This window comes from Molothrus aeneus, chromosome 1, assembly GCF_037042795.1.
Source record: "Molothrus aeneus isolate 106 chromosome 1, BPBGC_Maene_1.0, whole genome shotgun sequence".
Lineage (NCBI taxonomy): Eukaryota > Metazoa > Chordata > Aves > Passeriformes > Icteridae > Molothrus > Molothrus aeneus.
This window is the reverse complement of record NC_089646.1, coordinates 39,885,813-40,174,170: the sequence shown is the minus strand read 5'-3', so window position 1 is coordinate 40,174,170 and position 288,358 is coordinate 39,885,813. Positions and strand designations below refer to the sequence as shown.

General features: G+C 37.8%; 2 protein-coding genes and 1 pseudogene across 2 annotated transcripts; 2 read left to right on the top strand and 1 right to left on the bottom strand.

Moving 5' to 3' along the window:
- Positions 1 to 62,063: 62,063 nt before the first annotated feature.
- On the bottom strand, positions 62,064 to 62,500 carry LOC136556196 (large ribosomal subunit protein uL15 pseudogene; annotated as a pseudogene).
- Positions 62,501 to 68,839: 6,339 nt separating this feature from the next.
- SLC4A7 (solute carrier family 4 member 7) lies at positions 68,840 to 136,081 on the top strand. Its single transcript, XM_066555562.1, has 27 exons — positions 68,840 to 68,875; positions 77,749 to 77,830; positions 88,980 to 89,123; positions 91,335 to 91,470; positions 92,459 to 92,619; positions 94,809 to 94,997; positions 97,779 to 98,141; positions 103,466 to 103,581; positions 104,344 to 104,403; positions 104,999 to 105,156; positions 107,114 to 107,201; positions 108,755 to 108,901; positions 110,673 to 110,776; positions 112,280 to 112,454; positions 114,862 to 114,995; positions 115,555 to 115,800; positions 118,111 to 118,216; positions 120,030 to 120,191; positions 121,131 to 121,244; positions 121,692 to 121,853; positions 122,097 to 122,348; positions 124,537 to 124,605; positions 125,048 to 125,221; positions 125,580 to 125,711; positions 126,504 to 126,595; positions 128,353 to 128,460; positions 131,630 to 136,081. Exons 1-27 carry the CDS (start codon positions 68,840 to 68,842, stop codon positions 131,709 to 131,711), a joined length of 3,792 nt encoding a protein of 1,263 aa, XP_066411659.1. The 3' UTR covers positions 131,712 to 136,081.
- A 5,662-nt stretch (positions 136,082 to 141,743) lies between these two features.
- NEK10 (NIMA related kinase 10) lies at positions 141,744 to 220,053 on the top strand. The gene is given in 41 exon segments (XM_066555933.1): positions 141,744 to 141,788; positions 141,790 to 141,818; positions 142,137 to 142,213; positions 143,330 to 143,383; positions 143,386 to 143,452; positions 143,934 to 144,029; positions 146,315 to 146,357; positions 146,360 to 146,404; positions 146,883 to 146,924; positions 147,482 to 147,560; positions 147,911 to 147,978; positions 149,031 to 149,061; positions 149,064 to 149,103; positions 150,089 to 150,171; positions 151,501 to 151,723; positions 152,229 to 152,259; positions 152,261 to 152,378; positions 152,883 to 152,944; positions 155,056 to 155,133; positions 157,345 to 157,473; positions 158,030 to 158,167; positions 158,766 to 158,811; positions 159,422 to 159,543; positions 159,730 to 159,832; positions 169,730 to 169,785; positions 180,434 to 180,453; positions 186,834 to 186,959; positions 187,371 to 187,445; positions 190,314 to 190,527; positions 200,705 to 200,905; positions 200,966 to 201,050; positions 208,312 to 208,360; positions 209,146 to 209,156; positions 209,188 to 209,191; positions 209,902 to 209,924; positions 212,847 to 212,947; positions 215,950 to 216,062; positions 218,101 to 218,108; positions 218,321 to 218,419; positions 219,851 to 219,905; positions 219,990 to 220,053. Coding segments are annotated over 41 exon segments (3,153 nt in total).
- The last annotated feature ends 68,305 nt before the right edge of the window (positions 220,054 to 288,358 follow it).

Here is a 288,358-nt window from a genome sequence, read left to right as displayed (position 1 = left end):
AAATGTTCTTGAAAAGCTGTATCATAAGCAGCATCTAAGGGATGTAATTTTAAAATAATTCTTGCTTGTAGTCCTCTCATTACAACACTGGCCTTAAGATGATCTGTTTAAATGCAGTTGTCAGCTGCCTGCTTGTCTGATTAGTGCAATATTGCCCTGTTGTGTACTGGAAGGTAAGAGTTTTAGGTTGATGTGGATCCTGGGGTTCAGTTAGCCACCCCAGCATGCCTTTTCCATGAATTTGACCAAAATGACTATTCCTTTTCTGTTTGATGGATTAGATGAATAGGCTTCTTCTTTACAGAGGACTCAGCAGGTTGCTTGTTGCATGAGGCAATGAAGGTCAGGCAGAGGGGCATTACAAAACTGATGAATGATTCTGATTGATGGAACTTTTATTCCTAGGCATGCAAGAATGGAAATCTCTTTTATAAGAGCTTAGAGAAGGCATGCCAGAATAACAAGAATGTTCTTGTTGATTTATCTGCAGCTGGTATTGGGTCTGCGGTAGTGATTAAATAAATAACAGCAGTTCTATCAAATGTTGCAAAATTGAGCAAAATCAACAGCACATCAAAACTGAGTTCAGGTCTCTGGGATATAAGCTTTACATAGACTGCATTTTCATGTAGCACAGAGATTCACCATGAACACTCTGATCTCACCATTGCTGTGGCAAATGCAGTATGCTTGCAAGAGTGCAGCTTACTTGTGGCAAGTTGCAGTCTGCTGTTTCTTCTGGAATCTTCTCTGAGTTTTAAATCAAAGCCTAAAAGTGAGAAAAGCATGTGTGTATGGTTATTATATACCAATTGCTTGTCACTCAACAGCAAACTCAGTTATCTTTTAAAGAGTGTTTAAGCATTTGAATAAATTACAAGGGGAGTTGTTTGGGTTGTATCTTGTTTTGTTTACGTTGTTTTATCTGATAAACTATTGAAATGGATTCAGAAATCTCCATTGCAAAATAATAATGTGCAATGAACTTTTATATGTGGCAGCTGTTAATGACATCCTTCCCCCTTGCAAAGGAGATCGCTCTGTGTGGTACAGCATTGTTGATATCTCTTAAGTTAGTTCTTTGTCATATCCTCTAAATAAAGCAGAAGAGAGCAATACTGCAAATGGAAGAAATTCTTGATACCTTTGGAATTACTCATCCACTGTGTTGGAAACTGTGAAGAAATCTTCAATTTCTTATTGTGTATCCTTCTTTGTCTGTTATTTTGAAAGAAAAAAGCTGCCACCAGCCAGCCAGAATTACCACTTAGGTCTTCAATAAGCAGCTGCTAGGAGTTTGACTTAGCAATGAGAGAGACAAGAAGCGGAAAAAATCCGCTCCAAGTGGGTGGGAAGGAAAGAGAGCTTTTATGAGGTAGAATTTCTGGACTTCCTTCCTTGCAAGTATATTACTAGAAGTTGCCTTTGTTTTTCAGGGGGGAAATGCTGCTGGTGAAGTAAGGGGTGAACCATTGTGTCAAGGTAGCATGCTAGGGCCTGGACATGTGTTTCAGATCAGCTCTCATGTTGGTGCTGATTCTTAGGCGAGAGAGGTTTTGCTGTTGACTTAATTGTGAACAGACAATGCTCTGTGTCCTTAATGGCTTAGGAAGCTTTATATGGTAGCTAAGACCTTCCATTTTCTCTCCAAGGAATGTGCTCTTCCTACAAGACTGCCCATCTGATCCTGAGGTGTTCAGCTTCGTTTTTTCTCTTTTGTCAATAGAATTAAATGAACATTTTGAAGATGTAGTATTCTGTAATTCCAGTAGTCCACACGAGTATGGACTAAGCCAGCCTAATAACTGGATAAATGCATTTTAGGGAAAAATGACCATGTTTACTGACAACAGTGTTCTCATCATTCTAGTGCTTGCACAATATTAACTATTGTACAGCTTTCTTGCACTGACTGTCATCACATTCTTCAAACTAGAAAGAAAATCAAATCATTGCAAATAGGTTTGAACACTTGGCAGTGAAGAAGCTGGAACATAAAAAAATAACTCAAGAGAAGACTATTGAAGTGTTTGCTGACTGCCATTTGTTTGCTGACAGATTGGTTCAGGCAAACACATCATCCAGGATTAAAGCTAGACAAGACCTGGAAACCAACCCATTTTAATTTCAGACTCAAACATGTTTATTGTTTGTCCATTTTCTTTTTCCTTTCTGTTCACTTCTTTGCTTGCTGTCCATCTCTCTGCGTGTTTTCATCAGTTTCTGAGTTCTTACTTGAGCCAGACCAAAAGAATCTGGCAAGATCAATTATTTCAAACATTAATTATTCCCCACAACAACTTAACCCACCTAGCGTGGTACTGGGGATGGCTTTGTGTGCTTGAGAGAGAGATGCTGTGAGGGTGGTTACTTAACTGTCACTGTAAGTGAGAGAACAGTTTTCAAAATATGCTTAGTAAGCTTAGACTCATGGATTTCTTGGAAAGAGGGATGGATGAAGGAGGAGTATGGCTCAGAATTCAGCAATACAGACATGTTAAGTCTTCGAGAATGGGCTTTAAAAGAATTACTTACTAAGTAACTAGTAGTAAGTAAGTTACTAACTTACTAATTATTTTAGCTATGGGGATGCCATATGTACCTCATGTTTTCAGGCATTTTCCTGTGTTTGTTCTTTTTTTCACCCTCCCCATGTGCCCCTAGAAGTGGTGCTGCTACAGCAGCGTGTGGGATGGATCATGGGTAGGATCAGAAGAATGATTTGTCTGAAGGACAAGCTGGCAGCAGATGGTTATGGGTAACTTGGGTCAGGCCCCAGTTGGTTCCCAGTGTGGTTCCCAGTGCAGCCCTGGTGCAGTTGGCCAGCGCTGCTAAGGGGTGGTGCAGGATCAGCCGGGAGCAGACAGGGGCCACATGGAAGCAATGCAAATGCTGCTCCCCAACTCCTGTGTTCTAGTGCCCCCAAGGCCATTGTGGGAACCCAGGACATCCCTCTGGCTGTCCAGGATGGCCAAGACCCCTGCCAGGGAACTCAGAAGCCCTGGCACGGAGCCCAAAACACCTGTGGTTTTGATTATGACCCGTGGAGCAAATTACCAACCTTATGTGAAGATCAGCAACCCACAACAGTTTAAGTAGGATAATAGTGAAGTTATCACAGAGTGGAAAAGCAGATTTGGGGTTTCTAGAATGGGGGTTCAGGAGGCAAGATGGAGGAATCTAGGCATGTCCAGCCTTTCTCCTTCTTCTTCTTGGCCTCCATCTTCTGCTGTGATGTTGGCACTCACAGATTGGTTTAGAGTAGAAGCTCACTGTCTAACATAGGTGATAGGTATTGGAAAGTAATTGTAAACATTGTGTACGTAGTTTTTAGTATAAAGACATAACACCGCCCCTGGGGCAGGCAGTGTGCCTGGAACTGTCCTGCTGGACGGACCTCGGCAGGGCAGGAGAAAATTTTTTATAGATAAGATGCAATAAACAACCTTGAGACCGAGAACTGAAAAGCTCCGACTCATTCTTCAAGCGCTCGGGCTGGGAAAAGAGACTTTTGACATCTCTTGTGGTCACAGTGACGAGAAAAAGATCCTGAGAGGCCATGGCTCCAAGCTAGGAGGTTGGCACAGGGGTGTTGCGGGCGGGCTTTGCAGCCGGTGGGCTGTGTGTGTGCAGTGTCAGGAGATGGGCTCGGACACGATGGGTGTCCTGTCTCCTCAGCTCTGATTTCACCTCACAGCAGGAGGGAGCTCTGGAAGTGCCTCAGACTGCCAGCTGCTCAGCAAGGGCAAAGGTATTACAGGAGAGTTTGCTTTTCTGATGTTCTTACCTTTGACCATTTGGAGCAGGAAAGGCAGCGTTTGCCTTCTGAATTGGCATGCACTGGGGTGAACACATGCAGTCCTGCTGGTAACTGTGCAGCAGAGACAGGCTGTTGTTCTTCAGATGGTTGCTGCTTTCTTTTCAAGGTAAAATCTTCCTGGATACTGTGACTAGGAGAAATGCAAACAGTCATAACTGGCTTGACAGAAATACCTGTCTGGGCTCCTCAGAATCCCTCCATCCTTTACGTTTTAATTATGAGTAGAACTTTAAAGTTCCAGAACAGTTTCTTCACTAAGATTAGTTCTATTTTCCATATTTTGCAGGGGTTTTTTTTCCCTCCCATCACTTAAAAAAGGAAAACCAATATTTTTTGTTTTAATTTGGTCTTCCCTTCTTCCTCAACTTTACCTCATGCATTTCATGAATGAGGATAGTTTAAATAGGGAATTTTAAGAACGTGGATCTATTTTCCATGTTAGGACCCTTGTTTGTCATTTTAGGAAGCTAAGGAGATTGCCTTCAGTAGCATGGAATGGTATTGATAAATCCATTTGTATATGTATATTAATTACAAACATATAAATCCACATCTCATTTTCTGGAGGTGTCTAGCTATCAATCTAGATATGTTATGCATTAAATATGCGTAAGTGTTGAACAGCTGTTTCCATAGTGGTGAACAGCTGACTGAAATTTTACTTTCCAGAGTGAAATATATTTATTTAGTGATCCTTTATCTAATGCTCTTTGCTTACAGCAAAATTGGCAAGATATGAAAAAAAATCCCCAAACCTCTGAAAATACACAACTTTGACCAATAATATGACAAAAGATCAAATATTAAGTGATGCCTGAGACACATACTTTTAATCACATTAGCTTATAGGCAACAGTGCTGATCTTCTTGGAGGGAGCATTGTTTTAGAAGACTGGCAGTCAGGTGACAGTCATCAGTCTGCTTTCTCCTTTTAGCTTTTGCCTGTGGAAACATGCTATTCAGAATCATTATCTGCATTGCAAATATATTTGTAGTAATTATGCCTCTGCAGGCTAGATGAGCCATTAAGTTTTTATTGTGGCATAAAAATGGTTTTGAAATCTCTGTACCAAAGTAATTAGCAAAAGTGAAGGAGGAGATCACAGGGCTGGAATTTTTTATTTTGCTCAAGTAACATGGATTTGCTATAGCAAGTTGAGAAGGCTGATGTTTCATTCTGACTTCATCGATACTGTAGGTACAGGAACAGCCATGAATGCTGTGCAACTGACTAATGGATTTACTTCGGTGATTAATGCCTATTATCTACTTTACTTCAGAGTTTGATACTTGCTAAACCGTTTTTAATACCTAGAAATATGCTGAAATCACCTCAATTTCTTGCAAAATTACTTCTTGTGAATAGGGTGCTGCTAAATGCGAGCTAGAACATGCAGTTGGTGATACCATTAGGGACTAGGCCCGCAGAGAAGAAAATAACAACTTTGAATTGTATTGTATCGTACGCTATTGTATGTTTAAGACACAGCATGAGTTTGGAGCTAACAGCTCCCAGATGTAGTGATGCTCTTTTTTTCCAACACCTAGCATCCTCTGGACAGACACTGTCTCAATTAATCTGTAAATTAATTCAGTGCAGGCTCATGGGGCATGCATGGAGGTAAAATGTTACCAAACCCTAGTCAGATGCATGATTCCTACTAAAGCTGATGGGAATGACATGCCTAAGGTTAGTGTGTGCTCATGGCCTAATGCTATCCTGTGATGCTGTTTGTGATGGTGTAGGGGTCTTGCAGCGCCAAATACACGTCATGTTAAGTGTTATTATATACCAATGTTAACAGGTTCGTCTGTTATCATGATCCTTTTGAAATGCTGTACTCCTCCTTTCCTACCTCACCTGCCATGTTTCTCTTCTCAACCATGACTTGTGTAATTTGCACAACCTCTGTTCTCCAAGGATGCCACAGTCCTCTTTTTATTCACCTTCTCCTCAACTCCACATGGCAATGCTTTTATCTTTCTCTAGAGAAGTCCCAGAACAGAGCTGCTGTGTTTTCTGTGAGAGAAAGGGAGTTATATTTGCAATATATATATTTGCAATATATTGCAAATATATATTTGCAATATATTCTTGGTTATATTCACCAAGAGATTTGTGGAGCATCAGCATTGTGCCTTGTCACCCTGTGCCAGGGACATTTGCCAACTTCTTTCTTCTCTCAAGGATCTTGAGATTAGTGGTAGAGAGAAAAAAGGTGGCATCCTATAGGACAGACCCTGCTTTTTGTGGGGGCTAACTCACCAAAGGTACTATTAATGTGACTGTCTTCCACTCTTAAAGTTAATCTCAAGAGCTAGTTCGGATATTTCCAAGTCCTTCTAGATTATACTGTGTATCAGTGACCTCAGGGCCAAGCTCTGCAAACCAGTAAAAGGTGTCTTTGGGAGAAAGGCTGCACTGTTTCCCTGTTATACATTACTTGTTGAGGCACAGGTTGCCTTTCTCTGTCTTGAAATGGAAATTGATTGCTGAGTTGTGAACTGAATTGGAGTCCCAGTCTCTGCAAGAGTGTCCTTCCCAATTGTTTGCAGCAGGGCAATTTTCATAGAAGTGGGACTTTGCTGCAGGTGTCTTCTGGCTCTTCTTTCAAGGTTTGGCATAGGTGGCTTAAGCAGATTAATTTATAAGGAAGGTGAGTGTAAGCACTGCTGGGAAGAGCCAAATGTTGCGGGCAGGCTGTCCAGACAGTGCTGTGCAATCCCTTCTTGCCCTTGGGGATACAGACTTGGATTTCACTCTTTTTCCCATGCCTCTTCAGCCCCAGTAGTTTTCCAATATGTGCTTGGTAACCTGGAGAACTACAATGAATGTTTTTCCTCATAGCAGAGAAAGGCAAAACTGCAGACTAGGCTGCTCTGGAGATTCATAGCAGTGAAATGAATGATCTGAATGTAATGGCTGCTCCTTGTCAGGGAAAGGGGAAGCTCTGTATAGGGAGGAATGCATGTGGCAAAATGCCATTGATGGCAGGGCCTCAGATGTGCGCAGAATCAATGGTGTGTGCACTCACACGCTTCACAATTCCCTGTATGAACATGGTGACCTTCAGTCTTGTGGTCTTTGCTAGGAGTCTGAAAGCCAAGTAAAGTTCAAGCAACATGAGGAATATGCCTCTGCAAATTCTGGCATGCCTTGGCCTTTTTTCTTGTGCCAAGATGAGCCTCCAATCACCTACGTGATGCTCCCAGCACCCGTTTAACCTCTTAACACACCTTGGATATGTGCGTGCACATCCTCACGCTCTAAGGTGAAAGGGAGCCAGAGATGCCAAGCACTTTTAGGGAGGATAAGAAGGTACAAGTTAGATGGATTTCCAGGGCTGATAGGTCTACAGTTCATGCAGACAAATCAAGTAATGTGAGAAAGAGGAATACTTTAAGGCTCTATGAGTAAGCTATGTAGGAAACTTTCCACAGCCTGTGAAACAGAAGGTAAAATCAGGTCACAAAACTTTGTCTTTAGCCGGTCTCAAAATTTGTAATCAAGTAACTTTTGATATAGTTAAGCGTGGTATAGCATAGGCAGTATTCCTGAAAGAGGGGAAATTGGGAGAAAAACCTTGGGATGGCCCACAAAAATCTCAGTTTTTACTCTGATGTTAACCTGTTATTGTCATCAGCAAGTTTTTTATCTCTTGGTGTTCCCCCCCTCCTCCACCCTTGCATGGATTATGTTTAGAACAACCCAGACTGCCTCATATAATTTTGATCACGGGTCTCTGTCTGATCCATATGAATGCCGTGATAATGTGAAATCTGCTGCTGGCTGTTCTAGCTTCTGGAATATGATGTTGGGTATGCGAGAGCTCCACACCTTTAACCATTAATTGACTAAGGCATTTCCTCATATGATATAAAACACATTTATTTCTTTATTTGTTACATTTTCACTGCAGTCCTGGGTCAGGCTAAAGCCCAGGATTTCTTGTCCCTCTTTCCACCATCTACCCTGGCACAGAGTTAATGTACTTGCTCTGACTGGTCAGTTGTTCGTAACACAGTCACTTTGAAAGTTTGGTTGGCATAGGCGTGGTGCTTTTTCTCTTTTTACCTGTACTACTCTCCTCACAAAAATACTGCTTCAGGTGCAGTTACACCACAAAACCCCCTGCTCTAGCTCTCATCTTCTGCTCTCCCAGCCATGGTTGTAGTTGCATGTGTTTGTAGCAGCACAGCAAAACAAGACATCATCTGGGTTTGAGCGCGTCTGTGTAGGGAGGGCTGTTGGAGCCAGTCTCTCACTCCAGCAGCAGGTGCCCTTAGTTCAGGTCGTGTCACAGTCTGCAGCCTTCCCTAACACCGAGCTCAGGGCAGTGTTGCACGGATGATCACAGCCTTGTGTTGCGCTGTGTTAGCTCTATGACTTAGGTGCAGCTTACCGAATCTGGAATTGGCAGAGTGCTGTCCTTTCATGTACTCATGCAGGACCAAAAGCAATGAAGCTCTGTCACAAAAGTCTGGCTGCTGCTCGCTGTGATAATTGCTGCCCCTTGAGTAGCAAAGGAAATGTAACAGGGCTGGGCACAAATGATTTTTAAAAAGCCCACTTAGAATTGGACAATTTCCTTAGAAAACTCTTATCTTTTGGCTTTAGGAGTTCTATAGAATGGTCTATACAATGAAAAGCTTCCTAAAGACTTCCACAAAGGGGGAATTAGCCAAGTGCTATTCATAGAGCTCTCTGTCTGTGCTGAAAAGGTAGCAAGCGTCCATTCCGCAGGGCGCTCCCCCACAATAGCCAGGAGTTACTGAGCCTTTCAAAGGCAATAATGCTTTCAGCCTTTGTGTGCCTCCAATCCCACAAACGACCCTATAGTTTACTTGGGTACTTAGTAGAAAGTGTTTCAAATAGCCCATTTTCCTGAGCTGCCAGTGTGCTAACAGTTTCCCTGACAACTTGGCTATAGTAATTTCTCCTGCTTTTTTTCTACGCCGATTTCCCAAGAACTGGTAATTTCAGTTAATTCCCTCTTGGGAATATGGGAGCGAGATATTATGTTTGTTTTCCTGTGATGAATTCTGCATGAATGGTTTTGGCCTGCATGCAGGATGCAGGGAAGGGAAATTTAAAAAAAGCTTATCAAATAAAAGAAGAAGGGAAATAAAAGGGAAGAATTGGTCAATTAAAAAGCCTTTTAAAAGATGGAGAAGAAAGAAAAGAATACAATTCTTCCTTGCTATGAGTAACATATTTTTTCTTTTATTTACCTTATTTACAATTGTGTGAATTATAATAGAAATAGTTTTTAATTATTTGTTGAACTTTACAATCTTGTAGCAGGAAAAATATTAGTGTCTGTAGCCTATATATCAAGAATCTATAGTGTAGGCCACATTTTAGAAGGGTTGGTATTAAGTGAATTCTCCATTTTTAATGGATGGATCATATTTTCAGGGTTTTTTTTGGCTACGGGAGATCTACATGGGCAACTCTGATAGCAATTAAAAAAAAGAAGGGTAACTTTAGGATGTGTTTATCTCAGCTTCATGCCATTTGGTGTTGGAATATGTGGGAATTAATTGCACCTTACAAATCCTGGCTGTAGACTACTAGTTGTAGCCCAAAGGCTCTGTTAACTATTAGTTCTCCAGAGTGGGAGGAAGCATGTAATGCACTGCTAGAAATGGAATGTGTGTGTAGGTGCTGTGTGGTGAAATTTTCCTCACAGGGAATCCCTGCCATGCCTTTCCATCTGGAGTGTGTTCATCGGTGAGCCTTTCTTGTTCTCAGAATGTATCAAGATAATCTTTCATCAGTTCTGTCAGCTATTGAGCATTTGAAGACAACACAGACACAAAAATGCTGTTAGTGTGGGGCACACAGTAACACTGAGTTATGGCTTCAGAGGTCATCAAAGAGTGAGGAACTGAGGTTTGGTAAAGCATCCATATTTAATGGGCTCTGGTTTTTACTTAAGAGACTTAAGTTCACCATTAAGATCAGAGTTTTCAAAACGATTCAATAATCAGTATTGCTAAATCAGGCATTGTTCAGAGTCCAAGATGAAAGCTTCTGTAGTTGAAAAGTCCTCTTTAGTCCTGAGCTCCCAAGAAAGGCCCTACTGAACTTGCTTAAGTCTGCTTGTCTTCAGAGCATTTCACTGAGGTCTTTGGCATCTCACTAAGGCATTTGGCATCAAGGATTTAGGGTTTCAGCTGAACTGTGCCCTGTTCATCATCACCTGAACCATCACACAAACCTTGTCTGCTTTAGGGTTACAGAGAGAGTATTAAAAACTAGAGGATGGGAGGTGACATGATGTGGGGATTCTCATTGCAGATAAAACCCTTCTGCTTGGAAATTGAAGTACTGCTCGGGTTTTAGCCAGCAGAGGGAGATGCTACGTGTGTAAATCACACCCTCTGCATCAGGCAGCCGTGCCCGTTACCGGGGGGCACCAAGCCCAGCCCAGCACTCACAGATAGAGGGGTTCGTACTTCATTGCGTGGTGTGATTGGTTTAATATGCTTTTCAAAGCTGCTTTCTTCTAAGAGGAGCTGAAACCAGAAAATTCAGTAAAAATCAAGTTGTTTCTAAGAACACATTGTAATAAAGCAAGAGTTTATTCATTTATTCAAGCACATAAGTGCTCAGGCAAAATAGGTATTAATGCACACCATTTGCAATGGCACACAAATATTTTCAGGTGCTTGTTACATCACTTTTAAGAGCTGTTCTGATAACACTGTAATTAATACTATGAAGTAAGGATGTATAATGGTAGCAGTGAGATACAGGATGTACATAGAAATGTTATATTAATGCTGTATAATAACATCAGAGCTAGGTTTGGGACAGTCTGCTTCCCTGTACAGGTGTACCAGGTGGTACCTGTTTTCTATGTGCCTAGAAAAAAAATGCTTTAGTGTAGTTTATTATGGGGGGGGGGTTTGTTTATTTTTTTTTTAATTATTGTTATATCCAATGTAATTGTAGGTCACGAGACATGGGAAGAGGAAAGTGAAAGAAGGAAATCACTGCAGACTCAATAGTTCATGTCTTTATGGTGGGATTGATATGAAGCAACATAGAAGGGAGTTGACATGGATGATAGCTGCTTGCTTCTCAGATGTCTGTGTATATAGAGACACAAAGGTATTTAGCCTAAACTGTTTGTTTAGAAGGAGATGCATCATGACAGTTCTGGGGAAATCTTGTTTTCCTCCATGTGTTGGGCAACAGGATTCAAGGTCACAAGGATGAGCTGGATTTTGGAGCTGATACAGTCACAGCCTACACCTCTCTTCTCTATACTAAACAAGATTTCTTAGGATGTAGGTGGACAGAGTTGCTTCAGAGCATTATCTGTATTAGTTCACTTGTCACCACAAAATTAATTTAACAGTTTGGAAGGCCGTCAAACTTCTATGAGAATTGCTGTGTTCACTTAAAACATGACTGATGTAATGGCTGATTAATTAAACTCTCTGTGCTTTGTTTATAGCAAGAATAGATTATTTTTATACTGTCAGAGTATGGACTCAAGAATCTTTATGGACTCAAGAATCTTTTATCTGTTTTACTGATACTCATAGAGTTCCTTTGAGACCATACTTTGAAACAGATAATGCTCAGTTTCAAATGTGTGTTTGAGTTTGGTATGCCCTCTAGTTCTGTTCTTGGGCAGCATCTCACAACCATCTTATCCAAAGGAAAAAGAAAATAAAATTGAAAAAGGTCAGATACTGCCTCAGGCTTTACTTTAAAAACACACTCCTGTTGATGTGCCTGAAAAAAGGCTGCACAGTATGACCTTGATATCCTCCACTTTAAATGCCTGTATTGACTATGTGAAGTGATCTTTGTGTATAATTTTTTTCCCTTCTCCCTCTTTTACAGGCTTTCCTTTTGTTCTTTAGATTACTTTGGATGCTGACTTAGTACTGTAACGTTCTCATGGCAGGAAATGTCTGTATATGGGAATCTTGCAGCTAGACTTCAGTAATTCCCACACAGACTGTCAGTCCTATGCAGTGACTATGTATACTCTGTCCTCATGTTGGCAGGAGAATTCAATTGTGTTCCTACAATGGGATAGGATTTAAAGCTTTTAGTTGCTTTTGTTTCTTGTGGAAACGATGGCTTCTGGCCATTGGAATGGAGAGTGACATGGCCTCTTATACAGGACTTTTACCCATGTTAGGGAACTAATTAGACTTGATTTTAAATAAAAATTTCAACCTGATACAGAAGAGACTTCAGGGACTGAACTTTTTTTCCTCCCTTCACTCTCAGCAGCTCAAATTTTAATGTACCCTTACAGAAATTAAGGACTTGGTGAACACTGAGTGAAATGTCAGCACAGCCAGACAGCTCTAATTGGTTTCTGACTACCTCCCTGGCAGACAGTGACCAAATATCCATGCAAGCCAACCTCTTGATGTCCTGATAACACAGTTTCAATAGGGATTATTGCTTCTAGTATTTATGATAAAATTCCAGGCCAATAAGTAGTGAAGGTACTTGGGACAATTGGAGTTTACACCTTTCTAAGAGGGTAATAGCCAATAGTGTTGCATATCCCCCAAAATGGCTGTGAAATATAAGAGAACCTCTCTGAAATCAGTTCAATTCTTTACTTGTGAAAGTCCAGCCTTATCCTAACTTCATTATAATTCAAGCCCAATCTGCTCTTATCCTTCATATCCTTTATCCACTGCTTACATTTTTCAGGCCTTCTTGCTAACTGCTGTCTTTGGCCATATCCCTGAGGAGTCAATGGGAAGACACTTCTAACACCAGTGAAACTGGACTAGACCCTTTCCATTTTTTAAATCTAGATATTTTTCCTTATATGCCATATTTCTGTGAGGAACACTGATGTCTTTTTATCTGATGGCACTTCTGTCTTTTTATCTGATTTCACTTGGAAAATTATTTTGGAGTTTTAGGTTGTTTATTCAGAAAAGCTATAATTATCTCATGAGCTACAGATGTAAGCAGTGCTTCAAGATTCTTTTTTCTGCTTTGGTTGTTTTTGATGGCTAGGTGTGTTTATTAGATTCTTGGAGCAGTGACAACATCTGTTCTTATGGCCAATGTAAAACCTATGATAGTCTGTAAATAATGTATCTGAAAAAACAACAACTCTGAAATCAGCAGAGCAGAGATTTTCTTGGATTACTGCTTGACTCCTAAGATAACAGCACTTGGTATGTGGAAGGACATAATTGTGCTGAATTGTGGAGTTACCTGATTAAAAACAAACCGAAACAATCTACCCTGTACTTTGAGTACTTTGACCATATTTCCACCTTTGATCTTTCTTTGTTAGGGGTACTGCTTGCACAGATCCAGTTCTAGATAGGCTTGTCATATTGGCCTTAACAATGTCATCTAGATACAGATAAACTGTTCTACATAGTCTTAAAATATTACATTAAATGCATTGAAGAGATAGTTCTCTCTTTCCCAGAATTGTATTGTTTGGAGTCTTGGCAACTAAGAGAGCGTGGGTATGAATTAGCTAGAAAATAACCCCAAGATATAGCATATATTAGCAAACAAAACAAGTATTTCAACCTCAATTCTGAAAGTTTCCAAAATGGCTTGATGCAAAATGATCCTATTTCTTGTGGCCATGTGTAAAGCTTATTGCTTGTTTCATTGTCCCCAATTCTAAAATGGTAAAACTGAGGGCAAGTGACCTCCCCTCTGCAGGTTATTAGCAGGGCCAAGAGTAGAATTTGGGTCTGCTTTTCCCACTCCAGTGCTTCCACCCTTTGAAAGACATAGAGATATTATTAATAAAAGTTGATGAATATTTATTTTTTCAGTGTAACTTGGGAAGCCGCATTTGAGTTGATCATAGAAAAACTATTTAGCAACTGGGAGTAATTAATTTTTTTTTTCATAAGTTGCTATGGCATTGAGAGCACTAATGGCCTTGCCCAGCTTCCCTAAGGGATTTCTCTCACCCTGTCCATGGCTCCCATTTCAGCCCAGCCCTGCCCCAGTGATGCTGCTGCAGAGTTTGTCTCCAGCAGTGCTCAGTATAGGATGCTCTAGGGCAAGGCACAGCATGCTTTTTGTTAGCATGTGTGAGATTCTGGTCCTCAAAGGAGCCTCTTCCTTGTTGCAATGCAATCTCTAAATACTGAGCCTGGGAGCATGTAATTGTTGTAATTAGTGTAATTAATTAACCTTTGAAAAAATGGTTACCATAACTCTGTTTTATAAATGTGTAAATCCTGGTAGAGTCTTGCCTAACTTGTAACTTCAGTGACACTGTCTGACTGTAGGGTTTGGCTGAAATTCTTATATTACATATATATGTATAACAACTTTCTTATCAGCTCTGAATTTATCATCTGGCTGTTTGCTTCAGCATTTTCTTGGCCCTTCTGCGGTGAGGTAACATAAATGTCTACTTTACCTTTTTTTTTTTTAAATCAGCCAACATTTTACCTACTTATGTCACCTTGCCCAATCCACCTTTCTTTAAAATCAACTCTAACAAGGGAGCCAAAATGCTGTCTAACTAAAATCTGGGAAACAAGGAAGATGTGGAAGCCTAGATCCTAGCAAGGCTGGTGCTCAGTTCCTCTGTGGCAGTAGAATTACAGTGTGAAGTATCTATATGAAGTCTGAGCAGAATATTAAAGTCTTTAGTCCCTACAGTCAGGCACAATACTCAGTTTTCCTCATCTTGTGCCACAGCTGGAAGCCTGTGGGCCCCATCGGTCTGGATTGCTCTGTCATCTGGGATCTCTTGACACAGAATGGATGCGTTGCTGCATTTAAAGTAATTGCCAGCTGTTTGTTGAGCTGCAATAACTCTGTCATGCATCTGTCCAAATTTCAAAGAAATCATGTTGGCTAAGACAGTGACTAAATAGATCTTAGCTGTCCAGTTCCCAATCCTTGCTTTTTGTAATAAGCATGTAAATACCCTACGGTTGACTTTTCTGGCTTTTGTTTTAGTGCATTTAAAAACAATGAGCTTGACTTTTCTCTCCACACACATTGTGGAGTCATGAATATGCTGTCCAAGGAATGTGAGAGGTGCTAAAATGCCAGTCTACTGAGTGCTAGCAGAGGGAACTCAAGGGGATGGATAAGGACAATTCTTCAGGTAAGAACTGGGCCTAGTACAGTTAAAACTCCTCACTGGTACTTTCAGGTGTGCTGTTATTACACACAAGAAGTAATAATGCCTTCTTATTGAGTTGCTCTGGCTCTCCTCTGTTAGTACATACAAAAGTAAACAGTCACATGCTACACTTTTTTATTCTCATAGCTGGAACTATTCTTCTGATATCTTTGAAGGTAGCTCACTGTTCTGTTCTTTAGATCTTTGTTTTCCAGTTTCCCTTTCCAGTCCTCTCCACTTGTTTTCTCCATTAGCTGCACCTTTTTATTTCTGCTTCTTGGGCCAGGATTCTAAGAGACCAAGATAAACATTTGAGGGGATTTCTATCTGGGCAAGGCAAAACTTTTGTGGCCAGGAAAAACATTTCAGCTGTATGAAACTATTGTGGCTGAAACCATAGAACTAGCAGGTGACATGGCAGTGAACAAAATACAGATATTCTACACAAATATTAAATACCAGGAAATGTAAATGACATCTCTTTATTGTAAGGTTAACTCTGATTCTTGCTTATGTGGCAGCTCTGCTCTGCCCTGAGAGCACAGACTTCTCAACAGCTCCAGAATTGGGACAGCTTTCAGCGGGCATTCTGGGGTTCCTGTATGTTACCCTGAGCTTTCTTGGCCTTGCAGTCCCTGCTATTTTGTACTTGGTGTCCCATTCAGAGTTAGCTCAGGGGTGTTTCACACCTGTCAGAACCCTGGAGCTGTATTCCATGACTTCTGTCTGTCCGCTTGTTTAAACGGGCCCATCTGTATCTTTTCTCTGACAAACACCCACCCATGAGACAGAAGTCCAAACTGCTGAAACACATTCTCTTTTCAAAGGAAGCCTGTGATACAAGTGGGACCGTTGTCATATGACAGTATAATCTTATGAAACAGTGCACTGACAGGATATCATAAGGATGTGTACATGTCTGTTCACACAAGGACTTTTTTATAATTTTTTTTTTATTATGAAAGGAGAGTGATCAAATTTAAACCCACCTTTTAGTTCAGAATAATCCTGATAAATGAGTATTTACTGATAATCCCTTCTCAAAAATACATTTTCAGACAACTTTGAAATGAAATACAAACAGTGAGGACTTTCTAAAATTTTTATCTGAGTAAAAAAAAAAGAAAATTAAATTTGAAGGCATCAGGAGTTATTACTGACAAAATCACTGGTGAGACTAATTCGCCACGTTTGCTGACTAACACCTCTGATTTTATTCAAGTGGAGAAAGCTGAAGGAAATGATAACCAGATAGCCTGACAACAACCTCAGCACAGAGTTTCTGTCTCTCTGGAGGAGGTGCTACTCAGTTCTCTGTGCCATTAAAGTTCAGAACCTCAGTTCCCTGTTGTGGCCACAGTTTAGGACAGCAAAGCTGTGTTTCAGCTTGTACAGCTTATTCTAGCCCACCTCAGCAAAACGAGCTCTAGATGCAGCACTGAACTTCTGCCCCTGGAGTCTGAGCAGCATCAGGCTGTGCCAGGAGGGACTCACTGTCACTGCAAGCACAGGGTCTTGGTTCCTCCTCTGCTGCATCACTCCCTTGCAGTCAGTTCTGCATCGGTGCCTTTCACAGGAGGAGCTGGGGCCCTGCTGCCGTCATCTCAGCCCTGCTCTTGTGTCCTGCTGCCTTGCAGAGCAGGGTGAACAGTGAACCTCAATAAAAAGCTCTTTGGCTCCTGCTTTGTGCTCTGCTGTGCCCCTGCTTCAGATAGATGAGTTCTGTGAGTGCTGTGCATACCACTTCCTGTTACACCAGGCAGAAGTGTTAGCCTAAAAGGGGTTGTTGGTATTATTTTCCCATGCTGAAGTCAAAGGTAGTCTGCTGTAAAGCACTTTCCTGGTGGGGCTATTTCAGTTCTAATGCTGCCATAACTACAACACCTTCAGGTTGACCTTACAGGGACTGGTATGTGAGTGTGGTTTTTGGAGCAAGCAAACTTGAGAGAGAAAAATGTAAGAAATAACACATTGTGTCCAGAACACTTTCCTGTTCAGATGTTTTCATTAATGAATCAAGCCTTAGGATTTGAAATCCAGCCCCAGTTTACAACTTGAGTGCTCTGATTTCTGAACTAATGTCCCCGACCTCACTCTCACTTCCTTTGAAAACATCAGTTATGGGGTAAGCAGCATATGAGGCATTGAAAAGGAAACCCTCTAGATTTCCAGAATGAAGAGTGTAAGGTATCTAAGTATCCAGCCTGGAAATTCTGGTTGTATATGATGGATCACTGAAACTCATCCAAAGAATTTGGATAATGTGCTTATAATCACAGAGGATATTTCTAACAGTTGATGGTAAAGCCCCTGTCTCTTAAGTGTCAATCCTATGCTTTGACTGTGGCATCATCCCATCTCCATTCCAGTGACTAAATCATAAAGAATTACAGAATAGGAAATACAGAAGTACAGAATAGAGAGTACAGGCCTATTTTAAATCCTCCATAGATAATTTATTTTTGTGTTGTGACTTAAGGACCTTTTAGGATCTAGTGAATTGATTTACTCCCTAAATTAAAAAAAAAAAGGCATTTAAAACTATTAAGCAAGCCAAAGTCAGATCTAAATGATGAGACAGAGATAGTAAAGAGGAGATGCATTGCTGTATGGAGGCTGGCCCTTCAAAGGCTGGGGACACGTGTATTCATTTGGCTGGGAGTTTGGAAAATAGCAGTGTGGCGGGCTGAGGGCAGTGTGTAAAAGCCTGTGTGGTTTTATTCTTGGCTTGTATTTCACTGTGAATGAACGCACAGTATGTGATTTTGTTTCTCTGAACGGAGTGAAAAGGCCACAGGTGGCCAATTGGAGAGTGCCTTTTATTGCCACCTTAGATCCAGAAGCACCACGGGCACTATGAAGGTGTTTGGTAGGTACCACAGTGCCTCTGGTACATGGGAGCTCCACCCCATCTGCTTGCTTGGAAGACTCCACAGTAGGTATTTACAGAAAGTTCCAGCCTTCCTGGACCAGGTTTTGAGCAGATCTGCTGGTCTGAAACCTCCTTGCAGCACAGGACTGGTTTCTTCCTTTTGTTTTTCTAATGGCCCGTGCTAAATCCCAAATCTGTGAGTGCTTATGCATGGACTTCACTACTGTAAGTAATTCTATTCAACTCCATAGGGTTATTCATAGTCAAGCTGAGCATGTGTGTTCAATGTTTGCAAGACCAGACACTGCAGAAGCTGGCTGCTGTGGCATTTAGGGCTGGCAATTCCATCCCTTAGGCCTTGGTGTCCTTTTATGGAATGATTTCATTTTATATAGACTTCACTTTGTTTTCTGTGTCGGCCCTCTGCACTATTAGTACATACCAGAGGCAAATACTTCTTCCTTAGATATTGTATGAAAAAAAAGCAAATTAAAAGTACATGCAAATTTAAATTCACTTCCTGTCCAGTGTGATGTTCTGTGGAAAACATTCAGAATACTTCAATGCTGAAACAACAATTATCACTTTTGACAAAGAAGAGGTCTGTCTGGTTTATGTTGGATTTTTTTTTCTTTTCTTTCAACTGGTTTGTAATGTGTAAACTGCTAGAAACCATAGCAAAGTTTTGGGATGTGCAAATACAGTGAAAAGCAGCTCTGCTCAACAGGAACTTGCAGTTAAGCATTGAGTTGTGACAGCCTGAGAGGAGACACAAAATTGCCTGGATTTGGCCAAAAAGTATTGCATGAAAGCACAAAATGGGTAAGGGGAAGCCTTAGGGCATGTCAAATTAGGGGATTACAGCTTGTGTTTTGCATAAGGTTAGATATGAAGGAAAATACAATCATAGAAAACAGGGCCAGAGACCTAGTTACTCATTGCTGTCCCAATTGCTTTCAGTTGTCATCTTCCAGAGTGCTCACAGCTCCCTCCAATTTGAAATGGTTTGCAGGTATTGTAAGTCTCCACCTGCTTTCAGATCACAGATACATATATTGACTAGCTGAGGCTCAAGAACAGTATTCTGCATAACACAGGTTGATATATTTTCCATTTGGACAATTTCTTGTTGATAACTCATAATTCTGAATATTTTTTCCATATTTTGTACCTGTCTTAAGATGTTGACGTAGCTTGCCTGTGAGACTGTTATGAAAGCCTTAACAAGGCAACAATCCAACAGTGGCTCATATCTCCACTGAATTTTGGCCTTGCTGTTTGCCTTAAAGAAAATTAACTTGGACTGAAGTGATTTGCTGCTGACAAATCCCTGCTGATGTGTCCTTATCTATGAGGTGCTTACATAGGAGCTGAATGGTTTGTTCTGATGTCTTTCCAAGAACTTAAGTGTTAGGCTAAGTGCTCTGTCATTTCTAGAGTCCTCCTATCTCTCTATTTTTACAGATAAGAACTGTATTCATCCTTTATCAAAAGCCTTATCCTTCTCCCACAAGTTCTCAATGATAATCGCTGATGGTTCTGTAATAGCTTCAGGCAGTTCCTAAAAATATTTTGGGTCAAACTTCACCAGGCTCAAGTCAAACCCTGAGTCTGTTCTCTTTCCTTCCTTTCTCGAATAATGCCTGCTTTGTTAGTTATGTTCTGTCTAATCCCAAATGATTAAAAGTGTCTGCTAAACAGATTAGTGGCCTGTAGTGTCACTGTAAAGGGTTTATGTTGTTGCTGAGTATAGGTAGTAAGTCAACTTAGTGAACTAATAGAGAAGCCAAGAAATTTTGGAGATCTTAGAAGCCAGAGCAGAGTGCTGGGTAGAAAAGTGACACTGGAAGAATTCAAAGGTTGGGGATGTTGTGAAGGAAGGGTTTTGCCAAGGTTATTCTGACAGTGGAATTTATCTACAGCCCTGAAGACCACAGAATGGAAGATTACAGAATCTGTAGTAGTGCATGGTTAAACATCAATGTCTCTGAATGCAGTGGTGTTTTAGAGAGTTCTTTTTGTTTGTTTTTTTGGAAGAAACCGAAGACTTCAGTGTAGCTTGGATCCAACGCTCTGTAGAGAAGGCTGGGTCACTTATGCCTTTAGTGGGTTTGAGATGCTGGAGCCTGTTCACAAGTGACAGAGCAGCCACATCTCTGCTTCATATGATGAAAGAGTTAGCTTTGACCAGCTCAGGTATTTTGAAAGCAGTTAAACTCTGGCTATGCTGAAATTTTAATATATTTTTGTTGAAATGTACTGACTCCCACTCAGAGTGGAAATAGAAAGAGACAAACATAAAAGGGAATACTACATGACAGTATATAAAACTATATTTGGAACTGTTTCATCCTCTGTCCTCTGCTTTCTGTGGAGAGAAGCATAAAGATAAGTGCTATATCTCTTCTTATGAATGTTCTTACCTGAGTGGGAATCATTTAGAGACAGAGTTTTGACAGATCAGGTCTCCAACTTGAGACCACTTGCTCTTGAACACTTTAGTTAGTTACAGAAACCGCTGAGTTATATGAAGCCTCATTCTTTATTTTTTTCTCTTTGTTAAGATAGTACTTGAGCATGGTTTTCTCTTCCTTTTGCTCTTTGTTTCTGAAGACTTTTAGTTACAGCGTGATAAAATTAACTCACTAAAAAGAATATTTATTCTGTTTTCTGTTCTTGTGAAGAGGGCTTGGAAAGCCAACAGCCTTCCACAAAAACATACTCAGACATCACACCCTGGTTTCAGTTAACTTGGATGAATTACACTACTAGCTTTCTAACAGTTAATTACAGTGCTTGATCTTGTTACCAAGGATGATGAAACTGATTCATCTGCTAAACAAAGAGCTTTGTGGGTTTTTTTTTTCCACTTGCTTTGTTCCAGCATTGCTTTATACTGTCAGTGTGTAATTCGTCCCAATTTATTTTGTTATTAATTGTCCATGCAGGCTACATTGTAGTGGTGATTTTTAACTATGGACACCTGAAGTATTCCACACTTAACTTTTTACTAAAGGATACCAAAGTCTAAACATTACAGGTGGTAAGTACTTTGCAAAACAGATATACCTTCATTTTTCCTACTGAAAAGCCAGAAATTACTTTCTGGCTTGTGGAGACACAGAGATAATTATTGAAGTAATTTTCTTGTCTGTGCACACTTCCTGAACAGATGTGGTTTTCCATTTTGATTGTGGTTGTTTATCAGTTGTTGGTATGGAGAAAATATGTAGGTAAACTATCTAATAAAAAAACTGATAAGTGCCAGATACTGGAAAAATTGAATAATGTGTTTGTGAAAAGGGAGGCGTAATAATCTTCTATTTCTTAATTTTGCTGCTAGTCAAATTATCTTGACTATGGCTGTTGTCAGCAGGTGCAAGGGTAGCTGACTAGAGGAATAGCATATTCTTCTCATGTATTATAGAAAGAACTTATGGTACCCAGTGGTTTGCTGTAGTCAGATGAGCTGCAGAATTCAATAAAAGTTCTGTGCACTTACAAATCATTTATTTTCATGGCAGAGCAAAATAATACAATTCAGTGGTAAATGAAATTATTGCATTTACCAGTGAAGAGACAAAATGTCTATTGGTATATGTCATAATGACTTTTGAAATCCTAGATTTTTAAAAGATAAAGATCTTCAGGCATACAAATAAGTTGTCACTTTGGCAATCAATGAAATGCAGTGCTGTCCTCCTGCTGGAATCTCCAGCTAACACTTAAGATCTACAAGACAAAAAATGTCAGTCCCTAGTCTAGGAAAGAGCATCAGAAGAAAGATAAAAAAGACATCAAATATAGACAAGATAACCGCAAAACTGAAAGGAATGAATGCTGCCTTGTGTTATCTGTGCATGGAACTTGAGTTGCAGCAAGTGATGTTTGGGCCGGATGCAGGCAAGGCCTCATTTAATAGTTGAGGTAATTATCCTTTCTGCAGCCTTTAGGGGGAAAAACTGCACCATCACTGCATGAAGAATCATAGAGATGCTGCTGATTCAGTCTCAGAGCTGGGAGAGAGACTTCTATATGAGGTTTCTTCTGGTTCTGTGATTTCCCTTAAATGGGGCCCAAAGCAGAGCCCCTTCAGGCACTGAAAACAACAAGGGCTTGCTGAAAGGCAGCAGCCTGCTGTGTCTCTGAGCAAAGCCTACATGTCTAGGGAATCTCCTAGTTAGGTGGTTAAGACTTGTCTGGTTGTCTTGAGTCTCAGGAATACACATAGTGAGGCTGGATCATGTACTTGTACATGAGGAAATAGACATCTTACAAGAATCTCCTTGAAACCTGGGGGGAGAACCTCCAAACAGCAACCAGCAAACAAACAAAACATCTAAATTGCTATTTGTCAGATCAGTATATTTTTAGGACTCCTGCTGAAACATGTTGGGGCACTTTGATCCTACTTCAAGGAAGGAGTAAGAGGATGGGCTGGAGTCAGCTAATCTTGTGCATGTGAGTGTTGTGAAAGGTGATGCCCACATTCTTCATCACTAACTGGTTTGAGTCTTCCTCCTCCACTAACAAGTCTCTTTCAGGCAAGAAAATTGCCAGTTGAACTTCATGGTGTCTGAACTTGTTTCCTGAGGCCGGAGCTCACTTGAGTGCTTTTGTTTGTGAAATCTGTTAGATGACATATCTCATCTCCTTTTGTTTGGCTTCAGCAGACAAAGGTGTGGAACCTGAAAACAATCACAGAAAAAGAAACATACATGCTAGATAATGGACTGATGCAAAATATTTAACCTATGTATGGTGTGTTTCTTACCTTTTAAAATTTTATATCCAAATGTATCAAAGAATAGTGACATTTGCACCATAAAACTGTTAAAGACATTTTCTGGTGACCAGTGATGGTCTGCCTGATCTAGAGTATTCTCTGAAATCAACATTCCTGACTTTGTAGAGAAATACTCTCTGTCTTCTCCCTGTGGTAGATCTTGTATGTTAGACTAATCTGTGAAGCTTTCAAATTGATTTTATTTAACTTAGAAGGAATAAAAGATTTAAATTCCATCAATAGTAGCTGATACAGAGTGCTCAGTGTGCAAGATGCTGCCTTGATGAGCTATAGTAAGTCTAATAATTCTTCTCATCTCTCCTACTTTATAAGTTCTTTAGATGCAGCCATGCATCTAAGAATCAATCTCAGATTCTATCAAACAATCTAAGAGTCATTTAGTTTGGAAAAGACCCTTATGATCACCAAGTCCAACCAAACAGCTAAGTCCACTGTTACCACCAAATCTAGACATGTTCTACGTTCCTGCAGGGATGGTGACTCCACCACCACCCTGGGCAGCCTGTGCCAGTGCTTGGTAACACTTGAGAGGGTAAAAAATAGTTATGGGCAAAACATTTCCTCCTCAGAGGAAAGACTTCACACTTAGTGAAATCACAGACATTTCTCACCAGTTTTCCTCCTGTCCAGTAAGGAGCACTTCAAGTAAGAATTACCACGGGCAGTGAGAAGTGCCAGCTTTTTGGAAGTGTAAGCATTTTAGTTATTTGCTGCAGGGAATTGTGGGATGTGGATTGCAGAGAGCAAAGTGAGTAATCCAAATATGGCATAGGGATTTGGGTAAGGATGGGTTCCCAGCAGGGTAGGCTTTTTCAAATATGTGTTTAATGATGCAGGTTGAATTACTTGAAGTTTAGATTTGGATTCTCAAAGATACACAACTGCCCAAATTCCTCAGATTAGGAATTATGCACCTGAAAATAGAGAGGGGTAAAATCCTACTGACAAGTAGTGTTAAGTGATTTTCTGGGCTGTTCTGGTGGCTGATAGGGATGCTGGTGAAAGTTCACTGGGAGGCTGGAATAGGAGTGAATGTGTTCTTTGCATGTATTTGAATGAGCTGTTCTTGGCACAGCTCTAAGCAGAGCATGTTTGTACCTGCTCTCATTTCAAAGGTGTAACTGGACTCAGCACTTTTTTTTTCTTTTTCTTTAGTTTTACTTTCCAGCGGGATTATAAATATATGACATGGTGAAAGTACGATAAATCTGCCATGTCTGCTCTGAATGCAGCTGTCTGCAGAGAGATACAGCTTAAGTTAAGCCCATCTGAGGTAGTTCTGTTTATGCCAAAAGCTACACTCTGTGCTACAATTTTAATATGGAATTGCATCTTTTTTTCCTTCTCAAAGAAGACACTTTAAGTGGGATGTAACATTGTGACAGTATCTGTGTGTGTGTTGTAGGAAAGAAGGGGTTTTTTAAGGCTTATCAAATATGTTTAAATGGAAACCCCAAATAATTCTTTCTGCTAGTAGGACTGACTGTGTGAAAACTTTGCTAAGTCTGGTTCCAAGTTCTAATTTTGCTTATTTGTGCTTATTTAAATCTAGCATATTTGCTCTGAAGTCATTGAAGCTGCACAGAATTAGGTGATTGCAGAATTTACATCAAATGGTCCCCAGAGCTGTTTGTGCTGCCATAAGCAGTTACCATTCATAACAGTAAATGAGCTAATATATGTATGGGAGATTCTTTTTGAATAGTGTGAGATACAGGGACTGTCAATCCAATTCTCATGAATGGAATTTTCTACAGCAACACTGAAAAGAAATCACATTTCCTCTTAGTGGAACTCAGAAAACTTAGAGATACGGGAAATTCACTTGTATATTAAAAAAAGAATTTCCTTCATTGGTATCTGGGTGATATTCTGTGATCTTTTTACAGTCCTCAATAGAGGCATAAAGCTGATAATCTTTCAAGTCATTTCTGTCAGACAAAATAGGCCTAATGTTAGGAGTGCCTGTTACTGCAAAACTAGCCTTTTCTGTTTCTGGTCCAAGGAGCAGAAACAATGTTTTATTTGGATTGTCCTATCTCTAGGGAAATAATAACTTGCGCGTACAGCCTTTGAACTAGTTAGGGATTTGATGCATCGTTTTGGTAAACTAACAGTATTCCAAAGAATAGAATTAGATTAACTCTGTCTGACATTAGATGTGATCTGTTCAATCAGAGTTTTCCTTAGGCAACAGCAAAACACAAAGCTAAAGGAAATCAAAGCAAGAATCGAAACATTTTATGGAAAGCCATCAGTCTCTTTTCTGCCTTGCAGCCCCTCCCCCTTTCCCTGTTTAATAGATTTTATTAATTTTTTATTGTGAATCTTTAGTCACCTTCAGATGAAAAGAGCATCACCAAACTGTCAAATACACATTTCTAGGAAAAAAGATATTTCTTACAGTCCAAGTCTGCTCTCCTTCTCCTTCATTACAATAGTGTAATGTGTATCTAATACTGGTTCTTCAAGAGTGTTGAGCTTATAAAGACTGTTGCACTTATGAGATCCAAAATATATACCTAGCATATCCAACATGTATAGCACTTAGTGTGTGAAGATGCCACGTAAATCATACATTGCATTAAAAACAATGAAACTGACATTTAACCATGAGATAGGATGCATATCCATGTGCAAACATATCACTGGCCAAGTTAGAAAATGGTTAAACCTGTGTGACTACATATAGGAAAAGAAATTAAGTATAAGTGCTCATTGCATTAAAAACAATGAAACTGGCATTTAACCATGAGATAGGATGTATATCCATGTGCAAACATATCACTGGCCAAGTTAGAAAATGGTTAAACCTGTCTGACTACATATAGGAAAAGAAATTAGGTATAAGTGCTTTCATGGGCATAGAAACAAACAGAATGAAGTCCACGACCAGTCAGATTATTTTTCCCAAACAATATCCTTTGCAAGAAGAGTGGAAAGATAAAACCCAGCTTGAAGCTTGGATAAGGAGTTATTAAATGACTTCTGTTTCTGCGAAGCTGTTCCAATAAGATAACGTAAGAAGCAAACATTATTGGCACAGTAGTCAATACACAGAAGGTTGGTTTCAAACTAGCAGCAGTGGTTTGTGTGACACAGGCTCAGGCTGCCAGCATGAGGCCATGTCCTTTGGTACAATATAGAACACTGGATGCAGATCAATCTCTGCTAGCAGAAGTAAAGAGAGTGCTTGGGCTAATTCCATATAGATGAACTGGGGCCAACTGTTCCATTTCTTTATGCCTGTCACTAGTCTTGGCCAATGTGACTAAAGCCAAGTCTGACACTAAAAGCTAGAGTGGATAATGGTGTTTGGCTGCTTGGCTGTTATTTTTGTGCTCAAAAATATGTGATATGCCATCATTATGAGTGGCTAAGGACGATAAATGCACAGACATTGTGAACAGCATCCTACCGGCATCCAAAGTCCTGTTCTCTATGTCCATGGAAAATCTAATCTTCTAATTTGCAAGATGTGTGAATGCCATCCTGTGGGTATCTTGTCAAAATTCCTTGACTGACAAACATATTTGTGTGTGGGCACTTGCAGAGCTGTGTTAGTATGTGCCTGTCAGGTAGGCACACTGCAGGACCTGGCCACACACATGGCTTCTGCTTGACACAACTGTGAGGCAAAGAGTGTCAGTTTAACCTGCTCACTCTAGTGCAGTGGGGATGCACACAAGTGCATTATACTGAGGGCCAGTGGGCTGTCATGTGATACTTTCCAGAGTCAGCACCATCAGGACCACTTTCAGTACTCTCCTGGTATGCTCCTCAGTGGAAATTCTCAGTCCTTTCCTTCAGTATGCTTCCTCAGGACACACCCCTGGAATAAGTCAGTCTTAAAAAGTAAAATTTTTTATTCTCTAACCACCTGCATACATCTCATACATTGCAAGGAAGGGGGAATGTAGATTACAGACTTCCTGAGTGAGAAGAATTTGTGCCAGGGTAATTTGAACTGCCTCCCCTTGCTCTTACTGTGTGTCTTTCAAAGTGTAGAAAGACACTTTTTTAACCTGACTTAGGACAGAGCTATTCCTGCTGTAAATGAAGTCCATATACTCCTCCTCAGTGTGTATCTGCTATCAGGGCTAATACCTCAAATCCATTCTCAGTGGGCACTGGCAGCTGTTCTTCTGGGCCTTAGGAGGTACAAGTGCCAAGTGATAACACGAGTGACAACAGTGGAGTGGCATCATTGCCAGGTTTATCAAGAACCTGCCTATTCTGGAGGAGAGCAGCCTGGATTGTATGTTTTCTTCACTTCTCAGTAAAGCTCTTGCTGTGCCTTTACCTAATATGTTTCTAGCAGAGCTCACTTCTGCTTCCCAGGCTTCAGCAACCATGTAAACGTCTCCTGCTGTGAGATCCAAGAGGCACTACAAACCTGCAGGCCTAAGGGATCCAAGAATCCTTTCCCAGGCAGCAGTACAGTTTTGAGATGGAGATTTTGTCTGGCAAGGTGGGCTAGGAAGTGAGCTTTTCAGAAAAGAGTGATGGTGTCTGGGTTCCTGGGTGGAGGAGTGCTGAAAAGCAAATACGATTTATACTACCTGAAGAACAAAGACGCAGTGGAGTAGTTGCTGGAGGATTGCTCTTATCAGGAAAGTAATATAGAACCTGTTCTGGCAATCTACTGGCAAAATATGTCCAAAGAATACTTAATTTCTGTCATCTTATTTTTAGTAGCACAGTCTGGACTTTGCTGCCAGGAATCACATTTGGCTCTGTTAATAAAGGTACTTTGAGGTGCCCCAGATTTATAGTGTGCAGCTTGCTTGAGGACTGTAGCAAGGATAGAAGGAATGGCCTTTGATTTGTCCCTACCTTCTTGCCTGAAAAAAAAATGCTAGTAGTGCTGAGTGACATTTTCATCCCACAGGCTTGGTATTTGTGAGGAATCTCTGCATTCCAAAAAGCATGCAAAGCAGTGAGGGAACCTGTGTCAGCAGTGTGCAGGTGACATTCAGGACTTGTAGGGGGATACAGTATGAAGGTGGCATAGAATGCAATCTTATCCCCCAAAGAGTTGCAGCTGAACCAATTACTAAAAATTAGGAGCTGGCCTAATATTAACAGGCCACACCTGTAGCCAATAAGAGCAGTGGTATAAAAGAGTGGATTGGTGGGATGAGGAGTCAGATGCTTACTGCAAGGACTAGGAAGAGTCAGTGCTTAGAGGAGCTGCCTGCGAGAAACATCAAGGAGGTACAAAGCTCTGAGGGTATGAAACCCTTGCACTGTAATGATAATAGAACTCTTGGTATATAAGACAAACAAGGGCTCTTTCACCAAAGCCAAATAACTTTGCTACAGCTGGGCTGAAAACATGCTCAGGGCTCACACAGGTCTGAGGACAGAGTGGAAGAGCTGCTGTCTGTGGGGTTTAGTCAGTATGATGGGTTAAGCACAATCCTTCCTCTCTTTTATAGTAAGTCCTGTTGGCTTGGGCTGCTCTGCTGCTCCCAAAAGCAGCTCCAACCGGGGAGGGGCTTTTCACAGAACACTGTTTCTCTCTGCTGAGCCTCACAAGTGCAGCACAGTGAGCATGTACAATGGGCAGCTAATTTAGTAATGTGCAGCCCAAGTGACACAATTACTCCTTACCTCATAACTCTTTTGTAAAAGTCTACTTTAATTTAATTTTTTTAATGTATCAGTGATAGTAACAGCAATGGCAACAGATACCAGCACTAGAAGTCCTGGTACTGATATACACATTACATATTCCTTGAGCAGCTGCTCTATTTGATCTAGGACATGGAACTTTTATTGCCTTCTGTCTCCAGCTGAAATTTTTGTTCTGTGTTTGAGCAGCATATAGCACAGACATAGCCAGTACTTCAAAGACTGTCACATAAACAAGTCTTGCAAATAGGCACGCTAAGTAAACAAGGGGGATATTTTTGATCTCTGTTTATAACAAGTTGTCACTGCATGGCAGCATTTTCACTGATGTTGAGTGCAGGGGATTGGAAGTGGAAGAATGAGATAGCTGAAGCTCTTCATAAGCATCCCCTGAGCTGAGAATCTGCAAGAGGAAAGCATAGGGCTCCAGTTAGAAAATCTAGTGGAGGAGATAAAGGAGTCTGATGTGATGGGCAAGCTGGAGATGTGAATAAAGGTGCAGTGTTGCAGCAATTGTAGCTGAACTACTGGGAGCTGCCATGGTCCTCTCTCCTTTGAGGGCTGAGCCAGACAAAAATTCATCTTTTTTTTTTTTTTTAGGATTGGTTTTCAGCTGGCCCATGTCACCAAACAATTGCAGAAGCAGCAGTGTTAGCACGGGAGAGATAAATGCAGCATGCAGAGGAGAGCAAGACTGCAGCAGCCCAGGTGCAGATCAGACCACACAGCTATGGCATCACACACCACCTTCTGACTCTGAGTCAGATATAATAGCTGCAAGGGAAGCAGTCTCACAAGTTAGGAGCTGATTTTTGTTCACTGCCATGAGCGCTGCAAAGAGCTAATATAGTCTTGCTCTCAGGGACTAGATTTGAGCAGAGGTGGAAATACATAGTGGTATATACTCCCTTGCATGGAACAATATGCAAAACTCAAAACTTGGTAGTAGCAATAAGCTCTAGCATTGTAACTTGTCTCTGGCCTAGACATCTTGAGAGACCAGAGATATACCTGAGTTACTTGGGGTGTAGCCACTCACAGGGGAAAATCCTTTCCTCTGTAGCCAGAGAAAAAATAAAGTAGCCAAAAATATCTGATTACTGTTGCTTCTGCTGAGACATAATGGAATTTATCATCTCTGTTGCAAAGCTCTCCTATTTTAATGGAACCATTTTTCCCCACTCTGGGTGTTCTCCAAAAAGACTAGTATCAAAAGGATTTTATATTAACTAAAAACTAAGAAGAAGGAAAGCCAGATATGCTCTTGAAAGCTAATCATTCTGACTGTAGAAGAAAGTGTTTTCTAAATAACATAAGTCCTTGCAGTTTCCTAGTGCCAGAGTTCTTTGGGGAATTATTCTAAACTCTAGTCCTCAGCAAAGTAAGCTTTCCTGCAGCCAAGTATTGGAGTTAAACTCCAAGCTTTATTTTTATCTACAGTATTCTTGGCAAATTGTGAAGCTTATGTTTGGCATTTTATTTCCCTTTACAATCTTCTATCTTTGGCTTGTATTACACTTTGCAGAGCTTAGGGTTTATACAGGGTTCTGGGTGGGTGATATAAATTCTAATAGGCTCTAATGTAATTTAGAAGCTTAAACAAAGAAAGCCATATTCTGTACTGGAAGATTTGTGCAGAGCTTTGCTGAACTTATGTTAATGTTGAATTAACAACTATTTTCAGTAGCGCTTTGTTTTTCTTTCAAATGGAACTGTAATGGAGAAGAAGGTGGAGAACAAATTTCTTACTGAAATGCAATACAACAGTAACACTTAAATATCTTTGGTGATCTGAGAATAGAGACCAAATTTGTGACCCTCACATTGTCATTATAATGTGCATTTTCTTTGAGAAACAAAATCCTAGGAACTTTATTTTAATAGACAATTTTGGTGTGCTAAATTTCTGGGATATATTTCTCTGTAGCTGTCTTAGTAACTTTTTTATTAAATAGAAAAAAAAAGTCTGTATAATGATTGCAAGACTGTGTGTTCTTACTGTACCTTGCAATTAGGGATCAAAAAGCATGTTACAATTATTGGTTGCACTAAGTCAGAACTGAATGTGTAAACATGATTTCTGTATCTGCTGGTGTAAATGAATGTTTTACTCTCAGCTTAAGCAGGTCTGATTATAAATGACACTGCCAAAATCACTCCAAACCACACCACAGAGCTGAAGATAAGAGTTGTCTCTGTATGTTTTTCCTTGTGACAGAAAAATATAAATAAAAGCTTAAGACAAATGCTGACGGGAAGATAAGGTGAAAAGCCAAACCACAGTGCGTGTTACCTCCAAACTTCAGGAGCCTGGTGGTGGCAGCTTTAAACTGGGAAGTCTCATGTGGGTTTGTTGAACAGACTTCTAGTACTGGTTTAGATCCAGAAACTGGGAAGGAATAAAACAAGAACCATCTCTTGGCTATAAATGGCAGCTCCAATAAAATCAAAGGAGAGTCATAAAATGTCAGCAACTATCTGGGGATGGATCTCTATGGACACTTTCTCACCAGAGGGATCAGCCCCAGCGGAGTCCCATGCTAATGTGCCAGCTTGGTTCTCAGTTCAGAATAGTCTCATGCCTGGTCAGCTCCTTTCCTGCCATCTCTCCCTGCACTCTTCTGAGATGATGTACTGCTACTGCTTAGGCTGTGCATGGACTGCTTGAGATAGATGCAGTCAAGCCAGGGTAGCCAAGATGAGTTACACAAGCTGCAAATCTTTAGCAAGGAAGAGTCTTGCTCAGAGTATGTCTTTTCAGGAAAGAAAGAAACAACAGAGACTGTATTTGGCTTTTTCTACCCCTTCTACATCCAGGTCAAGATGTGGAAAGTTACTATAGGTTTTTATAATTAATCAGTTTCATCAGTTATAATCAATCAATCAATACAGTTACTACAGGTCTTTATAATCAAATATTTTTGGAGTATTAGAACTACAAATATGGAAGAAAAAAGAATTCCTAAGTTGAAATAAAACAGGCTTCAGGAGAGCTATGTGCTGTAAATGGGATCTTAAAAATGGGTATATATTAATATATTATTATATTAATTTTAAGTGCAAACATGCCTTTAGATCACTCACAGGCATCATCAAAGACAGCATCTTAAAAATCAGCTTAGCCTAGGTTGTCTAATGTAATACTGCTGTTGTCCCATGATATTTTGTACTTGTGGCAGCATCCTTCCTTTGCCATATGAAGTTCCACTGTCCTGGAGATGGTGAATAAGATTTGTTTCCAAAAATCCTCTTACATATATTGATAAAATCCTTAAATCAACATAGTGAAGATTATGGGTTTTTTAAATTTTTTTTTTTCAGAAGAAACAAATGTTCAGATTCTATCAAAATTAGTTATGAATAGAAATTCTGTGCAGTTCTGTACAAAGCACTAGTGAATCTGCTAATGTGACTCAGAGCCACTGCTTTCAGTTGATATTCCTGCCATGGAATTAATTCTCATGTCACTTTGAAGAATCACAGAGTCATAGAATTGGACGGGACTCTGAGCTACCCCATGGGCTGATGTTGCTGCCCATTGCAGGGGCATGGAGGAGATGACTTGTCAAGGTTCCATCCAACCCAAACTGTTCTATGATTCTGTGATACCATGCCTGAAGAAGTAACACAGGGATAATTGTTTTGCTTTTACTTTAGACTGATAATACTTTAGCGGGTCACCAAAGTAAGCAAGAGTTTTGTAACTGGGAGATGACGTGAAATGAGAGTTATGAGTTAGGTTCAAGATTTATGCCTATTTTCTTGGGGTTTTGTTCCAGGTTTGGCTATTTGAAATTTAAATTGCTACGAACACACTAAGTAAGGAACCTAGACTTTCTCAAATTTTGGAGTATCTGCTGTCACCCATTTGGCACATGGTGGCAATCTAGTCAGTAATAAAGACATCTGGTTACAGATATAAAACATTTCATATTAAGTAGCCCAGTTTAAAAGATGGAAATAATTGTGTCTGGTAAATTTTTTTTCCCAAAATTGACTTCCATATTCTGTTTCCACAAGTTTTCTCTTTCCTTATTTATTTAAAATCAATTTATTTAGATATTGCTTCCTTTTTAATATATTTCATTTATGATGTAATACCTGATTTTTCTTAAGTCCTTTGTATGAATTTCTGAGCAAATACTGTGTATGAAACTTTCTGCTATGCTAGGTGACCTGCATGATCACAAAATTTGAGATTGTCCAACTATGTTGCACCTTTAAAATAGACTATACTAAAGAATTAGCATTGTGAAGAATATAAAGAGCACTTTAGCAGCATGAAGAAAGTAGTGCTTATCCCATCTACTTGTACACCTGTAGAGAAAACCCTTTTTGCAATATGAAATACACAAGACATGAACTCCTAGTACAAAGGAATTTTGAAGGCGCCTGAGTGGAAGCTGAATGTGTCAGTATAGCCAGATGATTTTTGAAGACAGGAAAACAGGAAAAAATTTTAATGTTGCAAATTCAAAGGAAGAATATCCAAGAAGCTCTTTTGTGTCTAAATTTTGATATCAACAGACTTTAACTTGCTTTCTTACTCATCATCCAATAATACCAATCAGTTGAAAAAAGCCAATTTTGAGATAAAGTAATTGCATTTTACTAAAATTGGAAATCCGTATGCCCTGGTTGTTGGCAATTTAGACATTTTAGGCACTTTTCTAGGCAAGTAAAGGTGGATTAGCAAACTTTTCGTGAACTTCCATGGCTTTTTTTGCCCAGATTGGCCTGCAGCTTCATAGGCAAATTGTTTTGCAATAGCTGTGGAATTAAGGTGAAGTCCATATTTCAGCTCTGAAACTCATAAGTGCAACTTCTCCATAATTGGAAATTCAGTGACTAGATGTCTGTCACGGCCACAGCTACTTGTATCTTGCCAAAAACAACTTGGTGGTTTGCAATCACAAGGGAAAACTCAGCTTCCCAGCTGGCTGATGGGATGTAATCTGACTCCTACTCAGTTACCAAGTGCTGCAGAAACATGTGCTCCATTTGTTGACAGAACAATTGTCCTGGGTAACATTTACTTACAATTTGGTACTTTCATAAATATTCTAAGAACTGGTACAGCGCAGAGAGTGCAGGTAGCAGTTTCCATTTGCCCTGTGATGGCCTAGGGCCATCACTTCTAAGCTGACTGCCAGCTCACTCAGCAAATCATCCGGACTGGAGTACAGGCTGTTTAGGAATTGAGACAGGTCATGCTGTACCTTGTTTTCCTTAGCTGGCCATTCTCATTTTTGGTTGCTTTCTTCTTGCTCTAAGCCTCACAGCTTCTCTGCCCAAAATTAGCTAATGGGTGGTATTTGTGCCGTGGCAATTTCCAGACTGGAAGTAGAGTAAGTCATTAGAATTGAAAGCACATGTGTGGAAGAGTCCTGAATGGCAAGAATCAGAGTGCACTTTGATAATGGCTCAGGAAAATTTTCAAGTCTGATCTGTTTTATTTCTAGGCTTTTTTGTGGACATCCTACCTCTTAATACAATCTGGTGAAAACCTCTTCATTAAGAAAAAGATACAAGGATAGATTAGATTACAAGGACCTGGAAAGTATTATTTTGTTTCATGTTATCTATTGGTGATGAATTGTTTCTGCTAAGAAGAATATTCCGAGGGACGGTAATCTCTGAATTTATGCTGTAATGACTTTTGTGAATAATGCACCTACATTTGCCATTGATAATTCTTTCTTTCAGTTGAAACTCTTTAATGTAATATGTTGTAATGGTAATTGTTCCCTAGAAGTCTCAGATAGGAGATCTGAACTTTCTAGGAGTCACATTTACACAAGGGATTTGGACAACAGTTCCCTCATGGGAGGTTATAATCTTTGTAATTCCTAATCTGATTTGCATTAGGGAATACATACAGCTCATTAGCAGCACTGTCATCTTAATTAGCACATAACTAAATGTGGGACATGCATTTGACTTGTAAATAAATGTTCCATATATCCATGCTCCTCTAAGAGTGCCAGAAAACCAGAGATAGTGAGGATGATGAACTATGCAGTATTTCACTTTAAGTGAGGGGGTAAACAAAGTAGGCCACCACTCCCCCAAAATATCACAAAGCTGTGCCTAGTGGGACGTGTAACCTCATTTGCATCAGTTGTGTCCTTCATCCACAAACACATTTTTCACTATACTGACCATGCTCTGTTAGGAACAATATTCAAATCTGTTCTCTCCCAGAAGGCCAGGAGTGAAATTACCTTCCTGTTTTACTGGTACCTTCTTGCTTAATTCCCTTTTTAAAGTAAACGTTTCCTGTCTCTTGTGGAGAAAACAGAAATATATAGGGTTACTCTTTAATGTAAGAGAAAAAAGGCAACGTTTAATAAATTTGATAATATTCAGTAAAACACATTACAATCTGTAATTAAATATTATTGTATTTTGATTTATTATAACTGATTATTTAAATATTATAAGACTATGACTTTGTTATGCCTCTGTTTTCTGTCTCTAAGTATCTTACTTCTCAAGAGCTGAAACTTCTTAAATATGGAAGAAAAGCATCTGAAGTTAGGCATGCTTTTTGGCTATGTTCTTGGCCAGAAAACAAAGACCACAACAGCAAATTGAAAACTTTTATGTCATAAAGATACTTCATTTGGAAAGGCAGCGATTGCAGAAATTTATTGTCTATTTTTGGTTTTGCTTTTTTTTTTTTTTAATCCCAACTGATTATTGAAAAAAAAAGAAAAATCATGTTAATGCAGATGATGTGACAATGGTTTATAAAGGCACAGTCACCAGATCCTGGGTGAAGACCTTGTGGTATGTCATTTTGAAACAGAAATGCCTACTCTAAAGGCATTTTATGTGTAGCTAATTAGCCTGTGGTGTATTGGGCATTTCGGAACTGAGTCCGGAGAATGTCCAAACACATTTAGAACTTGGCTTTTCATCACAACAGGTATGAATAAACTCCCTGGTGTGATGGAAGAGAAATTGTGTGGGAAGAATATGATCATTTGGAGAGCCTTATGGGAAAAGAGATTTGATGGCCCATATTGCACAATTTACCTCAGCTACCTGGAACCCTGGATATATGAATATCTTTGGTGTTTATTTACTGTATGCCTTCTGTGCATGTGAAAAAAATTTGCAGTAGTTGACTAATCTTTAATATTCTTCCTTGGCTGAGTAGCAGGTTAAAGGTTAAACTCATGACTTTAGGCTAAGTAGGGCTATAATAAAGGGTGCTGATTGTTTTGGTGATGTGAAGACCTGCTTGGGTGAGGTTAAAATATTACACTGAGAGCCTGTATAGAAAACAAGGAACAAGTGCAGCCGTGAAATGTGTGAGACCACATGATTGGAAAGAACTTCTTGGAATCTTTTCTTGGAAGAGTCTCCTCCTACTGCAGGCATTTACATGCTGAAGTCCTTAATTACTACTTCAAGGTCTATCTTAAACTAAGTAGTTTATAGCTTTCTCAAGGTTGCCCTAAACCTCCTGAAAGGGTTCCCAAGATTTCATTCTTCTGATATCTAAAAACCTTTTTCAACCTAAATTGTGCCAGTGTTGTCTTTTATGTTAAACAACTATTCCTTTCTTTGTCCTGGGGAAAAAGTAAATATCATGGCTACAGGGCTAAATCATGTGAGGGTAAAATGTCAGGAAGGTGTCTCCTTCTACTAAGCTGGCCATGGTGATGCTAAGTTAGCACTGAAACGCAGTGAGCATTAAACATATAGTCAAGTCTGAGGATGGATTTCACTGCTTTTCTACACAAGGGTACGTTTTAGACATTACCCACAAGCTGGATGGGTTAAGAAATATAAACTGGTGTTAAAAATCAGCTGCATATAATTGTGACTTGCGTGGAAATTTAACTGAAAATTTCTTTGTCTGTTACTGCTATTGTTGATGGTCAAAGTTATTTCTGTTAGTGTAGTTGGACAAGGTAGGTATCATGTTTGATTAATGGAGGGATAAACAGCAACAGATGAACACACAGTCAAGACACTTGTTAGTGTAGAATCCTTTCATACTATTTCACCATGCCTTCTAAAATGGCCAAATTCTATACACTGAAGTTAATAAATATTTTCCTTCTGTCAGAGGTCTGTACCAGATAATTATGAGGCAGCAGATTTTTCTTTTTTTTTTAAAGACAAGGTGAGATAAATTTCCCTAGACTAAAACTTCTTTTTAACTGTGTAACAACTTAAACACACATCTGATTTAAAATGTGTATTCTTTCTCTTTGCGTGGAAGAAAAAAAGAAACAATAGGACAATCGATCTTTTGAAAGGAGAATTGAGGAGAGAAAATGAAGTGGAAGTGATTTTATTCATTAAGTAGCCTGCCTTGACTTGCTATATGCTTTTCAAATCTACTTTACTCATCTGAACCTGTACTTGTTGAAGCTAGTGACTGTAATGATGGTGACATCATCGTTTTGTTTATACTGAAACCTCTTTTGAGCACAATCACAAAAGAGATAGTTTTAGGAGATTGATTACTCCTCAACTTTGGAATTTGGTAATTTTGGTATACCTCAAACATGCTGCACTTGTCCTCAAGTCTGCTTTTCTTAGCTTTAGATTGTGAACTCATCAAGCCTTTGATTATTTCTTCATAAGCATTTATAAACCACGTAGTACACTAAATCTCCTGGAAAGAAACATGAATAACTTTGATCCTTGACCATATGAATTTACAATAAATATTTAGTCACAATTTTGCATTTTATATTACACCCACAAACTGTGCAGAGATGAGCACTCAACATTTGTAAATCTTAATTAAGGATCTGCTAGAATGTGCAGGTTGTTCTTAGTTTTGATTTGACCCTGTTGTTCATGTGTCTTATAAGATGGTTTTCATTTACACAATTGCTTCAGGTTTTTTGAGGTTTATTATTTTTTTTACAAGATCACTCATACTGCCTTCATCACAGAAAATATGACAGCATTTAATGAACAGCTTCTAGGTGTTTTATTTTAATTGTGCAGACTTAGGATGTATTTATTTATTATTTACTCCACTGGAGTGATGCTATTGTTTCTCTTTTTTGCTTTTTACTAACATTCAAGTTTATATATCTGTTTCTTTCATAAGCACTGACTTTCATGGTAGCTTTCACAAGCATGGGAAGGGGGATTTATCTTTTTTTGCAGATAGCTATAGCCAAACAATGTCAAGTCTCAACTGATCCTCAGTATTCAATTTTAGATACCTGAACTGATAATTTTTTTATGTGCTAAGTATTGTATGACACTTGTCCTCAAAATTCAACATCATCTGGCTTTCTTTGCAAATGTCCTTGGTTTTTTCCAGTCTGAACCTGGCAAACAGGTACTCAGAGTATAAAGAATGCACCATTTAGTTGAGCACATAGGATAAGGTTTAATTTTTAAAATGTGATATAGAAATTACATTGGCAGGGGTCCTGAGACCCTTCAGTTTTCTCCTATACTCTTCCTAGCAGAGAATCTTCCTTTCCTAGTCCTTTTCTTTGAGAGCATTAGGTCAGATCCCCTCTTTCTCCTTTTGCAGCTCTAGTTTGTGTGTTTGTTTCCTCACCCCTTTCTCTCACACCCCATTTAACATCTGATGCTTACCTTTCTGATCTCTGAGAAATCAGGTTTACTTTCTCCCCAGGTTTACTTTACTCCACTTCTTTGCTTGGAGCCAGTCTTCTCAACCTACCCAGGTGTTTCTCTTCCCTTTCTCCTTCTGTACATGTGATTGTTTGCACTAGTATTTGTGTCTTTTTGCCTGTACTCCTTTTGTTTGACTTTTGTTCCTCCTATTTGAATGTTCTTTGTCCTAGTGTAGCTATAGGAACTGGTTGTTTTCATACTACTTCCCTCTCCCCCTCACGCTGTTTCTTTGATATTGTTTGCTTCTGCCAGCATCAGATGCTCTAATGAGAAAGAGGGGGCAGGTCCCTTATCTTCTTCTCCCCTCAGCTCCTTCTTTTATTTTTGTATTGATGACTCCTCAGTATGAAACTCTGTCCTTGCCATGGAAATTATGTCTGCTTTGTATTTAAAGAAAAGGTTACAAGGACCATGGAATACTGACTCTTGGCATTTTCCTCCTTCCCCATTCTTAGGGGCGCTACCACTGCTAAAATAACCTCCTGTTGTGATTACCTGTACCAGGTACTCAGCTCCATTAAAGTTGACAATGCTTTTTGACAATGTTAGTAATATTGTGTCAGCCTGTAAGAACACCCAGTATTAATAGATAAAAGCCTTGAGAAAGAATCTGCTTTGGTAGAAGTAATTGCTGTTCCAGTTATCCCATCAAACATCATCTTTCCATCCTGTTTGTGAAGTCTGTGGTAACTTCCCATCAGAGGTCCTACTTGCCAGAGCAGCTGATGACTGGAGTGGATCTGATGCTGGTGTCAGACTGGGTGAAAGGTGGTTTTATCAGCCTCTAAATTCCTTTCTTTGAGTCCTTTGGCAGTTGGCAAGAAATTAAACAGTGGGAGAATAAAATGCAAAGCTGACTCTTATGGCACTGCCCTAAGGAGACAGGCAATTTCCTCATCAGAGGTCTGGCTTACCCAGCAATTTCTGCTGCTTCCATCTATGTCCAAGAATGTGTTTGGAGAGGGGGTGGGGAAGGGAAAGGGAGGAAGAGGAGTGGAGGAAAACCACTATCAGGCCACTCTTAGTGGACCAGGTACAGTATCTTATTAAAGATACTGATGGTCCGCCTCTTCCATGCCACACAAGGACCAATATGTCACCTGGTGTGTCAGGGACAGTTGCACTCATATTCGTATACACAAAGCTGGTCTGCTTCTATTTTGATAATGACTTCTGGGAGGTTTGGTAAGTTTTGAGTGTTTTGAAGGTCTGGTCAACTTGTTGTAAACAGTGGCATCAGTTTCTTTTCACTCAGGCAGCATGGTATGGGGAAACTAGGTTGGCCTTTTCTGCTATAGCTATACATATGGTGACCAGATGGAATGCAATGAGCAAACAAGGTTTTCAGCTCAGCAAATGACTGTGTGTTCACCTGGAGATGTTGTTCTCCACAGAGTGCCAAAGGAGGTAAGGTGGATGAATGCTGGGCCCTACTGCCCTACTGAACCTTGATTTGTCCATTGGGCATTCTCTGATGGCATTGAAAAAAGTGCTAGAGCATCTTGTCAGAGATCAAGGGGAAAGGAACATCCTTTTATGCCAAACCTAACTGGCATTCATGTCAGTAGGCTCCTTTTTGAAGGACCAAACATTTTTATCACTCTAACCCTTCATCTGCTGTCCCCTGAGAAACCTCACTAAAAACTGTAGTTCACTGCACATCATGGGAAGTCCTGTTTTAGCTATTACTGTTCTCTGGGCTGAATCCCCAGAGAATGGAGAAGTTCAGTGCTTGTGAAGATGGGTTGTGTTCATTCCAATATTAATGGAGGACCACTGCAATCTGCCTGCCAAGACATATTTAGCACCAATTATGTGGGACCTGAAGTTGCAATCCATCCCTTTTTATACCCATGCTGTTTTGTACAAGACCATTTTCAATGGTTTAACTGGGCTGAAACTCTGCCAGTACTGTTCCTGGAAAAGGAAAGGAAAGAATAGGTCACAGTTATACGGCAGGTGTATCAAGGCCCTTAATATCAAGGTTATTATTTTTGTGGTGGTTGTGCTCAGTGCTTTATTATCCGTTAAAACTCTGTGTCATAATCTTTGACTGAAGAATGTGTTAAGACTTCTCCCTATTCAATCAGTTCTGCACAGCTTGTCTTACTTCATCTCCTCAGTACAACTAGGCAGGTGTAGTTTACACTAATGATGCATTTCTCAAAGTGCAGGTTTTAGTGACCTGGTGTAGGTGCATGCCAAATCTTTAATTTAAAACCTCCCTCCAGGTTGTATGGGTCAGGAGCTCTGACTAGGATTGCAAGGATTGCATCTGTGCCCAGTGCCATCCAACGGTGTGTGCACCTGCTATTCCCTCCAGGGCATTTGCTTCTGTTCAGAGAAATGGTGAACTAATTTTGTTTGCAGACTGATCTGGCTCTGCCAGCACCTTTCCTGAAAAGCATACACAGGGTTACTGGTCACCAATCAGCTCTTCCTCCCCAGGCTCAGGCAAACGTCAGGAGCCTTTCCTTCTCCTCCTCAAGCCGGTCTTTGAGGCTGTGCTAAGCCTCCTGCTGGTAGGCAGTGCCAGAGGCCTGCTTTGCCTCCACAGCCAGGTTTATATTTTTGTCCACAGGCTCTGCAGAGCCTCCTTTTATAGTGTTCTTAGTTCAGCACAGTATTTGTTGATGCACGCATTCCTTTCATTTGCTGCTTCCAGAACGGCTGATAAGGCCAGAAGCTCTTCTGTCTCCATTTGGGAGGGTTTGTTTGAGACCCAGTCCAGCTGAGATCCCCTCGCCTTGCTTTGTCTCGACCATGCTGTATCTGCCTCAGCCTGCCTGCCTTCACTTTTACACTGCATCTCCTGTGATCCCTGCCTGATCCTGAAACTTCTGTGCCTCTCATCAAGTAACTCTAGACTTTTTGCTTCTTTCAGAAGTCAAGCTGGGACTGGCCCTGTTGCAGTGGAGTCACTGCTGTTTTCTTCCTGACACTTCCCAGCCATTCAGAGTTCCGACACTGTCTGTAACAAATGCTAAGCCCAGAGCATCCCAAAAGTGATCCAGGGAACTGGCTGCATTGCACATGATGTGGAGCTTTGTGGCCTCTCTGCCTCCCAGTGTTAATGTTAGAGCTTCAGTGACAGCTCAGCCCAGCTCAGCTGTGGGCAAATACAGATTCTGCAGAGTGTTAGGGTGGAAAAAGGAGCCACAGCATGCAATCCCCCTAGTGGGATTGCATACTGTGGGTTATGTGGGAGTGGGGGATGTGGGAGTGGGTGTAAGGAGGAGCCCCAGGGCAACGTATGTAGTCAAGAACAGGAAGCACAAAGGGATGGTTCACCTGCTGTATGTGGATGTTCAGCCCCATCAGCACAAGGTGTTTCACAACTGAATAAGCCTAAGGAGGGTGTAATTTTTACAGAGGCAGACAAGGCAAAGTTATCTTTACTAGACAAGTGTTAACAGCTGTTCCTGAAAACTTTCACTGGAGCAAAGCTTTACAGGGGCAGCCAGAAGTACAACCTTGATACTGCTCCCTCCCAGCCCCCCAGCTTTTTCAATAAAGGATTGTTGGACTATTTATGCAAGGGCAAATAACATTATTTTTGGAAATGACTGAATTATTTTCGTTACTTTTTTCCAAAAGAAAAAAAAAAATCAGCCCGAGGCAGACACCTGGCATGGAAAATTTCGGCTTGCGTGGTAAGAGGCTGGCTGGCAGAAGTTACCGGGAAGTGCGAAGAGTGTCAAAAAAAAAAAAAAGGAAAGAAAGGCAAGCATTAAGCAGGCGTAGTCACCGGCAGCGCTGGGAGCGCGCTGCCCTCCCTGGCTCCCGGTCCCGCCGGGATGCGATCCCTTGTGTCCGGCGGTACTCCCGGCCCGGGCAGCGGCGGCGGCGCGGGAGCCGGGCCCGCCACGCGGCTCCGCGTGGGACCGAGCGCGCCGCCCCCGCGCCCCGCGCTGCTCCAGCCCCGGCGGGGGCGGGGCCGCGGCCGCGCTGCGCTGCTGCCATTGGCCCGGCCGGCGGCGCGGGGCGGGGGCAGCGGGCGCGCCGCCGAGGCGGTCCGGGCTCAGCCCCCGGTGCGGCGGAGCAGTCGCGGCCGCCCCGTCCTGAGGGCACCGGCGCCGCCCGCCTCCGCCAGGCAGCGCAGCCCCCGCGTCCGGTTCCAGTTCGCCGTTTGTCCGCCGCTCCGCGCCCTTCTCTCTCGCTCTGTCTCCCGGGCGATCTCGGCGGGGCCGCGATGGAAGAGGAGCGGGCGGGCGAGCAGATGAGACCGTTGCTCACCACGGTAACGGGGGGTGCGGTGCGGCGGGGGGCGCACAAAGGGGCCGCCGCGGGGCAGCGCTGCCCCGCGTCCCGCCCGGGGGTCGTGCCGCTGCCCTCCTGCCGGGGCACGGGGGACGCGGCGGGGCTGCCCCCCTGCCGTGGCTGCCCAGCCCTCAGCGGCGGGACCCTCGCCCGGGGGTCCCGGCCCCTCTCGCCCGGTGTCCCCGCGTGCCGGCCGCGTGCGCGCGGCCGTGTCCCCCCCCCGCCCCTCGCCATCCCCGGGGGGCGGCGGCGGGGCCGGAGCCTTTTGTTCGGCCGCGGGCTCCGGGTGCTCGGCGGCCGCGGCTGCCCCGTCCACCCCCCCGTTCCTTTGTGAGAGCCCCGCAGGGCTTGTGCCGGCGGCGGTGGGCGGCGCGGCCGCCCCTGGCCTCGCCTTTCTCCCTGCCCCGCTGGCTGACGAGTTCCTGGGCGAGGGAGAAGTGCGCACACATGGCAAGCGGCGAGCTTCCCCTTGTCCTCGTGTCGCACGGCGGCGGGGTCGGCTCGGGTGGTGGGCACGCTCCCCCGGCGGGTTTCTGCTCCTGGGGAGTACAAGTGTTGGTGAGGGGGACATGGGTAGAACTACAGAGCTTGGGTTCATTTCCTTCTCGGGCCGGGTGGCTCAGTGAAGCAGGCATGTGTTGCCTTCCTGTGCTGCTGAAAAATACATGTGGTTCCACGCTTGTAATTTCCCCTCCCTTCAGATGACTCAAGGTCTGGATTTTGTTAATGAGCCTCTGAGCTCTTACTCTGATGTTCTCCTTCAGGGCCTTTTCCAAAAAGGTGTCGCGCAGGGATTTGTCTTCAGTGCCTGAAGAGGAGGGATGTGTAGTTTGAAACACAAAGAATGCTGTCATGGACAGAGAAATAACACTGAAAACACATGAGTTTTCATCATCTTTCCGTTACTCTTCAAGGAGAGACTTGAGTCACATTTGATAAAATTGGCAGTCTAATGAAGTGCTTGCTTCCTGTGACATCAGTATGTTCAGTGTGTTTTTCCTTTGTTATAACAGGAGCGTTGATAACTTAGTGGTTCAAAGGGCCATGAATTTTGTAAATGTTACAATCTTTGTATGTTGCCTTTGTATGTTAATACTTGTGCTCACATTGAAAGGTTTTGCAGATGTGTTCTAGACCATTTCTCTGTCTTGTCACTGCTGCAAAAAAAGGTATATTCCCAATTCATGTTAAATTCTTCACGGTAGATTCTGTGTAAGAGCAGACTGCTTAGTAGGTTTAATTCATGTTAAAACTACCTTGCCCCTCTATGAGGTATCTCTTAGCTGGCAGGAGAATATTCCCTATGTATAGGAGAATACTTCCTATATATAACAAAGAGATGCTAAACTGTGTGCAGGGAGTTGAAAAACTTTGAGGTTCAAGTGTGGGGTTGCAGTGGAAGATGGTAATGGTTACCATCTCAGGTGATTCCTCAGGTGAATCCAAATGAAACGAATATTGCGAATGTCATGAAAGTCAGTGTGCCCTGATCACGTTTGTCAGATCTGGCAGCAGTCATTTAGGTTCTGTTGTAACAGAAATTATTTTTTTTGGGATGACCTCCTCCTATATTATTGCATGGTCATTTTTGATGCAGCTGTAATGAGCAGCGATACTCAGTGGAGTGGTCCACATTGGTTTCCTTGCAACAGCAATACCTGACCTTGGTGCCAGAGTGTATTTGGGAGGTAATTCCAGCTGAGATGAAACAGTTAGAAAAGTGAGAGGACAGGTTAGAAAAGTGAGAAGGCAGAAGAGTTGGTAGGAACTGGAAAAAAAGAATTTCTGGAGAAAACACATGAATTAAATGGCTTACAGAAAGACAGGACATACTGATCTTTGGGCAATTGCATAGTATAGCAGTATTGGATTTGTTGTGGGTTTCATATGCAAGAGGTGTAATTTTATATACAAGAGAGCTACTTAATCCAAAAGATGAGTGTTTTTGACAATAGAGTTTGACGTAATTTTTCTAATCCTGTGTTTCTTGACAGTACAGGCTACCTTACTGCTAGCAAAGCTTGCTGAAACTGCTTACATGTGCAGACCTTTTTGAGAAATAAGCCTCTCAATAAGATGGAAGGACTTAGTAAAAAAGTGTAGATCAAATCTGAGAACTTCATTGCTGTGGCTTAAAAATACAAAAGTGTAATCAAACAGAGGAGTTCCTAAAAATTCCTTTTCTTCCTTCCTCCTGTGTTGTTTCTGTGTTCATAGAATATTAGATATGTAATGAGTTAAGATTGGTGTCTCTCTTGTGGAGGAGCACTTCTATCGGTCACATGCTGCCCCCTCCCATTTCGTTAATAAAAAATACAAAAAAAAAAATCCTTTAACCTTGCTTGTTTTATACTTTAGGTCCAGTCTTACAGAAGAGAATGAATAAGTGTTTGGAACTTTGGTGTTTTGAAGAACCTGATTGGTGGCAATACGTACTTGAAAGTTGGAAGGGCGAGGTGAAACAAATGCCTGATAGTTATTGCAACCAGAGAGCAACTGATGAACAGAGCATCTGGGATGACTAGAAAATACAATAGGAAAAAGATACATACCTGCATAAATCCACAGTTCTTTCATACCTTACATGCTCTTAGATGTTCTGCCCCCCCATCTTAGGAAAGATGCATTATTATTGGAAAATGTTCATGGAATAACGAGAGGATATGAATTTAGTTCAAAGATGATAAAGGATTCAACAGTCTAGGAGTTGTCAGCCTAGTAGAGATGATGGAACAGTGAGGCTCTATAAAACTCCTGTGGAGAAAGTAGGTGAGCATGGAAGAGGAGGCGCACAGTCAAATCAGACTTTAGGTGCTCAGTTCCAAACAAACAAAAGAAACTCAGTGTAGGGATTCACAGGTATATTTGCTATACAATGTATACAGTGTGAACTTTGGGGGAGTTTGGACAAACATTGGAAGACAGATACATTGAGGTTAGTAAATGGATGAGCAACAGCCCCAGGAAATCTGATTTGAAAACAGCTGGAGGTTGTGAGTGTAAGGAGGAGGAGTTGTATGCTTGTCTTGTTTTTCCTCTTCCCTCAACAGCTACTTATGGTAATTCTTGTTGGGTTTTTCAAAATAGGGGTGGGACGTGGTAGTTTGTTTTCTACACAGTGGTGAGTTTGACAGTTACAGTTATGGTATTAAAAATACTTGATACTGCATATGAGTGATCTTAGTTCTATCTTCTATCTTTTGTCATTATGATGTTTGTTAATGTAATGTTTGGTGGGCTTCTTTGCAACAGCTGTAAGTAGCATTTAAAGGAATGTGTAGTGCAGTTCTGTCTCTAGATGTTTTGCAGGTAATATTTTCAAAATACTTTGTTTTCTTAAAGTAGATGGAAACTTTTTCTGTTAGTATTTGATACTACTTCATGTATATGAAAATATTCACAAGATTGTAGACCATGCAGTATAGTTAAGTAATGGGTTTGTTTGTGTCTTCTTTCAATGAAACACATTTGGTTTTATCATTAATTCTACTGTAGATGATGATAGAACTGAAAGTGGCTCTGTTGGAGAAGGGCATGTTTCCAGGGATCTCCTGGCTTTCCTAATCAAACCAGAAAAGTACTGTGGTCTGCCTTATCTCACTGAAGAGGGCATTAGTGTCACAGTGCTTTTTCTGAAGTGGCTGTGTGGTTGGCTACAGCTTTTTAAAATTTTTTTAACAGATGTGCTTGCACGTTATCAGGTGGCTTGCTGAAATAAGCAAGTCACTGTCCTCTGCTGTCATCTTATTCAACATGGGGCTTCTGTGATGTGAAGTCAACAGGTCTCTGCATACAATTTATTTTTCCTACTAACATAGTGAGCTCAGACTGGTGCTTTGCCTTTACGGCTGGCAAGGGTAACTGAGGGTATGTTTGTACTGCATAATTGAGGACTGTGCAGGAAACTGTCCTCCCCCACAAGTTTGTGGCATCTGGCTGAACAAATGCTCTGCACAAGTTCAAGCAATACAGTTATAGCTGTGTGGCAGTGCCCTAGCTAAATAGTCCTGATCAGAGAGAATTGTAGTGGCTTGCCAGCCTTGCAGAATTGAAGCCATGACTTTGGAGAGACAAGCTGCTTTTCTCTGGTGTGCTGTTTGGGTATGGTGCATACCTCGTACAGCTTGGACTGTGTTGTGGGCCTCTGTAAGCTTTTAAGTGTACGTCTGGCAGGCTTTCTGAGTTCTTGAAAAGTTACCATGGCTGTCAAAAACTGTTATTTGAGAACTTCCATTATGCTTCATTGTAGTAGTTCTATTTTCTGTCCAGAATAAGTGGGGGGTGTACCAAGTTATGTAGTTGTTGCTTTATAGCCATGTCATTTATCTGCCTCTGCAGGTGACTTTTGACATGTCACCAAATTTGTTGTGGGCCTTTGAATATTGATTCCCATTACATGAGGGTATCTGTTGCACAGGACCTTTTGTGGCCCTGAAGCAGTAGTAATACCTAGTAAAGAGAACTGCTCTATAACTAGTGCTAGATAAAATAATAGAGTATAAGTATACTATGAGTATACACAAACTTAGCTACAGAAGGTCTGTCATGAATGTTTTTGGTATAGCACATCCTGGAATGATAAAGTTTAGGGATACATCAGATTTTTTTTGCTAAAATGAAGATAGATGTCCAGCTAATGTTTTGAAATAGTGCTATGAATAGTGAAATTCAACTGAGTGTTTTGTAAGTAAGGACATAGAGATGAGCACCAACTATTACTTAACTGTGTAGATCAGAAAATGTCTGAATGGTAAAATGAGAATTTTGATTATTTTACATATCCTCTTGCAATATTCCTAAATATTTGCATTTCTAGATTTACATTTGCAAAATTATCCGTAGATGAAAGTATTACATTATTTTTAAAAAAGACCAACATGTATTTGAAATGGCTCAAATCTTAAATCTACCTTGCCGGCGTATCTCAACAGTTGTTAGAAGGGATTATCTGTCTAAGAGTCTCGTGTTTGTGTATGGCACCCTCAGAGTTCCTAGTTTCACTGGGAATTACATTCTCTAACTAGAGTGTCATAACTTATAAAATGTACATTTTAACCAGTAGATGGAGCCATTTTAGTTATGTATCAGCCTGTCTATTTACCTAAGTTTGGAAAACTTTGTTTCATAAAGTGCTTTCAGTCATTTTGTTTTTAGAGGATGGCTCACAATTTTTTATTCATTTCTTTACCTACAGAGAAGACTAAGTGTATTATTCTTCAAGTAACAGTGCCAGGACTGTACAGCAGGAAGGCTATTACATTTTCATAAATGTGGAGAAAAAAGTGAATGCTTGTTCTTTGTGGGAATTACAGTTGTCTCTGTAAATTGTCCAGTGTCACATGAGTAGAGCTTTGTAGCCTTTGTACACCTTGTGTTGCCTGAAGTAGCTTTTTGGAATATTGATCCATAGTGGTGTTAGATATCTGTCAGTCTGGATGCTCTTGTGACTTCTGCCCAGGAAAGGCTGCTAGCTCAAAGTTCTTTCAGCTTTTTGAGCTTTTGTTTTTTCTTCTCCAGTACCTTAAACTAAAATGACTCAAACCTATGTAATGAAATGTTTGTCCTGTTTGGATATACTGGCGTCAGTTGTCTTGTTTCAGCAATGCTGGAGTGCTTCATAACCTTGAAATACCCCTGGCTTATTAATTCTAGCAAGTCCCATTTTAGCAGAAGCATTCCCAGTGCTGTACTCATTGTATTTTATCTTCCTTCAGAAGATAAAATATTTGCTTTTCTAAAAGTTTTTTCTGAGTTTGATTCTGCCCCTGCATTACATCCTTAGTAATGTCCCACCTAGACCTTCCCTTTCCCCTTCTATTCTGTCTTCTGCTTTGAAGATGAGTTTAGATTAACACTTTGCCAACTTGGAGAGTAGAACCTTATTCAAGTCTTCATTTGAACTCTCACTATATGATACTTTGTGAAGTATAGGTGAGTCATCTTCTTTCCCAGAATCCTACTGTGAGAGATCTTGAGATTTCTTGTGGCTCAGGGTTTTTGTAGTTGTTGGTTGGTTGGATTTTTTCTTATTCATATTCATTGGAAGTTTAAGTTTTCGACAATTTTTACAGAATGAGTACTGATGTTTTTCATATGCTGTAAGGCATCTAGACTTACATTCTTGGCAGTAGTGCTAAGATAGTATCCTGAAATATCAGAATATTTTTAAACTTGAAAACAGACTTGAAGGTTTTTTTAAACTTAAATAGATGCTTCCAGATTGGGCACCTGTTGTCACACTGTTGCCCCAGTTTAACAGAATGTCTGGAGTCTGCCTCCAGACAAACTGTAGCTTCCTGTGAATGAGGCATGTGGGTGGAAACTGTGGAGAGGAAGTGGGAATTACAGAGAAGCATCCCCTGTGTGTTGGAATTGTGCTGTTTGACCTACTCTGCCCTCTGCTACTGTTGCTTTTACAGTGCAGCTATAGTTCTGAGGATCTGGTAGCTGAGATCTGCTTGCAGGTGGGCTGAACTGAGGACTTGTATGAAAACCTGTCTGGTTTTTTTCAGTTACTGTGTTTTTACTATAGGGGCGTGTATTTAGAGTGTGTATGTGGAAATGCTGTCTTAAAAAACTGTGCTTCCCTAAAATGTAAAGTGGAGATTTCTTTTTTCCCTTACTTATTTTTGCACTAAGCTGATTCCTTTTCATTTTCCATGACTAATGTCTACTAAATATATGCTGGCTGTGTCTTGACTGGGATCTATTTTGGGATGAAGAAAAAGGCAGCTAAGTTATTGTGAATACCTAGGTTATGGCAGGGGTAGTGATGCCAGTAATTCCTTACTAGAAAAAGTTAAGAATTTGCTTCCACAAAAAATGCTGCTGCTGAACATTGTGAACACACTGATTGTTTCACTGGCATATTATAATCAGAAGACTAGAGAATCTCTAGTCAGCCTGCTTTGCATGTATGTCTTTGTTACCAAAGAACAGAAAGAGGTTAAAGCAAATCTGTTCACAGAGCTGTTGGAACAGAATCTTGTTTGGTGTCCATTTCTCAACTGTGACTGCTTCTCAGTGCAAAAATTGTGTTGCTATGTCAAGAGATTCAGGCTGCTGTGTCCTGGATCTCAAAAATCATGCTAAGTGAAAGAATGTGTGATTTCTTTATTTTCTTTTAGACAGGCTTATGAGTAAGCTAATACAGCTTACTGTAAATCACATTTACTGCTAACTGATCAGATTTCCAGTTTGCATTTAGAAACCCTAATTCTTCAGATTTTCTCTTTTTTAAGTAAAGGATGGCTAAGCAGATGCTGGTGTGAATAACGCCTTGTTGTACAAAGATTTATTTTCTATTTCTGCTGTATAACTTCACTTTTGGATGAAGAAATTAAAAATGTGTTTTCTCCCTTTCATAGTGCATTTTGTCTCCATTATTATTTTCAACCACTGCAGAGCTCTAGTTTATCTAACTCCACCCCTGCACAATTAGATAATGTCTGTATATTCCTCCCACTCCTGCTTCCGCCTTTCATGTATTCTGTTTTGCATTTGAGCTCAGCCACAGGTTCCCTTTTCTTTCACAGTGGTCCATTGTCAGGCCTGCTTGAACTCCTGCATGTTGTCCTTTGAGGATGTTGTCCTTAAAGGTCAGCCAGTACTCACAGGCTTTGCCTTCACCCTCCGTTGTGGTCTCCTGGGAGATTGTGCATGCAGAGCCCTGGACCAGGTGAAAGTGAAGAGCCATGAAGTAACTCTGAACTGCCATGTTGTAACTATGTGCTGGATTGTGCACTGTATGCTGTAGTATTTGTCTTTTCTCCCTCTCTCAGGACTTCAAACTCCCATGATTTCATGATTGCTGCAGCCAAGGCTGCTCTTGGCTTTCACATCTCCATCTGCTTCTTCCTTGTTTGGGAGCAACAGGTCCAGCAGAGCATATTCACCAGTTGGGTCATTGATGACTTGCACCAAGAAGTAATTTTCAACAAATTCAAGAAAATTCCTGGAGTGCTTGTGTTTGCCTATACTCTACCAGCAGATACTAGTTGTTTTAGGCCCTGGAGTGTCTGCAATCATGAAGTTTCCTTAAGCTTTCAAATGAAGGCTTTTGCTACAGCCCCTTCTTAATCAGGAGGTCTGTAGCAGGCACCTAATAGAAAGTTGCCCATGTTGGACTGTTCTCTGATCCTTACCTATGAGGTCTTCAGTGCCTTGTCACTCATTCCAAGCAAAGCAGGAATCCCTTTGCATAGATTGAAACCCATGTTCCTTACCTTTCCAGGCTGTTTTTCCTAAAGCATCTTTGGCCTTCCGTTGTAGTACCTCAACCATGTGAGCTGTCTCACCATCACTCTCTAATTCTCATGAGGTTATAGCTCTGCAGTGGTGCATGGACTGAATCCTGTTACTTCCCATGATGTGTAGAAGCACTTGAGATGGGCTCACAGACAGGCCACTTCCATGAGAGAAGTGTATGAGCCTCCAGACTTGTGTTCCCACATCTTCGCTTCTCCTCAGAGTGACAGCCTTTCTCCACCATGCCTAGTTTAAAGTTATACTCACAGACTTATTGTGCCTGGTGATAAATACACTCCTGCCACACTTTGTCAGATGGATCCTTTTTCCTGGAAGATGTTTCTGTGGTCATAGCATAAAATGCACTGACCCTCTGGAAGCATGCCATGCACTGACCCTCTGGAAGCACCTAATCTGCTCTGAGCCTTTTGCTTCTCAGTGGAGAGACTGAGAAACACTGCATGGGCTTCCTTGCCCACAGCGCTCAGTAGTCACTCTTGATTTGCTCTGTAGTTGCATTTTGGAGGTGTCACTGGTGTCCGTATGGATAAGCAGGAAAGTCCAGTAGTTTGAGGATTGGATGAGCCTGATATATTCATTGTTTGGCAAACAGCAGACCTCCCAGGACCTCCTGCTTATCTTATCTTCCCTGTTGTGCCATATGTTGATCTCCTGCAGCTCTTTCACCTGGCCTGCTCAGCAGCTCAAAGGTAGCACAGCTCCCATAGGGTGGGGGAGGCCACTGTGATTCACAGCAGTGAGCCAGGGAGGAGCAGCACAGGCTTCCTGCAGGCCGGCATCTGGATGGTGACATCCTCCCTGTGCAGTTCTTGGAATTGGGATCTCTGATGTACCTGTTCCTTTGGCTGGTGTGAGACTGCTCCTTGTAACATTGCATGAACTTGGAAGGTATTTTGGGCCTTTTGTAACTCAGGCTGTGAGCTGCTGTGCCATCTGTTGCCTGAGCCCTGGTAGATCGATGTGCTGCACCCAGGTTTATATTGTGAAACTATTGCACTACCATGCACTTCTGTTCACAATATAGATTTAAAATACATATGTTCATGTGAATGCTTTGGTCTACCTGCAGCTGGTTTTTGATGGGCATGTCATGTCAATATTACTTTAACAACTTCCGTGCTGTAAACTTATAATGACTGCTATTTCTTCAAGGCAAATATTCAGTAACAGTAATCATTAGAGTTTTTAGTTGGCTGGTGCTGTTGCATTGGCTGATGTTGCATAACTTCTTGGCTTCTCAACTTGAAGGGACCAAACACAACAGATTTTCATATTCATGTTTTTCCAGATCATGTGCCTGTAATAATAGGTATCTCCCTTACCTGGAAATATTTAACAGCATTTAATAAATACCTCATTATGTAGAGCAGAGACAGTTCTACCATACTGGAGATGCTTCAGTTTTTGAAAAATCTATTTTTTTTTCCTTTTTGTTTGTGATATCTGTAAACTTAGTTTGTTACAGGTGGAAACACTGTGGCTTCAGTCTATGTTCTAGGAATTTCTTCATCTCTGTCTCTTTTATAGAGGGATTTTAACTAAATAATGCTACTGGTGCTTACAAGGGTGAGTACAAAACTAGAGGATCTTCTTTCCTAGTTGCTCACCAGAATGTTTAAAAGAAGGTATGCTGTGGGTTCTCTGACTATATCGTGAAGTCAAAGGACTGATTGCAAACTCTTTAACATTTTAAGCAACAAGGTAGGATTCTTTAGACTACTGCCAGATTTATTGCTTCTTTGTTTCTATTAAAGAAAAAAAAGCTATAGGAAAGATTGTATTTAACTTTACTGCTTGTTTTAGGCTACTGATTTTTGGAATTTTTTTCCTTTAGCTTGTGCAGCACTATTGTGAAGTTATACTGTTATGTAGGCACATGCATTTCTTTAACATGTCAAACATATTTCCAAACAGAGATTGTGTACAAAAAAGGAAATGAGAACTTCTTACTGAATAGCCACAGTTGGTGTTCCTGTTAGTGGTAAATTCTTCTGTTTTTTTGTCAAATGGCTACACCCTACCAGCCATGAATTTTAAAACTGTTTATATAAAAGCAAACAGATAGCATCTGATGATTGTTATGACTCATTTAAGGAAGTGATAAAACCCAAGAGTAGCAGGGATCCTTTCCTTTTTCAGCTTGTTTTTTTTTTATTAACTGTGCTGTGCTTGTGTGCAATTGAGAGATATCAAAAATGAAATTAATAAAGCAGAAATAAAGCAGATACTTATAATTAATATTTGAATTTGAATTGCAGATACATAATGATTCAGCTTATGAATTAAGTTTACAAAACTAGCTTTAATTTTAGATTGCAATTACAAGCAATTTGATTAAAACTATTGTAACTGTATTGTACAAGCTGTTGTAATTAAAGCTTTTGTGGAAATTCTTGAGTTTTTCAAACTGGTGATATACGTCAGAAAAAAAACAACCTTTTCTTTTGCTTGTTGGCATCAGTGTTGCCATCCATTACCTGCCTTAACTGCTGTTGCCATATGAAATGCTTGCAATTGCTTTACATGTTTTTAGAAACATAACCAGAGGGCTTTTTTCAGCATATTGTGCAGTGTATTTTGCTAGATCAACTTTGACTGCTTTTACTGAAATATGTAAATGTACATGGTTCTGTGTGTTGTAAGAATAAACATTTTTGAGCCTTGTTTTTATACACAGATGCTTTAGGTAGAGCTTCAGCTGGAGAAGATCAGTTTATTGAGAAGTTGAGAGTATTTTTCCTGAAAGTCAATTGAATGAAGACTCATGTTTAGGCTAAGTAAAATTATAGATTTGAGACTTTAGAGCAGGACACAGAAAAAAAGGTTAAAAAATTTTATCACCAGGATAGAGAAAAAAATAAATAGGGCTAGGATGCTAACTTTTTTAATGAAACAGCTGTCCACCAAATTATTTTGACATGATAGGAAACGTTATTTGTCAAACAATGTTTTGTTTGATGTGATTAAATGTAGTGAAGTTAGTCCACTTATGAACACAAATAAATTCCAATTCTTTATAACTTTAGCATAGTGGAGATGGGCTTAGTAGGTAGCCTGTTGGCTTATAGTTTAGGGGGAAGATGGCCATATTCTGTTGAGTGAAGCCAAATAATGTTAGTGCGAGGCTTTAATTCTTGAGCATGAGTAAGTTGCCTTTGCTGTAAAGATATAAATGAAGGGCAAAATATAAATAGGGATCTGAAGAAATTTGATACGCTCAAGGTCAAAGAATATACCTACTACTTGTATTCTGTGCTTGCATTGATAGAAGGTTTTGAAAAGCCAGGCAAACGAGAAAGTTCATTGTGGTTTTCTCATTGGTGATGGAGACAACTTACTGTAAGCCATTTGGTATATGTGATTTTAGCTAGTCCTAACACAGAAATAACTTGAAATACGCTGCTTTGTTAAATAAGATAATGAATTTCTCCCTGTCACATTCAGAGATTTGGTGTATGACTGGGTATTTACTGTATTTGCATTTATGGTAGCCCAGGCTGATGATTATAAAGTTCCAGATCCTGGAGGCAATGTAAAGGTGAGCATTTGCATGTGAAAACAGTAATCCTCAAACCAGGTCTACTTCCTAGTCCACATATATCAACTCTATAGCTGGGTTTCTCTGGGGGAGGGTGGAAGAGTAGGTCTCACTTTGAAAACCATGTTGGGGGTTGATGTATTCACTAATAATTACCTTCAGCTTTCTGGAGAAAGGCATATTTTGTCTTTGGCTGTTCTTGGAAGAAATGCGTAATGCTTGATGACCATTGCTTAGGTAATAACTTTTCAAACAGCTAAAGTTGTAGTCTCGTCACCGTGAGAGGTTGCTGCAGAATACTCTTGAGTTGAAATTGCCATTGGTGCATGTTCTTAGTAATGTCACAAGTGGTGCTTCCAGGTGCTGGGGGAAGTTGTAGACAGATAACAAGTTTGGTGGTGCTGAGAGCACCAGGGGCCCAGGAAAATGTGTATCTGTTTTCAGAAATGGCTTCTAGAGAATGGTTGCAGTATTTTCAAACAAAGGTTTAAGTTTGTTTTAGAGGCTGCAGAGGTAGCAAGAGCTGGGGATAGGCGTGGGCAGTGGCAGTACAGGTGTCAGGTGCTGTGGAAGCTGTTAAGAGCCCAAGGGGGCTGTGGCTGGGGAGCTGAGTACTTCTGGAAGTGACAGAAGGGGAATCTGTATTTGTATGCATGCTTGTTTCTGGAAATAAAGTACTAGTGTACAGCGTGCTTGAATTTCTAGTGAAGAGTAAAGAAATACATCCCTCCAAGATGGCATGTTCGCTTCTGTCTTGTGGCTTGCATTACTGCTGCAGTCAAGCTCAGAGGATCAATTGCAAGCAAGACTGTAAACAGATTTATGTATTATGGCCACTTTATGATACGGAGAACCTGTTTCCAGCTTCACTTGGGCTATGGTATAAAACAGGCTCTCGGGTGAAGATAAAAAAAAATTTCCTTCCTGTCTTGAGGGTCGCTAAAAAAAATCCAAGTACCATGAATGTATACAATATGCTGTACAATTTAATGAAAGCTGAACAATGGCTCTTTGGTGGTGAACAGATTGTATGTGTATATATTTATCTTTAAGGTGGACTAAATTTAAATGGAAGAAGTTATGTATTGTTAGAGAAAAGAATGGACATGACCTTAATTTGGAGAACTTGCCTCCTGTAGAGCTCTACATCAAAACACTTTAGTACAAATCTAGCATATCACTAACAAATCCTTAATAAACATTTTTAAGTCCAGTGGTGATCCTGAAGTCAAGTATCGGATAGAAAAGAGGAAAATAGTCTGGGAACTGCTTTAAATGTCTTCCTGCTTACATAAGAATCATTAAGATAAGGTAATGATCAAGAAAGTGGCTTATTGTGAGAGGTGAAATGGGGCAAAGCAGAGCTTGGTGGTGTCCTTCTGTAGGTTCCGTGGTCATGGAAATTCTTGAGAGTTCCATTGAAAATTAATGTGTAACAGCAAGCAGGAGAGACACATTTTAGGTGTTTTTGATAAGGCTGTAGTTCTCCCTTTCTCCCTTTATTGTGGTTTATTATTTGGTATCCAGTGCTTTTCATTGTTAGAGTGATGTTTGCCTAGCTTCTATCCTTAACCTCATCTGTTTATGATTGGTCAAAGGTTGGTCTCTATCATCTTGGAGGCTTTTTCCAGCTTAATTGATTCTGTATTGACAGACAGCCTCAAAGGAACTGGATTGTGACTGACTGTCTTGTTCTGTGTGAGCAGTGAGTCTGTGATGTTGAAGGATTCCCACAGGATGTTTTCTGTAAAAAAATGGGCTTTGTGACTGAAAAATTGATGTGCTTACTCCACATACCTGCAGGATTGATAGTGACTTATACTGCAGCATAGGGAGTTTTCTTGGTGGCTGTAGACCAGTGCTTCTCGGTTAAAGTGGGAAGGAGGCATTTGCAGCTCAGCAGCCTTTCTGTTTCATATGCTGCTTCATGTATAACTGGGAACTGACTTCCTTTTAAGTAGTAACATTGCCCTTCCTTGTGTTACTGTGCTACTATCTCTCAACTTCGGCATGAGTTGCTAAGCTCCAAGTGAAGTGGGTTCTAGGCAGAGACTCACAGCTGCTTTCCAGTGTATTAATTCTAGGCAGATAGTAATGTAATAAAAGCTGAAATGTAAATGTGCCCTGTATGTGACTACATTCTTTTGTTAGTTCTCTCTGCCATGTGCTGTTCATATTACCGAAGAAAGTGTTTCTAAACTCCCTATGCTCTGAGAAGGCAGAAATTGAAGAACCTATAAATATAACCCTTTTTTTCCACAGCGATCATGCTCTGGGACAGGCATGAGCAGTGATCTCCTAATTTTACACCACCGGTGGGGACAAAAAGTTTCAAAACAAGTTACATGTTTTATATTCTATATGACAAAAAGGTCAATAATCCTATATCAATCCAAATCATAGAAAATCCAAACCTGAAAACTGTTAGTTAGAAGTGAAGCAACAAGACTCTAAGTGAGCCCATGTAAAGAAGCAAAGCTCTTGTTGCAGTTGATGAGTGATGAGGAAGCTGATCTTTGTTAAATGATCTCTACAAATTATGTAAGTTAATGTGTTAAACTTACTTGTAGCAGGTAGTTTGACAGAAGTCTTATTAATGAGAACAGTGGTTTATATCAAAGTTGTTCAGAGACTAGATGTAATGAAACAGCTGGAATTACCTGGTTTAAATTAGATAATTGGATGTGATCCTGTTATGGTATTCTGAGACCATCATGTGAGAGCAATCAAGTCTTCTTTTCATCCTAGAAAGTGCTATAGCATACACCTACAGCACAACAGAGAAGCTGAGGATTGAGCAATTTGTCTTCCTTGGCAGCTAAGTGAGGTTTCTGGTTTTAAATACTTACTGACTTTTTTTGTGTGCATCTCTGTTCTTGTAATAGAGAATGTCTGTAATTGAAGGCCTGCTCACTTTGCAAAGATGTGGTGCCTGATTGTCAAGACAGTGTAGTGTGGGTGAGTTACATTCATGCCTTCTTAGATCATGTATTAGTAATACCCTTTGTAAGTGGCCCCTTCAGTGGCTTCCTAATTTGCAAAAGTTAAAGTTTTCCTTTGCGGTGTCATAAATTTCCTGTAAAAGCAGCTTAAGCAGAGGATTTTTTGTGTTGTGACTTTATTGCTGTTTGTTCATAAAATCTTGGTGAAGAGGTTAGTGTTAGGAAGATTGTGTTTCAGTTGATACTTCAGAATTAATACAAAATATTCAGGATGTTCCACTTCAATAGTGTAAGCACCAATATCTCTCCTTTGGAATAATAGAAATTGTAGACTCATTTAAGTTGGAAAAGACCTTTAAGGTCTTTGAGTCCAACTGTAAATGTTTGTGCTTTATTAATATGCATTATGTTACCAGTTCTATTAGTAACAGTAGAAAATGTTTGTAAGACCTGTTTGTAACATGAATAGTTAACTGAAAGAATATGGGAGCTTTTGGAAAAGCTTAGTTATGCAATGTAATATTGCTTTAAAGTATCGGTAAGTACATAGAGGTAAAAAAATATTTAAAAAAAAAGGGGTAATTTTAGGAAATCCTTAGTGAACGCTCTTCTATCACCCTCTTCCTCCATCCTCCTTATAAAGTGTTAGCCTGTGAATGTGGCTAATGAGATCTCAAAACTCAAGATGCCTATCTTTGTCTCCTTATGCTTCCAAAAGGATTTGTAGAAACGTGGGGTTATCTTGCATATTCAAATTAACGCCCAGAGCAGAAGTGAAACCTGCTGACACAGTGCTTCCAAAAGTCTGAATTGTGGTGTAGTTCCCTACTGTGCAATGTGCCCAGAGTGCTTCTGTTTAGGAGAGCAGGCATGTTTGTGAATGTAAGTTGCTAATAACATTTTATCATGTGTTACTGAAAATCCAAAAGTTGCATCCATTATGGAGTGAGTCAAAAGTAGAAACAAGCTTCAAATATGTAGAGCAAAGTTTTCTTCAGGCTGCTTTGTTTCACTTCCTAAACAGTAAGGGTAAAGAAGCATTGCAGCCTTTTCAACTGCTTTTTGTTTAACATAATTTTCTTGAGTATGCAGCTTCAAAATTTTCTTCAGTAAAAAAGACTGGAAGAACTGCAAGAATGGAGAGAATGAAGGATGGTCTCTGTACTGCTGTACAATAGCTTCCTGTCTGAGGCTGTCAGAATGCCATGTTTTTTTCCCAATGTATGACTACATTTAAAATGTTTAAGCATTATGACCTCAGTTGTCTGCCAAAGCTTCTCTTCCCTTGTATATCTAAATCACTTGTTCATGAATGAAAATTTAGAGTCAATGGCAGGATCAGAGTGTGCAAGAGATTTTTGAAGTGGACTGCTTTCAGGTTCCCCCTAGTGTCCTGGTACAGATGTTGTAATTCTAAAGTGAACTACAGTTCCGTTTCTCTTTAGTGGAAGATCTTCCTCTTGGCACACTTGCTCTGTTCCTGTGAGAAAAGGGCATCTTATGCTTTCTTTGAGTTCCTGTCAATGCACAGGGCCCTCAGACAGCGTAAAAAGCCTTTAATGGGCAGTTGGCCTGGTTATAAGTATGTTAAAATAGCAATTTTTTGGTCTCATTGTGCTTGAATAATTCTGCTTTATATGCTTTAAAAAAACACCAAAACCCCACAAAACAATGCTTCTGCTATAGTGTTGATTTTGATAACCAATGATGAAAGTGTTGTAAATTGAAGAGTTGGGTCCTTTTGGAAACCTCAGTTTTTAAGTGTGTAAAACGTTGTTTAAATCACATATGAATTCATTACTTCTGTTTAAATAAGTTACATCTCAGACAAAAGCTCTGAAATTGATGTTAAGATAACCAAAAGCTATGGTGTTGTGCTGCCCCAAATATCAAAGTGTATTCAAATGTCAATTAAGAGGTACCATTTTCTGCCAAAGTTGGATGTCTTATTGTCATTCAGATACAATCTCATTTGATTAAGGTTAAAGTGCAGTAGAAGCCAGTTTGATTCTCTTTGTTTTCTACAGGGGAAATTTTTTCAACTTATTGTTGCTGATACTTTTCCAACCTGGTTTAAAGGCAGTTGATTTTCTTCTGTAGAGTCAGTTCTGTGAAAAAATGTGAGAATAAATACAAATGATTTGGTGGATAGGTTGATTTCTTTGTGTGTGCCGAGACTTAAATGAAGTAACTCTGGAAAAAGGAACTTTATAATTAGAAACATGGGCAGTTCCTAGAGGACAAGTATGTTCAAATTTTTCCTATTTAAATATTTCTTTACATGTTGCATTTGGGAGTAGGTGAGACAATTCTAAGAAAGCTGCTCTTGTTGTTCCTCTTGTATCTCATATTTATTTTTAAAAAGTCTCTATCAGTTTGAGGTGGAACAGTCCTTTGGAATTATGGAATGATGAAAGCTGTGTTTGGATGAAAGCTGTGTTTGATTGCCAAAAGCCACCACGTAAAGATGTTCTTCCTTCCCAGGAAAAACCCAGCTGAACTTTTAAAGTTGTATAAATGCATATATAATTAAGATATCTGATTGCAGAAATTTATTTGATATCATAACACATCCCCAGGGTTGTTTGCTGTGTTGTTCATATTTTGTATGCTGCAGTAAAAGGAAGTATTGGATTCTGTGTAGGTGGTTTCTCTACAAATTTGATAGTATTGGAAAGAAATACTTGTTTTGGAGGCTTGGTTTCTAAATAATGAGAAACATAATGCAATTTTCTTTACTTTCTCTTTTTTCTCCTTATCTCATATGTTTAGAAAGTCAATTTGGTTGCCAGATACAATTGCCATTGACTAGAATAACTCTTGCATTCTTTTCAGCATTTAAAAATTCCCTGCTAGCTGTGAAATCCTGAATTAAAAATGTTAAGATAAAGTTCTTGTAGCCACTGGGTGTAGCATATTAGATTCATATTGCTGGAAGATCTTTTGCTTAGATCTCCAGTCTGGATGATATATTTTATGTATTTGTCTTAATGTTTGGTTCACTGTGCATTTGGCTTGACATTTTATTTTTATCTGTTAATGGTATCAATTATGTTTGTAAGGACTTCTTAAAGCTGTTTCAAGTTCAGGCAGAGAGTTCAGGAGGAGACTTTGTGTCTAGGGCAATGACTTTGATTTATTGATGTCAGCTTTAGAGTTCTAGGGCTGGTCAGAACTGCTATGGTTGCATCACAGGAAGTGTGGCTGGTGTAGGTTTACTCTGCATGTTCAAATTTGCCTTACAATAAAATCATGGCAGCAGAATTTTTATGGGTAGACTTTATGCAAGGCTAGATAATTGTCTGTTTTCTAGAAGTCAATGTGAAAGCCAAAAGCCTGTCTAAGTTCTTTGTTGTACATGCTCCAATTTTGCTTAAAATTGTCTCAAATAAATTGTCTTTCCTTGAACATGTATTTGTGCTACTGGATGGTAGTGTACAGATTAAGGTGCATGTAAGTGTGGTCTATAGCTTTATTAGAAAGATGGGTAACTTCCGTTGTTCATTTTAAAATAATGAAAAATGCCTTTTCAGAGAGCACCCTTTTTAATAGTTCTTGGCTGGTTAGACCTCCCATACAAACCATGCTACTGCTCTCTGAAGTAGAGAATTCTAAGTGTTAAGCAAATGAAGAGCATCTGATCTGCCTGCCAGGTGCTGGATGCTGTCAACTTTTCTTACTAAGTAGCCCCTCAAGTCATAAATTTACAATAGGAGTCCGACAGCAGTTTTTTTGTCTCTTTGCAAGAGAATTGCGTGTCTTTCTTAAAAGTACTGTGTTGTCTTTTACATGTTTATTCACAAAACAAAAACTAATAAAATAATAAAACCTGTGTCAGTAGTTGTAGTTCTTGAGACAAAAAATGGCTACAAAAGAGGTAGGCTTTTTTTTTTTTTGGCTAATTTTAGATCTCTAACTCAGTTTCCCTTTGCATTTTGTCAGCTGAACTTTCCTGTAAAATAAGCACCATGTACAGTGGCATGTATGAGTCAGCTGTGCCAGAATCAACACCTTACTTTTAAACTGACTTCTCACAAAACCTGCTAGTAGGACATAGTGAAAGCATTACCCTTAATACATCAGAAAATCAACTGCTTGCTTTTTTAAAACAGAAAGAGCTTGTTGGTATAGTTTTACAAGATATTAAATAAGAAATAGAAGTGGATCTCCTTTTAAATGGCCTGTCAGTGGCCCTTCTGAAGGATCTTGGGCTGACTCCTAGAAATTTCAAGTTCTGAGAGTTTTTATCTCAGGCTTTATTATTTCTTTCTTTCAGACTTTTCAGACTTTTAAGATTGTTGTGCTTTAGAAATGCAAGAAGAAAATGGAAGAAATTTTGGCAAGAAAGTATGTGTCTTAAAATACAGCTTCATGGTAAGGGTGAGCTGGAACTAACTAGTTCCTGATTTCTGAAAGGGAAAAATGTCATTTCCACTACATCCTTTTTCCTTTCCCATAAGCTGATTCAACTTCTGAAGCCATTGAAAAACTCAAACAAAACCTTAAAAACCACTCTACAAGCTCAAAAAAAAGACTTGTCAGTTTTAGTTTCCTGAAGTGAGTGTTAAATGAGTTACATGTTCATTCTGTAATCAGAATCATTGAATCAAAAAATGGCCTGGGTTGGAAGGCACAGTCTTCTAGTTCCAGCACCCCTAGTGTGGAAAGAGACACCTTCAACTAGATCATGTTCTCAGAGCTCCATCCTACCTGGCCTTAAACACTTTCAGGGGTGGGCAGCCACAACTTCTCTGGGCAACTTGTTCCAGTGCCTCACCACCTGACAGGAAGAATTTCTTCCTGATATTTAATGTGTGTCTACTGTCTTTCCATTTGAAGTGCAAGAGAGTTCTGACTTTCTCTCAGCCTTTCCTCCAGGGAAAAGTGCTCCATCCTTCTAATTATCTTGGTAGGTCTCTTCTGGACTCTGTCCAGCAAGTCCATGTCCTTCCTGTGCTGGGAACCAACCAGGTGGGTTCTCAGTGGAGTGGAGTCATGGACCCACCTCCCTAAAAGTACTGTCTGCTTTGGTCGGGAATCGAACCCTGGCCTCCTGCATGGCAGGCAAGAATTCTACCACTGAGCCACCAATGCTGGTGATTATTTTTTTTTTTCCCTGACTCATTTTACACATTGTCTTTATTTAAAAAAAATTAAATAAAACAAAAACTTCTATTCCACAAACACACAGGCACCACCAACTTCTTTGATTTTTCCCCTCTACGCTTCCTCTGAAAAATTTGCTTTCGCAATTGGGAGCTGCTTGTGCAGCTTCCCCTTGCCCAGCACTTTGTAGTAGCCTGAGTGCATAATATCAGTGACTGCAGCCAGTCTGGCCTCATTTTTCATGTAATTGAACATTTTCTATTCACTTACAGGTGTCCACAGTTTCCAAGTTGGCAGTAGCACGGAATTTTTGGTTTCTTGTCAAATGACAGTGTGTCATGCCTACTTTTCTGAAGTAACCAGAGTGATGCTTGCCAAAGTTCATCCTGTGATGTTGAATACCACCAGCATTACCATGTCCTCTGGGATGTTTCCTATATGTGCAGGTGGCTGTGGCTGATGTGCCCTCTTAGCTTCCAGGTGTCCCTTAGTCTGGAAGGCATCCTGTCAGTGTGTGCAAGGGCAGGGAAAGAGCTTGGTGCTTGTGAGAGTGAGGAAGAGCAAAGGGGGCAGAAGTGGGAAAGCATCAGATCCAATGTAAGGCAAAGATGTTGCATTGTCAAAATATTATGAGAAGAGTGGAAGGTGATGTGACTGCTGCCTTGCCATTCTCCAAGCTGAGATGTGAAACTACAGCAGTGGAAATGTGTGGCTCCATTACAGTTTGAGTCAGACTCTGCTGGAACATGGTCCTGCTCTACCTCCTCTGGGCTCAGCAGTCTCCCCGGCCTACGCCTCACCACTACCGAGTGACATCTGAATTGAAGTGGCAAAATACTATCAGTGCAATTTTACTGCTGGCTCAGTTCCCTGATCTGGTATGTTGCAGGTTCTCATTATGGCCAGCACTAGCACAAAATAGGAATTGCAGCATTCTGGTACTGTCTGCCTTACTAATAAAATATGTGGGGATTGCTAAAACTTGGGGTTTTTTTGGTAGCTGTGAATTTGTTGGAGCAGAGGCTTGGTAGTACACTAGTGGCTGGTTGATATTCAGCATATGTGTAACAGTGGTAGTAATCTGACTGGCATTCATGCTACAAGGATTTCAAATACCGTAAAGTTCCTCAGCATAACTTTGGAGATGTGACTTGTGGACTTTTTATTTCATTGGTTTTTGTTTTATGTTTGGGGTTTTTGGTGGTTTTCATTTGTTTTTTAAAAATTATTTAATTAAAATAATCTGCAGATGACAACACCTGAATCCTGTATGTTACAGCACTTAGCTAAAAATTTATGATGAAATGCTGCTGTAGTTCAGACTGCATGAGCAGACTGTATTTCCATCCTACCTGCCTTCTTATTAAAAAGAAATGTTGTGGGCCAGCTGATTCCTCCTCCTATATTAGTTACCTATAGATACTGGAAACATTGCATTACCCTCCCACTATAACTTACTGAGTTTTGATTTGTAGGTAGTAATTTTTGTTCACTGTAAGAGTAAACATGTGTTGTTTGTTAGTTATTATACAGACACTTGATTTGAGTGGGATGCAGTCATATAAATAGAGAATTTGAGACACTGGGAAAGCTGAAGAATTAAGCCTTGAATTCATGTGAATTGGTGAGATTCAGTCTTTTGCTTTTCTGTGGAATGACTTTATAACTGAGTAATCATTCAAAAATGACATCATCATGGAAAGACATCTTTTATTTATTAGCTGCTGATGGTTGATGGTCTTTTCAAGGAGATATTCTGTTTGGGTGTAGTTTGGTTAGGTTGTATTTGAGCAATTTGTCCTAACTCAGTAATTGGATGGGTTGACTTTTTTTAAATTTATTTTTTGTTTTTTCTTTTGCTGTTTACCTCCTGAGGATTTACTGTCAGGGAAAGCAGATCTTCTTGTGCAAGCACTTTAAATAATGTCAATAAAAACAAGATAAAATTATCTGTCTCTTATTATGGTGCTTCATATCTGGACTCATCAGCTGTTCACAATGATGCCATCTATTCTAGGGAATTAATCTAAAGGATAAGTGGACATTGACCTCTTGGAGTGAACCCAGAGGAGGGCCACCAAGTTGATCAGAGGGACGGAGCACATGTATGAGGAAAGGCTGAGAGACTTTGGATTGTTCAGCCTTGGACTGATTTAGCTGTGGCCTTCCAGTACCAGAAAGGAGCCTACAGGAAAGATGGGACAAGGCTGTTTAAGAGAGGATGTAGTGACAGGGCAAGGGGGAATAGGATCAAATGGAAAGAGAGTAGGTTTAAAGTAGATGTGAGGGAGAACTGTTTACTGTGAGAGTGCTGAGGCACTGCAACAGGGTTCCCAGAGAAGTTGTGGATGCCCCATTCCTGGAAGTGTTCACGGCCAGGTTGGAGCTCTGAGCAACACTGAGGAAGGTGTTCCTGCCCACAGCAGGGAGATTGGAACTTGATAATCTTCAAGGTTCTCTTCCAGCCCAAACCAGTCCATAATTTAGAATATTTGCATAAATGGCTGTAGAACAAGTAAACATATGGCATTGCTTAGGCAGCCTTAATAGTGTTGAAACAGCCCTGGTTTATAGTTCTTATGAACTTGCACAGCAATCTAAGACTATTTTGGGATAAAGAAAAACTAGAATATCTCTCAAAAATGCTGCCAAAATTCCTGGAGATGAATTTAGCTAAAGGCAGTATGTTACAGTTGTAAAGTAAGCAGCTTTGAATTCCTCTGTGTCTCCCTACCATCCCTTCTTCCCCTCCCCCAGGAAAAAAACCCAAACAAAACAACTGAAGATCAAAAACATCCCCGAAGTTTAAAAACCCAACCTCCTGAAAACCCCAACAAATCAAATCACCCAACCCTCCCTACCCTAGCTCAGTGGCATTTGCATGCTGACCACATGCTCATGCATGCTGCTGTAAGATCTTGGTGAGGTTCTGGTGGAACATGGTGAATTTCATCCATCTATACTGAGGGATGGTTTTGAGTCCTGGAACATGTCCTGGAAAACTTTACACACATCTTTTGTTTTTCTACATCATCAGTGTATTTAGATCAGAATGTGGTGTGATTAATCAAGTAGGACATGGTACACTAGAGAACATAGTAATCTTGCTGTTAATGAGGGTTCAGGTTATAAATTTCAGTGGGATCTCTAGAGACTAAGTATTCAGCTGTCCAAATGATGTGCAATTGTGTAAGGAGGGCTTAAACTAGTGATCTGCCTCATGTTTGCTCTCAGCATCCTGGTGGCTTCTGACAGCTGACCTGCAATCTGCTGAGATACCCAACTCCACTGCTGGGGCAATACACCAGAGAATATCTGTACAGAATACATCTATCTTTTTTCTTCCTTTCTTTTTTGGGAAAAACCCAGTTCCATGTGTACGTGCCGATGCAAGCTGTGCAGGTGTACATCTTGGGAGCTAGGTGTTACATAGAAATTGTATTCTGAAAAATACTTGTAGGCAGTAAGACTTTGGGATTTTATGGCTAGGTTTAACTCATTAAATGATGAGCCACTGCTGGCAAAGGTTTCTGTGTTCCCTGGCTAAGGCAGTAATGTTTCTTTGGAGGAATACCCAATATTTAATTTCTTTGTAAAAAGAAATTCCTAGAATTTTTTTTTAATATGACTTAATAGGTTCCCCTTTGATAAGAAGCTGAACAAAACTATCTGTAGAGGTGTTTGACATATGACTGTGTTGTACAACTTGTCCCCTTCATCATCTTAATCCCCTAGTACCTTGCCTCCTGCCTGAATCCCCCCATGGCCTGGGGGGAATCTCTCCAAATTAAAGCCTCATTTAGAAGTATTTTCATGCTGTCTCATAATTATTTCTTGCCTTTTTTTATTTTCTAAAGAGAGATGCTTTGAGCTTGGTAGATGCTATCCTTTCAGCTGCGTGAAAGGTGGCACTGGGATGATTTTGGGGCTACAATGTTAGAAAAGATAGTCATAGTATCATTAACTGATTTGAGTTGGAAGGGAAACATAGGGATCATCAACTCCAACTCCCTGATTTAATTTCCTCATAAAAGGAAGTGTTGATTTTGGACTGTGGATGCAACTCTTAGCACCCCACCTCCCTACCCCCTCAAACCAGGATTTTAAAGTATCAATAGATACCGAGTTTACAGGGCTGCATGTGTGGGTGGGTCAGTTTGCTTGCTCTGCAAGCAAGCAAGCACTCAGTTTTCTTGTGCTCATATCTGACTGTGTCAGATAGCAGCTGGGCTGGAGCTCATGTGGTAAATCCTGCTGAGAGCTCAGTCCTGCTTACTGCAGCTACTTTAAATGTCCTGCCATTTCAGAATGGCAGATTAAGCACAGCTCTGCCTGCTAGACACTCTGCAGACCCTGCAGTAAGGCAGTTCACTGCCACTTTGTAATGGACTAAGATCAGAATTGTGTATCACTTGGGAAAAAATCAAAAGTTTTTCAAAGAAGCAAAAGCTCAGATAATTTTTTTTTTCCAGATAAGTGGTACATACTCTTTTGGTACATACATCTTTCAAAAATGTGTTTTACAGACTGAGATAAGGTCAAATAAGTGGAATTTGAAGGGGTATAAAAGTGAAAATGAAGAAGGAAAGATTGAAGGAAAAAGTGTATGTTTCATGATAGGTGCTTATGTTTCTTTTATTAAAATAAATGTCCTCATACACTTCACAGAGATATTTTTGCAGCATCAAACATATGGTTAAAATATTGCTCCAGCACAAATAGTTCTGCTCTGAGTTCTCACAGTGTTGTCACTGAACATGTTCAAGGATGTGATAATCTTTAATATATTTGCCTACAGTTTGTTTTAGAATACTTCTGTAGTTAAACATGTTGAGACAATTGCAGTTTGAAGTTGATCTGCTGTTCTCCATTTGATGGGAAGCTTTTTCCTGGTATTTACTCTAAGGGAAGAGCAGACATTTATCCACAAAGTGTTTTGGTATGGGACTTGAAAGACAAAAACTTCCATCTGTTTGGAAAAAAAAACCCTATGCTTCTCTTGCTTCTTAGTGGGTTTTTTCTTGTTTGTTTTGTTCCAAGAACTGAATGACTGTTAACAAGGAATTGGCTGACTACGGACTATAAAGAAATTTCAATAAGCTGCTTCAGAAAGGTTTTTTTTTCTTTAAGTATTCAAACCAAGCAAGTACTTTTTCCCAAACTTATAAAAAATAATAATAAAAAAGAAATAAAATATGTGATTCCCATCCCTCTCATTCTATCCCTAAGGAATAGACAGCCTCTTTTCCCTTCACACACCCACTCCCAACTTAAACAAACATTTTTTACTTGTAGCAATTGAATTACTTCTAGTATGGATTTATGCTAAGGTACAATTCGTTGAAATTTGGGAGAGCCATCAGGACACAGTTTAGCATGGCTGTTTCAGTATTCATCTGAGCAGCTGAAGAGCTGTGTGAATCTGTGCTCTGCGTTAGGGAAAGAATAGGTGTGATTTAGGATGCCCAGTTTAGAAGAGATCACTAAGAGTTAGGGTATCTGATATTTATGTTTAACTCTGTGCTTCCTCTATGAATCATTTAGTTTATAACGATTTACATATGGCAGCAGGGAGGCCTTCAATAGGCCTGGAAGTTAAAAGATGCATACGTGTGTTAGAATGAACTTCTATTTACAGAGTGGAAACAAACTACTTTTAAACTCTCTTGTCAGCACTGTCTGAGAATACTTTCATTAGCCTATGGTTAGAGAATTTTCTGGACTGAGGCAGCAAGAGGAACTGAATGTGGCCTTCTGATTTCTCCACAGCTAGGTGATAAATACCATCTTCATAGTTGCACAGTGTATTGCACCAAGTTCATGGACAGTATGTTACTTTTTCTGTTTTGTCCAAGTTGTTTGTTGGTTGGGGTGGCATCAGTCCAGCTTCATTGCTAGAGTTCTCATCAAACAAGACGTAGGAGTAAAAGAAGAAAAAGGAACAAGCAAGGCAGTGAGGCAGTGGCATGTCTTAAAGGTTAAGTTATAGATAACTCCTTAAAGAGACAGTTTTCCCATGCATTTGATGATGGGACAAGGAGATTAGGGTATGTTAGTGATGAAGAGGGAAAGAGTAAGATGAAGCGCTGAATTTGATCTGCTCGAACAGAGGTTGAATTTTTCAAAGGCTGACTTTCAGAAGGAAAAAATATAGCTACTCACCTGAATAGTAATACTCACCAGTAATACCTGAAACAGACAGCTTACTCTGGGAGGACACATGAGATTAATTGCAGCTAACATCAGTGCTTTTTTACCTTTTCAACAGGAGAGGAAAAAAAAAATCTTTTTAGGAAGCCTTGGTTTATTTTGCAGAGCAAGAATATATAGCTTATGTTAAAAAAAAAAAAGCAACAACCAAACACCTGCATTGGAATGAGTATTCGTTGAAAGGTTGAGATTACAGCTATAAACACACTTAGCAGATGTTTGACTGCTGGGTTGTTCTGTTCTGGGACCCGTGGTACAAATGCATTTTGTAGTGCTAATGAAGTCTTGGATCAGAGCAAAAATACTACCTTGGAGCTGTTCTCAGCAGCTGTTGATGCAGAAAATGCGAAGTGTGGAACTCAGTTTCAGCTCCTTTTTTGGTATTCCCTGGGCTGGAATTGAAGGCATTCCGTCTTGCCCATTCTGCTGCTGTGTGACCCTGCGGTAGCCGTAATCAGTGGCCTGGGAGATGAGCGAGCGGAGCGGGAGCGATTGGCTGGGGAGCAATTTCCCGGAGTACATCTGTGTCAGGCACAGGCAGCTAAAGCAGTCATGTATGCGCAGGCTCTGATCTCTGGGGAGGTTCATTACAGGGTCTCCTACAAGGGCATTCTCTGCTTCTGCACATCAGCATGGAGGAAGCTCGTCAAGGGAAGAAAATGCAACCTGTATGTAAATAGCAGCTGTGTAACATAATAATGGCTTGAATGGGATTTGATGCAAGTGACATTTAGCAGCTGTGGCTCAGAATTGTGTGCTACCTTAGACTCACTAGTTGTGGAAGAAATTTTTGAAAGATCTGGTGATAGGAGTAGTAGTTTGAGTAGAGATTTCTGTATTAGGGAAGATATTTGCTGTGTTGTTAGAATTGCTTAATCATAGTAACCAGCTTAATTCAGAAAGAAAATGTTCTCCTATAGTTGTGCCAGTATACTGTCAGACTTGGAGATTGGTTGAGTGTTTTGGATTGGGTTATTTTTTCTTTTGCACTATTTTGAGTCAGCCTTTCTTAATTTGAAGGTTATCAACTGTGGCTTTGCTTGATTCTGTGCAAGTATAGCCAGGATGTTTCTGGTAGAGAGTCTTAAAATAGCCGGCTAACTGTTCCTTTTTGACAAAAAAAAAGGCAAGTGAACTTAATGAGCTGTGTAACTGAGGTGAAGTGCTTGCAGAGGTAACGTTTTCTTCAGACCTCAGTGGCACAGATAAAAAACTCCATTTGTGGGGATTTATACAATGAATTCTAATATTAGTGTTATAAGCTATTTCTTAGCCATTGTATGGGTTGTCATTACCACTGCCATGTAACTGCAATGCAGCGTGTAACAGGGATTACTACTTTAAAAGTTTCCTGGAAACTAAAATTTATGGGATGGAATTTTCCTAGGGTGGAAAACTCTAAAGATCCCTGAATTATTTTATGTATGACATCTAAATTTTCTATTCCATTGTGTGAGCATAAGAAAGAATTTGATTTAGATATATTAGAGTGCATCAGATTGTAGTGGCCTTTGTTTGTCAAGGTCTCTGTAGTGCAGTGCTCGATTTTTTGTTTTCATTGTGGTGCTGCTTTCAGCTCTGGGCACAGAACTGTATCAAGCATGCATAGAAGACTAGGCACAGATTTGAGGTGACTAGTTGTAAACATTATAGTACTTCTCCTTTTTTAATCTGTAATTTCAGGAATTCACTTAATTACGTTTAAGTGACTGGAGATATGTTGGGTTTTTTTGAATGAAATTTAGTACTGTGAGGCAGTGATAAAATGCAACTTCGTGAAATAGCTACTATAATATTAGGTATGCAATTTGATATCTTGTGTTGGATTGCTGACAATATTTGCTAAGTTTATACATGGTGGTGAATTTTCTGGCTTGCAGAATACTCAGGCTGAATTGAAATAGACTTGTAAATGAAATATTCACCTGCACCTTGCTAGGAATCAAGCCATCTCTTTTTCTTGTGCTTGTTCTAATCCAGTTTTTTTGATGAATTGCTGTGGTGTGCCATGGTTGAAAGCCATTCACAATCGTGACCAGTCTCTTTCTTGTCAGTATTATGTTTCCTTTTCTTTCTGACTTTTTCTCACAATTTAATTTTCTCTTGTGATTAATGCAAACTCGGTTTATTGTCTAAAGACATGTTTAGTTTTTCTGGGATGGGACATGGCTTCTCTTGCACATTGTGGTGCTCAGTGTGACCCTGGCTGGATTAAGGCCTGCTAGAACTGAGATAAAACTACATATAAACATTAGATTTCAATAGAAGCAAAACATTAGTGTGTTTAGAACTGCTTTTTTTCCTGAATGTGCTTGGGTTTTGTGGTGTTTAAGTAGCACACATGCATGTCTTTAGTGCCCTCCACATATAGTTTCAGAAAATTCAAAGTACAGTGAAACTTCCGGGGAGTCTGACTGAAGTCTGTTGATATCTTTTGGACATACTTGTCCAAACAAGGTTTGTAGAGCTGCTGTGTTTATTGTAAGTCTTCTCGAATCAGATTGGTCAGATGTATTTGGTAAGGTAAGCTGAGCAGTTAATTAGAGGATTAGTAGGCTAAAAAAAATGTCTAAGTATCCCTAACCTCTTCCGTGATGGATATGGTCTTACTGAAATAAATCTAAGTGTCACACCTCCCTGCAAGGCTCTGAGTGTAGCTTTGATGAGGAGGGGCTGTCATTTACATGTGAGGATTGTTGAGTAAAATAGGAGTTGTACATGCACAGGTAAAATTCACAGGAAAAGAGGGGATGTGTGGTGACACCAAAGCCATTGAGCTGAATTAGAGTCATTCCTGTAGTGCTTGAGCAATATCCTCTGCTAAGATAGTAGGGGAAAAAAATCTCTGGAAAGCAGCTGTTGGAGACCATAGAAATTACAACTAAGGGGGAACCCATCAACAGTATGCTTCCTATTTTAAACCTGGCAAGCGTTCTGTTTGTGAATTATTATTAATTGTGCTCTCATCTGTATATATTTAGAGGGGAAGGCCAGCTAAAAATTGTACGATGACAAAATGAGACAGGGCTCATTTATATGTGATGCATTTTTCCTTGGCTGTTAGGTTGATGTGCTTGATTTAGAACTGGTAGTGTTTCATCACTCTAGCAACTTCTGATGATACAGTATTGCTGTGTAGACATTGTGCCCAAAGAACTTATTTCAAATGCATCTCTAGGACCACTTGTGCAGTTCAACTGAATTTGAACAGTTTGATAGACTGCCTAATACCTTCACTTACTGTTATTTAGAAAGAACTTTGATTTTTTTTGTCCTTTAAGGAGGCAGCAACTACAGATGCCGGCCCTCCTGCCTACTGCGGGCTCATCTTACCTCTGGTTTAAAAGCAGAATCAGTCTGAAAGAGAAGTGAAACAATATATTTAGAAAACTTAGCAAGTGCTGCTGTTAGTTGGTCCTGCAGGTACACCACGTCTACAAGCCCTTCCTATTGACTCACTTTTAACTAAGGCTGCTTGGTGCTGTGTGTGGGTAGCAGTGGGAGGAGACCTATGGGATAGACCTGATGCTTGTCTGAAGTAGAGTGATTGGCATTCAACTCTGCATACAGCATCCAGAGATGACATTACAAATATACTGTTTTACTGGTTTCTTTTCTTTTCCTTTCCAGAGTTGCTGTCCCTGGTAGACTTCATCTCCTAATTTTGTGGGTCTGCAACACTGGTCTTGTCTGTTTTTTACTCCCTGAAGTATTAGTTCTTATTACCTTGAAGCTGTGGGAGGTTGAATGGATAGAGAGGAGGTTGTAGGTGCATTCTGTAAATTGGAGATGTATTTTATTTCCTGACTACATGGAGTATTATGAGTGCCTAGAGCAGAAATGCAGACTTCTGAAACAGACCACTTGGGAAATGTGGCTGTGACAATGAATAATGAATTACCCTGTGGATTCTAAATTACCCTGAACAATATATTTCAGTACCTATGTAACAAAACAACTGAGTTTGTTTATCTATTTTTTTATAAAGATCAGTTTTAAAATATTTTATAGATGTACACACACATACCTGGATACATTTGCAAAGTGGGGTTGTGTAGTTCCTCTTTGGTTGTCTCTGAGATATATGGTCAAAATAAAGGTTTTAATTCCTTTTCATAGCCAAACCTTAATTTCTGAAGCAGGGCAATATCAACAATCTTATGTTATTTAATTTTTTTATTTATTTTTGTCACTGGAGCTTTTTTTGATGGCTGTCATATCCATCTCCTGAGTGTAGATCCCACAAAGGAGGGCTGATAATAGAACTAGAGTCCTGCTTTGGCTATGCTTCCTAAGGCCAAGCCACTGTTGACTCTGATTCATTTTGCACAGGGCCTCTCCTGTTGTGTCCTCTTGCAGACTGCCCATTGCTGGATGGTTTGGTTCAGCTGAACTGCTCCTATGTGCTTACTGGTGGTGAAAGGAGGGAGAGCTGAGCGTGACAGGCAAAATGCACTGTGCACAAGTGCTCATATGCTGCTGATCTTGGTAAATCCACAGCAGCGTGCTACAAAGGTTTGCCAGTGGGGTCTATAGGCAGGGTTTGCTCCTGAGAGGAAAAAATCAAAAATCAAAAATCATTTTGAGAGGAATGATTTCTTGGTGCCACATTCCAGCTTAAGAGGAAAATCCTGTCTGCCAGATCTCTTGTGCTTACAGAAGTAGAGATGTATCCATGGGTTCTTGTGGGAAGGAGGAGGAAACTGTTTGCTTTATCTTCAAGACAGAGAGATTGGGACAGTTACAGTCACAAAGCAGTATGTAGGATCACTGGGACAGCATAGGCAGTTATATTAGAAAACTATTAATATAAGAAGTGTTAAACTGTTGGCCAGGGACATATATAGAAGAAAAACGTTGATATGAGTACGCTTCTTCCTCCCCATCCTGAGTTGGCGTTAGTTTTTGTTGGTTGCATTTTGTATTGTGGTTTTGGCTTTGTTTTTTCTTTTTTATTTGCATCCACTTCAATTAATGCTGCAGTAAAGCTTCTTTGTAGCATGGAAGTTGTAATGTAATTTTTTGGGGAGGGGGGAAGGGTAATGGTGTTTGGAGGTTTTTTTTGTTTGTTTATGCCCTCTCTTAAGCCCTACTTACTTACTTCCATGAGCACTAATATAGTCCCTTCTGGTGCTGCAGGTCACTCTCTAACTCTGCTGGGAAAGAACTTCGGTCTGAGGAAATGTAAATGGAGCACATAAACATTGACTTAGCTAAGTAATGGTCTTAAATGTTGATCTCAAATTATTCTTAACATGGTTACTGTATTGCTCATAGATTTTAAAGGTTTACAGTTAGCTGTATCAGCTATTTATGATCACTGTCTATCACCAGAATGATTTGATTAGATTCTATTTCAAGTACCTTAAAAATGTGCTTCTAGCAAGTTGTCTGTCTTGGAAGTGGTTTTTCAGTAATGCACTTTGGCAGCATGCCCATCTGAAATCTGTGTGACTGCACAAGGTTAAGTGAGTTGCATGGTGAGAAGTGCTTGCAGAGATGACAGTGGAAACTTGCCTTTGGATTTAGTACTCCCTGCGTCATATTCGTGCTAGTCCTTGAGACTGTGGCTACCACATACTGCTGGAGGTTGTCAGTTCTTCCCAACTCAGGGCTTTCCATACAAATTCATGCAATTTAGGATTGACTCTTTTTTCAGTACTAGTTTTAAAAACATGTGGCGTTATAGATACCAAAAGTGTACTGTAGTAAATGACAATAAATGTTTGAGAAGGTGAATTAGTAGTGTTAACAATTTCTGGTGCTTGGTTTTCTGCAAGGGGGAATTACTCTTTTCTCACAGACCGAGAGAAGACATTTGAAAACCAGAGGTGGCAAGAGGAATCCTACTGGGAGTCTGCTGGAGCACTGAGTATTTGAAAGTCTTGTCTGATCTATAGCAGTTGAAAAGGGATTTCTTTTTCATGCTGAGGAGCGTTAGAAGGCAGAGAAGACACATTCTAATATATGCAGGCACCTCTAGCTGAATATGAAGGTTTTACTGGAGGTTGTTTCTGCAGTATGTTTATGAGTATCCAGAAATCTGTTAGGAAAAAGTACACTTAGTGTATCATAATACAGTGTAGTGTATCTTAATACAATGTGCTAGACTTTTTTTTTTTTTTTCCTGAAGTACTCAGGATTTGTTCTGTTTTTATAAATTACCTTCTCCTTTAAAAAAAAAAAGTGCAAAGCAAAGGTGAAAGCTTAATCTCTCCCTAGGGCACCTTGGTTGCTGCTTATGTTGGTTTTTCCCCCCCTTCTCAATTGTTCTGTCTTTTGACTGAAAATGAAAGTTACATACATTCTAAATTAGTCTTGAATTTTACTTTGGCTTGTGTACATCAGCTGTATTTGGGCATCTGTGGGATTGTCCTTGTAAAGTTTCACATGCAGTGAATGGTAAACTGCCCAGGAATATTTGCTTTAAGCTCCAAGTCGTTCTCTGCCTAAAACAGGGAAGTTGACAAATTTTCCACAATCCCGCTGTTCTTTGTTTATGTAAAAAGTTCAGAAAGTAGACAAGAGAACTGAAACGGCAGCTGTAAAATTTTCCCTCCCTTCAGTGCCTTCAACTGACATGATAGATCATCTAAAATTACTGGAAAGCTATGCCCTACAGACTTTATTTTTAACCAGGAAAAGGTTGTAGTTTGGAATTACTCTATAATGTACTTGAATATTTTTGATTTTTTTACCTGACCTAAGGCAAAAATATCTCATACTGGGATTTGCTCTTGGCATCACAAAACAGATATCTTAAAATGATGCTTTGTGTTTTTCTGAACAAAGGCTGTAAATGATATGCTTCCTTCATGTATGATATTTGTGGTTGTTAATGGTTTATTCTTGGAAGAGTCTTTGCATATGTTGAGTACTTTGAGATAGTGATAGAACGGTTTGCAGGGGCACACATGCCTTCCTGTAATCTAATCTTAAAAGACATGTTACTTTCACGTGATGTGGTTTTTGAAGACTGCTTCTGTATGTATGAGTTTGGCAGAGAATCTCTTTTACTGAAGGAAAGGGTGATAAAAATTAATAATGTGATATAGGACACACAGCAAATCCACTTTCAAAATGTTATTGGGAGATGAAAATTTCTTCTTATGTGTTTATTTTTCACAGTGTGTATGCAGTTTTCTACTGGAATGCAGTTGTTTGTATCATCTGGAGAAAAACTCTTTCTTCCTTTGTTGCTCAAAAAACTGTGTGTTTGGCAAGATTTCAAGTGTCCTAAAAGGACTGCTGGGGATGGGTGTGTTTATTTAGGTACAGGATTTTTCAGGAGTCTGTGGCTGTAACCATGAAGCTAATTGGGGAACAGATTTTGATAGCGGTTTTCCTATTACTAGGGTTTTTTTTTTTCCTACTCAGATATAAAAAACCACCTAAGGTGGTTCAGAGAATTTGTAATTCTTCTGTCTGCTTCCATCTCTACTTGGAGTTTTGTGGTAATGTGCATACTGTGTGTATCTGTTTCTGTGAACAGGAGTGTACTACAGTGTAGGAGACAGGAATATACTATTTCCCCCCATACTCCCCTCCCATCTTATTACCATGACACTTGAAAAATTTCTACCACTTTTTTATTAACAGGTCCTTGAACATTTTCATGGTCTTTCTCCAACAGACATTGCCTCAATTTTTAAAATTGTAGCAATGTGGAGTGTACAAGGTTTTTTCTACCCTGTTTCCAAAACTACTGTCACTACAATGCAGCAGTAGTGACAAAGTTAGGTTACTGTGTAACGCCTTTCTTGAAAACCCTATTTTCAGGGACACAGCTCAGAATTGACTTATATTTAGTTTTCAGAGGTTTCTTCTGCCATGTGCTACTCTTCCCTCTTATGTTTTTAATTATTTACATAGTGCCAGCTGCTTTTAGTTTTTTGTGGTCTAGCTGTGTCTAACCTTTTTTTGAACCTCATCAGAATTTTTTCCCAGCATGTGGGGCTTGTCCTCTTCATTTTCTTTAATCTTCTTTCCTCAGCATTTAACTACTTAAATTTGTTTTGTGTATATGCACACAATATATTATAATAAAGATATTTTTTGTTAAGATCAAGGACTTCTGTGTTCAAAAAATTTTTTTTGTGAGTGGGAGTTGATACAGTGTTTTTTAGCTTGTACCTGTTACACACAGATATGTTTTTCATCCTTGCCACTTTTCCTGTGAAGTGACAAACTTGTTCTATGTTTAAAGTAATTGCATAATTCTAAGACCAAAGTTTAGTTGAATGTCAACACTGTTAGGGTTCCCAGTTCCTGTAAGACTCCTGATTTAGGCTTCTGTTTTTCCCTCATGAACCCATTATCAAAGATCCTCTGTGGATTGAAATGTAAAGCATCAGATCAACGTAACTGCTGCTAGAAGCAGTGATCAAACAGATAAACTTGTGGTGGATCTGGCTGTCATATGGCCACAAGAGAAGTCACTTTGGTGAGCTGATCTAATGGAAAACGAATCAAGTTGTTATAAAAAAGCTAAAAAAAACCCCAAACAACAAAGAAACCACACCATTTCTTAAGCGCTTTTAATCTTATTTCATGATGGTTAGGTCTGACTTAAGGAAAAAGTGTGTGCCCAAGGGAGCAGAAAGATCAAGCACACAGTAATCTTTAGCAGCTAGCCTTGCCCTTGTATTTGGATGTTAAACTGCCCTTAGGCAGTTGTTCTTTTGGAGAACCAGCTCTGTCAGGAGGCTGTAATTTGTGATCTGTGAAAAGTGGACTTTATTCTAAGGAATGCAAACACATGGAGAAAGGCAACTCTAATGTTGTTTTGATGTCAAGTCTGAGATGGACTTGAGATTTCTACTATTCAGTTACTTTATTTTTGTCAAGACTGAGCAAAAGGCAGTTTTAAGGTGCTTTAGTGATGTGCTAACTGTGATTAGAGGATGTGTTCAGAGATAAGCCTCTATCTATTTCAAATATTTCATGTTATGAGTGTGGTTTCAGTAGTAATGGAACCCCAAGGGTCTGCTGGAAACTGCTGCTTTTTAACTTTGTGGGTAAAAAAAAAAAAAAAGGGAATTAGGTTAACAAGCTGGCTGTTGAAACCTGAATGAAGCAATTATTTTGATATTTCCAGAGCTGTGGGTCTAGGAAATACCTTAGGATTTTTTGCTACCCCTTTGTTCAAAAAAGCTTCTTATTTGTGCTGGAAAATCTCACACAGGAATTGCCCACTAAAGAGAAGAGCTTGAGATCTCTCAGTATTTACTTCTGTATCTTTTTATAAATTTATCAGTTATTTCATGGAAGTAGATTGATTGCTGTTGAATAAAAAGCTAAAAGAATATTGCACTTTTGAAACAAGTGTCCTGATTGTAATGAAATCCCAGAGCATTGCAGAAGGAAATTTTATGGTATTTAGCCTGTCTGTTGATTTACTGTCTTTTTCTTCAATGCAGGGTAATGTTTTCTTGAAAAATTGGATAGATAGGTTTTCAGTGATGACATGAATATATTTCGGAATTTAGGAAAAAAGTAGTTCTATTTAGTTGTAACTTAAACTTGTGTCTTGTTTCTTCAGGGTCATGATGAAGAAGCTGTTGTGGATATGGGCAAAATCAGCTCTACTATCAATACAAATTTTGAGAAGGAAGAACTAGAGAGTAAGTTTGTGGTGGTTTTGTGTTTGATTAACATGTATTTTTTGCTTAGGGATAAAAGATGAATTTTCCTTGCTAAAAGGAATCAAAATTTTATGGCTATCATGAAATTCTGGGGTAAAACCGGTGAAAGGCAGAGGTGACATGCCCTGTTTTGTCTCTGTGCATGCTGGTAAATATCCACCGTTCTAATCTGTCACCAAAAAAAAAACCCCCAAAATTACTGAAGCTTTCCAAGGAAAGCTTGCTTCTTAGACTTAGGTTTGAAAAAATAATTCCTGTCAGTAAGTAATTTTCCAGCATGAATGATGTCACGTTCTGCAGAATTAAAAGTCAGGAAACAGGGGTCATGAGGGAGATGTTTGTTTTCTTTTCTGAAAGTTAAGTGTCCTTGTGATTGTGGTCATGCACTTCAAATACTGAGAGTCTGAACAGACATGTAACTGTCCTTCTGGTTCCATAGTAAACTGTATGTTCCACAGTCTGCTCTCAGTAAAGCATTACGGTAGTCTTCATTATTTGACTCGGGATCCCACATTTAGCAATAAAATAGCAATGATTTAGTTTCATGTAGCAGAATGTAAAATTCGGTATTTCATCTAAGATGTTACTTTTTTTCTTACTTGAAAACAACTTAGTTTGGGATGAGGATTCATGCATGCTCCTTAATGAACAAGGAAAAAACTAGGGGGGGATCCAGTGTTAAAGTCTTCATTATTTACCTTTCACATGGAATACTCTTCTACATTTGCAGAATGCTAGAAGGCAGTAGATTCACTGAGTTGTACTGACTCTTGCACTGCTTCAGCACACTGTAAAACCATAATGGCAGCAGTTTCTGGCTAAGAAAGGTTGATTTAGGTTGCTGTGACATTTTTCTCACACTGTGGTATAAGAGGAGACAGTTTAAAGTGATTGAAGTTGTTTGCTGCTGCAGTCATACTCTTGATCTGTCCCCTTCATTCTGTTACTGTTTTCTGTCTTGTGCTAACACTTCTGTTGGCCTGACCAAACCACAATCCCAGCTAGGTCTGTTAAGCCATTGGAAAATTTACCAGTCTGGCAAAGGAAGATGGTCAAGATCGCAGCTATTGAGCACAAAATGCCACACTGATGGATGTGTGCCAGAGCTGAGCAGAGGAAGGAAGCATGGATGTGGGGCTGAGAGATGCAGCAGTGGAGGCTGTGATGATGCTGGTTTAGATGGGGTTCTACTGTAGGGAAACCACTGCCTTGGCTGTTTCTGCAGTTGAATCTTCAGTGGAGATTTAAGGTGTCTCCTCCTTAATTTCTTTATCTTGCATTTCTCAGGAGATGACCCAGAAAAAGTGTGTGTGTATGTTTTGCAGGGAGGCAAGGGTTAAGGGGAAGCAGGCATCCAGCTGGAGTAGTGTTGGAGGCAGGAGCTTTAGCAGCTGTAATACCTCGACCCCAAGGAATGACATGGGAATGTGCAGCCAAATCTCTTCCCCAGTCTCTTTCAGAGCACATTCTTGTAGGAGTGCTTCAGCTTGTACAGCACTGCAGTTAACCAAGATACTGGGTGGGAAGGCAGAGGCTCAGGTTGCCTGAGGCAATTTAAGCACTTGGATGACTGCTATGGAAAATACCCCTGTCTTACCCATAGCCAAAGAGTAAATTAAGGTAAAATGTAGACTGCTGTCCAATGAACAATTGAGTCAATGTAAGTGCTTTTGAAGGGAGGAGTTGAGATCTCACTCTCCTCACTTTGCTCTTATCCATGCACCTCATCTTCTCTTTCACTCCCTCACTCATTTTGGAGTGGCCAGTGTTGGTATCTCAATGCAAGAGGGGGCTGGCTATACAGAGGTTTAACAAATAACTAGTAAGACACATACTTCTAGTAAGAAGTATGTGACAAAAAAAAAAAAAAAAAGTTTTCCAGTAGTTTCCAGTAGTATTATCACATCTGTGAAGCTGTATATAGGTACACATTTTCTCACATAAATAGGCATTATTTTTGGTGTTCACATATATTTTTAGTATCTTGTATGTTTGTAAGAATTAAATTTTTATTGATAGAATGGAACAAGGGAGGGGCACCATATAGTTTGACTTTTATCAAAGTGAAAACTATTCCAAAGTAAGAACAAAATGTTTTTTCTTTCCTTTATGAAAGAGAAAAAGGTATGTAAGTGTGATTGCTCAACTCATATAGTCACCTTCTCAGAGATTCTTCAAACTCAAGGTGTCTAGAGGATAAAATTACGTTAACTTACAGCTCTGTTTAAGAGTTTATTATTTATAAGCTATTATGATAAAAGTAGGTCTGTGGAAAGTTTAGGTTTTGTTTTTAATTCTGGTATCAAAATCCTACAAGGAGAGAAATGGGATTGTTGGCTGCAAGCAGTAAAACAATTCCAACTAGCCTTATTTTTCATTTTTGACACAAATATTTTCTTGTAAGCTTGGGAAGCCCTCTACTAAAGCATTGGGCATTGGAAGTGTTTTAAGACTTTAACCTATTTCAGTCTAGTCTTTCCATATGTGTTTCTGGTGACTTGTAAAGGAGTAGTAGGAATTTTGAACCTTTACACAAGTATGCATCGATGTATTTTCAAGGAGAGTCAGCAAGCAGTGCGTTGAGTTCAGCTCTGGTGTGAAGGACAATACTTTTTAGAGCCCATATGGACAGATGATACTTAACCTCCTTGAAGCATGTACAAACTAATGTTAATAGGTTTGATACAGCAGAGGGCATAATTTTGCTCTTAATACTAAAGGAAAGGTGTCTTAGTGTTGTCAGTTTCTTGTATGTTCTGGAAATTTTCTGATGAAATGTTAATGGAAAGAGAAACAAATGCTAAAGGAGAAAATAGATCTTGAACTTGGAGCTTCTCAAGCCCTGCATTCTATTTATGGTGGCTGGCAGAGTGTGGTACCTGTCTGGAGTGACAGTGTTTAGGTTAGAAAGGTTAGGCACAGGCTGCTGGTTTCGTAACACTCTTCCCATAAAAGAGGAATGGTTAGAGATGGTAAACTGCAATTGTGGGCAGACTGTGTGTGTACTAAATAAAGATACTGCACTTTACTGAGGCTGTAAGGCCTTATTTTGAATTAACAAATGTCAGTTTACAGAAGAGCTAGAAAAGGGAATAACATCTTAAAATAACCTTTTTTAAGGGCACCTAATGTTCTTAACTTGATGCCAGGCTCTTTGAGCTGCAGTGAATGAGAGTAATAACAAAGTCACCCAGGAGCTGGAAGTAAGGCATGAATATTAATGGCAGAGGTGTTTAATGTGGTCTTGTAAAGTGTATTTTCTGTTAAATGATGTTTAAGGAAAACTTTTTTAACTTGGGCTGGCTTGATACTACAAGGATGCATCTTTTAAACTGTGTAGCTACTTTTCAACCTTGATTTGAGGATACATTTACTAGATACAGTGTAAGGGAAGAAGGGATACATTCTGTTACTCTTAGTGGGCCTAACAGAGATAAGCAGTTTACACATTACAGAGGTTTAATTCCAGAAACAATCTTGAGGTCAGGAATGTGTGTCTTGGTAGACTAGTTTTCTGTGGCATAAATCCAAGCACCAGCTTTCAAGAGTTAAGATGGTTTAATAGCTATCTACTCTCACATTATCCCGTGGCAGGTGTAAGTAATGTTTACATTTTAAGTGACCTTATTATCTCTTATACCTTGATGAGCCTTAATTTTTATTTAAGAAAAGAACCCTGGTTTTCACTTAATCTTAGTTGACAAGGACAAGCAATCAAATAATCCTGTATTTTTTCTCCCCTTAGGTGAATATTGTGTATCTAAGTAGAAGACTTGCTGTACAAGTGTTTCACAATTTGAAGCTTTTTAAAAGTGTTTGACATCAACTGTGTCCTAATGACTTTTTCCCTAACTTCTTTTATTTAAGAGAACAATATGTAATGATTTTGTTCTGATTGCATTAGAAATTTTATAAAAAGACAGCAAACTGCAAACTATAATAGTTTTATAATCTGAAACACACATAAAATTATTATTTAAGTAATATGGTCATAAAACTGAAGTTCTACCAAACAGCATGAACCAAAACTTAAAACTTGCAGTAAACTCGATAGTCCCAGATCACTCAAATATAAAATTTTTGAGAGGAGGCAGAAGAGACTGCTTGATTCTACAACCTATTAGTTCTTGATGACTTTTCATAACCTTTACCTTTTTTCAATCCCTTAAAAACCAGTTGTTCCAAAAATTGACTAAACTTGTGCCTTGTTGGATATTAGAACTATTTCTGAATGGATGATTTCTTTATTTGCAGTTCACTGAAACTTAGTGTTTCATAGCAATTTAAGCTTTTAAATTTACCTTTTCTAATTTACAAAATAAATAAAAAAAGGAGAGAGTTTGAGGTTTCCTCAGGAATGAGTAACCCTTCTGTGAAGCAAGATTCCTTCTGTAAATACCAGTAGATGCATTTGCAAACCAATCCATTTACACGCTTGTAAAAAGAGGGGTGTGATCAAATTTGTTATGACAATATATTTGTGACCCATTGGTGAAGTCAGAAAATTTTCATTTCAGAAGTTTCTTATGAAATACTTTACAAGAACAGTGTTAGAATGTGGAAGCCTTATGTCTTTACCAGGGAGATGGGAACTGATGATCTTTAAGATCCATTTCCACCCAAACCATTCTGTGGTTTTATGTTGTGTTCAGTAGACAAAGGGCTAGTCTTGAATGTTAATGGGACTTCCACTTGAATTGCTTATTTCTAGGTTTTCTCTCCTCCAACAGAAACAACTCTTTGAAATTACCTTATATGTGTATCCTTTTTCCTGAGCTCTGCTGCAGAGACAGGCTGCACTGAGGATCCTCAGCTGGGATAAAGCGTGGGGCCCAGCTCTGCTCTGGCTCAGCTGTGCAGAGCAGGGATGGCTTGTCCTCCCTCCCATCAGCACCAAGGGCTGGCTCCTTTCCCTGGCAAGGGACATGGCTGCTGGCAGGGAGCCACAGGTCTGTGCCAGAATCCCTGTGTGGCACTACCACCCAGCACTAAGCTTTTCCTATTACTGTTTCTACCTGCTTATCTAATATAAACCCTTCCTGAATATTGTTGATTGTGTCTAATAGAAGCATTCAGTGAATTTTTATCTCTGACTGCCCCTATGAACTTATTTGGCTTTAAGTCAGAAAAAAAATCACTTCTGTGTGTAATGAGAAATCTGACATTTACTGGTTTTGTCAGCATAACATGCCAATGTGTGTTATGTAGTGAGAAAACACTCTTCCTCAGTGCTTTACCCTGTGCTAACTACGGTTTGGGATTGTGCTTCTCAGTTTTATCAGTTCAAGTATAAGGAGTGTATTCTCAGAGAGACTGAATTCCTAGGAGCAGCAGGAGATTTCAGAGCCCAGGTACAGCCCAGGTTGTGTACTGGATTCTAAAATACGCTGTACTGTGGAGAAACCTTTGGGTTCCAGTCATGGCATGCAGTTATCCCGTGAAAGAATTTTCTTTACTTCTTTCTACAGGTTTGGTTAGAAAATTTTATCCAAATGTTTAATTCTGAGAGCAAGAGATAGCTTTAGTTAAATAGTTCCTTTAACAAGAAGAATCCTTGGTAATTAAAGGACTTCTTAGTAGTCAGTCGATGTGTGGAAGACCAAGATTATGTTAAATTATTTTATATTCAATTTTGATACATTTAATTCTGTAGAAAATAATTTGACTCTTTCTTGGGAACGTGCATGAGAAGTTTATGAAATAAGTGAAAAATGCTGTTTGTTCTGAAACATTTAGTTTCTTTCTTATGACAGGAACTTCACTATCAATACTAATTTCTGCATTTAATTGCATCCTTCAGAAATAGAACATTATTTTTAATTAGAAAATTAGCATAGTGGAAGTATTTTTTGTGAATTAGTGACTTGAGTGATTTTTCGTTATAAATAAACAAGGGGGTGTGTGTGTGTGTGTGTGTTGGAGGCATTGTTCTTGTTCCTTAAGTTTTACCAGAACCAAGAATATTTGGAGAAGTCCTATGGGCTCTGAAATTTTTAACGGCAAAAAAAGACACTTTTGTTCTTACTCTTACTTCTTTCATCCCTCTCCTTTCACCCCATTTTTGTGCTTCTACCTTCAGAGCAATCTTGTTTCAGAAAAGGTCACAAGAAGTTGTGCTCATAGATTGCATTGAGCTTATTTTTGTGCATACAAGTACTCTCAGTGATGGAAGGGAAATTAATACCAAGGAATGAGATGCTGTGTTCCAGATCTTTCCTACTAGGGTAATGCATTTGGAGATGTGATTTAAGACATCAAACAGCTGGATTTCTTCCCTGTTTTATGATCTTAAGGAATGGATTAGGGTCTCTCTTGCAGATACTCCAGTTTTTCCATACTGGAATGCTGCATGCTAGAATGAGATAGATTGTGACATTATTTGATTAAAAAAGGCTTCTGTATAAAATAGATTTTCCATCTTCAGATTATTATTTAAAGATTTTCTGTAGAAACAGTAATTCTTGTCACAAAACTCTAGTCTTCAGTTGGGAAGATAGGGTCACAATGGTACGTTGTGAAAGGGTGAGAGTGATCACACATAAGATGCTATATTGGAAGTGAAAGTTGGATATTAGGTTTTTTTTTCAGGTAGTGTGTTGCTGTAGGTTGGTATAGGTTGCCTAGATAGGCTGTAGAACATATATCCTTAAAATTACTAAAAGGATGGCTATCATCCTAATGAAACTGATCAAAACCATGGCTTCAGCTTTGAAGTTGGCTGTACTTTGAGCAAGGTTGGACCAGGGAGCTCACCTGCAGATGGTCCTTACATCGATCATTAATACATGATCACTCTTAGTTCTAATTTCTACGTAACAGGGTTTCAGAATCCACATAGATACAAACTTGGTTTCCTTTACTTTTTCTTGTTAAGATGGAGAACAATGTCCTTCTTTCTATGAAGCTTTAAAGGCATCTAGCCAAAGAAAAGAGAAGGTTCTGTGTGAAAAGAGAAGACCTAGTGATATCAGGGCATTTTTGTTGATCTCTCTCAGACTTCAGAAATCTTCTATTATGAAAATCTTCCACTTTCATGGGAGCTCTGGGGAGAAATCAGGAAATGTAGAGCATTTTCTTTTCTGTAAATGTTATAGGACTTCACCCAAAGTGACTTTTGGAGTGAGACCAACCATGTGATTGCAGATCAACCATGTGATGGAGACACGTTTCAAGATCCTAACACTTAAGTTTGTTTCATATTGATAAGGGCCTTAAGTAGTAAATACTCTCAGTGGATTTGAACAGCTAAGCTTGGATAAAGTCATGTTGGATTAAAATGAGCAATCATCTCTTGAGCTTTGTATTACTAAATTTAGTATTGGGCAGTCTACTAATTCTATTGATTATTGGTTTATAGTAATTCTGTAAGAAGCTTTGTTTGAAAGTGGTACTGTGCTACAGACATTTACGTGAATAAAGCTTTGAAGGTCACATGATGTACCTTTTGAACTTCTAAACACAATATTCAAGTAAAGGTTGTGTCCCTTGTAAAAATAACACCCCCATGCTAGAAACTTGAATCCCAACCTTTTTAGAGTTAAATTTATTTCCAGTGCTTTCACAGATGATATATTAATTTTATATTAATTGCCTTTCTTGGAGGTCTGCTTTTTAATTTTGTTGAGGTTTGGTTTTTTGGCCAAACCAAAATTTTCTGAAAAATATGAAATCTGAAAAATAACTTGTTTAGTCCAATTCACTGGGAATGAAGGAAAAAAAAGGAAAAATGGCCATGTCTTTATTTTACTTTGCTTTTCCTTGTAAATTATATTTATAAGTAAATCTCTATCTGTCTATCTGCAAACATTATTACTCCTATCTGAATAATGAAACTTAAGGAAACACAGACCTACTCAGTGCAGCTATCTTATTTTTAGAAGGCTTCTCAATGCTTTGCTTTGTTGAGTTAGAATCAAAGTTAAGCTTGTCCAATTTTTATTATGTAGTTTTGTCCCACTTTGGAGTTGAATATGTCTGTAAGCAGTTTTTGGGTAATCATGACAGTATACTCAACAGCAGTAGTTTCAGATTTTCTAGACAGTAGTTGAAATATCTTTATTTATGACTGTGACATCAGAATGAAGGTCCCTTTTCCTAAGGAACACTCAGGTGCACTCATAAGCTTCTGTTTGCTGTAGGTAAATTTTTCACGGTTGGTCTGTTGTACTGCCACCCTCACTGCTTGCTCTGAAAAATATTTCAGAGGCTTTTTGTCAACACCAGGTATTTTTTAAAGTTACTCTGATGGAATTACATTGCATTGTGATTCATTTTACTTTATAAATGCTGACAATCATTTGCTCATTGGCATTTCATATTAGTCCCAAAATACCATTGCAGATGTCTGAACACTTTGCATATACAGAAGTGCTTTGGGGAAGGTAGTCTTGATGTACATTTGCCTGCAAGACCATGTATACGTGAGGAAATAGTCTCACAGTAGTCACTTCTGGGCAGTGTGGGCTGAAGGGCAGGATCATAAGCCATGGCTAGACTGTTCCCTGTCTCTGTGAAACCCTCATTTGTTCAGGTGGCAGGAAGGTGCTTCCTTTAAATCTTTCTTTTTGGAGTGGACCAGCAATATCAAATGTTGTAGGTTGTGGACTGACCATCCAGGTTGCCTACTTTGTGTGCTTGAGGCAGCTATGAGGCACCTGGACATGATTCTGTGGTTTCTGTGATAGTAAAAGCCATTTGCTGTGGACCCAGGCTGTTTAAAAACACCTTCTGTTTGTTGCTTATTTCAGCTCAGTTTTCCATAGCTTTTACTTGTGTCTTTGCAGCATATCTGCTCTCCTCCAAACTTTTCTACTGGAAAAAACAAGTTCTGTCTCAGTGCAATTAGGTAAACGAGATAGACTTATTTCCACCTCTCCTTCATGCAGCAACATGATCTTTGTCTATGGAAATGGTCACACTAATACAAATGCCAGTTTTTGCAATAGCAAGGTATATTGTTTAAGATGGAGATCCTTGGAAAATATGTGAGGGATTTTTGTCTCTTATTTGTGGGAACAGTGAAAGACCGAAATGTGGAAGTCCTTATTTCTCAGGGAGTAAAGTCCTGAACAGTGTCAGTCAGCTCCTTCAAGGTTGTTTTTTTGTTTTGTTTTGTTTTTTTTTCTTTAGTGCCGTGATCAAAACACATGCTTAAAATGTGTTTGTTAATTACATAAAATGCTTGATTACTAGAAGTGTGCAAAGTTTCTCTTAGGAAGAAACAGTTCCTGCAAAAAAATCCAGCACTTTGGCAACAAATAGAACAGTTGGAGTGTATATATAAACTGTAGTTTGATACCTGCTAATTGAACATATAAAATAAAACAGAAACCCTAACAGGCACAATAACAGGACTTGCAGTGAGCGATGGCTCACTCAGTTGCAGCTTTGAGTGGAATGTGGTGAGTAATGCAGTTATTTTTGAACCTCATACTTTTGCTTTCCCTATGCATAAGGTTATTGTTTCATGATGGTGTCAGCAACATGACCATTGTTAATGATGCCCCCTGATCATATTACATATATATATACACCAAGTGCAGTGATTTATAGGCGTCACTTTGGCATTAATTTCTCTGGGAATTGAATTGTGCATAGCAGTCATGGAGGGCAGGGGTGGGTCTGCCAGGCAGGGGCTGGGTATTGTTGGAAGAAACTCACAAAAAGACAAGTCTCTCTCTATAAATAGGACTGATGATTGCTTCCAGAAATTAATCTCTTTTCCACTCTTACATGGAAACAAATAGCTTTTAATATGCTTAGTTTCAGATTTGGTCATAGTGCCAGTCAGTCAGCTCTAATTAAACTTGTGTTGGAAGTGTGTCAAGAATTGGATCCTGTTATGTGAAAAGGAATCTTTGACCAATTAATTAAATGTTGAACTTACTTGTGTGAATAATGGTTTTTGCTTGTATTTTTAGTCAGCACTGTAAAAATACACAAAACTTCTCTAAAGCAGTATCTTTGGCCTTAGAGATTCTTTTTTTGGGGAAATAAGCTTGACATCTTACCACTTTTTGTTTCTTTAAAGCTCTATAATCACCAGGAATCTTAAACGTCTTCGTGTGTCCTAGGTACATACATACATATGTGTGTAGGTGTAGTCACAATTTCTAGGGCTTGCCTTCATAATGTAAATTTGCTGAATTTGCATCTGTCTAAGAGCTGGAAGACCACTTCCTTTTCCTTTGGTTAATGTCAGTCTTCTGTAATAGCTCTTCAACACCAAGAAGCAGAGTATTTAGTGTTGTAGTTAATTTGTCTCTTCCTGCAATTGTTTGTTTAAATAGCAATGAAAGGCCTATTGTATATGCTATCTTCATTACAAGAGACATGGTAGTAATATGTTCGTAACAGTCACTTGATTGATATCTTTTGCTAAGATGTTGATGCTAGTATTGTCTTGATGTCAAAGGTCAAAGGAAAAGCAAGATGTTGAAAGGACATGTCTTAAAGAGCAGTGTTCATTAATTTGAGGATGTGCTCCTAAATTTATTAAAGCATTCTAGAGTAGGAAAAAAAAACCCACCCCAACATCTCTGGAAGTTATTTGAAGTGTTGATATACATTTCAGAATAGAAGTTCCTTATACTAAGTTAATGCTGTAATTCAACATCAGTTTCACCTTGAAGTGTTATGTGCTATTTGAGAAAATACTGGCAGCTCTTTCAAGGACAGAAGACTACTTGCAGACTCTGAATGAAGGGGTAATTTCTTGATGAAGTTAATAAGCTGAACCAGGAGATTATTTTGCCATTCTTACAACTGTCCTGATATGAATCCCTGCAAAAAAAGAGGACAAAAATGTAATTTCTCTGCCTTGGCCTCATGTATATAAAGTAGCTTCTTTCAGTGTTACAGGTCAAGCTTGAACTTCAGTATTATTTGTTTCACAACCAAATTCTTAAACTGAATAAGAACATGACCTAATTTATCAGAGAAATGAGTCTAGCACTAGTTCCTTGACACCTGGAAGGACAGAAAGGACACGGTCATGTTAGTTCACTAAAGGTAATTTTTGTCTAGTGCTTTTGGATTGCTATTTCTTAAACCCCTTGTCTTTAGATACTCAATTTGGGTAGTAGGTAATTTTTTGTTTATTTGTGTCCTTTTAAACTTCCTTGAAAAGGCCACAGAGCTGTGTATATCGGAGTTCACGTCCCACTTGGCAAGCCAGGCCGTCGAAGGCATAGGCATCGTGGGCACAGGCACCACAGAAGAAAAAGAGAAAAAGATAATGATAGAGAGGATGGCCGAGAATCTCCATCATATGGTAAGAAGTTTGTTGTGCATGTTCTTCATGTCTCCTGAAAATAAACTTGTAGTAGCTACTCTGTGCTCAAATGTCGTTTGTTTTGTGCTATTTCTTTTATTCTTGCTGTAATTAACGTCTTTTTGTGTACAATCAAACAAGGATTTTGTGGTTCTGTTTTATCTAAGTCAGAAGCTGTTGGACTTGGTCCAGCTGCCTGCATGAATGTTCAGCAGCCTGCACTGAATAGGTTAGACTAGAGCTTTGTAATGCTCTCCTGTAGCATGAAAATCTGTGTTATTTAAATTAGACACCTTTTTTCAGATTGTGTAGTCGTGTATGCTTCTTCCTCTGATTTTTGAAACTAAGCATGTAGCTGTGAAAAGCAGCATTTGCCATGGTAATTTGATCAATGATCTTATTTTATTTAAATATTTACTTCAGCCTTCTTGCTGTCTGTTAGTAAAGGAATTGCACTGCCTCATAAGTTTTTGGTTTGGATCATGATCTGACCTGCCCCCACCCCCCCATTATCCTCAAGAGAGGACAATTTTGTCATATCATTCTCTGAAATGAAAATATTTGGCAGTATGCTTAGCAGTTTTTCTTCGACATCCTAAGTCCACTTTAATTCCTAAAGTGCCATGAACGAGCAGATTATGGTGCAAAAATTTAAGTGTGGACACCATGCTGTTCACTATTACCTTTCAATGACTGGCAGCATGTTCTGCATGGGGCCAGTACCTGAAACAAAAGATTTTGCAAATGGAAAAGCTCTGACAAGTCTTTTACCATTCTCCTATGGTTCTTGGTTTCAACCATCTTCAAGGCCTCCCCTCCCAAATACAAATTATTACAATGGACATCATGTTTGTAGAGTCTTGCTATACAGGTTTTGAAGAAATAAGTGATATTAAGTTGACAGAAATTCACTTTTTCTGTTCTGGTTGCTTCTGTATGCACAGAAGCACAGGGTTTGGCCAGATTCTGGGGTGTGTTGGTTTTGGGATGGAAACAATCTGCTATAGATCTTAACTAATAATGAATGTTGTTTAATTCAAGAACACATTTCAGAATGATGCTACTAGATGGTGGTATATACCAGAACAAAAATGCTAAAGTAAATCTCAGTGTGGAATTAACTTTGTTAGTAATTCAGATCTTAACCTTTAAATCTAAAAGGCCATCTTCCTACTACAGTAGAAGCCTACAGTTGTATATTCATGTATAATAGCTGTAAGAGTGATGTTTCAGTGAACAAAGTTAAATTTTTTAAATCTGAGAAAATAAAAAAAAAAAATTAAAATTGAGATTTACCTGGATTTTCTATTTCTGGCCTTCCTTGAGATAACATTGCAATTAGTACATTTTTTGAACCCTTGCAGTATGAAAATTCACTTGAGTTGAAACAAAATCTTTGTATAAATATATGTATAAAAGTATCTCTAGAATCATGTGGTTTAATTAGTGTTTTTTAAAAAGTTTTGTTAATATTAATTGAAATCTAGTACTTATGTGATCAATAAGGATAGTTTAGTTTTCTAGCTAGTTATTGAGCTGTTCCACTAGGCATTATACTATGAGAAGTTAAAATATTTTCTGGACACTTCAGCTACATAGTTTTCTACTTTCCTATGCTAATTTATACATACTGCTCCAAACATGCAATGAAAAATTTTATCCTGCATAAATAGCAACAGACCACAGAAAAATCTGCTGCTCTAACAGTCAGTGCCTGGCTACTCACTGATGACCATCTTGAGCTATTGCTTGGGCAGCTGATCTGTAAGTAAGGCTGTTTGTTTCCATCAGCCTGTTTTGTTTTAACTTTTTCTTCTTCATTGTCTTGTGTCATGATGGTATTAATTATTTTGTTCTCAAAATGAAAACATGGTTTCTAGTGTTTTGGTATATTAATTTCTAGGTTTTTTGAAACAAAATTTGCTGGTGATGTTACTTTTCATATTGGCAATCTGTAGAAGAGCCAAAACCAATTGATTAATTTTCATAAACATGGATTTCCAGATGTTTTGTTTTCAGAAACAGTGCAAAGTTTTTAGAGAGCCTTCTTTTAAAGACATGTATATGTTTCTTTTGTTCCTCTTCCCTCTTAAAGAGGATGTTGTCCTGCATATTTCTAGCTGAGGGCAGGAGATTTTAGTGCTATGTAATGTTTCTGATTTCATAGAAGTATGAATTTTTCTAATTATTTAGTTTCTCCTTTTCTTCAAGACACACCATCCCAACGAGTGCAGTTTATCTTGGGTACTGAAGATGATGATGAACACATTCCTCATGATCTCTTCACTGAAATGGATGAACTTTGCTTCAGGGATGGAGAAGAATATGAATGGAGAGAAACTGCTAGGTATGTTTGGAGTAGATTGTTTCAAGGTATATTTTATAGTAACTTTATTTCAAAGAATTGCAAACCAGGTTTGGCTTAGAACCATCACTATCTGTAGGAGTTGTTTACTCAATTCATGCACAACAACCCAAAACTTTAGTTCTTCTTTTCAAACTCTGAAAGAATCAATATTGTTTTCAAGAGACCCTCAGTCTTTCTGGTGCTGTGTTCTCTTCCCTAAAAATGATCATACCAAACATTTTGAAAGGTAGGAGTATGCCAAGTTATAAATATGGGTTTTTGTCCACCTAGTGTGGTATTTGCAATCTCAGAAATCTCTTTCGTATATCATAGCCAATATATTAGTATCATTTTTTTCTCAAACATAAAAAAATTGGGTATTATTTTTTTTTTCTTGGGTAGTATTTGATTAGTTTTTGGCAAATTGTATGCCTGAACATTACAGGGATGCCGATTAGTTGCTTCTTTCTACCTATGCATTGTGAGGAATTCTTCTGCATTCAGTACTTCCAGCTACCTTGTTGCATGTTAACTTTTGTAGAAACTCAATTTGCACAGTGCCTGTGAGTGGGAATCCAGATCAGTTTATAGTTTCACGTGTTAATATTGCCTGGTTCTTAAATGTCTGACTTAGCAGCCTTACGAGACTTGTACATGCTGTATGGTATGTTTCAGACAGCTTTCTAATCCCAAAAGACTAATGAAATCAAGACACAGATCAGCTATATTCTTCATGAGAACATGTGAATAGACAAGTATTGCTCAATACCCTAAGAAACAGTATGGGTAAAAACTGAAACAGTTGAGTGCGGTTATTAAGGCCTGATAAAAACATTAATCAGTTGGGCTGCCTGAGAAAATGAAAGCTGGTATGATTTCATGGGATTTTCTGTTCTATGTCATGCCTAAGCCACATGGAAGAGTGGGATTGCTTGCCAAATTTCCTTCCCAGGAGAAATATAAATGTGTACCTGTGAACGCATTTCAGGTGGCTGAAGTTCGAAGAGGATGTTGAAGACGGCGGTGATCGATGGAGCAAGCCTTACGTAGCGACTCTGTCTCTGCACAGTCTCTTTGAACTGCGGAGCTGTATTCTTAATGGGACGGTCATGTTGGACATGAGAGCAGACACACTTGATGAGATAGCAGGTTGCAGCAAAAATTTTTAAAAATACTTTATTCCTAAATTTTGATCTATAACTTGAGGTGGTTTTGGTGATGTCTATGTTCTTGAAAATACTGTGTTGAAGAAACAGGTATGTGCATGCTTGCTGCACTTCTCTTGGTCTGGTTGAGAGGAGCTGGTCCTACAAATGCCACTTACAAAAGTGGATGAGTAGGAGCTCCTTAGTTTGTACTTTAGGCTGAGGCCCAGAACTTGCCTTTATGTTCTAATCCCTTAATGTGTTCTCTGTCTTTGTTTCTACAGATGAATTGTAAATATCTGCCAGAACATTTTAGGAGTTATTTGTGCACTTTAGTACCATAATTATTAATCATATTTTGGCTGACGTTAACATGATGCCAGTAGTGCAGTTGGTTGTTGCACATCTGGTAATTTTTTCACCTTTATAAGAGGTGAGCAGAAATAAATGCTGTACATGTTGTTTGACCTACTGTGCTAAGTGTCCTCACTAATCACATGGTCATTTTGGATACAGGCAATTTTGAAGACTTTCATACATATAGATATATTTAAATATATAGATACATGCACATATATATACATTATATATGTCTGCTTGCTCCTAAATGAATTTAGAATTAGTTCTACATAATTTTCCTGGTATCTCTTGATACAGGTACCACACAGTGGAATGCCTTCTCAGGAATCATATTAGACTTAGGGTTGACCAACATATGCCTGAAGGACAAGGTGTTTTGGCCTTAAAAACTTTAGCAGCACTTGAAATGTTTTCTTGTTTTGAAATCCTTGAAATTCGCTCATGAAGTTGGTATTCCCTTCCCATTTTTCTGACTTACCGAGCAAGAGCATTCAGTACATCTTTGTAAATGTAATGTTTTGATTTATAATTTTATTTTTGGTAATTGAATTTAGTGATAATCTTAATACATAACCAAAGTAATTGCTTAATTCCATGTAACCAGCACTCTGGGTAGCAGACACTTGAGTTGCAACTAGGATGCCTTAAGAGATTGTGTGAATTTGTTTCAAGTTAATTTTAGGCGCTATTTTGAAGCATGTAGCTTAGCAGTGCTTGGTATACAAGTGTGCTGTCTTGTTTCCAGGAGCCAGCAGTACCCAGTAGGTAATACTGTTTGTTACTCATAACAGGAGAGGGAGGGTGGCAGGTTTCCTTCTGAGAACCTGTAACAAGCGGCTGTGTTTTACCAGTGATCTCAGAAAGAAGCTGCACTGTACTGACAGACACTTTACTGCATCTTGTTCTGTTAGTCAGGACGGAGCCCTACCCTGAGCCCTAACATTTTTCATTGTGAGTTCTATGCAATTTCAGTTTAACAATGCAGTTAAGTCTCGATACATTAGTTAAACCTGGGAAAATATATTTAAAAATTTGTCACATAGGTTTGTGTTTCTTTGTGCAGGTTGAGGTCTTTTATGAATTTGTTTTATATTTTTTATTATTTTTAAAAAATGGACCTTTAAGAAACACAGTAGGTATTTTCTCTGATCTGTAGGCTTTCTTTCCTGGTGTGAGCATACTGGTGAGATGCCCTTTTGAAACTTGATATTGTTTGACAGATGAGTAGTTAGTTTTAGATTATATACCTAGACTTTGTTTCATACTTCCTCTTCTAAAGCATATGAATCACATGAAGTTCCGTAAAGAGTCTCAGGAGAGCATCTGAAGATGACAGGAGTTGTGTAATTCCTCTCATTCCATAGCAACTTTCACTTTTATGTAGTTGTATATACTTCTGAAAGAAGGGAACACCAGGTTAAGACTCTCGTAAGTCTGTTTTCCATTGTGTTTGTCTTCATGAACTCAATCCTCGTGTAGGTTTGTTGAATACAATAAATACATTTTTTGAAAGTGAGTTTCCATTGAAATTTGAAGTAAATGGCTCAAATTACAAGGTACTTAGTACCTTACATTTCTTGAAATGATGCTACTAATAAATACCCTCTCTTGGATCTGCATGTTGTGCTTTTCTTATTCTCACATTTACTTGTTTAGTGACATCTGAAAATTTCCTGTGGATTCTTGAAGATGGTTTTGCTAAAGAGAAGACTTTTCTTTTAAATAGATTTTGATTTTCCTTTAATATTTGATACGATTACAGTGCTTGAGTGAGGCGAAAGAGAGATGTGATAGCTACCTATATAATTTTCTTCTTTTGTTATTATTATGTAGATATGGTTTTGGACAGCATGATTGCCTCTGGCCAGCTGGATGAATCCATAAGAGAGAAAGTGAGAGAGGCTCTTCTAAAGAGGCACCATCATCAGAACGAGAAGAAATTGAGCAGTCGGATTCCTCTAGTTCGGTCTTTCGCAGATATAGGCAAGAAACATTCTGACCCTCACTTGCTTGAACGAAATGGTGAGATAAGTTGTAGCCTCCAGTTCATACTAACCTGGTAAATGATGCTCTCACTGGGAGATGAAGGAAAGGTCAGCTGGTAATAACAGATAAGTGTTTCCTTCTTGATGAGCAAAGAACTAACAATAAGAGTGTGTGTGATGTGTAGCTATGGATGATATTTTTGAATTTACTCAAATATTCTACTCCTGCCTGTATACCATAGCATGCATTATTATTTTGAAGCATAGTAGTGCAATACAACATAGTAGTATACATACATTGATCCTAATTTTTTTTTTGTATATGCTTAAATAAAATGTGCAATGTTTGAGGAATTTCAGCATTGTGGCATAACTTATACATGTGTCAGATGGATCCTACTTGCTTTTATAGTCTGTGCACAAGAGATTTAGTGATTGTGAGTTCAGTGATGCTGACAGTTACTGTGTTTTAACCCACTGTTAAGTTCATTTGACAAGAAGTTTGCTATGTCAATGGTGAAGGTAGTACTGTTAGCTAGAACACTGTTTATTTTTATCTTGTTTTGTAGAGAAGGTTCTAATGGGAACAAAAATCCCAAACCCAAGAAAAGTATTTGCAATGTTCTTAGATACCTTTTTTGAACCAGTTCCTGAAAATTTTTTCTAGACATCCAGTCCCAAATTCCAAATAGCAATATGTACTACAGAGCAGCTTACTTGTATTCTTGTGTTTTTATGGGACCTCTATTTTCATCTCTGTTCTTTGTTTCCTTTTCTTGTGTTTTTATGGGCCCTCTATTTTCATCTCTGTTCTTTTGTTTCCTTTTGCCTTGCATTAAGACACAAGGATGTTTTTATTCTGAAAATTTGAAATTTTTTACTCTGATGAAAACTGAGTTCTGATTTCATGAATCAATCATTGAAGTGAACTTCCTTTTCTGTATTGAAGGATGCCTCATTGCTTAGAGTATGTTTCACTTAGTTAAGTGCTTGTTAGGGGCTACCTATGCTGGAGTATTCTCCAGTGAATGCCTGAGCTTGCTGATAGGTTTTTTTGTTAGCCAGTGCATATATGATATATGCTTAAATATTTCTCTAATAGTTTCAGATTTATTTTTTCAAGAATGAAAATGCAGCTAACTGATCTAAGAGCATAATGTCTCCTGTAACTCCCAACTTACATGTTTTGTTCAGCAAACATGAAAATTTCACACACACAGAATTGGTTTTGCCCATCCTTGAACACCTGTATCCCCAGGTACAATCTTTCTTGACAGTTATCTTACATGTATCACTTCCATTTTTTAGGGCATTTTATTCTTAATACTCTTTTTACAAGAGTTTATGGGATATATGCTGAAACAAGAAACCAGTATAATATGATGAGCATATACTAATTTACTTTTCTTTTTATTATGCTTTGGTAAACCTCTAATAAGCTGGTAAACCAAACATGCATATTTGCATATTAGTTCTTAAGCTCCTTAGGGGGTTGTGTGTGTTAGGACATGTTTGTGATTTATCAGGTATACTTATGGAATTTAGTTATTACTGTAGTGATTATTATAGGCAACCAAACCTGCTCTATTGGTCCTATTTTCTTTACTGCTCTGCAGCTGTGATATTTTAATAGTTGAGTTTTGAGGCTTTTGTTCTTAAAGGAGGTTTGTATCTGTAGGATCCACTCTTTGATTGTTTGGGGGGAGGAGAATGTATGTGACCTTTACCTAGGCATGCTTTCTGCACCTCGTTCTTGTTAATTTTTCTGGGGTTGTTCAACTTACTGGTCTCTGTAGTGCTTGGTATGAATGTGAAAGTAAATGTGTATAGTTTACTGTTTGTTTGTTTGTTTGATGGCATGGTACATGAAACCAGCATGTTTTGGATTTCAGGGATTGTAGGAGAAGTCATCAGTAATGTTTTCAAGGAGACTGGTCATCCCAGGAAAAGTGTTTGTGGCAAATGGGAGAAATGGTATCACTAAACCTTTTAATGGAAGTACTAATATGAGCATAAACAGTCTCTCTTCCTGCTTAAGGAAGAACTGAAAAATCCATTACAAACTCCAGTCTGAAGGAACCATCTCAAGACTGTGTTCTCTTAATAAGAAATTAGTAGGACATGGAAACTAGAGCAACAAAAGTAACAAGAGATTTTGGAGAAATGTTTGGTTTTAGCCATGTGGGGTTATTGGTACGTCACAGCAAGAGGATATGGAGAAGAGGCTGTGTATTTCATTTTTGTGCCCTCTTCAAAAATATGTATTAGACTACAGCTGCCTGGGAAAATTCTCAATAAAACAAGACTCTTCTTGGAAGACAGCTGCATTTAACACATTTAGATATATTTGATCATGATCACTTTTTAAAAATTAAAAATTCTTTGTACATAACGGATGGAGTTAATACAAGTCTTGTAATATTTTGATTTTTTAGTTTATTTTTTGGATGGATTAGCAGCTGCTGTGCAATTAGGAATAAGGAATTATAGAAAAATTGAAGAGTCAGTTTCAAGAGATAATTTTTTTTTTGTTAACAAATCCTACTCTGACTTAAGATAATATCTTCTCCCTCAGATCTTTGGCATTCTAATTAGTACTCCTCAGTAATTTCTGACTTTCCTAATGTCTGGTATCAGATCTGCTCTTACCTCTTATCTTACTTGCATGAGTATGACACTTTGGCCCATAAAGCTTGCAATTTACTATGTAAATTGTTAATGCATATTTGTATCTGTGTGGGTTTTGTTTGGTTTGTTTGAATTTAATATAATCTATCCCTTTTGTAAGCCTCATGGTGTTCCATTTGTTTTATCTCAGGGGAAGGCCTTTCAGCCTCCCGGCACTCTTTGCGAACAGGTCTCTCTGCCTCCAATCTTTCCCTGAGAGCAGACAGCCGTTTGTCAGTTCTTCTCAGTTACCTTCTTCCTTCTTCAAGAGCTGGGAGCCCGGCAGCCTCAAGGTGTACAACCCCTGTAACCACCCCTCAAAACACTCCACCCTCCAGCCCTACCTGCAGCCCAAGCACAAGTGCCCAGCCAAGCCCGCTTCAGGGCAAGGAATTGCTGGTGTCATCTGCCAGTGATGATATTCCTTCAGTAGTAATCCACCCACCTGAGGAAGACTTAGAAGTGCAGGAAAGCCAGGAAAAGAAGACAGAGGAAAATATTGGCAAAACACCAGGCAACTATTGAAATTTAAGCTGTCCATGTGTGATGCTCTCTGCATCTGGATCACTTGCACTGCGATGTTTTTGGCACAAAGAAATATGATAACTGTTACCTCTGCCTGCATGTTTATCTATTCTCAGTTGTGACTGTCTTCTTGTTTGGCATTTTTAACTTTTTAGCTTTTAACTAAAGCAAGCAAAAAATTCTTTAATTAACATTCATTTGTGTAATTAAAAAGGAATATGGTTTTAAAATCTAATATATAAGCAAAATGTCAAAAATGGTGGCCTTTTCCTTTCACTCACCTACAGTCCATAGCAGGTTTTGCTTTGGTTTTGTCAGTGGTTGAGGTAATGTCTTAAACCAGTGTTGGATATCCTGAGATAGGTACAGCTGAAACCATGGTAAAGTATTAGAGGTGAATATGAATAGAATTAGGAAGGATACAATTATTAGTGGCATTCATAGTTTAGTTGTATCATGAAGCTTTCAAGCAGTTTTATTTTTGCTTTTGTGCTTTTTAAAACCATGACTGTTAAAACCAGCAGTAGTTAACTGATTAAATGATCAGGTTCAGTTCACCTGCAGCTGTTTCTGGATAGTTCTTCATTAGTTCACTGCTTCAGCATCAGACACTCCATTAGCATTTTGCTGTGTTTGATAGGCAGAATTGGAGACAGTAGTTAGGAGCTTGTACTCGTAGGCCAGAGCTCAGCAATTTATTATTTTGTTATCTGCAAAGCCTTTCTTCTTTATATGCAAAAAGGGTATGTAAGTATATAGATAAGTTGAAAGAAACTGTTAGAACTTTCCATCCTTTCTTGAAATGTTTTTAGTAAAAGTTTCATAACATTTGCATTCTGCATACGTACGGTCATACTAGCTTTACTTTTGCAAAATTACCAGCTACTTAGAAACTTCACAATTCTACCTGGCAGATTGTGTTTTTAAGGGGGAATCATCTTTCTTTTTGGTCATCAGACTCTTCCTTCCCTTCCTAGAAATTTGTCTTGCCAAAATTCTGCTTGTAAGTTTGACTGCTTTAGGCCTGTGTGTGTTGGGAGCAGGGAGACTGATCTCCCCTGGTTTTTCCATCAGTTGAGGCTTTGCTTGTTTTCTTCCTCACTTCTTTAATAAATAAGAGCACACTGTTACATTTAACAGTGGAAATATGCTGACAGAGAAGAAAGAGGCTGTGGTTATCTGCCTTTTCACATTAGCGGCCACGTCACTGAAAAGGAAAGAAACTACGTCACAGTTTTTTATCTTCAGTTGAAGTATAGAGGCCTCATCATTACTTAAATTCAGAAAAGCAAACACAAATCTCTTTTTCTGACTTCCTTATGGGAAATTAAGAGAATTCACGTAACGATAATTCTGTCACAGGTCATCTTCCAAACGTGCTTTGAAATCAGAAGTAAAATAATAGCTGTAATTGTTTTTCCAGTTCTCATTTCTCTGACAGGAATGACAGCATGCCAGACACAAGATCTTTATAATCCAGGAGAAGGCAAATAAATGAAGCTGAAGTACATGATGCTATTACTATCATCACTAGTAAGGCTTTCTACTAGAATCTCCAAGTCATGTTCAAATCAGTTTTGTTCTTCATGCAGATATTTCTCATAAAAAAAAAAAATCTGAAAGGCATGATTTCCCAGTTAATCCATAAGTCTTTCCAGAGAATGATAAACACCAAAAACGAAGATATTTTTGTTTTCTTGTGTTTCCCCTGCTTTTTTGGTTCAAGAAATCATCTGACCACAGAAAGATACAGTTTTTCCTTAGATTTGGTTTTGAGGACATTCTCAGACTATGACTTCAGGGCTGCAACTGGACCAATTTCTGTCTTGGGAGGCAAGAGTCAAAGAAAACCCTGACAAGGAAGTCAACTTCCTGGTATTAATTAAGAAAAAAAACCAAACAAATCTTCCTGGTTCATTCCACTATAGGTTATGGTCTGTACCACCTCTCTAGTAATTCAGAATATTGCAGTCTGAATACATTTTACACATCTGTATGATTGAGTTTGGTTTGCCTCCTGTGAGGGTGAGGAGCTGTGTTAATTTTCTAATAGGTGTTTTTTTTCTGTATACATTCCTCTGTCATTTGCCTTGTGTTATTCAGACTTTTATTTTTTAGTTTTCATAAATAGCTGGAAGGTTACTGAACTTAATGTGAGTTACTGTAAAAGGAGGGAAAAGAGACACACCTTTGGTCTACCACTTAATTTTAATCAGCCAGTCGTCAGTTCATAGTAAGTCAACTAGACAAAGGCTTCTCTTAATAATGTTTTTTTAATTTTGTCATCAGTTGAAGATCAGTGTTTGTTTTCCCATCTTTGAACTGTTGAATAATGAATTCCATAGGAAGGGCTGGGAAGTCAGCTGTGTCACAGCTAAAAATTAACAGTTAATTCACCAGCATCACTGAGGTTTCATAATGTCTGTGAACAGCAGCAAAGAAGTATGTTTTAAAAGGTCTTTTTGTCCACTGAGAAATGTACTTTGAAACTGAGTAAAATAACATTTACAACGGCTTTCCTCTTACAGTAATTGCTTCCTGAAACTATTGATTCAGAGAAGTTTGCATATTTACCCTCTAGTAGTAATTTGAACTTTTTTTTTTGCATTAGAGCTGCACTGGACTTTAGTTTTTAAAATTTATTTTAATTTCCTCAAGTACAAATATGGTTGACTTCATATTTAGAAGATTTGTATTATATAATTTTTGCTTTTCTAAATACAGTTATTTTGAAATAGTCATACTTAGATGTTGAACTCATATATTACTCATCTTTTTCATATGAAACAGATGTGAGACAACTGTATGTAATCTTCTTGCTTTCTTTTTTCTGTAGATAATGTTGATTAGATTTTTGTGATCACAGTATTAAGTGTAGTTGGCTAAAAAAAGCACATGATTTTTAGTGATGGTGTAGTTATAAATACCTTAACTTGAGTTTATGAGGTTTTATTCCAAATTACTCCAGACTCACTTCACTGTAGTCTATTCAGAGGAGGCAAGTGGTGCATCTGCCTAACTAACATCAGGAAGAGCCCTGTGTTGTTAAGGATCCCCTCAGTAGCTTCATAACAATGAATTTCTCTGTCTTACAATCTGAAAAGTACTTCTAGGTAATTGTCCTTGAGTTTGCATCTACTGAACTGGAGAAGAGAGGGAAATAAGTTCTTTTATTGATGTGAGATTGGAATAGAAGTGTTTCACTCTTAAAGAAGATTAATTCTTCAGTTCAGAGTTTCTCTATAAATAGCAGATTGATGGATATGTGTAATGAAGGCAGTCTCATATGGAAATGCTTGCTCAGGTCTGAAAACCTGTCAGCAGTATTGTCTTGTGAGAGCAGCAGTCTGTCCAACTGCAAGGCCGACGGAAAGGAAAGCTATTCACACATGGTTTAGGATCAGACAAATATTCCTGTGTCAGTGCCAAAACTTGTGAGCCTTGACTGTGACTGATCGGTGAAATTTTGAAGGCAAACCTTTTAGAAGAATCACTTTAGCACTGAAATAATAAATATTTCTGCTAATATGTGGAATCCTTATTCACTGTCCTTCTCCTTGATTGTCTCTCTGTTTTTGTTCTAGTCTCTGCTTGCTCTTGCTCACAGTGTTTTTCCAGAAAATGCAAAGCGATGCATTATCACTCATCTTTCATCAGTTAAAAACATTCTAAGTTACCTGTATTGCTACAGAGAAGGGGGAAAATGAAGAAGTTTGTATGTCTAAACTTTTGTATTAGGCTGCTCTTCTGCAACAACTGTTTAATATTTCTAGTTCTACAAACGTCAACTCCTAAGCAGTTAAATACTTAAATCAGCTGATTTCATAGGTGGTTGATAGTACGATTCTTGTGAATAACATATAAATCTTGGAGCAGAAGAGTAGAATGTGTTTTTTGTTGTTGGGGCTTTTCTTGTTGTTGTGTTGGCTCATTGTGCATGTTAGGATTTATGAAGGAAATGACAGCCTATTAACTTGGATTTGGTTTTTGCTTCAGGACAAAACACCTGCACCACTTACATCCCTTATGAACTGTAAGAATGAAAATTAGTGGTAAAGGCTTGGACCTGCATGTTTTTGTTGATATGATGACTTTTTGGAAGAGCTTTTTGAAAACAAAGATGGGGAAGAAGTAAAGTGAATTTGGTCATCATTTGAAATGCTAAAAAAAAAAAATTCAAAATGGAGAAATAATAGACATGGGGGTATGCAAGTAGTTATGTGGCAGTAGTTAAAATAGAGCAGTAGCCTGAAGATAGCCAGAGAGGGTTTCATTTATATCTTGGCTGGAGAGATGCTTGACCTAAATACAAACTTTCTCCATGTAATACAATGTTTAGGCTTCAGTCTTTATCTAGATGTGGTTTTGAAGGCATGTGGAAGCATGTTCTGTCACCACAGCTGGAAGGTCTAGTGTAGACAAGCAAGAAGGCCAAATGCATTTCTAGTGCATGTTAAACTGAACAAGCAAAAGCTCTGTAATTCAAAAGGTGGGATTTGGGCTTGGTTATACATGCCTAGACCAGCTTTTAAATATTAATTGGGTAGAGAGAACCATGATGCAACGTGGAATTCAGTGTGTTTGAATGCTTGGGTTACTTGCCTTTTGCACCCTTTACTGAACCTGCAATTTGGTGCTGCTGGCAATGTAGCAGGATTCATAACACAGTTTTGTTTTGGTGCAAGTGTTAGAGGGAAGCTGTATACTGAACTTGAAAAACTTTGTGTGTACTCTTCAGCTCAAGCGTATATTCCACATAGCAACACGTGGTTGGATGAATAGTGGGAGCTTAGGTCTGCTGATTGAAAGCATGGTTTGCAAGCTATCCTTCATGTAGTACACTACTTACTTTTACAGCTTAGTTAACTTAGTTGACTACATTCCCTGTAGTTGTAGCCTGAGGCTTGCTGACACTTTTTACAATTACAGTAACTGCTACACAGCAGACTAGAGGTGTTTGCGTTAGGTGTCCAAGGACTTCTTAGTACAGTGAAGATGCTATATCCTAACTACTGAATCAGTTATGATTAAAATGCCAGAAGTTATCTTTTCTGCAATTAAAGTAGCTGATGTTTTCTGGTGACTGTTTTGCAAATGGCCATCATTTGGGGCAATACCTAATTTTTTTAATTATGTCATTTTTTTGACAACACAGTGACTTGTTAATGTTGCATTTATGATACTAATGTAGGGCACTTACTGAATAACGTGCACTTTTGCGTTAAGCAAGCTGCCACATTGAGTTTTGGTAGTGTTTCACACTCAGTTCATTTCCTGCACCATTTTGAACTTATCTCCTTTGTTTTAATTTAGGGCTGTTGGCATCTCCACAGTCAGCACCTGGAAATTTGGACACTGGGAAAAGTGTAGATGTTAAAGCTCCTGGGACAGGAGGAAGCAGAGAAAACAGTACTGTTGATTTTAGTAAGGTAAGTAACATTAAACACCTTAGTGTTTAGCATCAATTAACTATGTAACAAAAACTGTGCTGGTTGTAACTTCCCCCTTAGTTACAACTAAGACATGTGTACCAGTGTACGCATGAAATAGGTACTGAGAGATAACTTGTGTCACAATATGATCTAGGCTAAATGTGTCACATGTTTTAAAATTCTTCCCAGCGGAATGCTTCTCAGTATTTTGGTAACATAAGAGTGCAGCTGCTGTACTTTCTCATGCAGATGGAGATATTTACACATCTGCTATTAAGGCTCTTCTGAAAGCAGTTTTGTACATTGTTGTAACTTATTTTTATAGAACTTTTTGTTGGTTCCTTTTTTTTTTTGTGAAGAGGGCTTTTAAGTAGAATTTGCTTTATATATATATTGAGTTTCCTCTACAAAAGTTGTTGTACATCTTAGTCATTAGTAACACGTAATACCACTTTCTAAAAGAAACTTTGTAAAAAATCTACTGTAAATCTCATATATTTCTTTCATAATCTAAATTTGCTGGGCAAGTTCCATTGTGGCTGTTACTATAAAGTTCAGTCAGAAGTGTCATCTATACTGTGAAATATTGTAAGAAAATTGTTTTGCCAAGTTAAATAATTTTGCTTAAGGAAAGCTAACTTACACTGTAGTTCTGATCTGATCATGGCAGGTGCCATATATTCCTGCTCCTCTGTCACAGTTTATATATTTTTGCTTGGCCTGTCCTTGTGTACACCTGCCTTGTCTCCTGTTGGACAGGAGTCAGCCTCCTGGCACTGTAGTTGTGGCACACTTGGTGTGGGACTCAAGAGGCCATCTGTAAGTTCTCTAGCTAGCAGTGTCACTGGTGCTTGTGTGTGTGTGTGTGTATGTGAACACAGAGTTCATGTGCTGTACCATTTTCTAATGCACTTCTGTAATTATGTACAGAAATGAAGGTGAAGATTTTCAGCCATCATATTCTTTATGATTTGTATGAAAATACAAATTATTTTTCAAAATTATGACATACTTGAAATACACGGCTGTGAAATAACTTACTGCATTCTAGAAACCATGTGTAATTACATGAACTCTCCTTACTTAATTGTGCATAGATTTTGTTAATTTATGTCCGATCACGGAATGTTTGTCACGATAATATTAGAAAGGTGATTATGCAGTTTGGAGTCTTCTAGAATATACTAGGTGTTAGTAATTCTAACTTATAGAAAATAGTTTATTATTATTTGGCTGGCTGGCTGACATTTTCTAAATGTGTTTGTCTTTTCTGTATTGTGGGATATTTAATTTGCTTTTTAATTTTTCTTTGTAGCATAAATGTCTTGTAAATTCTGATAAACATAATTATGTTATGGAATTTCTGCTAAGAAATGTAAGGGATTAAACACTTGTTTCATCTTTGTATGAATAGGTTGATATGAACTTCATGAGGAAAATTCCTTCAGGAGCAGAAGCATCAAATGTGTTAGTGGGAGAAGTAGATTTTTTAGAAAGACCTATTATTGCTTTTGTGAGGCTCTCCCCTGCTGTGCTTCTCTCGGGTCTCACAGAGGTTCCGGTTCCTACACGGTAAATAAATGCCTGGAAATTCTGGCTTTACTTATGAATAGGATAATAATATTTAAGATCTCAGATAGCTGTAAATTTTTATATACACTGTATTAAGCTCAAAAAATGTAGAGTTTTGTTTAACATTATGTCAGTCATTTGCTGCAAAATTTGAAGGAATGAGATCTGCCACAAAATTCTCTGAATGCATTATATATCTTTATATATATCTCTATATACACACACAGATACATATATACATCTATATACATGTAAAGATGCTGTCTTAAGCAAGTGTAGGATTTGAAACTGAAAGTTGATTTGGAGTAAAAGCAATGAATCTTCCAAGTTTGTGTTGACATTTTGAAGATGGGCATGAGGATAGTTATAGTTCCCTTTGGTGTGACACAGCTTGTCAGTGGGGAAGAGCACACTGAAGGTCTGAAGGTCTGTCTAATCTGAACATCTGTTCTTTTTATACAAATGCTCTGCATATGAATGACTTAGGTGGTGAAAAAACAATTTTTTTATTATATGCCCAATTCTACATGATTGACACTGGAGTAGTCAATCTTCAGCTAATACATAGAGAAGTAGTTTTCAGTCTGCAGTATGCTATCCAGCCTGGTGCAGTCACCCCTGCTTCCCCAGTCCCAAGGGTCTCACCACTATACTTGTGGGTATGTTTACCACAGATGTTCAAAATTTCAAAATACAGGTCTCATGATGAAGGTAGAAGATAATTTCATCAATCATCATGAATAACAATTCATTTTCTGTGCACATTGATGTATTGGACTGTTCCGTGGTGTTTGCCCATACATTTGTATTTATGTTTTTTGGTGGATTTTTAATGTTTCAAAATGATCAAAGTGTTTGTTTATCTTCATGATTTTCAGCTTATACACTCTATTGAAGGGCAAAAATACATATATGTGAGAATTTTTGGAGAGTAGTTGACAGGAGTACTCAATGTTTTTGGGAAATTCCAAAATTTCTGCATACTGATTACTGTAGCTGAATCTATTCTGTACTAAGTTTTCAGAATGGTTTGGACTTGCAGATCTGGAATAGCATACTGGGATTCTTAAGATGCACTCTTGTTTTCAGTTAGGGTAGTAAACTTGAAAGGAGACAGAAGTGACCTTTTTGTACAATGAGTTGGAAGAAAGTGCTATTTTTTCCAGATGTATTGTGCTTAGGAATGTCATTTTCATGAAATATAGGAAGAAGGTTGTGAAACAAATAACTGAGGTTCACTCTTTGGTTTGTATCCTTTTGAATTTATAACATGTTATTCCTGTTCAATGTTTTGGTGAGTTTTATGTTAGGCACTGTTACTGCACAAGGATCTGCTAATATATGCTGTGACTCAACCCCCAGATTGGATCAGCTTCCCAGAATGTCACTTACTTTTATAGGTGCTCCAATACCCAAGTTCCCTTCCTTTCCACTGACACAAGACTAGGATAGGCTATATGAGTATGCTCAAGTGTACTGCAGGAAGTACAGTAGGTTCATCCTCTGTGTGCCATGGCCACTCACAGCAGGTGAGGGGGTTGAACTCCCATGAAAAGGTGATCATCAGGGAATGTAGGACAGGTCATAGAGCTCCTAGGCTGCCACTTAAGGGGTCTTTGCTACTGGGAATGTCAGAAAGGCTTAGAATCCAGAGGAAATATTCATTGAGCTCTAGTCTGTGGATTTCTACAGTCTTCAAGACATTAGAAGAAGTTGAAAAATTAGGCTTAATTAAGAAGATATCTGAGTAATTTTGGGTCAGGATTTGAGTTCCTTACAGTAATGACTTTAAGCTGAATCTTTTCACAGTGTTGCAGCAGTCTTTTAAGATCGTAAGCAGTAAAAATGGGATTTTTACTTCACCACTAAATTTTCTTTTAAATATTAATTTGAAAAACCCCCTTTTGAATACATGCAGATGAGTCAGCCATACTCACCTGTATTACTTTCTCCACAGGTTTTTGTTTTTGTTGTTGGGACCAGTAGGAAAATGTCCACAGTACCATGAAATTGGACGATCAATAGCAACACTTATGACAGATGACGTGAGTGATCTGTTTTAAATGCTTGTAGTTAGAGTCTAGAATGAGGTATTTACCAACTGATTTCAGTAAATGATTTGGAGTAGTAGGTTAAAGAAAAAACCTCAAACTAGTTAAATGAAGAACTGTAAACTTAATTATTTTTTGTGTTAGTGAAGTCGATAATGGTAAATTAACTTCTCTCCTTGTCTGTCTTGAAATCCTAAATGTATTTCTGAAAAAAAATTTGGCCTTAATGTATAGATTTCATTTTTATGTTAAATTTATTATCAGAACTATTAAATAGAACTGCATTTGGTATGAACCACTGTATGTCAGAAAGGACAGAAGCAGCTGCGCAAGTGCTCAGGAAACAAAATTTTAAAAATGCATGCAATTGAGTCATCATAATTTTTTTTTTCATCTAAGCCAGATCAAAGAAATAAAATAAGGATTTTAATAGCCTTTTGAAGTCATGTGCTTAGAGCCCTATTGGTTTTAAAGACCGCAGGAGGGAACCAGGACTTTTAATTTAAGAGTGATGCCATCTTACTGAGCAAAATTAGGATGTTTTAATTTTGACTTCACATTGAGCGCCACCTACTGAATTGCTGATAATTTTTAAGGTTATCTAGCAGAAATGCAAGTACTTTTTACTCTAGAACAATTTGAAGTTTGGTAATGTAAACTAGAAATTTGTCATTTTGCAATTGGTAACAAGTCTGTGAATACAGTTTTTGTTCAATGTGAGAACTGAATTTTAAAAGCTTAAGTTACAGCTTCTGATCTTTTTTAGATAGGCTGATCTGATTTTTAGGAATAGTCTAGATCACCGAAATAGAAAAAAAACCAATTATTTGATGGTCTAAAAAGACCTGAGTAGACTTCAGAGAGCTATTTTAAGATTAGAAGATTTAATGATCAGATTTAATGATATTTGGAGAAAACCAGTTCAGGTTTAAAATGTACAGAACAATTTCAAATCGTCTTCTACAAGCAGTTTTACAGTAAAATAGCATTTTTTCCCCCTGTGTGTATAAAATATATCTTGGAGTTCATGTTGTAATAGTCTATAAAATGGTATAGGATTTTTTAGTAGGATTGCTTTCTTGTGCTTTTTAAGCAGTCTTCTAAACTTAATTAAGGTAGATGTATAAAAATGCATTCTTATTCTTAATAAAAGCTTGTGGTTTGGTTTGAAGCTTGTTTGAAGTATTTTTTGTCATGATTTAGCACAGCATAGTGGTACAATGGCTGTAAGGCAGAATTAGTCAGACAATAGTACATGAACTTGATGTCCTGAAAATCGAAGGTTAACTTTCATTTAACTTTAGAAATTACCACAATATTAGTTTTGAGTTTGAAGATAAAACTTCCATGTCTTGTGGTCCATAGGAATGTGCATACCAGTAGTTTTGAATTTAAAAGTATGCAAGTAAAGTAAAAGCCAAACTTTTGAGGACCTACAAAATATTTTCCATACCTTTTAATCAAGTTTAATCATTATATAATGCTAATCAGTTCCTCTTTCAGAAAAAATAAAATAAAAATAAGTGTTGAGTACTTTCTTCTTGTAGGTTTTCCATGATGTTGCCTATAAAGCAAAAGACCGAAATGATTTGTTGTCAGGAATTGATGAGTTTTTAGACCAAGTGACAGTCCTGCCTCCAGGAGAGTGGGATCCATCTATACGAATTGAGCCACCAAAAAATGTTCCTTCCCAGGTAAGAGGAAAAAAAAAGGTCCAGTCTGTCTTGGAGTGAGGGGGCCTAAACTGAATATAGGATTTGAGCTGCTGAGTACAGAGGGACAATCACTGCCCTTGTCCTGCAGGCCACACTCTACTTGACACATGCCAAGATCTCATTAGCCTTTCTGGCCACCTGGCCACACTGCTGGCTCCTATCCAGATGGCTGTAAAGCATCAGGGAAGTCCCCACATCCATTTTGCAAGAAAAAGTTGATTGTTCATTCAAGTTACCAAAAAAAAAAAAATGAAGAAGGGGGAAAAGGCCTTAATCAGTTCTCTGCTATGCTGTTAAGTTAATTTTACTTACAATATTTCCTTTTGAAATACTGAAATGAGTTCATGTGGGAACTGGAAGAATTGGTGAGAAATTGTACTTGAGTTCATGTTGCCAAATTCTGTGAGTAGTCTAGCAGTGGTCAGCAAGAATATTTAAATTATTGTAAGAACTTCTGTTTGCATGCAGCATTCATTACAGTGTTCAATGTGTTTTGTGTAGCATATACTGATAACAAAATGTTTATGAAATAGATACAAATTGATCATACTGCTCAGTTGTGATGATGCAGGCTTACAATGAGAGCTGAGGAAAGTGGGTCCTTGGAGTGGTCCTTCTTCCTCTCCTCCCTCTTTAAAACTTAAAGGAATTTGGGCCTCCAGGATCAAAAGCAGAGGACCCACTTTTTGTTCAGAGCTTTTTGTTCAGAAGGTTGACATTGGTGTCGAGTCCTGTGGTGGTTTGGCAGAGTGGGTGGAATAGAATGGGGTAACAGCCAAATTCTGTGAGTAGTCTAGCAGTGGTCAGCAAGAATATTTAAATTATTGTAAGAACTTCTGTTTGCATGCAGCATTCATTACAGTGTTCAATGTGTTTTGTGTAGCATATACTGATAACAAAATGTTTATGAAATAGATACAAATTGATCATACTGCTCAGTTGTGATGATGCAGGCTTACAATGAGAGCTGAGGAAAGTGGGTCCTTGGAGTGGTCCTTCTTCCTCTCCTCCCTCTTTAAAACTTAAAGGAATTTGGGCCTCCAGGATCAAAAGCAGAGGACCCACTTTTTGTTCAGAGCTTTTTGTTCAGAAGGTTGACATTGGTGTCGAGTCCTGTGGTGGTTTGGCAGAGTGGGTGGAATAGAATGGGGTAACAGCAGTGCAGTCTATTCATGAGTAGCCTGAGGTTACCATGTAACTTGTTTCCAAAATAAGCTGGGCTCAGGGTTTTTTGGAAGGCAGGCTCAGCTGAAAAATTTATGAGGAGCTGGTAAGCAGCTTGCTCAGCAGGGGAATTACTTCTCATTTATATTTCAACTAAATACTGTGTGTATCATAAAAAGAGGTCAGTTTCTGATACATGTTAAATGTTTCTGCTCTGTAAATGGTTGAAGAAAAATAATATCTAAAGATTCCTGTCTCATGGTCGAGCCTCTACTGTGTGTTGAAAATCTAGGCTTTGTTTCATTGTGTTTCAGTAATCTATTTCTTATAGGTAGAGGGAAGATGAATACTGTTGTGCAAGGTACTAATAAGTCTTCTGGGTGGTGTTGTACAGTTCTAGTCATCTGTTCTCAACAAAAGATTGGTTTGGAAAATGGAGGACTGCTGATGAGCTGGGAATGTGAAAACGGGTGTGGAAGGCATAGGATTTGTGCACACTCTCTTTTAATTATACTTTTTAGTGTAAAAGCAGTCTCAAAGTATTTTTTTTCCTTTTTCCTTTTTTTCCCTCACGTCTCTTCTGTAGGCGAAAAGGAAGGCACCTAAATTTCCAAATGGATCTACTCCTACAGGAAGGGATCTTAAAGAAGAAGGCCATCATGCCGGACCTGAACTTCAGAGAACTGGAAGGTGTGTTCACTTCCCTAAATGCTAGCTTCCATAAAGAAATAAAAGTGATAAATCTTCATCGTAATGATTGACATTTAAACATTAAAAAATTACGCTACAAGTGTCAGAGCGCATCCTTTGTCCTTTTCAAGTGTTGGATTCTTGCCTGTAAGTGCCAATCTGCTTAAAGTATTTTCAAGCCTCTGGCAATGTTTCTCAACACATTTGCGAAGGATTTCACATAAGATGCTGCCTAATTTAACTAACTGACTTTTAAAAGTTGGGGTTTAAGTTTTAATCTTCAGGGCTTGCAATTATCATAATTAGAGCAGGAATATGCAATTTTCAGTGTTTGGCTAGGTACTAAAAAATCCCATTAATGCAAATCTGTTTTATTAAGCGTGTATGAAATGGAACAATAAGAAATGAAAAGTGGCACAAAGTAGTTTGGTATTGGTTAGCTTTGGGTTTCGGTCAGGTTTCTTATAGAGATAAAATAAAACGGAAGGAGTTTCTTTCAGTTACTGTTGTTTTCTGTTAATTCTAAAATATTTGCTAAAGAAGTCTCCAACATTGGAAATACCTGGTTATGATTAAACTTTAATCTGAAATGAGAGTAGAGATTAAATCAACTGAAAAATTTTGGAGTATACGTACAGTGTTGTTATCCCCAGAATAATAAACCTCTAAATCAAATGCATCTTTTTCATACATTTGCAAGAAAGACTTTACAACATTTGTGTTGATTTTTACCATTGTGGCTTTGTTATAATTACCTTTTACTGTTTTTGTAGACAGTATGTGGAGCTAAAGAGTTCATTTCTGCTCACAAAATTATCTGTAGATAAGACTTTTCTTTTTCTTAGGAGTGTTTGGGGTTTTTTTAATAATTAAAAATAAAATAAATTTTTCTAAATGGAAATTAATGTCTATTATTTTGGAGTCTTTAAGATTTTTTAAAATTGATTTTTAAATTCTTGGTAATAACTTACCCAGCTGAACTAAGTGGAATATCTGTGTTCTCCAGATAGGAACACTGTTAAAAATGATAGACCTAAATTTATTTATTGACGTCATCATATGTATGTAGTGAATTTAAATAAAAAGCTACAACTGTATGTTGGAGTGGTAATATTGAAATGTGATAATGCAGTGATCTTGGTTGAGGTTTAGCATATTTCTCTGTTCCATTGTTTTGAATATCATAAGACAGATTTGACTTTAAGCATCATTTAGGTGAAATTGTTCGCTAAGTTATTTTTTCAGTATCTAGCCCATATATTAAAAAAAAAACGTAGTCAGCTTTTAAAAATGTGGGAAACCTGCTTGATTATGTTTGGAATACTCCCAAATTGGAGTAGATAAGATTCTCATTGACGTTTTTAATTGTTATGCTTTAATCTGCATTATGAAATAGCTAATTTGTGCCAGCAATAGGCACTGGCAGTCATGTGTAGCCCATAGTTTTAAACTAGCTAGAATCCTTTAGTGTACAGTTTGACGAGTTTCATCTCACCTATTTAGGCTTTTTGGTGGTTTGATACTTGACATCAAAAGGAAAGCACCTTTTTTCTTGAGTGACTTCAAGGATGCATTAAGCCTGCAGTGCCTGGCCTCGATTCTTTTCCTATACTGTGCCTGTATGTCTCCTGTAATCACTTTTGGAGGGCTCCTGGGAGAAGCTACAGAAGGCAGAATAGTGAGTACAAAGAATGGTAGCGGCCAGGCTTTTAGAACTTCAGAGGCAAGTCACTGTGTGCATTTGTCTCATTTATTTATACTTGTATTTGAAGAATTTACCCACAGCACTTGATTAGCCTGCCCCAAAGCAGATCTTCCCCAAAAGGTAATTGCTATGGAAAATGTGGGGAACCTATGTGAACAGGAGAAGATGCACAGGGGAGGTAAAAAATGTTTATCCTGCCTTATTGGATGAATGGCTTCATGAATTGAGAAAAGGCTTGCATTGCCTTCTTTTTGGCTGCTTAAGAGCAATAAATAGCAGTAAAGGTGCACCATCCCACTGGGCCTGCTTTAGGCAAAGTCAGAGGCTCAAGGTGGATAGCCAAGAATATGTACTGGCCTTGAGTAGACCTATGAGGATGATAATGCCTGCAGTGTGTGGCCAGCAGTCTGTTTATGAAACTGACAGGATGTGTTTATGCTTGCACTAATACATATGTTGCTCACAATAGAATAAAGTGTTTGAGGTTTATCAGCAGAAAATACTCTTCATTGTAAATTATTCAAATGTAAACCATATGCATACAAAATTTTGGTAGTGTTATGTTGGGCAGTAGATAATACCAGCACCTTTTCACCAGCAGTTTTTGAAGCAGGGAAGAATTACTTAATATCAGCAGTGTTAGTAACTTAGTGTCAATTGGCTTATGAGGAATCTAGTTTGAAGTGTATTTTCTGTTTTTAAATCTATCACAAAAAAACAAGGCTCTGTCCTTTTATGGGAGGGACAGATATATTCAGACATGTCTTTTACAAATGCTAAGATGCTGTTGAAACTTATGTTACAAAATTCTTCTTGATACTTAATGAAAATTTTAAGCTTATACTGTATTAAAATTTAGTTAACTGTTTTATTTCTTTCAATTATTGCTGTTGACTCAGATATTTGTTTATTGATGTAGCATTTCAGGCTGATAGAAAATACAGAAATCAATTATATCTTTTCTATGTGCTGGTTTTCCCACTGTAAATGTAGGAATGATTACTAAAATGACAGTGTAACTTTTGAATGTACAACATGTATAATAATGAAACTACCCTCCTTTCAAAGCTTGATTCTCAAACACCTTCTTTCTTTTAGCTATCTGGAATTGTTTGCGGGTTTGTTCCTGCCTTCAGATACTTGGTGTGCATCATTGAATAAAACATTTAGTTACTGCACACACATGTTCAAGCACAGTAGCTGATATTGTAAGGTACACAGTTTGTCTTTGAAACCTTCCCTCGCATTCTCAGAGGCCATCACCTCCACAGTGCTCCTGTCCCTGCCACCCTGACTGAGAGCCCCAAGGTTAATGCATTGACTAACCAAAAACACTAATTTGAAGGTAATAGAACGAGAGACTGGAATTATATTTTTTTTTCTTAATGTTATGAACAAAGGACTCATTTTCATTTTTAATAGCCCAGTTCAGCAAATCATTTTGACCATTTTCAGATGATTTCCTGAATTGGAGCTCAAGTTTGAAGAATTCTGTTTTCTTAGGTTTACCTAATTTCAAAATAGCAAATGCTTTAAAGTTCCACTAGGAACACTGTAATTTCATTACAGGAATCTGTAATCCATGACCTCTCATAGTGGTAGGTGGTGTAATTAACTGTTATCAAGTAAATTTAATATAGTATTAGTATTTAAAATTCTGGCCTCTCTCTTTAGAGGTACATTGTAACTGGGTATTTTTGGCAGAAAATATTACAGGGAAACACTTAATTCAAGAACTGAAGTAGATACCTTAATTCCTTGAAAAGAAATGCATTACCAGGTGGGACATTGGTTTACTGCTCATCTATTTTTGGTGTCATGTATACATAAAGCAATATTCTTCAGTAATTTCCCCCGCACCTTTGCCTGTCAGCTTGTTTTTATTTTTTTTTTCTTTTGTAATGCTTGGTTGATGCAGGTTTGATTCAGCACACTGTAGATATGGTGCAATACAGATATCTATTTTCTTTACAGAGACCATTAATTCTTTCTGTAAACAACATGTTGAGTAACTATTTTCTTTTTTTGTTTGTTTGGGTTTTTTTTTGTTTTAGGTTAGTTTTTCGGGTTTTGTTTTGTAAATTTGTATAATTGTTGGTATGCTTTTCCTTCAGAGCTGGCAGGACTAGTAACTTGTTCTCATGGTTTTGGATGGCTTTATGTTTCTCAAGGGTGAAGTTTTCAAAATCTTGTCCATGGTATTGTTACTGCAAAACAGTGTTAAGTTATTCTTGTCTCAAACATGGATATTGATTGCAATGTGTTTGCATCTTGTCTTGTTTCTAAGTTAGTGCATCTTAAAGCTGTATTTATGAAGATATGATGCTAAATGCTAACCTGAAAGACGGCAAAGTTACAGCATTTTTTTTCCCCCAAACAGAGTGCAATAGAGTCTCTCTTTGGAGCCTCATTAACTGGGATTGCCTATTCTCTCTTTGCTGGGCAACCTCTTACTATCTTGGGAAGCACAGGACCAGTTCTAGTATTTGAAAAAATATTATTTAAATTTTGCAGGTAAGTGATGTTTCTATTGACTTGATGCACTTTTTTAACATTCTAGCCTGTTAAAATAGCTGTGATTGAAAGCAGATGTGCAGTAAATGTGTATGTCCATGAAGGTAAGTACAGTGGCAAGAGACTGAGAAATTGATATGATTTGGTAAAGCTGTGAGGCACTGGCAAACCTGAATGAGAAAATCAGTGATAAGAAGTGGCAAGGACTCAAATAAAAGTTATATTCTGACTGTGTGAAGTTGTTGGCTTTGCTTCTGCAGGGGTAAGCAGAGATGGATCTACCCTCTATGAGAAACCATCTGGGTAGCTCTGGAGAGACCCATCCTCATGATGCTTCCCAAGCTAGGTAGTTGCACTGTCAGTCCTAGAAACATCTTGCAGTGTTGCTTTGCTTTGGTGGGAGATGAGACAAAAAAATTTCTGCTTCCTTCAGAGCTAATATCAAGCATGAGAAAAGTGCTGAAAACCTATAAAGCTTGGCCTCAGTGTCTTTTCAAGTAGAATGTAATAATGGTGGGTTTTGACTCAGTTAATGCTTTTTATTTCTTTCTTCACACAGGGATTATGGTCTTTCCTACCTCTCCCTGCGAGCTAGCATTGGTCTGTGGACTGCATTTCTGTGCATCGTGCTTGTAGCCACAGATGCCAGCAGCCTCGTGTGCTACATCACTCGATTTACTGAGGAAGCTTTTGCAGCACTCATATGTATCATATTTATTTATGAGGCTTTGGAAAAGCTTGTCCATTTGGGAGAAGTGTATCCCTTCAATATGCACAATGATTTGAATAAACTGACTTCATATTCGTAAGTACCAAGTTACTACTATCTGCTAGTGAAATAAATAGGGACATATAGAGAGACATATTGTTTACTAAATGGCAGTGGGTGCCACTTCCAGGAAGGGTAGGAAGAATGCTAGGGGTGGTATGGGCATGAGAAACATCAAAACAATTCTATTCAGGATGCTGTGAAATTGAATTTTCTGTGTTAGCTATGGGTGGTTGGAAGGGATAAGGGGTTGTGACAAAGCCTGCTTTAATACAGCTTTACTAAAGGTCAGAACAGGACTTCTGCTTGCTACTTCTAGGGAGTATAGTTTCATGAAATAGGATGAGTTGAGTTACCAGTTCACACCTGCCAGATGAAGATACTGCTTACTGTTGCTCAGAGAAAACTACTCATTTCTCATAGTTTAAACAAAATCATTTAAATGTTGCTGCTCCCCTCCTGTTGGACATGTGCATCTTCCAACTTCAGTTGTACCTGTGTGGTCACAGTGTGGGTGAGGGACCCCTAACAAAGTCATGTCCATGCACCTGGGGTGAGGGTCCTTGCTTGTTGCACTGGGGCAATCATTCCCTAGTTGGAGAGCAGAATACTCAGTGTCCTGCTGGGCTGCTGCTCTGCCTCGCCCGGACAGTGATCCCCTTGCACACAGGGTGACTTCTAGCAGTGTCAAAACTGGTTTGGATTACTGTGTTTCCCCTCCAAGATTTCTGCTCACTTTTGCAATCATTCAGTGCTTCTTCAGGACTTTCTTCTAGGGGGGAAAGGGCAAACACCCTGTCAGGCTGCTTCTTGTGTTCCGTTCACACTTGACATTTACACTCACTTTCCTGTCTTTCCTGCCACTGTTAAGACCAGGCCACGTTGCCAGGAGTGGGCTGTGGGAGGACACTCACTCACTTATTTTTCCCTTCCTACTGGCTGCTCATCCTTCTGTTTCAGTGGCTCTAGGTGCTCACTGGACTTCTGTGTGGGCATGTTCAATCCACTGAGCTGGCAGAAACTGTCCTGTAGGGCTTTGGGTACTTGCCACCTGACTGTGTTTTGCCATAGGCAGGCCATGAGGGTGGAGATGGGAAGTTGGGATTTTAATTTGGTTTAGCTCTGTGGTTTTTGGGACATGCCACAGTGTTCAGCATGGGTTTGCCCTGCATTTTTTCCCTTACAAAGCTGTAGGAGATCCAGCTGTTCACAATTGCTTTCTTCCTCCTTTCCCTTTCCTTTTCTCCACACTCTGTAACACCCAGTGGGGAAAAGGGTGCAGAACGAGCATGTTCAGTTAATTGAGCCACAAGATAATCTCAAATACTCTTACATTTTTCTGGGTGTGGGTTTTTTCCTTTCTTTTCCTGCATTTCTACTTATCTACTTGGTGGCATACTTTATCTTCATTGTCTTTGTTGAGAAATTTGTCAAGTCTTCCTTCAGTGTGGTTTTTTATGTTGCTGCTTTGACCAACAACTAATTATGATTTGTCTCATCATGCTTATTGTTGCAATTCCTTTCTCTATTGATGATTCTGTGTTGGCAACTGCTTTGTAGGAGCTACTGCTTTCCACTCCTTTCCCATTTCCTATTGCTGTTAGTTAAGAATTCAGTTAATAAAAGATAATTTGTTTACTTAGTATTTTCTAAATTCCCCAAACATTTTGCTATGCAAATCTATGTTCTTTTTGCCCATGCACATTTTCTTTACCTTCACACCACCAGGATGCAGATTTTCCTTTCCATGGTTCATTGGGGTTTTTTTCAGTGTCTTTAGTGAATCTCATAGAAAAAGGAGACTTATTTCTTGCTTACTACCTCTTTCTCCTCTTCTACATAAATGTTTATGTGTTAAGCTTACCAGTTGGTGTACTTGAATAGCTTTATTTGAAAACATCCCATTAAATCAATATTCAGTCCATTGTGTTTTGGTTTTTTTTTAATTTGATGTGTACTTCTGTCAACCTGTCTGACAGAAAGGATTCTGCAGTGCGAGTTTGCAAAATGTTGCAATAGGGAGGGGGATTTTTACTTCTACAAAAATATTGCTAAAAATTATGTATACAGTTGCTTTAAAGCTGAACACTGTAAGCATTTCTATCTTCAGTTAGCTCACTACATACTCAAATATGGTGTCTTTCTTGGGGGTGACCTGATTCTTCATTTCACCCACCCTCTCAATAGTCCTAGATCAGGTAAGGAAAAGCCTTGTACTCTGCTTCTTCCATAAAAGTTTGGGATAAACTCTGGTTTAAACTCTTCAGGATTTTTGAATTTACTTCAAATTGCTGCATTTTGGCACATACAGCTTAAAAGCATGTAAACTTTCCTTCTTCCCTTCAGATGTGTGTGTTCTGAGCCTGAGAAACCAAGCAATGAAACATTGCGTATGTGGAGGACTATGAATAAGTCTCGTGAAGATATAGCATGGAATAATCTTACAGTTTCTGTGAGTATCTGGAAGCTATATGTATGTATCTGTGTGTGTATATGTGCATATGAATAAAAAATAAACACCTGCACAGTACCAGTGTTTATTACATTTTTTCATCTGATTTCTTTTTTTAACTGAACCTGGACTGTTTTCCTTAAAACTGTATTTTTCAACTCTCTTAATTTCTTCCATAAGGCTTTGCACAGTTATTGTAGAGGACTAGATGAGTGAGTCCAGAGAAGTAAATGCTAATATAAGTTTGCTTGAGGTAGCCACCTTAATGCTTTTAGGCACCACAGTAATCTTCCTGTAGGGGAACATGATGAGGTGAATAAGCAGGAGTTTGTGTTCTTCCAGTTCCTGAAAGAAATATTTTTAATATAATGTGATGATGGAATTGGTATTTGAAGTGTGGCAGTAAACACATTTCATTAGTTATTAGACATTGGTACAAAACTCCCAACAGAATCTAAGGAACTACCTAAATATTGATTGGAAGAAAATAATTATTTGAAATTAAAAACAATTATTTAGAATAGGCTCCAAGGTATTAACTTATGAATTGGATATTTTATACCAATATCTAATTTTGTGTGTAGGTGAAGAGGACGTAAGTTATCATGTGCAAATGCTCTGAAAAGCTTTTAGAAAGAAACACTTCTGCTGATAAGTAGTTTGTTGGGCAGTGTGCAGTGGAATAAATGCAGCTGTGTGCAGCCACTTTGCTTACACTGGCATCTGATTCCCACCTGCTCTTGAATTATTTGGATTTGCTGCTGGTTTTGTTATGCTTGTTAGGTTGGCCATCTGAGGCTGTCTAGAACAGCAGTGGATATCTGTGTATGGGCTCCCCTTGTGTCTGAGCATAGACATTCACACTAAAGCACCTCTTTTACACAGCAGAAATACCACATAAAACCTCAGTGCTTTTCTTGACTTGTAGCAGGACTTTTTTCTGTGTGCTACCTATGGCTCCTAGTTTACCATAATCACTTAGGATGACAGTTTCTTTTGGACTTAGTTTTTATATTTCCTTTATATTTATTACTTATTTTATATGCCTTTTCATCTATATGTCTTTACCTCTAAAGCATCTTTAGTCTTACCCAAGAGACAGAACTGACCCGGGATTTGGTGTTATCTTATAAGCAAGGTAGATTATGAAAAGGGAGAACTTGTGCCATAAGATAAATTTTCAATGAATTAACTGATAAATTAGGCTAGTGCAGTGCTGCTTCCAGCTACCTGAATTATTGGCTTGTGTTTTCCTGTATTCCATGTGTCTACTTGAACTTTCTGCTCTGCATTTCTGTCATATATGGATAGCTGTCATCTGACTTTGTTTTCTTTTTTATTTAAATCCATTATTTACGATGCTTTCCTACTTCACTAGAAATGTTTTCTTATGGTTTGGGTAATCTTATTTTATAAGACTCTGTTTTTTCCCTTAACTGAGCAAAACAAAGTCAAAGAGATAGGAGAAACTGAGGAGATCGTTTTTTATGATTGTTAGCTTAAAGTTGATGTTGGATATTCTGCTTTTCCTTCATTGAAAAACAGAATAGAAGTAATGTGAGTGTAAATAAATTGTTTCTTCTTGGGCGTCTCCCAGCATTTTGTCATCCTGAAATAATCAGTGGTGGCTACTGTGGCTTTTCTGGAACAGACAGCACACGTCTGGCTTTTTCAGGGTGAGGTAGTCATGAAGGAAAGAAACGTTGTTGGAATTATGAACTTTCTCAAATGTGTTTTATATAGAAAAGTTGGAAGCTTAGTTAAACGTACTGAATTAATAAAACAGACTTACAAAGAGTTTTTCTCTTTGCAGGAATGTTTAGAATATCATGGTGTGTTTCGTGGATCAGCTTGTGGCCATCACGGACCATATATTCCAGATGTTCTTTTCTGGTCTGTCATACTATTTTTTGCAACATTTTTCCTCTCCTCTTTCCTTAAGAAATTCAAGACCAAACGCTATTTCCCAACTAAGGTAATTCTGATTAGAGACTAGACTGTTGTTACCTTGTAATATATACACCTTGATATAATTTAATGGAGTTGAATTCTGTCTTGAGAAATTTCTTTTAAGACAGGAAAGGAAATTAAAACCCAAAATTCAGCTAATAATTGCAAAGTTTAGGACATTTGAGGAAAGAAATAATCTGCAAAAAATTCGGTGTTTATTCTGTATTTTTGTAGAATTACAACAAGATATTCTAAACTTTGAAAGATCTAAGCAGTCCATCTCCTCACATTAATCAGTATTGCCAGGTTTCATTAGTAGAGACAATATTGCTGCTCTTTTCCTCACCTAGCCATACAAAACAATTAATTACTTTCTCCAAACTACTGATGTCTATTGGGTTTTGAGTGGTTCCTCGGGGGATTGCTATTTCTAATAGATGTTAATGTGATGATTCTTTTGAGATTGATTTATGTAACTTCTGCTAGGCAAAATGAAGTGGTTAGATCTGCTATAAACCTCAGCTCATCCCTGTAATGTCTTCCTAATGTTTAATAAAGTTATCTTTGATAATATGAATGTATTGCAAATTATCTGCCTCCTATTGATTAAAACATGAAAGTATAAATATTACTGACCTAAGGTACCAGGAATTACCTGTGATGGCTGAGCCTCCTAATGGGATTGAGGGGAGAAGGAAGATGATGAAGTTGTTTAAAGTAATTTGCCTCTTGCAGTAGACCACTTTTAAATGAGTGAACAGCTGTATGGAATACTTGTCTTCTGCATCTTCATACTGTGCTGGCAGGCAGCTTAAATTTGAAAATAACAAGAAAAAATAGATAATGTTCAGTGGTAGAATAATATAAATAAACCTCGCTTTTTGCAGGGGAGAAAATCATCTTTCTACACATACAAATTATAATGGTGAAAAAGCAAGACTTAACACAAGTCTTTTCTTTATAGGTGCGTTCCACCATCAGTGACTTTGCAGTATTTCTGACCATAGTAATCATGGTTTTGATTGACTATCTTATAGGAGTACCTTCTCCTAAGCTTCATGTTCCAGAGAAGTTTGAAGTAAGAAACAAAACCTTTTGTAAAATATAATTTTTAAAATGATTGAAGTTTTATGAACAGTAGAACAATCAAATCGTACAGAAACAGAAATTTCTCTTTTTTGATTACAATGTGGTTGATCAAGTAGTTTCTCTTTTCTGTTTTGGATGTATGTCTCATCTGACAGAAAAATTTATGTTTTATATTATTACTGAAAGAGAAGCATTCTTTTGTGTAAATGTACAAAATGAAGGAATCAAATGGATTTGTTTTAATTTTTCCCACATAAATGCCATGTTCACCTGTAACAACTAAATCAGTCTTTTGGTCAAAGCCATTGGGAAACAACCTAAACATATACTTAAGGGACTGATCTGTTGTTCATTGAAACTGTTTGTAATGATAAAATCTGCATTCTATTTTAGTAATTTAATTCTCATTGTTGACGGGTTGGTGTCCTTTTTTCAGCCCACCCGAAAAGATCGAGGATGGTTCATAGATCCTCTTGGACGCAATCCTTGGTGGACACTCTTGGTTGCTGCTGTTCCTGCTTTACTCTGTACCATTCTCATTTTCATGGATCAACAAATAACAGCTGTTATTATAAACAGGAAAGAGCATAAACTGAAGGTAAAAGTCCTTTTGATGGAAGACTAATGTTGTGTAAGTTACTTAAAATCAGATTCATTCTGCAAATTTGTGAAATTACCATCAGCTGCTAAATATAAATTGACTAATCAAGAACAAATATAATTTTGTGGATACTCTCAAAGTATCTGACTTTTGTAGTTGTAGGTTATTCACCTGCTGAGTAAGAAGTATGATCATATAAATAGAAAGTTTTTCAAGTTATTTGTTTGCTTAATTTTACAGAAAGGCTGTGGTTATCATCTTGATCTGCTCATGGTTGGTATTATGTTGGGAATATGTTCTGTCATGGGCTTACCGTGGTTTGTTGCTGCAACTGTCCTGTCTATAAGTCATGTTAACAGCCTGAAAGTTGAATCTGAATGCTCAGCACCAGGAGAACAACCAAAGTTTTTGGGAATCCGGGAGCAGCGAGTGACAGGATTGATGATTTTTGTGCTGATGGGGACGTCAGTGTCCATGACTTCTGTGTTAAAGGTAAAAGAGAGTTTTTCCAAAATATTTTCTTTGTGCTATTGATGTTGTGATTTAGCATTTCATAATGCGAGAAAGTTCTTTTATGTTAAGTAAGATATGCCTGGACTCATTCTCAAATTGCTTTTTTAGCAACAGATGTTAGTTGAATAGAAACAATATGGAAGGATGCAAGAAAATGAAATCTGAGAAAGCTAGGAATGTAGTGAGTAGTGAAGAAAGCAACCTTTTCCTGTGTTACTTGATTTTTCTTGCCAGCTTTTTTTTAGTTTTTTCAGTTCACGTTACCTAAAAATTGCAGTTTTTATGTAAGTGCTTAAATGGAGAGAGAAAAGGAGTGTGATAAAGAAGTAAAGCTACTTGAGCAGAAGTAATATAGTGTAGCAGAAGGAAAAGAAACATTGCTTTAAAAGGGACAAATTGCATTTTTCACTTCTTGTTCTTGAGCTTACTAAACTTAATTTGATTCTTAGAGTGTCAAGATTATTTTATACATGATCACACTATAAAGGTGATTTTACAGGTTGTGTTGTAGCATCAGATTACACTTTATCTCCTAATTTATATCCCTAGTGACCTTTCAATGACTCGGTTGGAAGAAAATTAATTCAGTTGGATTTTGCTCAGATTTACTAAAATATGTTCAACTTCTACTTTGTTGTTTCAATTCCAGTAGTTAAAAGGAGAAATGAAAGAATTATCTTTTTTGTTGTCAGAAATGTGGATAACTGCATAACTGCTGGTATTTCTAAAGAACTTTGTAACAGTCTGTATAAACAAAGACAGATCTCAAGTAATTTTGTAAGAAATGCAGCTTCTCAAATTTAGATAATGGGAAAGAATAATCCTGTAAACATGCAGCTATAGTTTAATAAATAGTTATGTATTATAATAGTTGACCATTTGCATATCTATTAAAGACTGTAAAGGTCTGTAAAGAATAAGACCATTGCAGTTACTAAAAAAAATTTCAGATTTGACAATCTCTCATTAAAGTTACCAAGAGCTCAGCTGTATAATGTGAATAATCAGAATGAAAAGCAGAAACACTGAAATAGATTTATTGTTGCTCAAAAGCAATAACTATAAGTGGTGGTTGCTGAAGTAAAGTGTTTTAAATCCTATATTCTAACTTTTTATTCTTAGAAATGAATAGTTTTTGTTTATGGGCCCAGGGTAATAGGAATGGAATTATTACTCTTTGCTTTTAAGAAATGTCTTTCTTTTTCAGTGTGAATGACTGTTATTGTTCAAAAGAAGTAAGGAGAACAAAGCCTTGCATCTGACAGTTGTTGTGCTTTTTTTCCATGTGTGGATTTATACTGATTTATTGCAGTAGAAGACACTATATCAAATTATAGAACTTAGAGGGAAGACACTAGCCACACACACACATACATCATGAATCCCTAAGGCATAGTTTTATTTCACACTGTTTAAATAAAGGGCTTTGTTCAGTCTTGGTAGCAGCAGTTTTTATTAAGATTTCATGTTGTATCTTGGCTGTCCTTTACTCGGAAGCTTAATGAATTCAGGAGCAAAGAAGGCTTCACTGCAGCGGGTTGATGCAAGTGCCACTGAAATCAGGGGACAACTTTGTTATCTTAGTAAGCTTTAAGTTATATAAAAATAGAAAATCACACTGTATAAAATTATATAAGCGGTCTATTATACATTAAAATTTAAATTTTTAGAAATATTATCTTTAATAAGATTTAAATTGGTCTTCTTACTGAAGCAAAACTTAGTTCTGAATAATTAGCAGATTTTCATAGCTCAGTAGGTATGGTGAGGTATTTGTATTGTCTGCTCCAGGTGTTCAGAAGTAAAACTTAATGTGGCAATTTAATGAAGTTGTACAGAATACAGTAGTCTTGATACAGTTCCTATCAAACAGCAGCATAAAGCAGTATATTTAGCATAAATAGAAATTTTTCTTGCAACCTAGAAAATTGAGTGGGTGAGCAGTCAAGGCAGAACCACTTTTTTATCCTGGTGATAACCTTGTTAGTTTTAGATTTTTTTTTGCTGCTCAATGATACATATGTATTCTTTTAAATAAAGGTCCTCAGATTTCACTTAAGTAAATATAAAGTAAAAAATAACTTGATCTGTGCCTTTCACTCATATGGACTGCTCTCTTATGTCATGTTGATTCCACTTTTAACTGTGGGTGTTTTTTCCCCTCTAGTTTATTCCAATGCCAGTTTTGTATGGTGTCTTTCTTTACATGGGAGTATCTTCATTAAAAGGGATTCAGGTAAAGTCTGATTTTAACAAGCAGTTCACTTTTGTTTAATACTGAATGAAAAGGAAGCTGTAACACTCTGCATTATGTGAGGCACAATAAAGTTGTTCCATATTTTCTGAATAGCATATAGGATAATTTCCTGAGTGTCATGTTCAAGTATTTGTTCTTACAATATTATGTCTTCACTTGTCAGTTCTTTTTTATTTATTCTTTCAATAGTGTAACTAAGAAACAAATTTTCTGAAATATTCTGGAATTTTTTATTATTAGTGAGGATGGGGGGGACAACCCCTGCAAAACAGCCCAGTTCCACCCCCTTGAATGTTCACTATCTTTCATTAGTATTTAATTTGGGATTATTTTACATTTCTGTAGTCTCCTAAAAACATTCATTTTCTTCTGAAGAGGCAAAAAATAATTAACTGAAGAATGCTTTTATTTTTCCATGCAGTTTTTTGACCGTATAAAACTGTTTGGAATGCCTGCCAAACATCAACCTGACCTGATTTATCTACGTTATGTGCCACTCTGGAAGGTCCATATCTTTACAGTTGTTCAGCTCACTTGTCTAGTTCTGTTGTGGGTGATCAAAGCCTCTGCAGCTGCTGTTGTTTTCCCTATGATGGTAAGTTTTCTGGTTTGCCAGTTAATAATTTTTGTACAAGACTCCATGTATTATTCAGGGTCTCTTCAGAAGATGTTTGCTGCCTTTAAGAAAGAAGGGAATGGGAAAGAAACAAAAAGCCCCAGTAGTACAAGCTGATCACCTTTGAAACACAAAGACTTCTCATTTCCTGAAAACAAGCAATTCAGTTGTGAATAGCTACTGAAAGTGGAAATGATTTACCTTTGGGGTAAGATGAAATCTAGTACTAGAAAAAAGGGCTTCAGTTACAGATTCTGAGTGTTCTGAAAGTGTGTGTGCATTTTTGTTTATTTGAATAGTTTAATATATAAAGTATTTTTTCTGTGGTTCCCTTTAGGTTCTAGCATTAGTGTTCGTTCGCAAGCTCATGGATTTGTGTTTCACCAAAAAAGAGCTTAGCTGGCTTGATGATCTTATGCCAGAAAGTAAAAAGAAGACAGAAGATGATGAAAAGATAAAAGAGAAAGAAGTAAGTGTGAAAACAAATAAACTGAGCATGTTGTAAATTTCTAGGAAATACTTAATGCAATTTAAAAGAATATTATGTGACCTGAGCATATGACCTCATATACCAGATACATATTTTGAAATTCTTCACTTACTTCAGAAATTAAATTCTTTACTAGAACAGTTGCTGCTGGTTAAGGAATTAAGTCTCTGTTTCAATTATGCTATTATGAACTATGATTTTTATTTGTGATAAAAATTTTCAAGCAAAGTGGAAAGAAGCAGTTGTTAGCACAAAAATGTTGAGGTTTTTGGTCTTTCATCAGATTAGAAGGAAAGAAAATGGAGAGAAAGGAGAGGGAGAGGGAAGTGGTGGAGTAGGATTTCTTTGTTCTGCTTAAATTAGTCAGAAAAATGTTGGTAATATCAGGGACATTTTGCTCATGTGTGTTTATGGAGCTGCCATTTAGTGCAACTACTAGTTACCAAAAATACAGTAATATAGCTTCTGGAACTTCTCCATAAAAGTCCTGCCTTTCTGTGCACCACCTAGATGAATTCCTTGCAAAGCTTGTAACACCCTCCTTCCCCAGTCTCCCATGTCCCTTGTCTTAATAAGACACTTCAAAGAGGAAAGGTCATAAGCTCTGTTTCCTGCATTCAACTGTGGTACCTACACAGAAGTGCCTTTTACCCCTATGGAATACCTGTCATGTAACTTGAATAAGTTGAGATGATAACTGAATAAATTGAGATACTACTGTGGTTTCTGCTATTTGAGTAATCTTACAAACTTCTTACTTGGAATTTACAGGAAGCAGAGAGAATGTTTTCAGACCATGACAGTGTACACCTTGCATATGGAGAAGCAAATATAGATTTTCCTGTAAAAACTCTGAAATACAGGTATAAAATGTGTCTGTTTAAAAATTCTTTTATCAGAGCCTAAAATTTGCTTTATATTAAGTTGGTTGTGTATGAGTTGAAATATTTTTTTCCCCAAACTGGTAACTTAGCCATGATTAGGAAATATGAAGCTACATCTCATGGTGCTACATTAGTATTTTTATACTGCATTGTTCTTTAAAACTGCATCTTAATTATAAATTTACATGACCATCTTGAACAGATCAGATGACTCAATTTCGACCAGCTGTACTAAAGGTGAAGAAGCATCCTTGGTCAGTTTTGATGGAATATTTGTGTGCTACTGTGCATGAAATGCTGAGCATTAAGCAACTAATAGCATCAGTTGAGCCATGTGTTTGCCAGCCACTTGGGTTTTTCAGAGGAAATCTAAGTGTGTAATTATTTGGTTTACCTAAGTGAAGGCTAAAGTCGTAATTTCTGTGATGCAAAAAACCTGCTTTACAGGCAACTATTTCTACTTCAAAATGTTATTTTCTGAACATAAATGTACAAATAGATTCTCTTCCAGAAAAGGAAGTACTGGAATTTCAGTCATGGATATTCTTTCAGCTTTGGTGTTAGGCATTTTCTCTCAGTTGGTGTTTCCCTTACTGGGGTTGTATTTAGCTGAGTGGTCAGGTGTTCTCAACTGTTCCAACACAAGTTTAAGATGTGACAGATGAATAGCTTACAGGTTTTCTTTTTGTCTCTAATACTAAGGGTTCCTAGGTTAAAAATTTGCCTTCCTATGGATCTAGGGTAGTACCAGGTATGTCCTGATGAGAGTTGGGAACAGACAGAAATTTGGATTAGACAGATATTTCTGCTGAGTGCTGTTGTCTGTTCTGACAGCAGGCTTAATCAGACTTAAATGAAAATGCTAAAGCTTTTTAAAAAAACATTTGAGTTGCTAATTGCTCTCACAGTAGTGCTGTGACTTCATAAACTGTGTACGTGTGTTTTGTATGTATTCTGCTGCCTTATATGTCTTGTGGGATCCCTGACGAAGAATGGCTTTGAAAGTTTTTTCTGGCATTTGAAAAACTTAGAGATGACCTGGGGTAGATTCTGAAGCTTAAGTGTGGAACAGAACAGAAAGCAGACCTACAGGCAGCACCTGAGTCTGCTTCGCATATAACTGTGGAGGACAAAAGTGGAAATAGCTTTAAACTCTTTACATCTGTGAGGGTAAACTTATCTTCTGCAACACTTGGGAGGGAGGTGATCTGACAAAATAACCTTGCAAAATATCTAATCAGGCTTTTGAGAAAAAAAAAGCAAAACTTATCTGTCAAGATAATTGGAATTTCTAGATTTTTAATAGTTTCAAATCTCACTTGAATTTTTGAAGTATCATTAACCTTTGCTCTTTTGCCCTTGATTATTTCCTAGAAGCCGCTTAAAGTAACTGATCCATGAAAGCTTTAGCACAACAGTGTGATTCAATTTATTATTTCTGGGCATGTAAAATAATTTTCTGAACTTAGGTATGGGTTACCTGTCAAGTATTCTCAATATCTTACTGATATCTATGTGAAAAACTGTTTTGAGATGCTATGTAGTTATGGTAGTGCTAGTGACTATCAGATGACTATTTTCAGTTTTTTGTTGAAGTATACTTTTAAGAGGTGAACTCAACTTGTGGCTGTGTAAATATTGAAAGAAGGCACAACTGATGTAAATGATGAGTGACAGTAAGTATAATAGTGTTGCAAGGAATTGAATACTAACCTGAAAGTATGTTTGTTCTTTAGCACTGATCCCTCAGTTGTAAACATATCAGATGAAATGGCCAAAACTGCACAGTGGAAGGCTCTTGCCATGAGTACTGAGAATGCCAAAGTAACCAGAGCTAACCTGAGGTAGCTATAATTACTCACACCTTTTCTAACTAATTGTCTTGTGTTTAACAGCCATACTTGTATTTATTGAACTATATCTTAAAAAAACCCATGGTTTATGAATCTGAGTTACTGACTTCTTACTTTGGAAGAATTTGAATTTGAGCTTAATTTTTCCTCTTTACTCTGAAGTTTATCAGTTTCTATAAGGAATTATTTTATTACTATTTTATTAATGTATTATTTTAAGTAGTAATTTTAAAATTACTATTTATTTACTTAATACAAGTGTTTATTACTCTGATGAGCTTAGGGTTTCTAAGTACTAGTGTGTACATGAGCATGAGAGTGGTTTGATGCTCAATAATACAAATTCCACTGAGAATACAAGGTAAGTCCAGCACACTTTGATTGTTGCTTTGTACTGCCCTAGGATCTGTTTTTATGGGGGAGTGTGTTGCTTGGATTGCTTTTCCACAACTCATTTTAAATATCTAAAACTTGAACCTGTCTCAGATGCTATCTTCACTGAAATATACTTCAGTGAAGTGCATGGACAGATCATGAGCCCTCAGTGCTCTGAACTTTCTCTGTAAGCTGACACTTACCTTCTATGCTGGCCAGCCTTTCTTCTCTGTGAGCTCCTCATCAAAGAACAAAGTCTTGAGTGTGATGTATCATTCTGCTATTTCATCCTAACTTATTCCCTGTCTAGCTGAATCTATCTAGGGAAACAAGCCAAGACATGAGTATCTGTGCAGAATATTCCCAAATTCCTGAAAGGCTTGTGATTTACAGGAACTTGTATCTGTGGACTGCTCATCATCCATGCACCTATTGCTTAGCACTTTTTATGTAGGAAAGGGGAGAATGGGCATGTTTGCCTCAGAAAACTAAACCTAAGCAGTCCTGTTGTCTATTGTATGCATCTTCTATTGGTTGATCCTTTTCAGCCAATTCTGTCAGAGGAAGACATATTTCAGAGATACAAAATTGTCAGGTTTTGTAGAAAATTACATCTCAGTAGAAGTATTCATGGTGAGGAGGGAGAGTGTTCATGCTCTGTGCAAGGCTGGAGCATTCCTACTCTGTTCATGGCTCTGTCCAAGCCATCTCAGGTCCTGCTGGAAGCACCAGTAGTGACCTAGCACTTGTATACCATCTGTCTGTCCACCACACGCACTGCTCCAAACGAGGCATGCAAGTACAGTTTTGGCCAGACAGCAGGTCAGCCAAGGGTAAAGGAGACAGAGAAAGAGCTTTGAGGTGTATTGTAAGAGGAAAAGCTTAAGAGACTCATTAGTGCAGGCACCATTTCCATGAATGTCTAGGCTGAATTGCTTAAACATTTTTAAAATGTTAAACACATATTTCAGTAAAATATTTCAAAATCTTGAGTACCACATGAGCAAGACCATCAAGAAGACAAATTGAAGAGATAAGAGGGTATGTGTGTCAGTATACCCTCCTTATTTAATAGGTGTTTCCTTCCTTGCTAAATTCTTAGAAGCAGCCCATTACAGAATTTGTGGATGATTCTAGTGCATTATCTGATAGTCATTGGGCATATAAGGCTTGAAGAGATACAGGCCTGCATTTCTTTTTCCAGAAGAATGAAAATGTTTAGATTGGTTTTCAGGCAGTTCTAATTTAGTACAATTTCATCTCTCACTTTGCTGTTTCCTGAGTAGGTTAAGTTAGTATGGAATTATATGCAATGCTAGCGAATCAGGTTTCTGATCAGCTTGCAGTGTTTTTTGTTGTGCTTTGCCTTTTATTCATTATTCCATCTATTCATTATGTTTTGCTATAAGACACTTTCCTTTGATTCTATAACATACCCTCCTTGAGCTTAGTACAGTAAAAAATCCATCTTGGTAGGGAACTTGCTAAAACTACAAATGGAAAATAAGAACCACTGGTGCCAGAAATCAGGTTTTTAACAAGCAATCTGATAGTGCATTAATTTTGAAAATGTTGAAAGGAAGACCTTGAGCCTTAACTCAATTGGTTGCTGTTTTGAGGTATTTGCTATACTTTCTTTGCATCCTGTTGAGATTCAGAGATGTCACTACTGGTCATTCAAAAGTAATTTCCAGTAAAGTACTGATTTCAGTTCTGCTAAGGTTTTTCTGCTTAACTGTCTTCATCTGGTGGTACAGACAGACATTTAGTGCTGTGGTAAAAATGGTTCTGTAGGCACTGCTATTTTCAGATTTATATTCAAATACTAATGCAGTTCGAAGGAGGCATGTCTTTTATAATTCCAGATGACATGTTGTGTGGTTTGGCATGATTTATTAAAAACCATGTATTTTTAAGAAGATCAATTTTTTATTTTTTTCTTTTGTTTTTCTGAATTGATTCAGATTGCTTTTTCCTTTTTCCTCAGCCATCTATTGTAGTTTACAGACTGTGGGGTCCCAGCACAGTTGTATATTCTAAGGAGACCCAGAATTTTTCTCTTTGCATGAATTTCTAATATATTTTTTTCCTTAAAGAGCAACCCTACAGATGTGTCATCTCTTTTGAAATTCATCCTCCCTCTTAGACTGTTCCATTTCATCTTCTACTGACTTCCAACTACCTTGTGACATTCCTTTTTGTCCTTCAGTCAGGCACTGTTCAGTGTCTGTGTCCCTAAGTGTGTCAGTTGTTCAGGTGCCACTTGTCTTTTGGGTCTTCCTGCTTCACTTGAATGGAAGGTTCAGGTTACACAGGTTTCTTACTGTCCTCTGCTGTTGTTGGAAGTGTGGTTTCCCCTTTTGAACAGACTGAAATGTCCTCTCATTCTTGTGAACAGATGGTTTCCCTGCCCAGGAGTAAAGATGTATTAGTAATATTGCTTGTTATGTATTTTTGACTATTTTTACTTAGACAGTTTTGCAGGGTGTGTTGGGGATTTGTTTGTTTGTTTTTAAAGATGCTTTGCACGAACAGTTTCAAATCAATAAAAGCAGTGGAATTGGATATGTATTTATGAAGGAGATATTGGTGCTTTCTGTCTTTTAAGTTTGTACTGTTCCTGTGAATATTATTTAACAATTACTAAAATGTAATAGAAGTGCCTTATCATAAAAGCATCCTTATGTAAATACTTTCATGGTTCATTTTGAAGTACAAAACATTTGAAATTTAACCTTTCCTAAAGTGAGCCAGACTTTACATTTTCTTCTTTGTTTTCAAACAGCCCTGAAAAACCAGAAAGTGTGAAAATAGAAGTGGAAAAGTCACCTGTTGTGAGATACGTGGATGCCGAAACATCTTTATAGAATGGAACCAATGGGAATTGCTTGTATTTGTGTGTGTATATATATCACTGTAGGATATTTTACCATGGAAGTGTGATTTCCAGTTTAAGGAGCAACATATATTTAATTTTTGCCATTTTTTTGGGGCACTGTAGATATGCTTGCATAATGCAAAGATTTTCCCAGCAAATAAGATGAGTGGTAATCACACTTCAGCTATTTATTTTATTGGAAATTTTATTTTCATTTTTAAATAGGAGGACTGTAATGAATGCTTATTGTTTTCCATAATCAATATATGCATAAAAGTTACATCAGCTTTTGCTGATGATTACTGGTCCACATTGCTTAAAATTTTGCAATACCTCTGTTTATAATGTGCGCCACAGAAGTTTTGTTTTCCATGCAGGCAATTAGTGCTTGTTTTTGCAGGGTATACTTTTTTTGTGGTTTCATAGAACAAATGTTAATGTGCTGTTGACAAGAACTACTGTGTTTTATGTCTCCACTCCATGCTAGTGTTTTCTGGATTCTGTCTCTCCTACTCTACAGGAGTGGCCTAGAGCCCTAAGTGAGGTGGTTAGTTAAGCCTTAAAATGTATCTAAATACCCTGGTGTGCTGCTTTCTTTGGTTTTCTGAATTCTCTTGAGTTTTCCTGATTGTCCAGTAGCAGTATGAGTGCAGTAATGGCAGTTACAGTCCCAAATCAGTATTTGCCATTCTGGACACTCCATGTTTACACAATATAAATTTGATTTACAGGCAGCAATTGGTCTATAGGAAATTATAAGTACTTACCACGTCAGTAGTCTTGAATTCTTTTCTTCCTGTTTTTGCTTACATTTTTTCCCATAGATTTTCAGTGTCCGATTTGCTCAGCTTTAAGATTTTGGAGTATTTCATATCTTCATCAAATATATTTCTTGGTTAATAAATTTTTTAATTTACTGTGTACTTGATTAAATTAGTTGTAGCTCAATTCTGGAATAGTTTTATGATCAGTATTATTTTATGGATTACTAATTGCTTGTGGTATTTGTATGTATAGTTCTGATCCTCTCGATTGTAAAGGGCATATATGGTAGCACACCAACTTATTTTTAAACACATTATTTATTTTAATTAGTATAAATTTCTATCATGTAAGATGAATTGAAAAAATAAATATTCATTTATTAAAGTAAATGGGATTTTTTGGGGACTCCACTGATAAAGATGCAGTCAGTGCATTTATTGTACTTACATTTTCAAGTTCTAGTGTTTAGCATTATAATATTTGAAATAATGAGAATTTTATATATAAATGAAAATCTTGATGACTTACCTGCGCAGTTTCCATTCTTAATATTTTTTTTGCCTTATGCCTTAGTTTTTTTGGCTTTAATTTCCAACATTATCTCTTTACATTCTGAATTGCCACTAGCCCTTTCTGGATGCATTACAATGGCTTTAATTAGAATCTGTGCTCATTTAATACTAGAAGATGCTGTTTGTTTAATGCTGCTTTTGGCAGAGTTGGGAGTTTTACCATGGACCAAGTGATAAAATTCTCAACGATTGCAAAAGGAGCTGATTCTGGAGGAGGGCAGACTTTATCTGAAAATACCACTTGAGGTGGAATTTTAGTGCTCTTCAGCCAAGTGTCACCTGTAGAGAAGGTAACTGTATATTACAAAAATAAGGCAATCAGTGGGAATAAATAGAAACATTTAAAAATAGAATTTACATTACATGGACTGTTACTCTTCCCTTTAAATGTAATGCAATTATTTAACATTTTTTTTTCTTTCCTTTTTTCATTTAACTGAATTCTGAGAAGTCAGTTTAAAGAAAGGAAATCGTAGTGTACAGCAATATGAATAATGGTATCCAAACTGTCATAACAGGCTCAGGTCAGTGGCAAAGCAAGAGAGGTCTGTATTACCAGTTTGACCAATACTGTGTAATGACCTGCATTCTTAGATAGTAGTGTAGCTCATGCCTTAGTTTGACTTCATGCTCTTTCAGAAAGTTACCCATGGTTTCCCTCTGATCAAACTGAGATAACAATGAAACTACAGCAGATGGTTTCTCAAAACTTTGTACGTTATTTTAAAAAAACCCAAACAACACCCATCTGCATGTCAGTAGTTGACAAATAAGTACCTCTTGCCCTGAAGGAGGGAAGAGATATTTTGAGGATTTTATGTAGCATCATCCACAATACAGTACTTCTGTCCTCAGTAGTATTTTTCGATTCCTGTTCACAGTCCTACAACAGTTTCCAAAGACCCAAAAAATTACTAGAAGCCTCTTGGATTTCTAACTCTTTAATGCTGGAAATCAGGGTTCCATGGTGCTGCACACCTTGTATCTGGCTTCTACTTCAGAAGTTTTGGTCATTATTACAGGAGGTGGATATATTTTGAGTAACGTCGAAAGGAAACAAAACCAAAGCCCCACAAGTCTAATCACAGTATTTATTTAATTGTGTAGATATTTTAATCAGTACCAGAAATACCATGACTTGGCAAGCCAGTTTACAGTGACCTTTAGTTCCAGTGTTCTTGGGCAATAGTTATACTTGCACTTTCTTCCCATATGAACAGGAGAAGATCTGGTATGAAGTACATAAATCCTTGTTGCTAATGTATGGTTAAGTGATTCAGTGGTCATTTTACACCTTCTCTGCTTTAAAGTCACACATAGTATTAAAATAAGACAGCTAAGGATGTAGTTTATTGTATGTAGACGTATGTTTTGCCTTAAAGGATGCAAAAGAGCAGTGACAATTGCTGTGCACTGATTTTTATTTTTTTTTCCATAGGGCTTAAGCCCTGTAAAAACGACGCCAATGGATTTCCATTCCAATAGCTAGAGGAAAGTAACCAACCCTGCACTTTTTATAGATGCCTTGGTTTCCTGGAATGGAGCTTAGTGCTACTGTGTACCTGGCTGCAGAGCCACCTCAGGAAGTCCCTTTTTTTTTTTTCTTTTTTTTTTCTTCTTTTTCCTTATTTCTTTTTTTTTTCTAATTTATTTATAAATATTAATGTTTACATGAAATCTAGGTCTTAATTTTGACCACTCCATTTAAATTATCATCTAAAATGTATCATTTAAAATGCAGTTTTGTGTTTAAATTATATTCTAGAAAACTCATTTTCGTATGTATTACAGTGACACGTTTTTCATTCTGTTTACATATGCCCAAGTTAACAACAATTTCCTCCTAGATGAACTTTGCAGCTATAACGTAATATTTTATATAATTGTTCTGTGAAATGTTCCAAATTGCCAAGTTTGTCATCATAAAACCTGTCAGGGTAGAACTTGGTGCCCTAATGGCTTTGGGATCTTTTTCAACCAAGTATCTTGGCCATTTTTTCTTCATTTAATGCAAGTTCTCCTGTAAGTTATCATTTGCTTCACCTGCATCTCTGTCTTTATCCGGTCACTTCCTAATTCGTGCCCTTTGCAAAGGCAGGTTCAGCAGGCTGTGAAATATTTCTGTACCAAATGGGTGTCACGTGGCAGAGCCTGCGCTGCTCTAAAGGGTTTGTCTTGTACATAGGTTCTGGAAATCAGAAAGTGAATGGTTCAGGACTCTCAGTTCACAAATGAAATCTGTCAGGCAAGCACCACAGCGAGCTTAGTTGTCTTTTTGCTTTCTTATGATTAGTAATGTTTTAATTACTCATCTAGGACAAAATTATCAAGTACAGTAAAACGTGGGAAATACTTTGTTTATACCAACAGTAATTTATTTGATGGCAAATTTCAAGACTATAGATGCACACGGCTTTGAGTCAGCATAAGTGTAGTGCTATAAATAAAGCAAATTGCTCAGTAAGTTTGTCAATTTTATTTTATAATGTTTTTAGTAAAAACTTCTAGGACTTTGTAGTTGGCATTGAACTTTGCCTAAAGACACTTTCATATTGAATTTAGTATCTGTTGACATTTATTTGGAATAATGAATGAGTTTGAAAATCAATACTTTTCTAAATGATTTTATTGGAAAGACACATCACTTCTTGTATTTTCCTTTCTGTTGTTGCTGATGCTCCTGTGCAAAGGTGTCTTCCAGGTTCAGCTTTTGCAGCTGAACTGCTGTTTTGATTTTAATATTCTTTATTTGAAATGTGATTACATACTGTATGGTTCGAATTTTTTATGACTGCTTTTCTAATTACAGTGACGTTTTCTTACTTTATAAACAAATCCAAAGCAAATGAAAACATTATTCCAACTGTAGAATCAATATTCAGTTTATACGGAAAACACAATTCTCAGACTTGTTTTTAATGTGATTCAGCCTTTGTGTTGTTTTAATTACTGCTAGAATAAAATTATCTTTTGTAACGTTTCAGAAAGTTGGTAAAAGCAATAAACAATCTCCTGGACTCCATTGGGGCCGCTTCTGTTTTCATTGCCCAGGGGCGCTGGGGGCGGGCCCGGCCCGGGCTTCCCGTGCCCATGGCAACGGCGCCGGGCCTCGCAGCACGGCGGCTTGCGATTGGCTGGCGGGCCAAGAAGAGGTGAGGCGATTGGCCGAGGGGTTCTGTCCCGGCGGAGCGAGCGTCGTCGTAGCCGGGTGGCGGAGTGGAGGCGGGGCGGGGGGAGCGGCTGAGGGACCGCGGGGAGCGGGACGGGAACACCGGAAAACGCAGCGCTGGGACGGGAGAGTCCAGTCAAGGGCAGGGAAGGCGGTGCAATGTCCCCATCCTCCTCCCGTTCCGCTTAATGACGTCCTCCACAGCCCTGCTCCTTCACCAGCTCTGGGCTCTCAGTAGGCGTTGAACAATCTCGTGGTTTCCAGAGGCTCTGAGGAATGGCGGTACAATTCCCTATAAAGGTCTGCTTGGTAGTGAGAACGGAGGGGGTGAACTTCAAAGAGATACGTGTTACTCTCGAGTTGATACTGACCTGAGCTGCTCACTAGACCTCAGAAATCCCCTCTTTTCCTTCCATATGTGAACTGCTGTTTAAGAAGATGGATTTAGGCAAACTTTCGCTCTGGAAATTAACCAAGAAACTGACATTTGGTGGACCCAGCAATCTGAGAATAGGCCTGGCCATTTATGGAATGAGTGAGGTGGTACAGAGGGAAAACAAAACAGAAAAAAGCGAAAGACAAACAATCCCAAAACAGCAGTAGCTTAAATGTTTTCATTTGTCAGGAAAACAAGAAGGACCTTACTCTTGTTAACCTTTAGAGAATCTCCAAAGAAGTAATTAAAGAAAGATTGAGGCATATATATGTGTGTGGAAGTTTTTGTGTGTAAGAAACACATGGATTTCCGTATTGATTCAGTTAATGAAATGAAAGAAATATTCTTCAAACATTGTCTGTGTGGGTTCAATTTCCTAGACATAGGCTATCACCGGTGGGGATCTGTTATGACTGCCATGCTCTTTGAGAACAAGAGGGGAAGCCAGCCAGAAGTCCCTTTTTTCCCCAGCAGACTGGATAAGGAAAAGTACCTTTTGGGAATTTTTCATCACCTTTGATGCTTCCTTTGGATTATTTTGGCCATGTTTGAAATAAATTTCTGTTTCAACAGTAATATATTTCTAATTTCTCTTTTAGGAAGTGAATTTTCACCTGACCTTCATCTGACCCAGATTACGGTATTAGATGGGGTATTAGATACATTCCTATCCAGCAACACCATCAAAAGTCTTATTAAAGCCACCATATCTACTGCTTCTTTATCCACCCTAAGCCTGTTATCCTGTGTATGATTAGACAGTGGAATTCAGCCACTGCAGCGATTAAGAAAAGTGTTCAAGGGAAAATCTAGAAACTAGTTGGCTTACAAACTATCCATATGCGCTAGTTATTGCTAATAAAGATTATAAGGAATGTGAGACATCTTCTTGTTGAAGAGACCATTACACTGTAGTCAGTGGGGGTAGATTCATCCTCCAACACTTCTTTGTGGTCTTGTTTTTACCTTCTTAATCTTATGTGCTTATGTCATCTGGGACAGATACTAGACTGGGCCACAGATCAAGTCTGGGGTAATTCCTTTGTCTCCTGTTTATCATCATGTGGATTCTTTCATTTCTGACGGGGTTCTTGGAGCATTTCTTGTCCTGTCCTGCATTCCAGTGCTATCAGAATGCATCTCTCTTCCTGTGTAATTGAATGTAATTATCCCCAGTTAAAATGAATGCATTACTATTGCTCTAATTCCACTGTCTTAAATGGAATTAAATGAGACTGTGCTGTAAACGCATTTTTCTCTTAATGTGTCTCTCTTCTTCAAAAGAGTTGTCTGATCTCAGTTTTTATTTGGCACAACTAGTGAGTGCTGTTTGGTCTGTTTCTTACACATTCCTCATGGCTGGTGTCATAGCAGGGGGATAGTTATGAGGACAGTGAATAGCCTGGCTCCATGGAATCCACGGAAATTTCTGCTGGCACAAGTAAAGAAGAAACACGGGGTGAGAACTTATTTGGTCACTTCAAGAAAGTCAAATAACCGTGAGAATAGGTAAGGAAATATTAATGTCTCTTTTCTCTCAGGTTTCTGGCTGATAGAAGGAAAATAGAGTTGTTTCTGTTTGTCTGCCCCTCACTCACGGTGCTAATATACCTACCTGATTTAATGACTGGCTACTGATGGAAGGGGCTTTTTGCTCTTCTCCCTTGATTTACACCTGTGCATTCCTGCCCTGTCAGCAGGGGCACTCATCTGTACCAGTGAGCTAAATTGGTAGGAAAGTAACAATATAAATGGAAGTGTATTGTTTTCTATGTGTTTAGCTCTCTAAACTGGCTCAGGTTTGGGTCAGATCAGCTGAAGAAGTAGAGAATTGCTGGTGGAAGGGAAGGAATGGGGAAAGCCATTTTCACTGGCAGCTGGCTGTTAATTAATTAGTCTAATCTCTGTAGTAAGGTGAAGGGCATAACATTCTAAGCTGCATGGATAAATCCTCCTTTCTGCATGTTGTCCCTGCCCCTGTACAGTAGAAGTGCTTTGGAGACAAGGCAATCAGGGCTAAAGTAGGAGAGATTACTTGTAACCTGAATCAGGTTTCCCAATCCAGTGCATCTGAGATAATGCTGGGCTGACAGACTAAAGAGGTCACTGCAGGGTCAGTTTGTGGCCAGAGCTGGCCTCTTTCCTGAAGGGCTTCCTGACCTGTGCTGACTTGTTGGCCTCTAGGAAACAGAGGGGTAACCTTAGGGTGAGTCCTCAGAGCTGGATGAGTGTTGTATCCTGGAGTGACCAGTGTCCCTTCATTCTTTCTCAGCAGCAGTGAAGGGAATGTGGCTTGATGTTTATCAGGTTCAATTTTGCACAGGCACTTTTAGATCTGTAATGGCAACAAACCTTTAAAATATTTGTCATCTGTTATTCTGTTTCATCTTTACCAAGGTAGCATTAGAATTGGAATGGCAGCCCTAAAGTAAGTTTGATTGACAGTTGTAAAATGTTCTAAATAATCACTAAGACCTAACTGTTCTGGATTAAATTTTAGCCATAGTGGGAATCCTGCTCTTTGTGGTTTGGAGAGTTAACCCAAGGATTTCACAGGATGCTAAAAATTTTAAGGTTTAACTCTGTTTGCTTATGAACAAGTTATTTGTGTGTGGTTTGGTTGTTCTTTATTTGGTTGAAATCTGTTGTTTGTGCACAGATACTCATGGTCAAGTAGACAATTTGTGAGTTTCACAGTATTTCCCACTGTGCAAATGTGAGGTGCTTATTGCATTGTGTCATGCCTCAGTAATATTCCAAATGGACAGGGTACTGGGGAGATGATATAAGAACGTCACTGAAATAATACATGGAAATTCTTACTCCTTAGGATTCTTAATGTGCTTAGCAATGTGCATGGCTTCTCTCAACTTTTAATGCTCTTGAAGCAAAGGAAATAAATGCTTTGAGCAAACTGCAATCAGTTTAGTCTGAACTCAGTGGTTTTGTCTGCTGAATGGTGGAACAAATCCTCTATATTCATTCCCTGGTAATAACTGGTGCCACAAAAGTATTCTGGGATGTTTTTTAATAACCTTCTTGAGCAGATACATGGAAGAGAGGAGAGAAGTTTCTTGTGGATCCAGATCAATGATTCCCTGTAGTAGGATAAAGGCTTGTTTAAAAGACTAGACATGGATGAACTGGGCTTACAGGCCATTTCCGAGAGGGATTTAATACAGTGCACGAGTTCATACTGTCAATAGTTGCATTTTGGGTAGTTCTGTGATGTGAGATTGTATAACTGGAAGAATGACTCTGATGTTCATTGGGAAGGAGCAGCTTCTGGTAGTTTACAATGCTTTTGTTTCATGACCAGTTTTCTTCTTCTTCTTTGCCTTTATGAGGAGGAGAAGTAAAAATCAGTAGCAGAGGAATTCAACACTGCACAGCAAGAAAAGGAGGCCATCAGGTTTGATACAGAAAATCCTCTTAAGGACACACCAAAGGGAACATCCAAACAGTCCATGTTTAGTGAACAGTAAAATAGGTGGAAAGGATCAGACAGCAGTATTATATCTATGGTTTTTAAATTGAAAGTGCTCTACCATTATGCTACAGCTGTATGTAATTCTCCAGGGTAATTCTACAGCCCCAGCCTGTGCCTGACCATTCTTTTTTTTTTCACTCAGAGAAGGATCTATATCAATATAGTTGCTTTTGTTGCAGCAAGAGATTCCTCTTGAATATCCTCTTTCCACGTCTTTCTGTATTTTTCTAGGGCTTTAGAAGATTTTCAGTGAACAGGTGTTGTGTACTGTGAAAGTGAGTAGGTCAGGGCTTTTATGGGAAGTCAGACCTACAGATTGAATGTTTTTATGCAGGGATTTAATGTGTGCTAATGGCCCTGATGAGGCCATGCCATACAGATCTGCTCATCTGGAAAGAAGCTGTGTGTCCCACTGCAAGGAAAGCAGGTAGGTTTGGTATAAGACATTGAGAAGGCCAAGATTCAAAACTGCTGAAAATTTCTGTTATTCTTTGACAGACTGTGTGGTCATAGATTCACAGAATGGTTGAGGTTGGAAGAGACCTTAAGATCATTGAATTCCAAGTCTCTGCCATGGCAGAGGTACCTGTAACTATATAGCAGATTGATCACAGCCCCATCCAGCTTGACCTTGGACACTTCCAGGGATGTCCACAACTTCTCTGGGCAACCTGTTCTGGTACCTCATCACCCTCACAGTAAAGAATTTCCTCCTGATATATAATCTAAACCTGACTTTTTTTGGTATAAAGTCATCATCCCCTTGTCCTAACACCATATACCCATGTAAAAAGTCCCTTTCCAACTCTTTTGTAGACCCCTTTAGGCAGTGGGCTGCTGCTGGATATCTCCCTTGGAGCCTTCTTTTCTCCAGGCCAAACAACCCCCTCCTCTCAGCTTCTCTCAGCACAGGAGAGGTGCTCCAGCCCTCTGATCCCCTTTGTAGCCCTCTGGACTCACTCCAGCAGGTCCCTATTGTGCTGATGGGAGCCCCAGAGCTGCATGCAGTAGTCCAGGTGGGGTCTCAGGAGAGTCAAGGAGAGGGAGAGAATCACATCTCTCAACTCACTGTATGCATCTCATTTTTTTGTCAGATACCTCCTTTTTCTACCCTTCATTTGACTTGTTTATTTGGATAATAAAACTATAAATTCTCTGTTGCCTGGACAACAGCTTGTTGTTGACAACCTTGATGTTAGCCTGTAAGCATTGCTCTAACATAAGCAGCCAATTCACAGAGAGAAATAATGGCAAGAAGATGAAATAAAAGGAAAAGTCATAATAAAAAAATACATGAAAGAGCAAGACAGTATTGTCTATGCATGTGTTGGAAAACCAAGGTTTCTGTATGTTAAGTTAAAAGCTTTCTTATTAATATCTGGAATTTCAAAGGATATCCTGATATAATGTCCAAGGCTTCATGCTGAGAAAATGGCAAAGTTGTTTTTTTTTTTTTTTTCCTAAAACCAGTATCGGTTGATTCTGTAAGTAAACATGTGTTCCTTTTGCTGCATTGATATAATTCTCTGTATCTACTTTGCTTTTAAGGAAAAGAGTTTTTAACCCCATCATGATAATAATGATACACAATGCCTGATCAGGACAAAAAGTTGAAGAGCACAGAAAAAGCAATAAAAACAAAAGCCTCCTGGGATCTCTATGAGGTGTAGTATCTGATGTTTTACTTTGAACTTCAGTGGGACTTGTGTGGAATTTACACTGGCTGCCAAAGCAGAATGCTTCAATTTGAAGTGCAGTATAAACATGACAACTGTTACTCTGGTCACAAAGTTTATTTACACCTATGTTGACTTAAGGCATTCTGGAGAAGCTGTGAATTCTTCTGTACGCAAAAGTGGACACCAGGCAACGACAGAAAACTTTATTTTCTGTCAGTAGCATTGTTGCTTGTTGACCTTTTTTACACTTATGGAAATACTTTTATGTAACTATTAACACACACTGTTGTGGTTTTTTCCTAGGGATTATTCTGATCTAAAAAGGCTTCAGTCTCTCTTAAGTGTTCAGTCAAGGAACTAACAGCTATTTTTCAATAACTGTTATTAAATGTGCTTTAGAATTATAATTAATGGTGATTATGGTTTCTGGCATATGCTTAGAACATTAAGTACTATAGTGAATAAAACATGTTAGCAAAATCTTGAATAGAAGATGTCTTTCATCTTGTCTCTTTTTTCTTGGCAACATTAGACCTTCCATGTGGCACAAATCACTTTTAGAATGGGTAAAAGAATGAAACTGATCCATTTCCCATTCTACTATACCATATTTTTTATTTTAACAGGAAAAAATTAAAATTGCTTTATTTTGTATCTTGAGCAGGTTTCATCCAGCTATTGTTGCATATATTAAAGTAGCATAGCAGATTTTTTTTCCTCTGTGCCCTTTCACAATGTCACACGAAGGTAGGCTTAAAGATGTGTGAGTAACAGCATGGGGGAGAGTGGTACAGAATATAAAATAAGATCGGCATTTTAACCTTAAACAATTTGTCCTTGAAGAATAACACCTCAGCTAAAAATATCCAGGGCTTAAATACCAACTTACAGGAGAAAGTCAAATCTCCTTCACCTCAGCTCACTTAGTAAAGCTTGTATTTGCCATTTGAAGCAAAGAAAACCAACGCATGATTTTGGGTGTGAGTCTTTGGAATCACAGAACATTTTCTCCCTTTCAATTCTGTAAAAAGATATGACAGAATGACTAAAGGATTCATCCATGTGAGGTAGGAGTTATGCACTTTCTACCTGGTTAGAGGCCTGGAATTGCTTCTGAGCAGAAAGCTGAAACATGTGAGTTGTACAACCTAAAAAGAATGTGAAGGCTGTGCAGTTGTGGAGTTGGGACAGGTAAGAAACACAGATAACGAGCATGTGTTGCAGATTTTGTCAAGCTTCGATATCATAAATTTAAAAAGATGTCCTTCTTCACCTTTTACTTACCTCTCAGTACTTGTTTTTTAGTCTTGCTTTGCATCCGTTTTCTACCACATCAGTGTTGTTTTCCAGAGGAGGTGTGGGTATTCTAGAATGGCAAGTTTTAGGTCCAAAGTTCAAGTCAGAACTTGAGAAAATGTACTTTGGCATGATAATATTCTCAGAAAACTTAAATTGCAGCATTTGCCTCATGACTACTATCCCTCTTTAGCTTCCAGCTATGTATATTGAAAGTGGTCAAACCACTGTGACAAGAACTTGGCAAAATGTCAAAAGGATGAACAGCAGTCCAATGGTCAATGCCAAGAATCAACAGAAGCTGTTGAGCTTGAGAAATTTAGGTAAAAATAATTTAAAGCTGATGATGACACTCTCATATCCCTGAACGAGAGATACCTTTATGTATCTAAGGGTATCACCTTGTTGAGGTGTTGAAGGCATTTGTATTTTTACATATGTACTATTTACTTGTACTTTTCATGTTAATCCAGTATTTGAGATGAGAATTACGTACTTCTAATTTTTAAACCTGTTTATGTTCCTGCCTTTGTAAGTTTCAACCTTTCCCACTCAGCAGAGTGTACTAGTGAGAGTTAATAAACTCATTTAAAATGTTGGAAAAGTTATACCATTCTGATAGCCCCAAATTATGCATGAGACAGACTGTTAATGTCTGGCAATCTGAAATTGTGTTATTCTGTGGTAACTGCTGGTATAACATTTCTTAGTTTTTGTTGCTAATGTTAAGTTGTAGCAGAGCAAAACTGTCTTGTGGCAAGTTAATTTGTAATTCACCATTTTTCTTTTTTTCTTTCTTTTTAGTGTGACCTACAAGAATGAGAGAAATTTTAGCAAGCATCCCAAGCATCAGCTGTTTCAAGATATCTTTACAACTTTAGTTAAGGACAGACTTACCTGCAGATCAGTATATGAAACACATTCATAACCAAGAAGGCAGGCTACTTTCTTGCCTTCCATGAAGAAGCAAGATGCATGGATAATATCCCATATTGCTACAACACACCTTTCTGTGGGAATTACCAGCAGCATTTGTGGTTATTTTAATTAACCACTTGTGTATTGGCTTTGAGGAGCCATGCCCAGGTTAGTGGGACAGAAGAACACAGGACTGGGTATATGACAAAACTTGGATGACCAAAATTCTAACTGCTGTGTTTTCTTGATCATTCATCTGTCTATGATGTCTGTAATCTGTGATTTGCTTCTCTAATTTATTGTACTGATTCTGTTTGTATTTTATGGTCTACTGCCTTTATGGTGAAAGGCCTGTGGTTTCCATAAAATTCAGATGAGTTGATGCCACTTGTTTGTGTTTATTTGTATTTCTGTGTATGACAGGTTTGGAAAGGGTAATACCTTTTCTTATGCTGCTCTCATTTATGTGAGGAATAAGTACAGGACCTTACAAAAATAGAGGGGGCAGAGAAAGATATTTTCAGGGGAAAAAATGTATTTTCCAGGATTTTTTTACTATACTCCTTTGCAGTTTATTGTATTTTCCTTTTAAAGCCCAAATACATTTTCTAAAAAACCCTTAAGTGGTACAGAAGTTTAAAGATGGAATGCTAGAGCATTTAAAGGTATTAATATATTACTACTAGAGGAATCTAAAAACACCACATGGTCTGCTTAGACCTTTATTCACAACCAACTGGGGAACTAGGGGTGTCTTCTTTGATTATCTAAATGACAGTGAGTTTAAAACAGATTATTTAAATGATTTTTAAATCTGGTACCTCTTTTTCACATGTGAACTCAGTATTCACCAGTGGGAAGTCAGTGGCTCAGCTTCATTTGCCAGAAATCCAAGAACAGCTTACACTGTGATTTCCCAAGTTCTGTTTATACATTGTGACATACTTGGCCTATATTTTGGTTTTCTTTGGGGTTCTTTGTGATAGTGATATGGCAAAACAAGCCACTTGTGTTAAGAATGAAAGCACCCAGGCAAGGTTGGCGAAACAAGCATAAATTAGTAGATATGTAGATAAGCTGGATATACCCTGGTGTGTCTAGTAATGTGTGTTGTAAATGTAACTGTAGTCGAAGGGGCTCTCAAATGTTAATCAGGCTCAGGGAGTGACTATCGACCATGGTAATATCTTCAGGCCACTTTAAAATCTGACCTACAAATTTTGCACGAAGGTATATGGTTGCTGTTTTCTTTCCATGAAAGTTTTGTGCTGTTCTGAAGCAGCCAATTATGGACTCATAATGATAAATGGTATTACTAGGGCAGAATATTGGCATAAAAGGGCTGAGAGTTTGTTAGCATCTATTTGTAAAACATTTATTTTTATGGAATTATTTTTAGCTGTTGGCGTCATTCCCAACTGCAAATGATGAAATGGGAAGAGAACTGCTATGACCCATACACTTTTTCTGTTTCCAAGAAACCTATCCAAACAAATTTTGTCCTCTCAGTTAAAACAGCAACAAAAAATGCATGGCAAAGATGTCTAATTTTAGGTTTATTTTAAATAGGGAAATGGGGATATATACTTTCAACAGGCAATGGAAATAGTGATTCCATTACTGGTGTTTTATGCGGGATTACTGCCCCTGGACACTTTCTGCAAATCTGATTTGTATTTTCTGCCATGTCTTATGCTGGTGAATCATGTGGAGAACTATAAAGGAGGAAGTTCTATATCAAAATACAATCCTATTTCAAGAACATTTGAACTAAATAACAATTTATTTCTAGCATAATACAATTTGAGTTTTTAAAAGCCAGGATAGATTATGATAATTCAAAATAATGTTTTAAATATAGCTATTTTTACTTCTGTAGTACCCATATTTTTGCATAAGTGTATTTTGTGCACTGAAGTTTGCTCTGTGGTTTCTCATTTATTTTGCTCTTTTGGGCCTCAATTCAACGACTAAAAGTTTATATCAAAGCACAGTTAGTTTGTTCTTACAGATGAGCATGTACTTTCCCTCATCAGTCCAATGATAATAAGTGATGGCTGGTAATGCTCATATAATGTAATAAATTTATTTATAGCTGCCACTGTGTTACAGTATAAATGGTATTAAAAGTTCTATGGTATAGTATGTTGAACAGTTGTTGTAGCTCACTAATCATCTGGTCAATTGATCCTGAATCAAACTGTTTTATTTAAGTATTTAAACACTTTTAAAATTGCATTTGGTTTATGTTTTGAATATTTAATTTACAGACAATGGGTTATTCAAGCTCCGTGCATGCATTTTCTTAGATCTTATTAATCTGCCTGAGATTATTAATAAGAGATCCATGCTACCAGGTCAGTATGTCAAAATGTTTCTTGCTTGGATAAGGGGATGCTTGTAAGTGTCACGTGTACAGTTGTGTTGGTGCTTGTGTATAAAAACATTTGTTCTCATGAATGCACACGTGCATGTGTGTATCTATATTTCTGTATGTGAGGATGGGAATTGCAAACAAACTGATTTCAAGGGTGGTTTTAAACCATTACTGTATAACTTGCTCAATTTCTGTTGTTCCTTATGTCATGTCTGTTGTTGCTGACCCTAACAAGGAAACTGTAAATCTCCATAACAGATGGCTCGGTCATTGCTCTGAGCCCTAGACTTGGTATTTGACTTTATCATAAAGATATGTAAAATTCCCATAATGTATTTACTAAAGGAAACTGAAAGCTCCAGTTTAAGAACCTTTAACATTCCACCTCCGTACTTTTATTTATCTACTTATTATAAGTAATTCTGAACTTTTTTTTTTTTTTTTAAATTTTCCTGTAGAAAATGCTCCACAGCCTGGGTGGAATTGAAAATCTAGGTCAGGTAGAATTCCTCATAGTACATTTGTCCATTATGTTGCCTGTCAGTTTATTATGATTAAAATGATATATACTGTAAAAAGCAGTGTACAGATGTTCTTGGTTTATGGAAAGAAGTGAGTCTGTTTCTCTGTTTTCACATGAGAAGTTGGTGTGGGTTTTTTCACTAGTTTTCAAAACAACTGTCCTATAATCTAGGTGCATTCATCTAGGATTTCTAGTTAGGAGACTTAAGAAATGCCTCCTGAAGTGGGAGAAGAATTAGAAAAGTCAATGCAATTGGTTCAGTCAAAAGAAACTGTAGACTTTTGAAGGGAGATGAGAAAAGTCACCCTGCACTGTACATGACTTTTCAAAGGGAGAAGCATACTGATAATTTCTTTTTTAAATGTTGAAACAGGTTTAAACCTTGTGGCTACACTACTATTGCATTACAGAATGTTTTTCATGAAACAGATGCACCACCTACAGGCTCTACCTGTGAAGAGCAGTCTAGGTTTATGAAGTCTGCAAACTTTTTTGCCTTAATGGTATCCTTTATTTTTCCTCCCCTTCTTGTAGTATATGGAAACAGTAGCAAATGGTTATCTTAATTACAGAGAAGAGCAGCACAATGTAGACAAGTTGGTCAACATGACATGTAGGTGCAGTAGCTGATAACAGAAATTATAAGGCTACCCACAACTTTTTGTGTGAGGCTTAAAATGTTTGAAATACTTCAGGTTGTCATTAAGTAAGACAGTAGTATATTTACTGTAGGCATCATCACGTGAGTAAAAGCTAAAATTCCTGTAGAAGGGAGCAGCTTGTTTTTCTACATAAGTAATATTTCTTTAAGAAATTAGTATCTTTTTATGCATTGAAATAAAAGAGTAAATTGTGCTAGTTATGGTTCAAAGAAGTTATACAGTATTTTTTCTGTTATCTGACTGGTAAAATAGAAATATTAGTGAGAAAGAGTCAATTTGTGTGTCTTCCTTTGTTCCACAGATATTTTCCAAAAGCTTGCTGCTGTTAGAAATCAAAGAGAATAAGTTATAACAAGCAGAGCACATAAAGCAAGTGCTTTATAAAATTGTTAATTTTATTTAATTAGCTACTTAATAAAATAGCGCATGCTTTACAGATTTGACCTAGGTGGGAATAAATTCCTTACCTTGTCAGTCTTGTAAGGTAAGATAATCTCTGTGTTTTACAGATGTATTAATAGTATCATAAAAAGAAGTTCTTCTCTGTAAGTTAATTGGTCTGATGTATGATTATTGGCTGTTTGAAATAAACAGATTGTAAACATTTGGACCAAACATTTGTTCTATAAAAAGTAGTGCTCCTGTATACACTGTCCTGAGCTACTCCTTACTGTGATTCAAGTAGTTTTATATATTTTTAAAATGTAAATATATTTTAAAATTTTCTTGCACAAATTTCTGCTGTGGTTTTTCACTTGTAAAGTGTTCTGTGTCTAAATATTCTGTGTCAACCCAGACATCCCTTGCTATATATTACCATCAGTCTAAGAATCTGTACTTGACTATTGCTGGTTTGTGGCTAAACTGAGATACAGTTGAGATCAAAATCAGTATAACTAGGGTTTCATGATTCTATCATGCTGCAGAAAAACAAAGGAAATTGTGATCATATAGTAGCAGACAACCTATTTTTAGATAATCTAGACAAATACAGAGTTTACTCAGATGTTAATCATGAACAGAAATACAGACAGGGCCTTAAATTACTGTGCTGTTTAAATATAAGCTGAATATTAACTTTTACTTCAGGAGGCCTGAGTTAGTGTTCTGAAGTGTTACACAAAACCAAATTTTTACAATGGTGTAATAGAGACATTTTAGCAGTCAAAGAGATACTAATTGTAGTTTGAGAAGAAACATCCTTGCTTGTCCTACTGGGTGTATTCTAAGATTTTAGGTGTATATTTAAGTGTACTTTAAATGTACCTAAGACTTTTAACATATTGTGTAAGGACTTGGTACCTGAATTTTTACTTTTCATTAAATATTTCTATATGTTTCTGAGTTGTAAAATAAAGTAATATACTTTATATTTACACAGAATCACACATTTGCTTACCTTTTTTTTCATTTTTTTCCAGACCTTAGTAAATTTATTATCTGCCAGAGACAGTTTTTTGGTGCCCTCCTTACTCTGACTAGCTTAGTAGAATGGTAGGTTCAACTTAATGTGCCATAAATAACAAAAGCTTTTTAATGTTTTCTCTTGACAGAATATTAAAACTGCTCTTTATGAGGAAAACTTAAACGTTCTTAATTTTATATTGAAGCAATAGAAACTAAATAGAAACTTTTGTCCTTGCAGCAGACTTCTTGTTCATGTGGGTGGCTCTGCAATACTGGAATCACAGAATCTGTTTTTTTAATCCTCATGCAGGATTCTTGAATTCCTATTGACTTCCTGCATATAAAAATCTTCTGTCCTCAGCTTAATATAACAGTGCCTCACAATAATCAGGTAGAATATTGTTCAGTGTAGTAAATAATAAAGTCATACAGCCAAATCCATGTATATGTGCCCTCTTCTCATTAATTAGTGGTAAATAAAGATTAAAAGAGAAAAAAGGAGCAAAACGGGGGGACAGAGCAACTTTCATCTATAATGGTATTATAGAAGAAAAACTGCTGTTATTGATCTGCTGTCTCCCAGACTTCCCAAAACTCTGATTCAGTTTAATTTGTTTTTAATATCTGTGTTAATTTAAATGATGTTGTGCATACATTTTCAACTTCCATTTAACTTTCTTCACTGAATGGAATGTAGGATTTTGTGTTACATTTGGACTGGGCAAGAAGGAGTTTGAGCTATATTACAAATCTTCATAGAAATTGTGGTTGTTTTTAAAAATGCACTCCATTTGCTTAATTATCAGTAAGACACAAAATATAGTTGTCTTTACTTTTATGCATTCAAATTGACTTTTTTTTGTACTGGGAGAACTGGAAAATTGTTGCACTGTTACTATTGATCCAGCATATATTTGTGGCTTTAAGTGCTTGTGTGCACAAGTTGATCTTATTACTTAAGACTTGGGGGAAAAAATAATTCATCCAATGCACAAAGAAGGAGTCTAAAGAGCAATATGTGTTTTTCATATAATTTCATCTGATATAAATGTCAGGAATAATCAATTTGTAGTCCAGAATGTAGGGAGGAGATAAGTGTGATTGTTGAGAACTTGCTGGTGATATTACTTGAATGTGATTTTCTAACAGGTGAGACTTTTTGTGTGGATTAATTGTGTTAAAATAAATTTTGACTTTTTTATTTAAGGATGCATATATTTAGAGGAATTAGAAAATGTGGCACTTGAATATACCCAAGGTCAAATTCTGAAACCTGAGTTTTTTCAGTCACATCCTGATATACCAAAATCTTTTCCAGCAGTTTCATTGTAATCCATCTTCTCTCTCTCCACTGTTGGCCTCCAGTTGCAAATGAGTTACAACGTTATCATAAAGTGATTGCAATCACTTTTCTTGATCCATCTCTTCCTTGCTCCTGGCAGACCTGAGTGGTTAGATGGGAAAGCATGCTGGGCCCTGACAGTTCCTGGGATGCTCAATATGAATGAGTGAAATTGCAGGACCTAGAGCTGCTGTAGTCTATGCCAGAGGCTGAGTCAGATCCCACATCCTCTTCATCAGAAAATCATCAATGTTTCTTCAATTGTTTAATCATCTCAGCTAAGACTGCTAGCAAAGCATTACTGAATTTCAGTGAGAAACAGAAAGACTTTCAAATTTGATAATACATCACTTATCACCTTTAAAATTCTGAAGAGGTTTTTAAAATTTCATGCTTAACTATTTCACACATATAAGTGACCTTATATGTGACTAAGAATAGACAAAATTAATATATGAAAAGGTTTTATTTAGTTTCTGTGTTTGAAAATTCTGGGTTATATGTAAATCAAAAGTTAGATATAAGAGTTAGAATTTGAATGTAGACAAGAAGATGATGAAGTTCAATGCCAGTTAAGGATAATCTTAAATTCAGATGTGAATCTAAATTCCCATGTTTCATTAAACACAAATGGAGCTTTTTTGCTTAAAGTGGAAATGGATATCCTTAACCATATTTTCTATGTGAAGTCCACCTTCATTGCATTTAATGAAAGTCTTATATAAACCTTTTAAATTGTATCTCCAATCACTTTCTAAATATAATATTCAAACTATACTGGAGAAGAATGATGCATTTTTGTGTTATCTGTGGAACTAGGCTATTTGAGTTCCACAGATGGACTTTACAAATTCATGCAGTCAGTGCTACTTGTACTACTAATGCCATTAATAAGAAGATGGTAGCACAGATGGCTGCAGCCCACTTGGCCACCTCCCATCCTAGCTGGGGATGCCTGGCTGACTTTAACTGGGTTGCAGTGACTTTAAGTTGTTTTCTTTAACTGTTTTTTTTTTTTTTTTAATAGGAAATCTCTGTTCGTTTTTAAACTTCCTGTGGCTTTTCCCCCTTTTCTACCTGACATCACAAAGTAATGATGGAGTTATTGTTGAAATTTCTTGCTGATTTTTTTTTTTTTGGGTTCACAACAGAGTTGCTATGACTCCTTTGTGCAGAGTCATGAGTCAAAGAGCAAATAAAAATGAATGAAGGAGTTCCAGTCTTGCTCAGTTTGCTCCATTCTGATCACATCAGACTTCTATGGAGTATAGTTTGGATTCTGGTACGGGTTTGTGAAGATCCTGAGACTAGTGTGGAAATTTGGATCTGGGGTAGAATCAAGCAGCTCCTTCATATGTTACAGGAGTAGGTTTTCAGTCCTCAGCATTGTGGCAATTGTACAGGACTGTTTGTTCTTTTGAGATATATTTGACCAAGCGCTGTTTTATCAAAGAGCATCTTTGGCTTGTTCAGCTGTATGTGATGCCAGCAAAATTTAAAAGACTATTTAGAACATAATGAATAAGCAATATTTCTCCAGCCTTTTGTATTTCATTGTTATCCTAAGGTGTTTTTCATATTTTTAATGTATAAACTAAATAATGAATAAGTCATAAATATGGCATTACTGTCTGTTTAGTTTTCCAATTAATCAGACACCTATTTAGTGAGCTAGAATTGTGGATGTAATTGATGAACATGGTAAAGGAATTTTCTGTTTAAAGGCTTGTTTGCTTTTTCAAAGTGTATTAGCTAATTTAGTGAAAATATACAAATTTTCAGAACTTTGGGAATGGTTAACAAAGACATATTAAGCCATTTTTAACACTGCAACTTGATTTTTTTTTTTTTGTTTTGCTTTTTCTTTCAGGGAAAGAAGTCTTGTATCTGACTCTTGTATCAAGCTCTTTAGTTGGAAGTTTATCTAGTGCAAATGCAGCAGGGAGAATCCAGTATCTTCATTTGTCAGATGGGCTGAGTTCTGATGAGATACAAGAAAATACTTTGTCACTTCAAGCAGGTAGGTTTATAAGGTCTAATACTCTGTTATGTCTTTACATACACTTGTGCAAAAGGATTAAAATACTACAAATTTGTAAATAATTACACCTGCTTTAGGGAGTAGGAGCATCAAATTGGATTTGTTTATTTTCAAATGAGTGATACCAGCACTTATTTTCAAAAAGTATACTTTTGTTAGAAGGAAGCAAAGAGTAAAGTATTAAGAATCTGGGAATCATATGTATTTCTTCACCTGTAAAAAGAGTGACAAAAAAGTTATTTATTTATTTAGTTAGTTAGTTAGTTAGTTTTGTGTTTAGCATGAAATTATTTGATCATATTTTTCTTCACTATTTAAATTTTCTATGAAATATCAATATGAATCAAATGATTTCAAAGTGGTATTTTAATGACTTGTATTCAGGTGAGGATTCATTTGTAGTTATGGAGCAAATTCCTTTTGGAGGAGATTCCTCAATAAGGTCAAATGGCCCTAAATGTTACTTCTGGATTTTTATTCTAGCTAATTGTGCTGCAATTACTGAACTAGTGGTCAATGAGACTAATGCTTACCAGGTTGTACAGGTAGGAAGATTTTATTCAGTAAAGTAAGGCATTATAGTTTATAATAGCATTATAGTTTATATAGTTTATAATTTCACTTACTTGTTGTTCTTTGTTGTCATAATTTAAGAGATTGGAAATATGCCTGTCTATAACTTTAGTACTTTTGTTTCTTTATCATTTTACACACAGAGACATAGACACAAAGGTTATCAACATAGGTGTCTGGAAGAATAAACAGCTTTATTCAGACAAGGTTCATTTTGGCATCTCTTACCATGCTTTTGTCATATTCAAAATAGGATAGTAAATAAAAGTAATCACAGAATAAACTGGGAAATGCAAATTCTGAATTTATTGATGTTTATTACAAAAAAACTATGCAGCTGAAAATTGACATGTTGCTGTTTCACAAACTTTTTCTCTTTTCGTAAGAGTGTGGTATTTCTGAGAGAACTTCCTGGCATTCTATCTCCAGGGATTAAACCATTCTTAAAATCCCTGGCTGTATTCCAGACCTGGTCAAAGATATAAATATTAAGGGCATTAATATCAGCTAAAAGCTGTAGCCACCTGTTAAACTATAAATGTTAAATCAAAACCTTCAAGTTAGCTTAAAACCCAACTAGAAGTATTCCTGGAGGAACCAAGAGAACAAGAACCTTAAATATGAACAGGAAAGAAGTGTGTGAATATTTCAAAACCATTGGTTAAGAGAAAATAAAGGAAAGTAAGTCTAGAAAAAAAAAATGTTATTTTTCCCCACTAGATTGTCAATAAACTGTACTGATTTAGACAACTTTTATCTAAACAATATAATGATATATTTTATGCTGAGACTGATTTCAGTAAAATAAAATATCACTTGTTTAAATTAAATGGTTTTAACAGAGAGGTTTTCTCCATTGCCCCAGCAGTGCATGGTGACTGTTGTGTCAGTAAATCACTTAAAAATTGATGGTACAATGTGCAGAGCTGGAAAAGGTGTTTCAAACTTAACTTCTTCTGCTCATTATGTTAAAAGACACAGACCTCTCCATTTGTTTAAATGCCAGCCAACATCCCCCTTTCAAATCAGGACATAGCCTCAAGCATGTTTATTTTAACTGGAGTCCCAGCCTCCAATACCACTAGAGTAATTTTAAATCCTACTTCTTTCTTTTTGCTAATATAACTTTGAGAGTTGCATAGTGAGCAAGGTGAAGCAACTCACTTGGGTTAAAAACAGAGGAAAAAGGTGTGCAGCTTTTTCAGTTATGTGCCAAGGAGGTCAATCTGAGTAACATGTAAAGGTTTATATCATTGCTGTCAAAGGACTCTTGGGAACTTTTGCTTCTGCTGTAGCTGCTCTCTACCTGTCTGTCTGTCCTTGTCACAGCCTTGGCAACAGTCTGCAGTAATTCTGGTAGCAGACAGAATGTGTTTGACTCAATGGCTCTACTGCACAGCCCAAAACCTAAGCTTAACCATGGTCTAAGCTTAATTCTTTCTTCCTGATCAGAAGAAGAAAACATCAGGAACTGCAGATGAGCCTCTGCAGAGCTGACACATATTCCCTTCAAGTCTGGTAAAGAGGAGAGTAGCATCCATCAGGGACCTTGTCAAGTAACTGGGAGCAGTACTCCAACTAAATCTGCCAGTGCCCACCTATCAGACATACCAAGTGGATAGAATAGTGACCTACCAAGTGGATAGAATAGTGGAGGACACATGGTTGCATGAAAATGGAAGCTGAATTCAGTATGGTTTCCACAAAATTCTGGAGGTGTGGACAGACTTCTCAAGCTATTGCTTTTGGTGTCTCTCCAATTTATTTTCATTAAGACTTTAATTTTGTTCCTGACAATTCAAAATATGGTGCCACATGATGACAGGAGATCTATTGCTGCAATTTCCTTCACCTATAGAGATAGAACATTTCTTCTTTATCTGTTCACAGGCTCTCTGTGGTATCAGTTTAAATGTAACAATGATTTAATTCTGATACACATTTAAGCTTATATTTTAGGTGTGCAATAGGATGTTGAGAACATGTCCATTGCTATTAGCTTCTGATTTATCTGAACATTGATTTTTATTTGTGGTTTGCATGCAAAGGGGCATTATTAATGCTGACCTCTTTCTGTTTCCAGGCAAATGCAATATATACAATAGCAAAGCTAATTTTATCAAACAAAGAAAGGAATGCTGAAAAAGCCAGTTTATTACAGGTAACTCCCTTTATTATCATTGTACAATGAAAGCCCCAAAAGTCCCTGAGAATTTTTTTATGGATTAAAGTTTATTTTGAAGTACAGTAGAAAAAAATCATATTTAAAGGGGAACCCTTACACCAAAACAATAGCCCAGGAACTGAAAGTTAAATAGAGACTCAATTTCTGTTCTGATTTACTTTGTTTCTGGCACCTCATATAGTGTAAAGGAAAGTCAATATTTTTCTTGTGATAATCTTTCCTCTACTTTTCAGGCTGTCTAGCATCAGACTTTTATAGAGCCTTGATCTTCATTGAAACTTGCCCTAGACTTGACACTCTACTAATATCTGTTTATTTCTGGAACATTTTTCTGTGGATGTTAAATAATATACATGAAAGCAGTGTATAAAATAGAGAAAAATTTAAGTGTAGAATAAATATAGGCCAAATAAGCATAGAATGCCTCTTGGTTTTGCATGTCATTATCCCTGTAAATGTACTGGTTAGAGTCAACTTAGGCTAAAGGTCATCAGTAGTAATTAATTACCTGGTAGCTTTTCTCAGGCTCTGTGCAGTGGTGAGTGTTTCTCTAAGATATGGGAATGTAGTGCTCAGGGGTTCAGGGATTGTGGATTCTCTGTATTTTCCACCTCTGTCAAGGTCGGGATTGAAGGCACTTGAGACAGTATTTCATGTTCAGACTCAGGTATTTATTATTTTTTATCACTGTAACAGCCTCACAACCATGAGTCCTGCAGCCTTTCATTAGAAGGCACAAAATGGCTATCTCTTGTTCCAATGTCTTTTAAGACTAAACTATCCAATTAAGAAATGACACCTAGATTATTTTCCTTTTCAACCCAATAACTGATCCCTCAACGCCCGCAATATGGACTTTTCTGTCCAATTACAAAATACCACCCAAACCCATGAAGAAGAAGGTGAAGAACAACCTGCCTCCACCCTAAAATCTCCATCTTGCTTCATATTTAGTACTATATTCTAAAACCCCAAACTAAGTTTTCCACCCTGTGATATTGCACACTTCTAACCAACTACACACCTGTAATCTAGTGCTGTTAATCAAATTTGGAAGTCTTCTCCACAGCCTCAGGTCAAATGCAGTGCTCTCTAGCGAGTCTGTGCCTTTAAGCACAGAAAGTTTAAAATTCTCTGCATCCAGGATTCCAACAAGGGATGAGCACAGCTGCTGCTGCTCTAGTTACACAGCTGAATGCATTCATGATCCTGCCTCTCACGTGGTCTTTGTTCTGACAGAGCCCCTAAAATGTGTATATAGCTACTCCACTAGCTAATCAGGTAGATGTGCTTGGATAGCAAAGAAAGGCATTTCCACCAAAAAAAAAAAAAAAAATCATTCCAGTGTCATCTTTCTCAGCACAGTTCTTCTAGATTAGAATTGGAGGGCAGATTCAGTACAGTAGGTGCCTTTCTACTGCAAGGAGATTTTATAGTGCCCTTCATCTTAAGCATGAGATAAATACAAACCTTCCTGGTGGGTAGGTATATGGAACTAACATGTAGTCTAACAAACTGGAGCATATGCTCAGCATAGTTGCCTCACACAACTGTGAGGAGCTTAATTTATGCCCACTGAGGTTTTTAGAATCCAGCAGAATGTGTTGGAAATAACTTACAAGAGCTACCAAGCAGCTGTAGTTGGGTTGAACATGAAGCTGTATGAATTAATAATGGATTTAATGATCACATATGAAAACTAAGTCTGTTTTGGACAAGAAGTTTATGAAACCTTGTTCAGCTTCTCATACTGCTACCTGCATTGCCTTTGAAAATGTTACTGGTATGAAATAGAGTTGCAGATATGGGAATATCCTTTTTGAGTTTCACAGATATTGTTCTTAGAATATTTGCAGTGCTTGTGTGGTTTCTCTACTGCCCCATTGTATGTGTTTTCAATGATGAAATTTTCATCTTCCTTCTGCCATGCTACCTTAGTGATCTTAATTCATGACTGTCTTTGTTTGCTCAGCTATAAATCTGCTATATCATTGAGTCTTGACAAACAGAGCTAAAGATGAGTTGCATCAAAGCATACATATTAGCCACCTGTCAGTAGCTGTTTTAAAGGTAAGTAAAAACCTTAAACCTTCATAGTTTTAAGAAGCTGTATTCTTGCATATTCTTAGCACAAGAAAGGCATGAAATATTTTAAATTTATTTATTTGTCATGTAATTTATGACTAGGAGGATGTATTGAGGCAAATTGCTGAAAGTACTGAGAACATGAATCAGAATAAGGCACCCACAAATCATGTAGGCAATGATGCAATTTTAGAGTACCTTGGCAGTGGAGCTTTTGGAAGTGTATATAAGGCCAACCTTTCTTTTGCTATTATTTTACAGACTTGAGGAGAAGCTTCATGGAGAGGGTCTAATACCTGTTCTAGGCACAACTGTCTTTTGAATTTTAGTTGGAAAATGTAGGTGCAAAAAGACCTTTGTGGATCTGAGCTTGTTGTTAACATTTGCTGTGATTTTGTTTGTTCTATGTTGTACTTTTATGATTGACCAGAGTATCTCTTAGGTTTCCTACCTTATTTTCTCTTAATTCCTTTCCACTAACAGCATTTGTCTATTGCAAAGTCTAATCAATCTATGTAAAACGACAAAAATTCAAGCATGTTTCATCTGAAAGGCAACACTGGGCACAGATAATATTGCTTCAAATGCTGTGCAAGTTCAGAAGTGTACTGCTAACCTGTACTGTTGGATTGTAGTTCTTCTACTAATCACATCATACACAAAAAAAAACAATGATTACATATTCTGTGAGAAAATTTTGGACTCTGATAACTAATCTGGTAGCCATAATACCATTCTTCCTGTTCCCATCCTATATTTATTGTAAAAAGCTTTACCTTGGTTATAGGTTAGAAAGCATAATGGACAACATCTCCTGGCAATGAAAGAAGTCAATTTACACAATCCAGCATTTGAAAAGGACAAAAATGACAGAGATAGCAGTGTCAAAAATATTGTCTCTGATTTAACCATCATCAAAGGGCAGGTGTTTCTCATGAACTCTAGTTTGATATGCTGGCATTCTGAATTACTGACTGTGAGTTCTCATGTGGGAAGCTGCCTGGTGGAAAAGGAGACCTGGGGATGCTGGTTGGCAGCTGCCTGAACATGAGCCAGCAGTGTGCCCAAGAAGGCCAAAGACATCCTGGCCTGTATCAGCAGAGTGTGGCCAGCAGGACCAGGGCAGTGATTGTCCCCCTGTGCTCGACACTGCTGAGGCAGCACCTTAAATCTTGTCTTTAGTTCTGAGCCTCTCTCTACAAGAGGGGCATTGAGGTTTTTGAGCTGGTCCAGAAAAGGGGAGTGAGGCTGGTGGAGGGTCTGGAGCACAAGTCCTATGAGCAGTGGTTGAGGGAGCTGGGGGTGTTTAGCCAGGAATAGTACCCTATTTTCCTGCTGATTACTCTAGTAATGTGCAACATTTCTCTGCATTTGGGGTAACTTGAAGGAAGGTGCGCTGGAGTTCCTAGACAAGTTTGTGGAATCTTTGTAATATCCTTCCTTCCTATGTGTAGCTCAGTATTTTAAGTACTGTGCCGTCAGTTAATTTATTCTTAGCATCTGCATTTCTTTTCTCATTGTAGCTTTATCATCCAAATGTTGTATGGTATTACAGAACCTTCTTGGAAAGTGAGTATAAATGCAGAGAATTATCACATTGTACATAGTGAAGAAATAGAAATATATAATAAAACGATTTACAGGTTGGCAGGAGCATGTCAAATTTGAGCAATAATCTTTCTTCCAGAGCTGCTACAAGTTCAAACAGGCCTATATTCCTTTAAAATAAAAAAAAAAAAAAAGAAAAAGTGTTTGTATTTGTTTATCTATTAGTAAAACTAGATGCAATGTAAACATGTAACAAGCATCATTATTCTCCTCTAAAGATCCAAAGTGTACAATTGAAATGCTAAATAGGGAGAAAAACTATGGTGAGTAGTGGAGTGAATGATACAGATTGCCAGCCATATTGTTTTAATTTTCTTTTCAATAAAGAATTACCTACATACACCTGCCTGCTGAGTGATTATCAGGCAGTGGTTTCCTTATAGTTCCTGACATAAATTGAGGAAAAACAAAAACAAAAAAGAGTGGAATGAGATTAAGGTGTATCTATCTGTACAAATACAATTTTTAAAGACTAAAAAATAACAGCTTTTAAAATACATTTTAACCTCAAATACTCTATTTAAAAATTATTTCTGTATAAATACAGTATTCTATTAATCTCTTTTATGAGATGACAGGTTGTATATAGTGATGGATCTCATGGAGGGGATGCTACTGGGAGACCAGTTTCACTATTTCAAGGAAAAGCAACAACAGTTTACAGAAGACAGAATATGGCATTTATTTATCTGAGTAAGGGCCTCCATTCTTTTTGCCAGGATTTCCCTACCTGTAATTAGTAGCACCATGTTTTTAGGCTAAAAAATGATGAAGTAATGCTTATTATATCAATCACTAATACATAGCTATGAATTTAATATGTCTTTATTTAGGTTGTATTTAAGAATCTTTGTGAGGCTCTTTCTGTTTGTTTTTAAGCTTTGTCTAGCTCTTCATTATTTGCATAAAGAGAAAAGGATTGTTCATTGAGATCTCACTGTGAACAATATCATGTTGGAGGATAAAGACAAAGCTACAATTATTAAGTAGAACTGCTTTGCTTGGAGACAATTTCTCAAGATGTACCTGAGAAGCATTTCTTTACTGAAACTCTGAGAAGGTTTCAGATTCCTGCATGTTGGTTATCATTCTTAGAAGCTAGGAAATTATTGCATTATTATACTGTTGTGTGAAATCATTGAATCACAGAATGTACTGGATTGAAAAGGATCTTAAATATAATCTATTTTCAACACTCCCCCCGCAGGGGGGCCTTTCTCTAGACCAGGTTGCTCACAGTCTCATCCATCTTGACCTTAAACACTCCCAGGGATGGATGACCTGTTCCAGTACCTCACCACCCTCACAGTAAAGATTTTTTTCCTAATATCTTATCTAAACCTACCCTTTTCCACTTTGAAACCATTCCCCCTTGTCCAGTCACTATGTGTTGTTGTTAAAAGTCCTTCTCCATCTTTCTCGGGGGCTCCCTTCAGGTACTGGAAAGCCACTATTAGGTCACCCTAGAGCCTTCTCTTCTCCAGGCTGAAAAAAAACAAATTCTCTCAGCCTCCCCCTAACAGGAGAGGTGCTCCATCCCTCTGATCATTTTGTTGGTAATCCTCTGGACTCACTCCAAGAGGTTGATGACCTTCCCATGCTGGGACCCCAGAGCTGGATGTGGCACTCCAGGTGGAGTCTCACCAGAGGGAAGCAGAGGGGCAGAATCCCCTTCCTCACCCTGCTGTCCATGCTGCTTTGGACACAGCCCAGGAGCCATTTGGCTTTCTGTGCTGTGAGTGCCTATGGCTGGGTCATGTCCTCTCATCCACCAGCACCCCTGAGTCCTTCTCTTCAGGGCTGCTCTCCATCTGTTCATTCCCAGCCTCTGTTGGTACCAGGGGCTGCCCTGACCCAGGTGCAGCACCTTGCTCTTGGTCTTGTTAAACTGAGTGAGATTCCCATGGGCCCATTTCTTGAGCTTGTCCAGGCCTCTCTGGATGGCATCCCATCCTCCAGGTGTGCCAACTGCACCCCTCAGCTTGGTGTCATCTGCAATTTATTTAGACTGATCTCTCCATTTATGTCATTAATGTATATATTAAATAACACTGGTCCCAGTATGGATCCCTGAGGGACACTATTTGTCACTGGTGTCCATTGGGACTTTGAGCCATTGATCACTACCCTCTGGATGAAAGCATCCAATCAATTTCTTATCCATTTAGCAGTCCACTCATTAATTACTATTTTGGGAAACCATGCCAAAGGCTTTTCAGAACTCTTGATGAATGACATTTGTTGTCCTTCCATTGTCTACTGATGTAGTCAGTTGCTCATAGAAGGTCACTATGGTCAGGAAGGACTTGTCCTTGTTGAAGCCATGCTGACCATCTCAAATCATCTCCCTCTCCTACATGAGCCTTAGCATAGGTTCTAGGAGGACCTGTTGCATGACCTTCCCAAGCACAGAAGTAAAATAATCGCTGATGCAAATATTGTGTCATCAGCCATGGCTATATTTTTTGCAGCTATGGATGGTAAATATGATAGAGATGATTTAGCCTTGAAATATTTAAACTATAGTTATGCTTCAAGGCCTGTTTTTATCTAAATTAGCAAGAAGATAGAAATAACTAGATTAGAGAACAAGTGCTAATGAGCATATAAAGTGTAACAGCTGTCTATTCCATTCCAATTCTGCCATGAAATTGCAGTGAGGTGCTTTTTGTATAAGTCTGTAGTAGTGAATATTCTTGAGTAATGCTTCTGTAATCACCACAGGGTGGAGGAAGGAACCTAGACAGGTTCCAAGACAGACTTTGAAACCAATATGTGTGTCAGCAGTACAAAGCATGGCATAGTTTTAGTCTTTGAGCAAATTAACACAACCTGGTACACAGAGCAAGCCTTCCAGGAAATTCAGATCCTGTAGTTTTTAAAGTTCTCAAAGAACTACTGCATGTTTTCTTGCTGCTCATGACACTGAAGAAAACAATTTGAATGCTGCAGAATTGTTGTGAGAAGTCTTTATGCAAAATTCCATCTCTCTTTAACTATAACAGTAACCTGAAGACACACACGCACACCCATCCACAAAACACTCAGCTATAGTTACCTGTTGTTTCATAGTAAATATTTTTACCTCGTGATCTACATATTTAAATTTATTCATTATGAAATTGTATGCACTAAACCCCCTCAGATTCTTAGTAATGATGCAGTTTTGAAAGAATGTGATTTAATGGTGCAATTGTCCTTGAGTGATGAAAATAAATATTCAAAATATTATTTTAAAGTATCATATAATTGTATTTTATATCAACTACTGCCACTGAGGGGCACTCTTGTCTCAACAACCTTTCCTTATCCTTAGTCCATTCTAAATATGGAGAAGTCTAAATGTACTTTCAAGTATAAACTCAAAATTGCCCTTGAAAAGCATTTATATTTCTGTCAAAGATTTACAGGAGTTCAGGAAAATTGGAAGAACAGAAACTTATTTGGATCATTTCTACAGCAATTAGTTCAAAACTATTTCAGTATTTAAACAAACACTCACTTTATTTAGTCCTACAGCTAGTACACGTGTAGTACCTAGTGAATTTTTGGGGAGAGCTGAAGAACTTTTATCTATTGTTTCTGAATTTTATTAAGCCTTGCTTTTTTACGACCTTAATGAAATTAAGATGAATTTACTTTCTCTCTGATGATGGTTAATATGTACTGTATAGATGCATGCTGTGGTATTGCTGTAACTCAAACAGTCTGTGTATGCCAAAGACTGGAGCATTTGTGATCTTAATGATTATGTCTCACCATAGCTGAGGATAAATGTACTGTCCATTTAGTACATTTCAAGTGTTCTTGGTGAAAGTTTGTCCTGATTTTGTTTGGGATAGAGTTAATTCTCTTTCTTGTAGCTGGTACAGTGCTGTGTTTTGAATTTAGGATGACAGTAATGTTGATAACGCTGAGGTTTTAGTTGTTGCTGAGGACTGTATACTCTAAATCAAGGACTTTTCAGTTTTCCATGCTCTGCCAGCAAGGAGCTGCACAATGAGCTGGGGCTGGGGAGTACATCCAGAATGGCTGCCTGGAACTAGCCCCAGGAATATTCCATACCATTGGGATAATTTGGCCAGGAGGTGCCAATGGCCACTTGTGGACTGGCTGGGCATCTTTCAGCAGGTGATAAGCAACTGCAGTGAGCATCATTTTTTTTTCTTGAGTTTTATTCTGCCCCACATTCTTTTAATTACAATTGCTACTAATAATAGCAATTATATGTATATAATTTTATATAAATTATAATACTATAATCCTGAAATATTATAATATTTTATTTTGTTTCAGTCGTCAAACTGTTTTTACATTGACCCATGAGTTTTATTTCCTTTTTTTGTGATTCTCGTTCCCAGTGGGGAAGGTGAGAAATTGAATGTGTGGTACTTGGTTGTTGGCTGGGGCTAAACCATGACAAAGTTACAACAAAATGTCAGATGAATGTGAAGCATATGCTAAAATGCTGAGAAATCTCTGAATTTAATTTTTCCTGTCAGCTTTTTAAAAAGAGAAGGTCTGCTCTAAGATCTACTAAAAACGTTGCTTCTGTGTTTACAAGCTGCATGCTCATCCAAAATAGAGAGAATTCAATTTTCTGGAGTCTTTCAAATCTGAAAAGTGACCCAAACTTGCCTTGATCTTACTAGAGTAGTAAACTGCCTATGAAGCAGTGTTGTGTGACTGTAAGTGGGATATGGCTGAAATTATTTTGCTTTATAAAAGAATCTTATAATACTGCTCTATTTTCTTTTCCTCAATCAGTCCTTCTGGAAATAGTAACTCTTGTTAATCTATTGCTATAAGAATCTGCAGGCTGACGGTATAATAAAGGCAGATCATTTGTCTGTTACTAATGTTCTTTAAAAATATTGTCTTTAGAGATGTGCCTTTGTTTCAGACTCTTATGGTGTATTTTGATTAAAAAAAAACTAGTGAAGTGATCAATATAATGGAGAAAGACCTTTTAGAGATTCAGACTTTAATTTGGCAACAACCACACCAATGAACTGCTTTTAGAAAATTCTTGGACTCACAGATAGGCATTTTGTACCTTCTATATGAGAATGGGACCACTCATATTCCAAATCCCTTGAAGATCTCTTACACAGTTTCTTCTTTTACGTTGGTTGAAAAGGATAGGAATGCATAGAGTGGGAGACACTCCCACCTTGCTGTCAGAGTGGAAAACAATAAACCTGCTAAATAATTATGCTTATTTGTCCTGAATTCATGGAGAAATGTTCTACAGGTGGCACTTGTAGAACAATTCCAGCAGAACTTGGTAGGCAGGGACTTCTGGTGAAAGAAAACAAGAATTCATACAAAGAAATCTGCAGCTGGCCTGGCACAATGCAAGATTAAATTTGAGGGACCTCTTATAGGGATGGACTCTGAATATCATGTGTATAGGTTTTATTGAAAAAGAAACACCTGAGATAATACCTCACTCTCTGATAAGACCTTACCTGAAGTACTGTGTCCAGCTCTTGGGTCCTCAGCACAAGAAGGTCATGGACCTGATGGAGTCAATCCAGAGGAAGGTTATGAAGAGGATTGTGGTGGTTTTGCGTGGGAGATCTGAAACTGACGAACCAAAACCACTGCACAGATTAGAGGAGTGGAGCACCTCCCCTATGAGGAAAGGTTGAAGAGTTGAGATTGTTCAGCCTGGAGAAGAAAAAGCTCTGGGGAGACCTTAGTGCACCTTTCTGAACATAAAGGGGACTATAAGAGAGCTGGAGAAGGACTTTTTACAAGGGCCTGTAGTTGCAGGACAAGGGGCTATGGCTTCAAACTGAAAAGAGTAGACTTAGATTAAATATGAGGAAGAAATTATTTATGGGGGCAGGGGGTGGTGGCGCTCTGGAATCAGAGAAGTTCTGGATGCCTTGTCCCTAGAAGTATTCAAGGTCAAGTTAGATGGGTCTCTGAGCTGCCTGGTGTAGTGAAAAATGTCCTAGCCCATGGCAGGGAGCTTGGAACTAGATAATCTTAACATCCCTTCCTACCCAAGCTATTCTACAATAATATTCTGAAGAATTTTTGAATATTTATAGTCACACTGTGTTTTCTTTTTCTTAAGTAATGTGTGTGGTTAGATACTTTCTTTATTCAGATCTTTCTTTATTGTTTTGTTTTTGAACTTATGCAAGACAGAAATGAAAGTTCTAAGCCCAGGAGGTGCTTCATTCTAATGTGAAAATGGTATAACTTTTTTGTATTTCCCAGGCCATCTTTTACACATGTCAATTAAACTTGAATTATCCTAATCTTTTTCAGGCTCTATAAAGTTGTGTGTTGTTGCAATTGTAAACAGACATTTACAATCTGATCCCAGCCGGCTGTTTCTGACTGTAGAGAACTTCAGCCATGTTGTTGTTTTGTAGTCTCTAGAAGTGCTCACCCTACTCATTTTCTGTTTTATTTTTGACATAAATTTCATAGGAAAGGGTCCATAACTGCCATCTCTTATTCTGGTACAGCATTTAATCATAATTGATTGAACTACCAATGCTATGAAAATATAAATATTAAATCATGCCAACCTGCAATTTTGTAAGACATCTCAGTCTAAATTGATAGAAAAGTACAACCAAAACTGTACATCTCTGGTCAGACTGAAAGTCTCATGTATTGTGTCAGACACACACAAAAAAGGTGGAATTTTAGGTGCAGCCTGGTTGAAAGTTGTTTTGTTATAGGGTTTTTGAGATTGATTGAGCCAATATTATCAGTGGCTTTCCTTTTAATCTGCCCAGCCTTTTTATATAAGACATTGAGAAGTTACAGTTCTAAATTGAAAATGTGTATCTGCTTTTATTGCAGCTATATTTTACTGCAGCTGTATTTTGGTTCTAGCACAGTGTATTTCTGTCTATACTCCATAGATGCATCTGTTTGTAGGAGAAAACAGAAGACTCTGTAGATCATCACTTTTCCTCAGTGTCATTTAGCTGCAGAAAGGTTTGCACCTTGATGGTCAGAGGGCTGTGTGGAATCACTTTCAGACACCTTTCAGAGCTGATATCAAGGAGAATTGTGAGGGGTACCCTACTCTGCTTTAGGAAGCATGTTCTGTTTAATGCTTAGTTCACATGATAAAATAGCAGTTGGAAAGATCTGTATGGGTCTGAACCTAGGATTATATAGCAGCAGAATGCTTGTTTTGAGACAACTCACCTGTTGGATGAACTTCTAATCATAGCAGGCAGCCATGGAGTGTTAGAATGGTTAAATGAATGTGACTTGGAAAGTTCAAAGAGTTGCTGGGTGCTGGAAGAAAGCTCCCTGTTAGTTTTATAATTCAGAATATTTGCTTGAGTGCATTGTATAAAACACTTACTGGCTCTGGATTGTGTTCCATGCCCAGAGAAGCAGTGGCCATGAGATAAAGTGGACATAATCAGTGTCTGTTGTATGTTAGTCACTGCTCAGATTCTCTTGAATCAGTCAGTGCTATTTTTTTAGCAGATTACACGGCTCATTTAACTAATATTCATAATCAGAATTGCTACCCTTCACACTGAGGTTCAAGGAAGTCCTTGTAGTACTTTATTTTTAAAGTTATTTTCATAATAGGCTGAGTGGAATCTTCTATTTTTTTATATTCACGTTGTAAATCAAACTTTCTGAAAATCATTGGTGGATTAATACCATGATCACATCTCTCCACAAATCTCAGTTCTAGATGTGGATCAGTGCTTAGGTTCCTAGTGCAGGAGTTACAAGCTTCAGTTACAAATCTAGCAGTTACAAATCTAGATTGTTTACAAAGCATTAATAAAAGCACACAGAAAGAAGAATGATAGAATAGCTAAAAGATTTATTTGGGAATGAGAAGTTAATTCTGTTCACATTCTACTAATGGGTAAAAGTAGAATAAGTATGTACTGTTGTTGATTAAATTGCAAATTATCTTGATTTTAGCATCTGTTTTTATAGAAAATGAAGTTATAATTTTATACTCCAAATCGCTGTACCTCAGGAAGTTGCTTACAAATCTGCTTGATGACAATTGCAAACTTGCTGAAGAGAAGCAAAGGGTTTTTCTCTCATCCTGAACCCTTCAGGGTAGAAGAAGAAACTGTTCAGTGGTTACACAGTGAAAATCTGATGCGAGCAGGTCTGAAGTCCACAGATGGGGTGGATTTGATGTTCTTTTTTGCTCTGCTTTTGGAGAGCAAAAAAGAACATCCAATCCATTTTGTATTTGATTTTAGGAGAAATTAATGGCATTTTCAAATGGGGTTCAGATATAAATTAAGGCAAGAAACTTGCAGATATGAAATCAGTGTTGTTAAGTTGTATCCGGATAATTTTTGTCTTGTTTATATTGAAAAAGATAAATTTAGGTGAGAATTTTGGGAAATGAAACAGCAAATGAAAATCCAGATTCTCTTAATAAAAAGAGTAATAAAAAACACATTGCAGGTATCGAAAATGTTCATTGGAAGACTGCTAAGATTTGGAAAGTTTTTGTAATTTGGCCATCATGAAAACTGCAGAGACCATTAAATAGAAGATTAAGATACTAGCTAAGTAAACCTAATCCTATTTTCATAGTTCTGTCTTTCCTTCATGCCCTCTTCCACAGATTTTTAATCTTTTTTGAAACCACCTTGCTTCATTATGACTTATTCTGCACCTCTAAACATAGTGTAAACAAGTGAAAAAAGTGAAGGAGGGTGATCAGAATCTAAAGGATTATGACTACATCATATTATTTTAATTTTTCTTCCTGTTTGAGGATTGTCTTGTATAGTTGTTTGACTATTTTTAAACAAATTTTAAAAAATTAAAATAAAACTAATTAATAGGGGTCACCTTCCTATTTTGTCATACCTTCATTTAATGATACATGAGACAGGCCTGTCACAGTTCTTAGAAGTTATTTCATTTGTTTGTTAGTCATTGTAGGAAATTTTGGCATCACATACCAAATAATCATGGAATATTAAAAGTTTTAGACCAATTTATTTATTAAGAGAAATGCTTAAATAAATTAAAAGAAGCAATGCCACTAGTTTGAGGTAGTTCAACAGTTGGCAGCTCTTTTTCATTTGAATCTCTATTATAGGCTTGAAAAAGCTAAGAAAAAAAAATTATGCTTAATGTAAAGCAGATTGTCCTGGGCTTTACATTCCTTAGCTCTGGCAGCACCAGTTTTATGTAGGAGTTTCTTGCTGGTATCAACAAAGTTTAGCTGATTTTGGAAAAAGTAATTGCCACTGAAAGGGTTTTATCCCTCCATTTCTGAGGACTTGAGCTTAAAATGAAGAGAATATACTTACTCCATCTGGCTGATTTTTCCCTTGCTTTCTTTATTTCTCCATAATCACTCATGTTGTGTTAAAATAAACTGCTTTTTTTTTTCAGAACTGAGATGTTCAGCTGCCTTCTTTCTTTTACTAAATATCTTAACAGGAACTGAATTTATGAATTGTTGTAGTGTCTCAATACTCTTCCTTCATCAAATATTATTTGAAGACTTCTGAAGAAAGGAATTTAGAATGATTCAGCCCAATTAATACAGGGAAGTATCAACACTGCAAAAAACTCTGGTCCTCTGGGGATTGATATTTCTTGTAGTGAGCTGCCTGAGGACTGCCTTAACTCAAGAGAAAAGGGAGGCTTCTTGGTTATCCTGTGAATTTAGCATTCTTTCTACTTACATTTTCCAAGCACTGCAGAGCTAGTCCTTCTTTGGACATTTTGTTCAAAGAAAAATGATCTGTGGCTTGAGCGTCTAGATTTGGCTTTCTTATCAAAGGCCCTTTCTGAATTCAAGAACTGCTCCTTTTCAGACCCTGAAGGCTTGCATTGAGCAAGAACCAACAGAAACTAATTTTTCTTACCTGTATTTCTTCTCATCTCCAGCTTCTTTTGATGGGTAGTAACATTTTGAAATAAAATTTTTATGAATTGTGTCAGAGTGAAAGCAATTGGAATAGGCATGCTATGGGCTGTGTCCAAGTAGAACAGAAGTTCTTAGAATATTTTAAACATTGTGATTTGTTACTTACAACAAAAATCTTCTTCTGAAGTAGCATTGCAATACAAAAGTTATTAACAGGATTTATGAAGTACAATAATGTTTTCTGCTCTTTGTGCTTGGACTTAATGAAGTATGATGTATCTTAACTGCATTGTTGTGTGGAGGCAGCAGTAGAATATTGAATTGGAAAAAACAAACTTGAACTGTTTGCATGGAACTTTGATTAAAAATATAATCTCTAAAGAGTGTGTGTGCCATTTTGTCAAAGACTACCTGATAATTACACAAGGCACTTTATTAACATAATTACATGATCATCTAAATCTACAGCTTTTTTCACAAGCTAAGGCTAAGAGTCACTATTATTTCTTACCAAATTTCATTTTTGAACATGAACTACCAAGCTATTAGACCCCCCCCTGCCCCCATGCTCCTTTGAAATTAAATTTCTTGGAAAGTCCACCCTTCCCAATTGTCATAATTTCAAGGAAAGAAAACTAATTACCATAGATTTAGATTATTAGAGATTAATATGAGATCACTGCTTATTAGATACATAGCATTGTCATACAGTTTATTGAAATATATTAATAGAAACCTGAAACTGGTCATATAGTTTACACTGAAACCATCAGAAGTGTGCTTATGGTATTTTTAAAGCAGATAGGCCTAATTCAAGTGTAAGTTGCTGATGAATGTGGAGATAAAAAGATATTATAGTCCAGTTCTGTGAAAAGTAAAAGATAAAAAATCCCAAACCTCCCTTCCACCCTCCCCCAGCTTTTCAGCTGTTGTGACTGAGCACTGATTGTCATCAATCAGTGGAGGTGGTGGCTATTGAGATGTGAATCTTTTTGTTCCTTTTTTTTATTATTGTAGCTGACTTTGGTCTTGCAAAGTGAAGGCAAGAAATCTGCAAACTTGCATAAGTAGTGGTATCCTATAATATAGGTAATCCTATAGGTGTTTAAAGACATATATATAAATAGGTATATCTATCTATCTATCTAGGTGTTTATATATTACCTCTAGGTAATCCTATTATCCTATAATAATAGGTAATCCTATATTTGTGGTAAGTACTCCTGCATGTAACTTTTAGTCCAGTGACTTCCTTCTTCATAGTTACTCTTGGAGCAGACAGGGAAGTCGCAATGGAATTAGGAACAAGGTGCAAGTCGCTAGCTATAGTTGGTTGCCTCCCTGTTTTGATGTTGCCTGTTCTTAACACTTGTTGGTTACTGTGGGTTAAGTTGGTGCAAAAATGAACGAGCTGCAGTAATGTAGTAACTTATTCATCTATATATAGAATACCCTTATAGATAAGGAAATGGGTGTTTAAATTATAAAAAGGTGTATGTAAACAGTATCAATTACCACCACCACATGTGAAGGCCTTACACCTGTGAGAATGTTTGGCCTGCAGGCTGTGATAACTGATTAAAAGGTCCAAGCCATGAGGGGAGCTGCTGGTTGTTCCTCTGAATTAAGAGTCAAGAACTCAGGCATTTGGCAGTTGAACATAATTCATTTTGCCATTTTTGAAATTGTTGCTTGTGAATTCCTAGTGCCAGAATGATAATGATTGACACTTATTCCCTAGAAATCCCTAAATCCTAAAATGGCTTCAAGAGTGAGACCTTGTAATATGTTAAATATTCAAGTCACATACCTTGGAAGACATGCTTATAGATCTTAGTGAGCAAAGGTAAGGGGATTGCAAGGCTGCCTTAATTGCTTTTCCAAATATTCCTGAAGCGTTGCACAATCTCTGAGTGACATTGGATCTATGAGTGATAGTTGGGGTATATAAAGTGTAGTAAGAGTTTGGTGTAACAAGTTATGTGCCATCTTTTTTTCAGCTTCTCTGAAATAATTAATTTGTTTTGTTCACTTACAGCTGGGAAGAGAAACTGTTGATGAGAATTTATTCTGCTCTTTTAAACATCAGTTTAAAAATAGAGGTGTCAGGTGTCAAAACCATGCTGCCATGGCCCTCAGGCATACTGAATTGTAATTTTTCTTATCCCATCTACATTTATTTCTTCTTTTTCCTCTGTTAGATGCCTAATATGTTTTCACTGATATCTTTTGGGTTTTTAATATTTTGCAGGAAATTTTTGTTTGAGAATAGTGTTCTGTATATTTAAATACTTTTTAAAATATAATTTTTGCTTATACTATGTTTATTATTATTCTTATACCCTGTCTTTGTACATGGAAGTTCATATCTGAGCTAGAACTTTGGCAGATCTTTTTCTACCTCTTTGTCCAGTTATTTGGATGCAGGATTGAGGATAAAATGTCCCTTACAGGTTGCAGTCTCTCAACAGGTCCCTTACAGGTTGCAGTACTCCACAGGCAAAATCATGGAAGCAGTGATCCTTGTCTGTCTGCAGTCAGGAAGGAGAACAAGGATAGAGTACAGATGTCTTTGTATTTAAAATATATGCTTGAGTAATATTTAAAATGACAGGCTAAGATATTAGTCCTTCCAATGTCATAATAATTTAAGAGTGCTAAAGAGGCTTTGCAAACAGCACCATGCACTGGAGGCCACCTTCAAGGTGCTTGGTTAGTTCTGGGTGTGACAGTGGGCTTTTTGAAATGGAAGCCTGTTCACAAGGAATAAGATGAACTGACAGAGTATTTTAGCACAAGTCTTGAAGGAGAAATCAGACCCTATAGATTTAAGCAGTGCTTGGACTAGACTTTTTAATGGTGCTTTTTTGTATGATTTAAGTAGATGTTAAAGGCTATTAAAAAAATTTAAAACGTGCCTACCTATCAATGCACAAAAAAACCTCCCAAACCAAAAAGAGAAAGAGAAGTGAGAGATTGTTTTCTTCTTAGAATGGCAGAAATAGCTTTCTTCTGAATTGACAGGTAATAGTTTTGAGTAGTTTGAGATGCCACCCACCCTTCTTTGAGCAGACAGTACAGTGCAGAAACAAGACAATAAATATCAAAAGTAGCATTTGATGCTTATTGTTTAAATTTGACTAAGCAATATTATGCAAAATGGTTCAGATAAAAACACATCACTGTATGTACCAAACATGTTTGTATTTGGGCTTGGCTGAATCAATTTGGTAATGCAATTTTTTGAACCTTGTGTCATCATAAAATAACTGCAGACACTGTTTTTTGTTTAGAGAGGGGCTTATATAATTATGCTTTGTAATTGTGATGGTTTTTAATTTTACTTCATACTAGGTTGCATTCTGCTATCACACTAATTAAATTCCTTTTAATTGGTTATCTCCCTGAACTAAAAAATCCAGCAGTGTGTGTGTTTAGAATACCAAATGTATTAAACAGATGTGTTTACACTTAATACATTAAAAGTTGAGGAAAAGACTGCTTTAGGGAATTGGCAATGAATCCTGAAGTCTTTTCCCAGCTCATAAGTCACTAGAAACAATCTGCTCCAAGTTAGTGGTGACAGTCTTTATTATTGTGCTGTCTTAAAGGCCTTCCCAGAAGAGACACAGCAATTGTCCATGGTTATAGAGAATGATGTTTCCTTTCAATTATACCTTCCATTTCTTTGTTTCAAAAAAAGGATTGTGATTTAGGAAGAGAGGATATATTGCCAGCAGATCAAGAGATGTATATAATTGTATATGTATAGAGACAATTTAGATGAACTCTGGGAAATTAACTTAATTTTGAGATTGGATGGAATCGAGAGTCCCATCATAATTGCTTGAGAACTTGACTGATCTTTAAAAGCTGTTGAGAAACTATGAGTAGATCCCTTAGGTGTCATTAAGAAGCAGGCAAGAAAGTTCTACCTTAGTTGGTGAGCTAACTTGATCTTTCTGAAACAAAATTGTTTTCAAATGTTAGAAAACTGATGCACAGAACAATGTTGTTTATTTAGCTTTTTGTGCCAGTGTTGGGGAGTTTTCTTGCTCTGGTGTTTTGAGGAAACTCCCATTTCAGTGGTAATTGGAGGTATTATTTTTACTCCCTCATCTTCTCTGCTGTGGAGGAGAAAATATTCCTTGATCTTCATTTATGTTTATGGACTACACACTGGGTCTGTGTACTGTATTATGTTAACCAGATTTCTTTTCTAGTACTGGTCACTGCTTCTCTTTATAACCATATCTTGTGACAGCATTGCATAAATCAATAGTCTGGTATGATTTCTCATGTAGAGACCTGCAGTAGCTGCATTGCTTATTATGGCGACATAATATTTTCACTTAAAGCATTTTTGTTTTGGGAAAGGTAATTTAAGATGAGGGAGTGTGTTGTATTTTCAGAAATACTTTTTTAGCCTTTATGATGCTATATGGTCAAACTGATTATGAGATTTCCCAGCAGTACTTTATTCCTCCAAAAATAGAATCTGAAACATTTCACTAATTTCAAGCATGTTTGAGTGTTTAACTTCTTTCAATGTTTGTGAAAATTTGGTGATGGATATCAAGTAGTGAAACAATTCAGTCTTGGTGAGAAAAGTTTTTAAACTCAGCTGAATTTTTCCAAATTTCCAAAATAAGCTGCAGTATATGCTGTTGTGTAACAGCAGTTTGGTATGTTTAGACAACCCAGAGAATAGGAAACTGAAGGTATTGTGTAATGGTGAGAGGAAACAGAAAACTAGTGGAAAATTGGTCTTGTGCTAGTTTTGCCATTCATGGAACAGATGGCTCCTGGAGGGGATTTGTTGATTTGAATAGAAAGGTAACAAAAGTTAAATAATCCTTTCAGTACATCAATACTGATTTTTTTACCAGAGGATCTTCTGAAAGTTGTTTAATACAAGTGTTCACTCTGAGAATGAAAGATAGAAATGAAATACAATTGTGAAAATTTGGTTGTAGTGTAGACATAAGTTTATAATACTGTGTATCAGCAAAAAGTCCAGTCCAATTAGAGATGGAATCCACAGGGAGAATATAGGTTGGACAGACAGGCAGCGCTGTCCCTATGTGTAACCCATGGGGCAGCTCTGTTTAGAACATTATGTTTCATTGTGAGCACCTGGTGACTAAAAAGACACCTGGAAAAACATCAAGGAAGAACATTATAAGTACTTGACAGAGACTGCCTTACAAAAAGATGTTCAAATGATTTAATTTTATATAGTTTTTATTAAATAAGAAGTTTGTCTAGTTTACTGTCACCTGACATTTGAAATATACTTAATACCATGTTGTGTGTGAGATAGCATTATACTTGGGAGTAAAACTGGAATTATGTGAAACAAAGTAAGAAAGCATGTAGATATCTGTATTTATCTCCAGAAAAATGTTCCAGTGGCAATTATACAATTCTCACCATAAGAGATAACTTAATACTAGACAGGAAGGAAAAGGAAGGAGGAAAAAAAAATCTTGGACTAAAAGACGACCAGCCACACTATAAGTAACATGGACTAGTCCATATTATGTATTTTTCGTATCCTGAGTAGAGTTGTACTCACAAGGGCTTGTAAGTAGCTTAAAGTCACAGCACAAGTTGTTTACATGAAAGGGAATGTGAAAACAGTTTTCTGTACTTCTTTTCTATCAAGTGAATGGTGCTGATCCAGCTTCTAAAGAGTTACTTTAATGCTGAGGGATGGGATGTAGCATCTAATAATTTTATAGGCTCCATGGTGACTTTAGACTGCTACCTTGAGGGAAAAAACTAGTACTGCTTTACTACCATAATACATTATAAATCAACAATGTACTGCTCAGAAATAATTATTTCTTAAAACTTATACAAGTTGTACAGCAATTATTTTCATCTATAATAATCATTATATTATTATCTCTTTGGAAGAGATAATAATGATAATGAACGAATACTTTCAACAGAATAAGATTAGTCATTTAATCAGCCTAATTTATCATCTTCTAAATGTCTTTTAGTCCAATGTTACTGGCATTTGTTTGCTGAAATTCTTCTTTCATTTTTATTTTAAGAATGTTAAATGAGCTACATTAAGATAAACTGTGTTCTTATGACACCTGAACTGCAGGACTTAGAGTAGTTTTGGTGAGTTTATTTCTAAATAAACTTTTCCATTCTATTCTATATGCAAGTTTTTAGCTGTATCAGTACCTTAGCAAATCCTTACTATTTCTAAATCTTACTATTTCTTGTTCTTCTTTACGTTGCTGTTCAGTATATAGTGTGCTGTTTGAATTTCTTGTGCCACTATGTGTCATCTTGCTGTCTTGGATGTTTCCTAAAGAGCCTCTTTGCTATTTTACCATTTCTTTGATGGTCAGTTAAAGCTGTTTGCTCTTTTCATTTGGGTCTTGGGTTGAGTTTCTTGTGTGGCCTTGGTTCAGTTGCTTGCTTTTTCATAGAAGCCAGATTTCAAAGCTCTATCAAGGATTGTTCAAACTTAGTCTTTCCTTGGTTTGTTCTATGTATTCCAACTGAAAGAGTTTGAATTTAAATACTCCATGGTTTCAGACAGACTCATATGTCTGCATTTGCTATTTATTCTGCTGAAGAAAGCTGTTTTCCTGGGTTACTGCCCAGTATCTCTCTAGGTTCTACACAATTTAATCTACACAAGCAGGGGTAAATGATTTTATGACTAGAGAGAGAGTACAGTGTTACTAACTATGTGATCCCACTCGCAGACAACTAGTCTGTGTATTTTTATGGAGAGCAATGTGCCAAGTTATTAAATTGAGAGAAGAGGATATGTAAATGTAATTTGTGGGTGGGTTTTGTTGATTATTATTTACAAATTAATGTGTATGTTGATTCTCTTTCTACTTCCCATCTCAAGGAGAACTTATAAAAGCTTTAGTTTATCCTGAAAAGGATTTTTAGAGATAATTTGGAGAAGAAAGCTGTGGAATTAAATGTTTTTCTCATTGGAGGATCATGTGACAGTTCCATTTGGATGTCTTGTCTTATTTTGCTTCTGATCTATTTCTCAAGGATGCCCATTGCTGGGGTTTGTTAGTGGGCTGAACAGAATGAGGTGATGTCTCAAATCTCTTCCTTCTCTTTAGTCTTTGCTCAGTTTCCCATGTAACCTTACTTTTCCAGTTGATGTAACCTTACTTTTTCAGTAAGTGAGGTAGGAAGCAATACATTTTAATAAAAAATACAATAAAATATGTATAGATTATTGTGTTATAAGCCTGTGTGTTTATTTAACCTATTGACCTTTGTCATGGTTGTTGGGGGCATCTGGATCAACAGATCCAGATTTTATTTAGATTGGAGAATTTTAAATTCTATGCAAAAGAAAACAATGAAATCCCCATCTTATTAGGTAAAATTTTCATCTGTCTGCTTTTTTTCCTGGTTGTTTTTATTTTTCCATTTAAACCGTACTGAATGTGATTGCTAGACAGAAGAGTTGTTATTAGTTAATTATATTATGTATTAGTTTCCAGCAAATCCAAATACTTGCAAAGTCATCTAATTCATACCTTACTGTGAGACACAAGTTACTGTCAGAAACAAGTCTCTATGTGGCTGGGATTCATCTTGCTTATATGCAGCAATTTAAAAGCTGGGCATCTTACTCAAGCAGCTAGATTATTGAAAGTAATGATTACTGAAAGTAATGGAAAAAATGGGCATTCTGATAATGAATTTCATCCCATCTACCTTAAACAGTTATGTTTAGTTGATGAATCAACCAACTGGTGTGTCTATCTCTCTTCATTTGCTACAGAGGGATCTTAGCATAAATCTCTTAGAGGAGTTTAAAGTTAGATGAAATTGACACCTTCTTTGAAATCAGTTATCAAAGATCTTGGTTTATTTTAGAGTTGTTGTAGAATAGGATTTGCTATTGCTTGTGTTGTCTTTTTGCAGATACTTACTTTTCCATGTCTCCCTCAAAAATGTAAATATTCATGCAATTTCTTGATAAACTTTGTTATCCAGCTTTTAATCATGATAAAAGCACTGAATGAAGTTTATTCCAAAAGCATGTATCTCAAAAAGCAAAATCCTTTACCATTTTTTAACTGTTCAGATTTCTGTTCCATAGATAAAAGGGAAAAAAATATTTTCTTGTTCTGTTATACAGTTACAGACTTATGGCAATTCCTGAAATATTTTATGGGAAATTGGGATATTAATTCACTAAAAAACATCTCTAGTTGGAGGGAAACTCTTCTTAGAAGAATCTGCAGATGCATGTTAGGAGTACCTTTTTAGAATATGAGTGGTTCAGGTTTTTATATGTATGGATAGCATTTGCCACAGCTAATTGTCTACAGCATTTGCCACAATTTGTCTACAGCATTTCTTTTAAAACTGACAGCTTGACAATTTGATAGGTATTTTTGTATAAATGGTATAACATCCCATGGGTGGACCATGCAGTGACTCTTATTTTGATAATATAAATAATAAATCATATCAAAAGGAAATTTTGGTTTCTTTAAGGTTCAGAATGCAGCTTATACTTCCTCGTGTTGTTTTATACTTCATCTTGTTCCATGATGTGTCTGAAGGAATAACAGATATAAATTACAACTTTAATGTGTTTTTCTGTTTTAAGCCTCCCAGCAGTTCTGTATGTAATACTGGAACAATAAATTACAAATTAATGGTACTGTGATTTCTTCTTATAACTTAGTCAAAGATGCATATAATACTCTTGAAAATTCAGAAGCAAAATAATGTTGAAACAGCTGTGCACATTTTAAGTTTAATTAGATAAGTGTATTTTTATCCCAGTGTGAAAGGTGGTACTTTGTGACATTCTTTAGTAACAGTTATACAACTGAAGAAAGAATTGGCTTGATGTAAACATGAACTTTTCAAATAGAGGCTGCAAGGCTTTTAAAATTGTCCTTGACACAATTTTTTTTTTTTTAAATGAAGGCCTAGAGAGAATAGTATTTTTCCACACTGACTCCCAGTAAGTTTTTTCTCCAGATGGACAGATACAGTATATAGAGGAGAAGGCCAAATTCAAACAGAATTGTATCTTTATGGGACATTTTCCCAATATGCCTATGCACCCTATCCTGATGAAGGGTAAAACACATTGCCAATAGATTTGTGTCATGATTTAACCCCGGCCATCAAGCAAGTCTATGCAGCCACCAGTTGTACTGGGGAGAGAATCAGGAGTGTGAAAGCTGAAAAACTCATGGGTTGAAATAAAGGCAGTTTAATAGGGAAAGCAAAAGCTGTGCATGCAAGCAAAGCAAAGCAAGGATTTCACTGCTTCCCATGGGCAGGCAGGTGTTCAGCCATCCCCAGGAGAGCAGGGCCCTATCACATGTAACAGTTACTTGGGCAGACAACTGTCGTCATTCCAAATGTCCCCCGTTCCTCCTTCTGTATGTACAAAGAATGATGTCATATAGTCTGGAATATCCCTTTGGTCACTTTGGGTCACCTGTCCCATTCTGTCTCTTTCCAGCCTCCCATGCACTCCCAATTTCCTTTCCAGCATGGCAGTACATAAAGCAGAAGGGGCCTTGGCTGTGTGTAAGCCCTGCTCAGCAGTAACAAACACATTTCCCTATTTACCATGACGGTGTTCAGCACAAACCCAAAACACAGCCAATTCCAGCCACTGTAAAGAAAGTTAAATCTACATCAGCCCAAACCAGCACATTGTGTAACTTTTAAAGAAGTGTATAGAAGTGCTTCAGTTGAGGGTAAATGCACATCACAGCCCATGAAACTCTGATATTTGTGATCTACTTGTAATAGATACCTAAATGTTGAGACATGGGCCTTCGGATTATGTTAAGAGTTCTCCCAATTTTTATAGCCAATGTAACTCAATAGTACTGTACTCTCTAAGTGCTCCCAAGCCTCTTCGTTTCTGAAATGAAACATTCTGTCTGGAAAATTCTAGAGATCCAAAATACATCTTTGAGCAGTAGTACTGTGTATATATGCATACACACATATGTGCATGTACATATATATGCATATATATACTGAGACACACAAGGACATGCACATACACACACATATATGTAAAAAATCAACGAGAATGTTCACAGTTGTAGGGACTTTAGTTTACAGAGTGTAAAACAGATTCTATTATGTTTAGTTTTGTGTTTGTTTTTTTTTTTTGGGGGGGGGGAAGGTTGTGTTTTCTTTTCTTTGTTTGTTTTGTCTTTGTGGGTTTTTTGTTGAATTTGTTGTTCCACAATGCCAAATTAAACATAGATTGGATTAGCAACACTGTTTCTGGCAAAGCCACATATTCAGAAAGTTGCCATATTGATGTCTCTCATGCTTTCAACCTATGACATTTTACATAATGAGAATTCTTTTCTTGTTCTACCTGCTATTGATACTTAAGCCAATGTGTCCTAGCAAGTGGTGTCCTAGCAAGTAAACAATTGCCATACCTGGGAGTTGTTGGAGGGTGTTGTTTTCTGTGTATTCAGACATGGGAACATTTAGAAATGGATGTCCCTTGGAAACATAATCAGGAAATATATGTGAAATATATCCTTTGGTTTTAAAGATAGTTTTAAGAAGACACTTGTGTAATGAGCTGCATTGCTCTATGAAATTCAGAAAGGGCTGATATTTAGCATTTGTTTTCTCTAGCACTAGAAGTTCATATGTGTAAAAACAGTGAAAGTGTAAAGTTGCCACAAAAAAACAGGTCTGTCTGCCAGAGATGTACACTCTTGCAGAAAAGGTACAGAGTTCAAAGATGGGAGAATGTGTAGTAGTTGAATATAACTTGCTAGTCTTCTGAGTATGAAAACAAGTCCTGACAATAATATTCTTCTGTTCCTTTCACCAGCTTTTTATCTAGGCTTTATGCCCATAAAAAGGAACTGGTAATAGATAGGCTGAAGTTTTTTATCCATTTTCTTGTATGGTTATATTTTGATTGACTTAATTTTTCTTAGTAAAGGTAAAAGAGAGTTTCAGTTCAGCATTATGAGCTAAGGGTAAAACTGAAAGCTGTGTTTCAGTGAAAGCTGATTTTATATTTCTAAAGCTGACTCTTTGGCAGTTCTATTTAGTATCTCTCTTCCACAGGAAAAAACCTCCCAAACTTCTGCCAGTACCAGTTGTTTCTGAGGCTGTGACATAAACTGTGTCAATGAAATGATTCAAGGCAAAAAAATGCAATTGTGACAGCAACCACCCAACCTAAACCAGCCATACTCCAGGGCAACCACAAGCATTTAGGTAAACATATAATGATGAACTAGATTAGAGAACTGAGCTGGCTTAAAAATATTTTAGGTCTTTGATGTGTAAAGCAGCTGTAGAAGTACTTGTGCTGGCACAGGAGAGCAGACCCTGGTGAAAGAGAGTGACTGGAAACAGCAGAAGCAAGACACCATCTTGGCTTTCAGTATCTTTTGAATATACAGCCTAAACAACTTACCCCACATGAGGCTGTTGTGATCTTCACAGTTTCATTTGTGGTCTAAATTTTTGATGTAGGAAAAAAGTAGTTACAAGTGCCTCTTTGCACTTAGGAATTGAGAAGAGGACCTTGTGCTCTGAACATGCTTTTGCCTTGGGTATTTCATGATTTAGGTATGAAGAAGGTGTTTGTTTGTTTGGTTTTGTTTAACAATGCAATATGAGTAAACAACAATAGAATAAACCTTTAAAAATGTAATTTGATTTATATTCATATGTGGCAAGGGTGAATTAGAAGTGAGTTGGTGGCAGTTTTTCATGTATTCTGGAACAATATCTTATTACAGTGCTAGGGACCATAAGTTATTTTTCAAATTTAGTATGTTTGGCATTGCTAAGCAATGTTGTATAAAGTTGGCATGCATAAAAGCTTGAAAGTTTGTAAATTCAAAGAAATATGAATCTGTTGCTGAATGTTAACTGGATGTCCATATCTTTATTTTCAAAAATATAGAATAAGCAACCCAAGAAAGTAGATTGTGAAACTTCTTGATTATTTCAGAGAGGTAGTGAATTGTGCTGAAAGGAAGCAGTAAGTTAGTGAGTTTTCTAAATTTGTTGATCAACGGCAGTGTAACTGAAATTTACACTGGTTTATTACTGGGATCTTGTTTTTACATGTTTCTCAATGCTCATTAACATTTGAGATTGAGACAGACTACACAAATTTACAACTATTTGCATTGAAAAGCATCCTTCCACATCAAACCGGGTGGTTTTTTTGAAGATATTAGTAAAAATATAAGGCAGGCATTATGCAGTCTGCTGTATCCTACAGTTATTAGTGGCCTGTCACTGACTGTGGATTGGTTTTGCCTCTCTATAGAAGAAATTATATGAATATAGCAGAGCTTTCTGGGCAGAGGCAGGCAATGGTTGGACTAGGAAATGAAACTGTTGAGATTACACTGATGAGAGAGCAATTATACACATGAAAGTGGTCTCTCTTAGCTGACTTCACCCATTTTAAAATTACATTCCCCACCTGGTGGCGCGAGGATTTATCACAATGTAAAATTGCCATCTGAAGATAGTAAATTTCTTCCCTACCCCTGTACATTTTAAAACTTGGTGGAACTGATGAATAAGCGATGAATTTTTCTCTAAGTGTCAGTAGAAGTTTAGGATGTCTGCAAAAATGTCTTTTGTGAATAAGAAATTATAGGTATATTTTTTTCCCAAAAAATATTTAACATAATTTGTATGGAGAAAAATGGTAGCAAGTTAGACAACAACATAATAAATTATTATAGACTTCCTTGACCATACTTTTTCCATTTCAAAATAGAAAACTGTGAAGGTAAAATTTTAACTAGTGATTGAAAATCCTGTTCCTGCTTCATCACTCAAGGGATAGACAGACTATCCCCAAAAGGCTTGTGTTGAATTCTTTATGTGGGTGAGAAATGCAAATAGCTTTCAGCATTATTCACAGGACCTCTTTATTCAAACTGTCAGTTTTGTGGCTCCTGTTTCTTTTTCCATTGGTTTTAGTGGTAATTATGAAGCTATGGTAATGAATGTGTATCTGTAGCTTGCAGCAAACTATCCAGAGAAAAATTGTGATATGCAGCAACTGCTTTTCTATTTTTCATTTTGGGATTGTGCTGGTGGTGTTTCTTTGTTGTTTTTTTTTTTTTTTTTCCTTTTCCTTGCATTATTCCTCTCTCTTTCTGTGACTCAGAGAACTGATTCTAGAGTAAATGTAGGGGTTTTTTTGCAATGGTCTCCAAATACTCACATATTATCCTGCAGTAGTTTGGTAAAATGAAGATGGGTTAGTAAAAAACTAGAAATGCTGTCCAAATACAAGCATTTTCTCATTTGTTGCACTGCAATTCATGGTCTTGAATCTTTTCTGAGAAAATAGACATAAATTGAAAGAGATTCTAACTTGATATATGCAAATTTTTTTTTCTTACTTGTAACAGTCAAATATGGAAATGAGAGGTTGTGTAGTCTTTACCTCTGAAGATTTTCAAGGCACTACTGGATAAATCCCCGTTTATCTGGGCCAGGGAGCAGCAGGTTTCATTTTTATAATACTCATTTTAATTGTGGCAGTCATAGGTACAAAGATTGTGAAAATCCTTTTCTCTGCTTTGCTTTGGTGAGTCCTGCCAGCAAGTAGTAAGGCTATCCATTGCAAGTGAGTATTATTATATTGCTATTTTAACAAGGATATCGACTTACCTGAAGTAAATAGAAGCTGCAGAGACTCTTTTAGCATTTGGGACTAAAGGAAACAAAAACCCCCCATTGATCAGTGTATGGCAAGCTTGTCTACTGTCTCTCCTACTGTCCTGTCTCCAACAGAGGGAAAAAAAACAATATTCTTAGGTAAGGAAGAATGGGATAAGCATATTGGATTCTTTGCTACTTTCCAGTTATTTTCAGCTTGGATTGTTTCCTGAAATAGTTATGGTTTCTAGGCATGAGTGTTTGTATAGCTAATACCTACTGCTGGAATTCTCCATCAAAGTTTAAGTAATGAATTGGAGTTATGTTAAAGACTAAAAGCAATAACTGTCATTGTTAAAATCCTCACCACTGGCAGCTGATTCTTTGTTTTGCCTTTCATTATAACCACCACCTTCTCTGTGAGTCAGCCTTGAAGGATCACTGCTGTTTTCATGAATTCCTAACTGTCCAGTTGAAACCAAGTCTCATTTAATAAGTGCCCCTCCTACTGCAGAATGCCACATACCAGTGTGTTCCCACACCTGTTGGAAGCACCAGTGAACACTGCACCAAGATAAGTCAAATATGGAAAAATATGAGTGGCTCTTTGAAGTTCTGTGCAGCTTGGGAAATCTTTACTGGCAGTGTCCCATGTAAAGTCAGCCTGAAAGTATTGATAATGTTCTTTAGAAGCTTTAGAGGTTCTAGAAAATTAATGCTGTTTTGAAAACATCATTCTCTCATCTCCTCTTTTCCTTCCTCTCCAAATTTAGGACTTCTTTTTTAATTTTGGCACTTCTGTCCACTAATAACTAATGTGGACAGAAGCTAATCTAGTGAGGATAGTAATCTTTCATATAGCTGTGTGGTCGTGCAAATGTAGCAGACTGGGATACAGTCTGTTTAAATCTCTGTTAAAAGAGCTCTTGAAGAAAAGCAATGGTAAAATAACATCACTAAGCAAAATTATAAATAAAAGCTTGATGGTAAAACTATCTCCAAGGCCATGTAGATGTTATTTGGTTAAATGTGTTAATGTGTTTGATGTTTTGCAAGTAGCACTATACTGACAAGATTTGGTTATTATTGTTTCTTTTTTAAAAAAATCCTCCTAATTATAAATGTGCTGTAGTATGGGAAACGTGTATTTAAAATAGCTGCTTAATTTTGTAAAAAGGAGTTCAGAAGGAAAACCAGCTATTTGGATTAAGCAGTGGCTCATTTTGAGGCCATGGTCACAGATGATTCTATTATTAAGAATAAAAGCAGTGCTAGTATGTTGACCTTTCTAAGAAACAATTATAAAATTGTCTGTTAAAGGATGCTGAGAATTTGGATGGTTATTCTGTGGATATAATTCTGTCTTTCATTTAAAAGAATTTAGTCTTTTATTTGCTATGGACATTTGTTTAGTGAAGGACTCTCTTACAGTTAGCATAATGATGCTGGAGTAAGCTTTTTCAGCTTGAATATGTAAGTTGGAAATCACCAGTGATTTGCAAACTTAGATGAAAATTATCTTGAGCTATTAGATGAAAAATATCTTAGAGCTATTATCCTGAATATGTTAGCTGCAAGAATTACATGCTGCCACTTCTAGTAGCTGTGGCTAATAGCATCAGCGCTGCTGCTTAGTGGCAGTAAGCTCAGCCCTTGGAGCAATGGAAATTAAAATTTTCATAATCTCTTAGGGGCTCCCCCTTTCTGTATTCTGTTTTAAATGCATTTTATGATGTAGACATCTGTTTGCTAAAAATTTAATTAGTACTGCTATCTGGTTTCAGTCAATTGAGTTATCTTCAGCTAAAAGTTAAAGGATGAGTACTGCCTTTACAAATAATAATAAAAAAGTCATACTAATGCTTGTATTCTCAGTGTTTGTGAGTAAGACTGGTTCTACATATTCTTTCTGGTCTTGACCAAGCAGTGACAGTTTATAGACATTTGTCATCTGAATTAGGCAAACCAAATGTACTCCCACCACGCTCCTGTTGGTGGGTGGCAGTGTACAGGAACAAGAACTGGGTGCTATCTTTGCTTGGCATCCCTGCCACTGGGGATCCAAAACGTGCAAATTGACTGCAGAACTGTTTTGCTAATCAGCTACTAATCAGTACCCCACCCACATTTCTAACTAGCAGATGGTGAGGCAAGCCTGTAGAACATGGTGATGGATTTTACTATGTCCCTTGAAAAGTAAATAAGTAATATTTGAAAATCCTAGATAAAAATCTAAATTACAGAACTAACTAGCTACAAAAGCATAGCATCATATAAGTAGGGGATTTATATTCTCTGTAAAACTTTCATGGACACATTAAATAAACATTGCTTCAGTAATTTAAAGTACTTCTTAAGCAGGAGACAGTATTTTTTAAGGTGTTGGTCATCCTAATGTTCTCAATATCTGAGACTTCTGACTAAGACATTTGTTCTGGAAGAAAAGATCAAACACTATTCTGCTACAAGTCTTTTTGATTAAAAAAAGAGGGATTAGATAAGCATTTAGAACAAGAAATCTTTCAGCATGAATAAACAGAACAAACGACTTCATTAACTTTCAGCTACTGTGCTTTTGTGTGAAACCATGCTAAAACTATAACCCTGTCAGCACTGTATTCTTTCTATGATTTCCAAATCATAGTATGATTTTTCCATGTCACCAGCTGATGGGCTGCTGTTTGCTCTGGACATCAGGCAAGATTTTTCTCTGGAAAAATCTTCAGGAATCAAGATGCTGTAGGCCAGGACATGGTTGCCTCTGTTTCTCTCTCAGTTGTATTCAGCTTATTCTTTCTGTGGCTGCTACACAGATTTTTCCATAATTACTTAAATTTGGCTTGAATAATCTCAGTTTGGTATTTTAATTAAATTAATAATGTAAAATAATAATTTTTAAGTTGATCTTTCTGTGGATGAAAATTATCCTTAGAACAAAGACTAAAATTGAGTTCAGATTTTTTTTCTGATTAGGAGCATGCTTAGAACTTGACTAAGATAGGGGCTTTGCCTTATTGAGCTCACCATCTCTATGATAAGTTGCAGTATTAATGTTTGCTAGTAGACACTTTTAATACACAAAAAGGAAATTTTCACAAGGACATCTAATGAATTAGTGTCTCAGACAGTGTGATTACAGAAATACTGTTATGTCCTAAAACAACATTCAATACCCACTCTGTAATTATGTAACAGCAGCAGCAAGATTCAAAGAAAATTGCTTATTAGATTTGACCCAAGAATCTGTATCTTGCTTGATAATTTCATCAGGAGAGTGTGACCTGTCAGTCCCTCTCACTTCCCTGCACTGTGACCTCTCTTCTGACTTTCTATGGTAAAGTTCATGTAATTAATCTTATCTTTTGTCTAGGGACCTCATCCCATATATTTTCAAAATCTGCATTTTGTATATAACAGCAGGATATCCTCCAGCATCATTAATTGAATTTACACAGTACCTCTGAGCACACCAAAATAAGGCATTTTACCAAAGATATCAGTACTATAATTATGAAGAAAAAGTGGCTCCAAATTCTAAGCTGAAGGAAAATGGTAAACAAGTTGGATTTCAAATTAATTTTACAGATGAAAGAAGTCAAGTATTTTTCTATATCTCTGAATGAAAAAAGAATCAAACACATTCTGTGATATGATCTTTACTTACTGCTAAGACTTGAACTCCAACACAGAACACACCTATTAGTGTAAATTGTTATCATCCAGGTTCATGAAAAGCACTGCACTGAGGAAGTTAAACAAAGGAAATAAATTCTGTTTTGTACTGCATCAAAATAAAATTACTGCCTTCGTCCATTTTCTTTAAAAGTAAGTTTACAATGTTTTTTTGTATTATCATTTGGCTGCCTGCTGAGTGTGCACGTTACATCCTCACAAGGAATGCGTTACAGTAGTTTTAAGAGGATGAAAATGATACAATGAGTCAAGTTCATTTACTTACATTAATAGCAAAACTACATCAATTATCATTCGAAATAGCATAGTTGTATTCAATCTTTCTGATATCTGAATTATGAGGTGAGAAGCCATATTATCTGTTCTCTAGTCTGTTTTATTGAAATGTCATCATTGTAAACTTGTTCTAAATGCTGTAGTTCATGTCCAGTAAGTCCAAAGACAATGTGAGTGGAAAGGAGAAGTGAACAAAATGTAAACCCCTGGTCTTGTGAGAAAAAGGGCAGCAGAAGTTGAAAATCTATTAATTGTACTTCCCCTTAAAGAATTTGGCTGGTGAATGACACATATGCAACATTTTGAATGTAATTGTGTGTGTAATTATGTTGTAGTGAGTAACTAAATATTGGGTGAGTTGGGGTTTTTTTGTTTGTTTGTTTGTTTTTTGTTTGGTTGGGGTTTTTTTAAGAAAATAAGCCTACTTCTAGGGGAATTAATAAAACACTTGTGGCTTGCATTGCTTTCTCCCTAGTCCTGAACTTGTAAAGGGTGAGCTGTATGGAGAGAGGGCTGATGTCTGGGCTGCAGGATGCATCCTTGAACAGATGGCCACTCTGAGCCCACCAGTTTACAGCACCAATATGCCCTCCTTGGCAACTGAGGTATCCACATTTTCCAGATCAACCTCCCAGTTATTTCTGCATGTGTTGTCATGATCCAAGAGAATTTATATTTAAGTTTATTGACACATAAACTGCTCTCAGCTCTAATGTTTGTGGCTTGTGAACAAGCACAAGTGTTTATCATTGTATGAATTGCTGTCTTACCATTCTAATTGCAAAAATTGCTTGTAAATGTTCAATATTGTAGCACTTTAACCTACAGTAAGTACACTGATGTGGATACCTGACTGAAAGAGACAGTCTGCATCTAAGTTGTTCTGCAAGTTAGAGCTGGTGATGTAATGCTCATCAGATAGTTTCAAGGGACAACACTTACCATACTGGATGCTGAAATAAATACTGGAGTATTTTTCTTCAACAAACTGTAGATTTTTTTTTTTTATTTTTCAAATAGTAGGGGCTGTGTATGAACCTGTGCCAGAAGGACTGTACTCTAAAAATGTCTCATTTACCATTAAGAGGTAATTACTCATTTTATTTCAACATCCTGCTGTAAAGATGTTTTTGTTTTGTATGCTTCCAGCAGAGATAATGTGTCAGTTTGCAGACTTAAGCAACTGCCGGTATTTGTCTCTGAATAGGAAATATCTTTGGATTTAAAGAAAAACAGAGCTATCTCCTTACACCAATAATAACATGTAAAATATAGCTGCACACATGCAACTGGAAAACTCATACCAGTATAATCAGGGCATTCATTTAGCCAGTATAGCCTTTATATTCAGTACTGAAATTTACATTTAAAGGTATCAGTGCTGTACTTAATTCCCTGCACATCATTTTTTTCCCAATAAAAATCTATAATTTGAGTGATTTTCAAATGCAGATTGTGGTCAAGGAAATAACCCCATCAGAATATATTATTTATAGATCACTGTATGATCATGTCCATAGTTTTTTCTGTTTATTTGACTGATAGAAATATGTTTTTCATTACCTTATAATTCTGTTTGCACAGCAGCAGAGGTAACAAAGCAATGGAGGAAAAGATGAGCCTGTACTTGCTACACTCGCTCATCACAAATTTCTTAGCTATGTTTATATCTTCCTGGAGAAAATGTAATGTGTAAGGCAAAGTATAGAGTGAATTAGAGATTTAGTTAGCTCCCTTGATTTTTCCATTTTAGAAAAAAACCCAAAACACTTAGTATAAAAATGCTTATACTTTTTCATTCAGATATTAAATTCTGTCTCTAAAAAGCATGTAACAAAAAGGGTTTGTGTAAGGTTATAAACTAAGGTTTTTATAGTATGTTTTAGTGTACAGAAAGGTTTCTGTTGCTTAAAGACCTTGTGGATAAAGGACAACAATGGAGAGTACAGAAGCTAAGAGAACTAAATTTAAGTTTAAGAGTTTCTGAAATGAATTTTAATGAAAATATTAAAATCTTAACACTACACAAGAATTTTTCTACATATTTTACTAACAGTGTGAGGCATAAAGTTTTTCTGTTATTGTTAATTTTTGGAGGGTTATTGTTTTTAATAATATCTCTTACTATGGGTTAAATCTTAAATGATTTGTTATGTTTAGGTTTTTGCTTATGCTTTGTGGGCTATTTAGAAAAAATAAAAACATCAAAGAAAAGCAGTAATAATGAGATTTTAGTTATATAGATGAGGAAACTAACAGATAAGATGTTATTTTCAAATGACTAAAACAGAACACGTTTCAAAGATGAATATTGGAAGTGAAAAAATAATTTCTTGATAATGATTTGAAGAAATATCGAAAGCTTCTTGTTGCAGCTCTAAATTTTCATTTAGTGTTATCATTACTATTCTTTAGTATTGTTATTAAAATAGGCAATTAAAATAGTTTTATTGCTTTAAGCTTCTAAAGAAAGTATGGCTATGGATTGTATTCTGGAATCATAGCCATAAAATTCCTTCAGAGTTGAACATCAACCTACTTGGTGTTTAGTCATAAATAATTTTTAGATGCATGGGAAATGGATATAGGACTTATTAAAAATCTCTACCAGCTCCCATTGGTCTTGGAACTTTTGTCAGTTTCAGTGAATTAAAATAAAAAATCAAAAGGAAACCCTGAGCTAAAGTATTTTTTAAGGGTGAAAACTTGCACCTCTTTAAAATAAATACAAAATTTAAAGTAAAAATATTTTTAAAGTTATGAAAATTAGTGAAATTAATCAACACATTTAATCAAATTCAAACAAAAATATTAAAATCAAGAAGTTTAAGCATTGTAAAGCATTTTCAAAAGTGCTACTATGCGTGTCAGTTGTGTTTTACTTAGAAAGAACTGCTGTACAAATCATAAGTCATTGTATGACATTTTCTTTGAGGAACAGTGTTGGGTTATATGTTTGTGTTAGCAGGTCAATGGTGCTGTGCAAGTAAATCGTAGTAAATTACAAGATTCATTGAAGTTAACAGATTTAAGACACTTTTTAGTACATGCACGACTGTCCCTAGCAGCTTTCCTGTCCTACATTGCATACACTGCAGAAAATATTTTGGGGATTTAAAAATAGACCTAATAATACATTATTACCATTACTAAACAGCTACCTAGGGTGCCTTTAACATAGACCTGTTGAAGTATTTTAGGTTGGAAGGGACCCCTGGAAGAGTCCAGTCCATCCTGCTCAATGCAGATACAATTAGATCTGGTTGCTCACTGCTTAGGGTTTTGTCTATGTCGTTTTTGTATTGAAGGATGGAGATTCCACAGATTCTCTGGGCCCTCTGTAGTGTTTGTCTGCCTTTGTGATTAAAAGTAATAGTAATAATAATAACAAATTTTGGATCTATCCAGACTTCCCTGTGGTTTAACTTATGTCTCTTGGCTCTTGCTCTAACACTGTGCACCCCTGAGAAGGATCTGGCCATGCCTTCCCGTTATGCAGGTAGCAATCAGATCTGAGAATAGGTGATCCAGGTCCCTCTGACAACTGCCCTGCCCATGTATCCCTGCAATTAATTCATTGTTCACAAACCTTTGGAAAATGCACTCTCTCCCATGATCTCGGTCATTAATAAAGACATTAAATAGTGCCAACCCAATCCCCCAAGGCTGACTCCATCTCCCCCATCCCAGGAGAAGGCCCCAGGCACTCCTGAGTGTGTCTGGGAGTGCACAGCCACAGTTCCCAGTAGCAGTTCAGTTTGGGTCAGTGTCAAGGATAATTGCTCCAGCTGATGCTGGAGGCTGTGCTGTGGTGTGGCAGCACCAAAGCTGCCCAGCATCAAACTGTCCCAGGCAGGATGAGGGAGCAGTGCTGGCTGGCATAACTCCATATTTACCAGGGCAGAAATTCAGTGGTGGAAAAGAAACAAGTAAATAGAGAATGTTTTTCCTGTAGCTGCTTGACTCCTGATGGAGAGGCACGTCCAGACATGGTAGAAATCAGCTCACTTCTGCCTCATGTGATGATGAAATATCTGGAGTTTTTATCCACCTCTCATCTCATGCTGGAGAAGAAACTGGATTGGGAGAGGAGACAAACCCAGTGGTACTTCATGGAGGCTAATTGAAATGCAATAACTTATCACCATCAACTTCCCATTTTATCACAAGTAAGTACATGTATTAGCTTTACTTTTTGTTATTGTTATTTGCCATATCTGAGAAAATAAGGTGCAGCAAAGCAGAAAATGAATCAAAATTAAAAGACACATCCTTCTGTAACATTTTTCCATTCAGGCTCTTTAATTTATTTTTAACAAGGTATTCATTAATTTTTTTTTGGACATTCTTATGCAGGAAAAATGACAGTATCTTAAAACCCAATGTCATTCTATGTTGGAAAATGTCATTGTTATGGAGGTTCTTACCTCCAAGCTTTGATAATATCTGATAACATTTAATTATTATGCGAGTGGTTTGTGAATAGGAGAATATACACTTGTTTAGGGTGGAACAAGTTGATAATCTTGTGAATGATTCATAAACAATGACACCTAGAAAATGGAACCTACAAGAATAAAATTTTTAATTACAGATTGCAAAATACAGACCAGTGGTGCTGATAAGGTATTTGTTCATGTTTTCTAACTCTCTGATACAGTTCTGCAGAAATACTTACAGTTCTTCCATTTGCTTCAGGCTGTGTTTTAAGCATCCTTCATGAAAAACATTGGTAGTTTATCTACCATATATAATCTCAGAGAATTCATTTAAAAAATACAAGGACAATGCTTTTGTGTAGCAAAATTGCCCTTTGAAAATTGTTATAATAATTCCAGTATAAAGTTATAATTTACACAGCCACTCTTATCTGTTCAGATATTGCATCTCTTAGATTCCTTTTGTCAGGGCTCAGTAGCTTATACAAAGAGCCTCTGTGTAGGAAAATGGTTTTCTAGAACACTTGGTACCAAACATTCTAGTCTTCACCTTCCAAAAATAAGTAACTTGTATCAATAGTTAATATTTTTTCAGGAGTTTTTTTACCAATCAGTCTAAGATAATTATTTATATTGCACCATTTTTTTCAATAAAAAAGAATGCCAAAACCTGCTGGCAAACTGTAACAAACCACTGCCTTTTAAAATGTAAGAAGTATTGGTTTGAAAGAAAGATACAGAGTGGGATTTGTAACTTAAAATACTATAAGCAACTTTTCCCATGTGTTTTTCATTTAAATTTTCTTAACCTACAGATTTGGAAGCTTATTGTATGCCATTATCTTTTGTATCTTGATATAGTCATTCTCTTGCATAACTGCGATGAAATTTGCAAAAAAATACGCTATAGATGTAAAGATGCTAGATTTAGGATTTTGATGCAGTTATTGTGTCTTTGAGAAAAGAATGCCCTACCCAGATATTTGTGAGATATGATAGAATGGATAGTTTTACACTGAAGTTAGAATAGTTGTGTTTTGTATCAATACTTGGAAAATACACCTATCTACAAAACTGCCTGTGTATTTTAGGCAATAATGGCTAGTTTTCTCAAGGAGGAAACACTGAAGTTCTAGTTCCAATTGATATTTTTTATGCATATTAAAAGAACAAGAGATTCTGACAAAGATCAAGAACACTGAAGAAATGGAGGGGAATATTGCTTAGTAATGAGTCCTAATGTTGCAAACTGTTGTAAATAAGAATAAATCAGGCTAGGATCTTTCAAATTTCAGAGGCATGTTACAGGGCTTAGAGACAGAAAGAGCCACGTTGTTTCTTTCTTCCTGGTATTTAGGAAAACTTTATAAAGTTGAAGGGTTTCTAATAAGGAGAATAATTATTCCTGAAAAGTGGGCCTTTTGAAAAAAAAAAAAGGCAATGTTCTGACTAAAAGCGCTTGGAAGAATTTCAAGCAGCTGCTCCTGAAATAAAAGCTCTGTGAGATGTAGATGGCCTAATTTATCTTAGTCAAGGCCCCAGCAAGTCCACACCCAAGTAATTTGTCATTTTTCCATGGTGTCAGAGAATTTGGTGTTTGGAATTTGGAACCAGCTAGCTTATATGCTTTCTCTACTGAAATGTACTTATGGCCTCCTTTTTCATCCCAGTTGTGTTACATTGTGAATGTTTCTGAAATTAGGACTGTACTCTCTGTCCTTGTATATGGAACTGAAGAACAGAGATATTTTGGAGCCAGAGTGGAATTTGTTTTATAAGTAGTTTAAAACTACAGCTCGGTAGCTGGTAAACAGGCAGTTGAAAGGCAGATCAGTCAGTTAGTTACCTTGTGTGGTAAATATACCATAAAATCTATTCTTGAAAATAATCCCAGTAAAAAGAATCGTCATCAGCTCCTCACACAAATTCTTATATTTCCTAGTTTTCCCCAGCAACTATTTATGTTAGAGCAGAAACAGATATAGGGGTGGCAGGTGTTTGATAGATTTTGTGTGTTCAGTTCTGAAAGGTCAAGGTTGCTGACACAACATGTGCTACAGAAGACCCACCCAAACAATTAAGTATAATGGCAATAATTCTTTCTTATTAACATTAATAATTCATGTTGCACCTTTCATTTCAAGGTGATCAATATTATATTTTCATGCTCTGGGTAGGAAGAGGTGGAAAGGAAAAAGGTAGTTTGTGTAAGGTCACCAAACAGACCAATAGCAAATTTGAATTTTCTGTGTTCCAAGACAAGTATAAGTCTCAAAACAGTAGTTGATCTAGCTAATGAATTGTCTTTCTAATATTTTCCTTTGAAGAGATGAATGTATAGCCAAACTATGATTTGATTGCCTTTTGAAGTATATAGGTTTGAAAAATGGATTTTGTCTGTTTAGAAAACAGTGAAAATAAGTCACTTTTATTACTTTGGAAACATGTGTTTCATTACATGGGCATCATCCATTATTGTTTCATTTACTGTATATATCCTAAAAGGTTTTCAACTTTTCTCTCATTTCCACATTTTTTTAATATAAAATATGTAAAATATACATATACCCAAAACAATATAGAATGATACTGTACAGTCCTGTCTTTTGAATGTGGTAGAGGAAAGTATAAGTTTTATAATTGGAGTCCATCAGCTAGAAATATATGACAAAATATGAGCCATTTGTACCTTCTAATGCTCTGAGAATATATTAAAAATGGGCAGATATGGTAGACATTCCACAACAACTTCCTTTTCTCAGTTTCTGTAGTTCTGATCTATGCATAAAGCACATATATTCTGTCACTTTCTTTCTCCGTGCCTCTCTGTGTTCTTTGGGAGTTTATACTTATTTTCATTTTTGTATCAATGATGTCACTAGAATATGCATTTCATTTTAAAATTCACATATGCAAATCTGTGTATTCAGATCAAGTTCCCAATTACTCAGAGTAATGGGGATGATGCTTAGATAGTGGGAAAAGTAGGTTCAGCGTTTTTTTCTGATCTATGGAGTGTCTCCCCATTCCATGTTAGTTGAGGCTAATAGAGTCAGAATTCATTAATTGTGCTTGGTTTGAGCAGGTTCATTTAGGTTGCCCTTAGCTGAGTGCTTTGTCCTAGTGTTCAAATGCATGAGAATGCCCATTAGCAAGGCTGCTCTCTGCATTTTCCTGTTTTCACACTTGGACTGGTCTTTGCCTAACCCAGCATATAGACCACGGTGACGCATCTTCTATCTAGATAGGATTTTTAGCTGCAGGTCAGCACTGGCCCTCCCAGGCTAGGTCTGTAGGTATCAAGGTGCTGTGCTACTGGACTAGGTTGGTGCTGACAGAAAACATACTCTGATTATTCCTCTTGCAGGCAGCTTGGCTAGCTACAGCCCATGCTAGGAAGTCTGCCTATCTCTCCTGCAGAGGCTCTTCAACTATTTGTTGGCTGAAAATAGTAAATGAAGCAGTGTAGCTGTTTTCAAACTATATGTAAATGACTAAATTTAAACTAAAGAACCTGACCAAACCTGAAATAGCTGATGCAGTTTCCTGACCTTTATCTCTGACATAAACCTTCATACTCCACATCGAGATGAGTATGAGTTGATTGTATTTTTGAGGATCATAGCTATATGAAGGACCAAGAAACACAACATAATTTAACTGTTTTTTCACCCAGTTATTTTTCTCCATGTCCAAATTCAGTTCTGCTCTGCTGGCAATTGTTGTGCTAATAATCGTGTCAGTTTCTAAGCATCACCACATGCATTGCAAAGTAGTACTTAATTAGCAATTCGATTTGAATTAATCAAGTTTTTTTGTTAACTCAGAAAAAGACATAAAGATTGGATTAATGTTCATTTTAATTTCCTTTGTGTTTAGAAATAGATTTTGTGCCATTCCGTGCATAAAAGATTTTCTTTCTTAAAACCGTGTCTGTGTGCAGCAGTTGTTTTGGTGTTGGTTAAAGCAATGAGTATGCTTGGGTTTAAAACACTTGGCATGCAACAGCTTATTAATATTTCAGAAATATAGTCAATATAGAACATTAAAATATTTTTGTTAAAATTATCACTAAAACTTGTTAAATTTTTATAAAATAAAAATGTGGATGATCATGACCATGCACTGCTGCATACATATCCTTTGGAAATGAGCGAGGACTCAGGAATGTCATGAAGACTTCCACAAATTGTTTTCTAATTCTTCCACCTTTCACTCCATTGTAACACCATTCTGTTCTGCTAATTAAGTAGCAGGTACTAGAACTTATGCCTAAATTTTAAAAATGTTGGTGTGATTAAAAGAAAGGAACCTGTTAAAATTTATACTATTTAACTTTGGAGAATAAAGTGACAATACAAGAACTGTTTTGAATGTATAATTTTTTAAGAGTTGCTGAATGTTTGTTAGTGCATCAAAGCTTTTTAATAGAATTGCAGAATATAAGGGAGGAAGAGTTGTCAAAGATTATCTTGTCCACTTCCAAGCCTTAGAAGTCACTCCTGACAGGTCTTTGACCAGTCAGTCTTAAAAATGTCATGTTATAGAAACAGTTTGGAAACAGCAGAGATGCAAATACTGTCTTTACAGTAAACAGTCATATGTCTGATTAAGTATTTTTTTTTCATATGAAGATAACATCTGCATTTAGTCTGATGCTTGCAGAAAATTTTGGTCTTTGCTTGAAAGGGTTTATACTTCATGTATGTCTGGTTTCCAGGAGACATTAGATTGACCTATGCCTGTGCACTTATGGGATGTATATGGCACTTGGAATTTTCAGACCCAATCTGAAGTGTCATATAAGGGCTCTGATAGCACTGAGTCCAGAATATCCCCAAAAGCTGTTTGCTGTGTGCATTCAAACCTGTTACACAGTGAAATATGAACACATATTTCTCTCTACAGGATCCCAGATAGATGCAATAGTTAAACACTTAATTACTGAAAATTTCCTCCCCACAGTGGAAATATGTAAAAGTTATATATGGTTTTTCTTTTATGTTGTATCCCCCAGGTTTTTTTTCTTTTTTTTTTAATTTTATTTGAGCTGAATAATAAAAAAAGTGGAGACAGAGAAGGAAAGAAATGAGAATAATCAGAAGTCTACAGAACATGACTTAAGAAGTAAGATTGACATGATTTTAAGTGTAGTGATCAAAATTGGACCTAATTACTCCAACTGAGAATCTTCTTGATACAAAGTAGAAAGAATACAAAATTTTCAGAATTGGTCTCTTTTTATATATCCCAGTATGATGTCTACCTTTTCGAACAGCGTGGTATTGTAGTATAATCAGTTTCTGATCCAGTGAACTCCCCATGTCTTTTACTGCAGAGCTTCTGTCACCAGTCCTTCTCTAGTCTGTGCAGTTGTATGGTTGTTTCTTCTTGCTCACAGAACTTTGCATTTTCCCTACTTAAACTTCATCAGTTCTTTTAGTTTGTCCAGTTTCTCAAACTTCCTTTGACACCCGCTGTCACTTTGAGTGGCGCAGCTCTGTGTATGATGTATGTGCTGCAGTGTGATATACGATGTGAATGGATCACAGGCCGGGCACTGCTAATAGGCACTCTGTCTATCCATTATGCAGATTGTCACTGTAATTCAGTGACAACATTCAGTGCTTTTGGAACAAGGTCAAAAAGGAGCCTGATAAATTGTGCTCACTACCCATTTTCAGTTTAGCAAACACTCAAAGTAGTTACCAGGTTGAGTACAGTTTTTATGGTCAATTATTCAGCCAACTGGTCATGATTTTGTTTAGCTCACACTTCCTAGCTTTCTTCTAGGACCTTATGAAAAACATTGTCAAAAACCTTGCTAAAACCCACATATGTAACATCTACTTCTTATTCCTAATGCACAGGAGCTGTTACTATCTTACTGAAAAAGATATATTAGTTTAGCCTGGTTTTTCCCCTGCCAATTTCATGTTATATATTACTTTTTTATTGGTAGTTTGCCAGTGGAAATAGGTTGTAGTTTGTTCTTGTTTTTGTTTTTATTTTTTTTTAATAGAGATTCAATTGACTAGCATAATGCTGTAATTGTACATGTCTCTAATAAAGAAGATTAATTAAATGTTGTTTGCAAATGCCACTAGAGAGCTCTATATTTCATGAAGACAGAAAAGTTAATTATTCTGGACATCAGTATAACAAAACAGAGCTAAATAAAAATCAGTATCTTTATTTTATTTCAACCTACTTTTTTTTTCCCTAATAGCTTTTAGATTCCTGTTGGAAGACAAAAGCAGCAATTCAGGTTTCACTTTTCAAAAAACAAAGTATATCTCAATTTTTGTGTTGATAGTTACCAATGAAGAGATAGGGCAAGTATACAGGATCTGAATGAATACATAAGTTTTCTTCACTGCTGGGACACAAATTTCCAGAGATGATTTTGCTCAGTAACAATAGTAGATGAATGCTGGAAAAAAATGTTAATTGGTTCATAATTTGAACACTTTTTTGTGGGAGACTTTCTCCTTAGCTTTCCTTTTCAGCTGTGTTCTTTATACAGGAAGGCAGAATTGGTTTCAACAACAATCTGATGAATGGGGAAACTGAGGCACTAGTTTATAAGGAAAATGTGAAAATACACTGTATCAGCTGATGGAGCCTCCAGAGAGAGTTGCAAAATACTGGACTCTAGAATCAAGTGTAGGTATGAGCACAGTTCAAATGAATAAATATCAGCCTAATTCCTTTTTCAATGTTTGGGATATTTTGAATATTCCAGTTTCATAGACAGATAAGCATCTGTCTTTCTCCTTATCTGAAAGAAGCTTCTCTGAGACTTCAAGGCATATGAAAATGATTGTTTCAATGTGTTGGCATACACTTTTCTCCATGAACTTACAAAAAAATTATGTTATTTATAACCTTATATCCTTATGTAGGTCATTTTGGTCCCTCTGCTATGGTGAGCAAAAGTGACACTGAACTTGCCTTCCATCCTCTTCTAGTCAGGGTACTTTTGTTCTTCTAAATCAGCCAGTGTTTTACTAAAAAGAGAAAAAGCAGTACATAATATCACTTTTAAATTTATTAGCTATTTTCTAGGTGGAGCAAAATATATCACAGCAAATTTATTTATTATTCTCAGATTAGTAATGAAATACTGTGGTTTTTCTATATTCAAGTGCTATGTAAATGGACCAGATTTTTTTTCTAGACAGGTTATAGCTTTACAGTTTGTATAACTACTTTAACACTTTAGGATATGTTCCACTGATATTTAAGAGTTTCTATAGTAGGTTTGTCCATTATTTTCAGGTTGAGGTCTATGGAATTCCGTTCAGACATTTTGAACAGGTTTCTTTTCTTAAGGGACAGTGAGATCTGGCACCAGTTGATATCAGATGTCTTTTTGATCTTTCCCCCCCCTCAGTTCCGCCTGATTTACAAGTTAGTGTTAACAATTAGTCTTTTGAGTATGAGGTTCAATACTGAAAATGTTGAAAGGAGATTTGAGTTTGAAATGTCCATGCAGTTTGACCCTTCTCTGTCTTTGCTTTGATTCCTTTGATGTGGAGCAGGTGAACTGTTTCTCTTCAGTAACTATGCACTGACTGTTCAGGGCACAAGAAGTGTGTTCCTGTGTGCCAGGACTGGAGTCCTCTCTTAAAGTCAGCTTGAGAGTCATCGTTAGTGGTTTTCATGCCGTGCTACACTGCAGTCACTGCTATTGTGGCATCTTGGACGTAACCACAGCCCAGTACTGAAGTATAAAATGACCTTTTTCCACCTGAATTTAAAGAGAAAACCTTAACAAGCCATCTCTTGGCTTGTTATAGATATGGGACTAGAACAAAGGATGGGAAGGTAGTTGAAGCAGATCATTATGTAGACAGTGGTATGTATAGTGAATGCTCAGAGATACAGTGAAGTTTCTGAGGAGAAAGTTTCTAGTGCATTCACTCTGCTGTGTCCTAATAAAGTTAAAATACTTAATGGGAAAACCTTTGAATGACTGTTGTCTTAGATACAAGACAAATTGCCTTATGCAAAGTCAGTAAGAATATAAGTATTTAGGAATGTATTATCTTCTGAAATGACTTTAATATTAAATAAACTAATTTGTTTAATCTGATATAAATATATAATTTATCTCCTGTCCACCTTTATCATGCTTTACTTTGACAGGATGGAGTAAAAAGAAATATGAATTTTTTTACACACAAGAGAAATAACAGAAATAATATGCGAAGATTTGGAAAAATAGGAGATCATAAAAAGTCTTCCTTCAAAATATGTTGCATTAAAATAGAAGCAATAGCAGGGACTGGGGATTTCTATTCATTCTGTAAAAGTGATAAACATCGACAGCTGCAGGAGCAGAATTTTATATACATCAAATAACAAACAAGATGCGGCACTTAAATGTTACAAGCAAATAATTTGTATTCAGTGTTTTGATTTTTGTAGCTCTGCTTGATAATGCCAGCAGCGTTTGGTCATTTCAGCCTTTGTGTCTCTCTGGCATCACATCTGTATTGGTTTGGCACAGCCTGGCTTTAGGTAGCAGGGAGTCACAAAGATGGATCCTGTGGGAAGCTGCTGGAAGCTTCCACCATGTCCAGCAGAGCCAATGGCTGATGGCTGTGAAGATGGACATGATGCTGGCAAAAGCTGAGCCAATGAGAGAGGCTGGTAACTCCTCTGTGATGACATTTTTAAAAAGAAAATCAAAATAAAGTTACAGGTTTTGTTTCTAGTCAGAGAAGAGGAGGAGGTGAGAATATGTGAGGGAAACAACATAGAGACACCAAAGTCAGTGGAGAAGGAGGGGAGGGGAGGGGAGGAGGTGCTCCAGGTGCCAGAGCTAAGATTCCTCTGCAGGCCCTGGTGATGATCATGGTGAAGCAGCTGTGCCTCTGCAGCCCATGGGGATCCACAGGGTATGCAGAGATCCACCTGCAGCCCATGGGGGAGTGGGTGGATGCCTGGAGGAGGCTGAGATCTAGTGGAAGACCTGGTGGAGAGGGAGGGCCCTGGCTTCCAGGCTGGAGCAGCCTGTCCTTGGAGAACTGCACCCCGTGAAGAGAGACCCACACTGCAGCAGTGTTGGGAGGACTGTGTGCCCATGGGAAGGACTCATGTTTGCAGCAGGTGCAGAAGGCTGCTGCTCATGAGAGTGGCCCCACGATGGAGAAGTTAATGGAGAGGTCTCCAGTGGGAGGGACCCCATGACCTCACAGGAGAAGGACTCCTCTCACAGAGCAGCAGAAGAAAATCCCAGTGATTAACTGACCAAAACCCCCATGCCCTGTCTCCCTGCACTGTTGGTGGGAAGGAGGGAGGGGCTGGGGGAGGAACGGTGTTTTAAGGGCTTATTTTACCTCTCATCATCCTCCTCTGATCCTGTTAGTAATAAACTTCATTTTGCTACTGAAGTTGGGCCTGATTTGCCCTTGAAATATTTCTCCTGGTCCTTATTTCACTCACAACATAATTTCAAGTTCACTTCATATTTTACTACTCTCTTGACTGTTATGTAGGTTTTGCATTATCCAGAACTGGACTGCTCTTCGTTATCTAAGATGGAAGAGAGCAAATCTCCCAGTGCTTGTCCTTGGGAACCTACTACCTTTGTCCAGTCTGTTATTTTTCCTTTGTTCAGTATTTGCTTCTGCTCTGGCATTTGTTTCATTTTTCTCACTTTCAGTGGTTGTTGTGAAAAGACTGTCACCAAGAAGAAATAAATTGTTTAGTTTAAGAGTTTGAAAGTCTTGCTCTAAATTTAGAATCAGTAACTGAACCAGGTACTGTGCAGTCCTGGACTAACAGCTAAGTCTAGTTCTGTGTGTGCATGCACAAGTGACACTTCAATTTTTGGTTTTTCTAGTAAGTGTTGAAAAAGGACAATATCTAACATTGCCTTTTTGTTCTTTCTTGTCAGAAAAATGATGAGAAGTTGAGTCTGCATCATAGCAGCAGTGGAGCAGCCAGTTGCAAAAGTGAATTTTCAAAAAATACTGACCTTCCAGTTGACAGTTGTCAGTCTGCACATGGAAAAGATGAGGAAAGAACATATGAAGCAGTCCTGGTAGAGGATGACTGGACTATGAAGAAAGGTAGATGTCAGCAAAAGAAGCATCAGGTGCTATCATGCTGGTCAGAGGTGGGTTAAAAATTTCTTTGTTTTCATTTGTATGTGCAGGTATTTTCTCTGAATGACAATGAGATAGACATAGTGGACAATTCAAGCAGCTCCAGTTCAAGTAATTTGGAAGAGTCTGCTGTTGGTAAGATTCTTCAAGAATGAAATGTACAAAACTTTCTAACAGTGAAGCAGTTGTTTAGTCCAATATATGAGGCTATTTCATGATTTGTCACAAGTTCACAATCTGTTGTTACCTAAGTGAAGAAAATCACTGTGCCTCTGTGACAGCCATGTCCAGTTTCATACATTTGGTACCACCAGGACTTTGTGTAGCTTGTCCCCATATTTTGCAGTAGCAACTATGAAAACTGGAATATTATTGAGCTTCTTGAGAAGGAAGGTGGTTTTTAATTTAAACATAAGATGACTAATATTGATACGAAACAGATGGAAGAGTGTGAAGAAGAAAGTTGAAAGAGGCAAGCTTTAGCTGTCTGGAAGAATTGACTGAATGGAACTGAAGGAATGTGCAGATTTAATTAGGGCAGAATTATGTGGCAAAACACAGCATTAATTCTGCTTATAGTTATTTATGGTAATCAAATTGGAAAACACCAGCTGTGTTGTGTGCAGTAACAGTTTTTTGGGATTATATTTCCAATTTGAAAATTAAAAAAAAAAATCAACTCGAAATATACTAGCACTAACCACTATGAGTTTACTTGCTAGATCGTGAGCTACCATGACCTACCTATTAAATGCAGTGGGATTCTGATTAGTGAAATGAAAGGGCATTTTATACCAGAGAAAAAAGAGGTGGGTGTTATAGTTAAGCAAAATTTAAGGTTTCCATTAATAAAATATGGGGATGATTTAGATGTACTTTTAAAAGGTAATGGGAATGTAGTTGTCTGAAGATTAGAAAATATTATTGCTGCAAATGTCCCAGGCTTCAAAAAACCTAGAATAACATTATTTGCTTGAAATCCTATTTGGTAGCTAGATTTTATTTCATATTTTGGCCCAGATACTGAAGAGCTCGGATGAGCTCTTTTTACAGAAGCCATTAGTGCAGGGCAAATAATGATGTGGTAATTCTACTTAAAATCCATTAAAATGATTTGCTAATTGTAACTGGATAGCCTGCCATTCTGAAGGCTGGAGGACCTGTGGCTAGCCAGCCCTGAGATTATTGTCAAAATTTTCTTTAAAAATAATAATTTTAGAGAGCACTTTTTTTGTGGCCCCATTCTTGTGCTAAGGGAGTAACAGGAGAAGGTTGCAGGATAGAGGGAAGCTGTTAATAACTGTGGGAAGGGGCTGCATAAAATGAAGCCCTTGAGAAAAAGCAGCTTCCAGGGACAAAGTTCTGTTCTGTGTTCATACTGAAGAATAACACATTGTGTATCTCACAGGAATGTAATTCTTTGTGGGCTAGTTCAGCACTGTGCACAGAAATTTGAAGCCTTTCTGTAGTTTGTAACTCACCACACCCAAAGCATTAGTGGTAATGATTTCCTTGTAGCTAATTTTTCTTTGTTAAGATTTTGACTTTAACAAAATATCAGCTTTTCCTAATATTTGAATGTTCCGTGCCATATTGACATAGTTTTAATTAAATATTTTAAGTGGAAAGATCCCCACAGTTCTTATCAGTCCCAGTAGCTTTAATCAGTATTTCTAGAAATCATCCATTTTTCTCCTGGCATAGAGTCTAATTATTATATAGATACTTCAGGATTGCTTTTTCAGGAAAATAACTGCAGTCTTACATTCTTAGATCAGCTGTAGTTTCTACTTCATGTTGAAGTCAGTGGTATAGATCAGTGGTAATTAATGCTGGAAAATGTTTCTACTTTTCAGGGGTAAAGAAAAGATAACTTAAAAAAATATATAAATTCAGGATAATTGGGTATTGCTTGAGAAATGTTCCATTCATTAATAATAAGTGGGTAACAGAGTTTGAATTATCAGCCATGGTTTTGTCAAGCATGTAGCATTACAGGGGAAAATGTGGCCAACTTTGATCTAGCTAAATTGGAAATTTCTAAAATGAAGATGAGAGTTTTAGTTTCAGGTATATTGATGAGGATCGTGAAAGGATTTGTCTAATTGTGCTGTCATCACATCATTCTCAGAGAAAACGTGATCATTCTAATTTGAAACTAGGGTGGTATTTTGCAAAAAGGTGTGATATGCTGAGCTGTTCAGTAGCACAGACACTGGTATGGATTTGTCAGTAATAGGGGGAAGCTTTTTTTATAGTCCCATATTGTCATAATATTTTTAATGACTTTGCATACTCAGTGTTTTTCAATTATGCTTTAAAAAAAGAATTATTCTTCTTAGTACAGAATGTATAGACAATGTATTTCTACAAGACCAGCTCCTTTAACAAGATTGCCAAGTGCAGGGTGTGTAGATTCTGGAATAGTTGCTCCTGGTACTTGAAATGATTAATCCTACAGGAACAAGATTCTGCAATTTCAGAAGCATAGAGGCAGCAGTGACAGATGCATTTTTCTTTTCCTGAAGTAATTATAATTTCAAATTATGAAGATTGACAGAGGATAGGGACATACTGAGTCAAAAAGCTGTGAAGAATGATGGGATGGTAACAGTTTATTAGTTGCACTTTTTTTCTTAGTTTAAAATTACAAGGTTCCCAACTTTACCTTAGCTTAGTCATATTAAACGTTTTTTTTTTTTTGCATTTGGTTTACAGTGTAAACATACCTTTGCTTCTGTTGGTAAAACCAAATAGCAGGAAAATATGTGATATGTATTAATGCATAGTAGTCCAGTAGAGCCAGCGTGTCAGTTGGGTGAGAGTTGAAAAATTTACTTTTTGTCTGGGAATGCTCTTTTGGACAATATTTTTTGTTTCTCTTAATTGTGTTCATTTTCATCACAACCAGGACAGTGTCCTAAATGCATTAAACAACAATTCTGTGTAAAACCTGCTATTAGAAAGCCCTGGTCTAAGGCTTTATGTACTCCTAACCTTCCTCACAATATAGAGGCAGCATGCAATAGATTCTTTTCAGAATTGCTCAGCCTTTTCAAGAGATTAGGAAGTCTCAAAACACAGTCCTGTTGTACAGCTGTATCTTGTTTAAAAGTTTTTCTCTTACCTCATAATTTCATTTATGTTTCCACTATTTGGAGGAATCCCTGCACTTTTATATCTTGTGACCAATAAGCAAAGAAACTGATATTCAGGATTCCTTTCCTGTAAATAGTATTTCCTGTAAATAATAAAAATAGTATTAAAAGTTACCATGTAATGAAGATATCACAGATCTACCTGAACAATATTCTAGTGATGTAACTCTAAAAGGGTCTCCTATATTCTTCTTTGAGAAATGCAACTGGCTTACACATTGCCAGGACTTGAGTATTGTGCAGATAATGCTCATATCCAGTTGAATAATTGAGGATTTCTAGAACTAGGATACTCTCAAATAGGAGCTCTGTGTGTTTTATGTAGCAAGTGATTTGGCTTATCACTTAGGTCATGAGTTTAGGTCATCACTCCAAATTTAACTACTTTTGAGGATAACAACAAACACATTATGAAAGAAATCCCCATTCACTAATATAATTTGTTTTCTGGAGCCTGCGATTTGGGCTACATTGCAGGCAGTTACCTTATATCTTAAAAATTCTGTGCCCACAAACATGAGCCTTTTTTTTTTTTAAATTCAGACCAGTTGTATTTAATGGATTTGGTGACTTGACAGGACATGTCTTCTTTAAATAAGATGACTAGATAGTAAGTTTTGGAATAAGATTGTCTGACATCTGCTATATATGGTTTTCTGGTTTGTGAGGATAAAGTTTAGGGATTTTCTTGAAAATTATTATTGCACCAAGAAATCTACCATTTGAGCAATGGATGTCTGTGAAGAACTTGGGAGACCTTAGTGTTTTGTAGGCTTGTTTTTCATTATTTGTCTAAGATTCAGATTTCTCTTGAGAACTGAGACTAATGGGATTTTGTTGAAGACATCAGCCAAGACCTGGTTTTCCTATATGATGCCGAAGTCTGAAGTATGTTTATGTAACCTTCTGTTGCTGTTCATGGAATCACTGCTAGCAAGAAAAAAACTTAGTTGTTTGCTCTGCAACACAGTTTAATTAACGTGGTTGGGATTGCCCATTCCTGTGTATAGTGATTTGAAGGGCAGTTTACTAAGAGTATTTTGAATGAATAAAGGTAATTTCACCTTACTCCTGAAAAGATCATTGAGCTGCCATTCAAAAACCACTCCCTTTGCTGCCATTTCTTTCAAGGAGATGTACTGAAGTTCTCTGCTAATACAAAATTTTAATCCAAATTTCCTGCCAGTCTGATGAAACTTGGAAAGGTTTTCAGAGGTTTTGTTTTTTAGATACCATTGAAGTGAAAGTTAAAACCAAAGCCAAGTTACCATCTTCTCAGGTTTTTCTGATCTCATATCATGTTACCAGCTCTTCCCTTGCAACTGCCTGTTTAGGTGCCTGCAAGAGCAGAACATGAAACTTCATATTAAAATGTATTTGTATGATTTTTACTGATGTTGATACATGTTAAGAAGTTAAAGTCTTAGAAGTTGCTCTAATTACATCAGCTGCTAAAGACCAAAGTAGCAGTCAGAGAAATTATTTATGCCTCATTTAATACCTTTTTTAATGTCCTCAAGGAATCTGCATAGAGCTATTCAGAACAGGGAGGCTGATGGGTATTAAAAGCTTTGGCTTTTGTGTGTCTTTCACATTCTAAGAAGAATGGGGACAAAACAGGAAAGAGATGGAGGGTTTGTATTTCATTTTCCTTGAGATTGTCTTGAATGAAAAATGCCCTCTTGCAAGGCATTTGAACAGAACATGTTGCCTTGCTCTTCCTGTCCGTGTCAAAGGAGTAGCCATGGTAAAAGGAAATACAGCCCAGGAAACCCTGAGCTGAACACCAGGGTACACTATGTGCCCCATGACTTACATGAGTCACCTTGCTGCACATCTGTGCTGTTTCTTACTCCCTGACTGGCTTTGTATGATTAGCATAACTCATACACAGAAGACCAGGGATTATGAATAAAGTCATTTGTGTACCTTGAATGTGTGGGTACACATGTGAGTGTGTTTATTACGATGATTTTTACATGTTTGAGTCTCCTTGTGTGTAGTTATTAAGTAAATTATTTTCCTGTGTTTTCATATTGAGTAACATAATGAGATTCCTCTCTCAGGTCTAGCTGCTCAGTGGGTCTCTAGCACAATAATAAGCAATAAATATAGGCCTGAAGGGTGTTTGCTATTGTGTAGTGATGTTCATCATCTTTGGGGTTTTGTTTTTTAGCATTAATAAGTATTTTCCTAACTTTAGCATATGAATCAGAAAATATTGCACCTCTGCTGTGTACAGTCAGTGGTGATACAGACTCTTTGGTGTGAAATATCATGCACTTGTAAATACGCTCATATGATGGCAGATTAGCAAGTCAGATGTGGTGAGTCATCAAACTGATCAAACAAATTTGGATATGAACCCTCTACTGATAAGAGACCCACTATTTGAAACAGCCAAAGGGTGAAATATTTCAAACTCAGTTTTGTATATGAATACTTGAAAAGGGGTTTGTTTTTTATAAAATTCTAGCAAACATCTGTGTTCACTCTTAGCTTTCAAGCCAAGTGGTTTTAGTTACAGATTTTCTTGCACGTATTCACACAATGTATTATGGTATTTGTTGTGACAGAGAGTCTGAGGTTGCAACTCAAAATCCTTACCCCAAGCAACATGAATCACATTCACTCAGAGTTTCTACTTTTGTATTTGTGTTATTTTGTCTGTGTCCTAAGCAGGTAAAATATCTGTTCCTTGAATAGGCACAATGATATTTTTCATTTCCTTCACTTTCTAGGCTGTGGGCATTCTCTTTTTCTATTTTTCTGTCTCATTAACAAAGTTAATTGAAGAACTTCTGCTTCTATGAGGGCCTAGTTTGTTTGCTCTTATGTAATTTAGCTGCTCTTATCAAATAGTCTTTTGTGCTAACTAACACAGAATTTTGGTGTCTGTTTTGCTAAGCAAAGTATCAGCAGAGATTAAAATGTTGTTTCTTTCTTGTTTCTTTCTCTTTCATTCTCCCTCTGTCTCTGTGTCTCCTTTTTAGGGAGACAGATTTGGCCTAAAGATGTATAATTTCTTTTGGTTTTAAAGTGAATTCAGTTTGACAGATGAAAGCCTCCTTCAGAATTTTTTTAAATTTAGAGGATCTCAGAAAAGTAGGAAAATATTTCAGAGTCCAACACAAAAGTACGTTTGAACATGAAAAGATCTAAGACTCTCAAAAATATGTTTGCTCTACAGTTGCTCAAGAACTAATATAACTGCTATAACAAGACCGACAATGGGAAAACTAGTTTAAGTTTGACATAAAATCTTTTTTTTTTTCTTATCTGCTGTTTGAGTGATTAGATGCCTCTGTTCTTGTTTAGAGATAATGTTTATGATGTTACTAGTGTGGGAAAAAAATCTCATGTAGACAAAGATGCAGGCCTCGTATTAAAATACATTAATTGTATGTGAAAATTGTAAGAATGTCCTAATCTTGCTACTCAGACTCTCATTTAGCAGAATTATCTTTTCAGTAAATGTACACTAAATCAAAATGAGATACCAGGGTGGTCTCAAATTACCATCCAAATTACCATCAAAAGAATGGTTTTACAGGAATGATTTAAGATAAATGATTAAGACTAATATTTGCTTTAAGACAATGCTTTCCAAGTGCATGAATAATAGATGTCATCAAACATTAGCTTTCCTTCTACACATTTTTTGGCAGTATGCAATAAATGATTTAAATGTTTACATTCAGTTTCATTGCTGATTAGATGTTGGCCCAATAACTGGTCATGCTGCTGTCTTCAAGCCATTGACTTCAGTAGGATTATTTTAAAAGGAAGGTATTGCATGTGTTATTGCATATAGATAGCCACCAAATGGAATGGTGGCAGTAAATATCTGGTGAACCTCTAAGAACATAGGCAAATATTCTATCTCCATATCCAGACTAGAGACAATGTTGTGGCTATAGTGGTAGCAGTACCTGTAACAATTTAATGCAAATCCTCATGCATATTCTGTGGACATCTAGTCAGCCTGTGTTGTTACTTTCTGTAACAATTTTGTGACATAATTTATTAAAATCATCTGTCAGGCTGAGATTTTTGTTATGATCCAAGCAAATTTCTGATACATCTAACAGCAACTTAATAGTCAAGTGGGGGTTTGGAGTTTGTTTCATGCTGATTTTTAGAAGTTATTTTGACACCATGTCTGGGAATAGAAGATATTAACATGCATGTTGTACATTTCTTTTAAACAGAAAATAATATTTACGTGTTTGTTTCAGGTAAAATTAAACAAAGTTTTAGTGTTTCTGAAAGACAGGCTCAGATAAGGTATGTGTAATTTATTATTTAAATATAATTGATCATTGTTGCTATCGGTTCCAGTTGGTTGTTTCACAGTGGAACAGTTCCTCAAGTTCCTTGTGAAACATGTCCTTGGTTCCTTTACAACTTCATTTTCCCTCAGCCTAGGACACCAATTCTGCTTGAGGATATGTCAGACGGTGTTTGCACACAAAAGCTTTACATAATAGATAGTTTTAACTATGGACCTTGCTATTGAAACTTAAACTGACATCAGGTGATTAGCCAAATTCCGGTTTTATATTTTTAAGCAGATGCTTTTCCATAGAAAATGGTGCTTGTGTATTTGATAGTTTAGATTATGTAGTAGAGTTTAGAGATAGTTGAGAGTATGTAGCTGTAGTAGTCTAGAGTAGTATCTTGTCCCTTTGAAATCCTCTGGACTTTCTGTATAAGCATAAACACCCATTTCTTGCATTTTGGAGGCCTCATTTCTTCAAAAAGGAAACAAACAGTAGCAGAATACGTCATGTCATCCCTCTTCTAAAGATCTTCCTTTTTCTTCTGTTTCTTCAGTAATACATCAAACACATTCTTGACCATTATTTTTCTGATCACTTTGGCACCACCCTTATTCAGAAATGCTGTCAATTGTTTCTTCATTTCTACTTTTCTTCCATATCTGGAAAAAACCTCTCAAAATCACTCCTGGCAGCATCTGTCTCCCAAACATTTTTTTCATTTTACCTTTGACTTAGCTAGGTAAGTATTTATAATGATTGCATTGATTCTTTTGCTGTGTTTCTCCACAGACCCTGTTTGAGTCAAGTGCAATATTTTATTTTTGCTTTCAGAATGGTTCTTAGCATAACACCCATCTGGTCTGCTATTTATCCCTTCCTAACCTTACATCTTCTGCAGTCCTGTTACAGCGTCCCCATGCTTGAGCGTTGAAGAAAGCACATTTTCTTTCTCTTTGTAGAAACTCATTACTATACAAATCTCTGCCCCTCACATAATCATCAGCAAAACTATTTCCTTGTCTTGATTTGTAACTACTCCCTGAAACAGTGGTTTTCCCTACTGCCACAAATATAGATAAAAATTCGGGCTATCGCGGCTGCCATCCATCAGGACATCATGTTTTTTCTTTCAGTTCCCTGGTGTCTGTGCCCATTTGTTATTGCTTATCTCAGCTAGTGAGATCTGCAGGCTGGGAAAGTATTTGTCTAGAGTTTAGAGAAGGATCTAGCATTGATACATGTAGACCTGTATTTCTGACATTGAGATATTGCTTTCCTGGTGATGTAATACCAATTTTTCCCCATTTTACTAGTACTGACCAAGGAAAGAAATTTTTATTTAGTAGAAGTCATTCTATTTTGGGCATGCAGAGTAAACCAGTTTTTAAAAATGGACAGTTGTAAGCTAGTGAATTTGGACAGATTTCCTTTAGGTGAAACATGAGAAGGAGCCAAGGAATACTGCTGTTTTCTGTACAATCATTGATGCCAAACACAATTAAAACCTTTTTCTTTTTTTAAAAAAATTATAGATTATGTTGACAGTTCTGGATCAAGACTGCAATCAGGTAATCTTGTGCTCACAAAAAATTCAAACTTTAACTTACATTAAACCTAATGATTTTCAAGTTTTTGAACATTATTACATTGTTCTCCCATTGCATATAGAATGTTTCCTCTTTTATTTCTTCCTCTTTATTGCCTATTGATTTGCTTTTAAGAGTACCTTCACTCACCCACAGGCCCCACACTAAGAAAGTCAAGTGTTTGTTCGTGATGAGATGGCAGTTTCATAGTCTACCAGTTGTAGCTCTTTACAATGTGAAACATCATGATTTTATTTATAATTGTATTTTTAAATGTTAGAAAAAGAGATAATTACATTTTACATACAAATATGTTATCTAAAATATCATTAAGGTACTTCTTAAGAGTATGAATTCCAATAGTGAATCAGTAAGATCTCATATTAGTTGTCATTATCTCAGCTAAACTTCTGCAGAATGAAATGGGAAATTCTCCTGTAAAATGAATATTTCATACAGCCCTTGCAAATTATCATGTATTTATGCATGATGATTGATGAAACAAATTTTCCATTTGAGATACTTTTACCGAGAAACTTCACACCCTGTAAGTGGCTAAGCTGTGATTTCAGAATGCATATTGTCTGAGTTAAATAATATTTGAAATAAAATTATTTTGATCAGTTAGGATATTGATCTTCACCAAAAAAGTGCTTTTCATCTGTACTAAGTTCTATTTTACAGCTTTTAATGTAAAAACTGTATTAAGAATTTTAATCATGCAGTACAAATCCAAATTTGATGTCAACCTTCTGTAGTTTCAGTGCTGTTTTCTAAAGGGTGCTAAGTAATAACAATTCAGTTTAAACATAATGTCTGTGTGCTATAATGATCTACAGAAAAATATTTTAGCCTTTGTTGATATTTTCAGTTCTGTGAGTTAATTGAGTAAATCCATTATCTTTTGTCAGTGATGTTTTCCTTTTGGATAAAAGTCTTAAAAGCTTTGGTCAAGTCTTCAGCAGCCTATTCACACATGTACCCTCATCTTCCAAATAATGCTTCTGTATTAAAAAAAAAAAAAAAAACCAAAACAAACAAACAAGGAACTTGGAGTGGTCCAGTGTGTGGACTTCATGGGAACTCCTAAAGTCTTTGAAGCACACAGATACTACAAATAGACATTAAATCTGGTCCTCATAGACTTTTAAGTCAAATTGTTGCTGTCATCCTAGAAAACAGAAAGAACTGAATAACAGAGAAATCCAATATCCATAAGCTGAATAACAGAGAAATCCAAATTATGTCCTTCTTGGCCTTTGCTGTTATCATTCCAAATATATTTCTATTCAGAAAAAAAAAAAAATTAAGACCTACAAAAGAAAAGTCCTTGATTTATTTACTTTTGGTTTATAATACAAGCTATTGACAGGAAAAGAGGAGAAAAATACCACAGAAGAGGGAGCAGTGAAAAAGGGAACATGTCAAAGAGGTAAGTATTTTGTGAGTGTCCTTAACATAACTGAAGATTTTAAGGCTATAATGGCAAGACCACACTGGATTCTTTTGGGCCTTGATTATAACAGTATTGAAACAGTTGGTAGAGAGGTGAAAATGAAGCAGAAAAACTGAATCAAAATTGTTCTTCACGCGGCATGTATTTTTAGATTATTATAGCATGGCTTCCACTGTCACCTCGATCAGAACCAATGTAAGTAAATTCTTCTTTAAGTGACTCAGAGGAAACGCAAAGCTTCTTTTTGTCTTACTGACTATTAAGAGAAGACCTAGGGAAAATATGTCAAACTGAATTTCACTTGGCTTTCTCAAGACATTTGCCAAAAGTCAGTGCAACAAAAAAACCCATAAATATCAATGATGTTGTCTTCCTGAGCCTACTAGAAATGTGTCTCCCTGTAATAGAGAAGGATGTTTATCTGTATTGCTTTATTTCTGTGAGAGCATAGTTCAGATCTGGATGGTCTTTAGACACTAATATTTGTGAATATCTTTCTTCTTATTGAAGTAGCCAGCACAGAAATTCTTCAGCAAAAAAGTGGTAGTAGTGCTGTTGTGGACTAGTTAATGTTGGTATTTGGATTTCATCACCCTCTCAGTAGAATTTTTAATCTTGACATAAGATCACATTGGGAAAAAAAAAGAAAACTTTCTGTGGTTGTAAATTTATACATCAGACTTGATGATCCTCAGGGTGTTTCTGTGAGAGTAAATGTTAGAATATCTAAATTAGTCTCTGAAGTGTGGTTTAGAGAAAATTGTTTTTAGGAGAGGTCCAGTGCTGCTGGCTGAAGTTCAATACTTTGGCCAAAGCTCTTTGCTTAGCTCCCAGGTCTAATGGTCAACTTGGAAAGATTATTTTGTGAACTAATGTTCTTCTGTGATCCACTATGTGTTTTATAGTGGAAGCCTGCTGATAAACTTTTATTGAATCTCTGGGCCTGACAATGTGTATGACTTCAATACACAAGATTAAAAATCCTAAACAATAGATTTACCTCATTGAAATAATCCACGTCAGACATATTATTATAATGCTTAGGGTAGAATGAAAATAAATTCAATAACATCAAAATATATGAAAAAATATATTTTGTTAGTCTATGTAAAAAAATCAGTTAAGAAAATTGTGTTTGTCGTATATTTATCCTTTTGAATAAATGTGACAAAATTTTAACAATTGTTGAGGTACTTTAATACTGCTTCTGTCATGGAGTAATTTAGTGATTCAGAGAAAGGGATTTTCTTTTGAAACACATTGTCACTTATATTGTCTAAATTTTTAACATTTTAGATTATCCTTTTTTTGTTCCCAGAATTATTGGAAAAACAAGTCAAACATTTCAACTTGGTATTTACAGCTGTGAGTTTTAAACATTGTATGCTATTAATGTGCAAAGGCAACAAAATGAGCTGCCCTTCTGATTTTTCTCTTGCCATCTACAGCATTGGCAGGAATTGATGTATCACAAGGAAAGGTGCATCAGATCAGTGACCCTGTTCAGCAGATTCTTTTTCAGCTGCACAAAATTATCTTCAGCACTAAAGTATGCATTACTGTTGCTTCTGACATTCTGTACTTTTTAGTCATTTGCTGTTGCCAAAATGATGTTACTGCAAAGTGCTGCTAATTTAGTTACTGTTCTTTAAAAACAACAGAACTTGACATTTTTGCAGATGGCAGGATGCTTTAAAAATATATCATTAAAATAAAGACTAACTTTGAATATTAGTATGTGGAGAATGGCAATAATTGAGTCATATAAAAAAAAAGCTGTAGCTCACCTCAGAAAAATGGATTGTACAGTAAAGTATTTTTACAACATTCTGTCATACCAGCAATATGACTACTTAAGGTGACAATATCATATACTGACATGGAGAGTTAATAAAATGCTTTCTTCTGTAGTAATAGTTTTGATTATTTTAAGTTGTATTTTAATTATCAGTACATAGTAATGCTCTCTTGGGAGTTTTAGTGCAATAGATTAAATCCTGAACATGTTAACTTTTTGAAATGTCAGATATTTTTCAAATTTAAGACTTATTTTAAAATTAAGTTCAACTGTTTCACAGTGAGAGAGAGTTGAAATTATTTCATTTTGATTCCAAAACTAAAATGGAGCAGAGCTGATACAAAATCTGCCTTGAGTTCTCACATAAAAAATGTGATTGGAACCTCTTTATTCTGCAGAAAGATGGCTACCATGCAGCTATTTGAAACATTTGCTATTATTAGAGAAACAGCTTTTTATTTTCCAAAATGAAGTTTACATTTGGGATGTGGTGTTTATCACCTCAGGGCTTTTGAGATTTATCAGACAAATTTGTTTGGTTTTGTTTAGAACAGAATAACATAACAGAACTTGAGTGTGCTTTACATGTCTCTCTTCTGTTTTCTTTTTTTTTTTGTTTTTATTGTCAAGCTTATCAAAACAGGTAATACAAGAATTAAATTATCAGAGACAAAAGAAACAAACATTATTTAAAACAATTGGAAATTATATCTTTCTATCAAGAGAAATGAGGCAGTTCAGTTTTTACATCATATTTCAGGAGCATGTCCAAGGTGCTCATTAGTTCTATCCTATCCTTTCTGTTGAAGGAGGTTTTCTCAAGTGGCTTACTACTTAATATGAGTTATTGTAATGTGGATGCTCAAGAACTGAGAACTAACAGCAGCTCAAAAACTGGCTCAGAATTGACCACTGAAGCAGTAGCAACAGCTTTTCTCTGATTTCAGAGAAACCAGAAGCCATACCTGTACTTGTTTACTATGTTCCACTGCCTCCCTTGCACTTGTTTATATTTTTACAAATCTGAGGTCGAGTATTTTTTATAATACACAGCTGTTTTCTCAAACTGTTACATATTCCAGTTGACAGTTCTAAACTGAAGTTTGCAAGGAAGAGTTCTTGCCTGTTAGTTCTTGGCTGCCAGCAGCCTTCCCTGTTTCCATGGGAACAAGAATCAGAGTGATCTCTGGAAAACAATGTAAGAGAAAGCTTTTTAAAAAGCATTATGTAAATCCTTGGCTTTTTTTTTTTAACTGATCTGACAACTGATTTGATTAAAACAAAAGCTAAAATTGAACACTAGTGCCTGAGGCAACTCCAAGGTTCTCAAGCACTGGACTTGTTCTTTACCATTTCTGCTTCAGAATATCCCAGTATCCCCATGGTACATTAACTACACACTGCAGTGGTATGTAATCCATAGAATAGGTTGTCAGCCTTTCCTAGGGCATCATTTTTTTACTCTCTCATAGGCTAAGGAACATTCAACTTCTGACTTAAAGCATATGTATAAGGCCTTATCTGCATGAGAAAAGAGTAGTGTCTGTCTGTGAGAAAAAAAAAAAATCTCTGCATGCCAGCAGCTGTCTGGAGAAGTCTTTTGTGCTTAGCATGTGACATTGATCCCTGGTTTGTTAGAGAAAATCAGGACTCCTGTGAGGCCAATAAAACCATTCTGGATTTATAGCTGTCTAAGAGCAGTAATTTGTTCCAGTGGGATAAATGTCTCTATAATGTCTGCTATGGCAGTGTTTGAATGTGAATCATTAGGGGTCAACCCCTCCCTAAGTAGTCAAAAAGCTTCCTGAATTCAGTTGAGTGGTACTTCATGAATTTACATCAATGAAATTATTATAAAGTGTGTATGAAATGGGAGAAAATCATAGTTTTTCAAACAGTGTCTGCAGGTATAAGCAACTATGCAGAAGCAACAGAGAAGATTAATTCAAAAGGGTAGTAACAGACCATAGAATTGTTGTCATACTGGGTTGATGTCATTGCAGTTACCAACAGCTGAAACTGTACATTTGCTGTTGGAAGATAAAAATTATTTTAAAGGAAAAAATATTTTAAAGTCTTTATTGAAGACTTTAAGTACATTATTTGTGGGGGTTTTGTTTGGGTTTTTGTTGTTTTTCTAAATATAGGTGAAAGATATGTTCTTTTTCAACCAAAAGGATACAGGAAGAAAAAGTATATAAAACCAGTTATGCTTCATAAACAAGTGAAAGGTAAATTACCCCCCTCAGGAAGCTTAGAGCAAAAGGGGTGCTCTGAATTGTATTAAGACCCTTGAGGACATTAAAAGAGGCCATTGAAGCCATTCTATGCACATTCAAGGAAGGTCTAAGCTTCTTCATTAATTTCAGATGGAGAGATTCATTATAGCCAACATGAAATCTAAGGCAATGTTCTATGTGCTTCATCTGTAGAAAAATGTCCCAAATACTGACACTTTTATCAGGGAGGCAAATCTGGCATTACCAGTGTTAGGCTAATAATGCTGGTTACCTTCAAGACTATAGGAACTGAGTTATGTGGTAAGCTAAGCCTAACAGAATGGACAAACAAAGGAGCCTTATTATAATATGTCACTAAATCAAGTCTTACGCTGTTGTTTATCACCATGTCATTAGATATCGATGTTTCTTTTTGCCAGGTAGCTACATTTCTCAGTAATGGCACTTCTGAATGGGTCCTTTTCATGGCAGGTGTAACTGAATGGTGAAAGTGCATTTCTTTGTCTCATGTAGCTTCCTCCAGCTTTGCAGTGCAACTTGGAAAGGAGAATCGTTGAGAGATTCAAGAAATCCGTCTTCAGTCAGAAGAGCAATCCTTGTAGACTGGAAACAGAAATCAAAAAGGTGTGGTACACCATTTACTACTTGTGGTCAAGTTTGTCTCTCTTTCCATTCAATCATGCTATTGAAATTAGTATCACAAAAATGTAAGTGTAAGAGTCCATTTTCAAAAGGAAATATTTTAAATATTCTCCTGCTATCCTATATTTGGAAAATATGGAGTCTCCTTAAGTAAGAAGTTTTTGCAGGATGGTTTCAGGTTTGTATCTTGTCATTAGAACTCTTTCTGTAAATGGAAAGGACCTGCTAGCTCCTAAGACACAAAACCAGATTTCATCTCATCAGAGCTCAAAAAGGCAAGAGGAAGGGTAACATAACTAGAGATTATATAAGCTCCTAATTTATGCAAGCTCCGCTTGATTTGTTAATAGTTCCTTAATATTTTTCATATTTTGGACTGTATTCCTACTTAAACCATTAATCTTAAGAGAGCAGTTTCCCAGAGTACCTTAAATATAACCTTGTCCTGCTGTTGCACAGTGTGTCAGCAGCATTTTAGTGTCATCAGTTTAAAAGTACTGCAGATTTGTAAGAATAGCCTGACTGGAAAAGCATTCTTGCTTTTTTTCCAGTGATATGCTGGATGCTTTCCAACAGAGAAAGATCTAATGACTAATATCAGAATTTCTAAATGTTCCTTCAGAATCTCCTGAGAGGACTGAAATCAGCAAAGGATTTGAACTTTCTTCCTTGGCATCTGTGTACTGTGGGATACTGAAGCTAAGATATTTCATTTATGAATTGATGATAAAGTAGTTATTAGATTCATTATTGTACCTAAAATTTGATGACTAAGGTGACTTATTATCATTCACATAGTTCTCCCTCTGCAACTTAATTTGATTATCACCTACTTGCACTGAATTATGGACTCTTCTGTGTAATTGTTTGCTGTGAAACAGACTGATCCCAAATTCTGGATCCTTCCTTTGCTTTTGTAATAATTAACCTGAGGTGCTAAAACTTCCTGGAGGGTGGCACATTGGCAGTACATTAGATGCTTCTAAGGATGCTTCAAAAGATGCATAAGGATGCTTCTTTCTGAGCTATCAGTTTCATGCTGTCCTGTTAAGTTGGAATTTGTGTTAAACATTCCTGTATTTCAGCCATAACATTAAATCTAAGAAATACCTGCTCATTGTGTATTGAGTTGATGTTTTCAGAAACAAATCCCCAAAAATATGGTAAGAAAAAGGAAGTGTTTATTATAAAATTAACTTAATTTTCAGGTGTTCAGAAATGAAGGAAATTATTTGTAAATGTTATCACCTGTAAAATTGTGTTAGCTTCAAAACTATTTGACTTAAACCTGTAGAAAAGGAAATAAATACTTTATTTAAAAAGTAAATGGTAGTAAATTGAAAATGCTTGAAACATTGAATACAATTCTGGGCATTCTACCTTGAAGGAAATAACATTTGGATATCATTTGGAGGTAATGGGAGGAACCTAAATAGAGAAAAGAATGATGTTGAACTCTTACAGCAAATGTTGTTATGAGGTTTTACAATTTCTGGAAATAAAATTTTAAAATAATGGGGTTTTAATTACATCAAGTTAGAAAACTAATAAGAATTACAGACAAAAAGATTCCTCCACTAATCAGTGGTGGGGTAAAGGTCTTCCAACAACAGAGATTCTTCTGTTTCTATAACTGTAAAAGTTATCATGCTGCAGAAATGCGTAACTGAGATTTCTCTCCCATACACAAAGGTGGTCCTGTTAGAGTTGTTACCTTGTTACCTGTAGATATTTTCAAAACTAGATGCTTTTAAGTTTAATGTCAGTATCATTGCTCATATAATCAAGTAGCTGAACTGACTTTCAGATTTCAAAAGTGCTGGAATTCCTCTAATGGGAATTAAACCACTTGAATATCAGCTAACAATTTCACTTGAAGCCACAGTTTTAAAAACCAGAGTCATAAGCTGCTTCTCTCATAGGTTCAAGAGAACACACTTTCCTTTTATCTTCACACAAATGTGTAGTTTGTGACATTTTTTCAGATAATCTGAAAAATTCAGTGTTTTATACTATGTGCAGCTTGCAATGTTCAGTGTTTCTGGAGAGAAAAAGGTAGAATGTTCATAATCATGTTCACCACTTTTCATTAATCTCAAAAGCGCTGAAACTTCTTTTGACTTCTGATTGCACTGGGAAACATAAGTGTAAACTGCCTCCCAGAAGTCTGAAGTTTTGGCAAATGAGAAGGACATACTTTTCAGGTGTCTTTACTTTTTTGGTCTCTTTTCTTTTTCCCTAGATGCTGCTGAATTGATTGAACCCAATATCTTCACAACAGATTGGCATAGGGTACATCTTTCTTCAGGTGGAAATATGTTGCTCCCAGATGATAGAAAAGGTAAACAAAGCATCATAATCTTCTGTAGTGGCATGTATTTTTCTAATAAAATGTATGGTATCAAAGCAGAAGGAATTGCTACTCTAAGATCAGTCTTTAAAGACAATAAAGTTATGTTGACCATACTGATTTTCTAGCAGGGGTTGTTTGTTTTTAGTTTGGGGTTCTTGGTTGGTTGGGTTTTGTTTTGTTCAATTCCTGGTAAGATATACAGTTCAGCACTGCTGGAACTTTCTAATGATTGAAGAGAGTACACTTTGAAATTATAAAGAAATATCACAGATACAAATAGTTCATGATTCATCCATGAAAATTAATAGAAATGTTTGTAACTGAAAATGTCATACTAAGGACTTACCTGTCCTTGTGTATGATTTTTAAATCAATGATGTTTAAGCCCTTATGTTGTTCTTTTGTCATGTTTGAAACAGTTGTAATTGGTTGATTTAATTACATAGCTAGATCAAACCATACAAACTTGAGAAGGGAAAAATACACACACATATATATACATATATATACATATACATATATATATATATATATGTACTTTAGAAAATATATCTGTATGTGTTTAAATTCTGCTTTGGACTAGTGATTCTCAGCTAGACAAATCATAAACACCATGGAAAATCAAACCTTCCAGCCGTGGTGTCACCCAGGGTGGGGAACTACAATTCCTGGTTCAGAGACGTTTTTCATCATGTGTTTTTTTGTGCAATGGACATAAGGGAAATGTGCTGCCTGTATTTTGGTAATTGTGCCGTTTGCATTCTTCTAACTACAGAAAAAACTGTGTTGCAATCCATAGACTAGAGGATACAGTAACATTAAAATCTGTGGTGCCAGAAGGAAGAGTGAGAAACTCTAGTTTTGATGGTCTTTGTGTTGAAAATAGCCTGTCTGTTCCACAGCTTACTGCAAAAACCAGAATTAATACTAGGTGTCAAGGGTGACATTGGAGTAGGAAATGAGTCCCTAACAATCACCTTAAATATGAGCATTATTTTGTTCCTGGAGACAATAATGCAATTTTTTGAGGTGCTCATTATCTGTAATTTGTGAATCTCTTAACCTGCAGACAATACTTTTGTCCTCACAAATTACTGCTGGCTGTGTGCCCTTTCCACCATAAATTTCCACTGTACATGGGAAAAAATAAGAAAATTACATTTCTGAGTTCTGTTACATTAAGTAAGTCTTTAAATTATTTTTCATTTATTAGAATATTTCCATAACGTGTGTGCGCCAAATGTTCCTATCATGCCATAAAATGACCTCACTTTTTCGGGGGTCATTGTGCTCAGTGGGAGTTACTGATGATGAAGCATCTGGCTTGTCATTGTGTTTGAAGTGGAATTGCTAAGAAACTGATAAGGGAGCACAGATTCCAAATTCAGTAGTATGACATTACTTGCCTTTTACTTGAAGGGATTCTTGGCACTTCTGGCATGGCAGAAGGGATGACATATGAGCAGTTGCAGGTAAGCTGTATATTTACCTATATGTATTCATTTATTACTCTTAATGAACATAATTCACTGAAATTAAGTTCTTTTGTGTTGTACACTCTAATTGAAGAGGTTCTAGAGGAAAGTGGTTATTACAGTTTCCCTTCTTACAGGTCAGTCTAGTCAATTTAAAAAGAAAAGGTTAATTATGAAGTGCTAAACCCAAATGTATCATCTTCCTGTTTATGTGACTGCAATTCACTTTAAACTTGGTGCAGTATGTGGTTTATTATAATACATGGTTATGCATGGACTGGAAGAAATGTATGTGGGATATATTAGCTAATCTAAGCAGCTTTTTTTGGCCACATCTGTTTTCTTCATTCACATGAAAGAGTTGTACAAGTCTGGCAGCAATTTCCTCACATTTTTTCCCACATAAACTCACATCTGAACAAAAGGTTAATTACATAGAAGAATATTTTATTTTAACACTCTGCCATTACAGGGTTTAAAGGACAAAGCTGATATCTTTAGCAAAATATTGGAGTACAGTGCAAAAGCCAGTATAAGTGTTTACTAGCACAAAAGTGCAGGGGATAAAAACAAATGTGGTGGTCTTTGAAACTAGGCAAATGCTTTGTCCTCAAGATGGTATATCTTTTCCTGCAGGAAAATTTTGACACAAGAAATAAAATATATTAACTCTATAATTTTTCATGTTTTTCACCTGATATCCTATTATTTATCATCTCAAATATTCTTTAATGCAAAAGAAACATTAACTACTTCAATTAAGTAAGTCTGTTCTTGTCTTTACATTAATCACCATTTTAAAGTCTGGGAGACTGCAGTTAGGTTTTCTAAAACAAACAAATAAACAAACATAAACCCTCCCAGCCCCTTGCCCTCTCTAGTATAAGTATTAAGAGATTTTAAGACTGGTTCCTGGTGCCTCAGCAGTATTTTTCAGTTATTTTTTATTTTTGCAAGGTTTTTGGTATGATTCAAACTCAAAAAATTTCTGATGGTAGTCTGTAGGCTTCTCATTAAACTGGTATTTCAGCTGCCAGCTCAAAGTATTGAAAATCATGATTCAACATTCCCAAAATAAAATAACAGTTCAATCTTTAAACCTTCAGGGTGTGCTTGAATTATGTTTACAGATTACTTTTTCACCCATGAGGTCTAACAAACTTCTTCATGAATGTTTTCAAGTATTTTAAAATTTTTGTCCTCATGAAAATCTCCCAGAATTTGATGCTTAGAAAAAGCATTGCACAACTTATGGAAAAAAAAAGAAAAGAAAAAGACATCAGGGTCTGCCAAGTCCTGTTATAAATATACTAATGTGTTGTAGTTTTATAGGCATTTATCTTACAGAATAGTAAAAAGTGTGTAATTAACTGTAACAAAGGAGGTGAATATACTGAATATGGACTTCAGTATTTTTTTTTACAAGAACTACTAGACAGATAAGGTATCTATTAAAGGAAATCAGAATGATAGTGTATCTTATTTTGGAAGGACATGTAAGGATTGAGTCCAACTCCCTGCTCCTCACAGGACTTTCTAACACTAAGCCATATGACCAAGAGCTTCATCCAGATACTCCTTGAGCTCGCACTCCTTGAACTCAGACAGGCTTGGTGCTGTGATCACTTGCCTGGGGAGACAGTTCCAGTGAGGAACCTTTTCCTCATGGCCAGTCTGAACTTCCCTTAGCACAACTTCATTTCATTCCCTTGTGTCCTATTACTGTAAATGTAACTGCTGAAATGTAGAGCATACTTCAAGGTTGCAGGCACAAATGCTGATACTTTCAACATATGAGTGCCACAGAAATGCACATGGGATTAACAGTGGTGAAATAATTAACTGTCTTTTTTTTCTGATTTATTCAGAACTTTTTTTCTCCTCTGCTGGAATTCCTTAGAGAGTAGCTGTTCTGCAGAAAACTAACTTAAGATTCTAAATCTTTAAAAATGTTATTTTAAGGGAGGCATAAAGAGTTGTCCTTCATAGCTACATGGGATGACAGCATAGTATAAGGAATTCTTCTTGATCCTGCAGAAGGAAATGGGTGAAAGAGTAAGCAATACATTTCAACACATATGTAAGCTCTGGAGAAGGCCAGGGATATTCATCCTTAATCACACTGGTTGATGTGCTATGTCTTTGATTTTCACAGGAGCACAGCAAGATTGGAAAGCACATTTTGTTTTCCCTGAGTCACACAATTTCTTTAGCAGCACTTCGAGTATGTTATCCACAGTCAGTGCTGATCTGTGTTTTCTTCGTGGGATTTGTAGCAAAGAAAAAATCAATTTTGGAGTGAATTTTGGAGGAATGGAGTGAAATCTCCTCACAGGTGTGAATCTCCTTAGAAGCTAAGATGCATGTTGTCTAGATTTTGTTGGGGTTTTTTAATTGCTTAGATTTGTTAATGGCATGCACAAAACTGCTATTGCAGATTTTGCCTGACTCCATTGCATGTGTGTCACTACAGCATGTCCTGGCTTTAGCTGGCAGGTACAAGACAGGTGTACTGCAACCCTATTGTTGGTCTGTCACCAGCAACTTGTTTGTTCAATATGTTTTTTGTGGTGGATTGACTGTGGCTGAATGCCAGGTACCCACTACAGCTGCTCTGTCACTCCTCTCCACAACTGGGTGGGGGAGAGAAAATATAACAGAAGGTTCATGCATTGAGATAAGGACAGGGAGAGACATCACTCACCAATTCCTGTCACAGGCAGAACAGACTCGACTTGGGGACATTAGCTGAATTTATTACTGATCAGAATCAGAGCAGGATAATGAGAAGCAAAACAAATCTTTAAAATCTCCCCACTCCCCTCTCTCCTTCCTGGCTTTATCTGCTCCCCAAAAGGGTGCAGAGAGACAGGGAATGGGGTCTGTTCATCACAGAATACAGTCTGTTCATCACAGGTTGTTCCTGCCACTGTTCAGGGAGAGGAGTCCTTCCCCTGCTCACTGTGGGGTTGCTCCCACGGGAGACAGTTCTCCACAAACTCCTCCAGCCTGAGTGCTTCCCATGGGAGATACAGTTCTTCACAAACTGCTCCAACATGGGTCACTTTTCCAGGGGGCACAGTCCTTCAAGAACAGCCTGCTCCAGTGTGGGTCCCCCGCAGCATCACCAGTCCTTCCAGGAAACCTGCTTCAGTGTGGGCTCCTCTCTCCATGGGTCTGCAGATCCCTGCCAGGAGCCTGTTACAGCATGGGCCTCCCATGGGCTCACAGCCTTCTCTCAGGCATCCACCTCTCCAGTCTGGGTCTCCTCCATGGGCTGCCGGGGGTTCTCTGCACTCCCATGGACCTCCATTGGCTGCTCCATGGACCTCCCATGGACCTCCACAGCTGTCTCACCATGGTCTGCAGGGGAATCTCAGCCCTGGCATAAAGCAGCTCCTGCCCCTCCTTCCCCGCTGACCTTGGTGTCTGCAGAATTGTTGTTCTCACATTCCTCTCACCCTTCTCTTCTCTGAGCACAACTAAATCTGAACAATAACTTTTTTTTCGATTTGACTCTGTTATCACAGGGGAATTATCACCATCTCTGATTGGCTCAGCCTTGGCCAGCAGCAGTCCTGGGGCCAGTGGGCATTGGCTATGTCAGACCTGGGGGAAGCTTCTGGCAGCTTCTCACAGAAGCCACTCCTGTAGCTCTCCACTACCAAAACCTGTCCATGCAAACCCAGTTTGAATACTATTATTTGCTGTGATGCATAATTATGTTTGGTTCCCCTGTCACTATTATGCTAATTGTTTCCCAGACAAGGTTCTGCTCCCAAATAACTTTTATTCTTTCCTCCAGAAAACTGATAGACCAGGCTTTAGCCTTGGCTGTCAAAAACATGTCTATATTTCCAGAGAACTTGCTATATTTTCTGAAGTGTGTTCTGCTCAGTGCTATTCAGAGCCTTCAGAACTTAAGCAATTTTTATTTTTTGCTGCTCACACTCTGTCCAAAAAGCCAGAGTCCAGTTTTGATAGCTGTCCAGTATTAAATGATTCATTTGGTTAGCAGACAGAATCATTAGGTTTCACCTCAAACTCTCCAAACAACATGAGCAAGCTAGAAGAACAAATCAGTTTCCTGAGCTGCACTGCAAGTCACTTATCAGTGTCCACCATTACCTGGTTTTATTCCATCACACAGTAATTGGTTTGCAGCCCTCGCAGCAACATCCCGTCAGCCGTTCTTGCCTAAAGCTGATTTGAGCCTGGCTCTACTTCCTCTCTTATACATACACTGAGACATTTCAGAAGCAACTGCAAATTTTCCAGCAGAACCTCAAGCCATCTTGTAGCTTTCCTGCCATCCCCTTCTTAGAAAAATGTTCACAGAGGAGCTTTAGAAAAAAGTACTTAGAGTAATGAATATCTGTATCTTACTTGCTTTAGCAACATATAGGGCAATGCTATTTTTAAATTTACTTGTGTTACATTAAAAGCTTTTAGTTTAGACTGGGTTTTAAATTTTCTAAGTTGTAATGATGCAGCATGTGCGGGTCTTTCCCAGTGGAAACAGAATGACAGTGCTTCTAGCAGAAAACAAATTGCCTTCCCTTCAGCTCATAATATGGTTCTAGCTTGTCTAGTAGAAATGAGAAAGGAAAAGAATTTCAAGGGCTCAAAAGTCCTTAGAAGGCACATCATAATACCACAAACTTGATTTGAGAAATTGCAAATGTTTAAAAATGTTTTTCGTTTTAGGGCCAAATTTCCTCACGTTTTCTGACCAAGTTGACATTGACATTATCCGTTACGTATATTGTAAGGCTACAAGGTGAATCTTGGTTTAGAACAAAGAACTGGGATGTGTGCTATGGCTAAAAGCGTGGTTAAATGCAGAATAATTAGCTAGATAACATAATAATTTAATCTTCTACCTCCACGTGTGTGCAACGTGCTTTATAGAGAAAATTCTGAAAATATGTTGTATTTATTTTCTGGTTTAGGGAGAATTTATATGCATTGTCTTTCTCTCCCATCACTGTTGCCCCTTGCTCTGTGGCCTTCTAAAATTCCAAGATGATAAAATGGGAAACCAAACCTTAAGTGAGGTGATGACATGAAAATTGTAGTAGGACAAATGAACTGTATAAAGAGTTAAAAATAATTCAAGCAACTTGATTGGGTGACAAGAAACATGAATTCTTTAGAAACTGACAGCTTCATAAGAATAATGTCATGCTGCTTTTTTTACCCTATTTTCATTATAGTAGTAATTACTATCTCAATACCAGTAATTTCATGGGGATTAATGACCAGCTGAGGATAATGACCCTCAGCTTTATGTTGAATAATCAACTTGTGCCCATTTATCACTAATCTCCTGAAATTACTCAGCACTCCAATTGTATTACTTATTTGTAAAGAAATTTGGTAAACATGCATAAAAAGACCCTGTAATGTTTCCAAATTATTCTGCTCACATCCATTGTGCCACTCTCTCTTTTCCACCTTCTGATTTAAAATTATTCTGCACAAGAGGCAAGCTCCTTGTTTGTGAGGCTATTTATGAATAAGGTAGTGAATACCAGTTTCAAAATTTCATGCTGCTTTTTTATATTGAAGTACATATGTAATACCCAAATTCATGCAGAAATCTATTTTTTAATAAATTGCTTGAAGAGACCTAATCCAAGCAGAAACTCAGTTATAAGAAAAAATGCAGTGGTCAGAGACAGGAGATGTGTTCAGCTGAGTGCTGTAGCTCTGTTGTGGTTTCACTCCCATGGGCTGCCTCAGCACCACACAACCACTCGTGCACTCCCCTGCAGTAGGACAGGTGAGAGAATTGGAAGAATAAAAGTGAAAAAGCTCTTGCCTTGAGATCAAGATAGTTTACTAGGTAAAGCAGAATCTGCACCTGCAAGCAATACAAAAGAAAGAATTCATTCTCTGCTTCCCAACAGCAGGCAGGTTTAGCTATTTCCAGGAAAGCAAGACTCCATCACGTCTCACAATTACTTGGGAAGACAAGTGCCACAAATCCAAATATACCACCCTGCCCTTCCTTCCTCTTTCCTCCAGCTTTTAGTGCAGAACATGATGCCACATGATGTGGGGAACATCCCTTTGGTCAGTTAGGGTTAAAGGGAACATTCCTTTGGGCACTTAGGGTCAGCTGTCCTGGCTGTGTCCCTTCCCAGCTTCTTGTGCACTCCCAGCCTAAGCAGGTGGGGTGGTGAGAGATGCAGCCTAAGGTGGGGTGGTGAGAGATGCAAAAGTGGCCCTGGTGCTGTGTAAGTGTTGTTCAGCAATAACTAACACACTGGTATGTTGTCAAGGCCATTTTCAGCACAAATCCGAAACATAGCAGCATGCAAATTACAGTGAAGAAATTTAACTCTAACTCAGCCAAAAGCATTCAAGCTCAAATGACCATGTCTGTTTGTGAGGAATGCTTCAACATTTGTTTTGCAGGAAGAAAAATGGTTGCAGTGCAAGTAAGACTAGAAGGAAACAGGCTTGTCACAAAATTTCTTAATTTTTTTCAGTGAAATTTATTCCATTGTTGTTAAAATTTTAGAAATAGAGAAGCAACTAATTTTGTCGTTAGAAAGAGCTATTTCATGAAGAGCATGTCAAGTCTGGCTCTAATGATAGCTATACATTTTTAACTACTCAAAGAATATCTCAAGGTATTATCCCCAGAAGGATTATATAGCTCAGGAATGACAGCAAATTTCGAACTGTGCCTGTTTGAGGCAGCTCTCATTTGTATTTGGTTTCTGGTCCATAATTTGAAAATAGAAATGCATTAGTGGAGCTTTTGCTGCCTGCAAATTTTTACCGTGTTAATTAAGTATTCTTCAACATAACGTACCACTTTAATTCTGTTAGATGGCTAACGGATTCCATTTGTACTTCCTTTAGTTAATGTTTTGTTAATGTTCTAGAACATACCAAGCTAGGGAATAGATGACACTACACAGCTCCAACACTCCTGGAATCTAAAGCAGATTTTTGACTTGGTGATACCTAGGTGATTTAAGACATTCTGCTCCTTTTTATTCTTGCCTGGAACCATTTTCACTAATGCTGCCAGGTATCTGTTAATTGTTTTCTTCTTCCAAATGGTTCTGCGTGTAGGTTCCTAGCTCTCACACATACAAGAGATTGTTTTGGCCAGCAAGTCATACCAGCATTCTGCTGAAATTGTCCTTCTCTCCAAGGAGGTAATAAAGTTTGCCAAAGCACAGAAGTACTTTTATATTATTATTATTATTATTATTATTATTATCATTATCATTATCATTATCATTATATTACTATCATCATCATCACTAGTAAGCATTCGTGGCTGCAAGAGTTTCATTTAGCCCCCTGCAGTTCTGATGGCTGCCAGCTGAGGGTCTGTGTGGTGCTGGAAGTTTCCAGTCCCATTTCCACAGACCAGCATTCACTTCACCTTTTGAGTCAGCTGTCCTTCCACTAAGAGGCAGTATTGGCCTATCTTTCCTAAGCCACACATCCTACAGAAATTAAAAGCAACATGAAAACCAGGTGTAGCAATTGATCCTAGCTTTAATTTCATCCACCTCCTGGGGTTAGACAGTAACTAATATCTGTCACATTGATGAATACAGAGAGTTCCAATGGCAAAAATTTGGCCATGAGATGGATTAAAAGACACTTGCTGGACAGGGTTCACTGCTGCACATGGTGATTGTCACAGTATGCCTTTTCACACTTGCTGGAGAGATAATTTTAACCAAATTGTTCCAGCTGCACAGATATAGGCTGCATTCAGAAGATATATGTCCAGTCTTCATGGTAATGGTAGAAATTTACAGAAATGATGACTTATAAACTAGGAAAAATGTATGCTTTGGATTCTAGGGTATTACAGCTCTTCATGTCAAAATCAAATGATCAGGTGTGAAAAATGTATTGCTAACTCTATTTTTAGAGAATTGCAGAAATGTTCTGGTTATTTCATGGGTAACCAGTAAGCTAATAACAAAGAGTATTTGAATTTTTTTTTTCCTGGTATTACAGTGCCGTAACAAGACATTTTTCTCACATTGGTTAGTAAGTCAGTCTTTTAATTTTTTTTCAATTTATTTGAGGCTTATTTTTCCTGTGAGTCAGAATGATAAGGACTGTGGAAGAAACTGTTTACTGCTTTTTAGCAACTAGTCAGCATCAAGACTGCTAGACTTGGCTCATATTCACAGTGCTAGGTATAAAAGATGGATAACCTGGCTGTTATTCATGACATTGTGTGGTGTAGAACAGAGAAGTGATCCATCTGGTGCAAGTACCAGAATAATCTGATCACGTGGTAGGACTGTCATTGATGCAAAACCTCTTCCCTCACTCAAGCTGAGGATTATCTTTAGCAATAAGGTCTGTGGAAAGGTGCATTTCACCTCTTGTTGGAAAAATGAAAGAGCATCTGGCTTGAATTTAGGCTGACTGGTAGGTACCAAGTCATTGATACTGTTAGTGATGGATAGACAAAATTAAGTGGTCTCCTGGCACTAGGAATGCCTGAAGTCCACAGTGCCTGTAGAAAAAGCGCATGTTTATGAAGCTGTCTGTCAGCATTTGGACTGTGGGAATGACTGTTTTCAACAGCAGGCAGATGGCTCTGGTCCCTTGAAGAGATCACATGCCCTGAGTGCTCAGACATTCTTCTATGAGCTCTCCACCTTTGAGTGGAAGCATCTGTCATCACAGACTCGTTTGGCCGAGATAAAATGGGTTTGCTCTTGCAGTTCTGAAGCAGGTCTTTCTGCCAGTTTGATGAAAAGATTTAAGAACAACTACTGTGCATCAGAGATGTCTGCATGGTGGAAATTGTGCATAGAGCACAGATAAACTCTGTCAAAGAACATCAAATAAGAAGGCACCTTCCTATTTAAGCTGGTTCAGAAAGCTCAGTATAGTCTAAAATCATTCTTGTGCAAGTATTCAATTCACAGCTACTGTGAACTGAACACTTTCAGTTGAAGTAAAGAGGAAGGTTTTTGGGTTTGCTCTTTTTTTGGTTGCTTTGTGTTTTTTGGTGGGGGGGGTGTGTAGGGGTTTCTTTTGTTGTTGGTTTGGTTTGGTTTGGTTTGGTTGGTTTTATAGGCTTTAATGGTTTGGTCCAGCTGGTCAGTTTAGCTGCTAAGAATGTAATATCCTTCCATGTCATAGCAAGATGATGTTTAAAGGCATTTTGGGAACTCTTAGACTAAATAAAAGACAATCTGAAAGTTTGGGAAGAAATGGAAGATGAAATTGACCTCAGTGTTCAGAAATCAGGGCCATACAAAGATAAATTATTTTTTACCTGTTTCAAGATCTCCTTAATAACTATGGCTAGAGGAGGAATTGCAGAGTTACATAGGTGGGTGTTTTGATATAAGGGTGCAAGACAGAACAAAAGCTATTCCAGGATGTCAGCATAGCACTAACAGACACAATGTTCCTCCAAGTACTGTAGTTGTGTCTTTTGGTTTTGGGTACTCCCTTTTTACTAGCAGAACTTCTATTTACTGGTAAGGGAAAGTCAAATATTCATGTTTCTGACATGGTATTCCATAAACATAATTTTTAGGTCTCATCATAGTATCAACTCCAGTTTTGAATGTTAATTTGACAACTTTTACTAAGACAAATAATGGGAAAATGATATAAAAAGAAGGAATAACTGTTTTTCTTACTGTGACATTGTATCTGTAAACCCTCTCACTCTTCTGAGCTTTCCATGTTTTCGTGGAGTCTTACAGTTCTAGAAATCTGTTCTGTGGAAGGATCTAAAAAATTTTAGCCTTTACAGCACTAAATGAAGGCATTTGGCCTACCTTGCTTGCCCATGTTAAAAACATTCTAGTGTTGTTTTCTTGATTAACTTGTGTGCCACAGCAAGGATTAGCCAGAAAAGTACTTTTTTGTTTGGTTTTGTTTTTGCTCACAGGTATGAATTTCGTCCTTCACTTAACAAATCTGTCCCAGTGTCATAATTTCAAAAAAACCCACAGTAGTAGGTGTATGCTTAACAGTAGGCTTTGTAGAGTACTGAAATATCTGAAATAGTGTCAGGTCAAGTCTAGACATCAGAACAGAAAGGGAGGCTGTCTCATCATCTTAAGGTAATGCCTGGGCAAAGAACTGATAAGGAAAAACTGATGAGATAGAAGGTAGGAAATGAGAATACATCTAGTGCAGAGCCAAGAACAACAGGAGATGGAATGCAGGAATTTTGAGAAGGAGATTGGTATGGGCAGAAGGAAGAACCGCCTATAGCTGGGGCTGACCAAGGGAAGAGAGAAGGGTTTGCAGCTGGGGCAGATGGTAGACACATAGAACAGCAGTCAGGCTTAAAAGCTCAGACAAAAGGGAATCCAGGGAGAAAGTATTACAGCCTTTAAATAATTAAAAGGGCCTTAGAAGAGATTTTTTTTTTTTTACCAGGGCTTGTAGCAATCAAAAAGGGGCAACAGTTTTAAACTTAAAGCAGTAGATTTAGATTGGACATAAGGAAGAAGTTATCTGTGGTGACAATGGTGAGACACTGGAACAGGTTGCCCAGAGAAGTTGTGAATGCCCTGTCCCTGGAAGTGTTCAAGTTCAGGTTGGATGGAGTTTTGAGAATCTAATGATAGTCTTTCCTGCCCATGGCAAGAGCATTCGCCTACATGAACTTTAAAGGCCTTTTTGAGTCACAACTATTCTGTGACTCTAATTTTTGCACAGATATGGTGCCCCATAAAGGATTATGTTATCCACATAGTAGGCTAAGTGGAAGTTTGCTGTCAGCCTTTACTCCACGTGTTTTGTTTTTCCTTAAGTGCACTTGACTTTACAACTTTAATATCAATCTTTCAGCTTAGGGATTTCTATCTACCTTTGTTGAAGTGTGCAAGCAAAGCTATAAACTATTTTTCATATTTTTCCTTTCCTCATTCCTGGAATACTTTGATATACTTCAGTACTTCAGTAATCAAAATAACACTGCTTCCCGAGGGACCACATGAGCAGAGGAATGTTTGCACTTTATGTATCTGAGTTATATAAATTGTATACAAGTAGTCTGGGAAAATTTCAGAAGAGGTCTTACACTTGTGTTGGAGACTGATAGAGTTTTGAGACAAAACCAAAACAACCAGTTTTACTTTTTCACAGCATTGATTATGAGAAATCTTTACATCATATTTTCATAGAATAATTGTAACAATATAATGCCTCCAGATTATGAGACAAGTTTCACCAATGTAAAGCTGACAGATGCAGCTCCATCATTTTCTGTGCTAATTTTCCATGTAGCAAGCTAAAGTGAAATTAGAAAAGGAGAAATAAGTGATGTTATAGACTTGCTTTCAACTAGTTCTCCATAGTGCTGAAGTTTCTGGATATGTTACATCAGCAACATAAGTTAAAGCTGTCCCACAAATACATTATGTTGCATTCAGGCTTCATTGATTATCTGTGGGAGACCTTTGCACCATGCTGTTCTAATTCTGTTTGTGTGCTGTGGAGACTAGTCCATAAATTTTGAGTCAGAGGATCATTAGACAAAGTAATTCCCTGTGTGTAGCATAAATGATAGAGTTTTACCCAGAGATTTCTGCATCAAACTGTTGTAAAATATGAACTAAAACCATTTCATTTGATAGACTTTTGAGGTTCCTTGGCTTCTACATCATGCTCATACATCAGCTTTCTGCTGGTAGCACAAAGATTGATCTCATGCCTGGTGAGTGTGAATAGTGGGAAATTCTTACTTCCAACTACCTACCAATTTTTTTCCCCCCAGGTATCTCTACTATCCTGAAGGGAACAAAGAACTATTCAGCAAAAGAAGAGAATGTGTGGTTCTAAACAGAGGGTTTGGAATTTTTCCTAATGAAATCAACCTGCCTGTACTTCAGGAGAGGCTGACTACCAAAGGGTCAAGCTTTGCTCATTGAATTGCATACCAATGTGGAACAGCTTCAAGTATCATTTCCAGATGATACTCTTTAGCTTTGTTTACAGCACAAGCACTTTACAAGAAGCATTGTGAAAAATGCTTCTAGGTTTATACATTAGGAAAAAAGCACAATTCTCAATAGTACATATTTTCTATTTTTAGAAATTTATTTTTGAAGCTGTTGCATAGTCAGGTTTTCTGGAATGATGGTTTGGTAGCCTTATTTATATTCATGTATGCCTTCTGTGTAAAGAAGAAAAGCTTTGTAATATGACCAGACAGAAAATACATGTAGATTCACTGTGTCAGAATTAGAAACAGATTAAATAGCATCAGTATGATTTTAATATTTAGAAGGAGCTTCACTTCTTGCATTTGGATAGTAGCAAATTCTAATGCTCATGTGACGTGTTAATAGTCACTATTTGCAACCGACACAGCTTCTGAAATCATTGTTACTTTAAAACCAGCTGGTTTTATTGCTATTTCTGTCTTCATATTATATGTCTGTAGCCACACATTATATAGATCTATGTACATAAAATGCATCATGTATATCTCTATACATTTTATATACACAGTCATTTTACTCTGTAACAGGCTTAAGTAAATTAAATACATTTTTTGCTGCTAATGAAAAGTAATTAAGGACACTTCCAGAATTTCAATTTTTATTCACTGTGTTGAATGTAGATTAAAATGTCTCACTCCAGTAGCAGAGAAGCTATGGTTTTGTCCACAGTTTAGTAAGGAATTCTTAGTAAGTGCAAAGGCTTTTCCCTGCAGTTGCTACTGTGGTAACCATAACTGTTTCAAATAACCAGGATGCAGCACTTGGTGATTATTGTTGTTGAAAATTGTTAGCTTTATAGCAAACACATGATTACTCGTAAGTAATTTGATACAGATGTATATTGTGCACATTTTTCTTTATTTTTCCCCCAGTGGTTCATTTGTAACTTTAAATAGCTAATTGGCATTCATTTTGTAACAATTTAAATGTATAATTTTATCTTTGTAACTTCAATGCCCTGAATTTTGAAGCAGTGAAAAGGGGCCCAGTAGATAATGTAAAAAACCCCAGAACAATAGTAATTAAACTGATCCTTTTTTCACATACATATTATGTTGAAAATCATCAGGCATTGCCTTTGCATCTATACAATGGGGCAATATTGATGGTAAAGGTCTGCTAAGGGTCAAGGCATATCATTGCTAAGGTGTCACCAGCAGGTAGCTGAGGATTCCACAGGTAGCTACGGTTTGCACCATGAATCACCAGAGATGATGCATTTCCTGCAATGGTGCCACTCAAAATCAATTTCTATTCTAGTTCAGAGTGTTAGTTTTGCTTTGCTAGGATGAAGAAAGGGAATGCAGTATGGTTAAATCTGATGGATTATAAAGCAAATCCACATTGGGTATGACTGCCAGTGGAATGGATTGCATGGTTATTTTATCCAAAATTCTTCATTTAAAATCAACCTTAGTATGTTCTACTCAAATTGTGTATGAATTCTATAATAATTTTCCACTGAAATAGCACGTAACACTCTACACTTAAAGTAACCTATTCTAAGATAATTTTTTCAGAAATTTTTATAATTCTAAACTGCCAATGTGCACTGAATACCCTAGAAATATTTTGACTTTATTTCAAGTGTGTTTTGAAGTATCATTGTTTATATTTTGTCTGGATTTGTATGATGTTAATTTATAATTTATATTGTTTTTTTATTGAGAAATAGTATATAATTAATTAGTGTTACTGCTTTTTTTGTTAAAATGTATTTTTAGTGCTTTTAACTTTGAAGCAAATTTTGTGCCTGTTTTTGTGGCAGTGAGAAGTGGAATACTAGGTTGTAGCCAGCAGAGGGTCGGACTTCTCTCCAGTAACCCCAAGAAAACTCCAAGTGGATTGGTGGCATGTGCAACCACCAAGGCTTTGATATAAAGCAGGAAATCAGTGATCTTTTCTGTTTCTTTCCCAGTTTTCCATGGGATTATTTTTCCCTCCCTGGTTGCAACAGAACAGACATACTGACTGTGATAGGAAGGAGCTGATTGATGCATTTTGCATGTAGGGCAGCCAGTGGCTACAGAAGATCCATTATCTAAGCTGTTAAATGGTTTATGGCATGAGTACATAGATGGCCTCCACTGATACCAGCTTCCACTGTGTTTCCCACTGTATGAAAGGCAACAAGAGCCAGTTCTGACATGAATGATTTCTGTATGGCTGAATTCTGTATCGATAACATGGGTAAAGCATATTTAGGGAAACACAGAAACCAAAACTAAGTTGCTCAATATCATTCAGCAAATCATCAGCAAGGTTGAGAATGGAACTGATATCTCCTGGGTTCCAGTCCAGTTCATAACTGTATCCTTCATGGTGCAGAGCTCTTTTTTTTCTCATGTTTGCCATCTTTAATGTAACCTGTGCAAAAATCTGCGAAACAGTCATAGCTGTACTTACTATTTAGCTAATTGAGAAAGATTCTGCAAAGTGTGGTACTAACCATGTTGAAAAACTGTACTGAACTACAGGTAACTTTAGGTAATTTGTGAGTTAATCATAACTGTGACTTATGCAAGCTTTTCTTTAAGTTTGCTTGGCTGCAGTGGAGTACCTGAGATTATGTAGTGTTCTGTCTTCTATTATTCAGGCACTCACTTTCTACAGTCATCTGGTTACAAATACTTTCTCAGGAGAATGTACCGTGTCTGTATTCTGTAGCCTGATTTACATATGTTGTGCTCTGTCTGAATCATTTCCCAGTCTCCTTTCATATCCATCTGAATAATCAGATGTTGACATTGGACCAAATCATGAGTTATATTCCTGTTTACAGGCACAAAATAATGGGTTTAAAGACTCTTTCTTACTGTCATTGTAACTTTGTGGGATTAGTGCCTGGTTATTGGTATTTCACATCAAGAAATTTGACTAGTTAAGGAATTTTTTGATTTATATTCATTAAAGAAGAAAGGCCAACAAATTTCCATGCTGTAAACAGGAAAGCTTCTAACAGTGACTTCTCCAAACTGAATAATAGACACAATTTTAGCATGTATGAATTCTGCCCTACTTTTGGGAAGAACCAAGCAATTCTGAATGACTGCATTTCAGGAGATGTGAAAAGAGGAAGCCACTTGAGAATATTTGGGTTTGACTGTATGAATTCACCATGCACTTGAATTAAAAAACTTCTCAGCTGAAGGTTTCATCATTCAATTTGTCTAGACAGATAACAGCAATTGGAAACAAAGGTCTTCTAATTAATTTTGTTTCATGACTTGAAGGAAGCTAAATTGTATGAATACTCTGTATTCAACTGTTCTCAACAGGAGACAGTGAGAACCGTGATGAGAAAACTAGTAATTTAAAAATATTTAACATTTGAGTCCTCAAATTTCCTACCAAACTAAAACTTATTTCTATGAAAGCTTTATGTCCATAATTGAACCCATTGTCTACTGCTGTATTTTGACCTATGTTTCTAATTTCCATCAGTCAGGACATGTTCCCTGACTTAAACTGTAATTGGATTTACTCAGTTTTGCTCCAAATTTAGGCTTGGTGTAGCTTCATTACTGTCTTTTGTCTGCCTCCATCTCCATTGGTGCAATATAAGCAAATACAGATTATTTTTAGTGGAGAGTTTGCTTAGCAATAGAATCTATAGTCAGTTACAGTCCAAATCTTTATAAACAATGAAGACACACACATCTTTATATATATATGTGTATATATAAATTATAGAAATATAGATGTAATTTTTTAAAGTTAATATAGTTGAGATCTTAGCAATCTAATTAAAGAATCATTATTAGTCTAGATCTCTTGCAGAAGAAAGAATTATAATGCAGTTGAATTGTTTTACAAACACTTTTTAGCTTCTCCCCATTTGGGGCAGTTAATGCTCACCCTTACAGTGCTCCTTAGTGTCCCAGGGTCAGTGGTTTGGTTCTGATGGGGTTGTCAGCAGTTGTAGTCCTGTCCTAGGAAGAACAGGATATTCATATTGATGGCTCCATCTTCCTCACCCTAGGATCCACCCTTCAGGATCATTTTTCTACATTTGCTAACACACTTTTACTCCTTTGCCTTTTCTTTGTTGGTTTGCAGCTCCATGAGACATCTGGATTTATAATGTGTGGTGCATTTTACATGTACAGGATATTGTTTCTCTATTCTCTTAGATACCTCTAACCCCAGTTTTGTCCAGGCCTGCATTTTGTTGCTGATCATGGCTGAGTTATAGTTACCAGTGCCAAGTGTGTGCCACATCCTTACCATCCCATAGCTGAATTCCTCTACACCACATCCTATGTTTTAAGGCACAGCCCCCTTAAGGACTCTGCTGTCTGACCTGGCCCGTGTCTCTTCATGCTACATCCTTATGTTAGTCTTGTAAATATCTCAGTATACATTGAGTAACCACTTTTTACAGCTCTCTGCATAAAACTATCCTTGTTCAAAGAGAAATCAAAGTAAAACAATTAGAGGTATTGAACTGGTCAGTTGAAGGAATCACAAACACAGCTGTTCCAATTGAAACAAAGATACATTCAGACAAAGCACAGCTGACAAGCCTCAGGACTTGCGAAGGCTTGCAGATTAAGTGTTTATGGCCCGTTGGTGGTAGTGGTACTGCTGTATTACAGACCTCTAAGATTGCAGCTTCCAAAGCTTTTAAAAATGCACTGACTCTTGTTCCTGTACCCCGTGTACTGCTCTTAATGCCTTCAAAAGGTACAAGTCATTAACACCATGGCAATATTCCCACGTGTCAGAAAAGAAGGAAGATCTTGTTGCTGAAGTCTGCTGTCTGTGATCTGTCTGTTGTGTGATCAGCAATACTCATTTAAAGAGGACTAATGTTTCCACGCTTGCCAAAATGGCGAATTGCAGTTGCCAAGTGTGTGACCGTGTGGCTAAGAGAGACCAAACAGCCACCCTTTGGAGCAGCAAGCAGTGCTGCTGCAGGGTAAAAAGGAATGGATGAAAACAGGAGGTGCACCTCACCAGACAGAAAATGAGTCTCTTTGCCAAAGACATGGTTTGAATACAGAGGACTCACTGCCTGTGCATCTGGTGCAGCCTATGCTGCAGTGCTGGTGGATGGGAATAGACCACTGACTTTGTGAACTGAGCAGAACATGCTCTGTGGTGTTCCAGCAGTCTGTGGGGATCTTGGATCCTTGATGGCAGGGCTCCATAAGGAATAGTTTGATTATTACTGATTGTAGCCACTGGAAAGATCATGACTATGAGGGTATGCTATTGGAGGGTGGCATGTCAGACAATTTGCTCTTTGAGCTTGCTTATAACTTTCTTATTTCTGCTACCTGGTCCTCAGACAGCATAGGGATGGAGTTGTTCCACAAAATACTTTCTTGAGTTTCTGCCACAGTGTAATACATATAGATTCTACAAATACATGCATAAAAGAATTGAAACAGTAGCCATTGAAACAATGTTTATTGACATTATTTAGAAAGATTTTTAAAAAATTGTTTTAATTAGCAGTATTTGGAATCAAAGTTTTGCCTTTCTTTAGCATGATCATGGTGATTAATTCTTTACCTTTTCTTAGGCAGGTCATGATGCAGTGGAATTATACAAGATGATTTATGTTAGCAGAACATGTCAGTTTGATGTAGTGGGTCTGACACTCTGGCCCACAGCTGATGACACAGCATACACCTGAAGGGATGTGGATCTACTGTCAATTGCGATCCTTTGTAATCCAGTTGGAGCCAAGGAAAATAGACTGTGAAAATAGACACAGACCAATGTTTCACCTGTTGGCAGTGTTGGTAGGAATGATCCTCTCCTGGAGACCTGTAGGAACCAGTGGGAGCACAGTAAACCCCAGAGACTTCTGTCAACCTCTACAATGCAATCGGTTAGTCCTAAATTATGTTGTGCTGTATGGATCATTTCTGCAATTAGTTTTATATTGCAGAGAGTAGGCATTATTAAATGAATGAGTGAGGTGTAGCACTCTGTAACTACAGACAGCTATTTTTAAAGATATCTTCAATGGGGCCTAAATTAAGGTTGACCTATTTGTCATCTTCACTTCTTTGAGACAGACATTTACCATGCTCCTTTGCATACAGTTTGAATACCCTCTCTGAATAAGAAAGCCTGGCAGTCAATTAGAGCTTTGCCTTGAGTGACCTGCCCACTGACTTTCAGAAAGATTAAATGATGATGCAATACAGTGATATTTTATTGAAAAATAATTATAGAATGGATGGAAATAGATGTTCCTGACATGAAGGAGTAATGGACAAGGAAAAATATCGTGTTCCAGTTAATCAACAGTGAACTAATGTCTCCTACTCCTGTTCTCAGTAAGAAGTCACTGCTGCGAGACATTCTGGTGAAAATCAGCGGTAAATCCATTTTTTTACCAATAGGAAACTCACTTTGTGTTCAGATTTTACTAGGTGAAACTGAGTGTACTTGATAGAGCAAAAGTTTGGAACAACTGTTTAAAAGGTTGAGTAAATTCAAAAAAAGGTATTAATTGAGCACTATTCTGCTGAAATCACTATACATTGTGGAGTATTTGAATATCTGATCAGGCTACTTCTCTGCAATTTCCTTTATTGAGACATGAGATTTTCCATACTGACAAAATAAGTATTATAAGTATTCCTAAGAATGAGTCTCCTCCTTCATGCATTTTCTGAACCATGTGACCTTTGCATTGGTGCACCTAGCACTGAGGTCACACAGAGAATCAGGATATATTGCTATAGAACCTGGGGATCAGCTAATCCCCAGGAGGTATTATAAGGGAGATATTCTTGCAGATTTTTCTTACCAATGTAACATAGAAAAACAGGTAATATTGCTGAAATATAGAGCTATAACAGCAGACAAACACCCACCACACTGATACTATCCTAATGAGTGCTCAGGGAAGACTTTGTTGAAGCTGCCACTGTAGAGGCTTTTGGGAAGCTGACTGTGCCCTAATTGCAGGAAGCCTGAAAAGTATGTATAGCATCTAATCAAATTGAGTTTTCTTAGAATGAGTAGCAGGAAAAAGATAATCCCCACATAATCAAAGCTATGCTCATATTTTTAACCTAACTTTTTATCACCTTCTGTTTCAATTGCTTCATGCACTCCTGCTTGTTTTTGTGAGCCTGTGAAGAGAAGATAGGATACTTATATGTGGGAGAGAGATTAATTTCCTCAGGCTATTTTTCAAGATTTGTTATTTGATTTTGTGTATTCCTCTGTAGCTGTACTGTTCTTTTGTATACCTCAGAAAGATCTAGAAGATATTCTTAGTTCTTCAGCCAAGCATTTTTGGCAACAAGCTTCATCTTTTTGTTTAAAAATGAAGAGGGTTACCCATCTTTTTTGAAGTGTGATTGTTACCCCTCTCTTGTCTCATTTCTATTTTTCAAGACTGCACATTGCAAATGTTCACTGTTTACTGTTTCAAAGAGACAAGCTGAACGCACTGCATTCAAATAAACTTAAAAATAAAATATTGAAGGGTATCCTAAAACATGTTTCAACATAATCTGTAAAAGAAAGCCCAGTGAAATTTTCTACTGTAATTCTGTAATCATCACTGCAGCACATACTGCTGTTTTTTTCCTAAAGCAAATTATATCCATCCTCTTCACTAAAATGTGTTGAGTGCTTGACAGTAATTATTCTACATGTTTGCTTCATTAGCAAGTAAAATATTAAGTCTTAAATACCCTTAATGGTAGGGATTGATGTCCTGTAGCTTTGACTCATTTGTATATTTTTAAAAAGCCTTCAGATTTCTTGGTGTTTCAGTATTAGTCTTTCATATCTGAGAATGTTTTTATCCATTTTTTCCCATTCAGTTTTAGAGGACAGTGAAAAGTTATTACTGTGTGTCACTGGGGCAAAGTAGATGGAGGAGGAGGAGGAAAGAATTGTGGGAAATATTTTGAAATTTCATTATTACAGTGGAGAGCTTTGTTTAGATGAGAAAAGGCTGCTGTATTTTTTGTAATGTATCAGAGGATATAGTGATAATTTGCATTCCTGTACAGCTTTCCATTTAAGGCTCTGAAGTGCTTTATAGACATCAATTAACTAAATCTTTTAGCACCCAAACTAGGTAAAGATTAAGATCCTCATCTTACAGATGCAAAAGTTATGCAGGGACAGATGAGCTAGCAATAGCTTTATTCTTTTACCCATAAATCAGAGGTCTAGTGGAAGGTTTTGTTGAGTGAAACAACACATGTCACAATTGAGAACAGCAAGTTCTTGAGAATTGTTGAAGACCTATTTCACTTCAGGATGTAAGATCAAAGTTTCCTGAAATTTTGACTTGTAATTTAGCAATTACATCCTCTTTGTTTTCTTAAAAAGAAGATCTTAATCTTCTTATTATGTTATATCTAAGAATATTATTATAATTATTGTTCAGAAAAATAAGCTTTTCTATGTGCTCCTGGAGAGATCAAACCCAATTTCTGTGAGCTTGGCTCACTGTCTGGCCCTGCTATTTAGACCACAGTTAATAATTTATTTAAAAAATAAAATCTGGAAGCAGAAATGTAGTGATATAAAGATGCCTTTTCACCTCATTCCTAGTTGCTGTTGATGCAACTGATTGCATGGATGTCCTAGTACTGCCACTAGCAAACTGGGAAAAAGCCAAACACCAAAGGGCAGAAACTAGAGTGGTGGAGGAGGATGTGCAGATTCATTTTTACAAAGGACTCAAGTTGAACATGAGCCAGCAATGTGCCTTGTGGCACAGAAGGTGAATGGGATACTGAGCTGCATTCTGGGCAGTTTTGACAGCAGATCAAGGAAGGTGATCCTTCCCCTCTGCTCAGCACTATGGAGGCCATACCTGGAGTGCTGTGTCCAGTGCAGACACTGTGCTTGAGAGACATGGACACTCTGGAGAGAGCCCAGCAAAGAGAGGCAGACAAAGATGATGAAAGGACAGGAGCATCTCACATAGGACAAAAGGCCGAGGGAGCTCTACAAAGGTAGAAGAGGAGGCTGAGGAGGGTCTCATCAAAGTGCATAAACATCTGAAGGGAATGTGCCAAGAGGACAGAGCCAGGCTCTTTTCAGTGGTGCCCAGTGTCAGGACCAATGGCAGTGGGCACAGAGATGAAAACCAGGAGTCTCTGCCTGACCACATTTTCACTCTGAGGGTGACCGAACACTCACACAGATTTTCCAGGGAAGTTGTGGATTCTCCATTCTTGGAGCTATTCAGAAAGCTTCTGGACATGGTCTTGGGTACTGAGCTCTCTAGGTGGCCCTTCCTGAGCAAGGTGTTGGGCCACATGACCTGCAGACATCCCATTCACCCTCAACCATTACGTATTTCTGCAAATACCCATTATTTTATCGGTTTCTCTGTATCCTTGGGATCTGCAGAACCCAGAAGTTTAGAACTGGTCTGCAAAAGTCAGTTTTTAATCACTGCTGTGGATGTCAGAATTTCTAGTTCTAATCACAGATTGTTCTATACACAATAGTCATGAAAGAATAAGAGAAAACTGCAGGCTGGCATTGGGATAGTTTTTTTGAATGTGGAAATTCTAAGTGCTCCTGTGATAGTCTTACTTGATGGTACTGAACACACATGGAATTACTTCCTTTTTGAGTTTTTCAGTGGTAAAAGGGAAATGGTACAGTACACTATTGAATAAAATAGATAAAAGATATATAAATGATGAAATGTGCTATTTAAGAGGATTGTCTAACAACAGTCATTAAATCAGTCTTTTTTTCCTTAGCTTGTTATAGTCTAAAAAATGGCCTGTAAAGGATATTAGGAATGTTGAAAAAAAACTACAAAATGTAAAATCAAGAATTATGGCATAATTTGGTTTTATTTTGCTCATAATATATTGCATGAAACTGAAAATAAACTGACAAATAAAGGAGCGTGGAATTGGTAACATATCAGAGGACTGAAAAAAATTGCTCACAACCTTCTAAAGCAATGACCCCAAAATGAACACTTTTCTCATATTTAATTTTATTTATTAGATAAGAGAATTTATTTATTAGATCGGGGAAAATGGTAAAGCAAGGTGTATCTCTGTATCAAAGATTTTCAATGTATTAGTAACATATTTTTTATTAATACCGCTTCCTTTTGTATTGCTTTCATGACTTGTTTTTCTTTTTTTTTTTTGTGTGTGTGTTTCTCAGAATTTCAGAGATGGCATTAGGGCCACTTGGAAACATTCAGCTTTAGTGATCCTGTAGAAATGTGCTCTCTGCAGGGAGTGTGGGATTGCCACACAAGTATGTAGACTTCCTGTCTTCCAGCTGAGCTTCTTGGAAAATGACACCCATTGCTACACAGCACTGCCTAGCTTTTTTCAACAGATGAATTCTATGCTATTTGATCAGTTTCTTTGTATCCTTGGGATTAGTAAATTCATGTGAGGATTGTTTTTTTCTTATTATGCAGTAAAACCATATATTTTACATGATGCCTGGAACAGGCTAGTAAAATTTGATCTTTGCGTAGCTTCAATCTCTTATCTTGGAAATTCCCAACTACTGGAGTATAGTGCCCTCCTTCACAGACACACATCTCCTTCCTTATTTAGGTGCACTTTGTTTACTCAAACTTTTTATACCATCATTAATTTCAGAGCTGTGTAGTCAAAACCTTTCTGTGTAATTCTTCTTTCTAAATATTTGGGATGCTTATTTGTTCACTTCTTTCTTATAGAAAAAATGTTGCTGTTTCAAAAAATGCTTATTTGTTCTCTGTTACTTGGAAAGTTGTAGATGCTCCAAGGTGCCATCAGATGTTCTCCAAAAGCTACTGACAGTCATACTTACTAAAACATCAAAATTCTTATTCACAAAACTTAAGGGTATAACTAAGTTTTTTTTAGAACACAATGAGGCATGAAATGTTATTTATGCCTTCTAAAAAAGTATATTAGGTATACAAATGCTAACTCTCCAGTTGCTTTGTATATAATTTTGCTTGCTAATACTGACAGAAATGTCTTGGCTTTCTATAAGTTTCCATTTGCTTGTTAGCGTGCTCCTCAGGTCCAAATGTAATAATTTCTTATAAACATATTTAGACTTCTGTTTTTCCTTTTTTGATTATAGACAGTGTCATTTGCTTCCTGACTGTTTGACTTTTTATTTAATATGCATTAGCTTGAAACATTCCATGAAAAATGTGTTGAATGTGAATTTTAATATATTTCAGTGGCTTAATAGATATTAATAGAGCAATAATACAGTTGCAGACACAGATCAGATTACAGCTTGTAAATTACAGCCAGTGTACTGAGGGCAAACACTATTAGGAAAACATAATTTGAACATTAAAGAGATTGTGTTTGTAATCAGGACATCTGCCAAAACCATACCCAAAATGTAGAGGTCCTCTAGCACACTTCTTTTGTGGCTTGCATCTGTACAACCTGATGTCTTCATCTGCCCAATTGAATTAAGTATTCTAAAGTACAGCCAGAAGGATAATTGCTACAGGAATACCAGATACAGATACAGCAACTTAAGTGGTGGTAATGTTTGCAAAATGTGGTCTGCGGACAGGCTTGGATGTGGAACTCTTTATCCACATTAGCTGATGGAGTGATTCCTGTCCCATGTGGGGCCTCTTGATTTTCTAATCAAGAGAATTGGGTCGTTGCTTTGCTATTTTCAGTCTCTTCCTGAAACTACATTGGTGTGTATCAATCACCTGGATAAGAACAGATTTGAGCTTAGTGTTGCTTGAAGAGGAAAGTGATCTTCCTAGCTGGAGACTGAGTGTGGCTGAAAATCAGAAGGAGAATCATTTGCATTTTATATTTTTCCAAGGTTTCTGATAGTTTGCCTGCTTTGAGATTTCTGTTAAGCAAAGCAATCAGATCTTCCCAGGTGTTTCACTGGTCCCTGTATGAAAAGTTGTCATTTTCCCAACTCCGTCAACATCTCCAAACACTTAAGAAAAACCCCAGACCTGGGACCTAATTCCATGTTGCTGAAGAATTTTGAAAAATTATTCTGGAAAGAAGGGGTGAAACTTGAAATGCAAGATTATTTTGCATTGGACAAGGTGCCTGAAAAGTGATGAAAAGAAAGGTATTTTTGTTCTGTTCCATCCTTGGTTTGTGTAGTGCAACAGATTGGCATCAGTTCTGTTGGTAGATTTTGACATGATATCTATCAGTGGGGAACAATTTCTTTGAGCTCCAAAGAAATTGCTTCATAGGAGCTGGAATTTCAGATTATTAACAGGTCATAGATGGTAAATGACAGGCACCACTTTTATAAAGATCCATTTTCAAAGAAGTGACTGAGAACAGAAAGGCTAATTAGAAAGCTATGGACCAGTCATCTAGCTAGAACATCATCACAAGCTCAACAGCTGTTTCATGTCTAGCTCTGCAAGTCATCAGGGACTTAGCCACTGATTTTCTTGGCAAACTGCTGAAATTCTTGAGTTTGCTCTCTACGTGAGTCAAACTCTAATAATGTATTGGTTTATTTGTGTGAATCTTGCCTCTGTCCATGTAACATCTTTCTACAGTGGCTCTTAGGCACCTCCAGCTGTGTTTCCCCCATCTATTTTATATTTTGTTTCTGTTGCTCTCTAACACTGGCTGTTGTAGCAAGCTTGCAATCATTTTCACCAAAAGTGGACTGGCTGCTCAGCTCTCTTACAAGGGCCTCACAGGCTTGTCACAAACCAGGTCTTCCCCACCTTGAGGAGTAAAGGGCAAGACCATTTTCAAGTTGTGTGATACTGATGGACTTCAGCATTTCCAAAGAACTTTCCTCTTTTTTGGCAATGACCCTTTTAAAACTAGTTTTACAAATTTATGTTGTGCCAAAGAGCCATCCAGGACCTTTCAGCCAAAGTATTCATAACTCCACATTTTACTTCATTGACAACATGAAGGCATTTAAATAACCAGTTGCCAAATATTCTTGCCTGACAGTAGTCTTGATCACAGGTAGAAGGGGACAGGAGAGGAAGTGCCACAGTGTTATTTCAGTGTCAGGGTGTTTTCTGTAGATGTTCCAGGTTGTCAGGCTCCATTCCCAGGCTTTAGTTACCATGCATTAGTTATCACCCATACACTTTCCTATATGCTGGAAGGACCAGTATCCCTACAGAAAATAATATTCCTTGAATCACTTTAAGGCTTTGCAGCCCTTTCAGGTTCCCCTACATTATTATTTGTGTGTGAAGCTAACTCATGCAGTAAATTAGGCAACTGTTGATTAAATTAGAGTGATGTAAAAGAAAAAAAAATAATAGAAGCTAAGGAAACATTCTTAAAGGAAGTGTTTTTAGTGGCTCAAAATCTTCAAACTGCTGCAGAGCATAGCTGGAAAATCAATTTGGAGTTTCATTTGTTTCTGTTCTCAGAAATTACACAGATTTGGCAGTTGTGCTCCAACATGAATGATTTAAGGGACTTAACCTTGCTTTATGAATAGAATTCAATCCAGCCTTAAGGCAATTACTGCAATAGGCATCTGCATGACATGCCTTAAAACTCTATATACATTGCAAAAATGTGGTGAGGGGTGGGGTTTGTAGGGGTACAACAAAGTCAGACAGAATTCCTAATGGCACAACTGCATGCTAATCTTTATCTAAACATAAAGATCATATAGTGCAGGACAAGATGTTGGTAATATTTGTCTCACACTAAGAAGGCACCATGTCCGGTAATGCAGGAGAAATAAGTATTCTTGAAGGAATCAGACTGAGAGTGTTGGTGCCCCATAAAGTGCTGCCTAAAAGTAAGTGAATTTTCTGTAAACAGTGGTGGAAATTGATGACTGCTATTATTCAGGTAAGTTTTTGATGTAGTAAGAATAAACAAACTCTGGAAGACCTGGACCAAAATCAAGGGGTTTAAACATAAAATACTGACAGATCCATTCCTCATCTTAGCAACTATTGTTCTCCCAAAATTTTAGAAAAGTTATGTTCTTGATTAATATAAAATGATAAAATGGTACAAAACTACCCCAGATCTAGTAATCTTGTTTCTATGGGTAAAGAACAGAAGAAATATGCCAACTTTTTGTTCTCACTGCCATCTAACAGATTCTGCAGGAATTTTTCCTGTCTGTTCGTGCAAATCTGCTCTGGATCCTTCTCATTTCCTTCCCATTTATTCTTATAGGAAGTGTTAGATATTGTCTTTGTAACAGAAGTGTTGGACTGAGATGGTGCTATCTTTCTAACATTCCCCTGAAATATTTATCTGTTGGCTGTCTGAATTGTAGCTTGTCTTCACATTTGATTAGTGAATGCTTGTCACTTAAAAAGGCAGAGTAAGATGGAAAGAAGCAAAAAGTTTCAACAGGAATGGTAAAATAGAAGCATCTGTAGACTGTTTTCTGATCTTTAACTCATGGGACCATTTCTCAAACCTTTTCACAAATTTTTTAATCAGTGTTTCACATATTCATACTGCTCATTTTAAAGAAGGCCTTCTATCTGCATATAGTTACATTGGAAGAAAACTCTGGATTACTTGCATGTGTTGACTCTCATTAATGCAGGAGTCCCTGATCTCTTGTAGATCAAAGTATCTGGAAAATAATAGCTTTAAGAATATCCATTTTCATAAAAGCAATGAAATATATAATTATATCCTGCAGCTCATTTACTACTGCAATTGGTGCAAGACATATTTTCCTCTCTTTCTTTCTCTTAGCTAACAGGATCATTAGAATAACTGAAAATAAGGCAGGAAAGGATTTTGGGATTGGTTCTTTTGCCCCAGGGTAGGATCAGTTAGACTTGTTAAACTTCTCACAGATGATTGTGTGTAACTAATTATTATTTTTACTTTTTTTTTTGCAAGTTTCAAAGGTCGTTTCAGCCATTTACCAGTCTCTAAATGAGCAAAACCTCAGTAGTTCTGAGACAGAGAAAGAACCAATAGACCTGCTACCTTTATAATTTGTATTTGCTGTCTAGCCTTAGTTGAACTGGTGTTGGTAATTAATGGACTAATGGTTTTGGTAATTCACTTGACAGCCAGCAGTTTTGCTCTATGCTTAGGTAGACTCAGGCTGCTGTGTTGGGGGGTTACTGAATTGCTGCTGACTGTTGCTACTTAATATTTGCAATTACACTGGATTTTGACAAAATCTGTGAGGTGACATATGACCAAGAAAGTCACATTGAAAGAAAATCTCACAAAATTTAAAATCTGTCCAGGTGCCCCAGGCCACTCTTTCACAATTGTTAACATTAAGAATTTTTTTGTGGTCTAAGTTCAGCTTTTTCATTTTAAAGTCCAGTTTCAATTCCTTATTTGTTATCCTTTTCTTTTTAATGAATACTGTTTTCTCTTTGAAAAACCTTTTATACTCTCTTTCTGTGTTCTTCTGGGTCATCTTTGGGCTGAAAAGTTTGATTTAATTTTTTCTTAGAACCCACTGTCTGAGAATAAGAATGTATTTAAAGTCTTCCTTTCCTTACGAGTTTTGCCATTGGTTTCTCTGGAAAAAAGAAGTACAGAATACTACCAAACTATTATATTTTGGTTATTAGTTAACCCTTGAAATTGATTTTTAACATTAAATAGTTAAAAAAAAAACCCAAAAAAACCCTCCTTACACATCCTTGCAGAAATTGTCATGTAAGAGGTAGAGACATAAGTTTCTGATACGTAATTAAAAAAGGGAGAAAGTTAGTGGTCATAATCTTTAGTATCTGAAGTAATCATCTTGCTTTCAGAGTTGTGATCTGCTGTAATGACATGATGCGTCAGCTGTACACACTCTGTTGTACCTGGTTGGTGCACTTGTCTCTTTTCATTAGCAGATTGTTTCTAGATAGTCTGACACAGAGTTATTGTTTAGTTTCACAAGCATCATTTCAACACGGGTGCAGGTAATTATGGCTTCATGACTTTAGATAGTGCTGCTAATGTCCTCTAATTATAGTAGCTACAGCAATATGTTAGTTGGCCTTGCACATTGTGTTCTGGTATGGTTGGATTGCTCACAAACTGTGAGGGTGATTCTAAAAACTTTTAAACAAGGTTAACAATCTTTTTAAGGTTTAAAAATGTAAAACTGTTTTGTATGTGAATTCTAACACAGGGTGATGTTTAACACCAAAATATGTGCTCACTGCTTCTGTTCTGTAGTAAACTGGTGCACAGTTCAGAGGCAGCTTATGCAGCTGCAGAACCTGTTTAACTGATGGACTGTTGGGTACAAATCATCTTTAAATTGATTAGGTCATGGTCATTACAGTGAAAAAGAGCATTACCATATGATCAGTGCTTTCCACAACCCAGCAATCTAAATGAAGATCAAAGCTCAGGAAACTAAAAGCCTATGAAAAGCGAGATGAAATGCAATGTGCCATGTAAAATATTTGAAAACTCTTTTGTCAAATGATTATTGATGAAATAATAAGATCAGAGCCGGAATTCATCACACAAAATCAGTTTTAAGTAGTCATGGGAAAGTATCTTACTGTCACAATGTGAAACTAGAACTATGGTTGATATGGGGAGTGGGCTACAGATTTAAACACCAATAAAATGAGGATGATCAATGGTATACAAAAACTTAAAAAATATGGGAAAACATATTGCAAACCAACTAAGCATCAAGAATGGGAAAATAATTAGATATTACAGGGAATGGCATAGGCCAGCACAGGTTGTTAGCACAGGAGCTTGAGATAAAGGGTAAGTGAGAAATGGAAAAATAAATCAGAGGAGTAAGAACAAGGTAAGGCAGAGTAAATGGGAACATTGCAAAAAGCAATGGTATGAAACTTGGCATAGAATTGTGAACTGTGGAAGTTGATTGTATATAATCAAAGTACATTCCTTGGCATCACATAATCAATTAAAGTACACAGATTATCAGTTGCTTTTACTATTTACTCTCATTTATCAATCAAGTCTAAGATTGGTTTTCAGTAGTTTCATGGGTTTTTTCATTTGTTTTGGTGATCTAGATCACACCAACTAAGCAATTAAGCTTTTAAGTTTTTACTGTGAATCAGAAAATTGTTCACTTATGTTAGAAAATGCTATATATACTACAAAATATGAAGTAGTGTGAGTCCTGTCCTTGTAGGTCCTCAGAGGTGTCAGAACCCAAACCAAAAAAGGACTGGATTTCATCTGGTTTGAAGGTACTTCTGTTTCTATTATATTTTTTTTTATATTTTTTTTCTGATTTCCTGGAAAGAACTTAGATTTATTGGTCTTACCCATGGAAATGTTTCAATGAATTGTCATCAGATTTCCTTTCCTCCTGATAATATGTCTGATTTCAGTGAGGGTTTGCATCTCTCAGTTAATAGCTCACTTCCTTCAGGACTCTTCAGAGTAACCTGAGTTTGGTGAATTTTTTTATGCTGCTTCTACTGATCTGTTCTAAGACATTTCTACTGTTTCTTCAGTTTGACCCAGCTCTCCTAATTGCCCCTGCAAAGCATTGTGTGGTTAAAGATATCTAAACAAGCTCACCAGTGCAAAGCATTCATTCATCTCTACCCCTCCAAGTGTGCTTTGCTGCACCCCTATGACCCCAAATTCTCCTGTTTCTCATGCTCTTGAGTTCTAGCCAGTAGCAGGTTGCAGCTGTTCTATCACCTTCTATACTTCTAATGTGCCAGTACTAAATGCTGTGTTTTGGCATGGATGTGATTTGCTCTCTTGGAGATTTTTTAAAATAATCACAATAATTTAATAATCAAGACTCTCTTGGAGTCTTTTTTTAATAATTGTGATCCCTACGTCAGTATCATTTTGATCCAAGTCCAATAGTGTACTCAGGAAACAGTCAAGCATTGCTTCTCCTTTTCTGGGTGTTAGCTGTTCCAAGAAAATATAGTTTAAGTGGTGTAAAATTGTTTCTTATGTGCTGTTCTGACATTTACTCCATATGTAGAAAGGTAAAACTCCTCTACACTTACACCCTTTTCCCAGCAGCTCCTCTGGATAGTTAGGAAAGTAATAATAACAGTAGCAACAAAAATAGTAATCCTTTTCAATTTGGGCATTCAAAATTCAGCCTTCAATGTTTCTTATTGACACTATTAATTTTTGTGTCCTATTTGACTATTGGCTTTCTCTAATATGTAAATACTCCTTCATGCATATCCCTACTACTATATCAGTCCTATATAATTAGTTCTCCTTCAGTATTATCATGCATCACATATTGGACTTTTCACCAACTTTTTGAGCTATGTTATTATCACACAGAGCTAAGCATTTAAGACCAGCACCTTAGTTTTAGGCTCTTGAAAAGTATTTGAAAGGATGATCTTGAACTGATAATTTCTTTTTACAGACCTGCTTAACAAGTTTTACTTTTTTTATTTTGGCACTGTAATTCACTGTTTTCTGTTAGATTATCAACTTTTATGCTAAACTTTATTTGAAAATGTTTTCTTTAGTTTAATGACTTAATCCCTTAAATATCTTTTAACATATTATGTTGTTCTCCTTCACATCTGTTGGCTTTTTTTAGTCTTAAAAAGCTGTTCTGTGTTGATTTTAATTTCAGTTGTGAACAAATTCTTTTTATTGTGCAGTGAGACATTTCTTTCTTTGTAGGCTCATCTACCCCAAGCTTTCCCAAGTCATAATAAATTAAACCCACTCTGTCTATTATTCTTTTCTGTATTATGCCTTGAATAACTCCATGGGACCTGCCTTCCTTATCTTGTCCTAGTCAAGACACAAGAAGCACCTCAGAAAATTGCTCTCAGAGAGATCAAAGGCTTGAACTGCCTCATAGTAGTTTTGCTTTTTGCCTTGAGCAACTCTTGCATTTGCTTCCTTCTCATTGCACTGTAATCCCTTCCCACAGTCCAAAAGGTTGTAATTTTATTGTTCTCTACCCTGATTGTAGTTCCTGTTGTATCTGAGTTTGCCACATTTGTTTACTTATTTTTAGCTTGTTCCAGCATACCCTTAGCATAATATGCATGGGCACAAAAGCTTATGGTAGGGTGTTTTCCACCTGTGATTTTTATGTAAAAATGATACTTTGCTGTCTGTCTAACTTTGGGATATGAGCCAACAACAGAGATACCATCCATTGACTTAGTTGTGTTTATTGCTCCCATAATAATTCATTGATTACATGTTTTTTTTTCCTTCCAGGTCAGTTGCCAACCAAACGAATTTAGTTCACCAGGAAGATGGTAACATATAGAAAGTGGATAAATAGAAAGATCAAGAAAATCTTTGGGGGAGTGTGAGAAAGCTTTAGAAGATTGTGACAACTGAGGTCTGAGACCCAGGAGTCAGCTGGCAATACCGAGAGTCAAGCTAGGCAGACAAGCTCAGGTTCAGGGGTCATCTTAGCACAAATGAAATGATTTTTTATGGCTGCTTAAGTGAAGCTTCTGTTAAAGCCTTGGCAACTGCCCAAAGTAAGTCTGTGTTGAAGAGATTTAACTGCAGTTGGAACAAATAAACCTTATGCAACAACTGAGTCAGTGCTGAGGAAGGTGTGTGTTTTTCACTTGTGTATACAAGAAAGAAAGGAAAAATCTCTCATCTTTTGCACATCCAGGAAAAGCATTCAGGATGTAAATACCCTCTTGTTTGTCTTGAATTTCACTTGCAGTGCTGCATCACAGGACTTCTGTATGGTAAAAGCATGCTTAAGAAGTTTGCGATTGCTTTTCTGAGATCATGAACTCTGAACCTGCAAGTTTTGTTTGCCAGGAGGCAAACTAGTTTGCCAGTTAAAATGCCTCTGACACATGGTGTGTTTCTGCCAGTGTTCTTCAGGCAAGCATTCTCTTGCATTGTGAGGTCTGTGCAATAGAGATAAGCCCAGGCTCACACTCCTGACCAAGCCTGAAAAGACATTTTTTCATCAAGAAAGAAGGGATGATTCTAAATTGCAATCCAGACTGCATCTCAGTCTGGAAGCTTGAATGCAACAGTAGTTTACATCTACTGACCCTTGTAATAGCCAAAAAGATTTATGTTTCTTCAGGACAAGTAAGGTCAATGGTTCATTTTCCTGGCTTTTCTTCTGGGAGTCACTGACCATAAGAGGCATCTGTTCACAGCAAAGCTTAACTTGCACATGTGACCCTTCTGACCACTATCAGAATGTCACTGCCACTGGTCAGTGCCGCTGGTGCTTTGTTTCTGAGTGTTTTGTTGTGAACTGGTTATTGAACTTTTCCTGCCACTGCCAAGAGATCTGTGCTCGTGAAACTTGTGACACAGATGGACATCTGTCACCTGTACACTGGGGAAGCATTGAGCCCAGCAGGCCATGAGGGATCAGAGTGCTCAAATGTGCTGTGACAGCTGTGTAGGGTGATGGCTGTGGCCCTGTGCTCTGGCTGACAGGATGAGGAGCTCTGCAGTATGTAAGGGATTTTTCTGCCTTCACAAACAAAACCAAAACAATCTTTGTACTGCCTTGGGACTTAAAACACTTGAGTTTCAATTCTTTGTCTGTCCTTTTATTAGTGTTAACATAAAGCAGTATCATTAATGTGGTTTGCATTTCATGTGTGTAGATGGCATCACCTTGCCAAGACCCACAAGTAAGTTTTATAGCAACAGCTAAGTATTTCATTTTTGAAATCTGAAGAACTTCTAGTGAAATTAATCACAGCATAGCCTTCTAAATTTGATATAATTCAATATTAATCAGATTTAATATGCAAGAGGATGAATCAAGGCATTGCTAATAGGATACAGAATCTTTAGACTCCCATCTGAAAATCAGTGCTACATAGAGATTAGTGAGGTGGTTTCTGAGAATTGAATCTGACAATATCTTTGCAGTGTCTCTGGCAATACCTGGAGTGGATACATTCTGCAGTTCACTCCACTAAGTCTTCATTATTCATATTCAGCAACTGGTGTGAAAACCCTGCATGAAAATCAGGGCATAAGTTGGGATGGTGCACCCAACTATGCAGGGGAACAACTGAAATGCTGAACCTCAGAGCACTTTGCAGGGGGCATAGGTTAGTCTGTGACTGTAGATAAGACATCTCCAAATTAGCTCAGGAGCTCAGCAGGTGGTTGCAAGAATGTTTGCACTGACATGTCATCTTTGTTGCTGATCACAGTTTGTAGAGCCCTGGGCAGATGGGAACTTCGCAGAAATTTTTGCACTTCTTCCATGGATGAAAGGAGGTTCCCTTGGGCATCAGCTTAATGACTTCTGTAGACATTCCAATGGTTTTGGAAACAACCAAGAATAGCATGTAGAAAGATAGCAAAGGAGTGAAAAATAAGGTTCTTGTCAGTGAATATATTTTTACTATTTTGGTTTCTACAGGTATTCAGCCACCACTACAGTACCTAAATAACTTCCAGCAATATCTTAACATGTGCAATTAGTCAGGAGTGGCTTTTCCTTCTTTCATATTCTTTTCAACTTGAAACCTCAGGACATATTTCTTTTAGGAAAAAAATTGGTATGTGGTTTGTGTAAAAAGTGTACATATCTTTTTTTCTTTAATATCATTATATTGACATGAATGTGTAGATATAAAATACTACATCTTTCTATTACAAAGACTATATGGTACAGGTTACTCTATTTTATATATATTTATATATTGCCTTTTTGGAGCAAATAATGAGGAGATTCTGCAGATTTTGAGAAGGAGATTCCATTTAAGGTAGTGCTTAAATGCAATGGAAAATTTAATATATGGAGCAAAGACAGCACCGAAGCAAATGTCTGCTTATCTTCATGGCCAGTATGTCAGCTGAGGCTGCAGGCTGAATATTTGTTGAAAGAAAGCAGAAAAATTATGCTTTGCTTTTGAGATAGGAATGCTTCAAGACTTTTGAGGAGTACAAAAGAATTACAGCTTTGCATTAATGTTGTACTGAAGCCAGTGAAAGAGAGGTGCTCTCTAACTGTTGTAGCACAGCCATGAAGTATCTTTTCCATAGTGTTCTCCTAGAGAAACTGATTGCTTGTGGCTTGGATGGATGTGCACTTTGCTGGATAAAAACTACTGATTGAGCCCAGAGAGTGGTGGTGAACTGAGTTATATCCAGTTGGCAGCAGGTCACAAGTCATGTTCCCCAGGGATCAGTGTTGGGGCCAGGCCTGTTTAATTTCTTTATAAATGATCTGGATGAGGGATCGAGTGCCCCCTCAGTCAGTTTGCAGATGACACTAAGTGGGGCAGGAGTGCTGATCTGCTGACGGGTAGGGAGGCTCTAGAGAGGGATCTTAACAGGCCGGAACAATGGGAAAAGGCCAGTTGTGTGAGGTTCAACAAGGTGAAATGCTGGGTCCTGCACTTGGGTAACAACAACCTCACTGAACACTGCAGGCTTGGGGAAGAGCAGCTGGAAACCTGCCTGATGGGAAAGGATCTGGGGGTGCTGCTTGACATCCAGATGAACATGAGCCAGTGTGTGTCCAGGTGGCCAAGCAGGCCCATGGCATCCTGGCTTGTATCAGAAACAGTGTGGCCAGCAGGACCATGGCAGTGAGTGTCACCCTGTGCTCAGCACTGGTGAGGCCACACTTTGAGTGCTGTGTCTGGTTCTGGGCCACTCACTTCAAAAAGGACATTGAGGTGCTGGAGCAGGTCCAGAGAAGGTCAACGGAGCTGATGAAGGGTCTGGAGCACAAGTCCTGTGAGGAACATCTGAGGGAGTAGGGGGTGTTTAGCCTGGAGAAAGGGAGGCTCAAGGGGGTTCTTATCACTCTCTACAGCTGCCTGAAAGGAGGTTGTAGCCAGGCGGGGGTTGGCCCCTTCTCCTGGTAACAAGCAACAGGATGAGAGGAAAGAGTCCAAGTTGTATCAGGGGAGGTTTAGATTAGACATTAAGAAAATGTTTTCATTAAAAGGGTTGCCAAGCTTTGGAACAGGGTGCCCAGGAAATGGTTCAGTCACCATCCCTGGAGGTATTTAAAAGACTTGTAGATGTGACACTAAGGGAGATGGTTTAGTGGTGGACTTGGCAATGTTGGGATAACAGTTGGGACTCAGTAGTCTAAAAAGACTTATCTAACCTAAGTGTTGGCTCTGTGATTCTGTGATGTACCTGGATACCTAACTTCTTTCATGGATGTTTGTTTAGGATGTAAATGGAAAAACAAAGAATAACTAATCCTTTGGGGTTTCAGTATGTGTATGCTTTGTGTGTCTGTGCCTAACAGAGGCAATACTAGGAAAAAAACCCAAAACTTCAAGGGTTGGAAAATGGCCAAGCAGGATGAGGACACTTGTCAACTGCTTGTGGTATGTGGAGGGGAGATCTCCTGCAGTATCCTAGAAGACCTACTAGTCTTCTCTATCTGTGTGTACTTTTCTATGTGCTCTATTTCATACAACAAATGCCCAGTGTAACAGGAATCCAATCCCAGCTATCTCCAATTCTATTAAAAACTCTAGTTGTAGAAGACTGGAGCCGAGAATGGATTCTAAGGGCACAAATCAACATCTGCTTTTATGTCCTCTTTCTTAAAATCTTCTTTCAAAGAAGTCAGAATTGTATTTGACACACGAAGGAGCATTTCTCTTCTTTCCCAATGCCCTCCTCTGCCAGCAAAACCATAGTGTAAGTACCAGAGTGTGGGTGAATTTGCACAGCTAACACCTTTGAAAAGATGTTGGGTGGTTTCCCACCAACATCTTGTTCTCTTCTACACTTAAACTTTGAAGGTAAGATATGGGTATTTATCTCACCTCTCTTTTGGGCCCTTAAGAAAAGATGAGAGGATAGATTTTTGTACAATCTGATCCTCAGATGAGCCTGATAGGCTCACCTGCCAGAGTCACTGGTTATTAGTCACTGTCTCAAATAAGTCACCTATTGAGGTAGAATGTGTAGAATTGCCCAATTTCACAGTTTACTGAAGTTCTTACTTTGCTTGTTTACATAGTCCATCTAGACTTTGTTGTGGAAGAAAGCCTGAAAATGTGAAACAAACAGATAAATTAGAAAATATAGATGAATTAGAAAATATATCTATATAAACAGATAAATTAATAAAAATATATCTGTATAACAGATAAATTAAAAATATATTTTTAATTCAAAATAGTTTCAAGCAAAAAAATTCTGCCTTGCCGAAGGGCCTGATCCATTGGCTTTGCATACTTCAAGAGTGTCACACTGAATGTAGGTACAGATACATGACTTGAAAACTTTATGTGAAAAGCATTGTAATAGTGAGATGGCCAAGATGGTTCTGTAGCTGCATGTGGCCTATGGTGCCAGGTTTATATCATACAAACATAAGGAGACTGAGCTGACATGGAATTCTTGAACTAAAGTTGTTTTTGTGGATGTGGAATCAGGGAAGGAAACAGGCTGCGAAAATATTCTTTCCAAGCTGGTCAAGAAAGTCACCCATTGGGTCTGAGATACTTGGATGTGTCCTGGGAGGATTTTTAAACATATGAAGGGTTTGACATGTAATTGAAAGAGGAAAAAGACTGGTCATCTCTCGTCAGAAAATATGCTTTCCCCATGTTGCCTAACTTCTCCTTTTGGCAATGCATATTCTCACTGCTTCAATTTGCATTTCAGTAATGTTTCTGTCCCTGTATAGAAACACTTCTCGGGCGAAGCTGGAAGCTGCTTCTGATAATAGTCTGCAAGCTTTCTGATTTTTATTTGGGAAGAGGCCAAAGGTAATGATGATTCTGCTGTGGTAAGAGCCAGTTTCTAGGGAGATGAAAAACCTCAGTCTCCAGTGAATGATCAGCCCAGTTTTTGTTCAGATGTCTGCTCCACTTGTCCAGCTCCTGGAGGAGAGCAGACAGGCAAAATCCTTACTTCTTTGCTTAGCAGGAAGGGCAGGAAGGTGCAGAAGCATCCCAGTAGCTGTACTCCCTTGTGCCTCTCCCACCTCATGTCACCCTGCAGGAACATCAACGTTTGGTCAATTTTCACAATGCTAAGACTTGAAAGGGACAAGTATGGATCACAAAGCAGGAACTGAAGGTATGAAACCTGGGAAAAAGGTGGTGGTCAGGCTCTTTTTGCCTGGAAATTACTTGGAATGAGAATAAGGCTCCCTAGAAAAGGCTGGAAGTAAGCAACTGCCACTCCTATCTTCAAGGAAAAAAAAATCTGGAGCACTACAGACTGGTCAGTGTCACCCCGATCCCTGGTAGCATGAGGGCACGAGTAACTGTGAAAACTGTTTCCAGGCACTTGAAAGACAAAGAGGTGATTAGGAAAGTAAACATGGATTTATAAAGGAGAAATTCTACCTGGCCCAAACTGATAGTCTTCCATGGTGAGCTGACTGGCTTGTGGATGAGGGAAAAGCAACACTGTTTTTTATTTTGACTTTAGCAAGGCTTTTGACATTGTTCCCTAACATCCTTAAGGCAAAATGGTGATGGATAGTTGAGGTAATCAGACAGAACAGCGGACTGGGAACTAGCTGTAGCAATGGGCTCAGAGGGCAGCTGTGGCACAAAGTCCAGCTGGAAGCTGGTCACTAGTGGAGTATTCTAAGGGTCAAAATTGGATCCAGAACTGTTTAAAACTTCACTAATTACCTGAGGGATGTGACAAAGTATAGACCCTCAGCAAATTTGCTGATGATAGACCAGAGGGATGTGTTCCTACTCAGAAGAATTTCAACAGGCTGGGGAAACAGACAGGAACCTCATGAAGTTCTACAAAGGTAAGAGCAAAGTCTTGCATCTGGAGATGGGTAATACCATGCATCAGCTGTGTTGGGGGCTGACTGGCTGAAAAGCAAGTTTGCAGAAAAGGGCCTTGGGGTTCTGTTGGACACCAAGTTAAATATGAGCCAGTAATGTGTCCCTGTAGCAAAGGAGACCAACAATAACCTGAGCTGCTGTAGGAGGAGTTTTGGCAGCAGGTAGAGGGAGGTGGCTCTTCCCTTTTACTCAGCACTGGTGAGACACATCTCCAGTGATTTGTCCAGGTCTGGGCTCCCCTGTACAAGAGAGAAATTGACATACTGGGGAGTAAGAAAGGTTGAGTCAGACTCTTCTCAGTGATGACAAGAAAAAGACACAAGAGACAATGGGCAAAAATCAAAATGCAGAGAATTCCACTCAATTCTAAGGGGAAAAAAATTTTTATGGTTAACTGCAGACTGGAACCAGGTTGGGCAGAGGGGCCATCTTTGGTGATAGTCAAAACTCAGCCCAATATCCTGTGCAACCTGTTCTAGGTGACTGCATTGACCTAGATGACATCTGTAGATGTTTTCTTCCTACCTCTCTACCATTTCTGTGATCTTTTCAATCAATGTGGAGTCAGCTGTCCCAATTGTCAAAGAAAAGTCTGAAAATCCCATACAAAAACATCTTGCTATTTCAATGCCAGTGATATTTTTTGTGTGAGGGTAACTCATATTTTTTTAACCTTTGGGGTTGTCAGTAAAAACTAAGTATAGATGTGCTTTGATGATGAAGCCTGGCAACTCAGAAATGGTTTCTTTTCTTCAAGTATAAATAAAGATAGAACCTTACCAACTGTTTAGCTGGCTGTTGAAACTCCTTAGTTTCTGGGAGTGTCTGTACACATGCGAATATTTTGCTTGAGGGATCCACTAAATGCCTGAACTTCTAGGACATTTAAACCCTGGTGAATGTACCTAAAGAAAAAATAGCTTTCACTTTACCCATGCAAGATGGGGCTGTAAATGGGCTATTGCTCTGTTGGAAATGAATCTTGCTATCAGTTTTTGGCAGTTTTCATAAAATCACAACTCCATGTTGGTAGTTTCTTATGAAAAAAGTACGGAGAATGACACAGAAATTGCCCCTAGATGACCATATCAACTGCACTAAATGCATGTCCATGATGGACAGTGCTTTGGTTTGAGTGTTTAGGCTGTGCTTCTGTCCTCAGGCAGGACAGTATAGCAGACCTTAGAACCAGTCCTCTCATGAGCTGTATTTCCCAGAAGGTACCTAAATCTTGTTCTTAATTATGCATTTTGGCAGCAGGAGCACAATTTCCACTGAATTCAACACAGATCAGCACAACATATTTTAAAACCTCCTAATGCAATTAGAATTGTATTAAGGTTGTAAAATCCATTGCCAGGACAAAGGAGCTAAAGAAAATGCCAGCAGCAGGAACAGGTTGTGACAATGGTGACATGTGACATCTTTTCTTCCTGCTGTCACTCCTTGTGTCCCTGACTACTAGCATCTTAATTATTTAGTGTCACATGCCAAATACTGATAGAAGTGTTGCAAGAAACTGTGGAGGTAAAGTTTGGAATCCTCATTATAACAAGAATGATTAGGCAAGCTTTCTGTATTTTTGCCTGCAGCATTATTTGTCTTGAACAATGTCTGCCATCTTTCCTTTTGGTGATGGTCTCATTGTTTGATTAGGCATTGAAACCCACTGATTACAGCAAATAATGTGGAAAAGCTCCTAGATATGTGCCAGTCTTCATTTCGCTATGAGTAATGAGTAGTCAGGAAGTCAAAATATTTGTTTTGTTGTTTTTTCCTGCTTCTCAAAGAGTCTGTTTCATTGGATTCTGATTAATGTTTCGAAGTTAGGAGCCAAGAATAAATCAAGAAGAAAGATCATAACTGGAGGGATGCCAATCCATCTACAGGTAATTTGTCTACTCTGTGAAAAAAGGTGTTTATGGTCATGACTAGTAATGGCATTCTTAGTGGTCTTTTCCACTTGAACAGACAACTTAATTAATTTACAGTATTCTGAACCCAAGTAAGTGGTGGATATCTCTTTATCATGCTTTAGTGTTTTCTGAGGCACCATATCATGTCAGAGCAGGATTTAGCCATGTTCTGAGAAAGTGTCCCATTTAGAAAAGGGTGAATTTGTACATTATTATTCTGCTCTCAGGGATCTCACCTAAGCTTTAGGCTATGTAGATCAGTGGCCTTGAGAAACTTTATCTTCTTTGATTCACCAGAAGGATGATATTGCCTCCTTACAGACCGACAAATCCTTTTGATTCTACTCCCACCCTTTAAAACCTCCACTGTTCCTCAAGTTCTTTTTTTCCCAACATAATCCTTAACATAGAAACTCTCTCTTCATTTACATACTCCACCCAAAGGCCTTTGTGCTCTCCTTTCTAGCCCATCACTTTTTAAGCAGCTGTCATTAAGTTAAATTTACATACACCCCATCATTCATAGCTCCTTAACTTGCAGCATGTATTTGCAGCAGCAGATGGAAGTAGGAAGAAAAATCACCTGTGCTGCCAGGTTTCATTTCCCAAGGCAGAGAGTGGCTATAGATCAGGAAGTAATAAGGAGATTTAATTGGAGAATGCACGCTAACTTTGCTGTGTGGTGGAGGATGCTTGAACATCTCTAAATAAGCTGTACCTCTTGAGTTCTGGTCCATGATCAGTCCCAGGGACAGCTTCCTTTGTTGCTCTGTGTTGGTCAGCTCCCATGGGCAGTTTGTGCAGGACTGGGGATACCCATTAGCCAGAGACAACACTGAAATGGACATGAAGACAATCTCTGCCTTTCTGCAGTGGATCTTGCCCCTCAAAATTTAAAAAGAGTTTTTCTTAAAATCTGTGAAGTATTCCATATACCACAAAATTCCTGGTTTCTGCTTCAGTTATGGATGCACCTTGCTCCACAATTAATGCCCTTTGTCATTCCTTTGGAATTACAAAGCTTCCCTGATCCAGTCTTCTCTGGATTCCTGTTTGTGAATAGGTGACATGGGTGCTTAGTGGGGACTCCCTAACTCCCTGACACCTGGGGACCTAGGGACACCTAACTGCCTGACATAGCACAGAGTTCACTGGCTGGATGTGATGAAAAACCTGACTTAACACATGGGTATTTGGGGGCCAGGCTGCCTAGAGAATCCTGCTCCCTGACATTCCCTTACAATCTTGTGCTGCTCCTGCCTTTGTGTCAGCACACCTGATCACACAGCTGGCTGGAGAACAGTTTTGGGCTGGATTCTTTCCATGCCCTGGGTCTCTGACAACCTTGTTAGCAGTTGTGTCAGCAGCACAGGGATATGACCATACTGCTGGAGATAAAGGTTGACCTGGCCTTTAATAGGCAAAAACAGAGCGAAGGAGACCATTGTGAGTACCCAGAACATTGTGAGAGTTGAAAAGTCTTTTGGCAGAAGGAAAGTGACACTGGCAGTTTGAGCTATGCATACAGAGTATCCATACACATGGTAAGAAACAGTGAATTTGGAAATCTAGAACATGGAAGACCTACACTGTCAATGGAATTTATGGCTCCCTTCAAAGCCAGGCCTGGGGTCCAGCCAGTCCACATGTACTACTTCCCAAAACCAGTACTGACTGCTTCAGTACCTGGCCAGAGTTAGAGCTACATATATGCAAATGTTTGTAGCAACTGTGCTTACTAATATCCAAATTGTGGCAGGATTCAATGAATGAAGATACGTCACACTATGCATAAAGGCACATGAGGTTGTTGGACAGAGAGAGGTTTTACCTCTCATCCAGCCAAGAAATTGCTGACAGGCCAGTCAAGTACAACAAATAGTAATTGTTCCCTTAAAGAAACATCTCCTTTTCCTTCCTCTGTTTTAATCCTCCTCTTGTTATCTGTTGGGTGAGACAGAATGAAATTAATTTGATAGGCATTTGGAAGCAGGATGGAATATGGATGGAGCTGGAGAACCTCAAAAGAGAGGCTGGCTGAAAAAACTGTTAAGGTTAACATGCTTCAAGAGGAAGATGATTTAAAATGAGTCAGGAATACTAATAGTCAGCCTTTCAGATGTGATCAGAATAGTGGCAAACTTTCTTTCACTTCTTCACTTTTATTTTTTATAAAGTTTTGAAACTGGGTTGTTTATTTTGTAGATTGAAAATAAATCATCTTGGAAATAAAATGTGTTTCACTTTACCATGCTTTGAAGGTGATTTTAAGCTAACTGATTAACACAAGGTATTTGTTATCCACAGGTGAGGTCAATCTTTAAGTCAAAGCCCTGGAATGCCTGAAGAAACACCCAGCTCCCTTATATATCTCTCCAGGGTCAGGTACCTGCCAGCAGCTAGGGCAGGTTGGCACAGAACCATGTGAGCCTGTTGAAGGGCTGACACTGGAACAGCTGGGTCTGGGAGAAGTGTCATCTTGGATGAGATGTAGCTAGGAAGGCTGCCCAGCATGTGGCAGGTCAGCAAAAAGTGCCTCCATCCCCTTTCTCTGGGCAATGTGAAACTCTCTGTTGTGTCACTACATCCCAGGCATCCATCCCACAGCTCTAGCAGGTGGTGTGCCAGTGCAGAGCAATGCCAGGAGACTTCTCTTGCTAATGTGGGTGAAAGTGGAAGTAACACTGCCCTGCAGAGCAGAGCTGGCAGCTGGAATGAGTGAGAGCAGTTTTAGCCTCCTAGGACAGGCAGCAGTGCTTAGTTCTGCCTTCTTTGCTGACTTAATGTCTTCAACATCTGATAAAAGTGTGAAGAGAATTAGATTATTTCTCACTCTTGCACATTGGGGCATTTTAAGAGTAAGTCATTACTCAGGCACGTATCTGTAGTTTGTAGTTTTGCTGTCCCCAGTGTCAAGCAGGTGTTCACTGCCTGCTTGTAACATCCCCAGTGAAGGAGCAAGAATATTGAGGGTTTGCTGAGAGGACACTGAGAAGAATCAGAGTATTTCCAAGTGTAGAAGAGAACCTGACCAAGTGTTAAACACATTGGCCCAGGAAGTTGGTTTTAGATGAGTTGCTGGTGTTTGCTGAAGGAGTCCTGCTGAAGTTCCAGAAGTTTTCTCAGGATTTTATCTAATAATAGATCCCTGATGAGGGCCATGGTAGAAACTTGATTTCCAGATGCCTTACCATGTCTATAAATTAGGCCATTAGCCTGCTACTCCCAATTTCCTCCTGCCATTTTTAAGTAGCGCAGAACTACAGGGTCTAATGTAATATGATATGGAATGTTTTGAAGCAGATTTAAATGGAAAATGAAGTGATGGTCCTGCGTGTAAGGGCTGATGTAATAGAAAAAGTATTCTTCTTGCCTAATGAATTTACTGGAAAATATATTACCAATTATGCTCAGCTCTCTCTGCTAAAAGCCACCAAATAACAGATGTGGTTATTTAAAGAGCTGCCAGCACAGGGCAGAGGGAAAGAAAGGAATGGAAAATAAGAGCCACCTTCGATGCATTAAAAAGTGGAAATAAAGAGAAGGCTGTTACTGACACAGACTGACTGCTGGAGAAACCATGTTTCAAATATCATCTTTACATAGGTGACTCTCCAGACGTTTCTGGCAGGTCCTTCATGACCTCAGTTAGCAGTTCACTAACACAGAAAAGGTAAAAAGGTATCTGAAACTCTGGTATTCTGTTGTTGGGATCCTCCGCATCAAAACCACTGAACAAAAATGAGTTTGGAATTTGCTTTATTTCTTTTCAAACAGTGCTTCTGAACCTTGTGCATGTCTGTTGATAGTCTTTGCAACATGAGGTGAACCAGAGTCTTTTCCCCAGAAAAAAATTCTGCAGTTTTTTACCAGCACTGAATGAGGTTTTCCTGGAAAGTAATCTACATAGTATCTTAAAAAGGAGAATTATCTCTAGTAACTGTCACCCTGCAATAGATGAACTGAGCTTATAAGAAATGTATAAGCAAGGGGCAAAAAGCAGTGCACATTCTGCTCAGCATTGCCCATCTGCTGCCCGAGCTCTCCATTAGAGCTGTGTTGTTAATCTCATGTTTTAATCATCAGTTTTACTGATAAAGGATAGATTTCTGAATAAAATTAATTCATATTTGATCCTCAACCCTGACCTCATATTAATTCTATATGTGTTACATTAGTGGGCTTTTTGGTGTAACCACTAAGTTTGATGGGTTAGGCAGGTTTGATTATTCTTGTTCAGGGCATTAAGCACAATATGAAAGACCAGCTATGAAAACTAAGCACAGACAGAATTGGATATGGTTGATCTGGTTTTACTGGCTGAGTGACATTTCCAGTATAAAACAAGAACATTATGGTTTAAAGATGCCATTATGAAGTTGCTGCAGCTTGAAAATGAAGCAACCCTTAATGCAATAAGTAGGTACTGTGGCATTCAGTAAAATAAAGAAGTCTCTTGCCTTTAACCTTACAGCTAAAATCAGCATCCTTGGAAGCTGTGTGAATTCAGCTTTTTCACAGAAACAGCACAGGGCTTTGACTCAACTTCTGGAAAGTTTCATGATCCTTCTATCTATAGAGGAAGCTGTGGTACTTTAATGACTGTGTTACTTCTCTAGAAATAGTCTGAGCTTTTTCTAAATTTCTTCTCTTGCACGATAGTCTTGGGGTTTTTTTTATTCACCTCAATCTATCTCAGTCCTTGAGAACTGAGTGTGTTTGACAACTGTCTGTCATTGTAGGAGGTAGACCTTTACCTAAATGAATTTGGAATTCTTTTGTGTAATGCTTGGGAAATGAAAGTTTGCTCTAATACAATGTGCTGACCTGCAGAAAAAATGGTTCACCTGCTTCACTTTCAGTTTTGGTTCACCAGCAGAAAAAATGGTTCACCTGCTTCAGCTTTGTAGGAGGTCCTAGGTTGAGTAACTCATCTCAAAAACAGCACTCAGATTGCTTTTAAAAGTCTTCTTTTTCAAATATTTCATGGTTGTGAAAGACATTTATTTATTTCTCTCAATTCATTCCAGCTCTGAGCAGCAGCCTTGTCTGGATGAATAACACTTGCATTTGACCATGGCTGGGAGCCTGTTTTCTAACTCATTAATGGCTTGGCAGCATTACCAATTTAGCTACCATCCCCTGCTCTGCAAGGACCTGTTCTGTCTGTGAAGAGCTGCTTTCCAGTGGAAGTGTGCAGAAAATCCAGGTCAGCTGTTGGAAACTTTATAGTACAGCCATGTCAGTGCAGCTCCTGGGCTAATAAACCCCATCACCAAGCAGTTTTGATATTCCACTGCCTTCGCTAATCCTGGATCTCTTATGGACTTTGTTTGGACAGATGGAACTGCCCCACATGTCACAGCACTGGAGGTAGGGCTGCTTCTCTGGAGGTGTGGGCTAAGTGGGGATGTACATGCAGATGTGTGTGCAACGGTGTTCCCTGGGTTCCTGTTAAGGAGGAAGGATGTGAGCAGACTGACAAGAAGTTGTTCTCATTAACTTTGATGGGAATAGTCCTGAAAAGAAGCTGCTGTTGACTGGTGCACTCCAGATGCTAGCAGTCCCTGTATATTCCTTAGTGCAGAGACATGCCAGGTTTAATTAATTATGCTGGAACAGTACAGGCCAGGATGCAGCAGAAGTAGCATGTGTGTGTATGTCCAACTGCTAATGACACCCCTGCCTACACTTCATATTGAAACAGTTCCAAGACGTGTCAGAAAGGAGAGGTATATAGTAATTGACAGTGAAGAAAGCAATGTGAAATTTAAGCACCCATCATTAGAGCTTGCACCTAAAAAGCAAAATGAGATTATTGTGGGACTAGCTATTGAGTTGAGAGTTATGAATTTGAACTAATATCTGGCTTGACTAGATCCTTGCAGTGCTCTCTCAATCTGCAGATGAAAGATGAGATCTAGTTCACAATTCAGTATGGAATGCAGACAGATGAGACATTGATAGAGACCCATTAGTTTAAAAAAATGGAAGGAAGGCAAATGGACCCAAATAAAACAAATGTATACATCTCTTCAGAGTTGTCTCAGTAAGGTAGAGTTATTTCAAGATTTCCAGATGATTCACAGTGCCTGAAGTATCATGTTTATAATTCTCTGTTATCTTGGAGAGTGGAGTTTTTCTTACCTGATTTCAACTCAGAATATATTTTGTAATCATTTGTTCAATTGAGCTGTCTGAGGAGACATTAATCCAGAAGTTTATGGGTAGTTTGATTCTATTAATTGGTCTTTCTTTTCAGCTTAACAACAGCAATAAAAAATATTCTTCAACATTCCCCTGTATCTGCCCATTTCTGACAACGGGGAATATGCCACCTCCTGCTCAGCCCAGCTCCTGCTCTGCCCTGAAGGACTGAAAAATCCCCAAGTCATGGGACCATAGGAAACAGAACCTAAGGAGAAATGCCAGGTGATAGAAGTGATTGAAATGTCTTATATATGCATATTACAGGCTCTGTGGAGAAGCATTTGCTGTCCTTTGGAGGCAGTTTGATCACCTCCATATGGACTGTTGAAAATGTCACAGCCTGCAATTTAGTTCACTAAGAAATACAAGATGTTTTCTTCCTTCTCTCCTGTAGATCTTTCTATCACCTGCCATCTTCCTCAGCCACTTCAAGAAACTGCAAAATTAGGAATGACAAAACATGCAAAAATGAATCATAGGTAGAAATGACAGCTCAGAAATATCAAAATGTGCTGTAGGTGGGACTTGATTTAAAATGGAACATGAAAAAGAGCAGGAATTCTTTGGAAGGAAAGAAGTGGCATGCAGAAAGTAGAAATCTGAAGCCTCTGAAAATCCTAGAGGGAAAAGAAATGACAAAAAATCAAGCAGTCAAGCAAACACATTACAAATCAGTGTAATTAAACAGAGAGATGTGTTAGAAATTGTTGATCCAATTTGCACCTAAGCATTGGCTTCTGTTGAAGTCAGACCTGTCCAGGTGTCTGGTTATTTCTACCGTTGTAAGTCTAGGATCAATTACTTTGGTTCACATTTGTTTTCACTGTAAAGGCTGATGTGCCTTTAGTGACTTAGAATTCACAAGAAAAGACAGAATGATGCTTTGCTTGCATTGTTGCAATAGCTGAAGTTGAGTCAGCTGTTTGAAATATCACCTTCCTGGGTTACCTTCTCATTCTTTATGGACAAAATGCTTTTGGTTTTTCCTTAACCACGCCTGCAATCCTTTACAGTGAAGTCTGTGATTTGCATGTGATTTGCATGTAGGCCCAGAGATTGTTGAAGGATGCTGCTGCTAACAGGTGAGGAGGACACACAAAGCAGCAGTGACATGGCTGAGAGTTCTGGAGTACACAGCCTTGAACCTGCATCTCTGGGGAAAAACTGCAAGGGAAATCACAAAATTTCTTGGGCACCAAGATGCTTCTACACACCTCTTCATGGTCCTGGGACAACGGTAAGCTGTGGCACACCGTGTCTCCTACCTTTAATTCTGTTATGCCGGATGATGCATTCAAAATCTCTATAATGTTTAAGGTCTCAGGGGCCTTAGGAACTTAAACAAATGTTTTTCTTGTCACATTAAATGCAGGCAAGTGGGAAAGGAGGTATTTAAATCTGAAGAAATTGACAGAAATCTTTGATTTCCAAGGGCAGGACAACAGAGCTAAAGTCAGTTCTTCAGTTCTGGAGAGATCAGAGCCAGGGAAGCATGAATTAGTTGAATATTTTGAAGGATTTTCCCATCTGTATGACTTTGTAAGTCAATTTTCTCCTCTCTTTTGATTTTAGAGTGATCACGTACCTAGAGAATAGACAGCCTTGGGCTGGTCTGAGGCAAGAGTTCTCTGAATTGCTTCTGCACTCTTATGCATGCTTCTGATTCTGAGAAACATCAGGGCAGGCTTAAAGAAACTCTGTAAGGGGATACCAAAGCTTCCAGGGAAAATGTAGAGCTTTTCTGTTGGATCTACCTCGTGAAACCTGAGCCAAAACCCAATGTAATTTTACAGTCCAGGACTTGTCTGGACCTGCATTCCCCTTGACTGCCAGCCAGCGTTTCCCTTCTCTATGGAAAGGAAGGAGAGTTGCTTGAAAAGGGGTTTTAAAGCATGATGGATTTCTTGCAAGCACAAAACAAGACACGATGACTAAAAAAATGGTCATGGACAATTCTATTTTAAACTCTGTTTTTCCACTTGCAAGGAAGGAGAGATAGACTCAGATAACAGGTGAAAACATTCTATGTTTTTTATTGCATGTCTTCTTGCTATGTACTGCATTGGTTTTTATCCCCTGAGGTATTAAAAAGGAAGGTTGTGAAAATAATTTCCAAGAAATCAAAGAGCACCCAAAATACTCATGAACAAAACCAGTTATTCTGCATATATGCAAGCTGATGTATGGCCTAACTCCTGATCTTGCAGTCTAATGCCCACCTGTGTTGGAAAATGAAATCTCTGAAAACAAATTTCTCAGTACTAGCCAGAGAAGTGGACGATTTGTCCACGCTTTCTACCAAAACCCTGTGCACACAATAGCACCCACATAGCTCAGACAGAAGGAGATCACTCCAAGGGACTAAGCACTATCCCAGAAATGCTTCCCCTTCACTTTATCCAAAAACTACGGTCCCCTAGACAGACTCAGAGGGGATAACAGGCAAAAAGGGTGAGGGACAGCTCTCACAAGAGGTGACAGATCTCCAGTGAAGACATGGAGATATAATAGGGGATGATCAGAGACAGAAATATTTGGACAGAATCTTAGAATATCTGTGCAGTTCATAAAGGATTGCAAATGGGGAGAAATGTTTCAAGAACCCTTTTTTCATGGGCTGCTGCTTCTGAAACATTCCCCTTGTAAGTGACACCGCAGGCAACTGTCCAGAAGCTTGGAAACACTGGACTTGCATGTGCAGTAAGACCATGTGAAAAAGACTAAGACAAGTACTGAACACAGGTCATGAAAAATACAGAGACTATCAATAATATATGATGAACAAGATAAGTGACATACTGGCTATTCTTGGTTGTAATCTTCTGTTCATTTTGTCTCTCTTCAGGGTTATGAAGCTATCATGTTCTTGCTTCTATTTGCCACAGTCCTTGCAGACAAGTGAGAGAGGTCACCTGGGAGGATTTCATGCAGATTCCATGAGTCTGATACCCTGCTGATACTCTGGTGTGGCTGGAGTGTAACTCCTGGTCTGCTCCTGTCTCTGTGCTGTTTCTCATTCTGCCATTTGGCTTGGTTTGGCCACCCAGCTCCTCATCCTAGCCCCGTCTTTGTGGCTGAGCTCTAGGCATGGGAGTGGGGTGCAGTGTTGCCTGCCTTATACTGAAAGGGCTGTGCTGACCTCCCTCCTGCTGGCACTGTCAGCCTTTGCAGGCCCTAGTGAAAAAAATTCTCTCTAGATTTACATACAATGCACTTTGATCTTTAAACCCTGGATAAGCCCCAGTCACTGTCTGTCTTGGAGAGATTTCAAATTTAAATACAGCAATTAGCTAAATCCATCAGGCAGATAGTAGCTTCCCTGCTTTTTCTTCTTCCCTTTGTCCTTCTTTCCCTCTGCTATTATTCACAAAATTATCCAACCCAAAAGCTGAAAGAAAAGACATCTCATGTGTTTACAGCCTGAGATAGACTTTGTTTTGTTTGACAGCATAATTCCCCTTTGGTGACCTCATTTGCACATGTGACAACCTGTGTGAAACAGTCTGTTCAAGCAATGCTAGGGATAGCAGAGGCTTTGTGTGTAGGAGGGTGTAAAGAGATTGGTGTTAGTGACTGGCAGTGTAATGCACACCACAGGCAAACATCTAAGTCTTCCTCTAAAGGAGATCCTTGCAATCCTTCCAGAACTCACATTTCCTGCAAGCTCTTTGTGAAGTGAGAGGTGTTAGCATTAATTCTTCTTGAATGTCAAACCTTTTTCTCATGGACAATATTTCTCTCCTCCCATCATTCCTTCAGCACTTCACTATCTGAAGCTGGGGAAGGACTTCCATGCTAAGATCAGGCGCTCTGTTGTAGTTGCACGCTGGTGAGTGGTATCTCACTTCTCCCCTTAGGGAGGGCTTGTGTGTGCCCTCTTCAGAGTGTGAGACACCCAGCACAGCCTGGGTACAAAGCTCCTGGGTAAGAAATAGGATTGTAACAGAAGGAGCCAGTGATCTCTGGGCAAATTTTAAAGATTACCTGCTGGATTAATGGTCTTGAGTTTTCTGGTTGCTCTTCCATTCATGCTGGCTATCTAGTTTGTCTGTATTTTGGCTAAGAAGAAAATTGAAGAAGATTATCCAGAAGAGTTAGCCCTTTTTCCTTTACAAAAGCTGGTGCTGTTATGAATATGAATGAGGCCAAACTTTCTCTGGAGAAAAAGATTGTCGTTTATTAAAATAGCTGCAAGGAACAGAGTACCCAGGATAAGCCCAGGCACCCACACAGTGAGCCAAAACCAGAACAGTGCGCTAACCCCAAGTGCGCTGGGCTCCCCCCACAAAACAAGTATCCAAAAAGAAGAACCCTGACCCCACCAAACTCCCCCCATTTATAGCCCCCTTTGAGTCCAGGATTGGTCCATTTTGGATCCGCATGGTAATTGGTCCATTTCCAGGTTTCTCATTGGTCTTTAATGATGTTCATTCTGGACCAATCGTTTCTGCAGGGCTTCGAATGATTGGTCAGATCTTCCATCCAATCCCTCTTCGACCTCACCTTGCCCCGCCAGACCATCCTTCCACCAAACCCTGGACCCTTCTCCTAGAACATTCTAAGCCCTCCCTTAACATAATACAAAATACAATTAATATAACATAATTAATACAGTGTAATTGAACTATACCCTAATTTAACATAACTTAACTTTTACCTATAACAGTGCAGCACTTCCTCTTCTGGAAGTACTGCCTTCCACAGGTAGCACAAGCATGTGTGCTTTTAGAGCTTTATCCCAAGAAGTCAGCTGTGCCACTGTAGCATTCCTGCTGCAAGCAATGCCTCAAACACCTGCATCTCCAAAAGCAGAGACATGGAAGAGACCCTTTATGGGTGGGTAACCAGTGGCGACTCCCTCAGTCCTGCCTGCCTTTTCTAAAATGGTCTTTGAAGTAGGTTTTTTTTGTTGTTTTGTTGGTGGTTTTTTCCCCCCCAAAAAGTAGGATTGTAATTAAGAGAGGAAAATGAGCTGTTAATCGGAAACAAACTGTTTGCTCCAGCAGCTCAGATACACCTGGGGCTGTGATTGCCATGTGTGATACATCCATATTAAACAGCATATGGGCAGACTTTTCTTTTCATGGTTGCCTTTATCATTAAAAATTAGTATGGATCTTGCACAGATGGCTTCAGCCCAAACTGAGTCTGGATGACTCAGTTGTCCACTACATCCTCAATTATGTTTGGTGCTGAAGAGGAAGGGTACTTAGCTTCAATCTGCAAGCAGGATATGCTGAGTACTTTTTGTGCCTTTTCACTGGACCCGCTCATATAAAACAGAAACGCCAATGATTAATATACTGAAGCAACTATTTTTTAAAGGATACTAGCCACTGATTTCAGAGGTTAATAGGAAGAAGCTCATCAGATTCACTTGGGATTCACAGAGGTAATGTAGTTTATGAAGTTGCTGTAAAGCTCTTTTCTTCCCTTCCTCGAGTGTTCCAGATTCACAGAACAATATCCAAGAACATGTGTCTACATTAGGTTTTTTCAGGGCATTGTCATGGTATGAAATCACAGCTGTACCTCCCAGCACTTTTACATCCTCATGTATGTATGCTCTGGCCTTTCAGACACAAAGATCAGTGCAATTCTGTTGACTTCAGGACCTTGTCAAGTCCCATACTCACCTTTTTTGGCAGCAGCCTGTCTTGTCTCACATTCTGTTTAGGTCTCATTGTGGATTAGTACCAGCTGACGACTTAAGAAAGCAAATGTTAAAGGCAAACAGCAGCATTACAGAAGCCTCTGACAGTGAGGTAAGGGTAAAGTCAGAGATCAGTGAGAAGTATTGTTTTCTTGGGCATTTTATGCAATCATACCCCTAACCTTACCTTCAAAAGCTGCAGCCAACTCTCAATCATAATACAATCCTGTTATAAGGATTCCTTTGTTAAACTTTAAGACAGTAAAATCTTGCAGATTGAAAGTATTGTATTTAGAATTCAGATTTTTTTGCAGCAAAGAACATATGTAAATTAATCAAAGTGATTAAAAGATAATTCTTTCAGTGCAAATGAAGATAATAGTTGAAAGAAACATTAATTACTTGAAAATGAAGGGAGATAATAGGTAAAATTCTTCCAGTATTATGTTAGGTAATGCAGGAGCTGGTTCATGAACAAAACTGCTACTATAAAGTTGGCAACTTCTATGGGAGAAAGTGTGCTGAAAACTGAAAATAGGATCTATCTTAGATACTGAATTTTAATATACTGCTGCACATCTATGAGAGATCTTGGAAATGCATTGCATCTTTCAGGAATCCTGGCTCCATTACCACTGAATTTGCTATAAAGTCATTCAAACCCTTTCCTAAAAAAAAAATTCAGATGTCTGTAGGAGTAAAGCTCCAAAGTTCAGTATGTGAGAGATGTGGGCTAAGAAGCCACAGCACACCAAGGCTGGTATGCTAGAAACTCTAACATGCAAGGAAGACCTGACTGCAGGATGGGAACAGGATTCCTTCAGCAAAATTTTACTTCATTCAAGCCTTGGAAGTCCTGTACTTTTAATCAGTTTCATTTTCTCTCACCTAATGTACACACACATGCACACACACCCCACTCCATTGCCCTTATCTTGAAATACCCTTAAAAGTTAATAATCTTCCTCATTCTGAATATAGAAGACTGTAAGCTCTTTAAAGAAATTATATATGATATTTAAACAAGGAGTCTACCTGAACCTCCAGTTTTATTTCAGAAGAATGAGTGCTTATAAGCAGTTTTCCATCTCTTAAGAGACTGGCTTCAGCACAGAGATTTATTCTGACTTGTGTTAATTTAATGAGGTCCATATTTCCAACTTATGCTGATGGCATCTCCACCTGGTGGCTTCAGTGGTATCTGGGAGATGTCTTCTAAATAGCATCTGACAGAACAGATGTTATTTAATGTGAGTAAGAGCACTGGAATCTGGGTCTATCAAGGTTAGAATCTTGACTGAAACCTCTTGAAAATGGATTAGACTTTCACAGTCCTTTTCTATGTCATCGCTGATTGTTTTCTGTCATGCTGCATTGTTCCTCAGCTGCCCTATCCTCCAGGGTTACCATTCTTTGTCTTTGACTCCTTGTCCCAACTCCTTTTCCTCTCCAAGGAAATTATGAGATGCTGAAGAGAGTTTACCTAGTCTCAAGACATTCAGGGAGACCTGAATCACTCTGAAATATCTCAAAAGTTCCTCTTTAACTGAGCCATTTGCTATAATTCTAATTTGAGGTGTCCTGATCTCTACTGTGGCTACCAGAAATAAAGGCAGAAGCAGATGAGGCACTTATAGCCTGACACAACATTCAGAGAAATACAGTTGATTTCCACAAGAAAGCCTGATCCTCCAGCATTGAAAGGTCATGTTCAAAGAAGCTTAAAACCTTTGTCAACTGCACGTAGATTAAAGGAAAGCAAGTAATGTGATGGATGGCTTATTCCCTGGTGTATTCATTTTGGACAGTGCATTTCAAAGGGGCTTCATTCATTGAAAGCTGAAAATTCATTTTCTTATTCCTTGGGTCAGAAGGGGATATGAATATATTAAGATCAGTAGGATGGCTGTCCTGGGTCAGAACATTTATCCATCCAACCCAAGTATCCTGCTACCAAAAGTACCTATGAACAGACTTATCAGGAAGAATAAGAAATGGCAAACACTTGTGAAATGTCTTCTGAATCTCTTTCAGGCCCCAAATTTTTCCTCTTCAGAGACTTCTGGTATTTCAATATATTTCTAATTGTCATTGTATTTCTCTTCCATGTACCTGTGCATTTTGAACCCATGCCAATTTTTAGCATCCTTAAGTAATTTAGCAACATGTTCTGCAGTCCACTGTTTACTGTGTGAATAAGCAAAATATTGTGTTTGTACTGGACCTGCCTGATGTTATCTTTATTTGATGTTCTCCAGTTCTTGTTCACTATAAGACAGTGAACATCAATTCCTATCTATCCATGACACAATTATTTTGTGTATACCACATCATCCCCAGTTACCCCTTTTCCAGACTGCAGTGTTTAGCCTTAGTATGACAGTGCTTTCATGCCCTTGATTATCCATCCTTGTTGCCTTTCTGTCAACCTTCTCTAAGGCTGAAGTAAACCATAGATTTACACAGTAACGAAATATTTACGCTGTGTTCTGCATTATTTGTCTAAAAATGCCAAAAATCCAAGTTCCTCTGTTGACTGCAGTTTGGGGTTGAAGTGTTGTATTGATGGAGTCACTTGCAAGAGCTCCAGGACTTTTTGAGTGGTGAAAACCAGTTTAAAGTCCATCATTCTTTGTGTGAAGTAAGGATTTTTCTTTCCATCTTCTATCATTTCTATAATCTTCTATAATTTTAATACACATCTTGTTTCTCAGTCATGCTCTAAGACTTTGTACAGTCAGCCTACAGTCTCACTAGTAAAGGTGCTGTCACCAACAAGTTTGTTTTGTTCCACTATTCAACCATTTCCAGGTTTTCTTATTAATATGTTGAACAGTAGAGGTCTGTTGTTTTCCCCCTGAAAAATTCCTCTTTATTCCTCCCTCCATTGAAAGAACTGGTGATTTTTTTTCTCTTTCATGAAAAAACTGATGATTTTTTTTCTCTTTCATATCTTATAACTATACAAGACCTTCCCTCTAAGAGCTGCATTTGTTGAAGGTCTTTCTCAAAGCCTTCTGGAATTAAAAATAGGCTGAGTTGTTCAGATAACCCTGTCCCATACATAAGCTTGTTGACATGACAGAAAAAGCAGGATTATGACCTTTTATATAAAGCTTCACTGACTCTATCAGCATGGATTATTCATGGTACAATGCTTATGCAATTGTCTGCTAACCCTTTATAGTTTCTCTTAGTTTGTCCAATGTAGACATTAGTCTGATATTCCTGTAATTCTCCTCTGGGACCTCTGCATCACATATGTTATCCTCCAGTTCTAAATATCCAGACTGTTTAAAATGAAAGGTTACACAAGTCTCCAGCAATTCAGCTATTTCATCCTTGAATTGCTTTAAAACTCATGAGTGATTACCATCTGGTCTTGGCAATGTGTTACTGTTCTTTATATCATTTTTTCCCCAACTCCTTCTGTAGTCACTTCATTATCAGTTATGACCTAAACTAACCCAAGAGTCTCTCTTTACTCCTGGGTAGCCAGGGCATGGAGCAGCTGAGTGGCTGATGCATTTTGGAAAGCAGGGATTGTGCTGCTGCTGTTTGCTTTGGGCTGGGCTATGGTTTGGTTATATTGCACCTGGTATCCCATAATTGCATGTGTAAAGGAACTGGGTAGAGGAATGTGATAGTGTAGTAGTGAGGTGGTCACTTGTCATTAATTATCAGGGTGGCTGTGCTTGGAGCACTGGCTGCACGAAGCCAGGAGTGCCAGCACTGAGGTAGCCCCCCCAGTTACACCCACGAGCATCTGGTGCCTTGCTACACACTCACAGTTATTCCCTGGAAGGAGAGACACTAGTGAGCATTGCAGGTGCAGGTTAAGAAGCAGGAGCTACGTGGTGTGTGGTGATGGGGCCCAAGGAGTGAGCTCAGGCAAAATCTTTCCTTCTTACGGCCTAACTGTGGCCTCCGGAGAGCTTGCAGCCTAAAACTGGATGCACAGGAGCAGGGCATCATACAGAGCTCTTCATGAGGGCAGTCACAAATGGCTTTCTTTATGCTTAGAAGTACTTGGAAAACAAGAATTTAAGGTAGGGATGACATTTTCTTTGTGTTATGCTGGTCTCAGTTTAGGCTGAGTCCTTGTGTTGCAGCAGCAGGCGTTGCATTTGGTCACTCCCAGGAGCTGAATCTGCACCAGGAGCTTCCTCAGCTCTGTCTGCCTCCGACCCAGAGGAACGAGGAAAGGCTGAAGAGAGGGGATACTGTGGAGCAGTGAGGGCTGCCTGTTCTTCCCTGGAGGTCAGACTGGCCTGAGAGAATGTCTGCAAAGCATCTCTACATACCGGCTGATTTCTTCCTGGGTCAGCAGAGCAAACCTTTGTGACTTTCAGGTGTCTTTTTTTTCCCCCCTTTGCTTTCTAACAAAGCAGAATCTTTGAGTCAGTTCATACTGTTCCTTCAAGTTCCTTTTTTCCACTGTCTCTAAAGTGAAAATATTATAGAACTTTTCCTATCTGCTTTCAGCTCTGTGTTGCTTCTGGCTCTCTAAGTTGCAAGGGCGGAAGGCACTAAAAGCATCAAAACCAAATCCCTGGATATATAATTGTATAATTTATCAAGCTGAGCTCTGAGAGGGCGTCTTCTCTCTCCAAACAAGAGCAGAGTAGTGTGAACTAAGACTTTTTGGTCCAGGAATAATAGTGGCTACTGATAGATGACTTGCTTAAGTGAGTTTTCATCATCAAGATAAAACATAACAGTTCAGACAAGGCTTAAAAACTGGTTGTTTTTTTCCTTAATAACCCATTACACTGAACTGATCTCTTGATAGTCCATTAGTCCCATCAACCCACAGCTGGTTTCATGTTTTAATGAGAATTGCTTAACAAGTGGGCTGTGCTCTGGATGGTACCGAAGTGTGTTTGCACTGTAGCAACCCCATATATTTTAAAATAAAAATCTGGTTTGGATGTATTATTATCTTAAAACCCCAACTCTCTCATATGTACATATTAACAGTGGTGAAAAATAGTATGAATTTCAGGAAAAATTATCCTAAGCTTACAGACTTAAAGGTAGAAAGAGAAAGAGAAAATGAGATTTCAGAGAAGTGGAAAAATCATGATGAGAAATGGCAGTAAGTCTGTTTAAGGGTCAGACCCATTTCCCTGCCTTCAGCCACCTGAGAGGTAGATGTGCAATCTTCAGTGCTATATCACTCTTGTCCATGGGAAAAATGTGTTTTCAACTCCCACCTCAAGAGAGAATGAACTACTGCCCTGTTAGAGGTGTTTATGTGCTGTGTGGATTGTGGAAGCTAGGCAAATAGCTTGGATGGCTAAATTTAGCAGACTTGAACTCCAGACCTAGTCTAGTCTAGAGTGAGGCTTTGAGGGTTCAGCTTTTGTAAAATCAGCCATGCAATTCAGTATGTGGCAGTATGTGTGTGACATGCCACTGACTTGAAGGTACTTTTTCCACCTTGCAATTAATGCAACTCCTTAAGTTTTCCTCCGTGAAAGCTTTATTGATGGCTTTGGATCTCCCCCTGAGTCCAGCTTTCATGTCTTGGGGCAGCTGGGAGGACACTTAGTAAAATGTTAGTAGTTGTGCTTGCAGACACTCTGAATTCCACCTGGAAAGCTGGATGCTTTATGACTAAAACTGTCTCCGTTAGTTTAATTTCAGAGTCTAAGTTTTCCCATTATATCCAAATAATGATACCTGAATTGTAGGTGTGTTGCAAAGATTAATGTATTAATGCTTCAAAAATGTTAGAGAAAATGTAGGCATGTGTCTTAGGAAAGTGTTCAGTTGTTTTCTATTTTTTTTTAAGTTTTAAAGAACTGATTACCACATTAACAGAACCAACTCATTGAAACCATCCTGTAATAAATATTAATAATATATAAGCCTAATAAATATTTCCAAGCTCTTATTCCCAGATGCTGCTTGCAGATGGACCAACAGTTAAATCCTTCATTGCTAGACTAAAACTGGTACTCAGCATGCTCCAAGTTCAGCCCTCTTTTTTTAAACATCAAAATGCCCCTAATGCCCAAGGAACAGGTAAGTAGCCTGTAAGTTGTAAACCTGCAGTTAAAAGAGATGGAATTTCAAGTATCTCACCTCTATTTTTCTTACCCTTTCCCCATATCATGCACATAAAAGTGTGGTGGTCTCTTCCTATTGCCTCTCTTAAGAGGTGGTGCCATTCAGCCTTTTCCTTCCTCTAGAGAAGGAAAAGGCTGAATGGCACCACAAGAAGACTTGTTTGAAGAAAATGGTGCAGGGAAACTGAAAAAAAAAAAAAAAAAACCAAATTAAAAAACTAGATGCAGTGAAAAGGGTGAGGGAGATTTTTTTTTCCTCACAGCCACATTTTTGCCCCTTTTATTCATATTTGCCATTATTCTTCACAACAACAGTTTTTGGACAACAGTTCATTAACAAAGTGGTCACCTGACAGTTATTTCAGTATGGAAAACTGAGACTGTCATCTGGAGGGATACAAAACTTTGTGGTTGGATTCACATACACTTTTTTTTGGCTCAGAAGTCATTGGTTTTCAGACTTCCTTTGTTCCCATTGAACCTTTCCTAACAGCTGATTTTGAGATGATTTGATGAATACCCAGATCAGATACAGAGTGCTGAGGTCCCACCATAGGCTGACATCACTTTCTAATACCCATCTGGCTCTGAATGCTGTGTGGCAGATCCCAAATGCTACATTGTAAACCCATGCAAAGCATCTGAGGCCACGGGATAAATAGGCTTTGCTATAAACTATATCTTGGGCAGTCTCTGTGGAGGGGCAGCTGACTTTGTGCTTTAAAATTATGCTTAAAACTTACTGAAGTCTGTGTTCCAGGCTACAGTTTAGGTAAAGGTCAGTTCCATAAACATTTAATCAAAATCTGGTTTTACTTTAAGGCTCTTTGCCATATTTCAAAACTTATCATTAAATGCAGTTTTAGTCCAGATTCATGGTTTGGATTGCTATCAAGTGCATTTCTAACTCTTTAGAATTGCTTTATTTCAACTGGGAGCTGACTCTTTACAACAGAACATTGATCTGAATTTCTAAAATGACTTAGATGGAAAATGGTTTTGAAAAAAGGTTTATTTAGTAAGTGAAAAGGCTCACTCAGCAGAGTTCAGATATCAGCTTCAACCACTTAGGCTAGAGATATATATGCCTACAGTCACATATGATTGCTTACCTAATATCACACAAACTATTGTGTAAAAATTCCTGTTTGTCTTCCAGATTTGCTCATCTCTTTTGCTAATTCAGTCCATAAAAACATACTTTTTTGTATATTTTATCAAAAGAAGCCTTCACTTCTTCTTGAAAAACAGAGAAGCAACTTGGAGTTTTCAGTCTTACAGGCTATTAGATCCCCTGATGTTTACCTTATAATTTCTGTCATGAAGAGTGGAGTTGAAGAGTACATGTACTGATTTCCCATAAGTATGCTGTGGTTGAATTGTGGCTAAATTGCTAAATTAGTTAGGAAGTCTGGAAAAAATGTGTTTTTAAAAAAGCTTAATCTTTACTTTCAGTCTCTGTATCTCAACACAGGTCTTCCACAATGGTGTTAAAATTTGATGTTTTCTTCCAGGCTTAGAGCTTGGGGCATGTAAGGGAGCAGCAGTTAGGAAGTATGCAGAGTCTTTTCTAAGGAAGGTCTTTGAACATGAGACATGCCAGGGCAATTCTCCTTTGGTTTCTGGATGCTTCCCTTTCCCAGGAGACCATTGGCCCAGGGCTCAGTGGAACTGTGATGGCAATGGGAACCTTCGAATTGCCTTGGCGAGTGTGTGAAACTTAGAATAATATTAATATTGTTACCTTATTTCCCTTTCCACATCCCTTGGAAAATGTTTATTTTAATGAGATCAAGTCTAAAAAACAGGTTTTGGTTGTGTCAGTTTGGAATTTAAAGTGGACCACAGAAATGCAACACACAGCACAGACAAGCCCATAGGAAATAAAAAGCAGAAGAACATAAACTCTGTGGTAATGAAGAAAATTAAAATGCTTTTCTGAAAAGTAATGCTCTTTCCATGTAATAAATAAAATAGTTTGTTTTTCTTTGCTTTCTGCCTCTCATTATGTAGTTACGAATTATAAAGAGAACTTTGTGGTCCCTCTGCATATTAACAAGAACATATTCCTTTTTGTCCATTAGGAAGAAGATACAAAGTATACAGTCATCAGATAGATGCTTCATATGGATTAGTGATTAATGCTCCTTACTGTAACTGGAATGGCTAGATGCCTACTAATGCACTTCCAAATATTCCCAAAGATGGCTGTGAAGACACTCTCCAGATTTGCATTCAGAAGGTAATGACCTTCTGGTAAAAGAAAGCTAAATTGGACTGATGGAAATATATTGTCACTGAGTCTTAAATCCAAGTCACCTACTGGGTCTCTATTTAATTTCTGTTTGCTGGGTAATGAAGGATTGACTTCTAACATTCATTATAACAAGGCATTATAGTTACAAGTGAAAAAACTCTCTCATGCCAAAACCTTCTATTCACAATGCACAATGCTTTCCAAAAAAATCACCCTTTGGGCTGAAATTACTTATGCTTTGTTCTCCTTATGCTCTGTTCACCTCACAGAAGTAATTTGTTTTTAAAAAGTATTACAATGCTCTTTGCTGGTGGTGAGAGAAATACATTTAAAAACAAACAAACAAATAAAAAACAAACACACACCCCCCCCCCAAAAAAAAAAGAAAATAAAAGAAATTATCTTATTGCAGAATGTGATTCTCTGATCATTAAGAAATGACTTACAATTTCAACTTCAGACTCGCTGGGTTTCATACCCAAGGACCACAGGTGATTTTTCTGTACTTGGAAAAGTTTCATTAGGTAGAAATACCAGCACAGTCTTGCCAGTTCCACTTGCCTTTTCAAGGCAAACTGTGAGTCATTCTGAAGAAATATGTTCAGGGTATCTGTGAGTGTTTGTGTTTGTGCAGGCACTGGGACATTCCACGTTCATAAAACACTGTGTGGCTAATGATGTGTTTTGTGTATGTAAATATAAATCTACTTTCATGTAAAGCTGTACACCAGCACATACTATTTGGGACTTTTTGGAGTACCATTGGAAAAAGTGGTCCTTGGTGTTTATTCTCTTGCTTCTCCTTTCCTTACCATAGTTAATATTAGAAAAATGAATAAAGCAACATTCTGATGAATTTTCAAGTACACAGTTAAAGGGGAAAGCAATCCAGTGGAATGGGGCAGGCAAATAATTTATGAAATAAAGGGGTTTGTTTCAGTATTTTTTTCATATTGAGAGAAAATTCATTTAGAATATGAAAATGTAGCATATGAGGAGAAGTAGAGCTATGAAGAAATTAATTAGTTGTTCCATTCTGTGGTTTTGGAAAGTTACAGATGTCACTGTAGGAGCTGTGCCCCAGAACAGTCATGTCAATGAAATTATTTGTATTGCCACAAGAAGAGGCTGCTTATGTAATGGGTGAACAGGTGAGAGAAGAGTACTTGGAATTTCACTGGAATGCCTTCCTGACAGGGACATTTTATTTCAAATTACTCAGTATGTCTCTTGCTTATAAAGAGACTTTGAGGATTTTTCAAAATCAAATGCAGCAATAAAGCTTGCCAGACTTTTGAGTCTGTTCATGTCCCTTCATTCTTCTGCAGCTGGCAATAGCACACCATAATGACAATCACAGAGCTCTGGTTCTGCTCTGATAACTTTATGCCAAGTCTCTGTGACCAAATAATCATATGATTTTCCTTCTATTTGATGTGTGCAAGGAAGTTGTGTTTACAGGCTGGACCATACTTAGAATAAAGGGAAATTTATTGCAGCCCTATTCTATCTCTTGGATGTTAAGCTAAACTCAGAAAGCATAAGGATAGCTGATCTCCACATTTTTGGCTCATCCCTTCCAAATCTGTTGTAATATTTGGAAAATTTAGAGTTAAAGAGCTCTGTTTGGCTAAACAAGTGAAAATGGGGCAGGTCAGTTGTAGTTTCTCTTCAGGTCAAATGCTTCCAATGATGATGATAATAGTCTGTGATCAGAAATAAATGTTCTAGGAATCAAATTGCAGACCAGATAGATTAGTAAGTCAGTAGTAACTGGGGAAAGTAGTTTTCAGCAAGTTCTTATGATTTTACAGGGAAAAGAAATTAAAAGATATCATCACAAGAAACCAGTCCTCAGTAGTGAGAGCTGTTACCCAGGAGACAGGTAATAAACCTATAATAAAGAAGGCAGAATGTAGCAAGAGGAGAGAGAGAAGGAAGTCAGAATTCGCAGCAGGATTTAAGGCACACACTGCAAAACCCACCTAAGACAACAAGTTCCAAAGAAATGAATCTGTGAATTTTCCTCTGGCCAGTGTCCCTGAATGGACTTTGAGGCTCATATCTAATCTTCTTAGTCTCCATTTCATTGTGCACCAGATATTTTGGCATGGCTCCTATCTCAACTTGGCAGAGCCCTGAAATGCACAATGACAAATAAAGGGGTGGTCATATCATATGTGAAGGTACTTCACTGCATCATTATCTTTAGTGCTCTAAGAGATGTGGGTTTATATCTCTTGAATACTTTGGGGTTTATAATTTTTCAACAGAAATGTAAATCCGAGCCAAATTTCAGTGCTCAATGCCTACGATTATAGGACTATTTTTCCTCCAAAAGCTGATCCTTTCAGTCTGTATCCCAGAACTTGGAGGACATGGCTGTAAGTTATCAAATATAGATTTTTCTCAATACTGGCAGTGTCCTAGGTTCCTACAGTCACTAGAAATAACCTCTTGCATCTCAAAAAAGATAGCAAAAATATTAGGATGGGAGATTAAATTCTCTTGTGTTTCTTTGGCAATTGAAATTCTTCATGAAAATAAACCTTTCTCCTTTTAATTACCAATGTTTGAAATGCAGAGAAGTCTACAAAAAAAACTACACCTTAGCTGCCATAATCCTCCACCCCAGTGCAAAGCAGACACTGGTTATGTGTGGTATAAATGGCTGAAAAATGCAGTGAAATGTAACAAAAGCTGAAAAACCCACTTTTAAAGCTATCACTCTGTTCAGAGTTTGCTCTTTTCTGCCTTGCTTTAATGATTAACAATGCTTTATTAAATTAAAGCTTTAATTTGCTTAACAATGGGTGACCCATGAAAATTTATACTGTATTATTTCCACTTATTATGTCTGAACTCCTCATGAAACCAGTCTCTCACTCCTTCTGTCTTGCTCCAACAGTGTAGAGAATGTTGTCAGACTTTTCTTTTTCCAACTCTGAAACACCTAGGTTTGCTGAGAGTTGCTGTTTTCCACCAAACCCCAAAACACTGACAAGAGCTAACATGTTTCAGCCAATGACCCAACATGATCAGCCCTCTCTGAAAATGCAGTCCTGGGCTAGCAAATTAGTTCTTACAGATTTTACAAGAATACACTTAGCTTACCTTCTCACCACATGCCTAAATTTACACATTTCTCTGTATTATGGGATAAAGCAAAACACCCCCAAGTGTCTTCAGCATCCCCTCAAATGCTCTTTGAACTCCCAACATCATAAATAGCAACAACTGGCAACCCACCAATAATGTGGATCTAGATGATTTTTCTTTCCAGGCCTGACCTTTATTTTATGGAACTTGGAGAGCTGAAACAAGATTTGTGTTAACAAGAGTGGAAAAGGGTGCTACACACAATTTGGAGTCTGCTAAGGAGAACTCAGCCAGCTCTAGTTCAGCCAGCTCTGGGAATACTTGTCTGGTGCGGGGACAAGGAGGACAGGGCTGCACTGAGCAATGATACAAGGGTGACCTGCTGCCACATTTGTCAGAGAGACTCAGAATAACAGAAAGGTCACTTCCAGGCACCAGGTTTTTTAGTTTTTTTTCAGACTTCTCTATTTTAAGTGTAAAGATTTTCTATTGGAATAATTATACATCTGATACAGACACATGGTGTCCTATAAAACTTGTGCTTGTGGGAATATGTAGTTGTTGATCTCTCCCTCTCCCCACAGTAATTTTTGTGTGATATCACCCAAACTTGAAAAAGAAAAGGGTCTGGAAGACAACAAAGGAGGAAGACCAGGAACCCTGTTGCAAGCACCCTGCTGGTGAGTGCAGTGGGACCCCACCAAGCAGAGTTCTTGGCCTTACACCTGTCCCAGCTCCAGGCAGACTTTCAGCCATAACTTGTACCATCCTATAAAGCAATATCAATGAGCTTCAAGACTTAAACCTGCAGAAACCACGCTTCTTCTGTTGCAGAATTTAATAACCTACATCTTTCCTGCAGGTGTTCAAGCACAGAGTAACTCAAGGGAGGTAAAGTATCTCCTCTTCTCTTTCTTCCTTTGCAGCAACACCCTTAGTAGAGTGTATTGTGCCTGTCCTGTCCTGGGGATGGCAGGAGGCTGTGCATGCTTCAGGTTCCCAAGACCATCATGGGGACTACTTATGATTCAGCTCTGATTCTGCTGTGAGAGGTGTATGTGATACAGCTCTCCCTAAGGGCATTGCCTCACTGTGGGTGCTTCCTCCAGACCACCAGCTCTGTGTGGGGATGATGTCGATACCTAATTTTTCACATGATTGATCCCAGTGACCTAGGAACTCAGGACTACAAGGGGTCATTTTTTTTCCTCATTTTCTTCCCCAGGTGAAATGTAGTTTGACAGAATCCAGGCTATGCTGAAGACAGTGCTCTGAAATGTGCAAGTAAGTTATTTTTGCCCGGGCAGTTCTCTCCAGACATAGCGGGAGTATTTGGAGACAAAGACCATAAAGCAGTAAAATATGCCAGATTTGAGTATTTCACCAAGATACTGATAAAACTGGCAGTATTGGCAGGGTATGTGCCAGTGGACTCACAAGGCAAATATGTGCAGATTCCTCTTTTTTATAGTGAATTTGCCTCTTTTTCTTTTCCATGAAACAAAGAGAAATTGTCAGCCTTTTCAAACCACTAACATTTGGATTTATGAGCATGCCACCCATATTTTTGTGTGGAGAGAACTGCTATCTCAAGTCTTGCCACTGCTAAAATTAACTGCATCTCAGGCCACATAAGCTGCTGATGCCCAAATGTCAAGTCACTAGGGACATTTACAGGAAAGTGGATGTTAATGGGATATTTCTGAGAATAGGCATTAAGTATGGAAAACACTGGAGCAAAGAAATGAAACTCATCTGAGTACCTTAAGCACCAGCCAGAGCATTCTGTGATGGGAAGCTGGTGAGATTCTCAGTTGTACAGAGAGAGTTGTGAGATAGGTCATTTCCTCGTCCTGAAGGCTTTGGATTAGCTTCCATTCCCAGCACAAGGAGCATTTATTCCTTAGCTTGTTCAGCAAAGAGATTCTTGTCTCAGCTGTCCCATCAATCCATCTGTAACACAACCTTATGGCTGTGGCTATCTTGTTCAGATTCCAGAAGGAAAATTACTTTTTCCTACCTCAACCAAGAATTTAATGAGGGAAATACTGCATAAGAACAACTGTTTTGTGTTCCATAAGTAAAGCCTGGGACTAATGAGCCACTAACTTGATTTGCTGAGACCAGAATCAGTTGAGAAAGAAGGAAAATGTAAGCTGTGCTTAAGATTAGTATTTTATATGTTTCACATTACAGGCTGACTATAAAAGCTAGTCAGCCAAGACTGGCTAGTCATGTGAAAGGAGGTCATTTGCCAAGCTTCACTGCTATGTGCAAGCTATTTTAAAAGGGACTGTGGAAATCTGGGATCCCTGCTGCACACGCCCAGATCACTGAAATAGATTTGCATGATAGTTCCTCTACTGTGTAAAATGTGTATTGGATTTGAGATCTGGCACCTCCTTTTCTCCTCTGAATCCCAAAACACACCTGAGCCATTTGCCTCTCTCCCTTAGAATGCTCATCCATCCTTAGAAAAGAATAAAAACAAAAATCTCTACCACAAACCCACCCAAAATCTCACCCTCTTTGATGTTTGTAGAATAGATCACAAGTAGATTATCAGTTCCTTGTCATTTCCCCTTGCCTACCCCCTTCCCCCATCCCCAGTTTATCCTAATCCAAGTTAATACATTCCAACTAATATCTGTGCTGCTGCAGGAATCCCTTTGTGTTTCTGAGAAGCACATTTTCTAGGTAACCTTGAAAGCAGAAAGTCTGAGGGGTCTGCAGAAATACATAGGGATGTGCTGATGAGGCAGTTCCCTGGGGAGCACGGGCAGGTCTCCTAATTAGGGGAGCTTGACTTCAACAGCAGCTGGCCAACTGCAACCCCAATTACTGGAACCACTTGTGGAAACCTCAGGAGACATGATCAGGTTTTCAACAGCAGATGATCTGGGGTAAGTACTGGATATTCAGTGTTGCACACTGGGATTTTTTCAGGTTTGATTATCATGGCTTAAATTTAAATCTAATGTTAGTGCAATGATTTTTTTTCTCAGAAAAATGTAAAGAGGTGAATTCTTCTCAACTTCACTGCTTCAGCTTTTACCTTCTTTTGTCTAAAAGCAGCAGATACAGAAAGGTATTGTCTTCATAAACTGACGGTCAAGCCATTACCAAAGCTGGCCTTCTTAAAGCCACATTTTATAGCAGAGATGGACTGCAATTCCACCCATAAACCCAGCAAAGAGCTGGATTACAGTGCTGATTTCATGATGTTTCTGTCTAAAAGTGAACATGTGGAGAGCTTTTTGGATAATTGGCTAGCTGAGAAAGGCCACTTTGATGTGATACCATTGGATAAGGATAGGGGAAACAAGCTGGGGATTAAGTAATCAGTGTCCAATCACTGACTAGGGTCATGGTGACCTTTGCTGCAACATGAAGATGGGGGAGAAAATCTTTTGCCAGAAAATGAAGATAGCCTAGGTAGAATAGCTACAAGAATGTAAACATAGAAACAAAATAATCATTAGAGCATAGAAGTAGGTGTGGTTGATTTAAGTGTGCTTTAACCAATAATGAGCTCAGCTTTTGCAATATGTATAAGCTTCATTAACACCAATATAAATATGTGTGAGTTATCAATAAACTCTGAGATTTGCTGTTCATGCATATTGTGTGCTGCAATTCTTCCGCCGTTCACGACATGAACACTCCTAGAAGGTTGCAAGGGAGGCAGGAGCTATAGACACTGCTCCAGAAATAAACAAACTATGTTTATTCCAACTTCCAACTGCCTCTCTCATAAAATCCCTTCTTGCTGGACTCTGCAGGATCATCAGCAGAATTTGTCACCTTTTTGTTCTCTTGGTAAGGAGAGGCCTCAGAAGTGTTTGGTCTGTTGCCTCAGTTAAATAGCATGGGCTGAGAAGCAGAAGTGCAAAAAATAAATAGTCTTTGGTGAACCAACAAGTTTACATGTTTGCATGACCCATGGTCCCAGGAGCCCAGTTTCTGGAGGAGTTTTGTGGTTGTGCTCACAGCAGTAGCCCAACACGTGCTGTGTCCAGTGATTACAGCAAGGAAGGCAGCAAATCTTTGGGGAGTCACCACCTCTCCTGCAGAATGACAGTGGAATGGCACCAGTTAGGTGCCACAAATGTCATTCATTGCCAGTTGTCCCATGTTTTCTATGCTACGTAAAGGGAACTGTTTTTTTCTGTCTCATTCTAACATAGCTTTCCTTACTATATTAATTTATCTTTCCACAGCCACTATTTTATTCAATTTTATATTCTGCCATTTCTTACTGGTATATATTTGCTGTCTAGCTGTCTTAACTAAAGCCCAACCTCCTCATTACTGATCTCAGGAGTGTCTATGACATTATGACAATTTAATGCATACACATTTTCTCATGGTTTACTTCTCTTTCTTGTCAGCAATTATGAGCTGTCATCAAAAGCATGAGAAATGGTTACTGTGTTGTTAGAATTTTAAATGGACAGATAATCTAAAGGGAATAGGGGGAAGGCGGGGACATAAAGACTCAGAAAAGCAGTGCAGAAGAAGAGAACTGGAAAAATTATGAGTTCATGGAAGAATATAAAGAACAGGAAAATGCAGTTTTCTACTCATAATTTCAGTTGATTCCCTGGTACAGGGGGCCTGTGACAGTTTTCTAGTCACAGTTTAAGCAGCTGTATATGGGAAAGGGGAAGGAAACACCCCACAGAAGCTGGCAGGATTGTCAATATACAGTCAGAGGGATCATAACATTCCCAAAATCAGCCATAACCATGCCATGCAGATTGACATGGATCTATATAAGTGGTACCTCAGCCATATGTATCAGCTTTCAGTACATTAGCTGTTGCACTCTGTCACTATGTCCCATAATGACACAAATGTCACTATATTGTAATACATGGGACATCACTGTTGCACACATATGGTATTTCTAATGCTTGTTTGCTTCTTAGAAAACTGAAAAGCCATAAATTTAGTGGTAAAATATTGCCTAGCACAGCCTGAATCAGTATTTCAAGATTGTTGCCCAGTCGGTTGATGACACTTCTCTGTTCTGCTGAAGCCTGTGAGGAAATTAGTCCTTCCAACCTGAGATGGGTGGGTAGCATCAGTGTTTAGTAGATTCTTATTTCTCTCCATGGCCTACAGAATCAATATAGTGAATTAGTTTAGTCTAAGCCTAATTTTCAGGCAGCCACAGTTGCTTTAGGTAAAAGGAATGCTTCCCTCCAAAGGTGTGAAATAGAGTGTGAAGAACTGAGCAAGCACCAGGAAGGACTTCCCAGAGCCAGCAGCAGGCTCTCCTGTGACCTGTGTGTCCAAGCTCTGGCATGGCCATTCAGAAGAGAAGTTCAGAGGTTCATGGATGTGATGGAGAGGCTGCTGAGTACCAAGTCTAGCAAGGAATGAATGGGACTGATATGGTTGATGGATATCATCACAGCAGTAGCATCTGCCAGCAAAAGATTTATAAAAGATTTATGGCAAAAACTGTATTTTTTTTTTTTTTTTTTTTTTTTTTTTAATATGAGGGGGGAAAGCTTTCTGGTAAGTAAGTTTCTAAATTGATTGTTTCATTCTGGTTGTTAACAGAATTTGTTTGCCAGAGTAAGCAAATTCTGCATCATCAGGCCAAAGACAGGGGAAAAGAAACTCCACTTAAGAAAGC

What these genes read in the sequence shown, in the direction of transcription:
- SLC4A7 (XM_066555562.1), top strand. Translation starts at nt 68,840, where the DNA reads ATGGAGGAAGCTCGTCAAGGGAAGAAAATGCAACCT. An exon ending in TGGGACTCAAGAGGCCATCT is followed by an intron (nt 104,404 to 104,998) that starts GTAAGTTCTCTA and finishes TTGTATGAATAG; the next exon opens with GTTGATATGAACTTCATGAG. An exon ending in GAACTTCAGAGAACTGGAAG is followed by an intron (nt 110,777 to 112,279) that starts GTGTGTTCACTT and finishes TCACCTATTTAG; the next exon opens with GCTTTTTGGTGGTTTGATAC.